Below are 288,358 nucleotides of genomic sequence, written 5' to 3' on the forward strand. Positions count from 1 at the left end.
CTAAAATAGATGCTCTTGCCTCTTTCCACCTGTTACTACATCAGGTAACTGTATTACTTATGCTAACTCCATCTTAGGTAACTACATTCCTGGCAATAGAATGTTCAGTTGTATTATCAAAGTGTTCTTTGATAATCAAGTTGCCTATGCAGTTAATAAACCATTTTCCAAGGAAAAAGTACTTAGTGCATAAAAAGGCATGTTCATACTGAATTTCCATGACTTAAAGTTTGGGGAAATATATGCCTTATTTCACTTGCCTTAAAGGGTAGGAAAATAAAAACAAATGAAGTTAAGGGTGCAACTTTCCCTGCTCTTTTTGCAAAAGTGTACACAGTCAATTTCTCTACCTATTTGACTCCACTGGTACCATTTTATTTTCTCCATCGACTTGTTTCTGCTAAGGCCTTGAGAACAGGAGTTGCTAGCAGCTTCCTTCCCGTTGCTGCCAGAATTTGCGTTGTGATGAAACATGACCCAGGGAAGCCAGAGAACAGAAGGGAAGCCAGCACTTTCTGCCTCTGCCACCTCCATGGGATCTGGGCTTCTCCTTTCAAGACTGGGTTCCCAGATTAGTACTCTTTCCCTTCCTCTTATATATAGCCCTTTTTTTCCCTCAAGCAGAAGTTATTTTACCAGCTGGTGTGGAGGTCCAGGGCACACCCTACTGAGGCAGGAAATGAAGCATGCACTCCTCTCTGCTCATCAGTAGAAAGGCAGTGTGAGATGACAGTGGGCAAAGACAGGCTTCCAAAGTCAGCTAGACCTGAGCTGGAGTACGATTTATTGCAAGTTGCAATAATTTTTCTGCATCTTACATATAATTCCTCCTCTTCTTCCTGCTTTTCCTCTTTCTTCCTTTCCAGGGTGTTCTGTCACCTATGACAAAAGCATTGAAATCAAACTGGCTTCAACCGTAAGGATTTTATGGGCTTGTGAAACTGGAAATGCTAGGTGAGACGGCTTCCGAGTGACCTAATCCCACAGCCCTTGCCCCCATATATGTATTTCTTTAGCTCTTTGCTCCTTAGTGGACTGACTTCATTCCCAGGTTGGCGACAGCTCTGGGCCTTGCACCACAACGAAACAGTTTTTGAGGAATGTCCAAAATGTCTTCCAGAAGGCGGGGTAGAGCTTTAGCGGAAGCCCCGGGAAGCCTCTCCCTGGTCTCAGTGGATCACACGACAATTTACCAAACCTCTGGAAAGGAGGATGGAATTGCTTTTAGACAGCTAAGACCCATCCTAAGAACTGGGGATGGGGTCAGCCTTCTTAGAGACTGTATAGGGGAAGAAAACATCCATGGAAAGAAATTGAGGTTTTGTTAAGAAGGAAGAAAGAAGGAGTGGATGCAGGGCAGCCAACCAACAATGCAGTCTACCTGGGGCTCGTGCACTGCTCAAGCAAGCTCCCTTCTCTATCTGGTTCCAGGTTAAAACTGCTCGGCCACCTGGCCCCGGAGGTCTCTTATGTCCCCCAGTAGCATTTTCCTGAAGTAGACTTTCTGGGCACACGGTCTGTACTAGAGTTGTAGAGACTTCATTTGTCACTCGGTCTTTCTTGGTGCCTTCGGTGGCCTGGTTTTTCTGAGCAGGATATGTCTTTTTCTTTTATTCATTAATCCTCTCCCTGGCACTCTCACCATCTGAGGCTTCTAGGCTCCCATTCAAGATTCCTGTGCTCTGCCCAGTGAGTCACCTTCCTAGGAACTCATCATCTGGTCTTTTCTTGTTACTGACTTTGGCGTCAACTTTGAAAAGTCTAAAACCCAACTGTGTTTGCTGGCTCTCCATCCCTTACGCCAGATTCATGTCCGTTCCCATTTTATTTTCATCGTCATCACCCAGGGGCTTGAACTGAGCGGGGGAGACATTGTGAGGGCAGAAACAGTAGCCCAGGCGTGCTCAGCACTGCAGCTCAGAGGAGGCACAGGTGTGCCCTTTCACGCGACAGGAATGGCTCCACTGGAGGCAAGCCTCCCAGCCTAGAGACTGGAAGATGAGGCCCCGCAGCCGCCATCTACAAGATGAAGACCAGGTCTGCTTGCTCTCTTTGGGGGAGTTGCTGCCACGGAGGAAAGGGAAGCTACTCTGTCGCTGGAACATTTTAAAGCCTTTTCCCAATTTTCCAAAAGCACAAATTAAAAACTGATTTACTGCAAGGTGGTTCTGCCCTCCTGACAACATCTGTACATCATCATCTGTCACACTCTCTCTTCCAGGAAGAAATATGCGTTCCTGTGAATGAAGAGGGTGAAGCAGGCGCCTTTCCTATATTCTAATACTTTTTTGGTCCCTTGGAAAGAAAAATGGCACTGGCTTGGTAATTATAAAGGCACATTTTAAGATCTTTTATATATGTCCATATGCTTATGAGAGGGTCAAGGACCAAGGGATGTTATTATCATGATATTAGCCAACTTTGAGAACATACTGTGTGCCAGATACTAAAATGTATTCACTGATTTAGTCGTCACAAACTGCCTTGAGGGTAAGTGGTGCTAGGACTCATCCATGGAAGCTAAGGACCCAGAGAAATTAATAATTTGGCCAAGTTAACCCACTTGGCAAAGAGCAGAGTTGTTACCAGAGCGAGTCTCCAAAGTTCTTGCTCTTAACCACTTGTACCCTACTTGGAAGTCTGCCCACACCCTTTTATAACACATCCCTTGCATGATAGCACATTGTATTACTTCTCCTACTTTTAGGACTCTTCCTTTGTCGTCTTTTGGGGGGGGCTCCTTTTCTCTTTCCTATTCCTTTTTATGATTTCAGTGTGGAGGGAGGTTCATGCCAGCAAGGAGAGGTCTGACAAAGATGTCTGGGCCTGAGGGGGTTACTGGGTAGAGTCAAAAGAGGGATATTGGACTGGATGAATTCAATGAGTGATAAATTGATCCCAAAGGCTTAGAAGAAAAGGGTCCAGAATCTTGACAGGTGGAAAGTTACGCACAGTGGCCTCAGGAAGCAGTCAGACACTGGGGAATGAGCCACAGACACTGGGGAATGAGCGACAGACCTTCTGTTTCTTACCTTGGCTTGTCCACCACCTGATTCACTCTATTTATTCAAAATTCTAGTGACCAGATCATCTATAGGCCCTTCCCGGCATGGTTCCTTTGACATACCTTTATTTTGTCTTTGTCAATCCTATGTCAGCTTTATTATCTTAAAGGATCCTGGACCTTCCTGGATGAAATTAAAAAAAAATAAATCTTAGAGCAGAAGCTCTTTCGTAGTTTTCTTCATGCACCAAAGATTTATTGAACATATACTATATTTCTGGTATTGCCTTGGGTTCAGGAAATTATTCAGATGGTCAAGACATCTTTAGCCCCTCTATAGAGGAGACAAAAAAAGGGAAAAGAAAACATTTTAATCCTACGAATGTGTGTACATGAGCAAACTCTGATTCACATCAGGTGGTAATGTTTGTCTTGACCTCCAGTCCACACCAGGTGATAAATCTCGTTTCAACCTTAAGTGCAGACCATTTCTTTTCATGAGATTTAGTTTTGGTCAGTTGTCACTGGATTCAGAACTCCGTGGACCAGGCTTGTGTTTTCCCCACTGTATCTCAGCATCCATCCCAGAGCCTGAGATGCAGCAGGAACAGCAGGAAGCATTTATTGTAAAAGATCACTTCTCATAAACCACTTGGTAATATTAGTGTGCCCTGTGTATGGATTTCTTTTGCCCTTTCTCCCAACTTGACTCTCAGCCCTTTCAGACTTTCTAAAGCCTTTGTTTGCAAGAAGGACCCAGGAACTAAAGAGATTCTCAGGGAACTAAAAAAAATCTTTCTGGAGGAGAGAGAGGTTGATATAGGTGACTCCTGAACACCTCTCCTCCCACGGACACACCAACAGCTAGACATCTACAGCCACACACAGAGCAATCACACCTGCAAGAAATCCAGAAACGAACTGAGGGACTCCTACACAACGGAAAAATGAGAAAATACCCCCATCGAGATGAGCAGAAAAGGCCAGACACACCCTTGCCATAAACACATCCTTGGCCCAGCACCGTACAATGGGGGGCCTCCCAACTCCCAGCTTCTCTCTGATGAGTGAGGGGTTTGGAACCCACACTTAGCATCCCAACTTTTAAGATTCCTACCTGAGAGACAGGCCCCCGAAACATCTAGCTCTGAAAGCCAAGACTATAGCAAACAAAGGAGCAGCTGTTTACAAGGGCACAAGCACTCATTGTGTCTGTTCCCCAGGGCTCTGCCCTGGGGAGCAGGCAAGATGAACTATCTCCCAGTCTTTCCCTGAAGGAGCTCCACCTGCATACTTTGAAAGCTGCTGCCTGAGGATCAGACTTCTCATTTAGCCCATGTCTAGATGCTGCCTGCAATCCTTCTTGGAGACCAGGGAAACAGATGGACATCTCCTCTGCTATCTCCCGATAGCCCTCTTCATGTATCTTCAGTCTCTCCCTGGAAAGAGCTTGTACACATGCTTGTACCCCAGTTTTTGCTCTGTTGCCCAAGGGATGGGTCCCTGGGTTGCCTGGCTTTGATGGCAATCGGGCTTCCGTTCGTGGTCCAGCAAGCAAAGAAGCGGTTATTAACAGGTGCAAGAGCACCCCTCTTTCACAACTATATACACGAGCCTAATGCAGAGAGAGCAGGTAAAAAAAAGCCCTTCTCCCAGTTTCTCCCTGGAAGAGGCTTAACTACATACTTTCTCAGCTGCTTCCTGAGGGTACAGCTTCCAGTCAGCCTACGTCTAGGCACTGAATGGGATCCTCACCTTTGGGACACTGTTGGGTCTTGGCAAACCCTCAACTCTTGGGAGCCACTAACAACAAAAGAGATGAGTTGGACAATCACAGACATATGAGAGACAACCGAGAGCTAGGGTGGGGCTAGAGGATAAAGTTCATCTCCTACGTGAGACCACGTTGTCAAGCCTGGGAGACGTGGCTGTTTCATCTAATGTACAGGAGACAACATGGAGAGTCAAGGAAAATGAAGAAACAGGAATATGTCCCAAACAAAAGAACAAGATAAATCGCCAGAAACAGATCTTAACGAGATAGAGATAAGGAGTTTACCTGACAGAGTTCAAAATAATGGTGATAAGGGTGCTCAGTGAGTTCAGGGGAGCAGTGCATAAACAAATTGAGAATTTCAACAAAGAGATATAAAATATATAAAGTACCAGACAAAACACAGAGCTGAAGAATATAACTGAAAAATTTAATAGAGGGGTTCAACAGCAGAATAGATGAAGCAGAAGAAAGGATCAGGGAAATCAAAGACAGGGCAGTGGAATTCATCCAATCAGAGGAACAGAAAAGAAAAAGAATGATAAAGAGTGAAGATAACTTACGAGACTTATGGGACAACATCCAATGGACCACTTTGTACATTACAGGGGTCCCAGAAGGGGAAGAGAGAAAGGGGAAGAAAGAAAGCTTATTCAAATAAATAATGGCTGAAAACTTTCCTAATCTAGGGAAAGAAACAGACATCCAATCCAGATCCAGGAAGCCCAGACGGTATCCATTCTGGAGGCTTTTCCTGTGATTGGGGACGGTGGGAGAGTGAAAACATGGGAGTGAATCCTGTGTGAAACTTTCGCTTGCAGTAAGCCTGAATTAAACTGTTATCACTGCATGTGATGGGATGTTGTGTTTGTCTAATGAGCCTGTATGTTTTCCCATGTTCCTACTGTCTTCGGGTGTAGGAGATCTGAGACAGGAGAATGGGTGAGAATGAAGATTTCAGAGCCTAACGGTGCATAGCATGAGCGAGTCATGACTAAAAACACTGCCTAGCGTCTTGGCTGCTGTCACTTGTGTGAGGAGAGGGTCGAGGAAGAGGTGAGAGTAGGTTAGCTGTTTGCTCTTGCATGTTTCTATACTCAGGTGAAAATGTACGATGACATAGCATGCTGATTTCAATTCGTTTTGGCACCAGAAATAAAATCCTCAGAAGAAAGATTATCAGCTTGCCTATTTATTAAAAATCAAGCAAGCGGTGGTTGCAAAGATTTAACTAAAGCTTAGACTCTTTGAGGGAAACAATGCTGAACTACGGTTGGCCTCAGAACCTTGCACAGGTTCCCATTTACTGTCTCTGTGCTCACCCCACCAGCGTGACACCCCTCGATCCTCCGCCTTCTGCTCCACTGGCCTGTGGCCATCATCCATTCTCAAGCTTAAGCTGTGGACAAGAGTGTTGTCACTTGGCACAAATGAACTTATCCAGGAAACAGAAACAGACTCCCAGACATAGGGAAGAGACTTGTGGTTACCAAGGGGGAGAGGAATAAGGGAAGGATGGATTGAGAGTTTGGGGTTAGTAGATGCAAACTATTATATATGGAATGGATAAACAACAAGGACCTACTGTATAGATTAGGGAACCATTCGATATCCTGTAATAAACCATAATGGAAAAGAATATGAAAAAGAATATATGTATGAATAACTGAATCACTTTGCTGTACACCAGAAACTAACATAACATTGTAAATCAACTATACTTCAATAAAACAAACAAACAAACAAACAAACAAAAAGTGTGGTCAGTTGGAAGCCTGAGAGTGTGAGTATCTTTCCCTTTCCGTCCTAATTCTGAATCACGTTCACAGGAAATCCAACCCGTAAAACCAGTGCAATTCTTATGCTTTCATTCTTTTCACCTTATGGAGCCTCAGTTTCCTCATCTGTAAAATGGAGAAACTAGATTTCAAAGTTTCCTTCCAGCTCCAATCTCCTATGGCATCTGTGACCTTTCTCTGCTGAGTAGAGAACTTAAGGTGATAATCAATGGGGTACCTCATTTTAAGTAGCAAGTGAGTTTCTGAAATAGCATGTGTGTGGAAAATTGTATTTTAAACATGACAACAATGGTTTTTAAAGGACATTTTTAGTGACTTGCTTTGGAAAGTTCTTTCCTCAACTTCACCTAATTTGATGTGTTTTGATAGCTTGATTAAAAAAACCACGTATCTGTTGTTTTCTGTCTATAAAATATATACTTGTTTTACCATGTGCTTGTTAAATAAAAGCATCAATAAAATCCTCTGTCTCCATGATGCAGAAATGGTGTGGAAATCATCTGAAGAGAGTTAAATATACAGCACTTGTTTCTGGGAGAGTGTCTGATATAGCAATTGTGTTTACAGATCAACAAAGGACAAAAAACCAAATTCTTAAGTGCAATATTTTAATTGAGTACAAGGAACAGCAAATATATCAAGTGTATACTGAGTGAAATTTTATTCAGTGAAAGGGAGAAGGCACCATTTCCTTTAGCAAATTAAAGAACACAGCTTGAAGGACATTAGAAGTTATGAATTACAAGGGGGAAGGAAAATGCCTCATCAATTTGGGGAGAAGACTTAGGCATCTGATGATGTCTGGACAACTTGAAGATACCTGTGGGCTTAACTCATTGTGCAGAAGATCCAGGCAGAATAACGGCTCCCCAAAAATGTCCATGCCTGATTCTGGGAACCTTTGTCTATATGACCTTCCATAGCAAAAGGGACTTTTGCAGATGTGATTAAGGCTAAGGACCTAGAAATGAGGAGGTGAGCCCAGTCTAATCTCATGAGTCCTTAAAATCAGAGACTCTTTCCTAGAGATGTGGTCATAGAAAACGTGTCACAGAGATGGGATGTTTCTGGCTTTGAAAACAGAAGAAGGGGCTGTGAGCCAGGGTGTGCTGACAGCCTCTAGAAGCTGGAAGAGTCAACAAAACAGATTCTCCCGTAGAGCCTCCGGAAAGGAATACAAGCCCTTCTGACACCTGATTTCAGTTGATGAGACCTGTACTGGACTTCTGACCTAAAGAACTGTAAGGTAATATATATATGCTGTTTTAAGCAACTACATTTGTGGTAATTTGTTACAGAAGCAATAGAACACCAATGCACTTATTCAAATTCATATCCACATAAATAAAAACCCTGACATTTCAATGTCAAATGACTTCACCAAAAAAAATCAAGATTTTGTCTTCCAAATCGCTTATTTTATGCTCCATGAAGGAAATATTTATGTCCTACAATGCTGAAACAAGATCAAAATTAAAAACTGGGTGGTGCTTTAATTTCTCTGACTGCCTGTGGCCTTTCCTTGGCTCATATGGGCTGACTGTGTTTCTCTTGCCCCTTCCTTGGTGCACAGCAAGCTCTCTTTTGGGGATGGTTGCTCTCTGCCTTTCATGACTAACCTGCCCTAAAAGCCCTTCAATTGTACCTTCCCATTTGAATTATTTTTGAGAATTGTTTCAAGATTTTTATGGAGAGTTATATTCTAATCTTTTCCTTGAGAATTCCTCTTTTAACTCATCATGCTTATTGTTTTAAAAATATTCTTCTAACAACTTCAATTTGTTGGGTCTTTTTATCTTCAGATGCTCTTGGCCTTGAATATTGAGACAAGGTGAACCTGTCTCATTTGAAAACATTTTGTGTAATTGGATGCACAAAGAACTCATCACTGTAGGGATTCCTAGGTATAGAGTCCTCCAGGCAAATAGTTTCTACAGATTCCTTCTGGGGCTCCCACTTCAGGGAGACTGGATGACCTATCTATCTAAAGGCTTCCCCTTTAGCCTCTTTCATCCAAAGGCAGGAGTAGGGACCATCTAAGCAGCCTAGATCAACCAAAGGTGAGGGATGTTCCAAAGCAATGGATTCATGCAACCCCATGTTACCTTTCTTGGTGTAAAAAAGGAAAGAGAGTAAAATGTTTCTCCCAACCCAAGCTTGCCTTATCAGTTGAGTGCCAGGAGCATGGAAACATCTAAGGGCCTTAGAATTCCATCTCTGTAATACACCCAGGCCACTCACTTTAGTCGCTGCTCTTTTATTTGGTCTGAATGTTTGTGTCCCCCCCCCCCCAAATTCGTATGCTGAAATCTTAATGCGCAGTGTGATGGTATTAGGAGGTGGGGCCTTTGGGAGCAGATTAGGTCATGAGGGCGGAGCCCACACGAATGGGATTAGTGCCCTTATAAAAGAGATCGCACAGAGCTCCCTAGCCCCTTCTGTTATGTGAGAACACGGCAAGAAGTCTGCAACCTGGCCGGAAGAGGGCCCTCACCAGACCATGCTGCCACCCTGACCTGGGGCTTCCAGCATCCGGAACTGTGAGAAGTAAATTTCTGTTGTTTATAAGTCACCTGGTCTGTGGTGTTTTGTTAGAGCAGGCTGAATGGACTAAGACACCTCCTCAGACTATCTCAGTTTTAAAAGTGTGATTATTAAGGCTACAGAGAAGCCTCATGGAAGTCCTGAAAATGCTGAACAACTGGTCCTTAGAGCAGACCCTGGGGCAGCGTTGGGGAGCTCGCAATCAGTTTATGGACTTTGCAGTACTTCCTCACTCAGCTGCTCTCCTTTCTCTCTGTCTTACAGCAGACCCAGGCTCTCAGCATCCCCATGCACATTTCTACAAGAAGAATATGATTGCCTCTCACCCTCCCCCATCGCGGTCCCTGGAACAATTATCTGCTTGGGAGAATCACACTCAATAAGCACTGCCACCTGTGGCTGGGGCCTCCTAGCCCTTTTATCACAGGCTGTGACTGGGCTTTGGTGAAGCAGGACATACCTGGTCCACAAATGCACACACCCCACTCCCGCTTCTCCCCTTCATACCTTGTTCTACATTTTAATCTCTTGCCTATCAATTGGTATATCATTTTTTTCTTTGTTATCCCGGTTTAACTTTAGCGCCCTTTTTAGGGTACAGCTTCAGATTTTCTCTTTAGGAATTTGTTACCACAATGAAGAAGCATCCTGGCCTATGTCCTTCCTTGGACCCCACGTACCAACAAAGTAGACCCATTTCTTGTCTTGTCCTTAATACCATCAGGAACGACAAGAAGCAGGAGACATTTGATTTCTTCGTTTTCTTCTAGCAATAGATCCTCCATTCTAGAGGTTGTGACCCTATTTTACATCTTAAGATATCATTCTGGCTGGAATTTTCTCTCTCATTTATTTACTTTAATATTGAATGAAATATTTTTACCGTATGAATCCCAGGAGGCAGGATGATTGTTGTGAAGTGTTTCTTTAATAATTCAATCATTTTCTTTAACTGTAGATAGACCACCTGGTTCATACTTGAATTTCACTAGATATAAATTTCTTTAAAAAACTTTTTTCTTATTGAAGTATAGTTGATGTACAATATTATATGTTACAATATAGTGATTCACAATTTTTAAAGGTTATATTTCATTTACAGTTATTATATTGTAAAATATTGGCTATGTTCCCCACGTTGTCACTAGGTTTTGAGTTCAAAATAGATTTCAAAATATGATTCCCAGGAGGCGCCTTGTTTGCCAATATGGTGGGGAAGAAGGGCATGGACTTTGGGAGTGAGAGATTCCTGGATTCAAATTCCAGGTCTGCCACTTACCAATTGTGAGAACTTGGGCAAATTGCTTAATTTCTCTAAGCATCCGTTTCCTCATCGGTGTGAAGGAGATAGTAACTGCTCTTTCAGTGGCGTTAAGTCAGCTGGTGCATGTAACCGGCGAGCACACTGTCTGGCACATGGTTATTTCCCTTCCTTTTTGTCCTCCCTTGTTTTCTGCACAAGTCCTTTTGCACTGAGTTCATTCAAATTTCAGTGTAGACTTTCTTACCGAGACACTTGAAATTAGATTTCTACTGCCTGCTCTTCAGCACTTTTCTTTTTAAATAGTATCCCAATCTTGTTGCCAAATAATGATATAGTTGTTTTAATATCTCGGGTAGCAGGGGTCCCAGCTTAAAAGGAAATTATTTCCTCCTTCTGATTCTAGGAGGATTTAGTGGAGCTTTACTTAATCAGACCAAAGAACCTCATAGGATAGAATTCAATCTGTGAGAGGGAGAGATGGAAGTAAAAGTCTGGTTTCAGGTTGGTGGACGAGGGCTCGAAGGGGCCAAGAGGAAGTTAAACGTAGAGCTCTATACCCAGAGCTCAGTTTCAATCAGGGCAGGCTTTTATTCATTGTGTTTTCTTGGAGGATTTTTTATTCGGTGGAGGGTTTTACACCTTAGAAAATTTGAATACTATATCCCTTTGGTATGTAACCTTGGAACCTGGAGACAATTTAACTCAGAAATCAAAATGAATAACATTCCTGCTGACATTATGCTACTACTCTCCTCATATGCATATAGTGTTTCATAGGACTTAAAGATTTATTTTTATCCAATCCTTGACAGGATTTTTATTTCCATTTAAATTTGTAGGTCATGGCTAGTGTTCATCAACCAATTAATATGCACACATGATCTCAAAGTTAGTCGAGTTTCTAGCCATATTTATAAACTTACGTTTTATTAACCAACATTTTCTAATTTTTTGTTAGACACTGTTGCTATGTCAAAGTGACTTTTTTTAAATCAAAGTAAAGTCGATTTACAATATTGTATTAGTTTCAGGTGTATAGCAAAGTGATTCAGTTTTCCGTATATAATATTTGTATTTTTTCAGATTATTTTCCATTCTAGGTTATTACAAGGTATTGAATATAGTTCCCTGTGCTATACAGTAAATCCATGTTGCTTATCTAATTTATGTATAGTAGTTTGTATCTGTTAATCCCATCCCCTAATTTGCCCCTCGCTCTTCCTTTTCCCCTTTGGTAACCACAAGTTTGTCTTCTATATCTGTGAGTCTGTTCTGTTTTGTCTATAGATTCATTTGTATTGCTTTTTAGATTCCACATATAAGTGATGTCACATAATATTTGTCTTTCTCTGACTTCACTTCATATGATATTCTCTAAGTCCATCCACATTGCTGCAAATTGTAATATTTCATTCTTTTTAGTGACTGAGTAATATTCCACTATATATATATATGTGTGTGTATATATATATGTGTGTTTGTATATATATATATATATATATATATGCCACATCTTTTTAAACCAATCATCTGCTGATGGGCACTTGGCTTATTTCCATGTCTTGGCTATTGTAAATAGTGCTGCTGTGAACATTGGAGTGCATGTATCTTTTCAAATTAGAGTTTTCATTTCTTTCCAGATATATGCCCAGGAGTGGGACTGCTAGATCATTTCGTAGCTCTGTTTTTGGCTCAAAATGACTTTCCTGCGTCTGCAAAAGTTTGTGTTATCTCCCTTTCCCAATGTTACTTTTTTTTTTTTTTTTAAAGCAGAGGTCTTCTTAGAAGCCCATATGATTTAAATTTATTTATTTATTTATTTATGGCTGTGTTGGGTCTTCGTTTCTGTGGGAGGGTTTTCTCTAGTTGTGGCAAGCGGGGGCCACTCTTCATCGCAGTGTGCGGGCGTCTCTTGTTGCGGAGCACAGGCTCTAGACGCCCAGGCTCAGTAATTGTGGCTCACGGGCCCAGTTGCTCCGCGGCATGTGGGATCTTCCCAGACCAGGGCTCGAACCCGTGTCCCCTGCATTGGCAGGCAGACTCTCAACCACTGAGCCACCAGGGAAGCCCCCAATGTTACTTTTTATAAAGCATTCTTCTGTTGTAATATCTATTTCTCTTGGGTATGAAACCATTTCTTTACTTCTTAACAGTTGCCTTGATGAAAACATCCCACTGCTACAGATATCTATTGGAAATATAGACATTTCTCCCCTTTCTGTTACATCAAATCATTGGATACACACTCAGAAACTGGAAGGAGGAATTAGGCTGTACATGTCCTAATGAACAGAGGTGCAACAGCATCCATCAATACTGGCCTACAAAACCATTGAAACTTATCAGATATATTCACAAAGCATGATTAAGCAACAAGTTCTCATATTTCTTTTTCTTCAAAGAAAGAGTCATAGTGACCTCAGGAGGTGAGCCATGTCCTTGATATGGGCCAAAGTCACCATATGCCTTCTTTTGTACAAGGAAGTAAAATCAAAGGTGGCATGAGGTCCTGGGGAATCCTGGCTGCCTCCTAGGACATACTTTAATATCATGGCACGTAGAGTTGTGTTCTTCTCACTGAGGTCTCTTCCACGTAGCAGTAGTTCCCAACCCTTCTATTCACCAGGGGAGTTTCTAAGAAATACTGATGCTCATGTTTCACCCTGGACAAATCAGAATCTTCCTCTATAATTCTAATATGCCACCTGGGTGAGGGCCACTAACTTAAGGCTTCAATTCAACCTTCATTCATCTTTGAAAACGACAGGTGAATACGACTTACAGGGCAGCCGGTGGGTTTTTCTACATCTAGCCTGCCTCCTTGCCTGAGGAATTCAAAACTGTATGCAGAGATGGTTCTAAACACTTAATGAGATCTCCTGAAATATTAATTTTAACCTTCCCTAAGGAAGGTTGCTGCTAGTAACATAAATACAATTCCTAGCTTTTTTTTTTTTGCATCCGGTTTACTTGCTGACGATTCAGATTCACACCTTTGATCATTTACCCACACAATGGAAAACAACTGGCTAAAGGAAACTCAAGCTACGTATTCAGTTAACAGCTGATTCGCATCCTGACAGTTTCTTCAAGCTGCTCTAGAGGCTTCTGTGTTCTGTCATGGGAGGTTTTTCAGCCAGAGCTGTTAATTAAGGCTCATTAGGAGAGTCAAAATAGATTGTTCTGTTTCCATCTTCATATTCTTTTTTTTTTTTTTTTTTTTTTTTTTTTTTTGCGGTACGCGGGCCTCTCACTGCTGAGGCCTCTGCCGTTGCGGAGCACAGGCTCCGGACGCACAGGCTCAGGGGCCATGGCTCACGGGCCCAGCTGCTCCGCGGCACGTGGGATCTTCCCAGACCGGGGCACGAACCCATGTCCCCTGCATCAGCAGGCAGACTCTCAACCACTGCGCCACCAGGGAAGCCCCATCTTCATTTTCTTGCATCTCCATTAGTTTTACATTCGTAGGCTTAGCTGCCAGTCCCTGACTCTAACTGATTTATTGATACTTACCTTCTACATAGATCTGCCAATTTCACACCCTCCTACTCCCCCGGTAAGTCTGCCAGGCCCCCTCTGCATGCTCACCTGGTACCCTTACTTCCCTGGCCATCCCATTCATCCTACACCCTTGCTTCCCAAACTTGCAACCGTATTCTGCTATTCTTGGTCCTGTTGCTCACTTGACAACATCTTCCTTGCCTGTCTTGACCCTCATCCGTTCTGATGCTCTCCACTCTCAAGCCTGAGCTCTGTGTCTGTGCCCTCTCCTGACTTCTACCCACCTCTGCTAGCCTCCATCCACTTGGGAGACCGAGTTATGAATTTCTACCAAATTATGTGAAAACAGGGTTAGTTTTCCTTTCCTAAAAGTGATTTAATCAAGCTCTGTTTTTGCTATTGCTATGAAAGCCCTCTGATATCTATGCCTGCCTGCCTTTTGATAAAGTAATCCATTGGCAGATAAATGGAAAATTCTCTAAAGTGTAATTAGAGTATAAGGTAAAATTACATATACTCGTGGAACACTGGGGCAGCAGGGAGCAATGCAATCAACATGCAAAATACAACCTGCAATTACAAATACTAATAATTACATATAGGAGTATTCAATTTTGCATGTCTTATAAAATACAGCAAGGAAAAGAAATCTGCAGCTGAAGTCTCAGTCTGGAAGAACCTAAATAAGTGAGAATTTTAATAAAAAGGCCAGAGCAATGAACACTTCTGCAGACAAATGATATTTTCTGCCCTGAGGAGCCTCATTTCTGTTCACTGTAGGACTATATAAAAACCAGACTTGCAGATATAAATTTGAGGAGCTGTGTCACACATTTTATTGGGGATTTCATGTGTAGTCTGGCTCTGAGAGAGAAAAGGCCATGCCTTTGTAGCTCAAATATTGTTCATCTGAATTCTGTAATATATATTTAGTTAGGAGTAATTGGAATTAATGGCCCTCAGGGAGCTTGCAGGAACAAGGGCATTTGACCATTTAAATTTCTGAGCAGTGAGAATCCACATGGTAAACCATTATAAAGTATATCCTTTTCATTTCCAGTGATCCAACACAACGTGGATGTCTTTGACTCTGCAGATAACTAATAGAATTAGAAATACAGGTTAGGAAAGTTCGAGAAGAATCTTCCCAAGGAAAGCTATGGCCTGACGTGATTATTAAACATTAGAGTTTAAAAGTTAAAAAAAAAATTTTTTTTTTCTTAGAGAAGATTTTCTTATTTAAGCAATTCTGGACTTTTTACAAAGGCCTGGAAAACAAGGCAAAAACCTGGCCTCTTATGGGTACTTGACATAATGTGAAAACAATGTGGTTTTGTTTCGTTTTCCCTGTAGGGGTAAAAAGACAATAGGGCAGTCCCAGATTCTTTTTTTTTTTTTTTTTTTTTTGCTGTACGCGGGCCTCTCACCGTTGTGGCTTCTCCCGTTGTGGAGCACAGTCTCCGGACGCGCAGGCTCAGCGGCCATGGCTCACGGGCCCAGCCACTCCGCGGCATGTGGGATCTTCCCGGACCGGGGCACGAACCCGTGTCCCCTGCGTCGGCAGGCGGACTCTCAACCACTGCGCCACCAGGGAAGCCCCAAGATTCTTAAAATGGATTCTCCTCCAGGCAGTGGACAGAAACACTCCTCTTTATCCAACTCTCAGTCACTCCAGAAGAGGTGGCCTGATTTTTGCTTTGTTGTGAAATTAAAGAAGGCCAGTGCAAGGTAGAATAATAGCAGTCCTATGGCTTTTAAAATCTTACTGCATCATTAAACCATCAGCCCTTGAATGGGAAAAAGATAACATTTTATTCAAAAGTCTCTAATTCCTGGAATTCTTAATCAAAATTCCATGTCTTCCAAAAATGGTTTTCAGTGGCTATAATTTATGCTATTAAGTTGCTCTCATAACTTATGTAAGAAAACATAGGGAAACATCTTTTTCTAAAAGCTTCCAGGAATATGGTAGATAAAACATTTAAAGGTACCAATCAGTTTTGGGTTATGGTCAAAGTATTCAGGGGATTTCCGTATTGATCTATATATAGACCAGTGGTTCTCAAAGTGTACCCGCTCCCCCTGCCAACAGCATAGGCATCACCTGGCAGGGGTTAGCGGGCTAGGGGGAAGGGGGTTGTTCTCAGCCCCTGCTCCAGGCCCACTGAATCAGAAACTCTTCAGGTGGACCCAGAAATCTATATATTTTTTTTCTTTTTTGGCCGCCCCACAAGGCTTGTGGGATCTTATTTCCCCAATCAGGGATGGAACCCGCGCCCTCGGCAGTGAAAGCGCAGAGTCCTAACCACTGGACCGCCAGGGAATTCCTGCAATCTGTATTTTAACAAGCCCTCCTGCTGATTCCATTGCATGCTGCAGCTTGGAAAATGGGTTGGTGGGCCTGTCAACTCATTCATTCAACAAATTGTTATAGACACCAAATATGTACCAGATAGTGTTCTAAATTTCTATGAAGGAATGGATGGGAGGTTAAGGAAAGTGTAAAAAGGAAAAGAGGAGATCTGGATCGCCTTTGGCGATTTGTCAAAATAAAAATGCCTGGACCGCCACCTCACACCCAACGAACCACCACCTTCCACTGTAGTAGCCATGCCTCCATCCAAGGAATAAGGACAGGCAGAATGGTGAAAGCGTTCCGAGCATCTGATGAAAGGATGAAATACGAATGGAAGATCCCTTCCCTGGGGGCTAGGGCTGCACACAGAGCAGGAGAGAAGAGGATTTCCCACCAGAGGCATCATTTGGTGACAAGTCTGTTTACTACATTTGCAGGAAGGGACAGGAAGCAGACAGAGGCAACAGGGCTTCTAAGTAATGGGCGTATGTTTCCAGGCATCACTCAGCTCCGAATATATTTCATACCGGAGATGTTTACAAAACGCTTCCCGTCACTGAGGCACAAAGCACAGGGCTCTGGCAGAGCATGTGTGGAATTTTAAAAGAGGAGCTTAGGTTCCAGCCAAACTGGACCATCATTTTTTCCTGAACATTTCCCACCTCCTCCCATTTCCTAGGCTTTGATCCATCTCTTTTCTGCCATCTGGAATGCCTCCACCTCATTTCTACTTGTCAAAAGCCCATAAATTCATTAAAGCACAGTTTTTTTTAAAATCCTGTTATAAATACTGGCCTAATCTGCCCTCCAACTTAGTACAATGTCTTCTTCCTTCAATTTCCCCACTGCATTCGGTGTGTACCTTTGTGTTCTGAGCCCTGTGTGCACACAGCCTGGTGGGTAGAAATAGAAGTAGTTTCCCAGAAATGCATCTAACGAACTCATCAGCCACCAATCACCTATAGAAAACACTTGATTTTGCAGCTTCAGGTTTCCTCAATCACTAGTTAAATCAGGACTAGTTAAATTCAGTCGTTTTCGGTTCATGCCACCTATCAGGGTTGGTATAGCCTCTGACGTGTTCTCCCTTCCTTCCAGTACGCAGGAAGGAGCTGCGGTGGGGGCTGCATGGCACGGACACCTCGTGGCACAGGGCAGGCAGGTAGGTGTTCCTGGTTGGCCTTCTGTGAGGTCTGGCTGTGTCTGTTCTGGAGGTACCTCTGGCTGGAGTTGCTGGCCATCTCTTCTCTTCCCACCATCTTCTCTCTCAGCTCTGCCCCCACCAGGGCTGCTGATTTTCTGTGACGGTGACCCCATCGTCCCCTGGACTTGCAGCCTCTGCTGAGGGTTCCCTTTCCCCACGACACAGCATTCTCAGGCACGAGGACTCAACACAGAGAGGAGGATCGTGTCCTTTATTCTCAGAGGCCTTCGTGCCCCTCTGAAAGGATTGCAGAGATTTTCTGGATTGTTTTCACTTTGTGCTGGAGGAGAGGATGCGGGTATATCTCAGATGCTCTCAGCTTAGACACAAGTTGTTCCCATTTCTACCCTACTGCCCAGGGTGACCACTTGGTGAGTTCTTGAAGGGAGTGATGCCCAAGCCTCCTGCATTCTGAGGTTCTCAACCTACCTGTTTCCGAATCCTCCCTCCCCACCCCAGGCTTTCAGCCCACAGGTGCTCAAAACAGAGGCACCTCAACTCGCTGGCTCTTCCCTTTCTTGCCTAAATTTCCTCCTCCAGCCTCAGGATGGGCTTTCCTCAAATCCCTGCCCTTTTCCTACCATCTCTCTACTCTGTTTGCAGTTAAAACTCTACAATCCACTCCTCTGTGCCGGGCCAATGGGTATTCCAAAGCTTATCTTTGAGATATCTGGAAAAATGCTTTCTCTTTCGTCTCTGGCTCTTGCAACTGAAAGCCGGGGGGTTTTGTGTCTGAAAGCTGGAAATTTGAAAAAAAACAAATCACAGTGTGGCTGCGCCTTTTTAAATCTGGACCAATCCACCCGTCCCCCAAAACGATGTGCACTTCAGCCTTAGTGTGTGGAGAGCCCCGGTGGCACGTTTGATTGGGAATGAGAAATAGAAACAATTAAAAACAAATGAAAAGGGGACTTCCCTGGTGGTACAGTGGTTAAGAATCCTCCTGCCAGTGCAGGGGACATGGGTTCGAGCCCTGGTCTGGGAAGATCCCACATGCCGCGAAGCAACTAAGCCCGTGCGCCACAACTACTGAGCCCGCGCGCCTAAAGCCCGTGCTCCGCAACAAGAGAAGCCACCGCAATGAGAAGCCCTTGCACCGCAACGAAGAGTAGCCCCTGCTCGCCTCAACTAGGGAAAGCCCACACACAGCAATGAAGACCCCAACGCAGCCAAAAATAAATAAATTTAAAAAAAACAATATTTTTCCTGCCACCCCTCTTTTGGTTCATGACCTTCTGCGTTTATCATATTTATGTATCTTGTTTTCACATCCCTCTTCCACTTTTCCACTGACTCCCACCCAGATTGTCAGTCTGAGGTAAAGATGGGGCTGAAGCCCTATTCATCTCTAGATTCCCTTCAGCCCCTAATGTGGTACCATCGACGCCACTGCCCATCCCCCACCCCAGAAGTGTTGGTTGCACTGTTAATTCTCAATATTTTATTTAAACTTCTATAAAACAGCTATTTATTACTGAAACAAATTTCTCCTTTGCCTCTCTCTCCTTTTTTGAGTTGCTTACTTAAAATCCTGAGTAGAAAATAAGGTTCTCTCCGGAATTTAACCTTGGATTACCTGAAGCTTACACTCCCTTTAATTATAGTAATGATAACCTAAAACCACCATCTGGATACTGCTTACAAAAAGGCAGTGGCTCTCATTAGCTTTGCCTAATTAAGAGAGGGCTCAGATAGGATTCCCACAGCTATTAACTACCTCCTTGAGTACCCGTGCTCTCGCTCTGGCCTGAATGTGTATTTTGAAGGCAGGTGTACAGACTCAGGAGGTCCTTAAGCACACTGGTGTCTGAGGACTGGGTCTAGGCGGTCACGATGATGAGGAAGGCTAGCTGGCTCACTCATGTTGGTTCTCATGTGTCCCAACAAGAATCTAAAGTCTGATCTCAAATCTGCAAGATGAGAGGAATATTAGCCTTTTTTTTCTTGGAGTAGAACTCTGAGAACAGAGGCTTAAATTATTCAAACTGATAAGAAAATTGTGATACCAAAAGAAACACCTACCTGTCTGTAGTGTTAAAATAGATTGAGATGCCCACCTGTCTGTAGGATTTGTTGTCATTTCTTAGATCAAGATTTGCACCTTCAGTTCTCAGTGATTTTTTATTTACTTGTTTTTTAAACCTTTGGCTGTGTTGGGTCTTCGTTGCTGCACGCGGGCTTTCCCTAGTTGCAGCGAGCTGGGGCTCCTCTTCGTTGCGGTGTGCGGGCTTCTCATTGAGGTGGCTTCTCTTGCTGCGGAGCACGGGCTCTGGGCACGCGGGCTTCAGTAGCTGTGGCTCGCGGGCTCTAGAGCACAGGCTCAGCAGTTGTGGCGCTCGGGCTTATTTGCTCCACCGCACGTGGGATCTTCCCTCAGTTATTTCAGCAATCCTAATATGGAACCTGTATGTATCAGAGTCTCAGTTCCAGCTGACTTGAGCAGAAAGGCAGTTCATCAAAAGGATAGTGGGTCCCGGAGAGAACTGCCTGAAGCCTGGCTCACGCTCCATGGCTGTGAGGCCCTGTCAGCCCAGCTGTAGAGTGTTAGCGGCCGCAGTTAGGTTGCAAAGTGGGCCCTGCTGGCCCAGAGCTCAGCGCGCGGCCAGGGCTGCAGGAGCGGCCTCCCCTCCCTCCGCAATCCTGACTCCTGTACCTGGCTAGCTGCAGCAGGTGCGCCTGATTTGGTCAAGTGCCAGCACCCTTGGCTTAGGAAAGTGAGAATCTGACAGGCTGAGTCTGGATCACGGGAGAGAGCTCGGCCTCTCAACGGGACTCACAAGGTGAGAACGTTTTCAGACAAAGGGAGAGTGGGAGGGGCTTCTGATGAATGGCAGCCAGACGGGGAGAGAAGTGGTTCTGAGCGCGATTAGAAGCATGGGGGCGGCAGGGCATGACTGAGAGACATTTGCGTCACCTAGGCTTCTGCTTACTCAGGGGAAGATGGCTATTCTGTTCTTAGACTATAGCATCGAAAATATTGTGAGATAAACAGCCCGGCGAAGTTTGGTACCTGTCTCACTAAATTCTAGTGTGATTATTTCCTCATTATTTTCCCTTTTCTCCTTGGTGTTCCAAAAAGAAAACTTTGGGTTGAAAGCTTCCAGTCTTATATGTAGATGTTAGCTTCTCTTGGCAATAATCTCCCTAAAAGTTTTGGCTTATATATGTTAACTCGGCCCCTCTCTTCTCTCTCTCTCCCCTTCTCTCCGCTCATGGAGAGAATATATAAAGCCCAAATTGTTGAAGGAACAGCCACAGACGAAAAGAACTTTGCTTTTTTGATTTCTTGCCATAGCTTTTCTTACTTTCTATGTATTAGGCATGTAATGAAGGAAATCAGTAAGTCATTTAGATAAGAATTCATGCTGAGAATATGAAGAAATATTAATATGACAGGATTCTTCTAATTAGAAGAGAACAACTTTCTATCCTCTCAAAAAAATAAACAAGAGACTTTCCTATACTGCGAAAGACCGCTGATGCTCTTACACGATAGGAAGTAGAAGTAAAATGTCTCTGACCAATTCTCTCAAAAGTCGCTAACAAGACAAGAACAGTAATGACAGCAGGAAAATGATAGGTGCTCAACTTTACCTTTGAGCCAGTCAGGAAATATCTGAAACTGCACACTGTATAATAATAATATGAAGATGGTGGAACATTCACGCACCCACTTTGCAGTTAGGTTGCATCCAAAGGAGGGGGTGTGTGGAGTTGGGGGACGTGACCAGTGAGAAGCTGGGGGGTTGACCCTGCCAAATTCCAAGAGTTCTTAGAAATTGGAAGCATCAGGTATTGCACGGGGTGGAGGAGAATCAGGAGGCTGAAACCAAGAGGTCTGTTAGCAGCAGTTTAAAGAGCAGTGAACTCCAAACCCTACCTTCATTCTGAGAAGTTATATGACTACCCCTCCTGTATCCTAATGGGAATTGAGAGATGCATTTCTTGGAGAAGTTTCAGTAATGGGTTTTGGAGTTGTGGGTACCAAGCACAGAGGAGGGCAGTGATGTGGTTCTGGATGGAAAGCGGTGGAGATACACGCAACTCTGCATGTCTAACAGGAGGCCTCTAGTGCCCTTCCAGCATCTAACCTGAGAGTGCCAGCAGCCAGACTCCTACCCCAAGGTGGGGATAGAAGGATCCCTCTCCTAGGAAACTCGGAAACTGAGATATTTTGGTGGTATCTCGATGAAAGAGCTGTGTCTCCACGTGATTGCCCCACAGTGAGCTTCACTAGTTGTCAAGGCCTGCTGTATAGCAGGGCTTTCAATCAGCATTCTAAATGCCTTGCTCTTAAATATGAGCAGATGATCAGACATTTAAGGAAAGCCTCCAATATGAAAAGTCCGTCCCCATCAAAAAGAAAAAGAAAAATCGAGAAGAAACTCAGAGCTAAGAGAGGCAATGAATTGAAGGAAAAAAAAAAACTACAAAAAACCCTACAAACTAACTCCAGTTAATATCCTTAATGAAATAAAAATGCAACACTATAAAACAAGTATAGTCAGAGCAAAGAGCACTTAGAAATTTAGAATTATACTTGAAATTTAAAATTCTCATCATAATTTGGAAGATAAAGTCAGGAAACTGTCCATTTCTTTATTCTTTTTTCCCTGGGTAATCAGTGAGAAAAGCTAAGACAGAGGTGTTATCTAGGAGGTCCAGTAGCCTAACAATAGGAGTTTCATTAAAAGGAAACAGAAAATGATAGGACATTTTCAAAGTAACAATACAAGCAAATTTCCTTGGAGATGGGTTTTCAGATTAAAAGGGTACCTCACATACCAAGCACAATGAATGAAAAATACCCTCATATGGAGCACATCATTTTGAAGTTTCAGAATAACAGCGATAAAGAGAGAATTCTAAAAGCTTCCAAAGAGGAAAAAACGTGTAAAGGATTCTGAGTCAGAGTGGTATCGGCTCTCTCAACAATACTGCAAACTAGAAGGAAATCTTCCAGATTCTGGGGGGAAATTACTTCCTCCTTCCTCACAGATTCATAACGTGTTTTCTTTTCAACTCTGCCAATTCTTGACCCAGTTAAACTATCATTCAGGTGGGAGGATAGAATAAAGTTATTTCAGACATACAGAGCTACACACAAACAGTTTACCCATGCAACTTTTCTCCCGACCGACTCCTGGAGGGCATGATCTAGTCAATGAAGGAGTAGGTTGAGAGAATTTCCTGAAATGTGACCCAGGAGAGAAACAAAGGGAGCTTCCAGGGCTCTAGCTGTAAATCCGGTCCAGAAACCAAGCCAACTAGATTGAAAGGGGAGGATGGAGAGTCCACAAGCGTGGTTCCTGGTTCATTTGCCAGGTTTGAGTGCTTGAAAATTTCACGAGAAACATCTACAGTTGTTGGAGGGTGTATGAAAATGTAGCCTAGTTTCAAATAAAAGCAAGCAAATGAAGACGAGGAGGAGAAGGCTGACTCCAGGGGAAAACGGAAAAAGCACCAGAGAAGAAATGTAATCATGGTGCATGTCATGGCTCGGCAGTGAATGATGTTTGTGTACGTCTAGATTATGACGTTATAATAATGAAAACATTAAATAGGGATTTAAGTAAAAATTGTGATATAATATTAGGTGAGGGAGCAAGATGGGCATCTAAGAGAGCTAGGTACTCTACCAATCATAATAGGAAGTCAATAGGTGTGTGTAATGTTTTGAGTTAAGAGGTAGTAATAAACATCACTTAGAAATAAGGAGGTAAGTGATAGAAAAAACTGCTAGAGGTACAAGTGGTTGTCTGAGAATGGAGGTTAGAAGGATAGTTGAGTGCAAGATATTTTTTGTTGTGGTCTGTTTGACTTTTTAAACCGTGTTATGTGCCTTGGTTTTAGATTGATTTGACAAGATAATTTTTGAGTTTCTGCTAGATGGAACCTTGTAAGCTGTGATTACTCTGAGGAAATTAAAAATGACTGAAAGCCAGATGTGACCCTAGGAGCTTCCAAAAGGGAACGATTGTAATTATAACCTGTACTATAATCTTTATTTTCGTATGAAGCCTATGACTGAATGACCTTAGATCTGAACTGATCAATAAAGTAGCCACTAGCCATATGTGACCATTTAAATTTAAATTAGAATTAATTAAAATAAAAAAATTAAGTCTTCATTTGTATTAGCCACATTTCAAGAACTCAATAGCTACATGTGGCTAGTGGCTACCATATTGGACAATGAAAATATAGAATATCATCATAGAAAGTTCTGTTGGACAGTGCTGCCTTAGACCATCTGCATTTGCCCATGGATCCTGAATCATGGAGGGACGAAGTCTAGCTATATGTTTGTTTGCCCATTTTGGGAAGGACCTAAGGGAGCAGAGATTGGTATTGATACTCTATGACATTGGAAGCAACGGCAGAGAAGTTACTCTATATTTATAAGAAAAGTCTGCTGAGTTCCCACATCAAGTATGCTAGAAACTGGGAGGATGGAAGTTTTTCTCTAGCATATGTGCTTAAATGACCAGGCTGTTTCTCATAATGATACAACAGCCAGTGAGCCAGGCTGAAACCCCATCTATAGAAAAAGAGACCCTTTTAGTATGAGCTCATCTTGTCTCCTGTTGGCCAAGGTTGGAGGCATAGAGTGAGATGGGCCCATGTGAGATTAAAGAGGTAATCCCTTTGTTTCCATGTGTCTGAAAGACTGGACCAGGCTTCATCAGTGTCAGGGTCTCCTGGTGTGTATAGGTGGTAGTGCAGGTGCAGGTGGAGATGGTGTGTGTGCATTTGTGTATGTTTGTGTGTCTTGGGGGATGGGAGGTCAGAGCTGTTAATAAAGCTGATGACTGGGTCCCCCTCTGAACCTAATGAATTGGAGTTTCTGGTGATCGGGACGAGAAATCTGTGTTTCTTTAAATTGAAATTTAGTTGACTTACAATATTGTATTAGTTTCAGGTGTACAATAAAGTGATTCAGTTGTATATTTTTTAGATTATTTTCCATTATAGGTTATTACCAGGTACTAAACATGGTTCCCTGTGCTGTACAGTAGGGCCTTGTTGCTTATCTATTTCGTGTATAGTAGTTTGTATCTGTTAACCTCATACTCCTAATTTATCCCTCCTCCCCTCCCTTTACCCTTGGGTAACCATAAGTTTGTTTTCTATATCTTTGAGTCTATTTCTGTTTTGTATATAGATTTCTGTTTTGTATTATTTTTTAGATCACACAAATAAGTGATGTCATATAATATTTGTTTTTGTCTGACTTCACTTAGTATGAAATTCTCTAGGTCCATCCATGTTGCTGCAAATGGCATTATTTATTCTTTTTTATGGCTGAGTAGTATTCAATTGTGTATTCAATTTCTTCAGATGTACTCCCAGCAGTGGGATTGCTGGATCATACAGTAACTCTATTTTTAGTTTTTTTAAGGAACCTCCATACTGTTCTCCATAGTCACTGCACCAATTTACATTCTCATCAACAGTGTAGGAGGGTTTCCTTTTCTCCACACTCTCTCCAGCAGTTGTTACTTCTAGACTTTTTGATGATGGTCATTCTGACCAGTGTGAGGTTATTCCTCATTGTGGTTTTGATTTGCAAGAAATCTGTATTATTATTGTTATTTTCTTGCGGTACACGGGCCTCTCACTGTTGTGGCCTCTCCCGTTGCAGAGCACAGGCTCCGGACACGCAGGCTCAGCGGCCATGCCTCACGGGCCCAGCTGCTCCGTGGCATGTGAGATCTTCCCGGACCGGGGCACAAACCCGTGTCCCCTGCATCAGCAGGTGGACTCTCAACCACTGCGCCACCAGGGAAGCCCTTGTTTGTTTTTTAATGTTGGCAACTAGATAAATGAAAAACCAAAAATCCACTGTGAGCGCCTAGCATAACATGTCTGCAGGCCAAATTTAAGTCAAGGGCCTTGGATTTGTAACTTTGGATTTAGTCCAAGTGAAGGCACTTGGCACATGGGAAACTGAGGCCCAGAGAGCCTATGACTTGCCTAGCTCTTCAGTTGTATTTTAACTGCCTTAAAAGTTGTATTGTTTTTTGGGGGAAAAAAACGCCTATTTTAGTTATTTGCTATAGGTAATCTGTAAAATGGCTCAAAATTCAAAAGGAACATGAGGTATAAAATTATTCAATGCCTAGATTAGCAACCAGTGTTACCAGTTGCTTGAGTATTTTTTCAGGGATTTTCTATGCAACTCACCTACGCTCCTTTTTGTGGTTAAATTGTATTTTTTTAAATAAAAATGTCCTTATTAGCAGATTATGTGATCATTTTTGTAGAAAACCAAAAGAATCTACAGATAATTTATTAGAAATAATAAGAGAGTTGAACAAGGTGGATAGGGATAAGTCTGTAGTATAAAAGCCAACTGTCGGGCTTCCCGGTGGCGCAGTGGTTGAGAGTCCACCTGCCGATGCAGGAGACGCGGGTTCGTGTCCCGGTCCGGGAAGATCCCACATGCCGTGGAGCGGCTGGGCCTGTGAGCCATGGCCGCTGAGCCTGCGCGTCTGGAGCCTGTGCTCCGCAATGGGAGAGGCCACAACAGTGAGGGGCCCACGTACCGCAAAAAAAAAAGCCAACTGCATTTCTTTACACCAGCAACAAATACCTGGAAAATACCTGGCAGAAAAAATCAAGTACTCAGGAATTAATCTAATAAAATATATGTAAGATCTCTAGGGAAAACTATAAAATGATATATCTGTGATATATAAGGAAAACTATGGATGATGCATTAAATGAAGACATAAATGAGATTAAATGTGCTCATGGGTAAGGAGATTCATTATTGCAGAGTTATCATTTCTTCTCCAGTTGATCTATAGATTCATTGTAATTCCAATCAAAATCTCAATGGGTTTTTTTCATGGATCATGGAAAGCCGATTCTCTTACAGTATTTTCAGGCAAATTCATCAGTATCTTTGGTGATTTTGATGAAGTATTCATGCCTTAAAGAATAAAGCTAACTTTTGCTTTTTTGTTTTCTTTACACGTTTCTGATGTTACATCCTTATAAATTGTATTCATCTCACATCTAGATTTGAGCATCTGGTTAAATAACAAAAGGCCCTGGAACTCTTATGTTTGGACAAAGTGTCCTTTAATTTTGTCCAGTTTTTTCCTCCACAAATTATCAACTCAAGGACAATGAAAAATAATTAAAACTTTGGGCAGTTGTATTCCCTTTTTCATGTTTCCTAGAAATCCCCTTGGTCCGTGTATGGAATCCCCAGTCTCTATATCCCAACAGAGTTTTGGGTAGGGTTCATTCTGCTTCCGTGGGGTGGATGCAACAATTCATTACTCAAATTATATTAATGCAGTTTTACTGCTCTTGTTTGTTTTGTTTTCTCCACATTGTGTGTACGAATGTGAATATGAATTGTGGTTATGCATATTAAAAGGCATGTGACTCTCAGGTAGGTTTTTCTCTCTAACTTGGGCTAGAGGGGTGGCTTCAGAAAATGGCCTCAGCTGTAATGGCAGTGATATTGCCACCGCAGACGGGATGAGGTGAGTGGGCGCAGGACCTGAAGGAGAAGGTGGGTAGAAAAGCCCTAGCAGGACGGTGGAACCCACAGATACCCACTTATGATGTATTTTAATATGAAAAGAAACAATTTAAAAACCAAGTATTTTGCTATGAAGTGTTCTAAAATCTTAAGTATAATAAAAATCAAATAGGTAAGGAAGCCATGTCCTCACTGCTATCTTATCTTTAAAGAAGATTTATTTGTGACGTGAACATTCATTAGTAAGAGGTAGATATCATTTTTTAAAAGTTACTTTTTAATTGAAATATAGTTGATGTATTTTGTTAGTTTTAGGTGTGCTATACAGTGATTTGACATTTGCATACATTATGAGATCACCATGATAAGTCTAGTTACCATCTGTCCCCATACAAAGTTATTACAACATTATTGATCATATTCCTTATGATTACCTCCCCTAAAAGTTATTTTTCTAAGTGTAAAAAACACAGGTTGCCAAGTAATGTGAACAATATGATCCTAAGAAAGAACTTCCTTTAAATTTATGAGCATAAAGATGTGGAAGGATACCAAAAGTACCTTTAGAGGAGGATGGACTTGGTGAGGAATATGCTGGGGAGATTATTAGTATTTCTCTATATATGTCTTTATTATATGCTTTGTTAAAATGAGTGTTTTACTTATGTAAATAAAAGAATGCATGTAAGATGAAATACCCTTTTCTCAACATTTTATTATGAACATTTTCAAACATAACAAAGTTGGAAGAATTTTACAGTAAATATCTGTATACCCACCATCAGTCCAACTTATTTTTTGATACATTTCAAAATAAATTGTGGATATAAGTATCCTGCCCTCCTGAGTAATTAAGCATGTATATCATTAATTAGAATTCTATATTTGTTTACAGTATTTTGGCGATGACTAATTATAAAAGAAATGCATGTTCATCATAGAAAATTGGAAATTGCACATAAATACTGATAGAATTGTAATTTTTTATTTTTATCAGGTATTATACTTTGTACTTTCCTGGCATGGTCTCACTTCATCCTTTCCCAAACCCTAAAAAGTAGCTTTATCCCCATTTTACAGGTAAGGAATCTATAAACAAGTCACTACAGTTCCCACAGTGGCAGAGTTAGAATACGCACCAAGCTTGTGTCCCAGACCCTCCCCCTTAAATACATGCCGCCCTGCTAGCCTTGATTCCATCCCACCTCACTCCAAGATATAACCACTGTCGTCTCCTCTCCAGACCCATTTCTAGATGGTCATGTTTCCACAAATATATTTTTTCACAAAAATGGGTTTACATTGTGTGTATTGGTTTGTAACTAGATTCTTTTCCATGTTTGCAAACCTTTCTGCAACATCTTACTGGCTGCAGAACATTCTGCTGAGTTGACTATATCATATTTTATAACTACCTTATCGTCCAATATTTTTCCAGTTTTTGTTATCAACTGTGAGAGTATAAATCTTCATGCATACTATTAATTACATCCTTAGGGTCACAAGTAGAATTACTGGGTCAGATTGGGTGTAGTTTTTACTTTTAAAATCTGATGCATGTTTTTATTTGTGTAAACAGTTGGAGGCCAGCATCAGACCACCAGTGGCTCTCTTTGAGGGGGGCAATTGATGTCACATCTTGTTGGTCCACCATTATGAATTGTCCCGACACTCATTTTGATGATGTGTCGTGTGTGTGTGTGTGTGTGTGTGTGTAGTTTCCACTCTTAATACAAATTCCCAAATTTGTATTTGGGAAATTGTTTTTATCAAACTCCTCCCCACCCCCCCGTAGTGTATGTATGACCAGCAAGTCTCCCCCCATCCTAGCCAATGCTGACATCGAAGATACAATTTAAAAAAACCTTTTCTAGTTAGATAAACACATATTTATGCTTCGGCCTTCCTTTGATTAATGAGGTAGAACCTATGTTCCCATGTTTATTAATCGTTTAAGTTTCTCCTTTCAGATACTGCTTGTTCATGTTCAAACAGTTCAATTTTAAGTTAGTCTTTTGAAGAATTTAAACCCATCTGATGTTAAAGCTTGTGTTAAGACAAACTTTATTTTTCACGCAGTTTACTTTTTGAGCAGGGCGGTAAAAGCAGCCACACTGGGAGTACCTCAGTGACAGCAGGAAGGTTTATGTTTTCCTCTTGGTGACAAGATAAATCTCTGAGAGATTGCTGTGAAGGAAGGAAGGATTTTAGGATTCATTTGTACAGAGCTTCCCATGTGACTCGAGTGGCCTTGGAGACCCTCCTGGGCCGACCACAAGGGCAGAGCCTTGGCTAATTGAGTGATTGGCTTGCACGTAGTGTGTGGCCCTGAGGGCCCTTCAGGGGAGCAGAGGACGCTCAGCTGGGGATGGGACCGCCCTGGGCAAGGGGAGGAAGACTGTGCCTGGGCAGAGAAGCGGTAACAGATTCGGAGAGCAGAGGGGATCAGGTACTTTGGCTCCATTTTCTCTGATTGCTACTTCTCACCCCTTCTGTCTGCCCTGCTTGATGGTGAGGAAAATCAAAATCGTGCCTCCCATGGGGCCCTGAGTCCTATTTCCACACTAGTGGGGCGACCCAGTGGCTCTCACTGGGTATGAGTTCTCAGAGGACAGGGGAGCCTGGCACAGTCAGTAAGTACATTTGGTCAGGGTTCACTTACAGTCTCAACCAGGCTTATGCTCCGTGGAAGTGTGATAGTGAAATGCAAGTTTAGGAGAAAACAAGTTGCTGTTTCCAAAGAAACAACAATGTTAACACTGGTATATTATGAGTGATATTTTTACTCCTTTTTATTTTTCTTTATATTCCATAATGGGCACAATTACATGTATAGAGGAAATACTAATAAATTGAATTTGAACCCCCCGGCGCCCCCCACCCCCGTGAGACTCTATCGTGCTAGGTTAGGTTCAAGACGTAGGAAATCCATTCATCCCTATGCACGGCAGTTGCAGCCTGCGAGTGTAGGTTCTTCTGTATTGATGTATTTGGTAATTTAAGCTTTAAGGGAAAAGGCAGCAGTTTAGTAGCAGGAATAGTTTAAAGTCAGAATGCAGTATTCCAGGTACCCCAGTGCTTCTGTGGATCGTGTGACTGACAGACAAAGGAATCCCTGCTGAAATCTGTTACATTTGCTCCCGTCCAACGTGGCCCTTTCCTTAGAGACTTAATTAAATCTCAGTGAGTGTGGATTTATCTTTTCCTGGTAATGCACTGAAAGATTCTAGAAGGAGAGGTTACACAAAAGGAAATTTACATAATGTGTTGTCATCATTTCCCCTCATCACTGGTCCCAGGAGGGATGGCACTCAGGGTGAAATTAAAAGCTGGTCCTTCCAGTGAGCTGGGTGGTATTTGAGCAGAAAGGGCCAAAGTGTAAAGGGGGCCTGAAATGAGCATGGAAAAGTTCTTGAAAACTGAAGCATGGTACCATTGTATCTTTTGTTAGCTTGGTATTCTTGGCAAGTTCATTAGCCTATAGAAAGGGCCTTGCCAATGTCATAAGGCGGGTTCTAAAAGCCTCAGGCTTTTAAACTTGAAGTACTACAGTGAAGGATGGACCTCACAGGGAATGTTCACAATGTACCACAAAAAGTGACAAAAGTTGATTAATTACTTATATTGAAACTAATTTGCAGTGATGGCATTAACATTCTGAAGCCAGCTCTTTCCTCCAGTTCGCTGCTTGTAGTTGGCAACCTATCTTCCTTCTTTGTTCATTTCTTAAAGGGACCATCTTTCATTTTCCCTCTTTTTTTGGTAACCTTTCTTCCAAGGACTGTAAATATCTGAGGTTCACTTACCTAATCAAGATTTCCTTCTTGACACAGGTTCTTAAAGAATTCAGTGGCAAAAACGAGTTACATGTTTGAATTGAAATCTGAAATTACTAAAAAAAAAAAAAAAGGAAGATAAAAATTAAAGATAGCAAGTTCCTTTCTTGGGCTGAATGTTTGCAACAATTCTTTTAAGCAGAACATGGTAAGGACATGACCTGATATCAGTCTCTGATTCCTTTCCTCCAAATTTTAATCAAATAATTCTACTTAGGAAAAGAGTCCTCTAGGGACTTCCTGGCAGAACAGTGGTTAAGACTTTGCCTTCCAATGCAGGGGGTGCGGGTTCGATCCCTGGTCGGGGACCTAAAATCCCACATGCCTCGCGGCCAAAAAACCAAAACAGAAAACAGAAGCAACATTGTAACAAATTCAATAAAGACTTTAAAAATGGTCCACAGGGCTTCCCTGGTGGCACAGTGGTTGAGAGTCCACCTGCCGATGCAGGGGACGTGGGTTCGTGCCCTGGTCCGGGAAGATCCCACATGCCGCGGAGCGGCTGGGCCCATGAGCCATGGCCTCTGAGCCTGTGTGTCCGGAGCCTGTGCTCTGCAACGGGAGAGACCACAACAGTGAGAGGCCCGTGTACCGCAAAAAAATAAAAAAACAAAAAACAAAAAAACCCAAAAAAGTCCACATCAAAAAAACAAAAATCTTAAAAAAAAAAAAAAGTCTTCTTGAAGTTGTATGGGTTACCAGCAAGTGTTCTCTTTCCGAAAATTATCTTGCATACAGTTATAAATGATATAAATGCTCAAACTTAAAAAAATATATAAAATACTTATAGTGTCTTATCTGTAAAAGTAGCGATTATTTTTTTTAATTTTATTGAAGTATAGTTGATTTACAATGTTGCGTTTAATTTCTGCTGTACAGCAAAGTGACTCAGTAAATAGCAGGGTTTTTTTTTTTAACATCTTTATTGGAGTATAACTGCTTTACAGTGTTGTTAGCTTCTGCTGTATAACAAAGTGAATCAGCTATTCGTATACATATATCCCCATATCCCCTCCCTCTTGCGTCTCCCTCCCACCCTCCCTATCCCACCCCTCTAGGTGGTCACAAAGCACCGAGCTGATCTCCCTGTGCTATGTGGCTGCTTCCCACTAGCTAGCTATTTTACATTTGGTGGTGTATATATGTCCATGCCACTCTCTCACTTCCTCCCAGCTTCCCCTTCCCCCTCCCTGTGTCCTCAAGTCCGTTCTCTATGTCTGTCTTTATTGTAGCGTTTATTTTTACATCTTGGTGAGGGCATTTCTGTTCTGCCCCTGGTGTGAGTGATGGACAGTGTGGAGCTGCCTCTTCTTTGGTGTTCCAGCTCCCTGGGGCAGCAGGGCCCTCACGTGAATAGCATCAGGAATTAAGAACTCTCTTTTGCACTGGTTCTTTTTTTGGGGGGACCATTGGCCAAAACTTGCTGTCTTCCATGGAGCAGAATTTTCCAAATGTGTTCATGGAACACGTCCCAAAGGAGGCTCTGAGCGCAAAAAAACAAAACAAAACAAACCCCTATCTGCTCAGCTGATTTGGGGAAGCACTGGAGAATGGACATAAAGCAAGTTTAGTATTTTCTACTTAAACTTGAAAGCCAATGATTATGCACATCTAAGTGGTGTTGATTAATAAGGATGGTCTGTCTTACCATTAGCCTTTAAATGGTTGCCATGCAGCGAATCCTCCTGCATAAGGTGTTTGCCTCCTGGCCCCAAGCAGGCTCCTTCCCACTGGGGCAGTCTTCCTCCCAGACCTGACTATTGCCATTTACACAGACTCTGACAAGGTTAACAGAGCCAAATGGACATTAACGGATCCTGTTAACGCTGGTGTGTATCTGCTGGCAGCGTAAAACACTCTGCATTTTAAATTCAATCTGTGGTGCAGCGTTAGTGATGAGATCTTACTTTCTTTTCCAAGAAGCTTTTCAAGTGAGTATTTCTCAAAGAGAGCAGCGTGGTCAGGAGAGAGGCAGTCTTTCATGATAATCTGGAATCAGACCACAGAGTCTGAATAGCTGAGTTTACTTGTAGACGTGCCATAAATTGTATATTTGATCTTGGGCAGTTACTTAAACGTGATGAGCCTCAGTTTCTTCACCTCTAAAATGGGAATAATAATGGGTCTTACTTCATAGGGTTGTTGCGAAGGCTAAATGAGATAAGTTACATCAGAACAGTTACTGGGACATAATTAGCAATAAATAAGTAGTAGTTATCATCATAGTGTTGTTATTATTACTTTCTCAGAAGTTGAGGTTGGAGTTAGCATTCACCTGATACTGGCTTTGAGAGTGTGTCTATAACTGGATCTTTCCGGTCCCCCTTGGAGGGCCTGTTGCAGTCAGTAGCATATGACACTCAGTCTACACATAAGCAACTGAGTCTTGAGGAATTTGTGTTGAAATGATAGCATGTTGGAGTTGGAAGGGCTGCAACAGTGACCAAGTCTCACTCTCATTTTGCAGATGCTTAGGTCCAGGTGAGGTGACTTTTCCAAAACCCCCTAGTTTGTTGCAGGTGGAATTGACAACAGAACCTAAGACGCCTGATTGCAGGTCTACTGCTCTGCGTTTGAAAATACTGCCCAATTGAAGGCCTCAGAGTGTAGGATAATGATATTAGTTATTTTGTTTTCTTGAACTTGAGGATTGTTTCATAACTGAGGTTGACGTTCCTGAAGCATAAAGAAGCAATGTAAAAGGAGGGCAAGGGAGACACGGTGGAAAAGACACAGGTTTTAGAGCCAGAGAGCCCTGTGTTGCAATCCTGGTATGTGACTCTGCGACTTTGTGTGATTTAGTGACCTTTTGTGACTTTCACTCCCATTATGTGTTTGGGGATAATTTGCTTTTCAGAGTTACTGAGAGGATTAAATGAGAAAATATATAAAACTGCTTTGGATGTAGAAGCTACTCAGTAGATGGTAATTATCATTAAAATTTATTGCTAATGGAGTTTTAATAGATGGATGTCACTGCCAGAAACAGCTACCTGAGAATAATAGAGTTGGAAACAGTGTGTGGGACCTACTGCATCCCATGTTTTTTTTTTTTTACGTCTTTATTGGAGTATGACTGCTTTACAATGGTGTGTTAGTTTCTGCTTCATAACAAAGTGAATCAGTTATACATATGTTCCCATATCTCTTCAGTCAAGGGATAATATAAGTAGCCATGTGCAAAAGTGAATGAAATGGTAAATTATTTAGGAGTGTCACTTTTATTTGAAATAACTTGAAATTTTCAGAGGTCAGTTATTGAAAACATTTTCAAAATTACATGGCTATTCTGTGGAATAAAATTCAAAGTTAACATTTTTTAAGAAAAAGCATGCGACTTCAAATCAGTTTTAGTTTTGCAGCGGACGGCTCTGAAACATACTGCCAGCCTCCTAGTCTACCACCCAGCCCAAATTCCAGAGTGCTCACGGTAGTTTGAGGGAAATGTTTGAGAATTGTTGATTTAATCTGTCATCTTACTGCTGGGCTCTAAATCTAATCACCGAAGGAAAGATAGACTGAGGTGACGTGTGCCTGACGCTGCCCAGGTCCTTTTCCAAGTGGTGTGGTGGTGATGCAGTGACAGTCAGATCAGGTCGGTTTTCAGAGGTCTTCCTGGGCTCTAGACCCATACATCTGATTTTCTAACCTTTCATCCACACTTCTGGGTACCCAGTCCTCATTTCTGGGATCTGTTTGAGGTGGTGCTCATTCTTCGTGTCTGCTGAGCGTCTGTCCTTCCTTCTGGTGATTTCTTCACCCTCCCCAACTCAGTCCATGAAACGTGGGTGGCAGTGCTCCCGACTGCTGGACCAGGGTGGCCACATGACCCAAACCTGACCATGAACTCCTTTCTTGTCTGGCTCCTGTGATGCTTTCTTCCCCTTGAACTTGAAGCTGTGAGGCTGTAAGCCTGGAGCTGCCTGATGCCTCTCTCAGTGAGGAAGCTCCATAAAGACACATATATTAAGTCCTTTCTTTGTTTCACTTTTGTCCAAAGTTGTTGGACTTCAGTTTTCTGTTACTTGGGTCACTCTGCATTGGTATTTACCCTTGGCTTTTCCACCCTAAGCAACTACCACAACGATCTGCCCTTCTTTATCTTGAAGCTTAATCATTTATTCTTTTTTGTGTGTGATTCAAAATTTTTATACATTATACTTCATTTAAAGTTATTATAAAATATTGTCTCTATTACCTGTGCTGTACAATATATCCTTGTAGCTTGCTTACTTTATACATAGTTGTTTGTACCTTTTCATACCCTACCTCTATTTTGCCCCTCCCCCTTCCCTCTCCCCACTGGTAACCACTCGTTTGTTCCTTACATCTGTGAGTGTTTTTGTTATATTCATTAGTTTGTTTTATTTTTTAGATTCCACATATAAGTGATAACATATAGTATTTGTCTTTCACTCTCTGACTTATTTCACTAAGCGTAGTACCCTCCAGGTCCATCCATGTTATTGCAAATGGCAGAATTTCCTTCTTTTTCATGGTTGAGTAGCATTCCATTGTGCATATACCACATCTTTATGCATTCATCTGTTGATGGACACTTGAGTTGCTTCCGTATTTTGGCTATTGTAAATAATGCTGCTGTGAACAGTGGGGTACATGTAAAATCTTTCTGAAGTAATGTTTTTGTTTTCTTTGGATATGTACCCAGGAGTGGAATTGCTGGATTATATGGTAGTTCTATTTTTAGTTTTTTGAGGAACCTCCATATTGTTTTCCACTGGGGCTGCATCAATTTACATTCCCACCAACAGTGTAGGAGGGTCCCCTTTTCTCCACATCCTTGCCAACATTATTATTTATAGACTTTTTGATGATAGCCATTCTGACAGGTGTGAGCTGATATCTCATTGTCGGTTTGATTTGCATTTCTCTGATGATTAGCGACGTTGAGCATTTTTTCATGTGCCTGTTGGCCATCTGTGTGTCTTCTTTGGAGAACTGCCTATTCAGGTCTTCAGCCCATTTTTAAATCAGGATGGTTGTTTTTTTGATATTGAGTTGTATGAGCTGTTTATGTATTTTGTATACTAACCCCTTATTGGGCATATTATTTGCAAATAATTTCTCCCATTCAGTAGGTTGCCTTTTTGTTTTGCCAGTGGTTTCCTTTGCTGTGCAAAAGCTTTTAAGTCCCATTTGTGTATTTTTCCTTTTGTTTCCTTTGCCTTAGGAGACAGATCCAAAAATATATATATTGCTACACTTTATGTCAAGGAGTATTCTGTTTTCCTCTAAGAGTTTAATAGTATCCGGTCTTACATTTAGGTCTTTAATCCATTTTGAGTTTACTTTTGTGTATGGTGTTAGAGAATGTTCTAATTTCATTCTTCCCCATGCATCTGTCCAGTTTTCCCATCACCATTTATTTCCCCATTGTATATTCTTGCCTACTTTGTCCCAGATTAATTAATCATAAGTGTGTGGATTTATTTCTGGGCTCTCTATTCTGTCCCACTGATCTATGTGTCTGTTTTTGTGCCAGTACCATACGTATTTTGATGACTGTAGCCTTGTAGTATAGTCTGAAGTCACGGAGCATGATACCTCCAGCTCTGTTCTTCCACAAGATTGTTTTGACTGTTGGGGGTCTTCTGTGTTTCCATACAAATTTTAAAATTATTTGTTCTAGTTCTGTGAAAAACACCTGAACTTTGAGTTAACAGGAATGAGGGTTTTCCAAGTAGACCTAGGCATGGCATTGGAGGACTTGCAGTCCTTGAAGTTGGAACAGATATGTACAAAGACCCATGGCTAATTCAGGAGCTAGAAGCAATTATAAGTTGTAAAATGTGAGGAGATGTGTTTGTAGAAGCAGGTTCCAGATCTTAAGAGCCCTTATTTTTCATGCTAAGAAACTCAGAGCTAGACCTGGGTCAGTGGATCAGCACCTGAGTGAATCACCTATGGGCCCTTTGCCTAGATCTACTGCATTGGAGTCTATGTGTGGAACCAGGGCATCTGGGATTTTTTTTTTTTTTTTTTACATCTTTATTGGAGTATAATTGCTTTACAATGGTGTGTTGGTTTCTGCTTTATAACAAAGTTAATCAGCTATACATATACACATATCCGCATGTCTCTTCCCTCTTGCATCTCCCTCCCTCCCACCCTCCCTTTCCCACCCCTCCAGGCGGTCACAAAACACAGAGCTGATCTCCCTGTGCTATGCGGCTGCTTCCCACTAGCTATCTACCTTACGTTTGGTAGTGTATATATGTCCATGCCACTCTCTCGCTTTGTCACAGCTTACCCTTCCCCCTCCCCGTATCCTCAAGTCCATTCTCTAGTAGGTCTGTGTCTTTATTCCTATTTTACCCCTAGGTTCTTCATGACATTTTTTTTTCTTAGATTCCATACATGTCAGCATACGGTATTTGTCTTTCTCTTTCTGACTTAACTTCACTCTGTATGACGGACTCTACATCCATCCACCTCACTACAAATAACTCAATCTCATTTCTTTTTATGGCTGAGTAATATTCCATTGTATATATGTGCCACATCTTCTTTATCCATTCATCCGATCATGGACACTTAGGTTGTTTCCATCTCTGGGCTATTGTAAATAGTGCTGCAACGAACATTTTGGTACATGCCTCTTTCTGAATTATGGTTTTCTCAGGGTGTATTTCCAGTAGTGGGATTGCTGGGTCATATGGTAGTTCTATTTGTAGTTTTTTAAGGAACCTCCATACTGTTCTCCACAGTGGCTGTACCAATTCACATTCCCACCAGCAATGCAAGAGTGTTCCCTTTTCTCCACACCCTCTCCAGCATTTATTGTTTCTAGATTTTTTAATGATGGCCATCCTGACTGGTGTGAGATGGTATCTCATTGTAGTTTTGATTTGCATTTCTCTAATGATTAGTGATGTTGAGCATTCTTTCATGTGTTTGTTGGCAGTCTGTATATCTTCTTTGGAGAAATGTCTATTTAGGTCTTCTGCCCATTTTTGGATTGGGTTGTTTGTTTTTTTGTTATTGGGCTGCATGAGCTGCTTATAAATTTTGGAGATTAATCCTTTGTCAGTTGCTTCATTTGCAAATATTTTCTCTCATTCTGAGGGTTGTCTTTTGGCCTTGCTTATGGTTTCCTTTGCTGTGCAAAAGCTTTGAAGTTTCATTAGGTCCCATTTGTTTATTTTTGTTTTTATTTCCATTTCTCTAGAAGGTGGGTCAAAAAGGATCTTGCTGTGATTTATGTCATAGAGTGTCCTGCCTATGTTTTCCTCTAAGAGTTTGATAGTGTCTGGCCTTACATTTAGGTCTTTAATCCATTTTGAGCTTATTTTTGTGTATGGTGTTAGGGAGTGTTCTAATTTCATTCTTTAACATGTACCTGTCCAGTTTTCCTAGCACCACTTATTGAAGAGGCTGTCCTTTCTCCACTGTACATTCCTGCCTCCTTTATCAAAGATAAGGTGATCATATGTGCGTGGGTTTATCTCTGGGCTTCTATCCTGTTCCATTGGTCTATATTTCTGTTTTTGTGCCAGTACCATAGTGTCTTGATTTCTGTCACTTTGTAGTATAGTCTGAAGTCAGGGAGCCTGATTCCTACAGCTCTGTTTTTCGTTCTCAAGATTGCTTTGGCTATTCAAGGTCTTTTGTGTTTCCATACAAATTGTGAAGTTTTTTGTTCTCGTTCTGTGAAAAATGCCAGTGGTAGTTTGATAGGGATTGCATTGAATCTGTAGATTGCTTTGGGGAGTAGAGTCATTTTCACAATGTTGATTCTTCCAAGAACATGGTATATCTCTCCATCTATTTGTATCATCTTTAATTTCTTTCATCAGTGTCTTATAGTTTTCTGCATACAGGTCTTTTGTCTCCTTAGGTAGGTTTATTCCTAGATATTTTATTCTTTTTGTTGCAATGGTAAATGGGAGTGTTTTCTTGATTTCACTATCAGATTTTTCATCATTAGTGTATAGGAATGCCAGAGATTTCTGTGCATTAATTTTGTATCCTGCTACTTTACCAAATTCATTGATTAGCTCTAGTAGTTTTCTGGTAGCATCTTTAGGATTCTCTATGTAAAGAATCATGTCATCTGCAAACAGTGACAGCTTTACTTCTTCTTTTCCAATTTGGATTCCTTTTATTTCCTTTTCTTCTCTGATTGCTGTGGCTAAGACTGCCAAAACTATGTTGAATAAGAGTGGTGAGAGTGGACATCCTTGTCTTGTTCCTGATCTTAGAGGAAATGCTTTCAGTTTTTCACCATCGAGGATGATGTTGGCTGTGGGTTTGTCATATATGGCCTTTATTATGTTGAGGAAAGTTCCCTCTAGCGCATCTGTGTTTTTGAAAAGTTTCACAGGTGACACTGTTAAGAATTACTGATGTAGGTGATGAAAAGATAGTGGAAATTTTTGATCAGGGGAGTCATAAGATCAGATCCGCCTTTTAGAAAGATCCAGCTGCATGCCTAGCATATATGACACACCGAGTGCATCGTTCTTAAACACATTCCTCCGTTATGTGACAAAGCTGTTTTCAGTAATAGTAATTAATGACTTATTTTTTATTCTTTATTTTTAAAAAGTCAAGAATCTAAAAAGAATAAATTTCAATTAAGTATTCAAATTTAGTGAAGAATGTACGAACTAAAATTTACACTAACTAAACAGCACCTATTTTTGCACCCCTTTCACTGTTTGCAATATTAAACACAAAAACATCAGCTGGTCACACAATGACAAAATTCAAGTAACACAAGGTTTGTTTATTCATCTTTATAATCACTGTACTATCTATCACTGTTGAGAATCTACTATAGGTAATTCTTGCTTTGCACAGTTCCCTGGTCACAAATTTCAGTTACCACCGCTTAGTTAAATAACACTAGTCTGTCAAAAACAGGGTTCAAACTTCAGTTACAAGTTTAGTTTATTAACTGTGAGGAATTGCATGAAGTACAGACTTACACTGCGGGCTCTTCAGCTCACAGATCACAGCATAAATAATAGATGTGGATCATGGTCAGTGACTGATCAGTGACTTCTTTAAAAGTCATTGGTCACTGATTACTGTAAATGTAAGTCAGTTCATGCACAGACAGTGAAGTGTGTAGTCATGCTGCATCCTTGTTGCCCAGTGACATCCACATGACATATACAAAAATGGATAATCAAAAGGAGAAATCGGCCAACAAAGATGAAAGTGCTAGAAAGAAACGAAAGTGATAACGCTGGAAGTGAAATCCAAATCTAACCTGAGTGGAGTTTATAGAAGAAATAGCTGACCATGCGAATGTTGACACTGAATCATTTGAGACTCTAGATACACAGCCAGAGGAATTCAGTGAAGGTGAATTGACTGACATTAATGAGGCAGGTGGTTGTGATGAAAAATATGAAGATGTCCCCGAGGAAGTGGCGCCAAGCAAAAACTACACATTAAAGGAACTCTTGGAGATATTTCATGACATTGAAAAAGCAAAGGAAAAAATGTCGGAAACTTATCCAAACTTAAGAAGTATAACCATTTGTCAAGGTATAGACAAAAATGTTCATTCCAGATCATAAGTTCTAGGACAAGAAAGAGAACGCCATTCAAAGTATTTTTGATATTTTTATTTTTTTATTTAAAAAATTTTTTTAATAAATTTATTTATTTATTTTTGGCTGCACTGGGTCTTCGTTGTTGCATGCGGGTTTTCTCTAGTTGCGGCGAGCAGGGGCTACTCTTCGTTCCGGTGCACGGGCTTCTCATTGTGGTGGCTTCTCTTGTTATGGAGCATGGGCTCGAGAGCGCAGGCTCAGTAGTTGTGGCGCACGGGCTTCGTTGCTCCGTGGCATGTGGAATCTTCCTGGACCAGGGCTCAAACAAGTGTCCCCTGCCTTGGCAGGCGGATTCTTAACCACTGCACCACCAGGGAAGTCCCACGTTTTTAAACAAAAATTAAAACACCTTTATTTCATGGTGTTTCCACTGTTTTAACTTACAGCATACTAAATAAGTATCAATTTTACTATTTTTCATTTTGCTATTTGTTCATAGCCCACAGTAAGAGTTTTTAATGTTCCAACCAAAAAGTTTTAAAGAAGCATCCTTTTCCTCATTGATTATGAAGATTGCTTTGCATGGTTTCTGCTTGCATGGTTGTTTTTTAGTCCCACGATATCATGCAAAGTAAGGACTGCCTGTATTTAAATATGAGAACATGTAGTACCATAGGGACTAGGGATATAAACTGCTCCTGAAGTGAGCTTGAACAGTATTGAATCATTACAGATTTACTCAGGTGATAACACATTTAGGGTGTTGACAGTATAATTGGGAATTCTCTGAATTAATTTCCGTGTAAGAAATGTTTATCAAAGTATATGCAATAAAGATGTGCTAATTTGAAGCTCAAGTAGATAATACTGAAACTCACTAGTGATCACAGCAATTGTTTAGAACTTAGAGTGAGGAAAAAAAATTTTTTTTTTTTGGTGGGAGGAGTAGTTTTTCACTGACATTATTTAGACGCACTGACTCATAGAGATATTAAAAGACTTACTTTTAGTTTTATTATTGTTTTACTCTCAGTGGACTTGCTCACCTTAGTGCCTGCAACTGGGTGGACCATTCCTGCCACCTTGTTGTTGGCATATCACTGAAAATACCACTAGAGAAGCACTGTGGAGGAAGGGTGATCAGAAGACAGTGAGACAGAACTGAAAAGCATTTTGCAGAGAAACTGATGGAGAGCACCTGAGCTAGGGCAGTTCCAGTAGAAATTAACTTATTTTAGGCTATTGGTCTTTGCAATGATAATCAAGTTTAATCCGCACCTGAGATAACCACTGCCTCTTAAAATTTCCGCCACAACTTATTTCTATCAGATCCATTCTTTTGTGGTTGGCATTGCTGGTTACTTTTGAACTTGAACTTACCTGTGAACTTGGGAATTGCCCGTCTACTTGTACTTGAACTTCCAGCTCTCCCTGTGTCCGAGGATGTGTACATCTGACTTTCAATGCGACATGGCCATACCCTCAGTTGGGTTTGACAGTCTAAACAATCTAGCCTATTATTCTTATAATCATTAGTGAAATGGATTCTAGAACTTCCTAATATTTAACATCTTTTAAAATATACTACAGTTGACCCTTGAACAGCGTGGGTTTGAACTTCATGGGTCTAGTTCTCAGGTTTTCTTCAGTGGTAAATACTACAGTACTACACGATTGACGGTTGGCTGAATCCAAGAATGTGGAACCGGCGATATGGAGCGCTGACGTTATGTACGTTATGTACGTTATGTGTGGATTTTTGACTACAGAGAGGGTTGGTGGCCCTAACCCGGTATTGTTCAAGGGTCAACTGTAGTTTTTAAAGACAGGAGTTCACCCCACTCCACCTCATTTTCCAGAAATGACTATGCCTGTTTTCCTTTTTAGGTCATCATTCTCCAACAACCATTTATAAATTTGGTTCTTCCATCACATATCTTTTAACTGCACATCTGAGTGTCCCAGAAAAAGTTCAATAACAACAATAGTACAGAATCCCCAAGTTATAATAGTGTAGTTAAGCCAGAAGTCCAAACTCAGATTACAGATGTACAAATCTTGTTTTCATATACAATAGAATCTCCTTGGGAAGCTTTAGCTATACTTATCACTTGGTTGCCAAAAAAGATTTTTTTATAAAAGAATATTTCCTGAAATTGCACAAATGAACTTTTACCCTTTGGGAGTAACAGAAAACCAAGGTGAGTGATATTTAGGGAACTAAACTATAAATTGAGATAGGCTTGGGATAGACTGAACTTTGGCATTAAGAGTTGTTTGAATGCACCAACAGCTTAATGTCTTTCTGGGGTAAAATAAATTTGGGATTTTTTTGAAAAATGCTAATGCAACATATTATAAAAATTTCCAGTATCATTAGTTGGAAGCAACTGAAATAATGCCTCTACTTCTGGGAAGGTCTACAGTGCTTTTGGAAGAATTTATCATGTTTTCTGATGTGAACCTTGCTCTGGGTGCTGTAACTGCTAGAAGCAGAATGCGAAGCTACTTTTTTTTTTTTTTTTTTTTTTGCGGTACACGGGCCTCTCATTGTTGTGGCCTCTCCCGTTGTGGAGCACAGGCTCTGGACGCGCAGGCTCAGCGGCCATGGCTCACGGGCCCAGCCGCTCCACAGCATATGGGATCTTCCCGGACCAGGGCACGAACCCATGTCCCCTGCATCGGCAGGCGGACTCTCAATCATTGTGCCACCAGGGAAGCCCTGCAAAGCTACTTTTATTGCAGAGAGATGGAGGACTAATATTAACAAACTCAAGAAAACCATTGTAAAGACCAAAGAAGACTTCTAAAAATCACAATGAATGTAAAGTATCAATACAATATGTAGTGTAAGGTGAGACTATGACAGAATGAGATAATCCCACAAAACTTTCATAAGAAACGTGGCTCATTGCCCGTTGCTGTAATTAGCAACCACTTCATCCAAGTCAAGCTATTCCCAGATGGGTGGGATGTTTCAGGAAATTATGTGGCCACATACTTTCCAAAGGGGTCCTGGAGGTACCTCCAGTGTTCTCTGTGTCAATATTCATTTTTGCTGGGGATACATCTACTGCTTAGTTTTTGTCATCTCACAGTATTTAGGGTGGAAGGGGTACTTAGAAACCCAAACATCCCTGCAGAGAGGCTTTGAGAAGGAAACTGCTTGGGATAGATTAAGTAAAATCAGATATGGGTAGGTGAAATGGATTAAAGGGAGAAGCTAGGGGATCATGTAGGGACATTTAGAAAGGTTATTTTGTTTGTGGTATATTCTTGAAACATTTGATACACTATTGAAACCTATTCCATTCCTTAATATGGAGGATTTTTGGACTAAGCAGTTTCACTGGCTACAAAGGTATTGATAACCAAGAACTAATTGACCAGATAAAACTAGTGCAATTTTCAGGCTGAGTGATTCTGTGTCTGTTACTGATCTTGTAGTCATCACCTTGGGAAGCATAAAAACACTACAAAGATAAAAATACTGATGTGCCCTTTCCAGATATTAAAAACTGAATCTTTTACAAGGTGTGGTTCATCTTTGTTTAAAAAAAAGTTATAAAATGTTCCTTATTGATGTGCTATAAATCTGTCAAGTTGGCTAAGTACAAAAATAGATTTTATCTCTTTATCCTCCATAGTGAAATCTGTTTTATGGTTCTAAGTCAAGAAAATGATCTGTATAACATTAATGTGAAATATTTCCAAAATACGACGTTTACATAATGATTTATCTTTTACAAAACATTTACACAACCGTTATTTCAACTGGAGTCACCAAACAGGAGAAATGTAAGGTTTAAACAAAATTTTTCTTGGAAATTCTGAAAGAAAATGATTCTTTAAAATGTTTTGTTAGTATTTTCTCTCTTCAGATATTATACCCTCTAACCCCAGTGTGTGTTTATTCTGTTATACTTTTACCTTTAAGGTGCCATGTTAATGATGCAGAAACTTATTTATAATACAGTGAATCCTCATCATAGCAAATATTTTCGTTAAAGAAAACTTTCATTTTAATTCAGTTCACTTCAACATTACTGATTGTGTGTTCACTGTGTGGAGGGTAATATGCTGGCTGCCGCAGGGCATATCAGGAGGAGAATTACTTCTTGCACTCAAGGAGTAAAAATTACATATAAAATAGAAACACGTCAAGAGTAGCTTATCACTCTGCTTTGGGGAGTGAGGGAGAGTCAAGGCTGGGACAAAAGACACTACGATACTAAGCTGAACTTGATGATGCTAGAGAAACGAAAGCAATGCCCTGTGGGAGTTCACAGGAAGACGATAGAGCTGGTAGGATTGGGAAAGCCTTCATGGATGTAGTGAATATGACATGAACTTGGAAGAATAAAGAAAATTTAAAGAAGTAAAGTTTAAACATAATCATGGGCAGAAACAAAAGTCTTTTAGTTGAGGATGTCTTAATAAGTTGAACTTTCTCTTCTTCCAAAGATATCTGTAAATCACCGTTTTGTCAGTGAATGACATAAAGGGGAGACTCAAAGTCTTACGATCTGGGTTACCTCATCCAATGTTTTCAGGAAACTCTGGTCCAGAGAAGTCAAGTGCCGGTCCACAAACCCTGGGGACTTGTTGAAGGAATCAGATTAGAGCCTGTCTCCTCATTTCCAGGCCATTGCTAAACTCAGTTTACTTACAAAACAAAACATTGACACAAGTGTCTGTACCTCTTGGGTTTTTAAATTTTTCATTACTTAGGATGTTAATATAAAGAAAAAAATGTAAGTGATTTTTGTTTTTGTTTTTTTTGGTGTTGGGTGGTGGGATCTGAGTTTTTTTTCTATACTATGTATATTGCTTTGCTACAGCTGCCATAATAATACCTCGGACTGGGTGGCTTAAATAACAGAAGGTGATTTTCTCACAGTTTTGCCGACTAGAAGTCCAAGATCAAGGTGTTAGCAGGGTTGGTTTCTCCCGGGTTCTCTCTCCTTGGCTTCCAGATGACTGTCTTCTCTGTGTCCTCATGTGGTTTTTCTCTGTGTATGCACATCCCTGGTGTCTCTTTCTCCTTGTAAAAACACCAGTCATATGGGATTGATCATATCATATGACCTCATTTAACCATAATTCCCTCTTTAAAGGCCCTACGTCCAAATACGATTACCTTCTAAGGTATTGGGTGTCGGAAATTCGACATGAATTTGGGAGAGGCAGTTGAGCCCCTAACACGATATCATAGTTTTGCCTAAATGGAAGGGAATAATAATAGATGCCATTACTAGGAGGCAAGCATTTAGCATATGTTTTCCCATTTAATCCTCCCAATTTATAGTTAGGCACAATTAGCATGTAATTATCATTATCATGATGAGGGAAATGATTCTGTGAGAGGGTAGATGATGGGGTTAGTACCACATATTTAAAAAATGGTAGAGTCAAGACTCAAATATAGTGTGTTGAGCTGTGGATCTATACCGCAGTTTTTTTCTGTTTTTTTAATTTTTAAATGTTATTTTCCACTTACAGTTATTAACAAAATACTGGCTATACTCCCCCTGTTGTACAATACATCCTTGAGCCTATCTTACACCCAGTAGTTTGTACCTCCCTCTTTCCCACCCATATACTACTGCTGCCCCGTCACTGGTAACCTCTGGTTTGTTCTCCATATCTGTCTGCACCCCACTTTGGAACAGAGCTATGACAGCCTCTGATTGGGGATGAAGGAGTGAGATCTCTCTAATCCCTTTAAAATTACATTTCCCTTTTCTCTAAGGCAAAGTTTTTGGGACACATTTTGGGGGTATACCTCCTCTGATATTTGGTCTATAGGCTTTTTGGAAATATAAGGAGGGTAATTTCTTCCTGTAGAAATAAAGAACGCACAAAGTATGTAGTTATTAATGTATGGAGGATATCTACCTTAACGTCTCATACTAGTTTATTCTTAGTAAGAGGTCACTTTTAGACTGTCACCGGCAACCTTGCTCATAGCTGTTTGAATGGTTGTACAGCCTGGGATCACTGCCCTTTCCAGGCTGACCCCCATTATTGCTCCTTTACTGCTGACACGTGGGGGTCATTGTGCCTGTGTAGGAGCAGGTAGAAGGTACCTTCTGGTCTTTTAAGAGGTGAGTTTTCCTGAAGGTTGAATGTAAAAAGGTTTGCCAAAGAGATGTCAGTGGAAAGTGGAATTTTTAAGTTGCGCACAAAAATGGAGAAAAGCAAAATGGAGACTTCCAGTATAAGGTTTCAAATGTACAGACAAGTGTGCTGATAAAAACAGGCAATTCTCTCAGCATATTGCTCTCATTTTATTTTTAATTACAGTGAGTTACAAGGTTAGTCCTGCGCTTTGGTTGCACTTTAATTATTCCCCCAATGTTGTCTTTCTGTGTTACGATCCCTTTAACAGGCAGGAAGAAATAGACATTTAATTAACCAGACGTCACTCAGTAAATCTTGTGTTATTCTTTGTATCAGAAAAGCAAATGCAAACCAGTGAAAAAGGGCCTGAATTTTAAACTTATTAATCTGGCATAGTTTAGGGTTTTGATGATGCTGACATTTTTGAAAGAAAATCGAGAAAGTCTTAAAATGTGAGGTAGAAAAGGGTTTCTTATGGGTCAGATGAGCAGAACCATGAATCGTGTTCTTTATTTTTCTATATGTTTATCCATGATTTATTGGCTGTAGCATATTCTTAAGGCACTCTTTTCTTCAAATAAAGGAGGCTGATTACAGAGAAGGGCTCAACAAGGACAGGAAGTTGGAAGGTGGCTGGCATTTTAGATTTGATCAACAGCCATTCCCCTTCTTTGAAAATAGAACCCTGATTTTTGTTCACCTTCCTCCTAGGAGCATCTCCTTCAAGAATGGCTGGGCCCTTCCCAACCAAGGAGGTAACTCTTGATTGATCTGAGGCAATTAGAGTGGTCTCATTCACTTTCCCAGGTAACTGGCTTAAATGTGTGCATGTGACAAAGCTCTGGCCAATGAAGGAAAATCTACCAAGGGCTTCTGAGAAGGTTTTTTTTTCGCCCCCTCACTAATAGGTATGTAGTGATATCACAATGTTATTGTATTTAATTTGCATATTCCTGATGACTTATGGTGAGGAGCTTTTTTTTTTTTTTTTCAGAACTCATTCAAATCTTTACTGAATACCTACGTAGTCAATGAATCTGGCTTGAGTTTCTACCGTGAAGTTGCACACATCGTCTTCCTCAGGAATGTTAATTCATCATATATATTTGGTGTTTCACATACATTGAGTTTACTGATAAACACATTTCACTAGAACAAGAACCCAGATTTAAAGACCATGGAATATATTCTAGAGATTTTTTACTAATATCAACACCTGAGAGAAGATTATAAGCCTTAAAAAAAAACCCCACAGTTTGTCACCATCTAATAGTACATAAGGGAGCGTTTTAAAATATGCTTATTTGCCATCTGTATATCTTTGGCAAAGTGTCTGTTAAGGTCTTTGGTCTATTTTTTTAAATCCTGTTGTTTTGATTTTTATTGTTGAGTTTTAAGAGTTCCTTGTGTATTTTGGATAACAGTCCTTTGTCAGAGTTGAATTTTGCAAATACTTTCTCCCAGTTTCTTGTCTTTTCATTTTCTTGAAGTCCAGCTTATAGATTCTTTCTTTCATGGATTGTGCTTTTGGTATTGTATCAAAAAATCGTTGCCATATTCAAGGTCATCTAGATTTTCTCCTATGTTATCTTCTACAAGTTTTACAGTTTTGTATTTTATGTTTGGATCTGTAATCCATTTTGTGTTAATTTTGTGGAAGGTGTAAAGTCTCTGTCTAGATTCACTTTTTTGCATGTGGATATCCAGTTGTTCCAGCACTATTTGTTGAGAAGACTATCTTTGCTCCATTGTAGGTAGATTTTGTACATATTTTATTAGATTTATAATGAAATATTTCATTTTGGTGGTTGGTAATGTAAATGGCATTGTGTTTTTAATCTCAAATTCCACTTGTTCATTATTGGTATATAGGAAAGTGATTGAGCTTTATATATTAAGCTCATATCCTGCAACCTTGCTATAATTGCTCAGTAGTTCTGGAGTTTGTTGTTGTTGATTCTTTCAGATTTTCTACATAGTTGTCACCTGCAAACAAAACTGGTTTTACTTCTTTCCTAGTGTGTATACCTTGTATTTCCTTTCCTTGTCTTATTGCATAGCTAGGACTTCCAGTATGTTGTTGAAAGGAATTGTGAGAAGGGTCATCCTTGCCTTGTACCTGATTTTAGTGAGAAAGCTTCAAGTTTCTTACCATTAAGCCTGGTGTCAGTTGTAGGTTTTCTTATAGATATTCTTCATCAAAATGAAGAAGTTACCTTCTAGTCCTAGTTTACTGAGTGCTTTTATGATGAATGGGTGTTGGATTTTGTCAAATGCTTTTTCTGCATCTATTGATAAAATCATATGGTATTTTTTCTTCTTTAGGTGGGTGGTGTGTGATAGATTACATTAATTGATTTTCAAGTGTTAATCCAGCCTTGCCTTAGTTGGGATAAATCCTACTTGGTCATGGTGTATAATTCTTTTCATAGACTGTTGAATTCAGTTTGCTAATGTTTTGCTGAGAATTTTTGCTTCTGTGTTCATGAGAGATATTGGCCTCTAATTTATTTTCTTGCAATGCCTTTGTCTGAGTAACGCTGGCCTCATAGAATGAGTTAGGAAGTATTCCCTCTGTTTCTATCTTCTGAAATAGATTGCAAAGTGTTGGTATAATTTCTTCCTTAAATGTTTAGCAGAATTCATTAGTGAACCCATCTGGACCTAGTACTTCCTCTTTTGAAAGCACTGTTATTAATTAACAATTAAATTTCTTTAATAGATATAGGCCTATTCAGATTTTCTACTTTACAACCTGTTTTTTGATGACATTGCTGAACTACTGAATTAGCCATCCCCCAAACTGACCTACCTTCACATTTCTAGTTATGTGAGATGATAGATGCCCCCTAATTTGTAAGTTTCTTTGGATCAGGTTTTCTCTAATTTGCAGATGAAAGCGCTCTAGTTAGTATGTTTCAAATTTCTTCCCCAGAATCATCTTTAACTGCTCATCAATTTGAACTCCTTCCCATCTTGTACTCCACCTAAAATGCTATTTCCTGGCTTCTCAGACTATACAGAGCCTGAAATCTCATATTCTATATGAAATCTCCCCAAAACTTCCTGCAAAGAGTCCCCTCTTCTGAACTTCTAGAATAGTACCTCTCAAACTTTAATGCTCTTAGGAGTCATGTGGGGATCTCGTACACATGCAGATTCTGATTCAGCCGGTGTGGGGTGTGGGAGCAAAGATTGCGAATTTCTGAAAAGCTCCCAGGGGTTACCAGTGCTGCTGATCCATGTACAACATTTTGAGTAAAAAAGGCCCTCATTGATGACACTCATTTGGTACTAGATCACATGCAGTGTTATAGATGATGTAACTTTCATGAGTTTATGTCTCACCTTTCCAATTAGATTTCACATTTTTTGAAGATGGGAGCTGTGCCTTCTTTTTTGAATCCATGACCACACTCAACACAGTGCCTTACACAGAGTACCTGTTAATCAAGTGAAGGGATTAATGAATGAAGGAAAAGGAGACAAAGTTAAATGTAACTGTTTTTTGATAAAGAGGAATTCATTATCTCAAATAACTGCAGAATTCATTGAGATGGATTGATTCTGCCTTTGGTAACCGCCAAATTTGGACCAACATTTCCATGGATAACTAAAAATTCTAGACAAAATATGAAAAATAACTACCGAAAGGCACTGGAAATTGAACAAAAGCAGGCAAATACTGGAGAGGAGGTGACACTGGGAGAAAGAAATATCATTTTGTGAAATCTTTTGCATTTTGCCTCAGGTTCCAGTTAGCCTTGTGGGAGGACCTATAAACAACAAAAAAGTACCTCTTATAATCTTACTTGTTAAAAGACATAGAGGACAGTATCTAGAGAAACCACAGCCACTGGAAAGTGAAGAAGAAATCTTAGGAAGAAAAGAGCCAGAGAGGGGGACGCCAAAATTCTGTGCATAAACTCTGCCCAAGTTTCTTGCTGGTCCAAGACCATGCATATGTGGGGCAGTTTCCAAGTGGTTCATCTATGGGTAAAGGAACTGAAGTGAGATTTGAGCTGCTGCTCATCATAGAAGAGGCAAGAGTTTTCAGTTTGATTTCAACCAACTTAACTGACAACAAAATTAATACTCTTCAAAGGAACATAACAGTATCCAGAGTTTGTGTAGTATATCACTCACAGTGTTCAAGATAAAATCCAAAAGTACTTGACATATGAAGAAACAAGAAAATTTGATCTTTCTTCTGAAAGTCAATCACCAGAGACTGACTCTAAGATTACCCAGATGTTGGAATTAGTAGAGAAGGATTTTAAAGAAGCCAATTAAACCTATGTTCAAGTATATCAAGAATGTGCTCATTTAATGAATTAAGAGGTAGTAAATATTATCAGGAAAATAGATATAAAAAATATCAAATGGATATCCTGAAACTGAAAAATGCATCATCTAAAATGTCAAAAACCAGTCAATAGGCTTAAAAGCAAAAAGAAGAGTCAGTCTTGGAGATATTGCTGGCTCAGTTCCAGACCACCACAATAAAATGAATATTGTAATAAGGCAGATCACACAAACTTTTTGGTTTCTCAGTGCATATAAAAGTTATGTTGACACTATATTAAGTGTTCAATAGCATTATGTCTAAAAGAAAGTAAATACCTTAATTAAAAAACACTTTATTGGTTAAAAAAAAAAGCTAACTATTTTCTGAGCCTTCAGTGAGTTGTAATCTTTTTGCTGGTGGAGGGTCTTGTGCCAGTGCTGATGGCTGCTGACTGATCAGCAGAGTAGTGGCTGCTGAAGGCTGGGGTGGCCATGGCAGTTTCTTAAAATAAGACCACGGTGAAGTTTGTCATGTTGATGGACTTTTCCTGTTATGAACAATTTCTCTGTAGCCTGCAGTGCTGTTTGATAGCATTTTACCCACAATAGAACTTCTTTCAAAATTGGAGTCAGTCTTCTCAAACCCTGCTGCTGCTTTATCAACTATATGTCATATTCTGAATCTTTTGTTGTCATTTCAACAGTCTTCACAACATCTTCACTAGGAATAGATTCCATCTCATGACGCCACTTTCTTTTCTCATCCATAAGAAAAAATTCTTCATCCATTAAAGTTTTATCATGAGATGGCAGCAGCTCAGTCACATCTTCAAGCTCTACTTCTAATTCTGTTGAATAGTTCTCTTGCTATTTCTAGCACAGCTGCAATTACTTCCTTCACTGAAGTCATTCATGAGGGCTGGAATAAACTTCTTCCAAACTCCCGTTACTGCTGATATTTTGACCTCTTCCCATGGTCTTATGGCATCTAGAATGTTGACTTCTTTCTGGAAGGTATTCAATTTACTTTTCCCAGATACGTCAGAGGAATCACTATCTATGGCAGCTATAACCTTAGGAAATGCATTTCTTAAATAATACTTGAAAGTTGAAATGACTCCTTGATCCGTGGACTACAGAATGGATGTTGTGTTAGCAGGCATGAAAACAACATGAATCTCATGGTAGATCTCCATCAGAGCTCTTGGGTGACCAGGTACATTGGCAATAAGCAGTCATATTTTGAAAGGAATCTTTTTTCTGAGCAGTAGGTGTCAACAGTGGGTTTAAAATATTCAGTAAACCATGTTGTAAACATACGTGCTGTCATCCAGGTTTTGTTCCATTTATGGAGCACAGATGGAGTACATTTAGCATAATTCTTAAGAATGCTGGCATTTTTTGAATGGTTAATGAGCACTGCCTCCAGCCTAAAGTCAGCAAGTGCATTAGCCCCTAGCAAGAGAGCCAGACTATCCTTTAAAGCTGTGAAGCCAGGCATTGACTTCTTCTCTCTAGCTATGAAAATCTGAGATGGCATTTTCTTCCAATGTAAGGCTGTTTTGTCTACATTGAAAAATCTGTTAGTGTAGCCATCTTTGTCAACTCTTTTAGCTAGATCTTCTTTATAACTTGCTGAAGCTTCTACATCAGTACTTGCTGTTTCACCTGGCACTTTTATGTTATGAAGACTTTATGTTAAGGCTTTCCTTCAACCTCATGAACCAACCTCTGCTAGCTTTAAACTTCTCTTCTTCAGCTTCCTCGCCTCTCTCAGCCTTCATAGAATTGAAGAGAGTTAGTACGTTGCTCTGGATTTAGCTTTGGCTTCAGGGAATGTTGTGTCTGGTTTGATCTTCTATTCAGACCATGAAAACTTCCCCCATATCAGCGAGAAGGCTGTTTTGCTTTCTTAACATTCATGTGTTCCCTGGAGTAGCTCTTTTGATTTCCTTCAAGAACTTCTCCTTTGCATTCACAACTTGGCTGACTCTTTGGTGTAGGAGGACTAGCTTTCAGCCTACCTCAGCTTTCAACATGCCTTCCTCATTCAGCTGAATCGTTTCTAGCTTTTGATTTAAAGTGAGAGACATATGACCTTCTCTTCACTTGAACACTTAGAGGTCATTATAGAACTAGTAATTGGCCTAATTTCAATATTGCATCTCAGGAATAGGGGACCTGAGGAGAGGGAGACAGATGGGGGAACGGCCAGTCGGTGGAGCAGTCAGAACACACACAACACTTGTCGACTAAGTTCACCGTCTTATATGGGGGTAGTTTGTGATGCCCCAAAACAGTTACAATAGTAACATCAAAGATCACTAATCACAGATCACCATAACAAGTATACTAATGATGCAAAAGTTTGAAATATTGCAAGAATTATCAAAATTGGCACAAAGACACGAAGTGAGCAAATGCTGTTGGAAAAATGGCACTGATAGACTTGCTCCATGCAGGGTTGCTACCAACCTTAAACTTGTAAAAAAACCAAAAAAACAAAAAACGTATCTGCAAAGCGCAATAAAATGAAGTGCAATAAATCGAACCTCAGAAATGACAGCTGTGGCTAGTCTAAAGACTTTCTGGGGACCAATTACCATTTCAAGGACCTCAGGCATTCACTGTTTTTCTGCGATAAGGACTTTGAAACTCAGGAAAATTTGGGGAGTTTACAAGGTTCTTAATTCTGTCAAACAGCAGTTGAAAATCTTTACTGAACTCAGAAGAGACATACCAACCAGCAATATTCCGGGTATCTATTTGATGGCAGCCCTATTAGGGAAGCCCCAGAAGGTACTGAATGACACCAACCCAATTAGACTGATCGGAATCTGATCAGCTCTGAGAATGCAATTAAGCAATGCCACTGCTATGTTAACAGTATGGTACTTCCAGAATAACAAATATCTGATATTGCTGAAAGAAAAGAGAAAACTTAAAAGGCATTACAAAGTACACACATCGTCATTTGGCGACCACCACAGTAATAATACTTTCAGGCAAGAATCAAGAAAGCAACCTAAAACTAGTAGGTGAAAACTTGATGAGAAAGATGGTATTTGCGTTGCCTCAGAGTAGCTCCCCAGAATGTATTTATTAATTACAAAGAGAAAAACATAGATTTACACTGGCAGGGGCCACCTCAACTAGGTGATCAAAGTAAACATCACTAATAATGAGACATACAGGTGTCATGTGCCTCTCGTCATCATGTACTGAGAAGGACATAACATTTCTCCCAAAACTGCATAACCTAAATCTACTCATGAGGAAACATCAGGCAGACCAAATTCAGTACCTGTAAACTTCTTGAATGCCAGGGTCATGGAGGACAGAGAAAGATTGAGGAACTGTAAGAAGATAAAGATATATGACAACCAAATGTAGTGTATGGCCCTGGATGGGAAAAAAATTATTTTTTTCCTTTGCTATCAAGGACATTAGTAGAATAATTAGTGAAATTTGACTAAATTCTGTGGATTAGATAAGAGATATGTGTGAATTTCTTTTTTTAGAAATATATTTTTTTTAATATTTACTTGGTTGCACCAGGTCTTAGTTGCAGCAGGCAGGCTCCTTAGTTGTGGCTCGCTGCTCCTTAGTCACAGCTCGCTGCCTCCTCAGTTGCGGCACGTGGGCTCCTTAGTTGTGGCATGCGAACTCTTAGTTGTGGCATGTGTGTGGTACCCAGTTCCCTGATCAGGGATCAACCCGGGCCCCCTGCACTGGGAGCATATAATCAACCACTGCGCCACCAGGGAAGTCCTGTGAATAAGTTCTTAATTTTAATAATTGAACTGTGCTTAAATAAAAGAATGCCATTGCCCTTTTAAAAAAATATTTTTTTAGAATAATTTTAGGTTCACAGAAAAATTGAGCAGAAATCACAGAGTTTCCATATATTTCCTGTCCCTACACGCGTACAACCTTCTCCACTACAGAAAGCTCACACCACCGTGGTACATTTGTTACAATCAATGAACCTAAATTTAAACATTATTTCCACCCAAAGTTTATAGTGTACATTAGGGTCCATTCTTTTTTTTTTTTAACATCTTTATTGGAATATAATTGCTTTACAATGGTGTGTTAGTTTCTGCTTTACAACAAAATCAATCAGTTATATATGTATATACACATATGTTCCCATATCTCTTCCCTCTTGCGACTCCCTCCCTATCCCACCCCTCCAGGCGGTCACAAAACACAGAGCTGATCTCCCTGTGTTATGCGGCTGCTTCCCACTAGCTATCTACCTTACCTTTGGTAGTGTATATATGTCCATGCCTCTCTCTCGCTTTGTCACAGCTTAGCCTTCCCCCTCCTCATATCCTCAAGTCCATTCTTTAGTAGGTCTGTGTCTTTATTCCTGTCTTACCCCTAGGTTCTTCATGACATTTCTTTTTCTTAAAATCCATATATATGTGTTAGCATACGGTATTTGTCTTTCTCTTTCTGACTTACTTCACTCTGTATGACAGACTCTAGGTCTATACACCTCATTACAAATAGCTCAATTTCATTTCTTTTTATGGCTGAGTAATATTCCATTGTATATATGTGCCACATCTTCTTTATCCATTCATCTGATGATGGGCACTTAGGTTGTTTCCATCTCTGGGCTATTGTAAATAGAGCTGCAATGAACATTTTGGTACATGCCTCTTTTTGAATTATGGTTTTCTCAGGGTATATGCCCAGTAGTGGGATTGCTGGGTCATATGGTAGTTCTATTTGTAGTTTTTTAAGGAACCTCCATACTGTTCTCCACACTGGCTGTATCAATTTACATTCCCATCAACAGTGCAAGAGTGTTCCCTTTTCTCCACACCCTCTCCACCATTTATTGTTTCTAAATTTTTTGATGATGGCCATTCTGACTGGTGTGAGATGATATCTCATTGTAGTTTTGATTTGCATTTCTCTAATGATTAGTGATGTTGAGCATTCTTTCATGTGTTTGTTGGCAGTCTGTATATCTTCTTTGGAGAAATGTCTATTTAGGTCTTCTGCCCATTTTCGGATTGGGTTGTTTGTTTTTTTGTTATTGAGCTGCATGAATTATAAATTTTGGTTATAAATGCTTATAAATTTTGGAGATTAATCCTTTGTCAGTTGCTTCATTTGCAAATATTTTCTCCCATTCTGAGGGTTGTCTTTTGGTCTTGTTTATGGTTTCCTTTGCTGTGCAAAAGCTTTGAAGTTTCATTAGGTCCTATTTGTTTATTTTTGTTTTTATTTCCATTTTTCTAGGAGGTGGGTCAAAAAGGACCTTGCTGTGATTTATGTCATAGAGTGTCCTGCCTATGTTTTCCTCTAAGAGTTTGATAGTTTCTGGCCTTACATTTAGGTCTTTAATCCATTTTGAGCTTATTTTTGTGTATGGTGTTAGGGAGTGATCTAATCTCATACTTTTACATGTACCTTTCCAGTTTTCCTAGCACCACTTATTGAAGAGGCTGTCCTTTCTCCACTGTACATTCCTGCCTCCTTTATCAAAGATTAGGTGACCATATGTGCGTGGGTTTATCTCTGGGCTTTCTATCCTGATCCATTGATCTATCTTTCTATTTTTGTGCCAGTACCATGCTCTCTTGATTACTGTAGCTTTGTAGTATAGTTTAAAGTCAGGGAGCCTGATTCCTCCAGCTCCGTTTTTCGTTCTCAAGATTGCTTTGGCTATTCAGGGTCTTTTGTGTTTCCATACAAACTGTGAAATTTTTTGTTCTAGTTCTGTGAAAAATGCCAGTGGTAGTTTGATAGGGATTGCATTGAATCTGTAGATTGCTTTGGGTAGTAGAGTCATTTTCACAATGTTGATTCTTCCAATCCAAGAACATGGTATATGTCTCCATCTATTTGTATCATCTTTAATTTCTTTCATCAGTGTCTTATAATTTTCTGCATACAGGTCTTTTGTCTCCTTAGGTAGGTTTATTCCTACATATTTTATTCTTTTTGTTGCAGTGATAAATGGAAGTGTTTTCTTGATTTCACTTTCAGACTTTTCATCATTAGTGTATAGGAATGCCAGAGATTTCTGTGCATTAATTTTGTATCCTGCTACTTTACCAAATTCATTGATTAGCTCTAGTAGTTTTCTGGTAGCATCTTTAGGATTCTCTATGTATAGTATCATGTCATCTGCAAACAGTGACAGCTTTACTTCTTCTTTTCTGATTTGGATTCCTTTTATTTCCTTCTCTTCTCTGATTGCTGTGGCTAAAACTTCCAAAACTATGTTGAATAAGAGTGGTGAGCATGGGCAACCTTATCTTGTTCCTGACCTTAGTGGAAATGTTTTCAGTTTTTAACCATTGAGGACGATTTTGGCTGTGGATGTGTCATATATGGCCTTTATTATGTTGAGGAAAGTTCCCTCTATGCCTACTTTCTGCAGGGTTTTTATCATAAATGGGTGTTGAATTTTGTCGAAAGCTTTCTCTGCATGTGTTGAGATGATCATATGGTTTTTCTCCTTCAATTTCTTAATATGGTGTATCACGTTGATTGATTTGCGTATATTGAAGAATCCTTGCATTCCTGGGATAAACCCCACTTGATCATGGTGTACGATCCTTTTAATGTGCTGTTAGATTCTGTTTGCTAGTATTTTATTGAGGATTTTTGCATCTGTGTTCATCAGTGATATTGGCCTGTAGTTTTCTTTGTGACATCCTTGTCTGGTTTTGGTATCAGGGTGATGGTGGCCTCGTAGAATGAGTTTGGGAGTGTTCCTCCCTCTGCTGTATTTTGGAAGAGTTTGAGAAGGATAGGTGTTAGCTCTTCTCTAAATGTTTGATAGAATTCGCCTGTGAAGCCCTCTGGTCCTGGGCTTTTGTTGGAAGATTTTTAATCTCAGTTTCAATTTCAGTGCTTGTGATTGGTCTGTTCATATTTTCTATTTCTTCCTGATTCAGCCTTGGCAGGTTGTGCATTTCTAAGAATTTGTCCATTTCTTCCAGGTTGTCCATTTTATTGGCATAGAGTTGCTTGTAGTTATCTCTCATGATCCTTTGTATTTCTGCAGTGTCAGTTGTTCCTTCTCCTTTTTCATTTCTAATTCGTTTGATTTGAGTCTTCTCCCTTTTTTTCTTGATGAGTCTGGCTAATGGTTTATCAATTTTGTTTATCTTCTCAAAGAATCAGCTTTTAGTTTTATTGATCTTTGCTATCGTTTCCTTCATTTCTTTTTCATTTATTTCTGATCTGATCTTTATGATTTCTTTCCTTCTGTTAACTTTGGGGTTTTTTTGTTCTTCTTTCTCTAATTGTTTTAGGTGCAAGGGTAGGTTGTTTATTCGAGATGTTTCCTGTTTCTTAAGGTAGGACTGTATTGCTAAAAACTTCCCTCTTAGAACTGCTTTTGCTGCATCCCATAGGTTTTGGGTCGTCGTGTCTCCATTGTCATTTGTTTTTAGGTATTTTTTGATTTCCTCTTTGATTTCTTAGTCATCACTTCGTTATTAAGTAGTGTATTGTTTAGCCTCCATGTGTTTGTATTTTTTACAGATCTTTTCCTGTAATTGATATCTAGTCTCATAGCATTGTCGTCGGAAAAGATACTTCATACAATTTCAGTTTTCTTAAATTTACCAAGGCTTGATTTGTGACCCAAGATATGATCTATCCTGGAGAATGTTCCATGAGCACTTGAGAAAAATGTGTATTCTGTTGTTTTTAGTTGGAATGTCCTGTAAATATCAATTAAGTCTATCTTGTTTAATGTATCATTTAAAGCTTGTGTTTCCTTATTTATTTTCATTTTGGATGATCTGTCCATTGGTGAAAGTGGGGTGTAAAAGTCCCCTACTATGAATGTGTTACTGTCGACTTCCCCTTATATAGCTGTTAGTATTTGCCTTATGTATTGAGGTGCTCCTATGTTGGGTGCATAAATATTTACAATTGTTATATCTTCTTCTTGGATCGATCCCTTGATCATTATGTAGTGTCCTTCGTTGTCTCTTCTAATAGTCATTATTTTTAAGTTTATTTTGTCTGATATGAGAATTGCTACTCCAGCTTTCTTTTGGTTTCCATTTGCAGGAGGTATCTTTTTCCATCCCCTTACTTTCAGTCGGTGTCTCTAGGTCTGAAATGGGTTTCTTGTAGACAGTAAATATATTGGTCTTGTTTTTGTATCCATTCAGCCAATCTGTGTCTTTTGGTGGGAGCATTTAATCCATTTACATTTAAGGTAATTATTGATATGTATGTTCCTATTCCCATTTTCTTAATTGTTTTGGGTTTGTTATTGTAGGTCTTTTCCTTCTCTTGTGTTTCTTGCCTAGAGAAATTCCTTTAGCAGTTGTTGTAGAGCTGGTTTGGTGGTGCTGAACTCTGTCAGCTTTTGCTTGTCTGTAAGGGTTTTAATTTCTCCATCAAATCTGAATGAGATCCTTGCTGGGTATAGTAATCTTGGTTGCAGGTTTTTCTCCTTCATCACTTTAAATATGCCCTGCCAGTCCCTTCTGGCTTGCAGAGTTTCTGCTGATAGATCAGCTGTTAACCTTATGGGGATTCCCTTGTGCGTTATTTGTTGTTTTTCCCTTGGTGCTTTTTTTTTTTTTAATAAATTTATTTATTCATTTATTTATTTTTGGCTGTGTTAGGTCTTCATTTCTGTGCGAGGGCTTTCTCTAGTTGTGGCAAGCGGGGGCTACTCTTCATCGTGGTGCGCGGGCCTCTCACTGTCGCGGCCTCTCTTGCTGCGGAGCACAGGCTCCAGACGCACAGAGCTCAGTATTTGTGGCTCACGGGCCCAGTTGCTCCGTGGCACGTGGGATCCTCCCAGACCAGGGCTCGAACCCATGTCCCCTGCATCGGCGGGCAGACTCTCAACCACTGCGCCACCTTGGTGCTTTTAATATGTTTTCTTTGTATTTAATTTTTGACAGTTTGATTAATATGTGTCTTGGTGTGTTTCTCCTGGGATTTACCCTGTGTGGGACTCTATGTGCTTCCAGGACTTGATTAACTATTTCCTTTCCCATATTAGGGAAGTTTTCAACTATAATCTCTTCAAATATTTTCTCAGTCCCTTTCTTTTTCTCTTCTTCTTCTGGAACCCCTATAATTCGAATGTTGGTGCATTTAATGTTGTCCCAGAGGTCTCTGAGACTGTCCTCAATTCTTTTCATTCTTTTCTCTTTATTCTGCTCTGCAGTAGTTATTTCCACTATTTTATCTTCCAGGTCACTTATCTGTTCTTCTGCCTCAGTTATTCTGCTATTGATCCCATCTAGAGTATTTTTCATTTCATTTATTGTGTTGTTCATCGTTGCTTGTTTCATCTTTAGTTCTTCTAGGTCCTTGTTAAATGTTTCTTGCATTTTGTCTATTCTATTTCCAAGATTTTGGATCATCTTTACTATCATTATTCTGAATTCTTTTTCAGGTAGACTGCCTATTTCCTATTGTTAGGTCTGGTGGGTTTTTATCTTGCTCCTTCATCTGCTGTGTGTTTTTCTGTCTTCTCATTTTGGTTATCTTACTGTGTTTGGGGTCTCCTTTTTGCAGGCTGCAGGTTCGTAGTTCCCGTTGTTTTTGGTGTCTGTCCCCAGTGGCTAAGGTTGGTTCAGTGGGTTGTGTAGGCTTCCTGGTGGAGGGGACTAGTGCCTGTGTTCTGGTGGATGAAGCTGGATCTTGTCTTTCTGGTGGGCAGGTCCACGTGTGGTGTTGTGTTTTGGGGTGTCTGTGGACTTATTATGATTTTAGGCAGCCTCTCTGCTAATGGGTGGGGTTGTGTTCCTGTCTTGCTAGTTGTTTGGCATAGGATGTCCAGCAGTGTAGCTTGCTGGTCGTTGAGTGAAGCTGGGTGCTGGTGTTGAGATGGAGATCTCTGGGAGATTTTCGCCATTTGATATTATGTGGAGCTGGGAGGTCTCTTGTGGACCAGTGTCCTGATGTTGGCTCTCCCGCCTCAGAGGCACAGCACTGACTCCTGGCTGCAGCACCAAGAGCCTTTCATGCAGTCGGCTCAGAATAAAAGGGAGAAGAAGTAGAAAGAAAGAATTAGTAGAAGAAAGAAACAAAGGAAGGAAGGAAGGAGGGAGGGAGGGACAAAGGAGGGAAGGAAGGAAAAAAAAGGAAAGATAAAGTAAAATAAAGTAAGATAAAATATAATAAAGTTATTAAAATAAAAAATATAATTAAGAAAAAAAAACGGACGGATATAACCCTAGGACAAATGGTGGAAGCAAAGCTATACAGACAAAATCTCACACAGAAGCATACACATACACACTCACAAAAAGGAAAAGGGGAAAAAATCATAAATCTTGCTCTCAAAGCCCACCTCCTTAATTTGGGATGATTCAGTGTCTATTCATGTATCCCACAGATGCAGGTACATCAAGTTGATTGTGGAGCTTTAATCCGCTGCTCCTGAGGCTGCTGAGAGCAATTTCCCTTTCTCTTCTTTGTTCGCACAGCTCCCGGGGCTCAGCTTTGGATTTGGCCCCACCTCTGCGTGTAGGTCGGGGTTGGGGGGGGGGGGGAGGCACGGCGTGAGGGGCGGGCCCACGGCGGCAGAGGCTGGCGTGACGTTGTACCAGCCTGCGGCACGCCGTGCGTTCTCCCGGGGAAGTTGTCCTTGGCTCCCGGGACCCTGGCAGTGGCGGGCTGCACAGGCTGCCCGGAAGGGGGTGTGGATCGTGACCTGTGCTCACACACAGGCTTCTTGGTGGCGGCAGCAACAGCCTTAGCGTGTCATGCCTGTCTCTAGGGTCCGCGCTGTTAGCCGCGGCTCGCGCCCGTCTCTAGAGCTCCTTTAAGCAGCGCTCTTAATCCCCTCCAGGTACGTGGGGGGTTTCTTGCCTTTTTAGAGGTCTGAGGTCTTCTGCCAGCCTTCAGTAGGTGTTCTGTAGCAGTTGTTCCACGTGTAGATGTATTTGTGGTGTATCTGTGGGGAGGAAGGTGATCTCCTCGTCTTACGCTTCCGCCATCTTCCCGGAAGCCGTGTCAGGGTCCATTCTTAGTGTTGTGATACTTTTACTTTACCCATAGTTTTTCCTTTTCCAGAGTAGTCATATAGTTGGAATCATTCAGTATATAATCGCTTCAGATGGGCTTCTTTCGCTTAGTGATATGCATTTAAGGTTGCTCCATGTTTTTTCATGGCTCAATAGCTCATTTCTTCTTAGCACTGAATAATGTTCCACTGTCTGGATATACCACAGTTAATTTATCCACTCACCTACTAAAGAACATCTTGGTTGCATCCAAGTTTTAGCAATTATGAATAAAGCTGCTATCAACATCCATGTGTAGGTTTTTGTGTAGACATAGGTTTTCAGCTCCTTTGAGTACATACTTAGCAGTACAGTTGCTGGATTGTATGGTAAGAGTGTGTTTAGCTTTGCAAGAAACTGTCTTCCAAAGTGACTGTACCATTTTGCATTCCCATCAGCAATAAGAGGAGTTTCTGTTGCTACACATCCTCATCAGCACTTGGTGTTGTCAGTGTTTTGGATTTCGGACATTCTAATAGGTGGCTAGCCCTTGTTTTAAAGAAATGTACACTACAGTATTTGTGGTTAAAGAGGCATTGCAGTGTAATCTTCCATAGTTAAGAAAAAAATCGTGTGTGCTAATGTTTATGTGTCCATCTATAGCACATAGTAGACACTTACAAAGCAGTAAATATCAGTACTGATCCATCTACTTTATACTAGCTTCACCACCCCCACCTCCTTTACCTAATCTTCAGCTTCCTTCTTTCTGTTTTATTTCCAAAATAACAGGAAGAAGGACTTACTGTGGTGGTGGGGTTGGTGGGAGGAGGTGAGAGAAACACATTTCAGTTCCTTCTGGCTCCGACCGTAAATTCTGGGCAATCGTTTTCAAACCTTGGCTGCACATGGGCTCACTTAAGGAGTTTTAAATAAATACTGATGCCTACTTCCATCCCTGGAGATTGTGGTTTCATTAGACTGGGGTCTGGTCTGGAGATTTAAAACCTCCCCAGGTTATTCCAAGGAGCAGAAAAGTTTGAGAGCCACTACTCTCGAGTGACCTTATGATTTACGAATGCAGAGGAAAAATTTTGACAAGGAAATTGAGTCCTGGATTTATTAAACATTTAAATCCTCTAAATCCTGTAGAGGTAGGTATCTCTTGTGTTTTAGCAAAGCAAACTTTGTGCGTTCAGAGGAGCACAAAGTGATTTTTTTTTTAAACATCTTTATTCGAGTATAGTTGCTTTACAACGTTGTACTAGTTTCTGCTGTATAACAAAGTGAATCAGCTATGTGCATATTTATATCCCCTCCCTCTTGCCTCTCCCTCCCACCCTCTGTATCCCACCCCTCTAGGTGATCACAAAGCACAGAGCTGATCTCCCTGTGCTAAGTGGCTACTTCTCACTGTTTTACATTTGGTAGTGTATATATGTCCGTGCCACTCTCTCACTTTGTCCCAGCTTACCCTTCCCTCCGCCATGTACTCAAGTCCATTCTCTACATCTGTGTCTGTATTCCTGCCCTCCTGCCCCTAGGTTCATGAGAACTTTTTTTAGATTCCATATATATATGTTAGCATACGGTATTTGTTTTCCTCTTTCAGACTTACTTCACTCTGTATGACAGAGTCTAGGTCCATCCACCTCACTACAAAGAATTCAATTTCATTTCTTTTTATGGCTGAGTAATATTCCATTATATATATATATATATGTGCTATGTCTTTTTTTTTTAATCATCTTTATTGGAGTATAATTGCTTTACAATGGTGTGTTAGTTTCTGCTTTATAACAAAGTGAATCAGTTATACATATACATATGTTCCCATATCTCTTTCCTCTTGCATCTCCCTCCCTCCCACCCTCCCTATCCCACCCCTCTAGGTGGTCACAAAGCACCAAGCTGATCTCCCTGTGCTATGCGGATGCTTCCCACTAGCTATCTGTTTTACGTTTGATAGTGTATATAGGTCCATGCCGCTCTCTCACTTCGTCCCAGCTTACCCTTCCCCCTCCCCCTGTCCTCAAGTCTCCCTGTCCTCTGTGTCTGCGTCTTTATTCCTGTCCTGCCTCTAGGTTATTCATGAGTTTGTTTTTTTTTTTTAGATTCCATATATATGTGTTAGCACACAGTGTTTATTTTTCTCTTTCTGGCTGACTTCAATCTGTATGACAGATTCTAGGTCCATCCACCTCACGACAAATAACTCAATTTCATTTCTTTTTATGGCTGAGTAATATTCCATTGTATATATGTGCCACATCTTCTTTATCCATTCATCTGTTGATGGACACTTAGGTTGCTTCCATGTCCCGCTATTGTAAATAGTGCTGCAATGAACGTTGTGGTACATGACTTTTTTTAAAAAAAGATTATTTTTTTTATTTATTATTTTTGGCTGTGTTTGGTCTTCATTGCTGCATGCGGGCTTTCTCTAGTTGCGGCGAGCGGGGGCTACTCTTCATTGCAGTGCACTAGCTTCTCACTGCGGTGGCTGCTGTAGTTGTAGCTCTTGGGCTCTAGAGTGCAGGCTCAGTAGTTGTGGTGCATGGGCTTAGTTGCTCCGCGGCACGTGGGATCTTCCTGGACCAGGGATTGAACTCTGTGTCCCCTGCCTTGGCAGGCAGATTCTTAACCACTGTGCCACCAAGGAAGCCAACATGACTCTTTTTGAATTATGGTTTTCTCAGTGTATATGCTCAGTAGTGGGATTGCTGGGTCATATGGTAGTTCTATTTTTAGCTTTCTAAGGAACCTCCATACTGTTGTCCATAGTGACTGTATCAATTTACATTCCCACCAACAGTGCAAGAGGGTTCCCTTTTCTCCACACCTTCTCCAGCATTTATTGTTTGTAGATTTTTTGATGATGGCCATTCTGATCAGTGTGAGGTGATACCTCATTGTAGTTCTGATTTGCATTTCTCTAATGATTAGCGATGTTGCGCATCCTTTCATGTGTTTGTTGGCAGTCTGTATATCTCCTTTGGAGAAATGTCACTTTAGGTCTTCTGCCCATTTTTGGATTGGGTTGTTTGTTTTTCTGATATTGAGCTGCATGAGCTGCTTGCATATTTTGGAGATTAATCCTTTGTCAGTTGCTTCGCTGGCAAATATTTTCTCCCATTCTGAGGGCTGTCTTTTCGTCTTGTTTACGGTTTCCCTTGCTGTGCAAAAGTAAGTTTCATTAGGTCCCATTTGTTTATTTTTGTTTTTATTTCCGTTTCTCTAGGAGGTGGGTCAAAAAGGATCTTGCTGTGATTTATGTCATAGAGTGTTCTGTCTATGTTTTCCTCTAAGCATCTGATAGTGTCTGGCCTTACATTTAGGTCTTTAATCCATTTTGAGCTTATTTTTGTGTATGGTGTTAGGGAGTGTTCTAATTTCATTCTTTTTCATGTAGCTGTCCAGTTTTCCCAGCATCACTTATTGAAGAGGCTGCCTTTTCTCCATTGTATACTCTTGCCTCCTTTATCAAAGATAAGGTGACCGTATGTGCGTGGGTTTATCTCTGGGCTTTCATATCCTGTTCCATTCATTTATATTTCTGTTTCGGTGCCAGTACCATACTGTCTTGATTACTGTAGTTTTGTAGTATATTCTGAAGTCTGGGAGCCTGATTCCTCCAGCTCCATTATTCTTTCTCAAGATTGCTTTGGCTATTCGGGGTCTTTTGTGTTTCCATACAAATTGTGAAATTTTTGTTGTAGTTCTGTGAAAAATGCCAGTGGTAGTTTGATAGGGATTGCATTGAATCTGTAGATTGCTTTTGGGTAGTAGAGTCATTTTCACAATGTTGATTCTTCCAATCCAAGAACATGCTATATATCTCCATCTGTTTGTATCATCCTTAATTTCTTTCATCAGCGTCTTATAGTTTTCTGCATACAGGTCTTTTGTCTCCTTAGGTAGGTTTATTCCTAGATACTTTATTCTTTTTGTTGCAATGGTAAATGGAAGTGTTTTCTTGATTTCACTTTCAGATATTTCATCATTAGTGTATAGGAATGCCAGAGATTTCTGTGCCTTAATTTTGTATCCTGCTACTTTACCAAATTCATTGATTAGCTCTAGTAGTTTTCTGGTAGCATCTTTAGGTTTCTCTATGTATAGTATCATGTCATCTGCAAACAGTGACAGTTTTACTTCTTCTTTTCCTATTTGGGTTCCTTTTATTTCCTTTTCTTCTCTGATTGCTGTGGCTAAAACTTCCAGAACTATGTTGAATAAGAGTGGTGAGAGTGGGCAACCTTGTCTTTTTCTTGATCTTAGAGGAAATGGTTTCAGTTTTTAACCATTGAGAATGATGTTGACTGAGGGTTTGTCTTATATGGCCTTTATTATGTTGAGGTAGGTTCCCTCCATGCCTACCTTCTGGAGAGTTTTTATCATAAATGGTGTTGAATTTTGTCAAAACGTCTTTCTGCATCTATTGAGATGATCATATAGTTTTTATCCTTCAGTTTGTTAGTATGGTATATCACATTGATTGGTCTGTGTATATTGATGAATCCTTGCATTCCTGGGATAAACCCCACTTGATCATGATGTGTGATCCTTTTAATGTGCTGTTGGATTCTTTTTGCTAGTATTTTATTGAGGATTTTTGTATCTATGTTCATCAGTGATATTGGCCTGTAGTTTTCTTTTTTGGGACATTTTTTTCTGGTTTTGCTATCAGGCTGATGTTGACCTCGTAGAATGAGTTTGGGAGTGTTCCTCCCTCTGCTATATTTTGGACAAGTTTGAGAAGGATAGGTGTTAGCTCTTCTGTAAACGTTTGATAGAATTTGCCTGTGAAGCCATCTGGTCCTGGGCCTTTGTTTGTTGGAAGATTTTTAATCACAGTCTCAATTTCATTGCTTGTGATTGGTCTGTTTATAGTTTTAATTTCTTCCTGGTTCAGTCTCGTAAGGTTGTGCTTTTCTAAGAATTTGTCCGTTTCTTCCAGGTTGTCCATTTTATTGGCATATAGTTGCTTGTAGTAATCTCTCATGATCCTTTGTATTTCTGCAGTGTCAGTTGTTACTTCTTTTTCATTTCTAATTCTGTTGATTTGAGTCTTCTTCCTTTTTTTCTTGATGAGTCTGTCTAATGGTTTATCAATTTTGTTTATCTTCTCAAAGAACCAGGTTTTAGTTTTATTGATCTTTGCTATTGTTTCTTTCTTTTTTTTTTTTGCTGTACGCGTGCCTCTCACTGTTTTGGCCCCTCCCGTTGTGGAGCACAGGCTCTGGACACACAGGCTCAGCGGCCATGGCTCATGGGCCAAGCCGCTCTGCGGCATGTGGTATCTTCCCGGACCGGGGCATGAACCCGTGTCCCCTGCATCGGCAGGTGGACTCTCAACCACTGCGCCACCAGGGAAGCCATCTTTCATTTCTTTTATTTCTGAACTGATCTTTATGATTTCTTTCCTTCTGCTAACTTCGGGGGGTTTTCTTTTCTTCTTTCTCTAATTGCTTTAGGTGTAATGTTAGGTTGTTTATTTGAGATGTTTCTTATTTCTTGAGTTAGGATTGTATTGCTATAAACTTCCCTCTTAGAACTGCTTTTGCTGCATCCCATAGGTTTTGGGTTGTGTTTTCATTGTCATTTTTGTCTAGGTAATTTTTGATTTCCTGTGATTTCTTCAGTGATATATTGGTTATTTACTAGCATATTTTCTAGCCTCCATGTGTTTGTATTTTTTACAGTGTTTTTCCTGTAATTGATATCTAGTCTCATAGCATTGTGTTTGGAAAAGATATTTGATATGATTTGAATATTCTTAAATTTACCAAGGCTTGGTTTTTGACGGAAGATATGGTCTATCCTGGAGAATGTTCCATGAGCACTTGAGAAGAAAGTGTATTCTGTTGTTTTTGGATGGGATGTCCTATACATATCAATTAAATCCATCTTGTTTAATGTGTCATTTAAAGCTTGTGTTTCCTTATTTATTTTCATTTTGGATGATCTGTCCATTGGTGAAAGTGGGGTGTTAAAGTCCCCAAGTATTGTTGTGTTACTGTCAATTTCATCCTTTGTTGCTCTTAGCATTTGCCTTATGTATTGAGGTGCTCCTATTTTGGGTGCATAAGTATTTGAAGTTGTTATATTTTCTTCTTGGATCAATCCCTTGATCATTGTGGAGTGTCCTTCTTTGTCTCTTGCAGTAGTCTTTATTTTAAAGTCTATTTTGTTTGATATGAGAATTGCTACTCCAGCTTTCTTTTGATTTCCATTTGCATGGAATATCTTTTTCCATCCCCTCACTTTCAGTCTGTATGTGTCTCTAGGTCTGAAGTGGGTCTCTTGTTGACAGCATATATACGGGTCTTGTTTTTGTATCCATTCAGCCAGTCTGTGTCTTTTGGTTGGAGCATTTAAACCATTTACATTTAAGATAGTTATCGATATGTATGTTCCTATTACCATTTTAATTGTTTTGGGTTTGTTAGTGTAGGTCTTTTCCTTCTCTTGTGTTTCCTGCCTAGAGAAGTTCCTTTAGCATTTGTTGTAAAGCTGGTTTGGTGGTGCTGAATTCTCTTAATTTCTGCTTATCTGTAAAGGTTTTAATTCTCCATCGAATTTGAATGAGATCCTTGCTGGGTAGAGCAATCTTGGTTGTAGGTTTTTCCCTTTTACTTTAAATATGTCCTGCCACTCCCTTCTGGCTTGCAGAGTTTCTGCTGAAAGATCAGCTGTTAACCTTATGGGTACTCCCTAGTATGTTATTTGTTGTTTTTCCTTTGCTGCTTTTAATATTTTTTCTTTGTATTTAATTTTTGATAGTTTTATTAGTATGTGTCTTGGCGTGTTTCTCCTTGGGTTTATCCTTTATTGGACTCTGCGATTCCTGGACTTGATTGACTATTTCCTTTCCCATGTTAGGGAAAGTTTTCGACTATAATCTTTTCAAATATTTTCTCACGCCCTTTCTTTTTCTCTTCTTCTGGGACCCCTATAATTTGAATGTTGGTATGTTTAATGTTGTCCCAGAGGTCTCTGAGACTGTCCTCAATTCTTTTCATTCTTTTTTCTTTATTCTGCTCTGTGGCAGTTATTTCCACTATTTTTTCTTCCAGGTCACTTATCTGTTCTTCTGTCTCAGTTAATCTGGTATTGATTCCTTCTAGAGTATTTTTAATTTCAGTAACTGTGTTGTTCATCACTGTTTGTTTGCTCTTTAGTTCTTCTAGGTCCTTGTTAAATGTTTCTTGTATTTTCTATTCTGTTTCTGAGATTTTGGATCATCTTTACTATAATTACTCTGAATTCTTTTTCAGGTATGTTACCTATTTCATCTTCATTTATTTGGTGTTGTAGGTTTTTACCTTGCTTCTTTGTAACATATGTTTTGTCATTTCTTTTTTTTTTTATTTGATGGGTGGTGGTGTATTCCTGTCTTACTGGTTGTTTGGCCTGAGATGTCCAGCGCTGGAGTTTGCAAGCAGTTGGCTAGAGCTGGGTCTTGTTGCTGAGATGAGGACCTCTGGAAGGCCTCACTCCGATTGATATTCCCTGGGATCTGAGGTTCTCGGTTCGTCCACCTGTTTGGAGTCGGAGCCCCCACTTAGGAGCTTGGACCTGACCTCCGGCCTGGGAGTCAAGATCCTGCAAGCGGTCGCTGGGGGTTCTTCCCGTTCCCTTAGGTGTCTGTGTCCCCCACCCGTGCCTGGTAGGTGCCCTAGTTGTGCGGCGACATGAATTCCACGTCTTCCTAGTATGCCATCTTGCCTCCCCCAAAGTGATTCTTAAACCTGGCGTGATAATCAGAATTACGGGAGAGAATTCAGACCCCACTCCATGACTTCTGAATCTCTAGAAGAGCCTGAGCAAAAGTTTGTTTTTTTTAAAAAAAAAAAACAACCAAAACAAAATCCCCAAGAAATTGTGAAGGTCAGTGAGGGTTTGTAACAGATGGGAACTGGGTGCACTTTTCTAAATTTTAGTGATCCTCTAGCCATGTCATTGACTTCCAGAGTACAGTGTCTACTCAGATTAATTTGTACTTCCTATCAACCACGTAGTAGGTACTATGGAGTAGCGTTTCTTAATCCAGGCTCTATGGGTTTCCATTTGAAATCCAACTTGAAAGCTTATAGGAAACACCTTAAGAACGATTAAAATGCAGATTCTTAGCTTGACTAGCAGAGGTCCAGATTTTGTAGCTCTGGGAGGGGCCTAGGAATTGTTATTTTGATAATGTTTTAGGTTGATTTTGAAGCAGGTGTTTCAAGGATCAAGTTTGGAACTCTTCCTTGGGGGAAACATAGATTCACTTCAAGTGGTCTTCAAGTTTGCAGTTGTATGCAGGATTGTGTATATGTGTGTCTATGTACATTCTGGGGGGATAGAGAGGCCTTACCTACTGGTACATCAGGTTCTCAAAAGGGCCAATGACCCATTATATAGGATAGAAAATTTGAGTAAGGTGCAGTCAGGAGTTTAACAGGGAAATAAAACAAAAGATGGCATTTTTATCAGCTGCTATCTAAACATAGTAATAGTAAGTACTGGGGGTACAAAGTGCTTACGAGGGACCTAAAAGGAAAATAAAATTAATACAGTACTGACTTCGTGACAGGCACCATAGGGTGCTTTACATATGTTACAGTATATCATTCTCACCATAACCCAGTGTGCCAGGATTTATTGTCTTCAATTTACAGATAAGTTTAAGTAATTTGCTTAAGGCCAGTTATTGAAGTCTGTTTCGCTGTATCACAGTTTTTCTTAAAATGTGACCACAGGCTCCTGGGGTTCCCCAAGATTCTTTTAGAGGATTTGTGTGGTTAAAACCATTTCAAAATAATATTAAATTGTTATTTGTCTCTTTCACTGTATTTCTGTTTTGATCCAGTGATGGAACAAAAGCAATGGTGGATAAAACCATTGGCACCTTGGTAGAAATCAAGACGGTGGCTCCCAACCATGTCTCCAGTCACACTGTTCCTTAACTGCCAGACACTCACAGGAAAACAGAATGCCATTTTCAATTAAGAACGTCCTTAACTAAGCAGTAAAAAGGATTAATTTTCTGAAGTCTTGATCCTTGAATACGTGTGTTTTTAACATCCTGTGTGATGAAATGGGAGTTTCTGTGGAATACTGAAGTGTCACGGTCATCTCGAGGAAAAGCAGTTGTTTTTGTTATGAGCTAAGTTAGTTGCTTTTCCTGTGGCACAGCAGTTGTACTAGAAGAAATGATTGAAAGCTGAACTGATTATTTAGACATGGGTATTCGGTAGCCATTTTCTCAAAATGGATTAAGCGAGCTTATGGATTCAAAGAAAACAACTGACAGTGTTCGTTGCCAGGGATAAAACTTGAGCTTTCAAGTGAAAATTAGAATTTTGGAAAACTTTATTTTCTACCATGAACTTGTCAACTTTTCAATAGTTGAAGGCTTTTCTGATGAAATCGGAAGTGATATGAATGTGGTTTTAAAAACTATTTTATAATTGAATATAACATTTGGAAGATCTGCATAACTCAGTGAATCAGTATTTTCCAAATAACCAATATATGATGTTAAAAAATGGTCCATGAGTAAAAAGATTTATTCAAAGTGCAGAATAGAACAATAAATGTCAGAGTATGAAAAGTTCATTAATATTGTTTCCGATTCCACATTGCAACTAACATTTAAGAAAGATGACTTGGAGAGTTTTGGTGCAGTATCAATAAGTAATATCCACAGTTATCTGAAAAGGCTGCCAAAATACTCCTCCCTTTCCCAGCTGCATCTTCTGTGCGGCTGTTTATTCTTCAGATGTTCCCATCAAGATCATATACTGTAACATAGTAACTGCAAAGCAGATGTAAGAATCCAGCTTAAAGAGATTTGCAAAATGGAAAACAGTGCTAATTTATTCACGATTTGAGGGGTAAATGTAGTTATTTTTCATAAAAGTGTGTTATTTATGCCAGTATGTACCGAGTTTATTATTTAATGAATTAACAAATGTTTAAAAGTTGTTTCAATTTTAATTTCTAATACGGTAATTATTGATAGGTAGAATTCATTTAAACAAAACCTCTTTGAGGTCTTCAATAGGGTTTAAGAGTGTAATGGGATTTGGAGACTATGCTGATCTCTCAGCATTCATAAGAACCTCCCAGCATTTGCTATAGCGTCTTTAAGAGCTGGCTGGAAATTTAGCAACTGAAGAATTGGGGCTGATGCTGTGAAAGGATGCTCCAGGCAGAGGGACCAATGTGAGCTGAGGTCCAGAGATGTGAAAGTTTGGACAGCATTTCGGAAACAATGGATAGTCCACTTCAGTTCGACAAGTATCTGCCTTGTGCCTTTTGTGTGGTAGATCCGTACTGGGGAATAAGACGCATTATTTACCTTTAGCTCACAGTTCGTATGCATGGGAACACTGGCTATTTTTTTTTTTTAATTTATTTATTTTTGGCTGTGTTGAGTCTTTGTTTCTGTGCGAGGGCTTTCTCTAGTTACGGCAAGCAGGGGCCACTCTTCATCGCGTTGCGCGGGCCTCTCACTATCTCGGCCTCTCTTGTTGCGGAGCACAGGCTCCAGACGCGCAGGCTCAGTAGTTGTGGTGCATGGGCCTAGTTGCTCCGCGGCATGTGGGATCTTCCCAGACCAGGACACGAACCCGTGTCCCCTGCATTGGCAGGCAGATTCTCAACCACTGCGCCACCAGGGAAGCCCCCAGGAGCACTGACTTTTGATGGGAAAGCAGCCAAGGGTACACCTGGCTTGACCTCAGCATTATTTTCCTAGGTACTGTCTTTAAAAAAAAAAACAAAACCCACTTTGCTTAATTTCATAATAATTCTTCATTCATCTCTTTTCCAGCGTCTTACGTTGAATTAACTGTAATGCCTTTGGACTTTATTATCCAGGCAGTGTTTGGCAGCTGCCTCACTTTTTCTTTGTGGGCACCTTTTTCCTTATGCAGCCAGTTTTACACAGATGCCGGTGAAATCCTTCAGCTAATATATGAGCAAGTTATGTCCATGAAAATTAATGGGAGCCAAATACGTGCACCGGGGGAAGGATATACTTCAAAAAGTCAGTTTACACAGTGTTCCTTGTTATGTTCTCATTGTTGGATTTCTATTTTAATTCTACTTAATGAATGGTATTCGATGCCCTGTGTCTAAGGTTAGTGACATCAGATATGCTTCTAGTTGTGTTTCATGTCTTGGGCTATCCAGAGCAATCATTTAGACGTGGAATTAACCTCACCTCCTGTGATGTTCAGACCAACTTCAGGGTTTCTGATACCGTTCAATGCCAAAGTCTCCACAAACAAGAGAATACGATTAAGAAACTAATAAAGGAGAGATAACAGATTGCTTGTAAAGCATATGACTTTGAGATGATAAATGACACATTATTCCCTAAAAGAGCATTCCTAATAAGAAAAACAAACACACAAAACCATCGTCCAAATGCATGGATATTCAGGAGAGGAGACGGACCTTTTCTTCCGGGACCCTTTTATGAGCTGTGCAGTTTGTCAAGAAACCTTGGTTTCATTAAAGATCGTTTATCCTTGTACTCATAAACCAGATTTACTGAGAAACGCCAGAACGTAATGGCAAACCTAGACCATATGTTTATGTTATTATCTACTTATTGGCTTCTAGATACAAATTGATCCTCTGTTGAACTGGCTGTCTCAGCCTTTCTAATAGGCTCAGGAAGTGCTTGGCCATTTTGCTCACAGGAGCCAATGAACCTGGTCATCCTTCATTGCTGTTGTTGTTATTCTCAATAATCTTTCCTAACGTCTTACAAAGGAACACCTAATAAGTGCCTTAACGCTCCATCAGCATCAGTGACATTATTACTGAAGGAGCCTTTCACTGTTCCCCTGCCCTTCTGCTTCTGGTGGCTATAACATGTTCTTAGCACGAATGCAAGATTTCAGCACATCAAGAAGCATTCCTTGGATTGAGCTTTGTCATTTGAGCATTTGCTTTTTGAGGGAGTATGTATAGGAAAACACGTCTTGCTTTTCCTCAATGATTATGTTCGTAACGTTTCTTCCTATAAAAACTCCTTCCTTCGAGTGCCTATGTGCTAGGACTGTGCAAGGAACTTTATTTATAGGATTCTCTTGTTTACAACTCTTCAAGGAAACTACTATGATGATTATCTTTTCCGTTTTTCAAAGATGAAGAAATTGAGACCGGGAGAAGCTAACAAACTGGCATTAAACTGCACAGATTTGGACCCAGACGAATTGGCTCCCAGATTGGGCTTTTCATGCCTTTGCACTTCACTGTATTTTTGGGGGAAGGGAGCGTTGGATCAACACCAAGGGGTCTGTGTCATTTGCCATGACCTGCTGTCTGGGACCACTCTCCAGCAAGGCCTCTGTCCTCATCAGCTTTGCTTCCCACGCATTCATTGTAGAAGCTGATAGCTGCCATTACATATATATCTACATGTATCTGTGTCTGTATAGCCTGTACTTAGGAATTCGCCTCCAATCCCTCTATAAAGTAGATTAAATTAAATAACAGTTAAGTGGTGACATGCAAGCATGCAGAGTTTTCTAAGCATCTTTGAATGATTCGTTTTCTAAGGAGGAGGTTTGTTTTTACATTTTCAAACTTTCATGAAGCCTGTGGCTCAGGCTCTGACATCAGACAGACCTCAGTGGTCCTCACAGCTCTGCCCTTACTGACTATATGAAATGGGCAGGTAATTAACTTCTTTGAGCCTTAATGATCTCACCTGAGAAACAGGGCTAGCTATGCAGCTACCTCACAGGGTCCTTGTGGGCGTTTCATGGACTCCTGTGTTGAACGAACCTTTAGTGCAGCATTGTTACAGAGTATGCATTCTGTGATTGGTGCTATTTTAGTACCAGTGTTCACTTTTAGCCATCACGTGTCAATCACTCTAGCTTTTAGAAGAGGTCATTCATGCCTTCATTCATTCATCTGACACAGTGTAGCAACCATGAACACTTAGTTACCCTCCTTAAAGAACTTTGGGTTTAATGAGCAACTGAACACATATGCTTTATTTTTTAAATGAAAATAGACTGAAAACATCGACTCTGTGCTCAGTGAGTGACATGTTGGTTTTGCACATTCATCCGGACAGGATGTGCATCCTGAGAGCAAAGATGAAAGCCAAGATTATGTTTCCTAAATAACACTATTTTTGTGTTTGGTTTTTGTCTTAACAGTCTCCTTTGTTAAGAAGGTGTTTCTCTTCAGAGGGTCTGTTAGCTGAAGTGTGGTTGTGCTGCTCTAGAGCCAGAGTGTGGGTGCCTTCGGTCCCCCTAAGGAGCGGTGACGGGGCTACACTCGCAGGTTCCGAGCACAGAGCAGTGTTGGCGTGACTCCTCTTCCCTTTCAGCTTATTTGCCCCACTCTGTGTCCAAGCCTCCTCACAGAGACTATAGGTTTCCCAGGAAAGTTTATTTTAGTACTTTATTTGTGCGCTATAACTTCCCTTTCCTATCCTCTTAAAGGCACTTTTTTTTTTTTTTTTTGTGGTACGCGGGCCTCTCCCTGCTGTGGCCTCTCCCGCTCTGGAGCACAGGCTCCGGACGCGCAGGCTCAGCGGCCACGGCTCACGGGCCCCGCCGCTCCGCGGCATGTGAGATCTTCCTGGACCGGGGCACGAACCCGTGTCCCCTGCATCGGTAGGCGGACTCTCAACCACTGCGCCACCAGGGAAGCCCTAAAGGCACTCTTGATGGCCTCTAATCATTGCTACCTATGTTTCTGAGGACGTGCTCTTTTTAGTCGCTATGGGAACGGGTCAAAGCCACCTAGAGTGTGTCTCAAACATCACAAGGAACAGAACCAGTGCGCAGACTGGCTGCTGAGCCGTTGCGTGGCCTGAAGGGCTGGGAGCTTAGTTTTAACTTGAAGTTTATGAATTGAAATGAAATAATTTTGGGGTAAAAAGCAGATGAATCAGTACGTTTTAGCCCAGTGGCTGTCCAAATGATGGCAGATGTGGGGATGGGGAAGAAAAGCTACATTTCAACGTGTTATAAGGTCTCAAAGTACTACGGATGAAGAGTAAGAGACACCAAAGGCACCGGCCTCTATACACAAAGTGTACATGTCACCTGTAAGATACATTAAAATGTTAAAAGAATCTTGGGTAACTGAATCACTTTGCTGTATAGCAGAAATTAATACAACATTGTAAATCAACTATACTTAAAAAATTAAGAGTATCAAAAGAAAAAAAATGTTAAAAGAATCTTTAATGGAAAGTTAATGGGACTTGCTATTCTGAATAATCTGCCTATTTACTTTTTCTTAAACAAATCCATTCCAAATACTGTTGAGTAAATAAATCTCAAGTTGAATGTGCAGGCAAAGTCAGATACCGAAAGAAAGTCCCATGATAAGAACAATTAATGATGTGATTTCTTTCTAATTCAACCAGCGATGTCTCTTGAAGGGGCTGCATTCTCTAGATTCAAGTTCTCAGAGTTGAGTGCAGGGATGTTATTTGGTTTCCCAGTCAGTAAAAATGGTGCAGCAAGATCTGGAATGGTTTTCCCTTACTCTAGGAAACTGCAAGTCTTGTGATAAAACAATACCATTTTAGACATTTATTTAGATGTGGAGGACATTGTGACAGTGAAGGTAAAGAGCAGACAGATCTGTTCAGAACATATAAAGATACCATTGACGCAGCACCATTCCAGTTACAACACCTGTGCTAAAGCCCGCCTGGCAGTTTTATTTTTATGTTGCAATTACAGCGTGAGGTAAAATGGAAAGCTACCGGGACGTCTCCTTATCCAGGCACAGGATGCATGGAAGCAGACTCCTACATAGGCTGTAAGTCAGGGAAGCAATTGCATATACTTTACCTGGACTTGCTTTTAGAATTTTGGGGTCTCCTCTGCCATGGATTTTTTGGTGAACATTCAGCTCCGTTACGTCTGGGACCATTGTGTGGATTGTAGGCAATGTGCTATATCTCTTTCCTCCGCTTCTTTCTGCCACATTCTGAGTCACAGTCCCTCATGTATTTGTTTTTGTTTCTCTTTAATCTTGCAATCGATTAATTAATATTTATCATGATGATGGTGGTGATTTTAATAGCCTTCCTTTAGCAGCTGCTGAGAAGATGGATCTGAGATTCATAGAAGGGACCAGCATGTTTGCATTTTCTAGTATTTTAGAGGTTTAATTAAAAACCAGAAACTTTTAAGCTCAGTTTGGTCTCTTCTCTTAATCTTTTGGTCTTTGGCAGAAAATTCTGAAAATCAAAGCACGCTAGCTATTTTTAATTCATAGGTGTTTTTGCTCATTTGAATTGTAGATGTCAGATCTTACCAAATGTTTGTTACATTTCTTTAAACTTGGAGATTTTGATGGCTTTCCTGCATTGTGAAGTGGAATCACCCCGTCACCTCTGCACACATACACATGTTATGAAGCTGGCTCTTTTTCTCTCAGGTGGACACCTTTAAAATGTTTTAATGAAAAAAATTGGATGTAAGATACAGAGATTTACTTCACAGGAAACCTTTATGTGGCTCCATCGATTTTGTAAAGTGGGAGAAATTAGTTTTACAATCAGGACCACTGCTCTCTTCACAGGGGTGAGCTAGCTGTGAAATCCAGCCTGATTCAGCCCCCCATACAGCTGGGGGAAGAGGGTCCTTTTTCCACTTGATCCATCCAGAGAGGTGATTTTTTTTCTCATTCTTACAAATCACATGGCATGTGCTTGCAGCAGCCCTGAAGAGGGCATTTTTAAAGACAACTTTAAAAAATGTTTTAAAACGATAAAAACTACCCCTTATTTATTATCTTTTTTATTGACGTATAGTTGATTTATAATGCCATGCTAGTTTCAGGTGTACAGTACAGTGATTCATTTATGTATATATACACACACACACACACATGCATATATATTCTTTTTCAGATTCTTTTCCCTTATAGGTTATTATAAAATATTGAGTATAGTTCCCTGTGCTATACAGTGGGTCCTTGTTGATTATTTTATATATAGTCGTGTGTACATGTTAATCCCAGCCCCCTAATTTATCCCTTCCCCCACCTTTCCCCTCTGGTAACCGTAAATTTGTTTTCTATGTCTGTGAGTCTCTCTTTGTTTTGTAAATAAGTTCATTTATATATATTTTTTATATTCCACATTTAAGCATTATCATATGATATTTGTCTTCTCTGTCTGGCTTACTTCACTTAGTATGATAATTTCTAGGTCCATCCATGTTGCTGCAAATGGCATTATTTCATTCTTTTTAATGGCTAGCATTCCATTGTGTTATATATATACCACATCTTCTTTATCCATCTATCTGTTGATAGACATTTAGGTTGCTTCCATGTCTTGGCTATTGTCAATAGTGCTGCAATGAACACTGGGGTGCATGTATCTTTTCGAATTATAGGTTTCTCCAGATATATGCCCAGGAGTGGGATTGCAGGGTCATATGGTAACTAGGTTTTTTATTTTTTGAGGAACTTCCATACTTTTTAAAAAAATCTGACAATGGAGTCATTGCCAAGTAAAACAACCATGATGCAAAGTCTCAAGTTTCTGGGAGCATCAAAATATGTTTCTATTTCCACAAGTAAATTTGTGTACACACACACACACACACACACACACACACACGGAGGTAGCTAATTTTCAATATGGCTGTGGCTCCCTATTTAACAGTGTATTATACTGATATCCCAAAAGGTTGAAGGTAGTAATCTTTCTGCTATACATTCACGCTAGAAAAAATTGATTATAGAAATCACTAGGTAGCGATACATATTCATTGAGTTTAGAAAACTATTTCTCTAGAAAACATTGTTAATGTCAGAATAACGATAACTAAATTCGTTTACCTGTAATTCAGAGTCCCAGTATTTGCAGTGTTAATTTGCATAGTCTGTTTTCTGTTTTGATCGGAAAGAGACAGTGACCAGTAAACAAGTTGACAGGGAATTCTAGAAATCAACTTTCAGGCTATGTTATAACTAGAATTACCATAAAATTTATCTTGCAAACATGGACCCTTTTGAGAGTGAAAGGGAGAACTCTGCGGGGACAGCAGGTGTTAAGTAGAGTTATCCCAGGCAAGTGGAGTATATGAAGACCTAGGTTACCCATCACAGACTAATCTGAATTAATAATTCAATGTGGGCTCTGGGATATTGTGGTACTTCACATATTAATGTCTTAAACACTCACCAGGCGCTTTATGGTGTGCAAATGCTTGCATACTTGTGGTGTGTACAAACACGAGTCAAGGACAGATTCTGCCTTCGAGGAGCTTACAATCAAATAGGAGGTAAAAGACAGGTCTGTACAGCCTGGTTCGGCTCCTTTAAGATGCTGCCTCTGGCCTGGTAAGATGTGTCAGGCATCAGAGAAGTGTAGAATTCCCAGACCAAAGAGCTACATGGTGCGACTCACTAGCCTGAACCTCTCTCCTCACTGTGTTCTCTCAGCTACCTTCGTTCTCATCTCCCATTCAGTCTCCGGCAGGCCTTGGGGTCGCTCGCCCTGGTCCCACTCGCTGTCTTTGCCTCGCCTTCCTGTCCCTGGCTTGCTCATCTCACCCTCCTCTTCTGGTCCTTCCTCCCCCCAACTCAGCGGGACTTGCCCTCCTCTGATCTCTCCTCCAGTCGTTCTGGAAAAATGGCAGCTTCCTACACGTTTTATGGATTTCGTTTCAGCCTTTTATAGAGTGGATTCGTTTTATTTGCATATGTACACTGATTTGTTAGTAGGGGGGAGATTGTTTATTAGCCAATTTTCTCTCCAATGATACAGGGAAGATTTTTAAACCCCAGCTGCAACTCATTTTGAGTTTTATTGTGTATTATAATTTTCGTTTAAAATTGCACCATGCGTGTCGTGTTGTCTTCTGTTTTAACTTATTTTTATGTTGTCTTTCCCTGGCAAAAGTCGTGATTCTTTTTATTGTATTCTGTGCAATAGAGCAGGAAAAGAGTAATAAAGCAAACCAATTAAAAAGGAGATAACTTATAAACTTCTCACTGAGTTAATAATACTCTGCCTACTGAATAATATTCTCGACTATTTCCATGAGGCTCAGGGAATATTAGATAAGCATAATTTATTTCTGAGCATGGAGCATTTGGAAGACAGTGATCATCATTAAGGGAAAACGAACTAATTGCAGGAAGTCCAATATGAAATCCAGCGATGACTGGTTCTGTATCGCTCAAGGGAAGCAGTTAGTTATTTAGCTGTTATCTCTTCGATCTGATCAATAGAAACAGTCAAACTGGTTAATTTAGGCCCTAAATAAAGAGCCCTCAGAGCATCTTCAGAGGGTCATTGAGAAACCTGATTCAGTTCTGAAAGTGTTGAAATTTCAAGAGAGAGAGAAGAGTTCATATTTAGGAAACAGCCATCAGTTCTTCTCTGTTTATCAAATGCCCAACAGTGTAGAGCCCTGGGGGTTTTGCAGCCAATAAAATAGACCCCTTTCCTGTCCTTAAGGTTTTCAGTGTGGTGGAGAAGACGCTGCATATGAAATGTGGAATGTACTGAATGTTTCTGATACGTGGATACACGGGAGCTACGTAGATGAATCCTAGGCTGATAGGCACTCAGATTTGGTAGAGGCATTTTAACTGTTCAGTGCAAGTGCCAAGTAAAATCATTTCTAAGGGGTGAGGATGTTTCAGCAGGTGGAGCAAATGTTGACAGGAAGGCAGAGAACATGGGCAATGAAAGAGGAAAGGACATGCTAAAGCATGGCCTCGTAGGAGCATGGTGAGGCCATATTTTGACTGCCTTTGAAAATCTGTTCAAAGAGTGCTTCAATTGGCAGGTAATAGGGCCACTGAAGTTTTGTTGTTGTTATTGTTTTAGCAGAGAAATGACATCAGAACTGAACTTAAAGGAAAAGGAGTGGCAGTTGTATGCTCAACGGGTGGGAACAGGAGAAGAGTTTGGAGGCTTCTGCTATTGTGCAGGGACAGATGGTGAGGTTGAATGAGGATGGTGATAGTGGGGCTGCAGAGGCAAGAGACACGGCCAACTATGGAAAGCAGTATGGTGACACCTTAAAAAATTAAAACTAGCATTACCATACGATTCAGCAATTCTACTTCTGGGTATATACCCAAAAGAATTGAAAGCAAGGTCTTTTTAATTTTTTATTTTAACTTTCCCTATAATCCAAGTGAAAACCAGCTGAAAAGTTCAGCTTCATTAATTGTGGCACACGGGCTCAGTATTTGCGGTGCACGGGCTTAGTTGCTCCGTGGCATGTGGGATCTTCCCAGACCAGGGCTCGAACCTGTGTCCCCTGCATCGGCAGGCAGATTCTTAACCACTGCACCACCAGGGAAGTCCTGAAAGCAAGGTCTTGAAGAATTATTTGTCCACCCCTGTTCATAGCAGCACTATTCACAATGCACAAATCGTGGAAGCAAGTCAGGTGTCCGTTGTTGGATGAAGGGATTAAACAAATGTTGTCTATATGTGCAATGGAACATTTTTTCAGCTTTACAAAGCCAGGAAATTCTTAGACATGCTTCAACATGGGTAAACCTTGAGACCGTTATGCTAAGGGAAGCAAGCTAATCACAAGACACGCATTGCGTGACTGAAGCTATATGACTGACGTAGAGACTAATCAAAACCATAGAGACAGAAGGTAGAACGGTGACTGCCAGAGCTGAGGGGGAGGGAAAATGGAGAGTTGTTTAAAGGGTTTAGAGTTTTAGTCTTCCAAGATGAGAAGAGTTACGGAGGTTGATTGCAAAAAAAGCGTGCACGTGCTTAACACTACTGAACTGTACGCTTGAAAATGGTGAAGGTGGTAAATTTTATGTGACATGTATTTTACCACAGTTTTCAAAAGAGAAACATGGCAGACAGTGCATCCACAGGGTTTGAGCTGTAAGGACTAAAAAGAAGGGATCGAAGTTGGTTTTAAGGTTCTGACTTAATGTGACAAAGGAAAAAAATGGCGACATTAATAGAGAGACATCAGGTAGAGAAGGTTGGTTTGGAGCGGTTGGGATAGAAAGTAGGATCTGGTGGGAAGGGTAACTTGGATTTTAAAATATTGACCTGAAGGTTCTGGTGGGACATCCTGATGGAGGTAGTTGGAAGGAGAAGAGCCAAAAAGAGGTTTATTTATCCTTTTCCCAGGTTGATAAAACTTACCTATCTTGTATGTTTGATAAGCTTATCCATGATGTTGTCAATAAAGTTTCCTAATGACTCAGTGCAGTATCCCTTTCAGGTAAAATTATGGATATGTTGCCTAAAAGTGACCCTAATGGTAGGAATTTCAGGAGAAATATCAGGGCTTGGGTTTTTAGGCAAAGCCTTTTTATATTCCTTAAACAATACCTGATGAGAAGGGAGTGACGTCAAAGTCCAGCCTTATAGCCTGAGTCAAAATTACTTGAACCAGCTATGATGGTTTTTGTCTCTCCTATAGCCTTAGATGATTTTCCTATTTATAGCACTCACCGATTGTTTCTGGAAAAGCAGCAGTGTTGGTTTAAGTTCTTTGGATATTTCTCAATGAAAATGGGGGTGATAACAATACTATTGTATAAACAAGGATAATAGTATTATCATGATGAATTCCCTTTGTTTTTCCTACTATTATATGTGCTGTGTAGGAGAGGGACCATATCTTCTTCATCTTTGTAATCCCAAACCTTTGTAATCCTAAGAACTGGTAAAGTGCCTGGTGCAGCGTAGTAATAAGTTCATGGACCTGATCATAGAATTAAAGAAGTTAACAAGGCAAGAAACTAGAGAGGCCACGTAGTCCCTCCCCTTTGCTGTCAAATGGAAAGGTGAAGTTCAGAGCAATAGGTGGGCTTGCCCAAGGAAGTGCTGGTGGGCTAGTTGGGACTAGAACCTGGGTCTGCTGACTCACAGCCCAGTCTTACTTCCATCTTACCCACAATTTCATGAAAGTTACTTATGCTCACAAACCACAAGTTACATGTAATGGTACCCTTGGTAGTGCCCAGCATAGAACCCTGCACTTAGTAATTGATAAATATTTGTTGGATCTCTTCCTTCGAAAGTATAAAGGAGGTAAGGGGGAGAAGAAACATCTTACCCCTGAATGACACCTAAGAGTTCTTATTTGAATTCTTATTCTGATACAAAGAATTTATAGACATTGGGTTATCAAATAAAATTCAAGGCTTCCCTGATGAAAATGAAGTCTTTTCTAATAATCTTACTTGTAATAATCTTACTAGCAGCATATTATAAGCGAATGGGTCACACAAAAATTTTTCAGTTCTTTTTGGTCGATCATGACAGACACTGGAGAAGTCTGAAGTTGATGAAGGTAAGTAATCCCCCCAGCCTTGGTACAGCTCATAAAAAACGCAGGTCTCAGATCAAATTCTTCCATAATAGAGATATTTATGAAATGGATATTAATTAGAAAGCCAGCACAAAATAGAACATACGACAGCTGTATAAGCCCAATCAAGTCCCAGCTCTCTGTCCTTTAGCATATTCTGACCACCATCGTGCATGCAGTTTACTTGAGACAAACACAACCATATTCCACCATCACAATTCTGTCCCTTTATAGACAGTATCAGGCAACTGAAAATCCTCCTAAACTGATGGCCAAACACAGAACTATTTAGTTAGGTGCTGTCCTTAAAGATGAAGGGAGGGGCTTCCCTGGTGGCGCAGTGGTTGAGAGTCCGTCTGCCGATGCAGGGGACACAGGTTCGTGCCCCGGTCCGGGAAGATCCCACATGCCGCGGAGCGGCTGGGCCCGTGAGCCATGGCCGCTGAGCCTGCGCGTCCGGAGCCTGTGCTCCGCAACGGGAGAGGCCACAACAGTGAGAGGCCTGCGTACCGGGAAAGAAAAAAAAAAAAAAAGAGATGAAGGGTTAGGCCTCACTGGATTTTATTCTGTATTCATGCAAAGGAGTTGAGCATCTCCAAAATGTCTTAAACCAGTCCTCACCTAGAATACTTTTAATTTAATCAGTAAGAACCCTTTCTAAAATTTATCATTCTCTTCACGAGGCCACTCTTTTTATCAATGAAAACCCATTGCTGATATTCATTAAGCTAATTAGCAAAGCGTTGGTTGGTGATTGAGATGTGGGTGGTTCAAGTTACTGTGGTAGCTGCTTCTGGTAACAGATTTCCTGAATAGAACACCAGGAGACCACCCTGGTCTTTGCATTCGTGCTTTGATATCCAGGCTGAGCTTTCACTGGGTAATATACACGTGATGTTCACACCATATGTGTATTTTACAGTATGTTATAGAACAACATAATACTATGTTGTTTTTTTTTATTAATGAGGTCATTTTAGGTAAAGGACCCAAAGTAGAACTTGAGAGCTCATTTTAGTACCTTATTTCTAGGTCAGATGTCTTCTTCTCGTGAATGTCAATGAACTGATGTACACTGATGGCAGATACGGAGCTTTAACTAAGCTGTGGCTTAGTTAAATGACTTTTTTAAAGTATATAGAAAAAGGAGAGACCCAAGGAGAGAATCCAGAGCCCCTGATTTCTTTGCCAGTGTGTATTTCATGTGGGGGGATCCCATGGTGTGAGCAAAGAAGGACGTTTCTGCGAGGGAATTAAGTGAGATACTAAAATTAGGTCACCCCTAAAACACCTCTCTCCTCACTGTTAGGGCTGGGGAAACTTAATTCTGTACTTCTGGCAGATGTTTGTCTCTCTTCTTACCTTGGGGACCGTTATCAAATGTCACTGCCCTCCAAGGCCAGGGTCCTCGTCACCTGCAGCTGAGAGATCTGAAGGGCGTAGCCCCCAGGTGTTCACACTGTGCCCCTGGGGTTATACTTTCTGGTCACGTGATGGTGGCAGCCAGGAGGACAGTGGCTGTGGTGACAGTGACCTGGCTGAGTGTGAGCCCAGTGGTCTATCTGGGGTTATCTCCTTCTATCTTACCTAGAAAATCCTACGCCGACACTAAACCCCTGGTGCTTTAGATTCTGTTCAGAAACATTGGACTAACAACTTCTTAACATCCTTTTTGGAAGAGGTTTATTCCAAAGTCTCCACTTCTAAGGCACCTACGAGCTCAGAGTATCCCTCCTGCATTCTTCCTGTTCTCCTCTCATCAACCCCACCCCAAATGTCCAGGCTCTTGGAGACACGGAGGCCCCTGAGAAGGTATGGACAGGGTGGAGATTTTTTTTTAATTAGGTTTTCATGCAAACAGTAAAGGAATCCTAGCAGACCCAAGATTTCTCCCACCACCATTTTAGGCTTTTGAGACCAGATACAGAATTGAGAGATTTATTGCCTCTACTGTTTGGTAATTATTTTGCCCTAACCTGTGTAGGTTCTTTGGTTTTGATGGCTACTTCCTATCCTTTAGGCTGTACAGATATTCTGAAACTCAGTAACTCCATGGCCATGGAAATGACTGTTTTAACTGAGGAGTGCTTCTGAGATCTTGACTAACTCAAGACACTATTTCAGAAATTCATGTCAGTGATAGTGTTTTATTCCATCGTTTCTGCATTTTGTTCTGGGAAGTGACTGGATGCCACCTGGCCAAAACTGAATTAAGTCTCATCCTGTATTTGAAGACTGAGCTGTTTTCTATAAGCTCAACTTTGTTATATAAAGTACTGACTTCTGTTCCCCTTTCAAAAAAAATAAATTTTTATTTATTTTTCTTTTGTTTTTTAAAATTATTTTTATTTTTAATTTTTTTTTTATTTTTCTATGCAGAAAACACAGTAAAATCAAGTCACGAGCAACATTTAAAATACCCGGAAATGAAGTTATGACTTAACCCAATATGTATTCTAAATGCTTGTTTAATGGAGTTTATGAAGGTTTAGAATGTGTAATTAAATTTTTGAAAAATGAAATTCATCTTAATTTTACATAAGGTAGAAATCTCTTTGGCCATAGAAAATATAATGAAAAATGTGTTTTAGTTTTTAAACCACTGAGCTTCCTAGTTGGATGAGTTTCAGACTATAGCTCTTGGCTTCCAAGTGTGGACTCTCTCTTTTTCTCCCAACCTGCTTCTGCTGAGTCCCTTCATCCTAGTGCTGGGGGTGAGGAGAATCAACATTTTTATTGAGCAACAAGTATCTGTCAAGCGCTCTAGTAGGGAGTTTATACACACACTATGCCATTTATTCATTGATTTATTATCTTTTATTGCTTAATACCATTTTATTGTAAGGATACACTACTTTTTTGTTCCATTCATCAACTGATGGACATTTGGGTTATTTCCACTTCTTAACAAGTATGAATAATGTTGCTATGAATATTCATGTACTTATGTTTGTGTGGACACATATTTTTATTTCTCTTGGTTTTATGTCTAGGAGCGGGATGCTGGGTTTTATGGTAACTCTTTTTACCCCTTTGAGGAACTGGCAGACTGTTTTCCACAGTGGCTGCACCATTTTACATTCTCACCAGCATTGGATGGGGCTTCCCATTTCTGTCTCCCTCTTTTTTTTTATAGTCATCTTACTGGGTGTCAAGTGGCATCTCATTGTGATTTTGATTTGCGTTTCCCTGATGGTTAATATTGTTGAGCATCTTTCCATGTGCTTATTGGCCATTTGTGTATCTCCTTTGGATACTCCTTTGTATTCTCCTTTGGAGAAACGTGTATTCACATCCTTTGCCCATTTTTAATTGGGTTATTTGTCTTTCTGTTGTTCACATTATGCCATTTAATTCTCTGTGTTTGAGATGAGGAAACAGAGGCTTAGAGATGTTCAGACCTGATCTTAGGTCTGCCAGCTGGGACATAGTAGAACAAGGATGCACAGATCGGCCACACAAATTTCGTTGTTTTCCAACTTTGCAGCATTTACTGGATTTCAATTTCTTGTTTACCAGTGGTGTGGCGTCTCCACAGACTCCCAGATGTTTGAAATCATCCCTTTTTGTCCAAGCTTTGGGTACTCTCAGTCTGGGTAATTCTGTCCACGGCAGATTATATTTGGTGGCCTGGCTCTTTGATTGGATCATGCAGACTTGTAAAAACATACATAACTATAAGAGAAAGAGCCTAGCTGTATCTTAAAGATGCTCAATATGTGTTTCCGTCTTCCTTCCTTCCTCCTCTTTTTCCTTCTTTCCAGTGTTCTGTTTTACGAATAACGCTGTTTCCCCCATGCCACCTCCAAGAAATACTGTAATTTAGTTCAGGGCAGCCTTTGTATTGATCCTCTACAAAGGCATAGGGGCTAGGCAAATGACAGCATAGAACGTGGAATGGGTTCTCTGAGAATCAGGTAATAGGCAATGGCTTCCATGTGATTTATCATCAGGTTACTTAGACTTTGACTCCATCCGTCTGCCAAAGAAAGTTAGACTTCCCTGAGCGAAGGACACACACTTGATCTGAGGCTGAGAAGTGCAGATGAGTCATTTCTGTTATAAATCAATCTTGACAGGCCATGTCAGAAGCTCAGGGCCAATAAGTCAGTGTCACTTACTGAGCCCTAACCTGGCCACTGTATAATTAGTCCTGGGCTTTTCCCCTTGAGTGCACCACTGTCTTCCTATATGACAAGGTATTAATTACTAGACCTGGGAAGTTCAATGTGTCTGATTTCACTCAATCGCTCAAACTCATGTCAGTCTCCATGCATGTTCCAATTAGGCATGAGGAGGAAGGCGAGTGAAAAATAAGGACTAACTTGATCTCCACAGTCCCTCCAGGCAAACCTAAAAAATATATATACTTGGATGTCAGAAAATTTTTAGGAGTTCATGACATTCTGTGTTTTCATTTTAATTGTCACTGTTATTGTCATCACTAGGAAATCGACCACATAGTGAAAAAAAAATGTGGTTTTTGCTACATTTCTGGACCACCTTCAGTGAAACTTATACATCAGAAAAAAAAAATTTATGCAGGTTTTCCCTAATTTGCAAAGTATATATTCTTGAAAATCAAATATAAATTTTATGTACCTAGAGACTCATCTTAAAATCATTTTTCTGCCCCATCTCTAGGCCTTCCGCAGAGGTAGACCCCTGCTCTTTGTGTCTGCATGACACCAGTCATACATCCTGGGCAACATACTTCTTCTTCCTATATTTTTTCCCTTTCCCTATTTTAAGCAAGTAGCCAGAGCTTTTGGGCCTTCTTATCTCAGAGATGGTTTATGTTTCTGGGCTCAAAGCCAGAGTTTCCTGCAAGCCACACACCTTCTGGATTTTTGGGAAGCTGAAACCCACTGAAGGGATTCACACGGCGTTTTGGAGGTCTACAGCTTAGAGAGGATTGGGTCTTTGAGAAGATGCCAAAAAGAGGATAGAAGAGAGTTCGTGGATTCTGGGCAGAGGTCCTAGAAAGAGCAGGGACTTGCGTTCTGCTCTGTGGCAGTGCCTGAGAGGGTGGCGTGGCTCAGAGGGCAGGACTGAGGGCTGAACCCTGATGAGGGGTTCCCAGCCCCGCCAAAGATGCCCGTTGCCCACAGAGGTGCAGAAGCAGTAGAGCGCTGGATCTGAAGGGACGAGCAGACTCTACTATGCATGTATCAGTGCCAATCAGGGCTGACTGCGGACCAGTGACCACACGGGCCAGCTGGTGCTTTGATCCCACGTAGAGTCCATGTAGTTTTTGCCTGGCCCTGCTGGCTTAGTCCTAGCAACAGCTTCAGACACTGCCTTCTGCCACTTTAAAGGGACCAACGCCTTCACAATAGAACCTGACCACTGTTCATAGAAAACGTAACTCTGCTTTCCTACAAGGCAGTAACAAGAATTTTAACCTGGGCTCTTAAACTCTTGGTCAGGCCCTGGGTCTAATGCATTCTTAACCTACTTTGCAAAGTTATTCAAAGCTGCTCTGTTCAAATACAGTTCTTGGTTCTCTGGGGGTTTGGGGACCCCTGATGTGAATTGGTGACCCCAGCCCTTTCATTGACTTTACTTAACTGTGCCCAGTTACTAATTACCTGTCTGAAATAGGTGCATGATTGGGAATGAGGTAGAAAAAGCTGGGCCTTGTCCTCTTTGGGCGGGCAGATGATTATGGGAAGAAGGTCTAGAGAAGACAGAAAGGATCCCAGGTTGGAATCATCAGAACAGACTAAAGCGGAGTCAGCAAAGAAATAGGCCTGTATCAAGGAAGGGGCAGGGCCTGTCTTCAAAGATGTCCGTCTGCTTCTGGGGAGCTCACGCTACAAAACAGAAGGACAGGAATATATTGTCTGTTATCCACTTTTGTTGGCTTAGCTAGTGAGTATACAGGATTGAAAAGAGAAATAATAGTCTTAAGGAACCTTAGTAACTTAGTTTAGAAACTTTTGGAATCCGCAGGCAAGCTGGAGAGTCCTATGACTGCCGGGAGACACCCAATAACACATTAACTTTTGTAGTTCATCTACACGGTTGTGTGGGCCTTGTTCAGTTCTCTTTACGTCCTGAATTAGTTCCTCCGTCTCCACTGGCATCATCTTCCTTAAATTATAAAGGCCTAGAGGTTAGGCACTGTGTCTGTTTAATTAGCTTTGTAAAATGCCTAGTACAACTCTACACGCAGGAAATTATTAAATGTGCTGGGATAATGAGCCGTTGTTTGAAAAGTGAAAAAGGGCTCTGAATCACTTAAAATAAAGATAATATTTTACACGATGCTTTTTGGCCTCTTTTGGGGACTCTTTTTAGTTGACAGGAAGTGTAGCGGTGTCGCTGCGGAACTGGTATTTATTTCTGTGGACAAGCACATTTCCCAAGTTCATACACTTGGATCTACATTGAACTAAGGCCCCCCATGTTGATGCCTTGTTGTGTTCCAGGGGTGCTTGATTCCCATTCCTCTGAGCATCCCTGTCCTGTGCCCATCTTCTCTCAGGAGGCACAGGACAGCTGGCATTGAGGTGTGAGCCTGACTGCAGGGGGATGAAGCACATGGGTGAAATGCACTGCTTGGTTCGTCTGCTCAGGCCAAGGGCCCAACAAACCAAACCAAACCCAAAAGCCGTGTTAGCTCAAAGAATGACTATAAATTATCAGAGTTATAAGGAACAAGAATCAGTAATAAAAGAAAATCCAAACGTCTCTCTGAGTGGTCAAATTTTGGATCTCCATTGTCCTTGAAATGTAAAGGATTATGAATGTAGCCATGACAGGAAACCTAAGACATAATTGGACCAGAGAGGACAGGGCTATTGTTGGCTCTGACAATGGAAGGAAAGGAATGGAGCTCACATAGTGCTGAGAGCCTTGGAGCTAATGAGGTCAGTGGTCCAGGACTTAAAAAGAAAAACACCTAAAGAAAGCCTTGGGATGTTTGCCTGTAAGAGTTCTGGAGCAATTATCACAAGTTGTCATGTCCTCAGGCCCTGTTTCAACACCTGCTGAAGCGTCCAGCTTGTTAGATACCACACACAGGAAGACTTTCCTTGGCAGATACATACGGAGGTGACAGCTAGTAAAAGCTTATTAAAGTATTCAGTGAAGACCTTGGAGAACAGCCTGGAGAAGAGAGATGATTAGTGCAGTAAAAGAACAAACCTCTGGAAGTTTCTGTCTCGTTTCATTAGTTACCTCAGGTTTGAACTGGAGGAGGATTTCAAGGGCAGTGCTTGGAGGGATGGATGTCTGGTGACTTCAGTTTACAGCCCACGAGCTCTCTTGGATACTGCGGAGCCCTTTGGGCAGAGTCGGCCGTCAAGATGTTCATTCCCAGGACTCTGCTGTCCTCCCTGTGCTCTGCCTCCAGAGCTCACTGGGGCTTGTGTCTTCACCTGACAGCTTGAAGCAGTTAGCATCTGACGCTGTATCTCCGGCCTCAGTCTCTCTTCTGAGTCACTGTTGAACATTTTGAATTATTCAGTGGATGTTTCCACTTGGAGGCTAACTCACCATCTTCCCTGAAAAACTACTCCTAACTTGTTCTGTGTCTGAGGGACACTGCATGTTTTCTCTCCTGGACTGCCAGTAGAAATCCTGAGGTCACTATTGACTTCTTCCATTTCCAACTTCTCCATAAGTACTCACTCATCAGAGCTAGTTGACTCTTGCTCCCAAAATCCTGTCCTGAAACCTGGGCATTTAAGCCTCTTTTCTTGGCAGACTTGGGTTGTTTCAGCCAGCTTCACACTGTATCTGTTTTGTAGTTTCAGTCTTCCATAAGAATGGCCATTTGGGTACAGGGACCTGAACCAAGATGGTGGAGTAAAATATACAAGCCTACCTCAAGAAAAAAGAAAAATCTCAAAAAAACAATCTAACCTTACACCTAAAGGAACTAGAGAAAGAAGAACAAACAAAACCCAAAGATAGCAGAAGGAAGGAAATCGTAAAGATCAGAGCAGAAATAAATGAAATAGAAACAAAGAAAACAGTAACAAAGATCAATAAAACTAAAAGCTGATTCTTTGAGAAGATAAACAAAATTGATAAACCATTAGCCAGACTCATCAAGAAAAAGAGGGAGAGGACTCAAATCAATAAAATTAGAAATGAAAAAGGAGAAGTTACAACAGACACCACAGAAGTACAAAGCATCCTAAGAGACTACTACAAGCAACTCTATGCCAATAAAATGGACAACGTGGAAGAAATGGACACATTCTTAGAAAGGTATAACCTTCCAAGACTGAACCAGGAAGAAAAAGAAAATATGAACAGACCAATCAAAATTAATGAAATTGAAACTGTGGTTAAAAATCTTCAAACAAACAAAAGTCCAGGACCAGATGGCTTCACAGATGAATTCTATCAAACATCTAGAGAAGAGCTAACACCTATCCTACTCAAACTCTTCCAAAAAAATTGCAGAGGAAGAAACACTCCCAAACTCATTCTATGAAGCTACCATCACCCTGATAACAAAACCAGACAGGATACTACAAAGAAGGAAAATTACAAACCAATGTCACTGATGAATATAGATGTAAAAACCCTCAACGAAATACTAGCAGACATAATCCAACAACACATTAAAAGGATCATACACCATGATCAAGTGGGGTTTATCCCAAGGATGCAAGGATTCTTCAATATATGCAAATCAATCAATATGATATACCATATTAACAAATTGAAGGAGAAAAACCATATGATCATCTCAATAGATGCAGAAAAAGCTTTTGACAAAATTCAACACCCATTTATGATAAAAACTCTTCAGAAAGTGGGCATAAAGGGAACCTACCTCAACATAATAAAGACCATATATGACAAACCCACAGCAAACATTCTCAATGGTGAAAAACTGAAAGCATTTCCTCTAAGATCAGGAACAAGACAAGGATGTCCACTCTCACCACTATTATTCAACATAGTTTTGGAAGTCTTAGCCACAGCAATCAGAGAAGAAAAAGAAATAAAAGGAATACAAATTGGAAAAGAAGAAGTAAAACTGTCACTGTTTGCAGATGACATGATACTATACATAGAGAATCCTAAGGATGCCACCAGAAAACTACTAGAGCTAATCAATGAATTTGGTAAAGTTGCAAGATACAAAATTAATGCACAGAAATCTCTTGCATTCCTATACACTAATGATAAGAAATCTGAAAGAGAAATTAAGGAAACACTCCCATTTACCATTGCAACAAAAAGAATAAAATACCTAGGAATAAACCTACCTAGGGAGACAAAAGACCTGTATGCAGAAAACTCTAAGACACTGATGAAAGAAATTAAAGATGATACCAACAGATGGAGAGATATACCATGTTCTTGGATTGGAAGAATGAATATTGTGAAAATGACTATACTACCCAAAGCAATCTACAGATTCAGTGCAATCCCTATCAAATTAGCAATGGCGTTTTTTACAGAACTGGAACAAAAAATCTTAAAGTTTGTATGGAGACACAAAAGACCCCGAATAGCCAAAGCAGTCTTGAGGGAAAAAAACGGAGCTGGAGGAATCAAACTCCCTGACTTCAGACTATACTACAAAGCTACATTCATCAAGACAATATGATACTGGCACAAAAACAGAAACATAGATCAATGGAACAAGATAGTAAGCCCAGAAGTCAACCCACGCACCTATGGTCAACTAATCTATTACAAAGGAGGCAAGGATATACAGTGGAGAAAAGACGGTCTCTTCAATAAGTGGTACTGGGAAAACTGGACAGCTACATGTAAAAGAATGAAATTAGAGGACTCCCTGACACCATACACAAAAATAAACTCAAAATGGATTCGAGACCTAAATGGACACTATAAAACTCTTAGAGGAAAACATAGGAAGAACACTCTTTAACGTAAATCACAGCAAGATCGTTTTTGATTCACCTCCTAGAGTAATGGAAATGAAAACAAAAATAAACAAATGGAATCTAATGAAACTTCAAAGCTTTTGCACAGCAAAGGAAACCATAAACAAGACGAAAAGACAACCCTCAGAATGGGAGAAAATATTTGCAAACGAATCAATGGACAAAGGATTAATCTCCAAAATACATAGACAGCTCATGCAGCTCAATATTAAGAAAACAAACAACCCAATCCAAAAATGGGCAGAAGACCTAAATAGACATTTCTCCAAAGAAGACATACAGATGGCCAAGAAGCACATGAAAAGCTGCTCAACATCACTAATTATTAGAGAAATGCAAATCAGAACTACAGTGAGGTATCACCTCACACCAGTCAGAATGGGCATCATCAGAAAATCTACAAACAACAAATGCTGGAGAGGGTGTGGAGAAAAGGGAACCCTCTTGCAATGTTGGTGGGTATGTCAATTGATACAGCCACTATGGAAAGCAGTAGGGAGGCTCCTTAAAAAAGTAAAAATAGAATTACCATATGATCCAGCAATCCCACTACTGGGCTTATACCCAGACAAAACCATAATTCAAAAAGACACATGCACCCTATTGTTCATTGCAGCACTGTTTACGATAGCCAGGTCATGGAAGCAAGCTAAATGCCCATCGACAGATGAATGAATAATAGAAGATGTGGTACATATATACAATGGAATATTACTCAGCCATAAAAAGGAACAAAATTGGGTCATTTGTTGAGACGTAGATGGATCTAGAGAGTGTCATACAGAGTGAAGTAAGTCAGAAGGAGAAAAATAAATATCGTGTATTAACACGTATATGTGGAACCTAGAAAAATGGTACAGATGAACCAGTTTGCAGGGTAGAAATAGAGACACAGATGTAGAGAACAAATGTATGGACACCAAGGGGGGAAGCAGTGGGTGGTGGTGGTGGTGGTGTGATGAATTGGGAGATTGGGATTGACATGTATACACTGATGTGTATAAAATGGATGACTATTAAGAACCTGTTGTATAAAAAAAATTCAAAATTTGTAAAAAAAAAAAAAAAAAGGGTATTTTTGAGGACTTTCACAGCTCCTAACTCACTTGATCCTCATAATAATCTTTATAAGGACAAGGAAACAATCTCAGTGACTCATCAAGGTCAGAGATATGCAGTGGCAGACTAGGTCTCTTGATTCCAAATCTACTGTTCTTTTTGATTCAGAGAGTCTCTTTCCATGTCATATAATTTGAGTCTGGTCGATGTCCTTGACATCATTTCCACAAACCTGTGCCTCTCCAGGCGGGAGATGGACTGTATGCTGAAGCTGTGACCGTGTCTTGGTTGTCAGGGAATCCTCGAGGACCTACCACTTTTTTCATCTACCTCTCTCTTTTTAAATAGTGTCTTTTTTTTTAAGAGAGAGTTTTAGATGCACAGTAAAAATTAAGTAAAGGGTTCACAGACATATACCATATACCTCTTCTCCCCTCACATATATAGCCTCCCGAACCATCAGTGTGCCCACCAGAGTGGTACATTTGTTACAATCCATGAACCAACACTGAAACGTCATAATCGCCTGAAGTCCATAGTTTACATTAGGGTTCATTCTTGGTATTGTATATTCTGTGGGTTTCCACAAATGTGTAGAGACCTGGATATACCACTGTAGTATCATACAGAATAGTGCACTGCCCTAAAGATCCCCTGTGCTCAGTCAGTTTATTCTCACCTCCCTGATTACCCCTGGTGACAACTGATCTTTTTACTGTATCCATAGTTTTGCCTTTTCCAGAATGTCATATAGTTAGAATTGTACAGTATGTAGTCTTCTCAGATTGGCCACTTTCACTTAGTATTATGCATTTAGGGTTCCTCCACATCTTTTCATGACTTGATACCTCATTTCTTTCAGATTCTGAAATACGCTCCATTTTATGGGATACAGCGGCTTTATCCATTCACCTAGTAAAGGATATCTTGGTTGCTTCCAGGTTTTGGCAATTCTGAATAAAGCTGCTGTAAATATCCATGTGCAGGTTTTTGTGTGGACATAAGTTTTCAACTCCTTTGGGTAATACCATGGAGTGCAATTGTTGGATCATATGGTAAGAGTATGTTTAATTTTGTAAGAAACTTCAAGTTGTTCTCCAAAGTGGCTCTACCATTTTGCATTCCCATCAGCAGTGAATGAGAGTTTCTGTTGCTCCATATCCTTGTCAGCCTTTGGTGTTTTCAGTGTTTTGAATTTTAGCCATTCTGTTAGATGTATAGCAGTATCTCATTGTTGCTTTAATTTGCAGTTCCCTAATGATGAATGCTTTTGAGTATCTTTTCATTTTCTTATTTGCTGTCTGTATATCTTCTTTGGTGAGATGTCTATTCATATCCATTTTATAAAGCAGGTTATTCATTTTCTTATTGTTGAGTTTTAAAAGTTCTTTGTATACTTTGGATAATGGGGTCTTATCAGGTATGTCTTTTTGCAGTGATATTCTCCCAGTCTGTGCCTTGTCTTTTCATTCTCTTGACAGTGCCTTTCACAGAGCAGAAGTTGTGCAGAAGTCTAGCTTATTCTTTCTTTCATGGATCATGCCTTTTGTATTATATCTAACAAGGCACCAAACCGAAGATCATAAAGATTTTCTCCTAAGTTATCTTGTAGGTGTTTTATAGTTTTGCATTTCACACTTAGGTGTACAATACATTTTGAGTTATTTTTTGTGAAGGGTGTAAAGTTTGTGTCTAGATCATTTATTTTGCTTGTGGAAGTCTAGTTGGTCCATCACCATTTGTTGAAAAGACTCCTTTCTCCATTGAATTGCCTTTGCTCCGTTGTCAAAAATCAGTTGACTGTGTTTTGTGGAGTTTTTTGGGGGAGCTCTACTCTGTTCCATTGGTTTGTCTATTCACCAACACCACACTATCATTATTACTGTAGCTTTACAGTAAATCTTGAGGTTGGGTAATGGTAGTCCTCTGACTTTGTTCTTCAGTACTGTGTTGGGTATTTTGCTTCTTCATATAAACCTTAGGATCAGTTTGTTGATATCCACAAAATACGTTGCTGGATTTTGATTGGAATTGTATTGAATCTGTGGATAGAGTTGGGAAGAATTGACATCTTAACAATATTGAGTCTAACTGTCCATGAACATGGAATATTTTTGCATTTATTTAGTTGTTCTTTGATTCCTTTCTTCAGAGTTTTGTAGTTTTCCTTATATAGATCTTGTACATATTTTGTTATATTTATAACTAAGTATATCATTCTGTGGGAGTGTTCATGTAAATGATATTTTTTTATTTCAAATTTCAATTGTTTGTTGCTAGTATATAGGAAAGTAATTGACATTTGTATATTAACCTCATATCTTGCAACCTTGCTGTAATGACTTATTACTTCCAAGAGGGTTTTTTTTTTTTTGACAGTTCTTTCAGATTTTCTACATAGACAAGTGCTATCTGTGAATAAAGACAGTTTTATTTATTCCTTCCCAATCTGTATACCTTTTATTTCCTTTTCTTGTCTTATTGTACTAGCTAGGACTTCCAGTGTGATGTTGAAAAGCAATGGTGAGGAGGACATCTCTGCCTTCTGATATTAGCAGGAAAAGTTCTAATGTTAAGTCTAACGTTTGCTGTAGGTTTTTGTAGATGATTTTTATCAAGTTGAGAAAGTTCCCTTCCATTCTAGTTTGCTGAGAGTTTTTATCATGAATGGGTGTTGGATTTTGGCAAATACTTCTACATCTATTGAAATAGTCATATGACTTTTCTTTAGCTGGTTGATGTGATAGATTACATTAATTGGTTTTTGACTGTTGAACCAGCCTTGCACACCTGGAATATATCTGATTATATTGTATATATTTTTTAGTATATTGTTGAATTTTATTTGCTGATATTTTGTTGAGAATTTTGCGTCTATGTTCATGAGAGATATTGGCCTATAGTTTTCTCATAGTGTCTTTGTCTGGTTTTGGTATTGGAGTTAGCTAACCTCATAGAATGAGTTAGGAATAATTCCCTCTACTTCTATCTTCTGGAAGAAATTTTAGAGAATAATTTCTTCCTTAAATGTTTGGTAGAATTCACTAGTGAACCTATATGGACCTGGTGCTTTCTGCTTTGGAAGGTTATTGATTATTGGTTCAGTTTTTTTTTAACAGATACAGGCCTATTTAGATTGTCTGTTTCTTCTCGTGTGAGTTTTGGCAGATGTGTCTTTCAAAGAACTGGTCAGTTTCATCTACGTTATCAAGTTTATGGGCATAGTGTTGTTCATAATATTAGTTTATTATCTTTTTAATGTTCATGGGATCTGTAGTGATGTTCCCTCTTTCACTTATGTTATTAGCAAATTGTGTCTTCTCTCTCTCTTTTTTTCCCCTTAGCTAGCCTGGCCAGAGACTTATCAATTTTATTGATCTTTTCAAAGATCCAGCTTTGGTTTTGCTGATTTTCTCTATTGATTTCCTATTTTCAATTTCATTGATTTCTGCTCCAATTTTTATTATTTCTTTTCTTGTCCTTACTTTGGATTTAATTTACTCTTCTTTTTATAGTTTCCTAAGGTGGGAGCTTCCATTATTGATTTTAGATCTTGCTTCTTTTTCAAAATGTGCATTCAGTGGTATACATTTCCCACTAAGCACTCTTTTACTGTATTCCACAAATTGATTAGTTGCGTTTTTATTTTCATTTACTTTAAAATATTTTTTTTAATTTCTCGAGATTTTTAAAAAGTGTTGTATAATCTCTAAGTATTTGGGGATTTTTCAGCTATCTTTCTGTTGTTGATTTCTAGTTTAATTCCATTGTGGTCTGAGAACACACACTGTATGATTTTTATTCTTTTAAATTTGTTAAGTTGTGTTTTATGGCTCAAAATGTGGTCTGTCTTGGTGAGTGTTCCATGTGAGCTTCAGAAGGGTGTGTGTTCTGCTGTTACTGGATGGTGTATTCTATAGATGTCAATTAGATCTAGTTGACTAAATGATGCTGATAGTTGATTTCAACTATGTCCTTACTGATTTCCTGCCTGCTGGATCTGTCCATTACTGATACAAAGGTTTGAAGTCTCCAATTATAATAGTGGTGATATTTCAACTATTTTCTCCTTGCATTTCTATCAGTTTTTCCTCATCTTTTTTGCTCAAACATGTTTAGTTGACTCTCCATACCCTTTTAACATGACAGCATGACTCAATCAAATAGTCCACTCATCTCTGTTTCACATTTCCACCTAAGATTCTGGTAGCTCTGTTGTCACATCCTGTGACCAAGGCAAGTTCAAACCTAATGTACTGACTCAATTTGGTTTCCCCAGATCCTACCTGTTGGGAAGGACAACTAGCTGTGTTACTTGAATTAATTCATCCTTATCACTACAAGCCAACTTTTTGTAGGTATATCGTGTGACAGTGCATATTTGCCCCAATGTGTTCTTCTAACATTAACAAAATGAGAGTAGGGGCAGGTGTCCTGTTTATTGGTCCCTGCACAGTGCCAGTAGCATGGCTGGCCCTTAATACATGTTTGTTTGAGAGTCAAGTGAGCACATTAATGTACAGCCGGAGGAAGAAATTTTGTGGGGTAATGTTTGAATTTGAAAAAATAAAGACCAAAGATGAAAATTTTTAAAAAGAGGAAAAAGAAAGGAAACAGTTCTTTGGAATCGAAATTCCTACTCACTAGAAATAAAAGAATATATCAGTGTGTAATCTGAAAATAATATTGTATTTAGAGTTATAAGATCTGGACATGTTCTAGCTCCAGCACCTTGGGTCATTTACTTATCTTCTCTAAGCTTTAAGTAATACTTACCTCATGGAGTCATTGAAGGAACACCATGAGACACGATACTTTACAAATGCTATTAAATATTTCCATTAAATCTCCATTAAGGGTGAGAGTATGATGACATCAAATATTCGTTCACAGATAACTGTCAAAAATACTGTTTGGCCATACGTATACAAAACAGAACAGCCTCTGACACACAGTTCACTTTTTCATTTTTGTTTAGAGAAGAGGTGAATCCTGATTTTACTGTTTTATTTGGCTTACATAAAAAAGTTTCACATTGTGTTACTGGTTTGTGCAATTTGAGATTAATGCCTAATGGTTGTTTACAAAGACACATTTTTATTTCTGTGGCATGAGTTTACGCTATTGGGCTTACACCATCTGTCTAATGTAAGCTCACTTCAATTCTCAGCTACTAATGTACTTCTAATTAATGAATGTGTAATGGAAGCATTGAAAAATCTCTTTCATCATGAAGAATTGAGGCCTGAAATTATCTGTTGGTTTCGTGTGTGCCTTTCATGTTTGTTTATTTAAGGTCTTTTGCCACCTGGAGATTTTATCCCCTATAATGCCTCAGCTGAACTAACATTTTTCCATAATAGAATTTCTAAAGTATCGCTTACATAGTATATATGAGCTTTCTTAAAGTGTAACTAATTTCAAACAGGTCCTCTTCCAGAACCTGAAAGTCTGTTTAATTTTTATTAAAAATGTTTAAAAAACAAGTTCAACTAAGGTCTCAGAGGGGAGGACACTTCGAGACTAGCAACTCACTTGTTAATTCCTGTTTCTTCCCCACGGGAGAACCACTAATTAATGTCTTCCAATCCAGGCTCCAAGCTCCCTAGTCAGCTCAGTCCTGAACCAATCCTGATTACACGGTCACATGCACACCTAGTCGTGAGGCTACTGACCTATACCCGCAGTGAGCCCTCAATAGCCATTCTGACGAATTCGTGCGACAGAGCTTTTGCTTCGATCCTTATCCTTCCTCACCATCCCCGACCCAAGCCCACCTGCGTGGCCCTTGGCACTGTGTCAAGTTCTAGCCCGGTCCTGTTTCTGTGGATAGAGTCCTGCTTCCTGCACTTCCACGAGTCAGAATAGCTGTGCTTGAACACTCACTTAAATCCATAACTACTACCAAGATTCCTCTTCATGTGCCCAACCATGTTGGATCTGCTTAGAAAGCTCTCATTCCTTGACCCCTGGAACTCAATTCTCCAGCCATTTTTCAGCTTTTTTTTCTTTCTTTCTTTCAGTTCTTCTAAGGCATCAGGCTCTCTTTGGTGTCTGCGTATTTTCATGTGCATTTCCCTTTATACGGAAGAGTTTCTGACTCTTACCACAGAAACATACACAATCCTAACTAATTCCACAGGTCTTTCAGGTGATGCTTCTGAGACACCCCAGTTTGGGTTAGGTATTTTTCCATGTCTTTCGATCACATCTTGCACTTTCCCTATTGTAGCTTTATTACACCCTGTTATAATTATCTGCCTCCTTCTCTATTACCTTCATCTCCAGATTATAAAGCAATCGTATCTATAATATTCCGTTGAATTCCCATGTCTAGTGAAGGGCCTGGAATGTTATAAGCACTTGGTGAAAACTTGCTGAATGCATAAATGTTGACCCCCCCCACCCCAACCAAGTCTGAGTTTGCCATGCTTCAGCTGCCCTTGAAGAAACCACTCTGTAAACCACTTTTATTTCTCCATGACCCTGTCTTATCTAGTCCCTGAATCATATCATATCCTCTTGCCAGTTGGAAATACTGGAATTTTGACATAGCCCCAAAGCCTGGCCAACCAGGGCCGGTGGAAGTAGGTGAGAATGTGAACCTTAGTTCATCGCATCTCCCCTGAATCCTATGATTCCTCTGAAACTCTTCCCCTCCAACTCTTCTTCTAAGGAGCTATGCAGTCATATCTTTAGGCAGATTCAGTCCTCTCTGAAAGCCATTGTTCCCTTACTCCTCACCTGTGTCAGAAGTAGCATTTGCACTGATATTAGAGCAAGAGAAAGGAGACCCACTCCCCCACCCCCAGTACCCTTAATATAAACTTTTTTCTCAAGGCAGGAGTGGGTCACAGACTCACAATGCTTCTGGGCTCACCATGTGGACATATATGCACAGATGTGTTCCTGGGTCTGTTCAGTAAAGGTGGACACCACCCTTTGTACATGTCTGGTTGAAACAGGTGGTTGCATGAGACCAAAGTTATCACTGTGCCCTAAATCTACAATCAGATTTTGTGATTTTAAAACTATCCAATTTTCCAGTTCTTAATTTGGCTCCTTGCATGAGAATCCAGCTCGTGTGGAGGCCTCAGACTTGTGGCCCAAGGACTGAGCCAGGCTCTCAGCCAGTTTGGTTTTGCTTGCATAGTATTGGCCTGCACAGTGTTTCTTAAAACTTTCCATCAGCTGTCAATGCTTCCCAATCAGATAATACATTTAAAATTTTGGATTTCTAGCTTCTCTTGAAAAAATGAGAAGACCAGGCCTGGATTTTGGGCCACAGTCCTTATAACTGCCAGTTGTTTCGCCACTATGCCTAGACCAGGCCATGTATTTATGGCACCTACTGGTTCCTTATGGCCACTCGAGTTTATGATTCCAAGTCCAGAGACCCAAGAGACTCTAGTTTCTAATTTACTAGAGTTAAGCTGTATGTAATCGGGCTCTGAAAAGTGCATCTAGGCTACTTCCCCTGTATTGTACATGTGACAGACTATGGGCCAAGAGTACTTAGCTTCTCATAAAGAGACTGGATTATGCATGAGGGTAAGTAACACCAACTTGGAGGCATGTTTAAATATGGTGTATCTATTTGGTGGTATGTAAGGAGCCATTACAAATTATTTTTTGAAAATAACCATATATTGGTAGTGGAAAAACGCAGACTACATTACTACATATGATGTGTCTCTAATCCTAAAGGAAAAGTATAAGTATATATAGATCAGAAAAGTCTGAAGGAAAGAAATACATTAATGTCTTTTTAAAAATATTTATTTATTTATTTGGCTGCACTGGGTCTTAGTTGCAGCAGGCAGGATCTAGTTCCGACCAGGGATCAAACCTGGTCCCCTGCATTGGGAGCGCAGAGTCTTAACCACTGGACCACCAGGGAAGTCCCAGGAATACATTAATGTATAAAAGTGATAATCTCTGGCTAGTGGGATTGTAGATAATTTTAGTTTTATTTTTTTAACACACTCTTGAATTTTCCAAAAATCTTTTTGAGTATCTATTACCTTTATAATAAGTAATTTTTAAATAAGAGGAAACAGAAGTTATTCCAGCAGTCTAAATGTACCATTTCTGTAAAATTTGTCATGGTCCTAGGGAGGATTTTTAGCCTATGGGTCTCCCAAATTACCCATTGTGTAATTTTTTTTGGAACAATGTTGAAGGGAGCTTGAGCTCCATTAATGAGAGCCCAAGGGACAGCTGGGGGATGGCTGGAAGGAAAGAAGTACTAATCATTTCCACTCTTGGGTGCCTGCTCCATGACCCTCCCCACCCCATGTTCCTGGGCCTGTGTGAAACTAACGAAGGAAGTTAAAGAACCCACATCAGATACGGAAGGCATTAGGGACTGATGGGCTCACAGAGGCAGAAGGTTGAGAAGAGCAGAAATTGAGACTAAAGGGTGAAGGACAGAAAGAATAAAATAAAGAATATTTAAAAGATTGCAATATAAATGATTAAATAAAATATAGTTAAAACAAAAACAGGTTAGAACCCCCAGAAACTTAGAAATTAAAAGTGTTCAAAAAAGAGAGAAGCAAAAATATAAAAGAAAAAAAATGAAAAATGCTCAGGAATAAAATAAATGCAACCGTGAAAGAATAAGTAAACTATATTGATGAAATTTCGAAAATGAACAAAAAGAACTAAAAAAACTAAAACTTTGAAAGAATAGAATAAAAGGTTACAATTCCATAAAATAAGAAAAAATTTAAACCCTATGTAAAAGAAGATAAAATGGTAAAATTGGGAAGCTTGAAAATTAAAAGGATATGACAATTGAGAAGAAACCTATAATTAAAATTGTAATAGCCAGCTTTTATTAGAAGCTTACTGGGTCCCAGGGACTTGACATTAATTCATGTAATCCTTTCACTCACTCTATGTGGTCGATGCTATTATCTTCCTCTTCCTATGAAGCAGGAGGAAAGCAAGGCACACAGGTGAGAGGCTCCCCTGCAGGGACCCATTGGGAAGGGGTGGCTCTGGGGCTTGAGCTCAAATCAACTATCTCTGGATCCTGGCATCTTCTTGACCACTTGACCATACATACTATGATATAGTATAGATGAAATGGAAATCTTAAAGCTGAACACTGCTAAAATAATACTCCCTCTGAAGTTGAAAAGTCTTTAAAATAAATAAAATTCCAATGAAGAAGGAGGAGGAGAAACACAGAGACCAAGACAATGACACTAGTAAAGGCTACTCTGCTGGACAGAAACCTCTGGGCAGATGCCTGGGCGACATGCTGTCCTCCCCCCAAGGAGAGCATGCAATCTTGTGCCATCTACACAGGACACACTGTCCCTTCCCCTATGGAGGTTTCTGTACCCAGTGCTGTTCTGACAGCAGTGTTAGCTGCCCAGATATTGTGAGGGAGCTAACATAGAACTATCTTTACTTATTTAAGGTGATAGAAGATTTGGGAGTAGGTAGAAAGTCATAGGAAAATCTCACATCTTATCTTTTCAGTTAAATCTTTTTTACAGAGAGCTGAGATATTTGAGCTCATGCCTGTATACCTTTCTTAAAAAACAAAAACAAAAAAATCCTGGGGCTTCCCTGGTGGTCCAGTGGTTAAGACTCTGTGCTTCCACTTCAGGGGGCGCGGGTTCGATGCCTGGTTGGGGAACTAAGATCCCACATGCCTCATGGTGTGGCCAAACTAAAAAAAAAAAAAAAAAAAAACTTCATTACTGTTTTTATTTTCCTAAGCATCTTTAGCAGATAACTGCTGTAAATATAAAACGAAAACAATTTTCAGGAAAAATTTGATGGCAATATCAAGCTTATGTGCTATTTTGAAGAAAACTTTAAAAGTCAAATTTTACTGGTTTCTGAAGCTTAATACCTCACACACAGTGAGGTATAACTAAATGGAAAAGTACTATCTGGAGCAATGCAAACACATACATATGGGAAATATCACAGTCTTCAAAGTCTAGGTAGAATCTTGAAGAAATCACACGTCAATCTGTTAGAATTCCTTGCTGCTAACCAGAAGTTTGGCAAAATATTATAAGGAACATAGATGGATTTTTTTCTTATGTCTCAGCAGTTGCTGTTATACTAAGATGTATATAGGACATTACTTTTAAGACTGCCTTGAAGTGCAAAAAGATGCCTCAGAATACCATTGCAATCTACTTGGTCTTAAAATGTGAAAGTAATACAAGATCGTGGGAAGGATGGGAAAGAGTGCTGAGTGTTGCAGTTAACTTTAATGCTTACTCTTCTCTGAGATTACAGTAATACTGGACTTGCTGGTTAAAGATGTTAGAATAAAGATCTTTCTGTCCCTCTCTCTATGTCAAAACCAACTTTAAAAAAAAGAGAGAAGGAGAAATAGCAAACTTGTCTTTGAGGAAATTGGGAAATACTCCAAACTCTGAGTTGACAAATAAAAGGGGCTGAGGGTAGTAAACACTGGACCAACATGTTTGGTGTATGTGATGGGGTCGGGGGAATGCCAAGACATGAACTCTGTTTCTCCAGATCCCAGGCAGAGAGGGCAGAGTGCAAGATTCCCCACAGTTGGCAGCCCACAGAGCCTGAGGCACAAAGGTTGGGTGTTTGGTGCACTACAGAAGGTTCCCTGAAACCTAACTCCAAGGTTTAGAAATCTAGGAGGGGCTAAATGCCTAACTCAAGGCAGGACCCTGTCCAGGGGTACCACATTACATTTAATTATCACATGGCCTTAGACTCTCGTTGGCTCTACCAGTTTCTCAGATTTTTTTTTTTTTTTAACGTTTTTGATGCCTTTGACAGATTTGAAGAGTTCTGGTAAGGAGTTTTGCAGTAGGTCCCTCAGTTGAGATTTGTCTGATATATTTCTCATTAGGCTGGGGTTAATGGTTTTAGGGAGGAAGTGCCATTCTGATTATAATGTGTCCAGGATCCATACTGTCAATATGGCTTATTACTGTTGATATTCACCCTGATCACCTGGCTGAGGTGATGTTTGTCAAGTTTTTCCAGTGAAATTATTCTCCCTCCCCTTTCCAGAATGTCCTCTTCAGAAGGACACCACTGTGCACAGCCCACACTTAAGGAGTGGGGAGTTACGCTGCCTCTCCTTGAAGGAGGAGTATTTATGTAGATTATATGGAATTCTTCTGGATGGGAAATTTGTCTTTCTCCTCCATTCATTATTCAGTCACTGACTCAATCGCTTATTAGCATCAGTGTGACTCACGACTGTTTCTTTTATACTTTGGGTTATAATTCAATACTACTTATTTTGTTGCTCAAATTTTCCACCTTTGGGAATTCTTCCAGTTGCCTCCTGTGTCTTTTTGACATTCTTCTGTGACTGGTGGAGGGGTGGGGGAGCGAGCAGTTCTTTACTTTCTGGCAGTACAAAGTACTCCAAGCTCATTTTGTTTATTTCTTGTCTCAGTCCTAGAATCAGACATTTCTCAAGAATGGTAATAGAAAACAAGGTCTGGGCACTAGGTATGCTCATTGTTACTGAGGTGTTATTGCTTCTAAGCCCTCTCAGCTGAGAGAACAAAGAAATGAATGTGTGCGTACTAACACATGCACATGTCTATATCTGCATCTATAACTGTATATATTTTTTATATATATTTATATCCATGTGTATCTATATCAATCTGGACATGAGTTCATACTGATGACTTCAACTTTAATCTCTTACCTCGTGAATCATTCTAGACTCCGCCCCTTGCTTGTCTGTAATCCAACAGTGAGATACCAGACTCCCACCATCTGCTTTTACTTAATTTACTTAATTCATTTACCTAATTGTTCAGTTTCAGTTGACATTATAGTGGTTTCAGAATTGTTCACCAGAATTCTCACGGGAAGCAGTTTTATCAACTAGAACACAGTGCTTATGTAAAGTCTCCTTTGCCTTTCGTCTTACAGAATCCACTTACTTTTCTTTTTTTAATATTTATTTATTTGTCGTTTATTTATTTGTTTATTTTTGGCTGCGTCGGGTCTTCTTAGTTGCGGCATGCGGGATCTTCATTGCAGCATGAGGGATCTTTCCTTGTGGCGCACGGCCTTCTCTCTAGTTTCGTGGGCTCAGTAATTGCAGCACGTGGGCTTAGTTGCCCTGTGGCATGTGGGATCTTAGTTCCCCCACCAGGGAGCAAGTCTGTGTCCCCTGGATTGGAAGGTGGATTCTTAACACCTTCCAAGTGAACGAAGTCCCTCGCTTTCAGAGTTACTTAGCCACCATATTTTTCCCCACTTCCTTCAGTAAGGTTGTTTATATATTTGTCATACAGTTAGATTCTTTTGTCACAGTCTGAAGTTCATCCTGGGATTCCACAACCTTCTAGAAGATTTTTTAAATTGTATATACTATGGTTCACTCTTTGTACTGTAAAGTTCTGTATGAGTTTTGACAAATGCATGATGTCATGTATCCACCATTATAATATTATACAGAGTAGTTCTACCACCTTAAGAATCCCCTGTGCTTCAGGGAGATCAGCTCGGTGCTTTGTGACCACCTAGAGGGGTGGGATAGGGAGGGTGGGAGGGAGGGAGACGCAAGAGGGAAGAGACATGGGAACATATGTATATGTATAACTGATTCATTTTGTTATAAAGCAGAAACGAACACACCATTGTAAAGCAATTATACTCCAATAAAGATGTTAAAAAAAAAAATCCCCTGTGCTTCATCTATTCAACCCTTTCCCAAGCCCCTGAATTCTTGGCAACCACTGATCTGTTTACAGTTTCTACAGTTAATGCCATGTGAATGGAATCCTTTAGTATGTAGCCTTTTCAGAATGGCTTCTTTCACTTAGCAATAGGCACTTAAGACATTCTTTGTCTTTGCATGGTTTGATAGCTCATTTCTTGTATCACTGAATAATATTCCATATTTTATCACCAAATAATTATACCACAGTTTGTTTATCCATTTATCTGTTGAAGGACATCTTGGTTGCTTCTAGTTTTTGGCAGTTTGAATAAAGCTGCCATAATCATTCATGTACAGGTTTTCATGTGGACATAAGTTTTCAGATCAGTTGGGAGTATGATTACCGAGGACACCTAGGAGCGTGATTGCTATATTGTATGGTAAGACTCTGTTTAGCTTTGGAAGGAGCTGCCGAACTGTCCTCCAGAGTGGCTGTAGCACTTTTGAATTCCCACCGGCAATGAATGAGTGTTCTTTGCTCCAATCTTCACCGGCAGTTAGTATTGTCGGTTTAAAAAAAATTTTATTTTAGCCATTCTCAGAGCTATGTAGTGGTTTTTCGTTTGTTTTCATTTTCATTTCCCTAATGACATGTGATGTTGAGCATCTTTCCAGTGCTTATTTACAGTCTGTATATCTTCTTTGGTGAGATGTCCAGATCTTTTGCTCACTTATCAGTTGGGCGGTATTTCTTTTTTCTAATCTTCAAGATTCTTTTACGGACCTCAGCTTGTTCTCTCTCTGCATTCTTACCTTTGAGTGAGATGCATTTTCATTCCAGCACCCGTGGAGGCTTCCCTCGGCCCCCCCTCACCGTTCACCTGAGACTCAGAGGAATCTCCTCGGCTCTCAGAGGGCATGTGATCTGCACACCTGCTTGTCATTTACCTATTGCGGATCTGCTTGGCTGGCAAAGAACCCGTTCCTGCTGCTTCTGCGTGCTTCTGTGATACGTGGAGAGAAATTACTCCTGTTAATTTGAATGCATCTGCAGTTTTCTCTTGTCGAATTTCATGTGTGAAAAACCTCCAGAACCTACCATTCCCATGGCCCTTCCTGTCTTTTCTGCCCCTTCCTCATGTGGTCAGCACATGCCAGATGCAATCCATGCACCTGCTAATTTTTACTCCCAGCTACAATGAGTTACTGGAAGTTGCAGTCTGTGAAACAAATGAAAAAAGAAAGTTACCGGTGCATGGGCTGGAGGATGTTGTATAGACTACTTTAGAAAAGAAAACCTGCTTACAGGCATCCCAGTAAGAGTGTGATTGCCAGCTTCTGCAAATATCCTGCATCTCCAAGGACAGCAACACAGTGAAAGAGAGAGAAAACAATCTCACTTAACCATAACAGTGCCCATTGTTAACCTCTTCAAATGAGCCCAGCACTTTGCTAAGCATTTTATATATATTATGATATTCTTAAAGCGACTCTCTGGGATAGGAATAACTGTCTTCACTTTACAGATAAGGGAATATAAGACCGAGGGAAATAGTTGAGGATACACTGTACTAAGTAGCAGAGCTGAGCTTCAAACTCAGAAAAATCTGACTCCAATACTCATCCTTCCAACCAACGTTTTCTTCCTTCTTGTTGGGCTTTGCTCTTCTGGGTCAGGTCCACATTTGGGCTTCACTCAGTGAGATTCCTCATTCCTTTTTTAATGATTAAAAAATTTAAGTCAGGGCTTCCCTGGTGGTACAGTGGTTGAGAGTCCGCCTGCCGATGCAGGGGACACGGGTTCGTGCCCCGGGCCGGGAAGATCCCACGTGCCGCGGAGAGGCTGGGCCCGTGAGCCATGGCCGCTGAGCCTGCGCGTCCGGAGCCTGTGCTCCGCAACGGGAGAGGCCACAACAGTGAGAGGCCCACGTACCGCAAAATAATAATAATAATAATAATTAGTCAAATGAACAACGAGCTGCTCACCAGCTGCCTGCCATCTTTACCCCTCTCTACACTGCTTTGTGACCGCCTGGAGGGGTGGGATAGGGAGGGTGGGAGGGAGGGAGACGCAAGCGGGAAGAGATATGGGAATATATGTATATGTGTGGCTGATTCATTTTGTTGTGAAGCTGAAACTAGCATACCATTTTGAAGCAATTATACTCCAATAAAGATGTTGAAAAAAAAAAAAAAGAATGAAGTTATAAAAACAGGTTTCAATTTTTAAATTAAAATCCACGTTTCTGAATTACAGAGCACCTCACTGCTATGCTTTATTTCAATAGACGAAGATAGTATAAGTATTTTCAATTGATATAGCACCTTTCATTTGAAAACTTTACTATCTCTGTGTCATTCATAAATCATCAAACCATTTTGGGAAGTAGGAGAATTACTTAATAAATGACCCTTATGAAATCTGAAATTAAAAACGTTGACTTTTCTGATATTTGCGAGGTAGGGGAATTGCTTAATGGCCTTCATGAAATTTGAAATTTAAAATGTTGAATTCTCTAACATTTTAAAGTCTTTCTCTGTTCAGTAAGAGGGAAAAATCAAGCAGTGATTTTTCCAAAACAAGAATGAGGCTTAAATGTCTTGAGTCCTTTGAAGTGCCTTCTCTTTTCTTCCGTCTCATCTCCTAAGGCCATTAAAGTAAATTTCTTTTTTTTAAAGTTAAAGTTTACGTGCTTAGATGTATCACTTGGACTTCTGGTACAAATACAGTATTGACTTCAGCCAATGTAACTTTGTGTGTCATTCCTCTTGTTATCATCTTCGCGCAGGACTTATCTTCTTTTTAAAAAAAAAATTTTTTTAATACCATGCATTTTATTTTATTTATTTATTTATGGCTGCATTGGGTCTTTGTTGCTTCACACGGGCTTTCTCTAGTTGCGGTGAGCAGGGGCTACTCTTCGTTGCTGTGCGTGGGTTTCTCATTGCGGTGGCTTCTCTTGTTGCGAAGCACGGGCTCTAGGCGTGCAGACTTCAGTAGTTGTGGCATGCGGGCTCAGTAGTTGTGGCTCGCAGACTCTAGAGCACAGGCTCAGTAGTTGTGGTGCACGGGCTTAGTTGCTCCACAGCATGTGGGATCTTCCTGGACCGGGACTTGAACCCGTGTCCCCTGCATTTGCAGGCGGATTCTTAACCACTGCGCCACCAGGGAAGCCCAGGACTTATCTTCTTGTACCTGGATCATTGCAATTGTCTCCTAACAGGTGTACCTACCTCTGGTGTCCTTTCCTCTTCTTTAAAACATACACATGTGCAGTATTGTGCTGCTCATTGTGTTCATCACTTCTGGGGGGTCTTTTTCAATTTCTGAAGGGAAAATGCAGGTCTAATCTCACATCCCATGGGAAGTGTCTGTTATTTGAAGACAGCCCTGGATTGGAATCCCATCTGCTCCATTGATTAAGCCTAGCAAGTTACCAAACCCAACTAAACTTTAGTTTCTTACTCTTTCAGGGAACTCTGAAAGGTTGCCATAAAATTAAATGACATGAAGTATGTAAGTAAATGTTAGTTTTCATTTCCCTATCCACAACTGGACCCCTATAGGACTGGACAGTTTTGTTTCCAAACTGCTGGCCATGCATTACCTACCACTTCTCAAGCAAGTTTTGTCTTTCCCTGGTTCTGTCCATTTTATCATGTGTTTTCTCTGACTGGAATGTACTTCTTTCCATATCTTCATTTGCCAGATGTGTCAGTTACTTCCTTGTCCGGTCTAGCTGCTGACATGGAGAATCATCTTCTGAGGGCTCAGCCCCATCATTTCCTAAGCTAAGATCCTGGGCAGGACAGGCCGTAAAATTATACAAACCCCGTCCTAGTGGCATATGTGTGGTAACTTGTAGGGATGCCTGCCCACTAAGTCACAGACTTCTCTTAACTCCTGTATCTCTCCAGTATGCAAAACAGGGATTCCATGCAGGTTTCTTTATAGCACTATAGTTGTACCATGTTAAGAATGCATTCTAGCCCTGGGCTCCAGTCCTCCTGACTGGGATCTTGATGCTTCCTAATTCTTGAGAGCTCCTGCTCGAAAGGGCTCTCACAGCCTCTGGTTGGGGTCTTAATCTGCAAAAATTAACCTGCACACAGTGTCACACCTAACTTATTTTGGTATCTCCACTTGAAAGAATCATACTACGATCTACCTGCTGGAGTGGATCACAATGCTGATTTCTATGATACCTCTCTGGGCTTTAAAATTTTGACTTCTGGCTTCATTTCTTAGATACAAACTTTCCAACCAAGTAAATTTCTCTACCTACCCAGGTCTTTCTAGTTATTCTCTCAGTCTGGGCACTGAGAATTGAGATCCCGTCTTGCTTCATCGCTTTATTCAGAAGCAGTGAACAACTCATCAGTGAAGACTAGCTCAAATGCTTCCTCTTCTAGAATGACCCCCAACCCATTACACATTCATATATGGCCTGTGAACCCCTTCATTCAGTTCTGTTCACTGAGCATCTAGTATGTGCGAGGCATTTGGGGTCAGCAGAGAAAAGCAAAGCAAAGCAGGAAAGCACAAAACCTTTGTCCTCATGGACTTTTCGTTTACGTGGCTTATTGTATCTTCAGATTGTTTTTATTAGTTATTTGTAAACGCTATTAATACAAGAACAGGAGACTTTTAAGTTATCTTGTCTAACCCCACCTGTAGTGGGTTGAATGGTGAATCTCCAAAAGATCTGTCCAAGTCCTACCCCCTAGAACCTATGAGTGTGACCTTATTAAGGATCTCGAGATGAGATCATCCTGGACTATCTGGATGGTCCCTAAATCCAATGAAAAGTGTCCTTAGAAGAGACAGAAGAGAAGACACAGACAAAGAGGAGAAGGCTATGTGAAGATGGAAGCAGAGAGGGGAGTGATGCAACCACAAGCCAGGGAACACCTGGAGCCACAAGGGCTTCCTGGAAGAGGTAGGGAAGGATTCTCTCCAAAAGCCTTTGGAAGAATGCAGCCCCTCTGACACCTTGATTTCAGACTTCTGGCCTTCAGAAGTGTGGTAGAATAAGTATCGGTGGTTTTAGGCTCCGAATGTTGTGATGGTTTGTTATGGCAGCCGCAGAAACTAAAATATCACCGTATTTTGCAGTTGATCAGGGCTGGTTAAGATCTTTAGAACTCATCAATACTAAAAAGAATAGCTAGCTAGTGGGAAGCAGCCACATAGCACAGGGAGACCAGCTCGGTGCTTTGGGACCACCTAGAGGGGTGGGATAGGGAGGGTGGGAGGGAGGGAGACACAAGAGGGAGGAGATATGGGGATATATGTATATGTATAGCTGATTCACTTTGTTATAAAGCAGAAACGAACAAAGGTGTTAAAAAGAAAAACTAAACAGATTACCGTCTCACTTCTGCCTCTATGCCACCACATGTAATTTAATGTAAAACCAGTTCTAAATTGAAAAGCGCAAATATGCATGCTGAATTAATAGTTCCCTTTCAGCTTTTCTGGCTATACAATTCTGAAGAGTTCAGAAAGTGTGATGTGTTCTTTTGGGTTCTGATCTGTTCAGAAAGTGTGATGTGTTCTTTTGGGTTCTGATCTGCAGAATAGAAATAAAACACCACCCCATAGGGTTGTTGTAGGGATAAAATGTTACAGTGTGTGAAAATGCCTCATGTGGTGCCCATCCCTTGGTGAATGTGCTTTTCTTTTTTATTTTATTTAGTTATTTATTGTTTTAATTTTTATTTTATATTGGAGTATAGTTGATTCACAGTGTTGTGTTAGTTTCAGGTGTACAGCAAAGTGATTTAATTATACATATACATGTATCTATACTTTTTCAAATTCTTTTCCCATTTAGCTTATTACAGAGTATTGACCAGAGATCCCTGTGCTATACAGTAGGTCCTTGTTGGTTATCTACTTTAAATATAGCACTGTGTACATGTCAATTCCAAACTCCCAATATATCCCTCCCCTCTACCCTTCCCCTGCAGTAACCATAAGTTTGTTCTCTAAGTCAGTGAGTCTGTTTGTTTTATAAATAAGTTCCTTTGTATGTATCTTTTTTTTTATTTTTAGGTTCCACATATAAGCGATCTCATAGGATATTTGTCTTTCTCTCTGACTGACCTCACTTAGTATGATAATCTCTAGATCCATCCATGTTGCTGCAAATGATGTTATTTCATTCTTTTTAATGGCTGAGTAAATATTCCATGGTATATATGTACCACATCTTCTTACCCATTCAAGGTTCAAAAGGATACATGCACCCCAATGTAAATTGCTTTTCCTTATTTTACGACTGGTGATGCGGTGGTAACAAGTGTATTGTGAAGATTTGAGACATACTTTGTTTCTTGCCTCTCACTCTGCTGACTCAGTGGTTCCAGGTCTGTGAAGTAGAGACGTGAGAAATTGTCCAGATAATTGAAATTAACATAGCTCTGCAGATCAGTGTTCATACATCATCCTCCTACACAACTGGAACCTAGTGAATCTCACAGCACTTCATTTTTGTACTTTGTGTTTTTCCACTCACCAGGTGAGGTCATGTGTGCCTTTCTCATTGGGATGTTCTAAAGCTGTGAGGAAGACGTTGTTGAGGGGAACTCCCAAGAAACAAATCATAAAATAATTTTCCTTAAGAGGATGAGAGGAAAGTAAGCAAGAACTTTCTTCTTGAGATGTTTCTGGGATTGCAAGCAGCTGATTGAGTGTCTGTGAGCCATGCATGAGCCTTAGCATTTCTTCCAAATGAGTGCGAAAATTACATAATATCTTTGGGAAATTTTTCACACTGTCAATTATATCTTACCTCCTGGAGAGACAAACTCCATTGACAATATGTCACAGAAGCATCTTAAGTGCCACTGTGTCATCCCCAGAGCTTTAGTCACTCATAAGACTACAAAAACATCCCCTAAAATTATTTTTCCTTTTTTTTTAATTGAAAGAATTCTTTGACCTTTCTCAAACAGCTGCTCCCTAGAAAATTCCTTTTAGCTGAAGCCATCCTTTACCCTGGCCTTCCAAACAAGCTCATTTCTATGCAAACAGGTTTCTTCATATTCATTTGAAAATGGGGAGTATAATAGCAAGATTTTAGGGAGCCATAAAGTTATTTTCTGGGTTGACTTCCAATTGAATTAGATCAGACAGACCAGAACTGTGATCACTAACATGCATTCACATGTCTGTCCATCTTTTATGTACTCCAGCAAATTCTTGGTGTTCGACTTCCTGTATTCGAAGTCAAGCACGAGCGTGAGTTCTCAGTAGAATTCAGCAGCTGGTAAGATCAGGCAGTATACTTGTTCATAGCCCGCTTCTGTTCTGATTGGTGCCCATGTTACGTATTTGGAATGTCACTCATGTAACAGCCATGCTTTAACACTGATACGTAGAATAAGTAGTTATAGAAGTACATAAAGTGTTTAGAAAGTACCACAGTCTTTGGAAAACATTGTATTTCCTATAACGTGGTAAGTCAAATCTCACGCTTTGGAAGGAACTGGGAAAACTGGTGGGCAATATGATGCCATAAAGCCAATTCGGTTTGTTTCTTCATGTGGTTTAAAGGATAGATACTGGGAGGGGCAGTCCGCCATGAGCCCTGAGCGTCCCTGCACATTCTTGCTGGGTGGGACAAGAATGCAAGGCCCTTACCACTCTTTACTAGACCACATATCAGACTTATCTCAAGCAATCTTGAGATATCGGGTACAGTAAGTCCCCTATGTATGAACGAGTTCCATTCTGAGAGCGTGTTCATTAAGTCCAATTTGTTTGTTAAGTCTGACAAAGTTAGCCTAGGTACCCAACTAACACAATCAGCTATACAGTGCTGTAATAGGTTTATAATACTTTTCACACAAGCAACACATAAAAAATAAAACATTTTTAATCTTACAGTACAGTACCTTGAAAAGTACAGTAGTACAGTACAACAGCTGGCATCCAGGGGCTGGCATCGAGTGAACAGGCAAGAAGAGTTACAGACTGGAGGAGGGAGAGGAGGGGGGAGATGGTAGAGCTGAGGGATCGTCAGTAACAAGAGACAGAGGACAAGCTGCAATTCCACTCATGCCTGACGCTGACGGCACAGGTTCTGGTTCCTTGCTGGAACCAGATGCATGTTTGCATCTTTGAAAGTTCACAACTTAAAGGTTCGTACGTAGGGGACTTACTGTACTGTCTTCCCCAAAAGCAAGGCCAGGTTGCTTCTGCTTACCACAAAGGCAGTGAATCCCCAAGCTCAGCATTTCTGTCCTCTGAACACAACCCATTTCGTTTGCAGGCATCCATCCTGAGCCCTTTGTCTTGCCCCCATGTAACCTGGGGAGGAGGGACATCTGAAGCAAGTGGCTGTGAGGCTCTGGCCGCTGCTTTTGCCGTGAGTAATGAATCCTTTGCTTCTGACCCAGGGGTCTTGTGTGTTTTGTCAGCATCCATGAAATAGTAACAGACCCATTTGTTAGTTTGTAAATAGGGTAAAATCTCAAGACCCTACACTTAGGAAATATTTCTATTTATACCCATGAAATAGGTCCAAGAATGGTTATATTATTTCAAATAATTAATGACCGTGACCAGTTTAGAATCTTGGTTTTTAGTTCTGACTCTACTACTAAGTGAATGATCTTGACTGTATTTTGTATTCCTCTGGGACTCTGTTTCTTTATCTGTAAAATGAGGGGGTTCAACTAGGGGCTATGTCTTTTCAACTGTGCTCTGGGGACCCAGGGCCAGTCATTTCAAGGGCCCTCTCGTTAGCCCCGGGCGGGGGGGCAGCCTGCGGGATATAGTTGGAGGCAACAGCATTGTGTTGACTGGCCTGGTCACCTACCCTCTGCAGGGCCACCAGCTGTGCTGTGGTTACTGTCGCTGGTCAGTGCCCTTTCCCATTTCCCTAAGCGGCCATATCCTCTATAGTTCTCTTCATACTTCCTTTCTTAGTTCCTATGTCTCAGGGGAGAAAATGCAGATAAGCAGAATTTTTTCCTCTCTATCTCTTGGTCTACTGGCTGCTTTCTGGACATTACTAAAGAAAGAACAGAAGACAGGTTCTCCTCTCAAATTCCCTAACCCACCTGCCATCCTATCAGTCCTTCCAGGGCTTGACTCCCAGTAAGTCACAGAGTCCCACCTCAGGGACTCTTGCTTTCCAAGACTCTTTCCCTCCAATGCTATGGAATAGTTACCTAAACAAGAGGCAATAAAACTGGCTCTTGCTAGGGTGACCAGCTGTCCTGATTTGCCCGGGACTGAGGGTGTTCTCAGGACATGAGACTTTCCTTTTTTAAACCAGAATCGTCTTGGGCAAGCCAGGACAAGTTGGTTGTCCTATGAATCTTCTAGATCCAGACTTTATGGTTATAAAGCTTATGTAATGAGGTCCTCAAAGATTTGGGTGTTTGAAGCTCAGAAGTCAAGAATTAGACTTTTTTTTTTCCCCTGGATTTTGTTCTAACAACCATATCCCAAGGCAGTAGATGTCCTTGAATAAATGGGAGAAGAAAAAAGATAAGAAAACAGTGGGAAATGTTGGCTAACATAAAAAGTATCACACTCTTATAAGCTAGCTATCTTTAATAACATAGACTAAAATGGTTTTATTATGATCCCTTTCTAATGAATTCCTAAGTAGTAGGGGTGAAAATATTCATGAAAATATGCTTAGAGTAAAGGTCTAATACAGAAAAGAACAAAAGGAGAAAGAGAGGGGCCTGGGAAGAATACGTATCCACGGAGTAAAAAACAAGTGCCGGGAAATAAAATGAAATATGAATAATAGTGGTTATTTGGGGTTGTTCATTTTTATTAATATTTATACGTCTTTGTATTTCAATGTGCCTGTAATAGCCACATATTACTTTTATAATTGGAAAAACTTTACTAAAGAAAGCTTTTAAAGAATGAGAAGAAAATATCCGTCAAGGTCAAAAGATGAAAGACATTAAGAAAGTGTTAGGATTCCATGTTAGAATCCTGGCCATGGGAATCCGCTGGTGATTTTTAAGCAAGTAAATAACTTATTATAGTTGATCAGAGAGAGTTTTAGATCGGATTTTGGAAGGATCCGGCTAGTATGTGGGGAGGTATTGCCGTGGCTGGGATATTTGGATTTAAACGGAGACCTTTGCTTTCAAATCCAAAACTAGCAGAAGTGCAGGCCCTCTGACAGGTGCTTGCCCAGTGCTGGCCAAATAAATATTTTCACTAAGGGGAGCACAGCTCACTCCTACTCAAGTGAGCTGCCCGTTTCTTCATCAAAGCCACTTAAAGGTCATCTAGAGAGCTTGTCACATTTGTCAACCTCCACTGCCTCTGAATTTCTGGTAATCTGAGGCTTTCTGAATTGAGTAGTCTCCTTTCTAAAGACTGAGTTTTTACGAGTTTGAGATCTCAGGACTGGTTGGACTAATTCGCAGTGGCATACTACTTATCGTGTAAGGAGAAATTATGCAAATAAGCATGGGATCGTCCAAACAATATTTTTTGCTAGATACATGTGTTTTGTTTGGGGACTTTCTGTGATTCTATAATCATTTCCCAAAGAGGGAATTTCAGTACAAAGAAGACAGAGGGGCTCCATCAAGAAGTGTTCATGGGCTCGTTAATTAATAGAACCGCCAATACCAGAAGATGAAGGGGATCGCCAGCCAGACTACTGTGCTCCTTAATTCTGTTCTGTTTCATTTAGGCACAAGATTTAGGGGATTCAAGGTATGTGCTAAGGTAGTGTACTCTTGGCAACACTATGAAACTGTAGACCACCAAGTTCCTCTGAGGGTGTCTCTGGCTTCTATCTCTGGCGTTTAAAGCACACAACTGTATTGCATGGTTCTTTGCTGTTCTGCGTTCTCAACAAGCATTGTCCAAAAGGAGCTTCCCGTCTGCTGTTTGCATATCATGTTGTTGTCACCTTACTAAAACATGAAATGATTTAAGCTTCGCAGCTGTTACTCTTTTCCATGAAGCAGCTGCCCGGCACTTCCAGGGACAATGCCAGGTGCACCAGGAGGCTGTCTATGCAAATGACAGTGAAAAACTGAGCAGTAATCTGGTGGCTTTGATCATTACAGACAACCAGTCTAAATAACTCAGATGCAGATCACGTAAAGTTACTGTCATTGGCCCGAGCAATCCAGCAAATTGCTTCAGCTCCTTATGTAATTTTGGACTTAGCCTAAGTGATTGGCTTAATAACTAGATTCACAAGAGACTGATGTATGAACCTGAATGACAATTTAGAAATTTATAATGGGGACCGTTGCTCATGCCAGTAGATCCTGTCTTGGTAGGAAGACCTATGTGTGAAACCAAATTCTATAATTAGAAGGTTTGCTTATGATAACATCCTGAGTGAGGACAGTCAGTTGTTTTAGTCAGTAGTGGTCTCAGCGATGGGAATAAAATTGCCCAGCAATAGATCCAGGATTTGAACCCAGAAAACACGACCACAGAGCTACAGCACCATTAGAGCAGTTGTCTGGATCTTTTTTCTTTATTAGTTTTATTCTTGCTTCCAGAATTCTATTTGATACACCTTCACTGACTTGAGTGTTTACTAATTCGGCCTCCCAGATTCACACATATTTATAAAATCCTGAATCATGTCTTCAAATGGCAATCAATCCATTCATTGGGATTTTTCCATGTTTCAGTTCTCAAACATTGAGGCTGTTTGTGAGTGCTGGGAGCCCTTTACTTTGGGTCTGGACACTAAGAACCGATGGCATGAGGGTCTCAGAGTAGAGTCAGTAAAGTCTGTAGAAGTTCAGTGGAGAGAGAAATCACTGTGGGCTAGGATGTGGAGAGTGAGGACATACCTGGACCTTCAAAACTGGCATTCTGAAATACAGGAGGAGAGCTTTGGAGACTGACTAAATCCATTTGCCTGGGTGAAAACTTAACGCTTCAGAGAAATACAGAGAAAGTTGAAAATGTGTGTTGGGGCCAAATTCTTAAATGCCAGGATAGTAAGTATGGGTGTTTAGAAGGTAGTGGGGACCCATGAGAGCTTCCGTTGAGAAATGACATAATCAGTCCAGGGCTTGAAAAAAATAAATCTGACATTATCTTGTAGAAGGGAGGGTTGGAGGAGAAGCAGAGGGAACAGGTAGGAGACCACAGGAGGAGTCCAGATGGAGGGGAAGCTGAAATGGCCCAAAGTAAGGCAATAGAGAATATTAGTTTCCTATTGCTGCTTTAACAAATGAGCACAGACTTAGTGGCTAAACCAGGACAGATTTATTTTCGTACAGTTCTAGAGGCCAGAAGTCTAAAATAAAGATGCTAGAGCTACATTCCTTCTGGAAGAATCGGGGGGAATCTGTTTCCTTGTCTTCTCCAGTTTCAAGAGGCCATCTGCATCCCTGGCTCACAGCCTCTTCTTCCATCTTCAAAGCATCTCACTCCAACCTCTGCTGCCTTTGTCCCTGCTCCTCCTCCTGCCTGTGTCTTCTTTCCTCCTTCTTATAAGGTGCCTTGTGATTATATTGAGCCCACCCAGATGATCCAGGTTCCTCTCCCCATCTCAAGATCTTAACTTGGCCACATCTGCAGAGTCTTTTACACCATACATACTAACACACTCACAGGTTCTGGGGATTGAGACACAGACGTTTTTGAGGGGAGGCACATTATTCAACTGACTACAGAGACACAGGAACATTCTCGTTTGGCTGTTGTTGTGCACTACTTCCCTCTCAAAGACATTGAATTCTGAAGGAGCATGATTACTTATATCTAAAATACACCTTGCTTTTTGCTTTTTTTGATGCTTGTAATTCTGCCCTTCTTTGCTTAGAATACCATTCCTCCATATCGGTGGCCTCAAATCTCAGCTCAGACGCTTCCGTTTTCCAGAATCCTTCTGCTCTCCACCTCCCCTCCCTTTGACCCATAAATCGAGGAAGAATTCTCTCTTTCCTTTATCTTACATCTGTATTTTACATTGCTTCTATTTTTTTTTAGCAAAAACCTTTCATTTTGAAATCATTTCATACTTGCAACAAAATTGCAAAAAGAGTACAAAGAATTCTGTTCACTGTTCACCCAGCTTCCCCAAATCACAGTAACTTAAATAGCCGTAGCATAATGATGAGAACCAGAAAATTAACAGTGACCCAGTGCCATTAACTAATCTACAGACTTTGCTGAGATTCCAACCATTGTCCCACTAATGTCCTTTATCTAGTCCTTATCTGGCATGCTTTAATTTTCTCTAACCAGAGACAGCTCCCCGGTCTTTGTTTTTCATGACCTTGACACTTCTGAAGAGTCTGAACAGTTATTTTGCAGAATGTTTGGGTTTTGTTTTTTTTTTCCTGCTTTTGTCTAATGTTTTCTCATAACTTGATTCAGGTTATATATTTATGGTTAAGAATATCACAAAAGTGATGTGCCCTTCTCAGTCATCATATCAAGAGGTCAATGATATCTCATTACTGGTGATGTTGAATCACTTGTTTAAAATGGTATCTGCTAGGTTTCCTATTGCTCTGAACACATCTCGCCCTGTATTCTATCAATATATATTTTTGTCATAGCGTTTTAGGGCTGGAGAGGATCAAAGAAATGAGTTCTCAATAATATTAAAAGTTATGTAGTTATCAGGTAATATACACTAAGGACTACATACACTACTTCACTTACTCCTCATAAATACCTCTAGAGACACTGTATCAACTTCAGTTTACCTTTCTGAAGAGCACATGCCTGGTTAACCTTGGGGAAGGAATACAACTTGCTCATTTTTTATGCCACATAGAGCCTAGCACAGAGCTTTACACAAAATATGAGTAGAAAATATTGAAGTTGACTTAAATTGAACTTAAATGGAAGGCAGAGTGTTCAGATTGTGTAACTAACCACATGTATGACAAAGGAGAAGGGACCATGGGTAATTACGGAGAACTGAATTTGGGGAAGAGGAATACATAAAGGTGATGATTTATTTTCAAAGGGACGAAGCTAAGAAACAAGATGAAATGGTTGTTGCCCAGAGGGGTTAAGAGCACAGCCTTGGAGGGCACTCACATTTTGGGAGTATTTGGCAGAAAAAAATCAGTAAAAGTGAAAGGGGATGAAGTACGAACAAAGTAGAAAAAGCAAGGTAGTATGGGGTTACAGCCAAGTTCAAATCTGGAATGAAGAAAATTAAGCGAGGAGATGCATGGGGCCATGATTAAATGGCAATGGATATTTGGGGGAAACTGTAGAAACAACGTTTTAAAAAGTTGTCATAAGTTTATTTATTTTTTTTTAGTTTAGCCAACACAGAATTATCCATAGTAATGGAAGAGAAAAATGTCAAGATAAGTTAGAAGAATGGATAACTCCGAACATGCAGGCTTGACTATAAAGCACATTGTATATGATTTCTGAGGCAGCACATTTCCTTTTCAAGGTTTGCTAAATTTACATGAAGAATAGCTTGTATTTCTTGATAAAAAGCCTGCGTGGTGGAAGGGAAAGAGAACCGGAATTTGAAAAATGGTCACGTGTTTATTATGCTTGTGAGCTTATTATAAATGTAAGATTGTTTCACATTGTTGTAAATGTAAACCTTTTCTGGCTTTATGTATCTTTAAATTTTACAATGAGGGAGATCAGATCATTGGACCAGGACTCAGATCTGATTTCTGCTCTTGGCATCACCAGTAACTAACTGTGTCGGGCGGCAGGGAGATTCCTTCAGGCCTTTGGTGCCTCAGTTTTCTAACCTAAAAATGCAAAGGTTGACTAGGTAATCTCAATTATGTCGTCTGGAGCTAATACTCTAGATGGTTCTGTTGTTTTGGGGATTCTAGCTAAATAACTGGTTTGCATCTCAGACAAATTTTATTTACTAAATCATGGCATGTGTAAGTGCTTCCTAAAAAGCAGGTTTTCTAGAGAAAAATATAAGTAGGGAGATTCATTGCCAAAGCTACATAACATGGTAATTGTGGAATGAACAGTTACAGGAACAACTCTTTGTTTAAAACAGGCTTGGCATTTTCATTTGTTTGGGGCTTTCTCAGTAGTATTGAGGTTGACCCTTGCTAATTAGGTCTCACTCCCAAAGTCCCTGGATAAGCTGCTTCTGTGAGAGATTGGTCTTAAGAGCCCAAGGCAGCCGGGAAGAAGGATATTAATGCTGCAGTGCCCAGCTCTCCTTCAAAGAGGACCTATGGAGACGGGTAGCTAGAGAGGAGAGGACCCTGACAAAAGAATGAAATTAATTTGGATAGGAGCCCTGGAGACTGGACAGAGTTAAAGAGTCTAACAGTAGGTGGCTTATTTTGCAGCCAGAAGTAGTTTTCTTCTGAAAGAAGAGTCCTTTACGCTAGGAAACATTCTTTCTTCTTCCATGGCAATCTCTGTTTGGAGTCTCTTTTTGCCTTTTCCCCTCCTCAACTCTGTCTTTCTCCACCTCCACCTTCTCTTTCTCCCTCCGCCTCTTCTTATTTAGCCCGTCCTTTCACGATTAGATTGATTTGTTTACCCGGACAAGGGGAAGAATGAGAGTTTGCATACTGGTAAGAAGAGGCTTCCTCTCTCAGAGCTGCAAACATTAAACTCTCCTCTCTGCCCTGGGGAGGCTGTGAGCAACAGAAAATGATGCCTCGTCCTAAGACAAGCAAAGGTTCTGAGATCCTTTAAAATCCCAGCTAATCAAAATCCTGCCGAAGTGAGGAAAGGGGAGTGTGTGTGTGTGTGTGTGTGTGTGTGTGTGTGTGTGCGCGCGCGTTGTGTGTGCTGGCCCACAGCCCAGAGGGATGGGCAGTCTCTGAAGTGGACACATACGATAAGGCTCTGATGAGCTCTGGTGGGGACTGTGGCCGAGGGGATGGAGCGTAGAGGAAGCACGCAGGAACCCTGCTGCGGCCCCGAGAGAGCCTGAAAAGAATCTGGTTTTCAAACAGTACAATTTTAATACTGCCAAGACCATATTCCCAGGATGTGGAATATAAAAACCTCAGTTCTCACCTAAGATCTGTTCCCCATTTAGTGTGTGGCCCTGAGTAAGCTACTTAAGCTTTCTGAGTCTAGGTTTCCCAAAAAAAAATGGGCACGCTCATGTTTCTTACATTTTTTTGGAGAGCACAAAATAGCTTATCTTTGTGCTAGTGCTGAGAGAGCTGTGGCATGTTAGATACGACTTGGAGCGTTCAGTTGCCCATCTGAGAAAAGGGAATAGTGATTCCTAGAGGGATTTCATAAGAATTTAATGAGATAACAAAGCCAGGCGTAGAAAAGTGCCCAATAGTACTTGTTTATTCCCTCCCTTTCCCCTGGGTGCTATTTATCTGGAATATTTGGGAAATAATAACTTACTTTGTACTACTGACTTTTGATACTAGCATAAAAGTATAGTTAAGAATTTGAACTTGCCGAAAATCACAAAACACATTCCAAAATAAACTGGAAAAGCATTTTATGTGGTTTCCTGTATTTTAAACTATCAGTTGGCCATTGATATAGCTAACTCAGAGTTGACTCTATATGCACAGATGATTAGCAGAAAAAAATGAAAGGATACAGTTTTAAGATCTCATCACCTGACATTAACAATAAACTGGTGCCCTGTGGTCACCGACCAGTTAGAATAGACACCCATCCCAGTGCTGGAGCAGGGCCTCCGAGGCCCCCTCCTGTGACATCCCAGATGTTAACCCTCAAATTGCTGGACCCTAGGGAGTTTGGGGGGCCTGGGACAGGGTCCAGGGAAAACAGGAAGTCCTTGAAGGGGCTTAGGGCAGGGACTCTTTACAAATACCAAGTTTTTGGTATTTTAAAAACTAGAAGGCTGAACCAACGCAGACACCCAGAGCATCCCTGCTCAACAATAATATCATGCAAACAAACGAAAATGTCTTTAAACCACCCGTTTTCCCCCCAAACACCAACTCTCAACCCATTGTAATACTGATTGGCAAGTTTCTAAATGGGCTTTTAAGTCACTGAACCGTATTCTTTTGGTAGGTCAGCAGACTGGGGGCAAAGATGGGGAAGCTCCTTAGCTGGGATCCAGAATAGGCGTGGAACAAGAGGCTTGTGCTAAGAAATATGTACCTTCCCCTTGACACTTTTCTACTAATTAAGATTCAATTTTCAGAAGTAGTGCTGTGAAGTCCGGGCCTAACAATTATTCTACTTCACAAGGATTTATCTAGTTAATTATGCTCAGAACCCGGGACCCTGACTGTAACCAGGATGTGAGGGGGAGAAAAGAGATTCTTTCGAGGGATAGTTTGCTTTGGAAGAGGGCAGACGTGGCGAAGCACTGCATTAGGGCATTTGGACATCCTCAAAGTACTTCTGAAGTTACTGGCTGCCTGTGAGTCAGGAAGGAAGGATTCCCATGAAGGCGGAGGCGTCAAATCTTTCTCCCTGGTGGTTCACCCTTTCCACACATACCTTGCTTTGGGCGTGTGTAGCATCAGATGCTAACACAGGCTCCAGGATGAGAAAGAGACTGGTCACATACATAGCAGTTCTTGATGGACCCACAGCTGTGCGGGGCAGCGCTGTCTGCAAACACAGAAGAAATAATGGAGTTATATTACCAAGTGATATTTTCCCTTAATTGCAAAGACAGTCATGAACTCACCTATGGTATTTAATGGGCAGGGACTTGGATTTGGGAGAAAGTCAGTTGAAGGAAAGGGAGGCTAAGAGAGAAAGAAAGCAAAGTCACGTAGAGTCCTACGTGTAATTCCAATAGGGAAGCTGTTGGAAAATGGTCAGTAGTGATTCATCACCACCAATTCCTGAACCACTGCGATGGCTCACTTGGAGGGCAGGCTCACATGAAGACAGCTTGTTCAGCCAGAGACAGCTGCTAGGATTACAGCTCAAGTCACAAAGCTTCCAGCTAAAGCTCTTGGTAAACATAGATACTCGTTTTACTTTGCAACTGAAGTAAATTGTCATTAATAATAATGTTTATACTTCTTAAGTTCTTTAATATTATGCTGTCTTCTTTCTTTAGCTAGAATTCCTGAAAAACAGAATATTCTGGTTAATGGAATTTTTTTTAAAAGGAATTGCCTTTTGCACTGTATAGAAAGCAACAGTTACATTAAGAATTGAAATGTAGTAAAATATACTTAACAGTCCAGTAGTTCTTTTGTGATTTAAGAAGCCCTTGATGAACTCCTGTTATTACCTAAAGCTCATCAGGGGCACAAGTCTGGGATGTCAGATATTGGTCTCAATTTGATGTCACCATAAGAATATACTTGAGGAATTGACTGAATTAATTTTAAATGGTTTTAGCTAGAATTTTAAAAAAAATTTTCTCAAACCTAAAATGCAAAAGCTGCCTAAAAATAATCAAATTATATACTTGTATATACATGCATACCTTTATATACATGAATATATGTCATTTTAATATTTATGTTGAATAAAAAGTTAATGTTATCTTTTCCTGGATTTTCAACTGTGAGCTTATTTGACCTAAAAATGGCTTTGAACATGGTTTAACAGACAGGGTTCTCTAATTTCTTTTACTACAGTAATTAAAAGACATAGGAAAGAAGAGTTTCTCAACAGAACTCAGCATAATAAGCTGACCCCTGAATTTCAGTTAGTGTGGATATATTTGCCTAGAAGGAATCTGCTTCCAAATAATTTTAATAAAGTTATTTCTTAGATGGAAGTATAGTCTGTATACAGTGAAATGCATGTATCTTTAGTGTTAGAGCTCAATGCATTTTGACATATTTATACATCTGTGTAACCACAACTTTGATCAAGATACAGAATATTTTTACCACCAGAGAACTGTCCCTTCTGTGCACGTGATCTGGATCATAAATGGAAAAGTATTTTAGTAATGATTGTGTGTTTTGCTGCAACCAAGTTCGTCTGTTAGAGAGCAGATGCAGAGCTAGTGTGGAGTTGGATTTCACTGGCACTGATATCTTGTTTCCCTTTTCCGGGAAAGAATGCCAGAGAAGGAGATGAGGGGAAGAGAATTGGGAGTACATGCAGTGGAGCCATTAGTGATGTTTTATGGAATCCAAGATGAGAGAAGTGAGAATATAAAGGGAATAAGAGGATTTTAAAAATTGTGCCAGTGGACTCTATATCCAGTCATCTTTAGAGTTAGGATACTAAAATACATGATCTGGAAAAATAGAAATTGGTAGAGAGCAGGCTGTTTGAATGAAGATTTTCTAAGTGATGCGGTGAGTAATTATTAATGAAAGTTTCTGAAACATAACCTTAGGATTGGGTTGCTAAAGTGGAGAGGAAAAAAATAAATTGTTGGAGATAAGGAAGTCAGTGAATGAGGGGTCAGGGTATTGAGTGGATATAGACATGAATATTGAACTCACTAAGAATGATGACAGAAGTAATGGTGGCTTGGAAAACAAATGAGGCAGAGGGATCCAAAGGCTGGTGGTGACCACAGCATCACCGACTGTACCACTATAGAATGGTACCCTGGGGTACAGTCTGATGGGCTGTGATTCATAGATCTGTGGTCTTTATGAAAAGGAGGAAGAAAAAAATTTTCTAGAAGCCGCCATGAGGAACAGACACCAATTCTGTCTCCAGGCCTGTGGTGCCACATGGCATATGAGAGGGAAAAGCAGCGACTTGAGGCTACAGAGAAGACAGCATATTCAGGGGATAGCTAAGTTTCTGATAGATGAAGAAGTTGGAATTAATATCCAGAGAAGAGTTGAAAGATCTGGAGAAGAATTAGAAGAGTGAGTTTCAGAGAGTACAGTGCAAAAGTTTGGGAGGTCGAAGAAGATTTTGGATTAGGGAATAGGCAGAGTTGTATGAGGGACTAAGTGTGGGTGATGAAGGACGGTCTGGGAATTTGGGGCGTCTAGCAGAGCCCAAGGTAAACAAGGTTATGAGGCGCCATGAGTTACGGGAAAATGTGTATTGCGTTCTAATCATAGCTTCCTTCTCTGGATTAGTGCTGTAGGCCATTTGCTCTGGTTAGACAGGTAGTGTTGTCGCTGGGACAGGCGGGTTTGGCCAGGAACACTTGGAGCTCTGGAGGCCTCTCTTACGTTTATGAGATGCATGACAAATGAGGCAAAACCTCATGGACCTCACGTATGTGTTGGTGGACATAAAAAAGAAATGAAACCACAAGTCAAAATTTTGAATCACTGTGTTGTACACTTTAAACTAATATTGTAAATCACCTCTACCTCAATTAAAAAAAAAAGTTTATTGACAGATTTAAAAGTGATCTGTTACTAAAAGGAGAGGCTTGGCCATGCATGCACGTGAAACAACTTGAGACACATAACTGGTCAATTTTTAGGACTTGCTTTTCTTCCTTTTTAGTTATTCCAAGTAATTAAACACCATTGGAAATGGCATAAAAGGTCAGGGCAGTAATTCTATAAATATGAAGACTGACATTAAACATTATATATTATATTAATAATATATTATATAATATAAATATAATAATATATAATAAGCAATTATATAGTTATTAATATATAGTATTATTAATATGTTATATCATTAGATTATATTATGTCTTCTCACAGGCCAAGCCTATATAAATATGCAATTATTATAATTAATAATTATATAATTATTAATAATATAGTATGCAATTATTATAATTAATAATTATATAATTATTAATATAATTAATTAATTATAATATAATTGTAATTAATAATTATATAATTAATAATATAGTATGCAATTATTATAATTATATAATTATTAATAATATAGTATTAATATATCATTAGATTATAATAATATAATATTATTCTCATAGGCCATATCTATGAAAAATGATAGTTACCTGCAAAGTTTTAAAAAACATATTCCATGTGCTTATATTTATTAAAAGGTTTCAAGAGTAGCTTTAATCCAAGAAACGCCTTTTGATCCACATTTACTCGTTAGTTTTCATTTGTCAGCTTGAGAGCTACAATAATAAAAAGGGCAGGGGGGGAGTGTCTATATAGAAGACAGAAGAAAATCTGTATATTTTATTCATGTTCTGTCCTGGGCTAGAAAATTGATGTCTTACACTTGGGAAAATGAAGGAAGGTTTTTGTAAGATCATATCTTGGAAAGCCTATTTCTCCCTATTTTCTCCTCTCCCTCTTCCTCCTGTAATGGGAAAATTCTGTTCTTGTAGCTTAGACCTTTATCTTTCCACAGCTGGCCTGCAAATTTAATTCTCAGCTCACAACCTCTTTCTCTCTGCTCAGCAGCTCTTCTCTACCTGACACTCAGATGTATCACCTTAGATGTTTTTTTTCTCTTTGCAAGTTAAATATGGAAAAGACAAAAATAAATAGAAGCGCTCATTAATCGGTGTAAGAAAAACATATCAGGGTGAGAGAATGAAGTTCTGTTATAAGGGCAAGAACAGTGTTGATTTTTAGCAAGTTGACCCAAGATCATCCTTTGTTAAATAGCTATAATGTAGGTCACAGTTTGGACCATGCAGATATTATGAAAAACTTATTTGACTTATGAATTTATTATTAATGAATGATAATATTAGTAATGAACTAGTCTCAGCTGCTTCATTTGGCAATACAATGCTAATAAACTCTATGTTTAGATAAATAGGAACAAAAAGCAATAAGAACAATTTGCTGAAGGGCCTGTTTCCCACTTGATAGAACAGTTTTCTTAATTTGTTTTCTATGCCTTTATTCATTTTCTCATTTATTTAACAGTTTCTGATTCTGGAAGTAAACAAGGTTACACATAAAATTGTAACTAAATTTTTCCTCAAGTTCAGTCACCAAAGAGTTGGGCTTAGAGGCAAAGCAAATGTTTAGTGGTATAACAGTGGGAATCTTCTTAATTTATTCACAAGAATGCAATACTCCTGACCTGGAAAATCTGAAATGAGAGAAAGTGTAGCCTTACCAAAGTATGTCTCACATACGAGCAAATGTAATAGAGAATACATTTTCTTTTTAGTGATCTCTGGAGTAATTTTTGAGATATTAATTTGTTATTTTTTCTCTGTATTTTTTTTTATTTTTCTGTTGCTCAATTCCTAGAAGGTAGTAAAACCTTTGTACTGCCTTTCCTCTAGGAAGGATTGTGTCACAGGGTTTAAGAAAAAATTGCTTATAGACTAGAAAGCATGTCATAGAGATAAAAGAACAACATGGAGCTAACTTGGACAGTGGGCATCTCAGTAATAACCATAGTAGCTGTGAGAGTGGAAGGGTCTTCCCAACGCTTTTGTTCTTGATAATAAGACTGCTGGACTTTTGCAGGGCACTGGGTTTGGGAATTGTCCAAATACTTGAGCTTAAATTTCCCACCAGTTCGGCAGGATGCAACTTGTAAATGGAATTAATTTTATTTTTGCTTGTTTGTTTGTTGTTGTTTCTGCTGTAATTATTATCATTTATTTTTTTACCTTAGGGCCCCAAATAGGACTAATCATAATCTTCATGACATACTGCCATCATTGCTTATTCATGGCTTTCATTTGTTTTATATATTCATTAAAAATATGATGAAATTATACGAATCCATTGCCCAATTCAAGAACTGGAATCTAATATACATTGTTTTTATTGGAGTATAATTGCTTTACAATGTTGTGTTAGTTTCTGCTGTACAATGAAGTGAATCAGCTATATGTATACATATATCCCCCCCCTTGGACCTCCCCCTCTCCCCGCACATCCCACCCATCTAGGTCATCACACAGCATCGAGCTGAGCTCCCTGTGCTATACAGCAGGTTCCCACTAGCTATCTATTTTACGCATGGTAGTGTATTTATGTCAAATGCTCTTCCCTATTCCATATTTTTGCTCTGCCATTGGAGTGGCCGTTATTTTTAATTTTACGTTTATCCTTACCTTGCCTTAAGAAAAGTTATTACATGTATATGTTGTCCTGAAAAGTATTTTGTTTAGTTTTGCTTCTTTCTGATTTTTATAAAAAGAGTATCATAATATATGTATCTTCTGCGAGTTGCTTCTTCCATTCATATTATCACAATAAGATTTATCCATGTGTTACATGTAGTTTGGTTCATTAATTTTCATTGATATTTAATATTTCTGTGATTATGCTGCAGTTTTTTCAAACTCCTATTAATGGGCATCTGGGCGTTTTCCAGATTTGTGCTGTCATTAACAGTACTGCTAGTTGTTTTCTGGTACACATTTGCTAAACTTCTCTTGGGTAAATACCTGGGAGTGGAATTGCTGGTGTATTGAGTATGCAAATATTCAACTGTATAGAATAATGGTAAACTGTTTTCCAAAGTGATTATTCCAAGTTATAGCCTATTAACAATGTATAAGGGCCTATTGCTCTACAATCTCTGCAATACTAGGTTTTGGTAACTTTTTAGTTCTTGCCCATTGTAAAATAACTTTCCTGCACTTTTAAAAAATTTCCCTGATAACTAGTTAATTGAGCCTCTCCTCATACGCTTTTTCGTGATACACGTTTTCTATTCTATAAAATGCCTATTCAGATATTTTGCATATTGTTCTTCTTGTATTTTTATTATTGACTCATAGGAGTTTTTAATTATAAATAATATCACATTTTTAATCTTTCCTTTCCTATTGTTTTGTGATGGTTTAGGAAATCACTTTCTACCACTTTCTAAGGTTAGAAAGATATTCATCTTTATTTTCCTCTTAAATTTTTCAACTTTTTATTTCAACAACACATCACCACTTCTACTCAACATTGTATAGGAGTTTCTAACCAGTTCTACAGAAGAAGGAATGAATTAAAAGTTGTAAGGATAAGAAAGGAGAAAAAACCTATCACTTTCAGATGATATGATTGTCTACTTGAAATCCCCCCCAAACGGAGTAAACAAAGTTTAATAATAGGAGAGTTGGGCAAGGAAACTGAACATAAGATCAATACAAAAGTTGATTATACTTCTATAAACCAGAAACAAACAATTAGAATAACTATGAAAGACACTATTTACGATAACAATTTAAAATATAAAGTACAATGTTTAGGAATAAATCTAACAATATATAGGTAAAACTTGTGTATAGAAAACTATAAAACATTTCTGAAGGATATTAAAAAAGATTAGCAGTAGAGAAGTATCCCACGTTCATCATGGGAAGATGTCATAAATACCTTAATTCTTCCTACAAAGATCTGTAGATTTAATGTGACTACAGTCAAAATCCCCAAAGGATTCTTTGTGTAACTCAGTAAAGGTCCCAACATAACCAAAATAATTCCTTAAAACATAACAACATGAAGGAGTTGCTCTCCCAGGTATACAGGCTTCTGGAGTTATATTAATTGAGATGTGTTTCACACAGGAGAGATAAATTGATGCATGAAATAGAATATAGAGTTCAACAAAAGACCCCTGCAGATATAGAATTTGGATATTTGATAGAGGTGGCATGGAAAATCACTTGGGAGAAGTTATTATTCAATAGCTACGGCTGAAAAAGCTGGTTATCTACATGGAAAAGGCACGAAAATTAATCTCTACCACACATCATACATGAAACAACTTTCCATGGATTAAGAATTTGAATGGAAAAGGCAGAAATTTAAAACTTTCAGTAGAGTTAATTTGTTTCAGAGAAAGGGAAATAATGTAACATTTCTGCATAGCCAGATTTTCAGTATCATATTCATACGGGGTTTGCTTTAAGTATTATAGTAAATTGTCCCGTATTTACTATAGCACAGATTTTAGAGAATCCCTTGAATAGAAAATTCTTATGTTTCCTTTTATAAAATGACGTCCACCTTTTCTCCATGGCTCTTCCCTTTCCAATCCTGCTGATTATCAGAGGAGCAACTCCTAAATTAGGTAGTCTATAACTCTTGCAAATTCTTTTTTAAATATAGAGAAGTGTATCTAGGGGAGATGAAGGAACGTTAGGGCAGCACTGAAGAAAGAGGCAGCAAATATTAAAACTTCGGATTCTGAATGTATGCATTAACCGTTCTTATGTGTGGTAGATACTGTTGGTTGACTCTTTCAACACCCATTCCAATTGCTTTTCACTTACTTTCTTACATTTTGGAAGCTCGAAAACGAAAAGCTTATTTTTTCAGATTCCATTTTAATTAGAGGAGCCCCTGGGACTCAGTTCTGGTCAATGAGACATGAGTGTTGCAGTCTGTTGGTGCTGCCACTTCTGTTTCCTCCTTTCACTGCCTGAAACATAGACACCATCCCAGAACCGTAGCAACCATTATTAAGGATGACAGAGCAGAAAAGCAAGGGTCCTGCTTTCTTGATGGCATCCTTGAGGCCCCATACAAGCCCTAGACCTACCTACCTCCAACCTTTTCTTACATAAGTGAAGGAAATCTGTTTCCACTAAGTCAGCATTTATTGGGCTTTCTGAGACAATACAGAATGCAATCCTATCAACACTCTATGAATAATCCTTACTATTTCACATGTGTGTACCTGAATACAGTGATTATCATTCATTCATATAAGCGTATGCAACTCCAGTATACCTCTCCCAGAATTTAACAATTCTGGTTGACAAAGCTTCAGGAGTAAAGACATAGAGGAATTAAATCATATAATTAACACATTTTATCTTGTAGGTGTAAATAGGCCTTTATATTCCTCAAGAAGAGACTAATAATTTTTATACATTCTGGAACTTTCACAAAAACTGATTATGAATTTGACCACAAAAAATGTTAATTTTTAAATGGTATTGTCAGTTTTTTTATGGGTCACATACTCTGGTCATAAATCTATCATGTTTGAAATAAATAGGTAAACAGAAATTCTGACAACCTAGAAACATACTTGTAGAAATATTATGTCAGGTCAGTGAGGAAATGAAAAAGGGAATTACATGCCATCCAGGAAGCAAAGAAAATAAGAATACTTCATCCCAAAATCTATGAAACACACCTATAGCTGCACTCAGGAGAAAATCAATAGTCTTACATGCCCTCAATATTGAAGAAAAATAGAAGATAAAGGAACTAAGAATTCACCTTAAGAAATTAGAAAAGGAGTGCCAAAAGAAAATAGAGGAAATTTTAAAAGATGGAATGGATTTAATTAAGTAAAAAACAAAACTCTGTAGAAAAAGCAAAAAATACGTCTAAAAGATGATTTTTAGAAAAGAGCAATAAAACAAGCCTGATTATAAAAAAGAACAAAATACGTATAAGGTTAGGAATGAGAAAGACGTAAGTACAGATATAGAAGAGGTGAAAAAGAATTATAGAGGACTGCATATCTATTTTGACAACAAAATTGGAGACCTAGGGGAGATGGATGATTTTCTAGCAGAAGATAAAATACCAAATTTGACCTAAGAAGATGTAAGATCCTTGAATAGACCAATTACGAAAGACAAGATTGAAAAGGTGAATAAAGATGTACCATTCAAATAGACACCGGGGCCAGCTGAGTCCTCAGCCAAGTCTTATCTAACCTTTAAAGAAAAGTTTATTCCAGGTTATTTAAACTATTTCCAGCCATAGAAGAAGATAGAAACCTTCCCAGTTTATTTCATAAATCTCATAAACGTAATGACAAAACTTTATCTATTACCAATATATTACCCAATACAAAACAAAATTCATTAATATATGCAAACATTCTAAACAAAAATTGGCAAATAGAATATATCAAAAGAATAATACATTATTATTAAGAGGGAACTCAGAAATTCAAATGTGATTCAGTATCTGTATAATCTATTATGACATCAATAAATTTAAGAAGAAAAAGAGCATGTGATTGTATAAACGGGTACTAAAAGACATTTAATAAAATAAAGCAGTTTTTCCTAGTAAAAACTGAGTCAAACTGGAAAGGAAACTTTTTAAAAGTACTACTAAGTTTTATCATATACCTACAGCAAATACCACTCTAAACAGCAAAGCACTAAAACTTTTAATTAAATCAAGAAGAAAATAGCTAATGCTTTTATAGTGCTTATTATGTGCAGGCATGGTTTTAGGCACTTTATATATAATAATTCTCACAAAAATCATACATGAGTGATATTATTATAATCCCCATATTAAAGATGGGAAAAATGAGGCAGAGAGAGATTAAATAACTTGCCCAAGAATATTCAAACAGCAAGTGGTGAACTTGTGATTCAAAGTTAGGTAGTTGTGCTCTAGAGACCATGCTCTTAACACTGTGCTGTGTAGTCTCTGTAACTAACTAGAGATTCCTGTTTTCACTGTTACTATTCAACATTTTTTGGAGTAGTAGCAACTGTAATACAACAAGAAAATGACAGAAACCTTAGTATTGGAAAAGAAGAGATAAATGAACATTTGGAAGATTGTATTCCTTGAAAACTAAAGAGCATCTAATAAAATACCACTAATATCAATAAGGAAATTTGATAAGGTAGCTGGACAAAAGATAAACAAAATTGTTTTCCTCTACTCTTGCAGTAAAGACCTAGAAATGGAAATAGTGGGAAATATTTCACTTGCAACAGTCATACACATGAATAAACCTAAAGAAAACAATGTTAAAATTTGGCAAAATTTTGATAAAAGCACAAGACTTATATAAAGAAAACTACAGCCTTATTAAAAGACAAAGAAGTTTTGAACAAATGGAAAAACATCTCAAATGGAAAAACTAATTATTATTTAATATCTTAATTCTCCAAAATTAATATGAATTTTAATGAAATTCCAATAATACAACTTTGCAGGCATTAGATAAAATCATCTTAAAGTGAAGAAAAAAGAATAAATGCCTCAAAATAGCCAGAAAAATGTATGAAATGGATGAAGAGTGATGGGGAAATTTCCTTACCAGATATGCAACACCCCAAAATCAGCATGAGTACAGGGAGAAACAAATAATTTGAAGTCACGGTACATGAGGCTTTTATGTTTTGTGAATAGGGGTTCAGTTCAGTGGGAGAAGGATGGATCGTTTAATAAATGGTAGTGACACAATTCCCTGTTCAACTGGAATGGAAAATATAGGGTTGTCTTTAATCAGCCAGTCTGTTTTTCAAGTGGTAGACCAAAACAACCAGGCCATTGGCAATAGCCCAAGCATTAGTAAAAATATAACGGAGTTCATCAAAAGAGATGTTGGCTCAGGCTATGAGAATGACCTTCAGTTCTACCTACTAGTGGAGCAACAGTGTCCATTTTTCGTTTGCATATCTGGTGTTGAGGTTGAAAAGCTATGCAGCCCAGCAGACACTATGAGGTTTCAGCTTGGCCAAGCCATTAGTGAACTAGGCCCTGGCACTTAGGTGAACCTCGGTAAACTGAGAGTTTCAATGAACCAGTGGTTTCCTTCAGGTAGTAGAACGGGGGAATAAAGTGTCTCCCAAAGAAACAGCTGTCATTTTTTTTCATGTAAAGCTGAGTTGTCACTGAGGCCGTGGCAGCTGTGTTCTTGAATATACCATTTCCATGTAACAGTCAAGTTTAAAACTACAAGGGGCGCCTTTGAGTGGTGACTGCCTCTCTTTACCAGAGTCTCTAGTTGGAAAAATCATCTGTAAGAGAGACTTGTAGCTCAAAACGGTCGTTAAAGCTGTCGGACCCCAAAGGTTGACAGCCTGCCTCAGCTTGCCAGACACCTTCCAACACCACCTGTTGGTTTGGGCTCCCACGCAAAGGATACTAATTTGTGAGTTAGCCGATATAAATACCCAAGCAGAATGCCTGAGTGAGGCACTTACTGTATCCAACACCAAATTAGATGTTGTTCTTTTCGGTGGTGTGTGGCCAGAGACAGCAGTTTCTCCTTGACTGCCGAAGGGATTGAACATTGTGATTCCACCCACATAGTCCCAGGAAACTTCATTAAGAAAGCAGCCTCCTGAATTTCATCACAGTTTATCAGCCACCCCGCTGGCTGAAGTATGATAACACTACAGTTAGAGTAGCTAAAACTGAGTCTCCTCATTTATCAACCAAAGGATATTACCTACACAAGTGAAAGCTTTGGACATCAGAGAGTAGAGGCATTTGTACTAATCCTGACTCACCCACTGGTGGCAAATGGTAGGGGAATTTAGGTCCTCCATGGGGAATATTGCAACTGTATATTAGAGGACTTGCTACAAGAATGTGAATGCCAGTGAGCTAGAAAAAGAAAAGTGTTGCCAGTGTCCAAGACTTCATACTAAGCGCCATACGTTTGTGAAGTGACTTCAGTTACAGTCACAATGTCAGGGCTTTGGGAACAATTGAAATTCAGTAAGTCTCAAGTTCCCATTAGCCTTTTTCACTGGCCATAAAGGGCTATTATATTGAGATAGTGCATCTCTTGCTACCCCTGCTACCTTCAAGTCAAGGCTTCGAGGCTGTGCTTTCTCTTTTTCCTCCTGGGGTACTCTTTCTGCTGGACCACCTAGGAGGGGATGGGGAGATGACTTGAGGAGATATTTACAGGTCCCTTTATGACTTCTCTCCCAGGGCTCTTCCCAACTGGCAGATTTCCTCCTGGCATTTATGGGATGGGAAAGTACAAGTATGTAACACCTCAATTCTTACTGTACAGTCGGATGTAGAAGAAAAAGCAACAGTACATTGAATTGGCCTAAAGTTCCCTGAGGTGTCGCAAAGTGTTTTCTTCCCCACTGTGCATCACTTTTCCTCCCCATGTTGAGTGACAAGGTGACACTGTCTATTCCTGCCTTGAGGATACTTTGATTTCTCACCCACCAGCCATACTGTTCTCTGGCTAGGACTGTGGGGTTTTCGCACCCTTTGCTGACTTGTGCTCGACTCACACAACAATACCTGTTTATTTATTTATTTATTTTTGGCTGTATTGGGTCTTCATTGCTGTGCGTGGGCTTTCTCTAGTTGCAGCGAGCGGGGGCTACTCTTCGTTGCAGTGTGCAGGCTTCTCATTTCGGTGGCTTCTTTGTTGCAGAGCACGGGCTCTAGGCATGCGGGCTTCAGTAGTTGTGGCTCACGGGCTCTAGAGCACAGGCTCATTAGTTGTGGCTCGCAGGCTCTAGAGCCCAGGCTCAGTAGTTGTGGCGCACGGGCTTAGTTGCTCCGCAGCATGTGGATCTTCCCGGACCAGGGCTCAAACCTGTGTCCCCTGCATTGGCAAGCAGATTCTTAACCACTGTGCCACCAGGGAAGCCTATATACCTGTTTAAAAACAAATCCACTTTAACCTGGATCAGTTGCTGCCCCACTAGCATGATAACATCTCTTAAATTTTTGCCCAGTTTTTAACATAAATACTAGGAAAGTTTTCCAGGGCAGTGGGGCAACCATAAGAATAGATCTAGAATCTCTTGAGTTAGTTTCTCATTCTCCATTGTTTCACCTTCATCAGCATTGTAAACCCAGCCTGGGCAGTGAGAGCCTGAATAACAATCAGTGACTCAGCTATGGTTTCCCCTAAGAGTTTGTCTCTTTCAGGGAAATCTCTCCAGGAGGGTTCCAGGTCCCCCATAGCAGCCAAGGCCCACTGCAGAAACTGAGACCCTCTCTGGCATCTTTGAATGGACTTAAATTTGGCTTGAGAGGCTGCAGGAGGGCCTTAGAAATAAGGTGTCCCTGCTGTGGCCATTCTTCCTTAACAGTCGTTAGGTACCCAGCATCCTTGTTTCCCAGATGATCCAGCCAGAGCACAACAGTTGGTCAGGTTTCTGCCACAGTGGTTGCAAATTTGCCTCCTTTTTCTCCATGTAGATGTGCATCTCTGTAACTGTTGGGATGGAACCTTCTGCACATCCAGCATCAATCGTGATACTAGTGGTCACAGTGTAGAGAGCTTAAGGTTGACAGCCCAGTTGGTAAGAAAGCCCACCCTGAACAGAGTTAACGACAACCCCTGCACCTTTGGGGCAGTTGTCTTTGAACTGATTTCCCAGTATCCAGTTTACAACCACAGCCTCAATTCTGCCTCATTTACAGGCAGTAAACTGGAGGACCATTTATTGTCTAGTCAACCAACCAGTTCAGTCAACATATTCACTACCAATATTATGGACTTCGCTCAAATACCCTTAACTGGCCCCAAAGATCTCCCCTCTTTCTCTTCCACAAAGTCACACCTCTGTCAGTATGCCATTCTCATCACAGAAACTGGCAAGAATTGTGACAAGTTGGGTTCGACCTTATTTTCAAGCTCATATGTTAGCCTGCCAGATTTTCATGGATGGTGGTAGAGGACAATGAGACTCCTGGGTCAGAGAGAAAGGACAGTTTAGTACGTACAGCAGTAGTAATAGCCAGAGAATCGGCGCTTTTAGCATTGATTCCCTGAGCCCCAATTCCCTTATATGATGCACAGAGCACCAGCTGATACCTCACAGGCAGTGAGTTGTGTTACAGGAGAGAAACCTTGACCGTAGGGGACCTAAATCTTTTATAAGGGGCAGTTAAGTATGCCTGAACTTTGCTCCAGAGGGAGACACTATCTTTACCTTCTCAGACTGTAAACCAGCATGTCCTCTGCTCTGGAGGGAAACATTCTCCCTCTCTTCCTAGGCTGTTTGCTGTATAAGCATCCTTGAAAAGGCAGTCTCAAACAAAACAGTCACTCTGAGAGATCCATGGAGAATGGTCTCCTGACAATGAATTTATACACTTTGCCAGAGTGGAATAAAATTGAGGATGACTAAAATTGTGCAGCATCTAAATCGAGGGAAACTTTAAGAAATCATACAATTAGACAACCTTGATGAAAACTATGCAATTGACAGAAGAGTCAATTGAAAATATCAGTAATTTCAAATATATAAACTGTGAATAAATTTTATACATCTTGAAGAAGATTGCAGGTAATTTCATGAAAAAGAAACTATGGGATATTGAAAATTTTAAGAAAAATACTAGCAATGCAGTATTTGGAAAAATTTAGCTCAGGCTAATTATTCTGCTTGTATTAGTTGCAATAATCAGATATTCAATATAAAGTTTGAAAACTTTGCTTTATACATACATGTCATTTTTATTTTCAAAAAGAATTTTAATTTTGAAAGTAGCTTCTAAGTAGAACTATTTACAAATCCACCAATATAATTAAAAAACAATTTATAGTCAGTAAATAAATGTTTTCCAAAACAATATATAATTTCAATTTTTAGGACCCTCTTTCAGTATCAAAAACGTCTGGTGTTGATGACAAGTTATCTGTTCATCTAATGAATGAATGAATGAAAGTTGCCTAATGAGAGGAAGGAATTCTGAGTGATTATAGGAGGCTAATGGGGAGTGAAGAAATTTTAAAAAGCTTCCATGAGAAATGTGAAAGTAATATCATACCATATATACACAGAGCAGTTCTGTTTAATTCATTTATATTTTCACCAATCATTCAGAGAAGTACTGAACTTTTGAGACAGAAGGAAATTTAGAATTCATCTACTTTAATGTTCAGTTTAATGTAATATCTTTAAATCTTACTTAAAAGCCTTAATTATATTTTTAAATAATTTAGGGGGCGTGTGAAAAAGTAATTTGTTGGACATATTTCATATAAAAGTATATTCCATTCATACTGCTGCTGCTCAATTGGAAGAATCAGCTGTATTCTCTCCTGGGGGCGACTTTCCTCCTTTTAGCTGTATAGGTCTATTTGAATCTTCTAATTAAAAAGCTGCTTTAATTTGGGCCGTATTCTACACCTGCAGTAATATCAGCTACTTGACATCGTCTTCCTTTTCATAATTGCATTAAATTTTAACACCACTTTTGGTTGCTGAGTCATGAAAATTAGCAGGATGGGGATATAGCGAGGTGATTAAAAGCTGAGCTTCTGGGGTCAGTTTGAACCAAGTTTGAGCTCTAGTTATATCTTTTCCAAGTCATGTGACTTCGAGTTATTTGATCCCTGGAAGCCTCAACTGCCTTACCAGTAAAATGGGGATAATAGTGACAATACTTTACTCACTGAATTGTGAGGATTAAATGAGAGAGTCCATGTTAAAAAGCTTAGCACAGTGCCGGGCACCTGGTTGACATTCAGTGAACATTGATGATGATGATGATGATGAATATAATGACAATATTGACATAATACAAAAACCAGAATAAAATAATAGTGAAAAATTCAGTGTAGTCTTAATTAAAAAACAGGCCATGAGTATCAGAATCTAATTATAACTTTAAACTAGGTATTAAATTATGTATAGCTTCACATTTCATGGGATTATTTCAGAAGGGGTGCCTGATGACATCTACCATTCGTTTATTTTTCTCACCTGAGAGGCTCTAGTATGTGGGAAAAGGGAACGAATGATTTGAGTGGGAGAGGATGGTATTTATAAGGATGTGCGGAATAAGTACATCCTTTGCTTGCTGTGATTTTTGCAGCCTGATAAATTTTTGCAAGCGGTTTGCAAAGCTGGGATAACTAATCTGAACCATAGCCTTATTAGTAAAGTCAATATTTTTATCCTTGTTTTACAGATAGAGGAACTGAGTCAACACATGGTAAATGTCTTTGTCAAGGTTATGTAGAAAGTCGGGCAGAACTACACATGTATTTCTGGGTCCTCATTCCAAAGCCATAGGCTGTCTAATTTTGGCAATATACAAAACAAGTGAAAACACATTCTATGTGGTAGTTATTTCTAAAATAGAATAATGCAAATATCATTTTCAGAATCTCCAAATCAAGGTCACACCTGTGTAATCACATATTTCTAACATTATTATTTATGCTGACGGTAGTTGAAGCGTGCAAGAAAACGTATTTGCAGAAAGAAGGTACTAATTATATTGATAAAGCAGCCTTTGGAAGGGAACCGGTGCCAGAGGGAGAAATACTATAGAAGGAGTTGACTTAATACATTGAATACATTTATACCTGATGCATTTTAACAGTGAACTGAAATTCATGAAATAAAAAAGAAAAAGTACTGGTGGGATTTCCCACTGACATACCGGCAGTTCCGCATTTCCTTTCCTTTCCGTAGCCCCAGCTCATCTGGGTCTCTATGGCTAGGTAAAGGAGAGAGTCAGCCAGCCAGAGTGAATTCATCACAAAATAGCCTAATCCTTGGCCAGCAGAAAAGAACTATTTATTTCTTCTGTAAAGCAGGGTGTGGGTAGGCACCTGAATTAGAAGCACAGTTAGATGCAGGGAATAACTATATTTCCTTTCTCTATTTTAGTCTTCAGTCTTTGGCTGAACTGTGTGATCAGGCAGCTCCTGGAAACCATTTGAAATTGGCATAGATGGATCTTCCTTGACTAAATTTAGCAGGAGAGTGAAAATTTTAGTAGTCTGTCTCACCCACTCTAAGTTAATTTACCAGTTAGCACTTGTGGCTGCTAACTGGCTGTTGTTTGTGTGGAAGTGTACAGTTTTGCTTTCCAGGAGAAAAGAGGTGGGGGTGGGGTGTAGTCAGCCCTGAAACTGTTCCTATTCCAGGATTAGACATTATTTTCCTCTTCCAGGGGAGAGATAAGCCAGACGTGTCCGGACATGCCTTCTATAAAAGGCTGGCTCAGAAAAGCCCGCTCTAGAACAAATTCACTTTCACTATTGCTATTTCAGGTAAATGGCATCCCTAAATACTTTACATAAAAATTTTCCATTTGCTAAATCTGGTTGAAAAAATAGTATATTTCATTTGGATGGTGGGTAAAAAATAATCAACCTTGTGACATCTGATACCTTAAAAATAGTCCCATGTGGATTTAGAGTCTCACAACTAAAGAAAGAAAAACCTATCATGCTCTGGGGCTAATTTCAAATACTGCTTTTGTGCCAAACGATAACCATATCAATAAGCCAGGTTCTGTCACCACCTACAATAGGAATTGGACATTTACTCGGTCATTAAGTCTACTATGGCTGTTACTGTCACGTTGGAGTCCATTCAGTGCACTGATCTTTTTTTCCCATTAAACAGATGATTTAATGAAATGAGAACCACCTGAATCCCAGGTCCATTACAAGACCCCTGCATGGTCTGGGTCCCACCTCCCCATCAGCGTTCACCTTCCAAAGCTGTGTTTGCCGCACCCTCTGTGGCAGCCAACCAGTTGATCTAGTCACACCTGCCTTTGCATGAGCCTGGAAGGGAACATTTTTTCCTTCCTCTGAGAAAATTCCTTTGGTCACGTTTCTGGGTTGTACCGTCAGAGCCCCTGTTTCCTCCCTGGCTCCTTTTTATCTATGTCATTATATCTCTTTGGTAGAAGTGATTCATGAATTTCCTCCCTGCCCCACTCTTGACTATAATCTCTTTAAGAGCAGAAAATATCGTTGTATCCCCACCACTTAGTTCAGTGTCTAGCAGCTACAAAGAGGAAACTCAATAAGGATTTGTTGAGTAAATGACTGAATAAATAAATGTTGGGAGAACTTCCTCCAAATCAAGTCAATAGAATGCAGAAGAGCCACCTGTGTCTGGGGCAAGGATTAGTGGCCTCACTGAGATAACAGGAAACAGAAGAAGCTAAAACCTTGAAGACAGCCTTTTCCAACCTTGCAACTTTTCTGGAAGGTTCACTCTGTTACTGAGTGCCCCGGTGCCCTGGAACAAGTTTACATCATTAGTGTCAGGTTTTGAAGACCCTGATCTATAAAAGAACTGTTTCCACAGGAACTTCTCAGGTAATGGAAGGGATTTTTTTTTTCCAGGAGTGCTTGATAAGTCTATAACTCTGAGTTAAAACTGAAAGGAGCCCCAAGAGAGAATCACAGTCAAATGGAAATAACTGAAGCATCCGTGAGTGCATATATGAGATCTGAATTCCAGGGTCACAGCTTCAAGGGATGCCTGTTCTGATAGACAGAGGGCCAGCCAGCTAGGCTTCCTGCCCCTTCGCTTTACTCCACCTGTGTGATGACGGGGTCTGGTCGGAGCAGACATCTTTGGTCCCAAATCTCTGCCATCCAGGGCAGCAGCAGTAATGCTTGGGTCACGTGCAGAGGACAGGTGAAGGTATTCAGCAGGAAGGAGACCTCTCTGGCAAAACATATGTAGTTCTCTTTGGAAGCTGCATTCTTCAAGGTGTAATCCTAGGAGTTCTGGCTGTGTGCTTTTTAAAAATTCAGATTCATGCCTGCCCAGCCCCAACTAAATCAGAATTTTCCATTGTTTGAGGGAGTGGGGGTGACTGGGGAATTGTGTTGGTTTGCTCAGGCTGCAAAATACTACAGACTGTGTGGCTTAAACAACAGAAATGTATATTCTCAGAGTTCTGGAGTCTGGAAATCCGAGATGAAGGTGCCGGCAGGATTGGTTTCTCTTGAGGCCTCTCTCCTCGACTTGCAGACGGCCGCCCTCTTGCTAACTTTCCATAGGGTCGTCCCTCCGTACTCCCGTGTCCCTCCGTGTGTCTCTCCGTGTGTCCTAATATTCTCTCCGTGTGTCCTAATATTCTCTTGTGTCTCTGCGTGTGTCCTAATATTCTCTTGTAAGAACACCGGTCTGACTGGAATAAGGCCCACCCTATGAGGCCTTATTTTAACTTAATCACCTTTTTAAAAACCCTAACTCCAAATACAGTCACATTCTGAGGTATTGGTGGTTATGGCTTCAGCATATGAATCTTGTTGGGGACACAATTCAGTCCATACAAAACCATTCATTAAAAGACACGTCAGATGATCCAGAAGCACACATTGGAAAAGCAGTGGTTGTTCTTCACTCCTTCCCTTATAAAAAACTGTAGGGCTGTAGCTAGTCCTTGGAAAAACCAAGAACCTTCTGCCTCTTGCTGCTCTAAACTCATTAGGCACATCTGTGAGTGTCATGACCATCAAGGCCAAGGAATGCTATGCACTTTTTAATCTAATGTGATGACCCTTTCCTTCTAAACTTAACTCATTAAGTTTAGAAGGAAAGAGTCCTCATTCGGAACTCTCAGAACATTAAAACAATTTACCTCTTAGGCAAAGGAGTATTTACAAGCATAATTTTTATTTTACCAGGCTCAACAGACATTGTTTTTATGAATTAACAACCTCTAATGCAAACATCAACCTCCATCCATTCATTAACCCATGTCTTTTGAGCTGTCATGTGCAAAGAACTTGAATAACTTGTCATCAGGACAGCCTGGCAACCAGTTAGCCCAGCAGCCATGACACACAGGACTCGGTGTGCCTGTCACACTTTGCAGTTACGGGAGATTTGTCTATGCCTGTCTAATGTCAAGTACCAAATTATATCATATCATGTCTTTTTTGCTAGCTGGCAAGTTTCTTGAGAGCAGGGGCAAGCACTAGACCTTATCCAGCTTTATTCCTCTAAAATAGTAGATAACTATTTTTATCTGGCATAAATAGTTTCTGAATGAATGAATAATGAATTTACTTGAGAAATATCTTTAGGTTTGAGATTTGTCTGAGGAGGTACAGGCAGACCTCATTTTATTGTGCTTCGCAGATACTGCTTTTTTTTTTTTCACAAATTGAAGATTTGTGGCAACCTTGCATCAAGCAAGTCTGTTGGGGCCATTTCTCCAACAGCATTTGCTCACTTCATATCTCTGTGTCACACTTTGGTAATTCTCACAATATCTCAAACTTTTTCATTATTGTTATGTTCATTATGGTGATCTGTGATCAGTGATCTTTGTTGTTACTACTACGGCTCACGGAAGGCTCAGATGGTGGTTAACACTTTTTAGCAATAAAGTATTTTTAAATTAAGTTACATACATTTTTTAAGACATGATGCTGTTGCACACTTAATAGACTATAGTGTAAACATAACTTTTCTATGCACTGGGAAACCAAAAAATTTGCACTTTATTGAGGTGGTCTGGAACTGAACCCACAAAATCTCTGAGGCCTGCCTGTACTTCCTTATCCCTCATCTTTACTAACCTCATGAAATTACACATATTCACTATTTTACATCTCTTCCTATGGTGGTGAAAAATATATGAATAAAATTCAAATGTATTGCTTTAATAGAAAAATTTAATAGTAAACCACTAAGTGATGAACAAAGGAATAACCCCGTTATGGAAAACACATTATGCTAGTCTTAGTCATTTACTTTGTTGCTATGGGCTGGACAGACATAAAGTGTCCCTGGAAGGAAATGAATCAAGTCTTTGAGGGAGAAGGTGCAGAACTCACGCCCTGTTCCCCGAGCCCCCGCTCACCACACACACACACAGCAGCAGCAGATTTGTGTCTAAAGAGAGGGCTCCTGGAAAAGCCTCGTTTTTCTTCGAAGAAAGCATCTGTAACAAGTACTACGGCTAAGACCTGTTTACTGAGAGTTTCCAGGGCATGAGCGTGATCTTTCCCTGTGCCGCCACAAAGAAGCAAGTCTTCATTTGGGACTCGGACTTTTTCTTTCTTTGTGCGAGCTTGTCATTTTATTCATTAGAACAGCATGGAAGCAATAGTTGGGCATTTTGTTTGCATGAAGGAGAATCTTTAAAGAGTTCTAGTTTGAAAACCATTTCATTATCCTCTTAAAACAATGCCTTTTGTTGAAACATTTCTAGCTTAAGACTGAAATGTGAGGTATTTCCTGGAGAGAGAAAAATATTACAGAGAGCAAGCAGACAACGTGGTGGCAATAACTCAAAAGAACAGAGTTATAAAAAGATGATCTTGATAGTGTGATATGTCACTAATTGGGACTCCCTTGATGAAAACTTCTGATAATTCTGATAGAGGTGAACCTGAAAATAACTTATCTGCTTCTGTAGGAAAACAAAGCGTGTCTTTATTAAGTAAAGAGGTAACATCAAGTGTAACGGTTCAGAAAGAACACATAAAAACCTAGTTGATGAATGCACCATTTTCAAGTACCTTAGCACTACTAACCTACATAATACAGTGTAATGTTTCCTTCTTATATCCTTTCCCCTCCTCATTATCAGTGGTGAGTTGTGAAGGTTTTTCAGAAAAATAGTGCATTAGATCATGCCTTGAGGCGTGATGGGTACTGGCAAGAATGAGGACTGTTTTGTCTTTAAATGCTCACTGTGGAGAATGAAGAACCCATCCTTGCTCTCCCAGGGTGGATCCAGGAATAGATTCCCAAGGCTTTGACGGCCATGAGCAGTAGCTGGAAAAAGCTGAGATTCTATGGGAAAACTGAGGGGAAAATAGATTTTTGGGTGCCAATCCCTGAATAACACTGAACACAGGGACCCAGAGAAGATAGTTAAGGGACATTGTGACTGTCTTTTAGATTTGGAATGTTTGAAATTGGTTGCTTATGAAGTCATGTTCTTTCTGAACGTGGACTTAGCGGTATGCCTTTGCAGGGAAGTCAGCCATTTTGGCAGAGTTGCATTTATCTCATTGCTAACGGCGTCCTGTACCACATAATCCTCTTTAAGTGCTCACAAACAATAAAAATGCATTTCTTTAAACATATTTTAGAAATCAGACTTTTAATTATTCTTTGCTGGCCTTCCTTCCGGTTAGCCCATCTCTGACCTCCTATTGTCCTGCTATGTCCAAACAGTTGGATTCTTTAATTTTCCACATCTGCTTAGGTGCTCTGGCTCGGCTGTTAGATTGGGGTTAAGTTACTGCACAGTAGTGGGACCTTATGTTACATTCCTCTTGTAATCTCCAAAGAGCAGAATGTAACACAGGAACATATAAGTATTTGATAAAAATGTATTGCTTGTTTGGAATTTTAATAATCTGACTGCATAAATCAAACAGGGTTCTTCTGATTTCATCTCAGCCTTTTCTCAGCTCTTCGTAAATCTCTTAAAAGTTTTAAGAAAAAGATGTATTTGTTACCAATTTCTTAAAAAACACAAAAACAAAAAAAAAAACCCACAGACCTTCCCTTTTCTGCCAGAAGCAGAAGTGTTACGAACACTAACTCACTGCATCCTCCCACCCCCATTACTCAGTGGATCAGTGACTGTAAGTTAGTCATGGCTGAGCACTAGGGCTGTTCAACTGATTAAATATGTGACCTATTTTGTGTCAGAAACAACTACTCAACAGAGTTTCATCCACTGTGTCTCCCCGCTGCAGATCAGCCAGCGGCTCACAACCACCATCTGAAAACCTTTCTAATAATTACCACCTGTGGATATTTTCCATTCATTACCTGCAGTACAGCATTCGGAAATGGTAGCTCACGTTTTTTTTTTGTTTGTTTTTGTTTTTGTTTTTTTTTTGCGGTACTCGGGCCTCTCACTGTTGTGGAGCACAGGCTCCAGACTCGCAGGCTCAGCGGCCATGGCTCACGGGACCAGCCGCTCCGCGGCACGTGGGATCCTCCCGGACCGGGGCACGAACCCGTGTCCCCTGCATCGGCAGGCGGACTCCCAACCACTGCGCCACCAGGGAAGCCCTGTAGCTCACATTTTAGAGAAGAAACAGAAAGTTGTTTTTCCCTTCTCCATACTTGCTGTTCCCAATGGGTTAGTCCACTACTGATCATCAGGCGTCCTAATGGGAAAGCACAGCAGCGCTTCTCAGTTACATTCTTTCATCATCGGCCCCATGTCTGATGAATGTTCTTGAATATGTACACCATTGCTCTCAAGGGGAATATAATGTGCCTGCCTAAAAATAACCACCATTTTCCCATGCTGCGCTCATTCATTCTCAGTAAATATTTTACATTAGAAAAGATTTTTTGCTCTTGCAGTGATTGTGTGAGGAAAGATTTGGCAAACACTGCAGACTGATTATTGTCAAGAAAAAAATAGAAAAATTAACTTAGTTTTTTTCTTATCTAATTATTTTCTAGCTAGAAATTGAATTGAAAAAAAAACAGTAAGATTACTGGGCTGTTTATTGATAAGTTGGACCTTTGATAATGCCAATATTCTTAGGATTTTTTGCTTGAGACAAATTTCTTGATAGATTATGTCATGGAATCACAGAATCTTAGAAATAACCTTATAATCCTCTAATCGAATCCCTTCAATTTTAGCTTGAGAAAGATTTTCCCAAAGAGGAATGTGGGGGAGGAATAAATTAGGAGTTTGGGATTAACATATACACTACTATGTATAAAATAGATAACCAAAAAGAACCTACTGTATAGCACAGGGAACTATATTCAATATTTTGTAACAACTCTATAAGGGAAAAGAATCTGAAAAAAGGGCTTCCCTGGTGGCGCAGTGGTTGAGAGTCCGTCTGCCGATGCAGGGGACACGGGTTCGTGCCCCGGTCTGGGAAGATCCCACATGCCGTGGAGCGGCTGGGCCCGTGAGCCATGGCCACTGAGCCTGTGCGTCCGGAGCCTGTGCTCCACAACAGTGAGAGGCCCGAGTACCGCAAAAAAAAAAAAAAAAAGATATATATATGCATAACAGTCACTTTGCTGTACACCAGAAACTAACACAACATTGTAAATCAACTATACTTCAATAAAACTTTTTTTAATTTTACAAAAAGATTTAACAAAAGAATAATCTTAATAACATACTTCATTTACTTTTTAAAATTAAAAAATTAAATAAGCTTGTAATTTTAGAATATAGATTTACAAAAATTTGCAAAGATAGTACAGAGGGTTCCTATATACCCAAACACAGTTTCCCCTATTATTAACATCTTAAATTAGTATGGTACGTTTAGCACAATTAATGAGCCAATATTGATATATTATTATTCACTGAAGTCAAAACTTTATTCAGATGTCCTTCGTTTTTATCTAATGACTGTCCTTTTCCTGTACCAAGATCCCATGCAGCATACCACGTTACATCTAGTTGTCAGGTCTCCTTAGGCTCTTTTTTAACTGTGTCAGTGTTTCAGACTTTCCTTGTTTTTGATGACCTTAATGGGTTTTGAGGAGTACTGGTCAAGCATTTTGTAGAATTCCCCTTGAATGGGATTTGTCTGATGTTTTCCCTATGATTAGGCTGGGGATATGAGCCTTGAGGAAGGCACAGAGGTGAACTGCCATTTTCATCAAACCGTATGAAGAATATATACTATCAACATGACTAGACACACTTGGTATTGACCTTGACTACCTGGCTCAGGTAGTATTTGTTAAGATTTCTCCACTACAGCTACTCATTTTTTCCCTTTCCATACTGCTGTCTTTGTAAGGAAGTGACTACAAAGAGGGAATTGGGAGCTAGGCTGCCCTTCTTTGAGGATGGAGTGTCTACATGGATTATTTGGAATTCTTCTGCATGGGAGATTTGTCTCTTCTCCCCCATTTGTTGATTAAATCACTCACATATTTATAATCATATGGACGCATGAACATTTATTTCATACTTTGAGATATAATCCAATCATTTCTTTATTTTGTTGGTTAAATTATTTCATCTTGGACCATTGGAAGCTCTTTCAGTTGACTCCTGTCTTGATATAATCCCATCATTGTGGGTTTGATCTTTTGGTTTTTGAGGGTTTTTTGGTTGTTGTTTTGTTTTTGTTTGTTTTAGCATTTTCTAACTTTCTGGCACTACAAGATGCTCCAGGCTCATCTTGGCATGTTTCCTGCCCTAGACCTAGAATCAGCCATTTCTCCATCTTGATTTCTTTTATTGGAGAATGGTATTAGAAACCAAGATCTGGGCACCAGTTTTGCCTGTTGCTACTGGAGTACTGTTGCTTCTAGGCACTCTCAGCTAGCAGAGAAGGGAAATATGTGTGTGTATACTAATTCATATATACACCCATATCTATAGATATTCCTGTATGTCACCAACTGCATCTTAATTGTGTAAGCTAAACATAAGTTCATATGTCTCCAACTATAGTCCATTACCTCATGGATCCTTCTAGACTACTCCCCTTGCTTGCCTATACCCTCTCACTCCAACAGTGGCTTCCACCATCTGCTATCCACTTTGCTATCCAAATCCTTGTATACTGATTTTAGAATTATTTACCTGTATACCTGAGGGAAACAACTTTATCAACTGTAGAGTAGTACTCAGGTGCAATTCTTTCTGCCTTTAGTCTTATAGACTTCCCTTATTTCCAAAGTTACACAAGTAAGTGACTCTTTTCCCTTCAGTGAAGTTATTTCATATATTTGTAATATAGTTAGAGTCTTTTATCACAGTCTGCATTCCATCCTGTGATCCTCTGACCTCTTAAATGATTTTAATTTGCATATAATAAGGTACACTCTTTGTAATAACTTCTGTGGGTTTTCACAAATACATTGTGCCATGTATCCGCCATTACAGTATCATACAGAATAGTTTCATTGCCCCAAGATTCTCCTGTGCTTCACCTATTCAGTCCTCCCCCAACCTATTCCTTCCTGGACCTCTGAAAGCCAGTGATCTGTTTACCATCCCTATAGTTTAGCCTTTTCCAGAACGTCATATAAATGGAATGGTAGAGACTGGCCTTTTCAGATTGGCTTCTTTCACTTAACAGTATACATTCAATAGTCATCCATGTCTTCGTGTGGTTTGACAGCTCATTCCTTTTTATTGCTGAATGGTATTCCACTGTGTTGATACAGCACAGTTTACCCATTCACTTATTAAAGAATGTCTTGGTTGCTTCCAGTTTGGCAGGATTGTAAATAAGGCTGCTATAAAAATTCTTGTGTAGTCCACTGTGTGTTGGAGGGAAATTGGAGGGGGGGGTGCTCTTCTCCATTCAGTCTTTCAGGGACCCAGGTTGATAAAGTATCTGCCATCTTCAGTGTGGAACTCTGAAGTTTTTCCTAGCTGTTGACATCCAAGTGGCAATGGAGGAGGAGAAAGGAAGTAGAAAATTGTGCCATAGATTTTATGGGCAAGGCCTGTATATAGTGTATATATACATCAATTTCTGCCCATATTCCTTTGGTCAGAACTCAGTTGAATGACCCTATTGATTGAGGGAAGCTGGACTGTGTGCCCAGGAAGAGAAGGAAATGAGTTTGGTGAACACATACCATTGTCTTTGCCTTAATATTCCCATTTGGTCACCATACATGGTTACTCTTCCTCCTAAGCACGGATCACACTTACACCCTCCCCAAGGTACACAGTCCAGAGTCCCATCCAGCCACTGCCTCCACTCAAAGTCTAGGACCTCAGGCTGGTGTGGTGGTCTGGATGTGGCACTTCATGGTGACTTCGACTCTAAAAACAGCACACAGTGATGGGGCAGGGGGAGGGTAGCCTCAATAAACACTCATGCTGAAAAGGGTAGAATGTAAGACACAGCAGCCACTGATGCAGGGCAATGTGGGCATCCCATGGGGCTGGCACTGTGAAGTTTTTCTACCCTGGCAGTAGAAGAGGTCTCTCGTTATCCCCTGATTAAACTTTATTTTGATCTTCGGTAGGAACTCCATGGCCCCTGGATCCGTTCCCTAAGGGATTCTCCCTTTTTCTTCCTCTTCCTTACCCACATCTGAAAGGGGCATTTGGTACCCCCTATAGATGTTATAGAGCTCCCTGCATTTAGGCGATTAAAGTTTCAAGGATTGTTTTAAGTCACAAAAAGTCAGAGACTTTCGATATCCATGCTCATGGTTTCTTTGGTAATAAAATTCCCTTAAGTACTTAATGGGCCCCTAATCCATTATCTTTCAGTCATTCCATATACCCGTAAGCTCATGACAAATTATTTAGAAGGTATGATTCTCAAATTTATTTTATTTCTTGGCTTCCCCTCTATCTTTCCTCTCAATCCTATCTCTCACACCTAAATGGTGGATTTTTTTTTTTTTTTTTTTTTTTTGCCACGCCATGCGGCATGTGGGATCTTAGTTCCCTGACCAGGGATCGAACCCATGCCCCCTGCATTGGGAGCACGGAGTCTTAATCACCGGACTACCAGGGAGGTCCCAGTGGTGGATCTTTTGAAGCTACTAATCTTGAGAGGGAAGGCCACATTCTTAATTTGATTTTATTGTGAGACTGAATTTTAATTGTCTCTGGCTCAAAGGCTCTTTTAATCTTAAATCCTCAAATCTTAAGTTGGGTTGTATAGAAGCAGGTGATTTTTTCACTATTGGCCAAATTTCTAGAAACTGTCCAATTCTCTCCTATCATACATCTTTTTCTTTTCTGCCGTGCCAAACTCAGCCAAGGTCACCAGCACGCACTAATCCATTCATCCTTTCCAACCAATTTCTCCAGAAAGGCCACTTCAGTGGGCACATGGTCTGTCTTCCATGTTACTAAAATTTCCCCAAATGTTTTGCCACAGTATAACATAAATTTCCATCTCCTCTGACATCTGGTATTAGTTTCCTTGCTAATGCCATATATTTTAGGGTTGTGTTACAGCAGCACCTTGCATCAAGGTATTGGTTTCCATACTAGGCAGGATAATTGACATCTCTGATGGTTCTCAGTAAGAATCCCAACACAAAAATCTCAGTGACTTAATACACTGAAAGTATGTAATTGTTCTCATCACATTCCAATATGGGTCTTCAGGGAGACCTAGTCCACACAGCCATTAAGAGAACCAGATTGACAGTTGCATCTCCATCTTCAACACGTGGCTTACAAGGTCATTTTAAGCATCAACATCCAGCAAACAGAGGGGAGGAGAGACTCTATTGCTTCTGCCTTAATTCCTCTGGCCAGAAGTCAGTCATGTGATCTTTTTTTGGTGGTTTTTGTTTTTTTAAATTTTATTGGGTGCTTTTGTTTTATCTTTGTTACAGTAATTTTCTTTTTAATATTTTGAGGAAACTCAGTACTGTTTTCCATAGTGGCTACACCAATTTACATTCCCACCAGTAGTGCAGGGGGTTCTTTTTCTCCACATCTTCTCTAACACTTGTTATTTTATTTATTGTTTTTAACATCTTTATTGGAGTATAATTGCTTTACATCGTTGTGTTAGTTTCCGCTGTATAACAAAGTGAATCAGCTATACGTATACTTATATCCCCATATCCCCTCCCTCTTGGGTCTCCCTCCCACCCTCCCTATCCCATCCCTCTAGGTGGTCACAAAGCACCGAGTTGATCTCCCTGTGCTATGGGGCTGCTTCCCACTAGCTATCTATTTTACATTTGGTGGTGTATCTGTGTCGATGCCACTGTCTCACTTCGTCCCAGCTTACCCTTCCCACTCCCCATGTCCTTAGGTACATTCTCTACATCTGCATCTTTATTCCTGTCCTGCCCCTAGCTTCTTCAGAACCATTTTTTTAAAGATTCCATAAATATGCATTAGCATATGGTATTTGTTTTTCTCTTTCTGACTGACTTCACTCTGTATGACAGACTCTAGGTCCATCCACCTCACTACAAATAACTCAATTTCGTTTCTTTTTATGGTGGAGTAATATTCCATTGTATATATGTGCCACATCTTCTTTATCCATTGATCTGTCAGTGTACACTTAGGTTGCTTCCATGTCCTGGCTATTGTAAATAGTGCTGCAATGAACATTGTGTTACATGCCTCTTTTTGAGTTACGGTTTTCTCCAGGTATATGCCCAGTAGGGGGATGGCTGGATCATATGGTAGTTCCATTTTTAGTTTTTTAGGGAACCTCCATACTGTTCTCCATAGTGGCTGTATCAATTTCCATTCCCACCAGTAGTGTAGGAGGGTTCCCTTTTCTTCACACCCTCTCCAGCATTTATTGTTTCTAGATTTTTTGATGACGGCCATTCTGACCAGTGTATGGTGATACCTCATTGCAGTTTTGATTTGCATTTCTCTAATGATTAGGGATGTTGAGCATCCTTTCATATGTTTGTTGGCAATCTGTATATCTTCTTTGGAGAAATGTCTCTTTAGGTCTTATGCCCATATTTGGATTGGGTTGTTTGTTTTTTTTGATATTGAGCTGCATGAGCTTGTATATTTTGGAGATTAATCCTTTGTCAGTTGCTTCATTGGCAAATATTTTATCCCATTCTGAGGGTTGTATTTTCATCTTGTTTATGGTGTCCTTTGCTGTGCAAAAGGATTTAACTTTCATTAGGTCCCATTTGTTTATTTTTATTTTTATTTCCATTTTTCTAGGAGGTAGGTAAAAAAGGATCTTGCTGTGATTTATGCCATAGAATGTTCTGCCTATGTCTTCCTCTAAGAGTTTTATAGTGTCTGGCCTTACATTTAGGTCTTTAATCCATTTTGAGTTTATTTTTCTGTATGGTATTAGGGAGTGTTCTAATTTCATTCTTTTACAGGTAGTTTTCCCAGCACCACTTATTGAAGGGGCTGTCTTTTCTCCATTGTATACTCCTGTCTCCTTTATCAAAGATAAGGTGACCATATGTGGGTGGGTTTATCTTGGGGTTTGCTATTCTGTTCTATTCATCTATCTGTCTGTTTTTGTGCCAGTACCATACTGTCTTGATTACTGTAGCTTTATAGTATAGTCTGAACTCAGGGAGATTGATTCCTCCAGCACCATTTTTCCTTCTCCAGATTGCTTTGGCTATTTGGGGTCTTTTGTGTTTCCATACAAATTGTGGAATTTTTTGTTCTAGTTCTGTGAAAACTGCCATTAGTAATTTGATAGGGATTGCATTAAATCTGTACATTGTTTTGGGTAATATAGTCATTTTCACAATGTTGATTCTTCCAATCCACGAACATGGTATAACTCTCCAACTGTTTGTATCATCTTTAATTTCTTTCATCAGTGTCTTATAGTTTTCTGCATACAGTTCTCTTGTCTCCTTAGGTAGGTTTATTCCTAGGTATTTTATTCTTTTTGTTGCAATGGTAAATGGGAGTGTTTCCTTAATTTCTCTTTCAGATTTTTCATCATTAGTGTACAGGAATGCAAGAGATTTCTGTGCATTAATTTTGTATCCTGCTACTTCACCAAATTCATTGATTAGCTCTAGTAGTTTTCTGGTAGTATCTTTAGAATTCTCTATGTATAGTATCATGTCATCTGCAAACATGACAGTTTTACTTCTTCTTTTCCTATTTAAATTCCTTTTATTTCTTTTTCTTCTCTGAATTCTGTGGCTAAAACTTCCAAAACTATGTTGAATAAGAGTGGTGAGAGTGGGCAACCTTGTCATGTTCCTGATCTTAGTGGAAATGCTTTCAGTTTTTCACCATTGAGAACGATGTTGGCTATGGGTTTTGTAATACATGAACTGTATTATGTTGAGGTAGGTTCCCTCTATGCCTACGTTCTGGAGAGTTTTTATCATAAATGGGTGTTGAATTTTGTCGAAAACTTTTCCTGCATCTGTTGAGATTACCATATGGTTTTTCTCCTTCACTTTGTTAATATAGTGTATCACATTGATTGATTTGCATATATTGAAGAATCCTTGCATTCCTGGGATAAACCCCACTTGATCTGGTGTATGATCCTTTTAATGTGCTGTTGATTCTGTTTGCTAGTGTTTCGTTGAGGATTTTTGCATCTGTGTTCATCAGTGATATTGGCCTGTAGTTTTCATTTTTTTTGTGACATCTTTGTCTGGTTTTGCTATCAGGGTGATGGTGGCCTCATAGAATGAGTTTGGAAGTGTTCCTCTCTCTGCTGTATTTTGGAAGAGTTTGAGAAGGATAGGTGTTAGCTCTTCTCTAAATGTTTCACAGAATTCGCCTGTGAATTCTGGGTTTTGTTTGTTGGAAGATTTTTAATCACAGTCTCAATTTCGGTGCTTGTGATTGGTCTGTTTATATTTTCTATTTCTTCCTGATTCAGTCTTGGCAGGTTGTGCATTTCTAAGAATTTGTCCATTTCTTCCAGGTTGTTCATTTTATTGGCATAGAGTTGCTTGTGGTGATCTCTCATGATCCTTTGTATTTCTGCAGTATCAGTTGTTACCTCTCCTTTTTCATTTCTAATTCTGTTGATTTGAGTCTTCTCCCATTTTTTCTTGATGAGTCTGGCTAATGGTTTATCAATTTTGTTTATCTTCTCAAAGAACCAGCTTTTAGTTTTATTGATCTTTGCTGTCATTTCCTTCGTTTCTTTTTCATTTATTTCTGTTCTGATCTTTATGATTTGTTTGCTTCTGCTAACTTTGTGGGGTTTTTGTTCTTCTTTCTCTAATTGCTTTAGGTATAAGATTAGGTTGTTTATTTGAGATGTTTCTTGTTTCTTGAGGTAGGATTGTGTTGCTATAAACTTCCCTCTTAAAACTGCTTTTGCTGCATCCCATAGGTTTTGGGTCGTTGTGTTTTCACTGTCATTTGTTTCTAGGTAGTTTTTGATTTCCTCTGATTTCTTCAGTCATCTCTTGGTTATTTAGTAGTGTATTGTTTAGCCTCCATGTGTTTCTATCTTTTACATTTATTTTTTCCTGTAATTGATATCTAGTCTCATAGCGTTGTGGTCACAAAAGATACTTGATACAGTTTCAATTTGCTTAAATTTACTAAGGCTTGATTTGTGCCTCAAGATATGATCTATCCTGGAGAATGTTCCATGGCACTTGAGAAAAAGTGTATTCTGTTGTTTTTGGATGGAATGTCCTATAAATATCAATTAAATCCATATTGTTTAATGTATCATTTAAAGCTTGTGTTTCCTTATTTATTTTCATTTTGGATGATCTGTCCATTGGTGAAAGTGGGGTATTAAAGTCCCCTACTATTACTGTGAATATCCCCTTTTATGGCTGTTAGCAGTTGCCTTATGTATTGAGGTGCTCCTATGTTGGGTGCATAAATAATTACACTTGTTATATCTTCTTCTTGGATTGATCCCTTGATTGTTATGTAGTGTCCTTCTTTGTCTTTTGTAATAGTGTTTATTTTAAAATCTATTTTGTCTGATATGAGAATTGCTACTCCAGGTTTCTTTTGATTTCCATTTGCATGGAGTATCTTTTCCATCCCCTCACTTTCAGTCTGTATGTGTCCCTAAGTGTGAAATGGGTCTCTTGTAGACAGCGTATATATGGGTCTTGTTTTTGTATCCATTCAGCCAGTCTATGGACTGTGGTTGGAGCGTTTATTCCATTTACATTTAAGGTAATTATCAATATGTGTGTTCCTATTACCATTTTGTTAATTGTTTTGAGTTTCTTATTGTAGGTCTTTTCCCGTCTTGTGTTTCCCGCCTAGAGAAGTTCCTTTAGCATTTGTTGTAAAGCTGGTTTGGTGGTGCTGAATTCTCTTAGCTTTTGTTTGTCTGTAAAGGTTTTCATTTCTCTCTCAAATCTGAATGAGATCCTTGCTGGTTAGAGTCATCTTGGTTTTAGGTTTTTCCCTTTCATCACTTTAAATATGTCCTGCCACTCCCTTCTGGCTTGCAGAGTTTCTGGTGAAAGATCAGCTGTTAACCTTATGGCAATTCCCTTGTATGTTATTTGTTGCTTTTCCTTTGCTGCTTTCATTTTTTTTCTTTGTGTTTAATTTTTGACAGTTTGATTAATATGTGTCTTGGCATGTTTACCCTTGGATTTATCCTGTATGGGACTCTCTGTGTTTCTTGGACTTGGGTGGCTATTTCCTTTCCCATATTAGGGAAGTTTTCAATTATAATCTCTTCAAATATTTTCTCAGTCCCTTTCTCTTTCTCTTCTTTTTCTGGGACACCTATATTTCGAAAGTTGGTGTGTTTAATGTTGTCCAGAGGTCTCTTAGACTGTCCTCAATTCTTTTCATTCTTTTTTCTTTATTCTGCTCTGCAGTAGTTATTTCCACTATTTTATCTTCCATGTCACTTATCCGTTCTTTTGCCTCAGTTATTCTGCTATTGGTTCCTTCTAGAGAATTTTTAATTTCATTTATTGTGTTGTTCATCATTGTTTGTTTGCTCTTTAGTTCTAGATCCTTGTTAAACGTTTCTTGTATTTTCTGCATTCTATTTCCAAGATTTTGGATCATCTTTACTATCATTACTCTGAATTCTTTTTCAGGTAGACTGCCTATTTCATCTTCGTTTGTTATGTCTGGTGGGTTTTTACCTTGCCTCTTCATCTGCTGCGTATTTCACTGTCTTCTCATTTTGCTTAACTTACTGTGTTTGGGGTCTCTTTTTTTCACAGGTTGCACGTTAGTACTTCCTGTTATTTTTGGTGTCTGTCCCCAATGGGTGAGGTTGGTTCAGTGGGTTGTGTAGGCTTCCTGGTGGAGGGGACTGGTGCCTGTGTTCTAGTGGATGAGGCTGGAACTTGTCTTTCTGGTTGGCAGGGCCATGTCTGGTGGTGTGTTTTGGGGTGTCTGTGAAGTTAGTATGATTTTTAGGCAGCCTCTCTGCGAGTGGGTGGGTTGTGTTCCTGTCTTGCTAGTTGTTTGGCATGGGGTGTCCAGCACTGTAGCTTGCTGGTCATTGAGTGAAGCTGCATCTTAGCGTTGAGATGGAGATCTCTGGGAGACCTCTTGCTGATTGATATTACATGGGGCCAGGAGGTCTCTTCTGGTCCAGTGTCCTGAACTCGGCTCTCCCACCTCAGAGGCTCAGGCCTGACAGCCGGCTGGAGCACCAAAACCCTGTCAGCCACATGGCTCAGAAGAAAAGGCAGAAAGAAGGAGAAAGAAAGAAAGAAAAATAAAATAAAGTTATTAAAATTAAAAAATATATTATTAAAATAAAAAATTTAAAAAAGAAAAGAAAAGAAGAGAGTAACCAAACCAATAAACAAATCCACCAATGATAACAAGCACTAAAAACTACACTAAGATAAACATAAAAATCAGAAACTAGTCAGTCACATACAGCAAACCCCAAGTCTACAGTTGCTCCCGAAGTCCACTTCCTCAATTTGGGATGATTCGTTGTCTATTCAGCATTCCACAGATGCAGGTACATCAAGTTGGTTGTGGAGATTTAATCCGCTGCTCCTGAGGCTGCTGGGAGGGATTTCCCTTTCTCTTTGTTCACACAGCTCCTGGGGTTCAGCTCTGGATTTGGCCCCGCCTCTGTGTGTAGGTTGCCCTCTGGCATCTGTGCTTTGCCCAGACAGGAGGGGTTAAAGGAGCAGCTGGTTAGGGGGCTCTGGCTCACTCAGGCCAGGGGCATGGAGGGATATGAAATGCAGGGCGAGGCTGTGACGACACAGGCCGGCGTGACGTTGCACCAGCCTGGGGTGCGCCGTGCATTCTCCCAGGGAAGTTGTCTTTGGATCATGGGACCCTGGCAGTGGCGGGCTGCACAGGCTCCTGGAAGGGGGGTGTGGATAGTGACCTGTGCTCGCACACAGGCTTCTTGGTGGCGGCAGCAGCAGCATTAGCGTCTCATGCCCATCTCTTTTGTCTATGCTGATAGCCGCAGCTTGCCCCCATCTCTGGAGCTTGTTTAGGCGGTGCTCTGAATTTCTTCTCCTCGTGCACCCTGAAACAAGGGTCTCCTGCCTTTTAGACAGTTCTAGAATTTTTCCCAGACTCCCTTCCGTTTAGCTGTGGTGCACTAGCCCCCTTCAGGCTGTGTTCACGCAGCCAACCCCAGGCCTCTCCCTGGGATCTGACCTCCAAAGCCCAAGCCTCAGCTCCCAGCCCCCACCTGCCCCTGCGGGTGAGCAGACAAGCGTCTCGGGCTGGTGAGTGCTGGTTGGCACCGATCCTCTGTGGGGGGGATCTCTCCACTTTGCCCTCCGCACCCCTGTGGCTGTGCTCTCCTCTATGGCTTACCCCCCGCCCACACCCCATCTCCGCCCGCGAAGGGGCTTCTAGTGTGTGGAAACCTTTCCTCCTTCACAGCTCCCTCCCATTGGTGCAGGTCCTGTCCCTATTCTTTTGTCTCTGTTTTTTCTTTTGGCCTACCCAGGTACGTGGGGAGTTTCTTGCCTTTTGGGAGGTCTGAGGTCTTCTGCCAGCGTTCAGTAGGTGTTCTGTAGGAGCTGTTCCACCTGTGGATGTATTTCTGATGTATCTGTGGGGAGGAAGGTGATCTCCCCGTCTTACTCCCCCACCATCTTGAAGATCCTCCATGTGATCTTAACTATAATTGCAAGTCAGGGTAAGAAATGGGATCTAGCTCTGAGTGTATATGTCCAAGAGAAAATAGAAATAGGCTTGATTAACATAGAGCATTGATTCTGCCACAATCTTGTTGAGTTTCTGTCACCTCATTAATAAAATGGAGCCATTGATAACCTACCACCCAGGGTATTGTTTGTGAATGCTATAATTTAGGTAAGCAACAACTGAGTTCCTTGTACATTTTCTCATATTTGAAAAATCCTACCTCCCCACCCCCCACCTTCTCTTTGTCTCTGTCTTCCTTCTTCCCAACCCCACCTTTCTTTATAAAAGTAACTTCAGCCATGCCCTTCACATTAGTGAAGTTAGAACTTGCTTATTACTGTACATCATATGATCAGTGGCATTAGACAATAGCTGATTATAGCTCAAATATTCATATTTGTTTTTGCCACTCTCTTGGTGTCTGTCTCTCTTCCTTTAGCTACACTTAATCCAAAAGTCTTGTTAATTTCCGTCAAACTAACTAGGCTTCACATGCTTACTGCAGCCTTCTGATGTATGGACACTGGAGATGAAGATCTTTCTGGTGTTGTTCTTAGATTTTTGGGTTTTGTCCTCATCAAAAATCATTACAGTCCTGGAACACAAACTGTCTGTAATTGAATTCAGCAAGACTTTTATTAATTTATAACCCAAACACTGAAGGTAATGATCATACCCAGATCATCACTCCATATATGTCAGGCAGGTCCCAGTGATAGGCTGCAAGAAATTATTGTCTTTTCCCAGGATAGGTACCAATATGTCAACCTCCTTAAACTAATGCATCATGGTAATCAGTGCTTTTAAAAATAGTGAATGCTGCATAATGAAGACACAGAGACACTGGGAAGTCTCAGCAATGCTTCACCCTAATTGTCATGCAACTGAAAGCCTGGGATCCCCCAACAGCTGGAAGCTGCTGCCATGGAAACCTTAATGTTCCATCATCTGACAGATTAAAAATTGAGACTATTAATGGCCTCGACAGTAGTTTGCATGTTGCATTAGTAAACAATGCCATTATTCTAGGGTTCAGAGGAATTGGATTTTTGAATGGTGCTTTTTTATTCTCTATCAAAATAGTCCAAGCATAATTTGGATGGTATAAGGAAAGAAAGAGAACAACTGAGGTGAAAATTATGACATTTCAGCAGATCAATTCTTCCTCTTTTCCGTGACCTTCTCCTGCTGGCTGTTTGTTTAACTGAGCACAGGTGGGGGTGGAAGGATGGGCAGGAAATGAGGGAGAAGCCAATTTCAGCCTCCTTTCTATTCCAGTGTAGGTTCTTTATGAATCCCAGGCCCCTCTGTTTAGGAAGAAGCATAATTAGTAGAGTGTTTGGATAACTGAGGGTACATCCTATTTACTGAGCCATAAAATAAATTCACAGAGTCTCAGCCAGCATTTATTAAAAACGGAATGGAAGGGACTTCCCTGGTGATGCAGTGGTTAAGAATTCTCCTGCCAATGCAGGGGACATGGGTTCGAGCCCCGGTCCGGGAAGATCCCACATGCCACGGAGCAACTAAGCCCGTGAACCACGACTACCGAGCCTGTGCTCTAGAGCCCACGAGCCACAACTACTGAGCCCACGTGCCATGAATACTGAAGCCCGAGTGCCTAGAGCCTGTGCTGTGCAACAAGAGAAGCCACCGCAGTGAGAAGCCCATGCACCGCGATGAAGAGTAGCCCCCACTTGCCGCAACTAGAGAAAGCCCTTGCGCAGCAATGAAGACCCAGTGCAGCCAAGAATAAATAGTAAATTAATTAATTAAAAGAAAGAAACACAGAATGAAATAGAATACAAAGGAAAATACTGAGAGGTGTTCCCCATTGTTAGGGTAAGTATCATTTTTACAACTCTTTCTACTGGTTTACAATGTAAAGTTTCTTCCTAGTGCTTTTTCTGGTTCTGGGTCAGATGGTGGAGAAGGAAGACCCTGAGCTCACCTCCTCCCATGGACACACCAAAACTACAACCACACATAGAGCAGCTACCTCTGAGAATGGCCTGAAGGCAAGCAGAACAGATTTTCTACAACTAGGGAAATAAAGAAAAGACAACATCAAGACGGGTAGGAAGGACAGAGATGTAGTCTAGTCAGAAGACACACCCTGGGTGCAGTGACCCACAAGTAGGAGGGATATCACAGCTACAGGGTTCTGTAGGATTTGGGCTTCCAAACCCTCAGGGGACCTGCAACAGGAAGATGAGCCCCCATCACGTCTGACTTTGAAACTCAGCAGGGCTTAGGTCTGGGAGAGCGGGAGAGCTGTGGGAAACTGAACCTCTGCTCTTGAAGGGCTCACGCACAAATGCACTTGCTCTGAGTCCCAGCACAGAGGCAGCAGCTTGACCCAGTGCCCGGGTCATACAAGAAGGAGAGTCATTGACTCATTTCAGGATGTATACCAGACGGGATGGCGTCTGGGGGAACCTTCTCCAGGAATGGACGTGCTGGTGGGCGCCACTTTTTTTTCACTCTTTTTCCACCTAGATGGGCTGGCATTGGTGGATATGCCTTTTCTCTCACTCTCCATCAACCTAGCTAACACCATGCACCCCACCCCAGCATTCCCCTGAGGACCAGCCCCACCCACCCTACCCGCCCTGCTCCTCCAAAGCAGCTCTTGCCCTGCCCCACCCAGCAGATGGCCTCAGCTGGCACTGGCGCCCCTCCAAAGCAGCTCCCACTCCTGGGGACCAGCCCTGTACACCAGCATACCCACGGTAGTCACGGTTGGTCCTCTCAGCTGGGCTGGGGGCCAGCTCTACCCACCAGCACATCTGCAGCAATGTCAGCACAACCACAACAGGAGGGCACATGCAGCGCACATGAGGGGCAACCCTGGAGCACCTGTCTGTAGAGACCAGAGGGGACTGCACCACTGGGCCCCACTGGGCACCATCTACATCAGGCCATTTGGAATATCTTCCAAATGAAAGAACAATACAGAACCTTAGAAAAAGAACTAAACAAAATGGAGAGAAACAATTGACCAGATGAAGAGTTCAAAATACTAGTTATAAAAGTGCTCACCAAACTCAGGAGAAGAATAGGTGAACTTGGTGAGAATGTCAACAAAAAGATAGAAAATATTAAAAGAACCGATCAGCACTGAAGAGTACAATAACAGAAATGAAAAATACGCTAAAGGGAAACCAACAGCAGCTTAGAGGATATGGTAGAACAGATCAGCGATCTGGAAGCCAAGGTAGTGGAAATCACCTGATCAGGACAGCAAAAGGGAAAAAAAGAGTTTAAAAAATGAGGGTAGTTTAGGGGGCTCTCTGGGACAACATCAAGCATACTAACCTTTGCACTGTAAGGATTCCAGAAGAAGAGAGAGACAAAGGGGCAGAAAACCTATTTGAAGAAATAATGGTGGAAAACTTTCCTAACCTGGCCAGAGAAACAGACATTCAAGTCCAAGAAGCACAGAGAGTCCCAAACAAGATGAACCCAAAGAGAATCACACCGAGACACACTATAATTAAAATGTCAAATTTAAAGGTAAAAAATCTTAAAGACGGCAAGAGAAAAACAACTAGTTACGTACAAGGGAACCCCTTTAAGACTTTCAGCTGATTTTTCAGCAGAAATTTTACTGGCCAAAAGGGACTGGCAGGCTATATTCAAAGTGCTGAAAGAAAAAAAACTTACAACCAAGAATAGTCTACCTGGCAAAGTTATCATTCAGAACTGAGTGAGAGATTGAGTTCCCTAGCCAAGCAAAAGCTAAAGGAGTTCATCACCGCTAAACTGGCCTTACGAGAAATGTTAAAGGGACTTCTGTAAACAGAAAAGAAGAAGCCATAATTAGAAACAAGAAAATTAAGAAAGAAAGAAATCTCCCTGGTAGAGGCAAACATATAGTAAAGGTAGTGGATAAACCAACTAAAAAGCTAGTTTGAAGGTTAAAAGACAAAAGTAGTAAAATCATCTCTATCTAAAATAATTAGTTAAGCAACACAAACAAGAAAAAGGTATAAAATATATCAAAAACATAAAATGTCTGGGGGGGGACAGTAAAAATGTAGTGCTGTTAGAATGCACTTGAACTTAAGCGACCATCAATTTAAAATAGACTGTTATATGTATATAACAGTCTATTGTGGAACCTCATGGTAACCACAAACCAAAAACCTATAACAGATACACAAAAAATAAAGAAAAGGAATACAAACAACTCAAGAAAGTCATCAAATCACAAGGGAAGAGAAAAAGAGAAGAAAGGAACAGAGAATAACTACAAAAACAACCAGAAAACAGTAACAAAATGGCAACAAATTACTCTCAATACCTATTAATAATTACTTTAAGATGTGAGAGAGATATATATATATATATGTATATTCACACATACATACATTATTCATCCATAAAAAAGAATGAAATCTTGGCTATTGCAAAGACATGGGTGGACTTTGAGGGTATCATGCTAAGTGAAATAAGTCAGACAGAGAAAGACAAATACCGTATGATCTCACTTATATGTGGAATCTGAAAAAAATGAAACAAAGGAACAAATAAAGCAGAAATAGAGTTATAGATACAGAGAACAAACTGGTGGTTGCCAGAGGAGAGAAGGGTGCTGGACTGAGTGAAATAGTTGAAGGGGATTAAGAGTTACAAACTTTTGGGCTTCCCTGATGGTGCAGTGGTTAAGAATCCACCTGTCAGTGCAGGAGACACAGGTTTGAGCCCTGGTCCAGGAAGATCCCACATGCCGTGAAGCAACTAAGCCCATGGGCCACAGCCTACTGAAGCCTGCGTGCCCTGGAGCCCATGCTCCACAAAAACAGAAGCCACTTCAATAAGAAGCCCGCACGCCACAACGAAGAGTAGCCCCCACTCGCTGCAACTAGAGAAAGCCTGCGGGTAGCAATGAAGACCCAACACAGCCATAAATAAATACGTACATACATACATAAATTTATATTTAAAAAAAAGATACAAACTTTCAGTTATGAAATAAACAAGTCAAGGGGTTGTAATGTACAGCACAGGGACTATAGTCAATAACATTGTAATATCTTTGTATGGTGGTGGGTGGTAACTAGACTTATCATGGTGATCATTTTGTAATGCATATAAATGTTGAATCACTTTGTTGTACACCTGAAACTAATATAATAGGTCAACTATACTTCAATAAAAATAATAAAGTTACTTCCTATTATGAATCATAATCAAAAATGTTTGAAAAACATGGTTATAGTACATGATTCAGAGCTCAGGCTATGTGTGAACCTAGACTGTCTGGATCTGAATCCTGATTTTGCAACCTTCCAGCTATAGAAGCAAGTCATTTAACCTCTCTGTGCATCTGTTTGCTTATCTGTAACACAGGAATGATAACGGTAGAACCATAAGGTTGTTGTAAAGAGGAAATAAACCATCTAAAGCACTCAGAATGTGTTTGGCACATAGAAAGTAATCAAATGAGTCAGCTATTGAAAATGCATCATCAGTTACCTGGAGGAATTACTTGGAGTGATCTAAAGATCACTGGACATGTCTATCTTTTCATATTTATATTTGTAAAATAGGGCTATTTCTTACCAGTTTAGAAAAGCATCGTTACAAAGTATCCTGTTAGACCACATGGTACAGCACTCTATATACCTCTTCATACCATTATGCAGGTTTTATTCCTGTCTCTTGAAACCAGAATCATAATGGAGTTGTACTGCATCACGAGGTCCTTAGAGAAATATTTTTATAGACAAATGCAAATAGTAAGGCTCTTTTTTTTTTTTTTTTTGCTAAGCAACAACAAAGTTTTTAGTGCAGTTTCTCCTTAAAGGCTGCCTCCTATCTGAATGGACCACTGGGTACCATTTAGTACATCAAAACATTAATCCACTAAATGGTGCCTGAAAGGTTAATGCAGCCTCTGGAAATGACTGACCTGCTCCTCGAGGCCAGTCCTGGGAGCACTGGGTGTTCTGAGTCAGACATGGGGCATTGCCTGGGAAAACCAGTCGGAGGAAAGCAATGTAAGGTCGCAGACGCAGATGTTTGGAGTCTACCGGTTCATGGCACCTTTGGGATCTGAGTCTAGGGGTTGCCTCATTTCCTTAAAGTAAAATATGTCTAAATGATTCCCAGTGTGATCTATTAACTGACTGAAACTTTGCTAAATGGAACTTATTTGGGTCGGAGGTGTTCTGAAGACTAAAACGTGATGATCGTTTTGTGTGTTTGAAATTCTTTACCTTCACCCAATCCCCAAACAGGGGTGAATTGACTCAAAAGCACAGTTGCATTTTAACTTCCGTAGGTGTTTCAGTTAAGTACAAGTCCAGGGAACTGAGGCTCAGAGAAGTTGAAAGGGGAAGGGTTTATACGAATTATAGCTGCTATTTACTAAGCGCTTACTAGGTACCAGGCACTGTACTGAGCACTTTATATACATGAATGGATTGAATTCCAAACCATGGTTCTGTAATGTGGGCATTACTACTCCTATTTTCCAGATAAGGAAATTAAGGCTTTGAAAAATTAGTGAATAATTTACCAAAGATTCTAAAGCCAGTCATTATGCTAGCACTTTCCCTTCGATGACTGATAACAGAGACCTTCAATCCATCGACTCCGTTGCTTTTTCACTCTCCAGCACTTACCTACCTGTATCCTCACTTCTCTCCTAAAATTCTAGGCTACCTTTTTAAAAATCACTTTGACAAAAGCCCTTACTCCTGCTTCCTTCCCTCTAACGTATTCACCTGGGGAAACTCCAACCCTGGTTAAACACAACTTCGGCCTGCTCCCAGGCTGTGTTTGAGCAGCTGTCCATCACCCCACACATCCAGTTCTTATATATCATCTATGTCGATCCTACTCCAGTGGAGAAGCAGAATTTGTCCCCTTCTCTACTCTCCATCACTGCCACGTGAGCCTAAGCCACCGGCATCTCAACTGCTGCAGTGGCCGTCATCTCCTTGCTTCCACTCTTGCTTCCTGTCCTATTCCCTGAACGGCAACTGGAGCAATCTTTAAAACTATTATTCTGATCACGACCTCCCTGTGCATCGAGCCCTCCAGTATTGAATAATACCATTGATTAGGGCTTCCCTGGTGGCGCAGTGGTTGAGAGTCCGCCTGCCGATGCAGGGGACACGGGTTCGTGCCCCGGTCCGGGAAGATCCCACATGCCGCGGAGTGGCTGGGCCCATGAGCCATGGCCGCTGAGCCTGCGCGTCCGGAGCCCGTGCTCCGCAACGGGAGAGGCCACAGCAGTGAGAGGCCCGCGTACCGCAAAACAAAACACAAGAAACCATTGATTACCGAATAAAACGTGAGGCCCCACGTGACCAAGCCCCTGTGTGCTTTTTGACCTCATCTCAGATTGTGCTTCCCATTGCTCACTATGCCCGAGTTCCACTGGCCTTCTCTTTGTTCCTTGGACACTCAGAGCTTGCACCTGCCTCAGGTTCTTTGCAATCCTCTTTCCTCTACCTGACAGCTCTTTTCCCAGACCATCCCATACCCAGCTCTTTCTTGTCATTCAAGTCTCAGCTCAGATCTCGCCTCCTCTGAGAAGCCTGCCCTGGATACTCAGTTTAAGGGGCTTTTCACGATAAAGAGGTGAGAGCTGGTGGCTGAGCTCGGGTTTTCTAGCTCCTTTCCTCATGTTTTTCCCATTACCTGGTGCTAGTTCCAAACTCTTTTTTCCTGAAGCATAGTCATCCTGGACCAAATCTTTCAAATCATCATTTCGATCAGGGATTATAAAATTCCAGTAGCCCAAGGGCAGAACTTCCTTCTGCAACCTCTCTGTTGTGTCCTGAAGGGCTGCCAGCTCCCTGGAGGCAGGTTGGCTCTCAGCCAGCTCCCCCCCCCCCCCGCCCCCGCCCCACTGACAGGCAGGCAGCTTCAGGGAGCAGCTGTACAAACACATGTAAATACTGTCCCCAGTGCTGAGTGCAGGAGAAACTTCATGCCCCACTGATGTATCTGTGTTGTTTATATCCACAAAGTCAACTGTTAAGTCATAATGACCAATCGTGTACTTGATGTTTGTGTGCACATAACTGAAAATGAATGCTGCCTTTTATTGAAATTCTGGGCTGGGTGATTTTACGTATATTATCCCTAAGGTTCAGAGAAATGAAAAGACATATTTAAATTCCCATCTGAGTGATGCCAGAGCCTGTGTTCTTTCTGGAACATCATGCTGCCTTTAAAATAATATAGGAAATACTTGGAAAGCACACTTACTAAACATAATCTTTGTTTGCATAAGTTATTCATAATACACTGTAATATAAAAAGATGTGTTGTATGACAGTTTCTGTCAATCTATATTTGCATATGGAAAGTATGTAAGGATATACAATAAAGTGTTTAAAGAGGCAGAAAGAAATACATAAATAAATAAAATAATATATGTATTTGATGAGATGCCCTTTAGGTATAATTTGCAAGTCAAGCTTTTTATCTCTCTTTTCCATCCCTTTCCTCTGACATAACCACTCCTAAGGTTTCTACCTGTTTCTTAAGTTACTCAGTACGTAAACCTCACAAATGTATTATTTGATATGACCCATTCTGAAGTATTATGTGGTTGAGGAGAAAGGTAGCCGGCTTTTATTTTTTTTAAGGAAATAAATCTTAGTTGTATTGAGCAGGGACTTTGACAGGAGGGCGGAGACTTAATGAGAGCTTCACAAGGTCCCTCAAATAAATTTATGTCCCGGCCACATCAATGGCCACTGCTTCTACTTATGTGTTTACGGACTCCTTTTCAGCTGATGTTCCCACGACCTTGTCTGAATCCTGTTACATCAACAGCACCTGAGCCTGGAGCAGTATTTTGCACGTGAAAGTAACTAGCCCTATTAAGGATTAACTCTGTCTCTTAGTTTCACTAGAACAGATTCTAACTACAACTGGCCGCTTCAGATCTAATATCAGTTAACAATTTTGGTGTGTCTCGTTAGACACACCAAATAAATGGTCGTTAGACATCCGAATAAATGTTCTCCTTACATTACTTCTCAGTGCCTTTTGAGTGCAAAAAATTATTTAGAGCTAGGTAGGAAAAGTCCACGACTTCCTGTTTTTTCTTTCCGGACTGCACTGCCTTGCCACCTGGTCATGCTTTCCAAAGGCTGCTTTCTGTATCTTTTGGGCGATAATCATAACCCATTATCATTTTCTTGGCATGGCTTTCATTTGCTGGGGAAGCTATTCAAAAGCTTCCACCCCCTCCTCGGTGACCCAGATAGGTAGGAGAATACTCATATCTCTGCAAGGCTCATTACCAAGACAGCAATCGTGCAGCATTGATTAGTAGGATAATCAATTAGTAGGATAGAGGGGCGTTTTAAAATTCAATGGCAAATGTTAGAATTCTTTCATTTTAAAACACTTTTTAAACCCCCTTTTTAAAAAAAATGATCTGTAGAAACTTCTAATAGACTCCATGCATAGAGTTTGTGCCAGGATAAACATGAAACTTTAACAGAATCGACTATCAAAGCACCAAGAAGTGGACAGGAATAAAGAGCATTTCCATTTTTATCTTCCTACTTGAAGTTGAATTAAATTATCTTGATGACCCTCCAATTCTAATTTGATAATAGATCTGAGTATGTTTCGTTTTCTGTGTTGTTTACTTACGGTCTCAGCTTCGTAACTGCCCTTCTCTGCCCGGCTCTGCATTGCTGGGGCTGCTTGTCTGCAAACTACATTTTCCAGCCTCCCTTGCTACATGCCTTCCAGCCAGGTTCGGCACTGGGGGAGCCCAGAAGTCCAGAGGTAGAGACTTCTGCCTCTGGCACCAACTCCACGGCAAAGACTGGCAGTTGCTGGTAGATTCTGGGGCTGGCAGGAGGAGACTGAGGGTTTCTGGCAGAGCATCTCGCAGGTTGACCAGACCTGGCAAAGGTGGCACCTCTTTGGCAGTTCCAGCCCCCAGTCACGGTGGCTTTCATACTGGCAGCAGTGGCACCGAGGCAGCAGGTGCGAGCTGGTGGGTGCCAGGCCAGGGAACAGCGGCTTCCTGGTCTCCAGATATCCCCCTTCTTCCTTTTTTCCTCCTCTAATCCTGCCCAAACCTTTGTAGTCAATTCCTTCTGTTTGAAATATATCGTATATTTTGTTTTCCTGACTGGATTCTGACTGATACATTTCTGAACAAACTATTTCAACCTTGAAGTTATCAGTACATTGATTCTGAACTTTAAAGATTCAGTGGTCTTATGTTTTGTTTCTAATCATCATTTAATGGGGCTTCCATTTAAACATTTGTAGTAGAAACTAATAGCAAATAATAGTAAATGATAACAAAAATCGCTAACCTTTATTTATCATTTACTGGGTGCTAAATGCTGTGCTTAGCCCTTCACGTCTTATTTAGTCCTCACGATAACTCCACGAGATACATAGGACTGTTTTTATCCCCTTTGACTCTGAGGAAAATGAGGCACAGAGAAGTCAAGTAGATTGTCCGTGTTCATCACCGCCCCATGAGGAAGACTCGGGTTTGACACAGGACCTCCTGACTCTGTAGCCCGAGCCCTTATTCATTATGGAATCTTGCCCCCGGGGGCTCTATATTCTAACTGAATTTACTTGTATATTGTAGACCAGAAAGTCTTTGCCAGCCACAGTCTTTCATGAGAGGTTTTGCAGATGTGCTCCCCGAGGCCACTTCAGGAGTTGGGTAGTCCTAGAAGTACTGCAGTGTCAACTCTAGTCACTTGTAGATTGTGAGCTCCTCAGGCCCAGAAACAATTTCCTGCCTTGTTCATCACTTTATCCCCAGCACCTGGAATAGTTTCTGCCACATTTGAAGCTCTGTTAATATGTTTATACTGTAAACAATAAATTGTATACATAAAACAAATTGTACATACAATATACAAGTCAGTGAATCTAAGCCTGCATGGGCTTGGATGGGGTTAACATTCCACAGCCAGATAACCCTTTTTCTTGTCGCTAAATGTCGATACTTCCACTTGGAAAGAGATCCAGGCAACAGATAGGCAAAGAAGATTTTGGGGTTTTGTTTTTCAGGCAGAATACAACATAATCTAGACTCAGGAGAGTACATTTTCATAAAGGCAAAGATATGGCCTGAGAACACCAGGGAGGAAAGGTAGGACATTATGTTATGATTAAGGACTATATTTGATGGCTTCTTGTAAGTCTCTATAGACAAATTAAGGAGAGGAAATCAGATATCATAGAAATATGGCAGGTCCTTAGGGTCGAAGAGGCAATAAAGAGCAAACTACAGAACCCCATCTATTTCCTTTAGAAGGAAAGTTTACAATGTCAAGAGCAAGCAGGTACAATGAAGCCTTGAGCCTTTGCTTGTAAGGGTCAACAATATCATGAAAGAAGTAGTAAGGTGCCTTTGGGGAGTGAGGCACTGACACTGCCTTGGGAGAGAGGAAGGTGGATGGGATAGAGACAGGACACTAAACATCATGTCCCATTGAGCTGGCCATCTCAGGTCAATTCAGGCTCTGTTCTAAGAGCTTTGCCAGCAAAGGGGCATGTGGAGATCCTGAGTAAGGCAAGTTTGTGCAGTGGTCTTCTGTGAAAAAAAAGAAGTGGATGATAGTATTTGATCTGTGGCTGAAAGTGGAGGGAATGTTTAAGATTCCCGGAAGAAGGACAGGAATCCATCAAGATTGCAATTCAGCTTCATCAAATTGGAAGGAAGCAGCATATCGAAGTTGGGTCAGTGGTCAACCTACCCCAGATATAGGCAAAAGGGGTACACTGTGTATAGGGAGGGTAAGAACAATAATAAAGCCAATGGAAAGTTGGTCTGCTATTTATTATCACTGTGAGCCTGCAAGTCTAAACACTCTCAAGAGAAAAACACTCCTCCTTGATAAAATCTTTTGTTGGTTTAAGGTCTAACAAGTACAGCCGTCACTGTTGTGTTTAATATATACATACTTCAAATTAGCTCCTTTTTAAAACTGTGTTCTTCAATGAACATTGTATTCCACCTGGAAGTCAGTGTAGAGAACTGCCAGATGTGAAGTTGCCCCTGACACAGGTGACTCAGCCACATGTATTTGTTCCAAGTGTAAGTTTGTAATGATTCAGAATCACTGTGGCTCCCTCCTGCCATAGTTTGTATCTTCACATATTACTGCGTTTAAACTGTAGATTTTAAGTCATGGTTGTAAATACAATGAAAGAGAACTTGAGTCACTTTAATTCTGTCATTTTATGTGACCACTTGGAGTTTTTGTGTTTTAAAATTTCCAGGAGCTAAACCTCAAAAACAGAAACTGTGCTGTTAACTCTTCATGACTGTGATAAACCAACATAGGTATTTTTTTCCTTTCTTTTCCAAAAAGTATCTTGAGAACAGTGAGGACAGTGAGACGGTAAACCATTAATTTCTTCCTTTTTAGTTTTGTAATATATATTCATTCATTCATTTCTGGTATGGCTATGTCTATTAAGGTCAACAAAGAAAAAAGTTTACAGTCTGCATTTTCTTTCTGGACATTGTTCGTTTCAAGGCCATAGTTATTACGGAAAATAATTTTGTCACATAGAGGGAAAATATTCTTCTCTGTCGGCTATACTAGAGATGTCACTGATTGGATGTATATGGATTGCTGTGAGTGCGTGTGTGACAGACTTCTCCAAATTGTTGTTGCAGATGAAGTCCATGAGACTCTGGGTAAGAGAAATGCTATCAGTTAAGCGCATCTTCTGCTTTTTAACCAACTCCCTTAGTAGGCAGGGAAGGAGAGTGGCACTGACCTGTATCTTGGACCTTCCTCCATGTCTCATGAACTTCTTAATGATTTATCCACTTACAACATCCTGGTGAATACTTTTAAGTTTCCTGTGTGGTGTATAGCATTTCATCCAGAGTGACTTTGTTCAGATGGATAGAATGTACGTTAGTAGTATATTCCTTTTCATTTTTCAGAGCCAATGAGTGAAGGACGTGAGCTAGGGGTGGGCCATCAGTGAAGGTTTTTTGAGTTGGACATCTGTTAGAAGCTAATAATATGCTTATTAATCATCTACACTTTCCAGTGCTGGGAAGGAAATGCTGAAGTAAAGAAAAAAGGTTTTCCTTTAGTCAAGTAAACATTGGCCTAGTAACCAACAGCCTCCATATTTACCTTCTCTTCAGGCTTTAAACTTCCAGGTAAAAGTTCTTATATTTTATTGCAGAATAAAGCAAGGTTAATAAAAATGAATTTGTCACATATAACTTTTTCAAGAAACTGAAAAAATGTAAGCACATCTTTATCTGAATCAGAGTTTGGCAAGGATGATGGGAAGAAAGAAGTTTAATATAGGAATTAGGGCTTCCAGGAAGCCCTAATTCCTATATTAGTGGTTTCTTCTGGTCACTGGTCATGCTGGTCTCCTCCTTGTAGGCAAGTGACATGGCATCACATTGGTAAGTGATTCCAATGTGTAATGACAGCAGGACTCAGAGCTGCCGCAGCTCTCCCCTCACAGGAGGAGGCCAGCAGGACTCGGTTATCAGAATGATCTGGCCCACACCCTCCTCCCTGGATACTGTTTGGGTGGGCACTGCTGAGACCTGACTCTGTGATGCCGGTTTTTCAAGTTTTCTTGGCTAACCATCCTCTCTTCTGAGTGACACCATCTTTCCTTTAATATGTAGTCTTTAATCAGGTGACGACCATCCTTTTGATTCTGGAATTTTTCCCCCACTAAAGATTGACTGAATCTGAGCCATTTTGTATTGATTTTATAATTTTACCCTCAGAGGGATAATTATTATTTTCTGGTAATTTATGATTACATACCGGCTATAGAGACCATAAGGAAGTTCACCAGTCAACTGAGGGTTTATCAATCTCTCTTCAGTGCATTCACTTCTGAATTTATAGACAAGCATGAAGAATTGGAAAGGGTTCAGGGGAAAGTCATGAAGATGAATAATGAATTTGAGAATGACTCATGGGGAAAGATCAAAAGTACTGAGGGAGAGAAAGTGGAAGGTGAATTTAATAATAGTATCCAAAAATACTGCATGGTTAAACATAAGAGAACAAATTATTTTGCAACATGAGAGAGTTAGGCCTGACAGAAGGGAGAACTTCCTTATGGTGAGAAATGTGAACAATGCATAGGCTGCAAAAAAAAGGATTGGAACTCTGCCCTGCAGAGTTTGAAAAATGGATCTATTTTCACTTATTATAGACTTCAGTCCTTTCTGAAGGCAGAGAAATGGGCCGCATAACATTTCAATTTTTTTCCAGATCTGAGATTCATGGATTAACTGGCTCAGGAAGAGAGTAATGAATCCTCCCATGGTTAAGTGAACCAAGAGCTTCTGGTAGTGATCCAAGTTAAATTTCAAAGAAATTCCTTTTTAAGTGCACTGGTTTTAACTTCTTTTTAGCAAAAGAACTCTTTGAGATACTGATATAACCATAGACCATCACACACCCATATGTGCACACACACCACATTATACATACAATGTCCAGGGAGTCATTGGCTCCCCATGACGTATTCAAGGAGCCCTTCAAGGGTCTAGGGACCCAAGTTAAAAAACCTCTTTCTAGAGGAAGTTTATTCTTGTCCCAGAGTCAATCCCATTTTTCTCTTTATAGAAAAATTTTTTCTGGAGTCTTCTCCATATCATAAATTACCTCCACACCACAGGGCATGTATGACTTGCATACTTCTTTTTTTTCTCATTTTCTTCTTTTTTTGTTCTCTCTTCTAATTTTTTCTCTTCCTCTGACTGTTTCCCCACCCTTTTACAGTTTTTTCTTTGTTCCCTCCTCTTGGTCAAGGTTTATTAGTGGCCCCAGGATATAAGGTAACAACTTTAAAAGGTTGATTATTAAATCCCAGAATCTGATTTAAATTAACATACAAATTAAACAAAGATCCCTTAATTCCATTTGCATTAGTTGGTCAAAGTCTGAATGTCACTCACACTTTATAGTTACTTGTAAAGGGAGAGCTAATGGTAAGCACAGACTGTAGAATGTGGAAATGATCGTTGTGTTCCTGAGATTTGACTTAGAAAAATCTGGAAAGTCCCCTTTTATGGTTGGGGACAGAGGCACTTAGGGCAAGCAAATTTCTCAAACCTCTCTGCTTGATTGGAATCAATTTCCCTTAAAAAAGTTTTCTCTGAAAACAATCTTATGGTTACCAAAGGGGTTGAGGGTAGGATAAATTAAGAGTTTGGGATCAACAGATATACACTACTATATAAAAAGTAGATAAACAACAGGGACCTACTGTATAGCACAGGGAACTATATTCAATATCCTGTAATAACCTATAATGGAAGAGAATCTGAAAAAGAATATATATATATATATATATATATATATATATATGACTGAATCACTTTGCTGTACACTTGAAACTAACACAACATTGTAAGTCAACTATACTTCAATTTGGAAAAAAAAAAAAGGTTTCTATGAGAAATCAAGGGGAGATTAGGGTGCACTTTTTTCCTTCTCTTTCCCAAGAATGAAATTATGTGAAGGATAAGTGTGTTTCCTCATGTTACTTTGCAGAATTTCCACTTGTATGCAGCCCTTTCTTTCTCCTTTGCTGATTTCTCTTTGGGGAGCCGTTGTAGAGGCCCTTCCCTGGGAATAATGGTCAACACATTTTATATGATACTTAATCAGAAGGCTGTTCATGGAACTCATCTTTCCCAACTTCATAACATTCTAGTGTCTCCAGATCAAAGGTGTTCTCAGTCCTGGGATTCAGTTTAAAGAAAATCTTGCTATAAAATAAACTCTCTGGAAGTCTGAGTATTCATATATGAGATACATAAGAGAAAATAAGACCAGTAGACATACTTGGAAGATTTTCTCCTACTTTTAACTTAAAAACATCACCCCCCCAAAAAAGTCAAAGATTTAAATTTTAACTTGAAGTCTTGACCAAGCGCCTGTTTTAAACCACGAGAAACAAACAAAGAAAAAATGAACTATGCTTTTCTTTTAAGCAAAGAGCTTGATTTACAGAGGAACCATTCTCTGAATGTGTACTCAGATAATTTAATCTAAAGGTGGCGAAGTCAACAAAATGGCATTTCTTATTGGCAAAATTCTACAAACTGAGATACCGCACTAAATTTTAAAAATTATCTTTTAAAATTGAAGTATAATTGACATATAACATTATATTAGTTTCAGGTATACAGCATAATGATTTGATATTTGTATATATTGTGAAATGATCACCATAATCATCTGTTTAACATGCATCACCATACAGCCATACTACATTTTAAAGTGAGCATCAGGTCATTTGGGGCTTGAATATCCCATTTGTTAAATATTTACTGTATATCCCATGGTTACGGACAACATGAATTCCATAGCTGACTATATTCCCCTTCTAGCTAAGGCTACCACCGAGGCATCCAGTACTTAATGTGTGGTTTCCCTTACTTCTATGCAGAACCTTGAGGCATGCATTTCTGTGAACTAACTCTCCTGGGATTTTCTTTTCCTTCCTATCAAATCTGCTCTGATTTCTTTATCCTTAAAAAAAAATCTCATTGTGCTGCATTTAAGTGCATAAACTACCTCATATCTGTTTTATACTAGGGTAGGGCATTAAGAAATAACAGACACTTTTTTTTTTTTTTTTTTTTTTTTGCGGTACGCGCGCCTCACTGTTGTGGCCTCTCCCGTTGCGGAGCACAGGCTCCAGACGCGCAGGCTCAGCGGCCATGGCTCACGGGCCCAGCCGCTCCGTGGCACGTGGGATCCTCCCGGACCGGGGCACGAACCCGCGTCCCCTGCATCGGCAGGCGGACTCTTAACCACTGTGCCACCAGGGAAGCCCCAGACACTTTTCTAGTCATATAATCTTGAAACTTAAAGTTCAGGAGGAAATCAACACCTTTGAAAAATGGGTGAGTTGACAACAAGTCTTTCTTTTTCAGAAAGAGTTTATCTTCTCTGATTCAAAGTAAAGTGGACCCTAAAGTTTCTGCATAGCTCTCCACAATTAAACCCACAGCAAAGACAGGCTCTTAAATAAACAATATTTTGCCAAGTCCAGATTTATGTCACACCTATGCGTATGTTTGACAGAACATCATCTATGAGTTAATTATACAGAATTTGCAACAAAATCCCATGTTTTTTCATTTCTTAGGATTCTAGGTCTGAATGGTCTGTAAAATATGGAAGCCATATGCCATATGCTAGATCTTAAATATTGCCCCATGGAAATTGCAGAATTCTTTTTGGTAGCACTTAAGTATCCTTGTCGCCATTTCTGATCGAGCTCTCCAGGTTTTTAGAGCCACTGCTCTTCTTCTGGAAAGTCTGGACAATCCCTTGGAGAAAACACAGCAGGATGGTTGAGGAGAGAGCCCAGCTACACAGCTATAGTTAAAGCAATTATAAGTTTGGAGACTGGTTAAACTTTAAAAATAAGCCTTTGCTGAAACACATAATCTCTTCCAGTTTCTGAAATCTTTTGGTAGAATCTTAGAAATACCTTTTCCCATTATGTTCTGTCTTTTCCTTTAAAGAATACATTCAATGAACTGAGCTCTGGAAAATACAGGTGCCAGATAAAATCACAAAGAGAAGTAACCCAAGGCTCCATCCAGATAAGAAAAATGAATAACCCTACCCTGCTCTTCCCCTGACAGTGTGTACGGTGGTCGTAAGACAGCAGAGTGTAGGGAAATAAAGCAGAAGTACTGGAACCAGGGAACCTTGCTGGTGGGCTTGAAGATTATGATATGATGACTATGTTTGAGAGCTCTGACATTACACAAATCTGAGGTTATACTGGGCGGTTACTTCACCTCGATCTCCGTTTCCTAATATGCAAACATGTCCTAATCTGGAAACAGTGTAACTGCCAATTAAATACGGTCAAATGAAATACTAGGTGAAAAGCACCTGGTGAGTGCCTGGCACATAATAATAATAAATGGTGACTATTATTATTGTTTATCATTTTAAACTGATTTTTTTTCAGGAAGCAAGATGTCCTTTTTCTGTGCCTGAATTTCAAAGCTATGTTGGAAATAGTTACGCCAACAGTGATTTTACTTCCTTAAGGGAAGGTGCCATTTATTCATATGTAGTTTTACTAATTTAGAGTGATTTTCTAGAAGGTCAGTCATAATGATGAACAGTTCCGCATTACAGAATATATTAAAAGAATGCAGAAGGAGCACCTTTTTCACCCATGGCATATACTTATAGATATTTGTCGTATTGAAAAGAACATACGTAGTTGGGGAAAGATGCTCCCTCAAAGTCTTAATAGGTGATAGCTACTTGTAGCCAGTACCCTTTGGATGTGAAGGTGTTTGTTATTCTATAATTTTGACTAATTCTGTAATTTAAAAAATTTAATGATGTTAAAAACTGTGGAGTTGAACTAGTGTCTAGGGCAAGACTCAGTGTTCTTGGGGTAACTGTGCCCTAAACGGGTAACTGACAAGCGTAGTTTCAAGCCTCTCGCTCCCACGCTTTCCATTTTCTCCACTTTGTACCCCCTACCTTCAGGGCTCTCCTTCTTACCCTTGACACCACAAAAGCTCCCTTTCTAGGCCTAATGAGATGATCACAGACTGAACTTTTGACCCTTTCTTTCCTCATCCAAGTCAAAATACACTTATTCAGGGTCCAGTTTCTTCAGAGCCCCTTTGATAGACTGATTTACAATGTAGTTTTACAAATTACAAAAACTACAATGCGAAGTAGTCTGTAATAATTTTGCATATTATAACTCCCAGATACCATGTGCATTTGTAGAGCTATCGTTAGTGTATTTATAAAATTTTATTTTTTTAGTAAATAAAAAATAAAATGCTTCATTTTGAAATAATATTAGATTTACCAAGAAAAAAAAGTTGCAGAAAAATACACAAAATTTCCATATACCCTTTGGTGAACTTACCCAAATTTTAACATCACATATAACCATAGTACAATTATCAAGCCCAGGAAACTAATATTGATACAATACTATTAATTAATCTACAGACTTTATTCAAACTTCACCTGTCGTCCCACTTACGTTCTTTTCTGGTCCAGTATCCAATCCAGTTCCCACACTGCATTTATTTTTACATCTGTCGAGTCTCTTCCAAACTGGGGCAGTTCCTTGATTGCTCATAATCTTGACACTTTGAAACATCTGGCCAGTTAGTTGATAGAATGTCTCTCAACTTGGGTTTTTCTGATATTTCCTCATAACTCAGGTTATACATTTTTCTTGAGAATACCACAGAAGTGATGTTTTGTTCTCAATGTATCATACTGGGGGGTACCTTGTGTCAATGTAACGTAATTAGCAGTGACCTTAATCTTCATCCCTTGGTTAAGGTGGTGTCTGCAGAGCTTCTCCACTGTAAACTTGCTATTATTCCCTTTGTAATTAATAAGTTTAATAAGTATATTATAGGGAGATACTTTGAGACTGCAAATATCCTGCTGCATGTCTCACCTTTGCCCACTAATTTTAGCATCCAGCAATGATTCTTGCCTACAACAATTATTTCTGTAGTGTCTACCAGTTATTGTTGGCCCTTTCCATTTCATTTATTCTTTCACATTTATCAATTAGAATTTTACTATGAAGAAGAGCAGTGCCTTCTCCCCCATTTATTTATATATTAAATTATTCACTTATGTCAATATGGACTAATGGATGTTTGCTTTACTCTGTGGGCTATAATCCATTACTATTATTATTTATTTTTCAATACATAATTGAGCTCCCTCAGGAAGGTGCCTTTGTGCTTTTAACATGCCTCTAGTTTTTTAAAAATGTACTTTCTTACCTTTTGGCATTCATAACATCCCTGCCCCAGCTTTGAAATCAGCAATTTTCCCCAAAAGCCCTGATTTCTTTTATTTGGATGATGTTTAGAAACCAAGGTCTAGATGCTCTTACCTCTAGACCCTCCTATATATCTATAGGTATATATCTATATAAACTATTAAACTAAAAACTAATTTTTTGATTCCTATCCAACACCATAGGCAACTTCCTCACTCTTATTTGTAACTCCTGTCTCTGTGAGAAATCGAGGTTTTCATTATCCAAAATATATTTATGTGCTAATAGAATGCATGAATGTAGTTTCAGATTTACTAACCTACCCCTGTGAAAACCAAAGTCAATAGAGTACAATATTTGTGTCCTTTTTTTATTTAACCACACATACATATAAAACTATTGTTTTCCGAAGGTTACTTAGGCTAGTCATTTCTTCACCAACTCCTTCACCATAGTTACATTATTCATTGGTAATACAGTTAACTCAACTCTATTTGAACTCCGTTCCGGGCTCCCCCAATGTCCTGGTTGTTTTTGTTTATTTGTTTTTAGTTGTGTGAAACATCATGGTTCTAAAAATTAGGAATACACAAAAAAGTTATTCTTTCTCCATTCTTTCCGCTTAGGCACTGTGAATAACCAGGCCCATTGATGTTCCTGGTTTGTTTTTCCTATATTTCTTTTTGTATACTTTCTTATTTTCCTCTATTTCTTAAGGAAAATAACACACTGTAGATTATCTTTTGTACTTTGCTTCTGTACTTAGCAATATATCCTAAGAGTCATTCCCTATCAGTTCATAGTGATTTGTCCTTACCCTTCATACGGTTACATAGTACTTCATTGTGTGGAGATGCCATAGTTTATTCATACCCTCTTGTATACATGGGGAAGTGTGTGATAGCTCTGTTATATTTTGCCAAATTCCCCATCCAGATGATTTGTTCCAGTTTGCATTCCTAGCCATGGAAGAGAACACCTGTTTCTTCACAGCCTGACCAATAGAATGTGTTGTCATACTTCTAGATTTTCTCCCATCCGACAGGTGAGAAACGGTAACTCAGAGTTGTTTTAATTTGCATTTCTTTAATTATTGAGTGAGTTAAGCAGCTTTACATATGTTTAAGGGCCATATATTTAAGGGCCATTTCTATATACTTCTGTGAATTGTCTATTCATATCTTTTTTTAACATTTTCCCAATTGGATTGTGGTCCTTTGTTCCTCAGTTTTTAAGAGTCCTTGTATATTAGGAGTTTTAGCTTTTTATTTGGGATACATGTTGCAGATATTTTCTCCCAGATGGTTAGTTGCCTTTTAAATGATGGTGTTTGGTATCCAATTTTTTGAATTTCAATTTTTATTAATAATTATTTAATTGATTTCAAATTTATTAATACAGGCATACCTCAGAGATATTGTGGGGTCTGTCCCAGACCACCGTAATAAAGAGAATATCACAATAAAGCAAGTTACACAAATTTTTTTGTTTCCCAGTGCCTACAAAAGTTATGTTTACACTATACTGTACTCTATTAAGTGTGCAATAGCGTTATGTCTCAACAAATACATTGTTTTTCTATTCAAGAAAAACTTTGCTGCTAAAAAAAGGTTAACTATCATCTGAGCCTTCAGCAAGTCACAGTCTTTTTGCTGGTGGAGGGTCTTGCGCCAGTGCTGATGGCTGCTGACTGATCATCAGGGCGGTGGCTGCTGAAGGCTGGGGCAGCTGCAGCAATTTCTTAAAATAAGACAACAGTGAAATTTGATGCATCGATGGACTCTTCCTCTCACTTGAACACTTAAGAGGTCATTTTTGTGTTATTACTTGGCCTAATTTCAATACCGTTGTATCTCAGGGAAGAGAGAAGCCTGAGGAGAGGGTGAGAGATGGGAATAGCTAGTCAGTGGAACAGTCAGAACACACATGACATTTGTCCATTAGGTTCATCAGTTTATATGGGCGTGGTTTGTGGTGCCCCCAAACAATCACATTATTAACATCAAAGATCACTGATCTCAGATCACCATAACAAATAATGAAAAGGTTTGAAATATGGTCAGATACCAAAACGTGACACAGAGACATGAAGTCAGCAGATGCAGTTGGAAAAATGGCGCTGATAGACTTCCTCCATGCGGGGTTGCCGCAGACCTTCAGTTCGTAAAAAACTAGTGTCTGCGAAGCACAGTAAAGTGAGGTATCCTTGTATTTCCTTTTTTTTTTTCCCCAGTTCCTTTTTTTTTTTTTAGCATCTTTATTGGAGTACAATTGCTTTACAATGGGGTGTTAGTTTCTGCTGTATAACAGTGAATCAGCTATACATATACTTATATCTCCGTATCCCCTCCCTCTTGCGTCTCCCTCCCTCCCACCCTCCCTATCTCACCCCTCTAGGTGGTCACAAAGCACCGAGCTGATCTCCCTGTGCTATGCGACTGCTTCCCACTAGCTATCTGTTTTACATTTGGTAATGTATATATGTCCATGACACTCTCTCACTTCGTCCCAGCTTACCCTTCCCGCTCCCCGTGTCCTCAAGTCCATTCTCTACATCTGTGTCTTTATTCTTGTCCTGCCCCTAGGTTCTTCAGAACCATTTTTTTTTTTGTAGATTCCATATATATGTGTTAGCATATGGTATTTGTTTTTCTCTTTCTGACTTACTTCACTCTGTATGACAGAGTCTAGGTCCATCCACCTCACTACAGATAACTCAATTTTGTTTCTTTTTATGGTGGAGTAATATTCCATTGTATATATGTGCCACATCTTCTTTATCCATTCATCCAATGATGGACACTTAGGTTGCTTCCATGTCCTGGCTATTGTAAATAGTGCTGCAATGAACATTGTGTTACATGACTCTTTTTGAATTATGGTTTTCTCAGGGTATATGCCCAGTAGTGGGATTGCTGGGTCACATGGTAGTTCTGTTTTTAGTTTTTTTAAGGAACCTACATACTGTTCTCCATAGTGACTGTATCAATTTACATTCCCACCAACAGTGCAAGAGGGTTCCCTTTTCTCTACACCCTCTCCAGCATTTATTGTTTGTAGATTTTTTGATGACAGCCATTCTGATGGGTGTGAGGTGATACCTCATTGTAGTTTTGATTTGCATTTCTCTGCTGATTAGTGATGTTGAGGATCCTTTCATATGTTTGTTGGCAATCTGTATATCTTCTTTGGAGAAATGTCTATTTAGGTCTTCTGCCCATTTTTGGATTGGGTTGATTGTTTTTTTGATATTGAGTTTCATGAGCTGCTTGTATATTTTGGAGATTAATTCTTTGTCAGTTGCTTCGTTTGCAAATATTTTCTCCCATTCTCAGGGTTGTCTTCTCGTTGATGGTTTCCTTTGCTGTGCAAAAGTAAGTTTCATTAGGTCCCATTTGTTTATTTTTGTTTTTATTTCCGTTTCTCTAGGAGGTAGGTCAGAAAGGATCTTGCTGTGATTTTTGTCATAGAGTGTTCTGCCTATGTTTTCCTCTAAGAGTTTTATAGTGTCTGGCCTTACATTTAGGTCTTTAATCCATTTTGAGTTCATGTTTGTGTATGGTGTTAGGGAGTGTTCTAATTTCATTTTTTTACAGATAGCTGTCCAGTTTTCCCAGCACCACTTATTGAAGAGGCTGTCTTTTCTCCATTGTATATTCTTACCTCCTATGTCAAAGACAAGATGGCCATATGTGTGTGGGTTTATCTCTGGGCTTTCTGTCCTCTTCCATTGATCTATAGTTCTGTTTTTGTTCCAGTACCATACTGTCTTGATTACTGTAGCTTTGTAGTATAGTCTGAAGTCAGGGAGCCTAACTCCTCCAGCTCTGTTTTTCTTTCTCAAGATTGCTTTGGCTATTGGGGGTCTTTGAATTTTGAATCACAGTTAGAAAGGCTTTTCCTGCACTGAGGTTAAGAGAAATTCACCCATTTTTCCCCTAATACTTATATGGATTCATGTATTATATTAAGATTCCTGATCTATTTGGAGTTTATTCTTGTGTCCAGATTGAGATATAGATCTATTTTTATCTTTTGCCAAATGGCTACCATTTTACTAAAAAAATCGATCTTTGCCCCACTAATTCCAGATGCACCCTTATCATACACTGAATTTCCATGTGTCTTTGGATCTGTTTTCATTATTTTCCTTTGGTCTCTTTGTCTATTCATGTGCCACAATGTTTCAATCATAGAATCTTTATAGTATGTTTTAGGTAGGGCTAGATCCCCCTCACAGTTTTTTCCATTTTCCTGATTATTCTTGCATGTTTGTTTTCTTTATGAACTTTAGTATCAACTTGTCTAACTCCATAAAAAAGCTGGTTGGTATTTTATTGGGATTGTAAATTCATCAGTTAACGTGGGGAGAACTGACATCTTTATAATGTTGAGTCATTGTATTCAAGAACAGGGGAGGACTCTGCGTTTGTTCAGGTCAACTTTGGTGTCTGTCAGGACAGTGCCCTTGACATTTTAATCCAAAGAAGAGATTGATAATGAAATGTTTGGGACCCAAGGAGTCTCTGGGCACCACCATCAAACATGGTGTGATGGGGGTTGCCTCCCCGTTATTATCCGTTCTGCTAAGTTTTACTGAGCACTAACCTACCAGATGGTAGGCTCTATGCTGGGTCCTGTGGATACAAAAGTAAAACACCTGGTGTCTGCCCAGGAGGCACTCACAATCTAGTGGAGGAGACAGGTTATTAAATGGACAGGAGCAATTACTCTTCCTGTCTAAGGACAGCCCAGTCTTTTCAGTGAGGTGGGGAACTAGCTTATGCCTCATGAGACATCAAAGAGGATGCTGACATTTCGTTTTAAGAAACCTAGCTGGAAATTTATTTCTCGATGTCCTGTATGCATTCAATCACTTTTGCCTGCAGCTGCGTCTTAGAAGGCAACTTAAAAGTCTAATTGTAAAGTGTTGGAGCCCTTCTTGTTCATGCATGGCTATCGAGTGAGATAGCGAGTGGAGGGTTGTAATTAGTTGGCTCCAGCAGCAACTGGGACTCAGCAAGCTTCTCTTCTCAAATCACTTTACTTTCCCTTGGCTGTTAATAATTTGCCTCAAAAGGAAGCAAGTCCTTAAAGACTTTTATTATTCATCGCCAATTTTTCTACCAGTTCTTGGGATTTAGCATGTGACTAGCATGTCTGGGGGGTATTGGCAGTGTTGGGCATCATGTTCATATGCTTTTAACAGAATGTAGTTGCTGCCTAAGCTGAGTTAATAATCACTTAAGAAGTTTTGTTTTCTTTTTTTTTTACTCTGATTTCTGCAAGCTTACTTCAGTCTTATTTTGAGAATCAAGCAGGATATTAAGTGTGATCCTGTGGAAGTTAATTAAGCCTTTCAGGAGTATCGATGTTCCTAGGAAAAAGAGACAATTGACCTTCTGAGCTGCTCTCTGGTCAAATATCTACTATAAAATTCCCAGTCTCACATTCTCTCATTAGGACCGAATTTTAGGTTTCACAGTGGAATGAAGAGAATGGTAGGATGCCGATGTGGGTGTTTGCTGCTCACTGTAGAATTGGAAGTGGTGATGCTGATACCAGGACAGGGGATGGCGTGGGAGAAGGGGAGGAATCCTAGTCCTTTCCATTCCTTCTCATCTCAGCTTGAAAGTAAAAGGAGACACGTTCACTACAGCTTTTCAGAAAGCAAAGACTCTTTCCTCAGGGAGCCTAAGAGTCCAGAAGGGCAAGTAATGGAATGTCGTCTTAGAAGCCTTTCAGAATGAGAAGCAGGCAGCTGTTATTCAAACAAGCTGAAAGTAACCTTACGTGGAACTGGCTCAGAAGTAACTGCTAGAATTTAACCAGGGGGGTTTCTTTTCTTTCTTTTTTCTTTTCTCTCATTAATTTCATCTCACCTCTTTTCTGCACAGCACTGCAGTCATTCAGTTAAATCCATTCATTCCGCACCCTCCCTACCCACCCCCTCTCCACTCTCCAACTCCTTTCTCCACCCTCACTCGCACTTTTCCTCTTTCATTTTCATTCTAAAGTGGTGCTCCAGGAGCATTATATAGTCTCTAAGGCTTTGTGGTTCATCACCATCCTCAAGAATTTTCAAAGCTATTTTTTTTTTCTGATTCTTATGCCCTTTTACCCAAGAAAATGTTGCATCCAAAGATCACCTAAAATCACTGGTCAGATCACTTAATATCACCAGGTTTCCTCTAGTCATTCTTCCATCAAACAAGAGTATGTATCCCAAAATCATACCTAACATTTATATAGTGACACGAGTTATAATCAGAAAATTTCACAAACATAGGAAAGGGAGTCTACTGTACCAAAGGATCATTAAAGATTGACTGACAAATTGAGAAATGAGAAATATGGAATGAAGTATGACTTTTCCCATTTAGTTTCATTATAATTATATAAGATGAAAACACATCTGACCTTTTTTCCTTTCCTGTAGCCTTGTTCCATCTGTTTGACAAAGGACCAGTAGGAGATGGCGGCATGCTGCAGTCGCTTCCCAATAGTAACTTCTCCCCTTCCACTCCTGCCAGTGTAGACATAACGTGCCCCCCACCCCAGGCAAATTTTCTAATAAGAGGAGCTTCTCACTACCATTTTTGAGGCTCTTGGCAGACCTAGTGGTAATGTTTTAAGTCTAAACCATGAAACCACATCTGTCCATGCACTTCATAGATGAATTTCTGCTTCTCAACAGCCTCTCCGTACCTGTTTGTTTTCATTTCACTACACATTAATATTTGACAGAATAAGTTATGAAAAGGAGCGTTTCCAGATTTACTTGCTATATCACTGCTCCTTCCCTTCTGTGGTTTCAGTTTTGTATTTTATGCCACGTAGAGGAAAGAGAGGGATTATTCATAAACTAAGTAAATGAAATGTTTATGCTTTAGATGGTGTCCTTCCCCCCAACCCCACTTCCCTGGAGATTCAGAATTTGGGTTTTATTATGTTTGGACTAAAAATAGAACTGCGAGGTAGTTATAACTGCGTGGGACTTACTGGCTCATTGTCTTCCATGGATTTGAAGGTTACTACACCTTGAGTCTTAGAGCAAGCTTACTCGGACTTAATTATTGTAATTCAGGACCAGCCATGTTTCAAACTGACAGCCCTGCCCACATACCCACACCAGTTCCAGCCCAAGGGTAGGTTGGAAGGCAGAGAGCATTATGAATGAACACTTTGTTGCTAGGAAAAAACTACTTCAAAATTTTTTCCTGACCCACTTTGTCTCCTAGTGTGACTCCAATTTTATACATATATATATATATATATATATATTTAAGATTTATTTTATTATTTATTTATTTATTTTTGGCCGCGTCGGATCTTTAGTTGTGGCACACGGGATCTTCATTGAGGCATATGGGATCTTCCATTGCAGCACGTGGACTCCTCGTTCCAGTGTCTGGGCTCCTTGTTGTGGCATGCGGGCTTCTCTCTAGTTGTGGTGTGCGGGTTTTTCTCTTCTCTAGTTGCAGCGCGTGAGATCAGTAGCTGTGGCACACGGGCTTAGTTGCCCTGCAGCATGTGGGATCTTAGTTCCCTGACCAGGGATCGAACCCGCATCCCCTGCATTGTAAGACAGATTCTTTACCACTGGACCACCAGGGAGGTCCCTCCAATTATCTTTGGCTATTTGATATTATCTCTCAGTTATAGATGTTCTGTTGATTTTAAAACATTTTTTTCTTTTTATTTCAGTTTGAGTCATTTTTAGCGACTTCTTCAAAGTTCACTCATCCTTTTTTCTGCAGTATCCAATGTGCTGTTTGCCCATCCAATAAATGTTGACTTCTGATATCACATTTTTAAGTTTCCCATTTGGTTATTTTATATCATTTCCATTTTTTCATAGAAAATCAAGAGAAAATTCCATTTCTTGGCTCACAATATACATTTTCTTATAAATTCCTTGATAAATTTATAATAATTTTTTAAAAGTTCCTGTCTACTAATTTCAGCAGCTATATCTGGGTCTGCTTCTATGTCATCTGAATTTTCTCTTGATTATCACATTCCTGCTTTCCCACATTTTTCATCTATAGTTATATTTATATTTATATCTATAGAGAGAGAGAAGGAGAGGGAGGGAAGCAGCAGAGAAAGAGAGAATTCCAAATATTGTGAATTAAAGAACATTGGAGCCTTTTTGACCTTGTTGGTATTTGAGCTGGGAGGGGTTTACTGAGGTTTCAGACATACTGGGTTCAGTTTTGGCCCTGGAGTCCAATCATGGTGAAAATGCCCAGGACCCTGTGATTGCCCTTTGCTCACCAGCCCCTTTCCTGCTGCTGCTTTCTCTATGTGGGGAAGGCTGGGCAGATAGACTCGTGGAACTGAGACTCTCAATTCAGTCCCCTAGCCAGTCATCCAGTGAAGGACTGGCTCTTCTCCTCATACCCACAAGGTCTCCCCATCTCTGGCAGCTCACCTGAGCCCTGGATCGAGGTATGGAAGCTGCTGCCATTCTCTGCTCACCTATCATGGGCTCATTTCTTTCTGGAATGTAGTTTATCCAGGCTTCTTTGCTGCCACTGTTCTCTACTAGCCTCATGGAAAAGTATGGTTTTTATTTTGTCTGGGTCTTTTCTTGTAGTTACTCTGAGAGCAAAGGTATATTTCATCTTTCTACATCCTAACTGAAAAGGCAGAAGTCTAGCCTGCTTCTTCAATTCAACATTTCTATGGCCTGGAAAAGGCCACGGGACATTGAGGAATATTCATAAAGTCCCCAGAGAATTTCTATGGCATCAATGGCTTCTGGTACAAAGTAGAAAAAAAAGGATGGATAATGAAATTTCCTGATAAGATATAATTTATATTTTCCAAATGAGATGACTAGAGAAATGTAGAGAAAGGGGATGAATAAGCATAGTATCATTAAGGACTCCTCATCACAGGATCAGATAGTATAAAGAAACCACACTACTACAATCACAGTATTTCAGAGCTAGTAGAAAAGCTTACATGGTCTAAAGTCCAAACTCCTTATTTTATAGGTGTCGATACTCATTTGAGTTCACTTGATAGACGATGTTTCTTTCGCCTTTTCCATGCCTGGGGAAGTCTGTCAGTGAATGTCAGCATGTCTTCATCAGACCTATAATGAAGGCTAGTCTCTCCTTTCTTATTCCTTACAGTCAAAAATACCAGAAAGCACGTATCTTTTCCTGAGTTCTAAATTTGAAGTCTTTAAAAAAAAAAAAATCAAACTTAGACTTCATAACGTGGGGAAAAATCACACCATCTCTGCATAATGGAAAACAGGTTGTGATGGGTGGTGTGATCATCTTTTGACAAAAAGCACCCCAACTTAGTGTATCTGAGGCAGGGCAGATCTGGAGGGTCAAGGGCATTTTGGAATGTATAGGAATCCTTCCAGATCTGTAGGCTATCATAGAAAAATATGTGGATGAAGACTATACCTCAGACCCTTTAGTACTGACTAATAGGCTCAGTGGCTAAAAAGCCATGCTTTGGGCATGTAAAAACTAAACTTAGAACCCGTGGTAGTTGGACTGTTCTTCCACAGTCTAAAGAATGATGTACCCAATGATTCATGTTGGGATATGGTCCATTGCTTTTTTGGTTTTCTATTTAAGCTTGGGCTTGTGACCTTGCTTTCTTATGTAGTGTTTCTTAAAAAGTTCTAGGAAAAGGTGCTTGACAGTCACCTTCATGCTCTAACAGGAGACTGACAGTTATTTCCTAAGGGAATTTTAGAGTTCCAAAGAGCTTAAATAATTCAACCAGAAATAGCCAAGGAAGGAAAGAAAAACAGTGACCCAGTGATAAAGGCCCTTTTGAATACGTTTAGAGTACAAGAGAAAACAGGAAATTTGGGAGGTATGCACATCTTTAGGAAGGAAAAGAGTGAAACTTGTAGTTGTTAGGAGAGCATGGTCTGTGATTCCATCAACTGTGATACAGAAAAGCATGCTGTCCTTTCAGAGGAAAGTTGGTTTATTGAATATGGCCAATGGCTTCTTTGGAATTTGTGGAAATACCATAAACTAAACCTAAGTGAACATCTTTTCTCAGTTTCTCACAGGAAAAGGTGATTTCATCATTGGAAGATCTTTTAAAACTAGAGATTAAACTCTCATAGCTTTAGAGTAGCTCCAAATAGATGTGCTTCAGTAAGAAGCTTTAGAAATAATTGTGGTTGCTGCCTCTAACCGTCTCTAACATTCTTAAGAGCACTTTATGATTTGCTAATATAATAAAATGTATTAAACGTAAAAATTTTGTTTGCAGATGTTCTTTTATCCAGCTTGTGTTTTGGTTCCTTTTGTTTATTTTATTTTGTTTTCTTCATTTATTTTTTTTTTATGTAAAGAATATATTATCTTAGCTTCTCTCTGTCAGTGAGTGTTCCAGAGAGCATGACCATAAGGCAGAACTGGAAAAATGAGAAGATTTATGAAAACTGCGAAGATTTATGATGCTGTTTGTGCTTCGGCAACTTGAGTCACAGAGGGTGGAGGGGAAATAGCCCCCACTCTTTCCTACCCCTGCCCACTGGTGTCCTCACTGACCAAACTCAGCCAGAAACCAAGTGGCACAGAGCCTATGAAATGCAACCTATAAGGGTCAGCACCCCACCCTCACCTCCCTGAAACAGAGCAGAGTGAGGAAAGGGCAAGGAATGACTGAGGGAAACCAGGCCCAAGATCAGTTCATAAGGGCCCTAATCATAGGGGGTCCCGTCATGGAGGAGCAGTATGTCACCTATAGGAACATCATGAAACATGGCCCAGCCAACAACAACCAAGAGCTCTTGCTATCCAATCACTTCACTTCCAATACTGAGGGGATTTATTTTAAATGGGAAGATTTATTTAAAACAAGGGTTTTCCTTGTAGCTGGGACCAGCAGAATTTAAAGAAATGTAATTAAAGATTAGTAGTCATCTAGTTTTGGTATCAGGCTGATGGTGGCCTCATAGAATGAGATTGGGAGTGTTCCTTCCTCTGCAATTTTTTGGAGTAGTTTCAGAAGAATAGGTGTTAACGCTTCTCTAAATGTTTGATACAATTCGCCTGTGAAGCCATCTGGTCCTGGACTTTTGTTTGTTGGAAGTTTTTTCATCAAAGTTTCAAATTCAGTCCTTACGATTGGTCTGTTCAGATTTCCTATTTCTTCCTGGTTCAGTCTTAGGAGATTGTACCTTTCTAAGAATTTGTCCGTTTCTTCTAGGTTGTCCATTTTATTGGCATATAGTTGCTTGTAGTATTCTCTTATGGTCCTATGTATTTCTCTGGTATTGGTTGTAACTTCTCCTTTTTCATTTCTAATTTTTTTTGGATGAGTTTTTTCTTGAGTATGGCTAAAGATTTATCAATTTTGTTTATCTTTTCAAAGAACCAGCTTTTAGTTTCGTTGATCTTTTCTATTTTTTTTTTTTTTTTTTTAGTCTCTACTTCATTTATTTCTGCTCTGATCGTTATGATTTCTTTCCTTCTACTAACTTTGGGTTATATTTGTTTTTCTTTCTCTAGTTGCTTTACGTGTAATGTTAGGTTTCTTATTTGAGATTTTTCTTGTTTCCTGAGGTAAGATCATATTGCTGTTAACTTCCTTCTTAGAACTGCTTTTGCTGCATCCCATAGGTTTTGGATTGTCGTGTTTTCATTGTCATTTGTCTCTAGGTATTTTTTTATTTCCCCTTTGACTTCTTCAGTGATCCATTGGTTGTTTAGAAGCATATTGTTTAGCTGCCACGTTTTTATTTTTTTGCAATTTTTTTCTTGTAGTTGATTTCTAATCTCATAGCACTGTGGTCAGAAAAGATGCTTGATATAATTTGAATTTTCTTAAATTTACCGAGGCTTGCTTTGTGGCACAGCATGTGATCTGTCCTGGAGATGGTTCCCTGTGCATTTGAAAAGAATGTGTTTTCTCCTGCTTTCAGATGGAATGTTCTGTAAGTATCAGCTAAGTTCATCTGGTCTAATGCATCATGTAATGCCTGTATTTCCTCATTGATTTATTTATTGCTGCAATTTATGTCAAAGAGTATTCTGTCTATGTTTTCCTCTAGGAGTTTTATAGTATCCAGTTTTACATTTATCTCTTTAATCTGTTTTGAGTTTATTTTTGTATATGGCGTTGAAGAATGTTCTAATTTCATTCTTTTATATGTAGCTGTCCAGTTTTTCTTCAATATAACTTATTGAAGAGACTGTCTTTTCTACAGTGTATATTCTTGCCTCCTTTATTGTAGATTAACTGACCATAAGTGCATGGTTTTACTTCTGGACTCTCTGTCCTGTTCCATTGATCTGTTTGTTTTTATGCCAGTACTATACTGTTTTGATGACAGTAGCTTTGTAGTATAGTCTGAAGTCAGAGAGGGTGATTCCTCTGGCTCTGTTCTTCTTTCTCAAGAATGTTTTGACTACTTGGGGTCCTTTGTGGATCTATACAAATTTTAAAATTATTTTTCTACTACATTTTTGATAACCGCATTAAAAAAGAATTGTGTGTGCATGGGTATACGTTTTCAAGTCATATTAAATTGAAAGGCTTTCCTATATATACACCTCCATGTAAAAAGTCAGACTATGGTTCTACAGATTCCATTTAAGGCTCTGGGGAAGCTCCAGTTTCTCCAGAGCACAACAGCGCAGAGGGAGCTTTTCCTGACCTTCTATTTAACTTTTTCTAAATTACTCACCTGAGAATCATATGCTGCTAAGTATATTGCCTTATATTGCTGTCTTGTATAATTTCTAAGCTCTTAAACTGTACTTTAACATTTGGGTAGCCATATACTTTCTTCACTAAGGTTTTATGCTCATTGGGCGTTGTCTCCTTCATATCTTCTCAGCCCCTTGCAGTGTCTGCTACAGAGTTGGTCCTCACTAATCCAGAAGAATACCTGATGCTGCTAATTCTCTGAATTTCTAGCTAGAACCCACTTTCTCATCAGGATTTCTGGGCTTCCAGAATGACTAGTCTTCCAAACCTGAAAATCTTATTCTCTCTCTAATGAAATGGATAATGATCTTTTAAAAAATAATAAAGCAATCCATGATAGGTAAACTCCTTATTTTCAAGACCATGTACTAGACTTGAAACAGTAGTTCCCCCTGAGAGATGCCTGAACCTCCTGAAATAACTCACCTTGGCAGGTGGATCATCTGCTATTACTATCTCAGCACCCTGCGCAGAAAGCAGCTTTTTGGAAGTCTCCTTGTTGGACCCTAAGAGTGGCAACTAAAGGACAATCTGGTTCCTATTAGAAGATTTAATTGAAAATATGTGAAGTCTCCTGCATAACATAAGAAGTGTAACCTTATACCTACTTTATTTTAGTTTAGTTTACCATAGTTTTCTGTATTCATCAGGATTCTCCAAAGAAACAGAACCACTAAGGGGTGGGTGTGTGTATGTGTATGTATGTGTCTATGCCATATGTGTGTGTGTGTGTGTGTGTGTATGTATGTGTGTGTGTACGAGATTTTAGGGAATTGGCTCACACAGATGTAGAGGGTAGCAAGTCTAAAATCAGCAGGGTGGGCTGGCAGGGCCTAGGGACCCAGAGGAGAGTTTATGTTAGAGTTCAGATCCACCATCTGCTGCAGAATTCCCTCTTGCTCAGGGGAGGTTGGTTTTTTTTTTTCTATTCAGGCCTTCAGCTGATTGGAAGAGGTCCACCCACTATGTAGAACAATCTGCTTTATTCAAAGTCCATCAATTTAAGTGTAAATCTCATCTAAAAACACCTTCTCAGAAGCTTCCAGAACAATGTTTGGCCAAATATTTGGGCATTATAGCCCAGCCAAGTTGACACATAAAATTGACCACTACATTTTTTTTTTTTTTTGGCTGCACCAGGTCTTAGTTTGGCACATGGGATCTTCGTCACGGCATGTGGGATATTTTAGTTGCGCCATGCATGCGGGATCTAGTTCCCAGACCAGGGATCAAACCCGGGCCCCCTTCACTGGGAGCATGGAGTCTTACCCACTGGACCTCCAGGGAAGTCCCGACCATTACATTTAGTTTATTATTTTAACAACAGGTGCACCAACTCCCCCTTGACTCAATGTGAACGTCATCTGCCCAAGGGAAGGGACCCTCTGCCAGTCACTCCTCACTATATCCACAGCTCCACAGATGAACGGGTGACTGTGTACTTCTAACAGCCAACCTCTTTCCTTTCTCCCACTCCATTAGCATTTTAGGCAGCATCTGACTTGACAATAGCCTTCAGTACCTCTTTGTCTACCCTTCACCATACACACACAATAACTCACTTAGAGTTATGCCCATAGGGCATATGTTGAAAATGGGTCATCCTAAATATGTAATGCATAAATAAACTGACTTCTAATCATGATTTTGGCCAAATAATATTACCCTGCATTGTCACAGGAGGTGGGGACTGTGTTTTCTACTTGATAAAGGGGCTTCTTCTTCCCTGAGCATCCGTAAGCTTTTTGATATCTTTCTTCTTCTAGCTCCTCCCTGTCACTCACTGTCCTTTACACACACACACACACACACACACACACACACACACGCAGGCATGCACACATCCTCCTTCCTCTCTATTCTCTTTTATTGCCAAAATTTTTTCTACGCTAGTATTTTTCCCCAAGTGTACAAGGTGAATAGTGTTAATTCTAGGATTCTGACAGCTTTTTGTGAAGCTCTCTTGTCTTCGGTGAGGACTGTCGCCGGTTCTTTTGGCCTCTTACCTTCCCTTTTACTCCTTCCCCGGGGGAGCTCACTGTACTGTTCATCCTCACAAGCTCCAGCCTCACATTCAGGCCTGTGGTAGTTGTGATGCGTGTGTAGCTGTGGAAATGAACACCGGAGTTGGTGCCCAGAACCTAACTGAAACGAGGCAGTAGACCTGGAGGTCACTTAATGTGCCTTGTTCCTACTGCTTCCTTCCTTTTGGCTGGTAGTTTGATCAGTATTTACAGATAGAGTTTGAATGTGCAGACCAGCTCATTTCGTTCTTGAACAGGATGGATGGAATTATTTGTGAAGAAAAAAATCATACTTAATGAACATTTTTTGAGCTTAATGATATTGGAAAAAATGTTTACACTGCACTCTGTTATATATTTTCTTCCCCATGAAAATAGTGTAATATGTAGGAAACTCAGACAGAAACAAGCCTGTAAATGCATATTTTTATATGTGGCCTGTTTACCTGGTTTTCTTGCTCTGAACAACAGAATCTTGACAAATAAGGTATGGCCTGCCCAGTTTTGATTTTTATCTAAAATACTGATTCTTTACCTTTTTTATAGTCACAAATATCTTTGAGGGTCTAAAAGAACTATAAACCCCTTACCTAGGAAAATTCACATATGGATATGAAATTTTGCAAAAATCTTTAGCCTTGATCCAAAGAGCCCTACAGGTGTATCCACGGGACTCCAGGTTAGAGCCCTTGATGAGTCCACAAGTCATTGTCCAAACTCTACGGCCAATCCTGGAGGTCAGATGAGGCACCGAAACAGCAATGCAGAGATTTAAGATATTCTTGTGGAAACTGATTATTTCTTTCCTTCCAGATTTTTTACCTTCCCCAGTTCCATCAGGTGATTGCAAACTAACAGATTTGGTAGAACATCAACAGTCAATTCTAAGCAGCTCTTCTTTAGGGAAAAACAAAACCCCACAAATACCCAATATCCCCCCTCGAAAAGAATAAAATGGGAAGACGTAGCTTACTGAATACTTATTATTCATCTGTATCAATTAAGATAGAAATAGATAAACAGACCAATGAAGCAGAATAGAGAGCCCAATAGATGGACACTTGATAAATGATGTGCTGGAGTTAGCTTCCGCCAGCTCCTGAGAGATGATTATTCAATCACTGGAAGCCTGAAATTAACATTCGGTTCCATTAGGCCTGTTATGTCGATTCCATCCAAAGCTAAGGGTTGACTTCTTATCTAAAATCTTTATTTTTATCATTCAGTAGCTTCTGAGAAGGCAGAAGGCTTCATAAGGAGGGACTGTGAATGAATGGGTGAAGGTGATGTGCCCTGAGGCAGCCAAAGAGGATGATTGATTATAACAATCCAACTCTGCATCTGAAGTACACCTAGAAACATGGGAGATGAAACACCAGAATCCAACTGTTCTATAGTTTCACTGCTATGGACGTGTTTTATAGGTATAAACAACAAATCAAGTAACAGAAAAATAGGTTAAGTAACGGTGGTGAAGTTGAGGGTGCATTTTTTTTTTTTTTTTTTTTTTTTTTTTGCGGTACGCGGGCCTCTCACTGTTGTGGCCTCTCCCGTTGCGGAGCACAGGCTCCGGACGCCCAGGCTCAGCGGCCATGGCTCACGGGCCCAGCCGCTCCGCGGCATGTGGAATCCTCCCGGACCGGGGCACGAACCCATGTCCCCTGCATTGGCAGGCGGACTCTCAACCACTGCGGTACCAGGGAAGCCCGAGGGTGCATTTTTGTTCTTTAAACTTTGTTCTTTATTTTTGTTTTGATGAGAATTTTTTGTTTGGTATTTTGTCCTATAAATCAAATTTCTGGGGGAGAATAAAAGAATGAACCTCAAATGAATGGCAGTGGTATTTGCTGCAAATGTCCCATTTCCTTCTCACTGAGACCCAGTGAGACTAGGGAATGATCTGTGCCCTGGGGCAGCCTGGGTTCCACGGGCTCTCCAGCTGTGCCCTCCTTCAGTGTATTCCTGTAATCCACACTGGGATATATACATTTTCATCTTCAGGACCTAAATTTCCCTCTTTACTTATGCACTTGTGCAGTTTTCTTTTTAAGTACAAACTCTCTCAACTGTATTGCTAAGGAGTTCTTTCTCTCTCTTAAAAGAATGCCTGCTACCAGTAAATTCCCAAAGGACTTTTCTCTCTGTTTGCAGGAAGCTGAAGTTTATGACCTCGTTCTGAAGGGAGTATATTCCCGTCACTCTTTGTTCTGTACTCTTTGCTCTCCTTTGGAGTTGGAAGAAGTTTTGAAACACCTTTTGGTTGAAAGAGTGTCTTTGTAGTTGGGGTTTGAGCTAAAAGCAGATCCCTCGCCCCAAATAGGGTAGAAATATGGAAGCCATGACACCTCCTGTCTTTCTCCCATCTTACTTCCAGCGGAAGCATCTAAGGGTGTGTCCCCTATAACTTCATCACAGTCAGTAGGCTACGGCAGATTAGGCAGAGAGTGTAAGCAGAAAATAAATTGACTTGATCTCATAGTTATCCAGTTTTATCTCATACCTTCTAATCCAGATACTTTTAAAAGTTTGCTTCAGGCTGAGGTTTTAAAGCAAAAGTTTTATGTTGTGAAACATTTTGAACCCCAAATACAAGCAAATAAAATTCAGGAAGGCAAAAATTATTTCTAAGTCCTGTAAGTTTAAAGGTAGTTAATATGTTCATTCTTTCCATTTTTAAAATTTTTTTTAACGTGGACCATTTTTAAACTCTTTATTGAATTTGTTACAATATTGCTTCCATTTTATGTTTTGGTTTTTTGGCCACAAGTCATGTGGGATCTTAGCTCCCCAACCAGGGATCGAACCCACACCCCCTGCATTGGAAGGCAAAGTCTTTAACCACTGGACTGCCAAGGAAGTCCCCTGTTCATTCATTCTACAATCCATTAATTATGTGTTGCATGACACAGAGTAAACATGAGGTAAGAATAAAAGGATGAAAGACTGCCTTTGGCCCAAGATCTTCACTGTGGTACTCTGTTCTTTCCAGAGGAAAAATGTACTCTGCTGCTGTCATCAACAAAACAGAAAACAGACATAATTATCCAGAAATACAAGGAAAAACTCTTCTGTGCCCTGAATTATGTGGGCAGTTGAAACCAGAAGTGAGTTTGCCCCTGGAGATCTGGCTTCAACTGAGTTTTGTCCTTCTCGTTCTTATTCTCTGTGTTTTCTTATTCTCAGATGCATTTCCCTCTTTCCTGCTTTCCCTCTTAACAAACAACTAAAATAAGCTTTGTGACTACTTAGCTTTTCCTTGTACCCTGCTGTCACATGTAGTAAAAAGAACAAAGAAAAACCTATTTGGTCTGACTACTCTGAGGCTTTCAGCAGTCATCTCAGTCCCTGGAGGAGGAAGAGACATCCTGCCCACAGACGCCAGGTCAGCCCCTCCCAAGTTCACTGGGCAGTGCCTGGGGCTTCTGCACAAGGAGAATGATGGGAGTTGCTCTCCATGGTAGAGGAGAATTCCGCAGCCAGGGTTCACTTCAGGTGGAGGTGGCTATTTCCTGTGTACTGTTTTTGAGTGATCTCAAATTTGATCTGATGATCAAATTTCAAGCCTTTCATCATAGTCAGCTATGATGTTTTTTCTCGTCAAGGTGAAAATCTTAACACGCTAGGCAGTGGTTCTCAACTCCCGCCACACATTCTAATCACTTGGGGCTGTTCTAAAACATACCCGGGTCTGCTTTGCCAACTTAGGCTGAATGAATCAGAATCTCTGGGAGGGGAAGGAGGGCATAACAGGCATTAGTCAATCAAATGTGCTGCCAGGGCCATGAACCACTGGATTAGAATCCTCATTAATCCGGTCTGGCTCTTCTGTAACAAATAGAGTCAATGCGTTTAGGGTTGCTGTCAGCCATCTACTGTAACAGATGTCAGGAGACTCTTATCTGTTTCTAATGAGACTGGCTTATCTGTCAGCTCTGATACTAAAAAAGAGGAGCATAGTGATGGAATTATTTCTTTTTATAATAAAATCTTATTATTCTGTTGTTAATATGATTTAATACTAAAATGAATGAATCTTGCTAACACAAAACATTCTTTGACTTTTTGTATTTCTAATTAAAAGTAGAAGAAAAATACCATTTTCCCCACATACATTTCTTTTTTTTCAAATTAATTAATTTATTTTTTGGCTAAGCTGGGTCTTCGTTGTTGAGTGTGGGCTTTCTCTAGTTGCGGCGAGCAGGGGCCACTCTTCATTGCGGTGTGCTGGCTTCTCATTGCGGTGGCTTCTCTTGTTGCAGAGCATAGGCTCTAGACCCGTAGGCTTCAGTAGTTGCGGCATGCGGGCTCAGTAGTTGTGGTTCGCAGGCTCTAGAGCTCAGGCTCAGTAGTTGTGGCACATGGGCTTAGTTGCTCCACGACATGTGGGATCTTCCCAGACCAGGGATTGAACCTGTGTCCCCTGCATTGGCATTCATCAATACATTTCTTATTAAGAAGCAAAGCATATACACTAATATGTATAAAATAGATAACTAATAAGAACCTGCTATATAAAAAAATATGTAAAATAAAATTCAAAAATAAAAAAGAAAGCAGGACCAGGATTAGAGGTTATTTTAGTCACTTCAAATATTTGTCCTTTAAGCCTTTGCCCAAGGACTACCTTTACCATAGGCATACTCCATTCGGTAGGTTTCAGTGTATCTTTTCTCATGGTCCATTCTATCATTCATATTGTCATTATTGCATTCATTTTACTGTTATGAAATGGTATGTTTTCATGAATGTCTTCTCTGTATTAGATGATAGGCTACCCTAGTACCTTGTGCACAGTAGGCTTCTGATAATATGTTCTGTGACTGATCAGTGTATTGATAAATGAATGGACACATCTAAAAAAATAAAAGAAAGCAGATCAGGTTATTTTTAAAAAACGGATTCTTTAGATCCCTTTGAGAAATGTAAGATGGTCATTAGTAAAAGTGTAAATAATATTCTTTTCAGATTTTAACTTAGGAAGGATGTTAAGTTTTGATATCAATTGTATGCTTCTCCCCCAGTTGCACTAAGTAATTAATTTAGAGAGAGTAGGGAAAAGGGACCTAAGAACAGAGATTGAAACCCTTCTGTATGAGTACAAACATGCAACATCTCCTATTGAAACACACACACACACACACACACACACACACGCACACACACACACACCAGAGTCTCTCATGGCTCCCATATCCTTTCCCAGCTGACATCCCATATCTGTATCCCTTTACAAAGAGTAGTTTATTATTGCTGGTTTCCATCTTCATTTACATTTCTCCACCTAGTCTCTCTTTAACTCTTTCAAACCAGAATTTTGTCCTTATATTTCACTGAATCATCTTCCGTAAAGGTCACTAATGACTTCCTAGCTTCCAGATACAATGGTCAGATCTCAGTCCATATCTTACTCATCTCTTCAGTAGAATTTGACAAAGTTATTACTCCCTTGATCTGAAACATTTCCTTCCCTCGGCATCTGGGGTGCCGTTTTGTCTTGGTTTCTACTCCACCTCCCTGACTGCTCCTCTCCCTTTGCTTTTCTGGTTCCTCCTCATGTCCCTGACTCTTCTAATGGGATTTCCCCAGCACTCCGTCTTTCTTCCCAACCCTCCCATTCATACCCTTACTCTAGAGCCTAGGGGATTTCATATATCCTAAAATTCCATATGCATGTTAATATCTCTTCATCTATATTTCCATCTTTCCTTATTTTTCACCATCTCCTCTTGGATGTTAATAGGTAGCCCTAGTTTAATACATCCAAGGTGAACTCTTGGTTTTTCTCTCCTCCAAACAAATTCCTTCCACAATCCCCCCCATCTTAGTAAATGGCAACTCCATTCTACCAGTCGCTTGGGTCAAAAATCTTGCCATCCTCCTTGATTTCTTTTAACTTTTTTTTTTTTTTTTGCGGTACGCGGGCCTCTCACTGCTGTGGCCTCTCCCGTTGCGGAGCACAGGCTCCGGACGCGCAGGCTCAGCGGCCGTGGCTCACGGGCCCAGCCGCTCCGCGGCATGTGGGATCTTCCCGGACCAGGGCACGAACCCGTGTCCCCTGCATCAGCAGGCGGACTCTCAACCACTGCACCACCAGGGAAGCCCCCTCCTTGATTTCTTTATTAGCTAATTCTGACAGCACTACCTTTGAAATTTATCCAGAATCCTAGCACCTCCATTGCTGTCACCCTGTTCCCAGCTACCACCACCTCTCACCTGGATTATCATAATGACCCACTTACTGTTATTTCTGTGCCCATCTTGGCCAACCCCTCTCGTCCACTCTCCTACCCCACATGCAGCAGTGCACAAACCCACACCTGAGCCAGACCATTATCACTCCTTGATTAAAACTCTTAATAGCCTGTCATATTCCTCAGGATAAAAGCCAAATCCTTATAGTGACCTCTAAGGTCCTACATGATGGGACCCCTATTACACCTCTGGCCTCATCTCCTAGAACTCCCACGCATACTCACGGGCTGCAGCACACTAGCCTCCTGTCTGTTCTCAAACATTCCCAGCATGTGTCTTCCTTTTCTAGAACGTTCTACTTGCTCTTTCCTTGTCCAGCATGCTCTACTCCCAGGAGGCACATAACTTACATCCTTGCGTCCTTCTCTGTGCATGTGTCACCTCTTCAGAGAAGACCACCCTGACCACCTCATCTAAAATAGCAATCTCGGGCTTCCCTGGTGGCACAGGGGTTGAGAATCCGCCTGCCGATGCAGGGGACATGGATTCGAGCCCTGGTCTGGGAAGATCCCACATGCCGCAGAGCAAGTGGGCCCGTGAGCCACAACTACTGAGCCTGCACGTCTGGAGCCTGTGCTCCGCAACAAGAGAGGCCGCAACAGTGAGAGGCCTGTGCACCGCGATGAGGAGTGGCCTCCGCTCGCCGCAACTAGAGAAAGCCCTCGTGTAGAAACGAAGACCCAACACAGCCAGAAATAAATATAAATAAATAAAATAGCAACCTCCCATGCACAGATGAATGGATAAAGAAGATGTGGTACATATACACAATGGAATATTACTCAACCATAAAAAAGAGTGAAATAATGCCATTTGCAGCAACATGGATAGACCTAGAGATTATCATACTAAGTGAAGTAAGTCAGAGAAAGACAAATATTACGTGATATCACTTGTGTTTGGAATCTAAAAATATAATACAAATCAATTTGTTTACAAAACAGAAACACACTCACAGACATAGAAAACAAACTTATCGTTACCAAAGGGGAAGTGGGGGGAGGGATAAATTAAGAGTATGGGATTAACATATATACACTACTATATATAAAATAAATGACAAGGACCTACTGTATAGCACAGGGAACTATATTCAATATCTTGTAATAACCTATAGTGGAGAAGAATCTGAAGTTGACTTAAAATTAGCACAATATTGCAGATCAACTACAGTTAAGTTTAATTAATTAATTTAATTTAATAGCAGTTTCCCTCCACTTCCCTCCCCTACCTTATTCCTGACCACTTTGTGTTTTTTTTCCATACCACTTATCCTCTGACATTATACATTCTTTAAAATGTATTACCTATGATGTGGGCTCCACAGGGGCTATTTTGTTCACTCTGTGTCCACAGCACCAAGAACAGTGCCTGGCAAATAGCACGTGCTCAATAAATATTACTGTTTGAATTGTTACCCTGATTTCTTTAATTTTTAGGACATGCCTTTCCCACCTCATGTTATGAGTTTCTGTCATTTGATCACTTACTCTTCGTATTTTTTACTTAACTACACTAACAGATTCCCTTAAACCCTGTATGAATCTCTCTCATTAGGTACAGTTCGGCACCATGTTTCATTGACTATAAGACACTATCGATTATAAGATGCATAATTACTTTATATGCCATTAAGGGAAACAAATTGCTATTTAAAGTATGACATGCTACTTGAGGTATAGGGTGTGTGTGTGTCCCCTACTAATGTGAGCCATGGTTAGTGGTACTAAGGAAAGGAGAAGGGTAGCCATAGAGATTGAGTGTGAGTGTTTGGTATGCTGGAGGGTGGGGTGAAAGCTGATTTTATCTAAGTGAGTCTCTCTTGTTTTGTGCTTTGTTGTTATTTTTTAACTTCATTTTGTGGCTGTATCTACTTCTTAAGGGATAAACATAAGTGATAAAAATAGCATAAAACACAAAGACCAAGGCAAATTTTCAAATTAATCCAGCCAATTTATTTTTAAATAAATAAAGTCTGGTGTTTTTGCAAAAGAACCGATTTGGTTTGCTTTCATTTCAAAAGCATGTAAATTTTCCCCAGAAGATATTTCTGGTGAATGAAATGGAAATCCAAGATGAAAAACTGCCAGTCAGTTATCAGAGCATTTGATTTATTGCTGGGAGGCAATTGACTTAAACTCTGCGTGTCTGCAAGTCATTGTATTATCAGTAGACTTCCTCTTGAAATTATTTGTACACATATCCTGAATCACCTTACATGGCAGCTGGTCGTAAAGGATCCAGGGCTTGAGAAAGCATGCAATGTTAGATTAGCAATAGTGCTTTACAGGGACATTATCACTGGGAACAAAGACATTGAAGGACAAAGAAAAATTCCACCCAACGCTACACATTGGGTTCCTATCCAATAAGCAGTGCTTTCAGTGTCTAAAGAGAAAATAAAATGTCTTTTCTCCTAAGGCAGATCATTTGCTATAGAGATTCTTTTAAGCTTAGCTCTCACCTCACACTTAATATTGTTTAGGTTCATCCTCTACTCCTGAAGGCCCTATATTAAGTACATTGAAAACTTGGGAGAAAGCAGAAGAGAAACTTTAAAAGTATATGCAGACTTCCCCTCTCTACCCCCTCTCTCCATCCTTTGTCAGGCTTTTTGACTGCTAAGCCTTTACTAGGCGGATCAGTATACTGTACCGTTCGAAGAAAAACGTTTTTAAAGACAAACAAGTGGAGTGACTTCCCTGGTGGTCCAGTGGTTAAGAATCCACCTTGCAATGCAGGGGACGTGGGTTCCATTCCTGGTCAGGGAACTAAGATCCCACATGCTGCACGGCAACTAAGCCTGCGCACCCCAACTACTGAGCCCGTGCACTCTGGAGCCCACCTGCCACAACTAGAGAAACCCGTGCACTACAACGAAGACCCAGTGCAGCCAAAATAAAAAAATAAATACCTTAAAAAAAAAAAAAGACAAACAAGTGGAGAATAAGTTTCTATGTGAGAATGGGCTTAAGCTACATGTGAAGGGAGATCCAGGATCAGGGAGGACACTAAAGGTATGTAGAGAGAGACATCGGGGAAATGAGTTACAACTTGATAGCTGGAGGCTGAGAGATTGGAGCAGTTTCCCTGCGAAGTTGGAGACTGTCCGTGAGAACTCTGGAGAGAGAGAGAACTCTCAAGGCCCCTTGCAGCAGTCCCACTGTGGTGTGTGTGCTGCACACTCCCTGTATGCTGCTTCTGGCCTTGACACTTCAGGAAAAGCCTGTAATCATTTCAGTGCTTTTTGGAGCTGGGCTTGTACCGTTTTGGGGGGATGTGAAAGTATAACGAGATAGGGCATAGGGTGAGTGCAAGGCAGTGCAAAAAGCTTAGCTTTATTTGAATCACATTTGCTCCCCAAGATGCAGTAGGACAGCAGACCCATCTTGGCAGAAAGGCGAAGTATGCAAAGTGTGATTAGGCTTGTCCGATGGCTGCCCTCCCCCGCCCCCCCCCCCGTCTCCACACGTTTGCCAAGGTGCCCTGGCCCCCGGGCTGCCCACTTGGACTGGCTCCTGTTCTCACATCTTCCATCCTGTCGATCAGAAGTACCGTGTCCTGAGTCCTGTTCCATTGGAGACATAGTGAGTGGCCAGTTAAAGGATGAGTAGCTGGTAGGAGAGTGAAGTGGTTAAGGACACGGGATATGAAATCCAGTGCCCAGGTTTGAGTTGGCTCTGGTCCTTCCTCAGTTATATGAAATTGGAAAAGCTGCTTAACCTCACTGAGCCATTGTTTTCTTCAGGTAAAAGAGAGTAAAAGCCTTGGTGATAGTAAAAGAATTAAATAAAGTAATGTTTCTGTAGTGGACGCTGTTAGTCTCACCAGCTTCCCATCTTTCCTTCTTCTGGTGACAGATTCTGTCCCTGGTCCAGTGCCTTATCTCCCAGCTATGGTGAGGCCATCAGCGTCTATTCACAGCATGTGTTTCAGACTGGAGCTCAGGAGAAGGTCATCTTTTTGTGCTCCTGTCATGATGTAGACCTGCTGACAGCCATGTTCTCTTCTCTGTAACAAGGCCGGGCTGAACATACTGACCTGATGACTGACTTCTGTTTGGAGTCACATGGCAGGTTAGGTTATTTAGATCATTTCCCACACAGAAAATAAAATTATAAAATTGTGGAAAATCTTTGTTTTAGTTTTCTTAAAATCATTTAGGAGCTGACAAGGTAGTAAGGTTACAGTCTATGAATGGGAATGAAGGGACTACGCTGCTTAAAGTCATAGAGGGTTTGCAGAAAGGAGCTTCTATTCTGATTAAGTCAGCTCTGCAGGGGACAGAAGTATGGGTCCATCCAAGCTGGGATGTTTAATAGGAAACCCCTCCTCGTAAAGCCAAGGCCCCAGAGGGCTATGACCTCAGAGAAGTAGTAACTTGAAGTCGACCTGACTCACCATCTCACCATCACCACCACCATAAGAGGCTGCAAAGGGAAGTTTCCTTGGAATGGTGCAGGGCAGGAGGGGAAACCGTCCCTGAGAATTTACCACTACAAGCTGGCCTTCCTGCAGATTGCACTCCCAAATCAAATCCCTTGAATAACCCCAGAACCCTTAAGCCCAAACTTCGTTTTTCTGTTGTTTTATTAATTAATTTGTTTTTGGCTGCGTTGGGTCTTCGTTGCTGCGTGTGGTCAGTGCGACTGGGTTATTCTCTCAGATTTTATCAGTGCTTTTCAAAGAAGGCCTGTGACTTGGTTAGATGCCCCGGAGCCTCCCTGTGAGGCTCCAGTCTTCTATTCTCAGAAGTGGCAACATTTAAAAGCAGGTGAAGTTTGTCTTTAACACCATCTCTCTTCCTTAAAGTGTCCATCTCCCCAGTCTGAATTGCTGTACTCAAATAATTTCTGGGGTTCCGGACCTCCTTTCATAGTCCCATTTCCAGAAGATCCTGATCTCAGCTAGCTGTTCTGATAAGACAGTTTGTGTAAAGTGTTAGTAACCAAAATGATGCAGCTGTTACCTCCTTGAGGCTGACAGTTACTCAACTTCTAGGGAAAGGAAGTTGGTCTCGACCTATCTAAAGCTTTATTTGGACCTTGGATAAAAATAGCCTTAGATGACCAATTTCATGTTTTTAGACATTCATGGATACTGAATCTTTTCAGAACTATGGCTAGAAATGTTCTGTTTGCCATAATCAAGAGTGACTTTAAAAATCTAATGAAGTTTAAAGAAACCATCTCAGCACTTTTAAGAACCAAAAAACCAAGAAACCAAACTTTTCTTGTTTAAAATAAGCATTTGGGGGTTAGGCCATCTCAGTCCATAAAATTCTTTGTCTGATATATAAAATTATCACGACTTTAGTCCTTACCAAGATAGCGAAAACTTTGTGAATGACAAAAACTATTGCCCTAAGAAAGATTTGAAGGTTAGCATAAGTGAATAAAATAGAAAGTCTTTGCAAGACTGCTCAAGTCAGTGATAGCAATGGGTTTACTCTCATAGAAAATCACGCTATTGCCTCCAGACTTTTGTGTTGGCAGAAGCGACCTTTGACAGTCAAAGTTAGTATGTATGCAATGACTATTCTCTCAATTCGAAAGAAAGCTTAAAAATACTAAGTGTATTTAGTTAACACGGTTAGGTATTTTATTTTTTTAATTAATAAGAGGAATAAGAGTGCTTTAATTTCATGGATGAGGAAATGGGGCCACAGAAAGGCAAAGTGACTTTCCTCTGGTCACAAAGGATGACAGTGGCACATTTCCAATATACTTGATCTGTCCCTTGCTAGACTGTGCTTCGTTTAAGCAGCTAAACCACCAAAAACTCTGGGTTTTGCTCATATCGGCTTTTTCTTTTTTAAAAAACATGTGAAAACTGTCGCTGAAGTGTTAAGGTTGGGCAGTGAAGCCCAATGTGGGCAGATGGCAGACTGCATGTGAACAGCCGCAACTCTTGCAAGGTCAGTAGAAGGCTGTGGGGTGTGCACTTGACATCTTGGAGTCTATAATCTCTCAAGGCACAGTAGGAGGGAACAGCCTCCCTACCTTCCCAGGACAACCCAGTGTGAGTGAAAATATGTATTTCTGTAGGTCAGTGAAGGACCCGAAAATAAAAGTTAATATGAATACTTGTCTTCTCTATTTTTACTGTCTGCCATGAACTTGCCTTCCATCACAGGGGCAGGTTCACATGTGCACAAGGCAACATATACAAAGTTGTTCATTGTGACATTGTTACAATAGGGAACAGAGGAAACAATCTTGCTGTCCACCAGTAGTGTTAAGGACAGATTGTAAAACAGAGGAAACAAGCTTGCTGTCCACCAGTAGGGTTACAGACAGATTGTCGTGTATTCATTAATGGGAAACCTTGATGTGGTTAAAGTAACTGAATTAGATCTACAAGAATCATTAAATCTCAAAGGCATAATGTAGAAAGAAATCAAGCGAAACAGAAGCTCTTGGTGTCTTTTGACACCATCAGTGATGCCCTCTGTCAACTGAAAAAAAATGCACAACCTAAAAGTTGAGAGTTATGTTTTATTAGGTGGACAAGTCTGAGAACTTAAGCCCAGGACACAGCATCTCAGATCACGCTGAGAAAACTGTTCCAAAGAGGAAAGGGGGAAGCCAGGATATATAGGAGTTTTTGCAACAATGCCACATAGTTGGAACAAAAGATCACTGTTAATAAAAGAAAACCAGATATCTCAAGTTAAGGAATTTAGCGCTTTTCTATGTTATGGGAAGATGCAAGAGTCTGGATTCACTGAAATCATTCCTTTGATATACACCTCAGCTATCTGGGGCCAGTATCCTGTGTCTTCTCATCCTGAGTTTCCTCAGGGTGCACCGCTGGGAATGGCTGCAGTCTGATGATGATTCCATGGTGGCTATCACGTTTCCATCCTAAGTTCCCTCAGGAACTTTTCCAAGAAAAGCTCCATCTTTTAAGTCTTTGATTTTATATTTTCTAGTGTATCCTTCTATCCTAATAATCTATAACAGATATTTATTAATCTGTTTCTCTTTTCCACTATATCTGCTGGTAATAATGCCAACTCTGATCAATTCTATCTGCAGAATTCCCACAAATATGTGACTCTAAACTACATACCTTTTTATGTGTTTGAAAAAAATTAAATGTAAACCCTTTATTAAAAGGCACATTTTCTGATTAGAATTTTAAGCTTTAAAATTAATTTTTAATGAGCATTCATGTAAATAACTCAAACATCAAAGTATGAAAGGGTATACAAAAAAAGTCTGCCCTACTCCTGTCTTCTATCTACTCATTTCTCACCACTCCAACAGTTAAATACTGTTATTCTTTTCATGTTATAATAGATTTCTTTTTGCACACTCCATCACATATTTTCCCACAGAATGGTCAAACATTATCATCTGGAGTTAAGGCAAAATACTTCACTTAAACAAACAAATCATTATCTTTCAGAGAAGAAACATTAACTGTATTCTGATTTACGGGTGTATTAATTGTCTGTCCATACACTCTCTAGGAAATATTTTCCTTTTGTTTACTTATTTTTTTTTATACAGCAGGTTCTTATTAGTCATCCATTTTATACACGTCAGTGTATACATGTCAATCCCAATCTCCCAATTCATCACACCACCACCACGCCCCCCCCCACCGCGGTTTTCCCCCCTTGGTATCCATACGTTTGTTCTCTACATCTGTGTCTCTGTTTCTGCCCTGCAAACGGGTTCATCTGTACCATTTTTCTAGCTTCCACATACATGCGTTAATATACGATATTTGTTTTCCTCTTTCTGACTTGCTTCACTCTGTATGACAGTCACTAGATTCATCCACGTCTCAACAAATGACCCAGTTTCGTTCCTTTTTATGGCTGAGTAATATCCCATTGTATATATGTACCATATCTTCTTTATCCATTCGTCTGTCGATGGGCATTTAGGTTGCTTCCATTATCTGGCTATTGTAAATAGTGCTACAATGAACATTGGGGTGCATGTGTCCTTTTGAATTGTGGTTTTCTCTGGGTATAAGCCCAGTAGTGGGATTGCTGGATCATATGGTAATTCTATTTTTAGTTTTTAAAGGAACCTCCCTACTGTTCACCATAGTGGCTATATCAGTTTACATTCCCACCAACAGTGCAAGAGGGTTCCCTTTTCTCCACACTGTCTCCAGCATTTGTTGTTTGTAGATTTTCTGATGATGCCCATTCTAACTGGTGTGAGATGATACTTCATTGTACTTTTGATTTGCATTTCTCTAATAGTTAGTGATGTTGAGCAGCTTTTCATGTGCTTCTTGGCCATCTGTATGTCTTCTTTGGAGAAATGTCTATTTAGGTCTTCTGCCCGTTTTTGGATTGGGTTGCATGTTTCTTTAATATTGAGCTGCATGAGCTGTTTATATATTTTGGAGATTAATCCTTTGTCTGTTGATTCGTTTGCAAATATTTTCTCCCATTCTGAGGGCTGTCTTTTTGTCTTGTTTCTGGTTTCCTTTGCTATGCAAAAGCTTTGAAGTTCCATTAGGTCCCATTTGTTTATTTTTGTTTTTATTTCCATTACTCTAGGAGGTGGATCAAAAAAGATCTTGCTGTGATTTATGTCAAAGAGTGTTCTTCCTATGTTTTCCTCTAACAGTTTTATAGTGTCCGGTCTTACATTTAGGTCTCGAATCTATTTTCAGTTTACTTTTGTGTATGGTGTTAGGGAGTGTTCTAATTTCATTCTTTTACATGTAGCTGTCCAGTTTTCCCAGCACCACTTATTGAAGAGACTGTCTTTTCTCCATTGTATATCCTAGTCTCCTTTGTCGTAGATTAGTTCACCATAGATGCGTGGGTTTATCTCTGGGCTTTCTATCTTGTTCCATTGATCTATGTTTCTGTTTCTGTGCCAGTACCATATTGTCTTGATTACTGTAGCTTTCTAGTATAGTCTGAAGTCATGGAGTCTGATTCCTCCCACTCCCTTTTTTTTTCCCATCAACACTGCTTTGGCTATGTGGGGTCTTTTGTGTCTCCATACAAATTTTAAGATTTTTTGTTCTAGTTCCGTAAAAAATTCCACTGGTAATTTGATAGGGATTTCATTGAATCTGTAGATTGCTTTGGGTAGTATAGTCACTTTCACAATATTGATTCTTCCAATCAAAGGAAATGGTATATCTCTCCATCTGTTGGTATCATCTTTGATTTCTTTCATCAGTGTCTTATAGTTTTCTGCATACAGATCTGTTGTCTCCCTAGGTAGGTTTATTCCTAGATATTTTATTCTTTTTCTTGCAATGGTAAATGGGAGTGTTTCCTTAATTTCTCTTGCAGATTTTTCATCATTAGTGTGTAGGAATGCAAGAGATTTCTGTGCATTAATTTTGTATCCTGCTACTCTACCAAATTCATTGATTAGCTCTAGTCGTTTTCTGGTGGCATCTTTAGGATTCTCTGTGTATAGTGTCATGTCATCTGCCAACAGTGACAGCTTTACTTCTTCTTTTCCAATTTGTATTCCTTTTATTTCTTTTTCTTCTCTGATTGCCAAGGCTAGGACTTCCAAAACTATGTTGAATAACAGCGGTGAAAGGGGACATCCTTGTCTTGTTCCTCATCTTAGAGGAAATGCTTTGAGTTTTTCACCATTGAGAATGATGTTTGCTGTGGGTTTGTCATATATGGCCTTTATTATGTTGAGATAGGTTGCCTCTATGCCCACTTTCTGGAGAATTTGTATCATAAATGGATGTTGAATTTTATCAAAAGCTTTTTCTGCATCTGTTGAGGTGATCATATGGTTTTTAATTTAATTTTATTTTTTTTAAGAAGATATTGGGGGTAGGAGTTTATTAATTAATTAATTTTCGCTGTGTTGCAGATGCTTCTATGCTAGGGCTTTCTAGACGTTTCTGTGCTAGGGCTTTCTCTAGTTGTGGCAAGTGGTGGCCACTCTTCTTCGCGGTGTGCGGGCCTCTCACTATCGCGGCCTCTCTTGTTGCGGAGCACAGGCTCCAGACGCGGAGGCTCAGTAGCTGTGGCTCATGGGCCTAGTTGCTCCGCAGCATGTGGGATCCTCCCAGAACAGGGATCGAACCCGTGTCCCCTGCATTAGCAGGCAGATTCTCAAGCACTGCGCCACCAGGGAATGTTGAGGATTTTTGCATCTATATTCATCTGTGATATCGGTCTGCAATTTTCTTTTTTTGTAGTATCTTTGTCTGGTTTTGGTATCAGGGTGATGGTGGCCTCATAGAATGAGTTTGGGAGTGTTCCTTCCTCTGCAATTTTTTGGAAGAGTTTGAGAAGGATGGGTGTTAGCTCTTCTCTAAATGTTTGATAGAATTCACCTGTGAAGCCATCTGGTCCTGGACTTTTGTTTGTTGGAAGATTTTTAATCACAGTTTCAATTTCATTACTTGTGATTGGTCTGTTCATATTTTCTCTTTCTTGCTGGTTCAGTCTTGGAAGTTTATACCTTTCTAAGAATTTGTCCATTTCTTCCAGGTTGTCCATTTTATTGGCATAGAGTTGCTTGTAGTAGTCTCTTAGGATGCTTTGTATTTCTGCGGTGTCTGTTGTAACTTCTCCTTTTTCACTTCTGATTTTATTGATTTGAGTCCTCTCCCTCTTTTTCTTGATGAGTCTGGCTAATGGATTATCAATTTTGTTTATCTTCTCAAATAACCAGCTTTTAGTTTTATTTATCTTTGCTATTGTTTTCTTGGTTTCTATTTCATTTATTTCTGCTCTGATCTTTATGATTTCTTTCCTTCTGCTGACTTTGGGTTTCGTTTGTTCTTCTTTCTCTAGCTCCTTTAGTTGTAAGGTTAGATTGTTTACTTGAGATTTTTCTTGCTTCCTGAGGTAGGCTTGTATAGCTATAAACTTTCCTCTTAGAACTGCTTTTGCTGCATCCCATAGGTTTTGGATCATCGTGTTTTCATTGTCATTTGTCTCTAGGTATTTTTTGATTTCCTCTTTGATTTCTTCAGTGATCTCTTGGTTATTTAGTAACATAGTGTTTAGCCTGCATGTGTTTGTGTTTTTTACGTTTTTTCCCCTGTAATTCATTTCTAATCTCATAGCGTTGTGGTCTGAAAGATGCTTGATATGATTTCAATTTTCTTAAATGTACTGAGGCTTGATTTGTGACCCAGGATGTGATCTATCCTGGAGAATGTTCCATGTACACTTGAGAAGCAAGTGTAATCTGCTGTTTTTGGAAGGAATGTCCTATAAATATCAATTAAATCTATCTGGTCTGTTGTGTCATTTAAAGCTTCTGTTTGCTTATTTTCATTTTGGATGATCTGTCCGTTGGTGTAAGTGAGATGTTAAAATGCCCCAGTATTATTGTGTTACTGTTGATTTCCTCTTTTACAGCTGTTAGCAGTTGCCTTATGTATTGAGGTGCTCCTCTGTTGGGTGCATATATATTTATAGTTGTTATATCTTCTTCTTGGATTGATCCCTTGATCATTATGTAGTGTCCTTCCTTGTCTCTTGTAACATTATTTTAATGTCTATTTTATCTGATATGAGTATGCTACTCCAGCTTTCTTTTGATTTCCATTTGCATGGTATATCTTTTTCCATCCCCTCACTTTCAGTCTGTATATTTCACTAGGTGTGTAGTGGGTCTCTTGTAGACAGCATATATATGGGTCTTGTTTTTGCATCCATTCAGCAAGCCTGTGTCTTTAGTTGGAGCCTTTAATCTATTCACGTTTAAGGTAATTATCGATATATATGTTCCTGTGACAATTTTCTTAATTTTTATGGGTTTGTTTTCGTAGATCCTTATCTTCTCTGTGTTTCCCACGTAGAGAAGTTCCTTTAGCGTTTGTTGTAGAGGTGGTTTGGTGGTGCTGAGTTCTCTTAGCTTTTGCTTGTCTGTAAAGCTTTTGATTTCACCATCGAATCTGAATGAGATCCTTGCCAGGTAGAGTAATCTTGGTTGTAGGTTCTTCCCTTTCATTACTTTAAGTATATCATGCCACTCCCTTCTGGCTTGTAGAGTTTCTGCTGGGAAATCACCTGTTAACCTTATGGGAGTTCCCTTGTATGTTATTTGTCATTTTTCCCTTGCTGCTTTCAATAATTTTTCTTTGTCTTTAATTTTGCCAGTTTGATTACTATGTGTCTCAACGTGTTTCTCCTTGGGTTTATCCTGTATGGGACTTGCCGCGCTTCCTGGACTTGGGTGGCTATTTCCTTTCCCATGTTAGGTAAGTTTTTGCCTATAATCTCTTCAAATATTTTCTCAGGTCCTTTATGTCTCTCTTCTCCTTCTGGGACCCCTATAATGTGAATGTTGTTGCGTTTATTTTTGTCCCAGAGGTCTCTTAGGCTGTTTTCATTTCTTCTCATTCTTTTTTCTTTTTTCTGTTCCACAGCTGTGAATTCCACCATTCTGTCTTCCAGGACACATCCGTTCTTCTGCCTCAGTTATTCTGCTATTGATTCCTTCTTGTGTAGTTTTCATTTCAGTTATTGTATTGTTCATCTCTGTTTGTTTGTTCTTTAATTCTTCTAGGTCTTTGTTAAACATTTCTTGCACCTTCTCCATCTTTGCCTCCATTCTTTTTCCGAGCTCCTGGATCATCTTCACTATCATTATTCTGAATTCTTTTTCTGGAAGGTTGCCTATCTCCACTTCATTTAATTGTTTTTCTGGGTTTTTTTTTTTTAACATCTTTATTGGGGTATAATTGCTTTACAATGGTGTGTTAGTTTCTGCTTTATAACAAAGTGAATCAGTTATACATATACATATGTTGCCATATCTCTTCCCTCTTGCATCTCCCTCCCTCCCACCCTCCCTATCCCACCCCTCCAGGCGGTCACAAAGCACTGAGCTGATATCCCTGTGGTATGCGGCTGCTTCCCACTAGCTATCTTTTACCTTCATCTGGTACATAGCCCTCTGCCTTTTCATCTTGTCTTTCTTTCTGTGAATGTGGTTTTTGTTCCACAGGCTGCAGGATTGTAGTTCTTCTTGCTTCTGCTCTCTGTCCTCTGGTGGATGAATCTATCTAAGAGGCTTGTCTGTTTTACTTATTTTTTAAAGTTTCTCTTTGTCAAGCAGAATGTAAATTGAGAAACAGAAAGCAGCAACATAGGAAACATAACAATAAGCTCTTTGGTGTCATTACCTTTCTATGCGTTTGGGATAATAATTTGGGTTTTAACATAGCAGAAAACAAAATCTTATAATAGATTTTTCAGCCAAGTGAAGAAGTGTGATCGCTATGTGGTCCTAGTAATTTATAGGAAATTTATATAAACATATTTATGGAGAAGCTGGTACATGTAAAACAGTATGCGAGTCCAAGATAGGTAAGACCCATTTTCTCCCACTGCAGAGCCTATGCTCAAGTAAGGAAAACTAGAAAATTCAACTGTAATAGAAGCCCCAATACGATCAGTTTGGGGTCCATCCCATTGTCAGAATCCACGACAGACCGTAAGTCTGATCTTGGCTCAGAAAACATGATCGCCACAGCCTTAACCATAAGAGATGTATGACTAGAAGAACACAAAATTATACCTTGTTAAAGAACAGAGACATTTTCTATAACCTGAAATGATTGGTAGAATGTTGACATTGAAGGGAAAGGCATTACAAACAGAGGAAGCCACATGAGCAAACATACAGAGGTTGGGCTAGCACGGGCTGAATTGAATTATAGGTAGCCTATTGTTGTTTTGTTTTGTTTTGAATTTATTTTATTTATTTATTTTTGGCTGTGTTGGGTCTTTGTTGCTGCACACGGGCTTTCTCTAGTTGTGGTGAGCAGGGGCTACTCTTTGTTGCGGTGCACAGGCTTCTCATTGTGGTGGCTTCTCTTATTGCGGAGCATGGGCTCAGTAGTTGTGGTGTGTGGGCTCAGTAGTTGTGGCTTGCGGGCTCTAGAGCACAGGCTCAGTAGTTGTGGTGCATGGGTTTAGTTGCTCCATGACATGTGGAATCATCCCGGACCGACCAGGGCTTGAACCCTTGTCCCCTGCATTGGCAGGCGGATTCTTAACCACTGCACCACCAGGGAAGTCCAGGCAGCCTATTTTGGTTGAAGGGTAGTATATTACTGAGTCTTTACATTTTGGGAAATAATGAGAGACAAGCCAGGAAAGTTTAATTTGAGACTATGCTGCAGAAAACCCTAAATCCTGGGGTGAGCAGTTTGTGTTTAATTCTGTGTATGTAGGAAAGCTCTTGAATGTTTTTGCACAGGCATGTGGCATGATCAGGGCTGGGCTCCAGAAAGAGTCATGTGATGACAGAGTAAACTTAAACTGGAGAATATGAAAACTGGGCTCAGGATGAGGATGCATTGGGTTGACTGTAGTTTATACCTGTTTTCCTTATATAATTGTTAATAGCACATTATTTCAATCTCAAAAATACCCTGGCTTGGATGATATATTAACCTGCTCCCCTAGTTAGGAGACTTTTACAACGTTCCAGGTACATGAAAGTCAGAAATGGAAGTTGACAAGCATTTTCAAGACATAGGTGTTAATCTTTATGATGCTTGGTAATAAGATACAGGGGCAACAGAAGAAAAAATAGGAAGAACCAGTCATCAAAGAACCAGTTTAGGATTTTGAATCCGTTAAATTAGAGAGAGATTGTTGGCATCAAGAAACAAAATACAGAAGTTAGGAGAAGCAGCAAGTTTAGAGATAGTGTAAGGGACATTTTTGGTGGCCCACTGCAAGCTTTCCCTCACCCTACTTCTTTCTTGCTAGTAGAGACCAAAAATTGTTTAGTTATTTACCTTTTGTTGCATAACTATATTCTCAGGGAAAAGTAATCTAGATTAGCCTAAACTAATCAAAGTAACTCTTCAATCACTGCCAGTGATTGGCTTGGCCAATTCTGACCAGTGATATGTGAGGGGAAGCCTAATGGGAGGGAACACGTGTGAAAGTTATTAGTTCTCATAAAGAAACACAAGGGAGAGATAGAGTCTCTGTTCCTGCCTTCAGATGTTGGTACAAAAAAACGTGGTGCCGGACACTGCTGCAGTCATCTTAGGATCAGAAGGGTGTGCCTAGTGATGTGCTGAGAAAGATGGAGGGGTAAGATAGAGGGATGCCAATGATACTGTTGTGCCACTGAATTAATCACTTATTAATTAATCACTTATATGAGCTGTGAAATCCTCTTACTGTTGAGAACATTTTGAATTGTGTCTTCTATTACTTGTATCCCCAAAATTCTCTTAAGTGATTCAGAGGTAAGTGCAGGGATGGATTAGGGAGGGAGGAGGTCACGAGTCTGACTTCTGATTAATGTCTGAAGCTGGAGGAAGCACTTCGTCATCTAAACTTCCATAGTGTTTCTTCTCATCTGTCTCTTCTCCATTTCTCACCAGTACTATAGCTATCAAAGTAGATGCCCTTTCTCTCCCATGAGATTGTAAACCCTTCTAGGTTAAATTCAGTTTCATATTCGTGCTGTATTTTGTAGCACAAAGACCAATGCTTATATAATGGAAGTCCTGAGTAAGTATGTCTTCAAGTGATTGATGAATACCTTGAACAAAATTAAGTAAGGCACTTAGAGGGTAGACTGTCCCAGGTGTCAAAAATAAATGTGTCTTTAGACAATATTACTGGGGTAGGCTATGAGGCAGAGATATTTGAGAGAAGGCTATATGTATGTCTGCCATTTTGTAGGCCAAACTACCTGGATAATTTTGGTATAGAAATTAATTTTTTTTCAGGATAATTCATCAAAATGTGTAAAAAAGTATTTTAATAACTAGGCATATTTTTCTGGAGAAGTGCAAGAAGCATGAGACTTAATCTCAATAAAATAGGTACAAAGAGCTTTAAAATCTATTTCACTAGGGATGATGAGGATACATAATCTAATGTATGTACAGTCACTGTGGGCTCTTTGGAAACTGCTGTATGAATCAAATATATTGTAAATACTAATGATCCATATTGGCAGTCTGCCAGATTTTCAGTGGTGTTACCTTGATACCTATGTTCCAAAAACATAATTTCTTTTATCCCAGAAGGTTTTAAAAAACAGCAATACATGGGCTTCCCTGGTGGCACAGTGGTTGAGAGTCCGCCTGCCGATGCAGGGGACACGGGTTCGTGCCCCGGTCCGGGAAGATCCCACATGCCGCGGAGAGGCTAGGCCCTTGAGCCATGGGCGCTGAGCCTGCGCGTCCGGAGCCTGTGCTCCGCAACGGGAGAGGCCACAACAGTGAGAGGCCCATGTACCACAAAAACAAACAAACAAAAAAACACAGCAATACATAGAATCACAAATAATGGTTACTGCTTTGCATGATTGTTATTGCTAAGCAGAACTGCTAATGCATTACCATAGAACCCTAACACCATATCATTTTTGATCTTGGAGACGATTTCCTGCTACTAACACTTGATGCTACTAACACTAACACTTGAAGCAGAAGTCTGGGTTTGTCAGATTATAAACATGAAGACTGGTGGAGTTCCAAAGGAACCAGTCTATTAATAGTTTCCTGAAGTAGGGATTGATTTTTAGAGGTATACAGAGGGAGAGAGTGAACTCCACGATGACCATGGACCAAAAGTGAAAAGAACAATAGGTAAAGTGCCTAATTCATTATTGAAACCAAGAATGTGTTTTACATTAAAAGGAATCAATAAAAACATTGAAAATATATCATCATTGTAATATTTACTGAACAAAAATTCGTCTCATATAGTGGATCTCTAAAATAGTTATATTTAAAATATTTTTGAAATAAATATTTGTTTCATGTATATATAAACAAAGATGAAATATATTTTATATTTAACATTTTAATTTATGTAATAAACATTAAATTAATATTTTATTATGTATTTGTTATAATAGTTGCTATATTTATTATTGAATTTGTTTCTTGTTAAATTTATTTTATAAATTAAAAATCTATAAATCATATAAAAATATTAATATGCATCACATCAGTATGCATTAAACAAAAATTTCAAAAAACTTCCTTATATCAATTACCTGTTAAAAATACAAAAGTAAATAAGTTCATTTGTATAATGATTTTAGGTTCCACGTATAAGTGATATATGTTATTTGTCTTTCTGTTTCTGACTTTGCTTACTATGATAATCTCTAGTCCATCCGTGTTGCTGCAAATGGCATTGTTACATTCTTTTTTATGGTTGAGTAACATTCAGCTGTGTATGTGTGTGTATATATATATCACATCTTCTTTATCCATCCATTGCTTCCATGTCTTGGCTATTGTAAATAGTGTTGCTATAAACAGTGGAGTGCATGAATCTTTTTGAATTAGCGTTTTCTCCAGACATATGCTCAGGAATAGGATTGCTGGATCATATGGTAATTCTATTTTTATTTTTTTAAGGAACCTCCGTACTGTTCTCCATAGTGGCTGCACCAATTCGCATTCCCACCAACAATGTAGGAGAGTTCCCTTTTCTCCACACCCTCTCGAGCATTTGTTATTTGTAATTTCTCTAATAATTAGCGATGTTGAGCATCTTTTCGTGTGCCTATTGGCCATCTGTATGTCTTCTTTAGAGAATGTCTGTTTAGGTCTTCTGCCCATTTCTTCATTGGTTTGTTTGTTTGTTTGCTATTGAGTTGTATGTTTGTATATTTTGGAAATTAAGCCCTTTTCAGTCACATTGTTAGCAAATATTTTGTCCCAGTGTGTAGGTTGTCTTTTCATTTTGTTTATGGTTTCCTTTGCTGTGCAAAAGCTTATAAGTTTGATTAGATCCCATTTGTTTATTTTGCTTTTATTTCTGTTGCCTTGGGAGAATGACCTAAGAAAACATTGGTACAATTTATGTCAAAGAATGTTTTGCCTATGCTCTCTTCTAGGACTTTTGTGGTGTCATGTTTTATATTTAAGTCTTTAAGCCATTTTGAGTTTTTCGTGTAGGATGTGAGGAAGTATTCTAACTTCACTGATTTACGTGCGGCTGTCCAGCTTTCCCAACACCATTTGCTGAAGAGACTCTTTTCTCCATTGTATATTCTTGCCTCCTTTGTTGAATATTAATTGACTGTAGGTGTGTGGGTTTACTTCTGGGCTCTCTATTCTGTTCCATTGATCTATATGTTTGTTTTTATGCCAATACCATGCTGTTTAGATTACTGTAGATTTGCAGTATTTTCTGAAGTCTGGGAGGGTTATGCCTCCAGCTTTGTTCTTTTTCCTCAGGATTACTTTGACAATTCTGGGTCTTTTAAGGTTCCATATAAATATTAGGATTATTTGTTCTAGTTCTGTGAAAAATAACATGGGTTATATGATAGGGATCACATTAAATCTGTAGCTTGCTTCGGGTAGTATGACCATATTAATAATACTAATTCTTCCAGAAATCAAAAACATACAGTTGATTCACAAAAACCAAAAAGAAGAGAACACAAACACATACAAAAGAAAACCATCGAAGCACAGAAGGAAAAACGAAAAGAAAGGAACAAAGAAGAAATACAAAATCAGCTGGAAAACAAGGTTAAAATGGCAATAAAGACATATCTATCAGTAATTACCTTAAATGTCAAGGGACTAAGTGCTCTAATCAAAAGACGTAGAGTGGCAGATTAGATAATAAAACCTATAACATGCTAACCCTAACCTTTAGGCCAAAGGACACACATAGATGGAAAGTGAAGGAATGGAAAAGGATATTTTGTGCAAATGGAAATGACAAGAAAGTGGAAGTAGCATTACTCATATCAAACAAAATAGACTTTAAAACAAAGGCCATAAAGAAAAATAAAGAAGAATGCTATATAATAATAAAAGGATCAGTACAAGAAGAGGATATTATACTTGTTAATATATATGCACCCAACATAGGAGCACCTAAATACATAAAACAAATACTAATAGGCATAAAGGGAGAAATTGATGGGAATACAATACTAGTGGGGACTTTAACACCCTACTGACATCAATGGACAGATCTTCCAGACAGAAAATTAATAAGGCAACAGAGATCCTAAATGACACAATGGAACAGTTAGACTTAATTGATATTTTCAGGACATTACAGCCAAAAAAACAAACAAAAAAATAAAACAATACACATTCCACATTCTTTTCAAGGGCACTTGGAACATTCTCTAGGATAGACCACAAACTGGGACACAAAACAAACTTCAACAAATTTAAGAGGATAAAAATTATTTCAAGCATCTTTTCTGACCACAGTGGCATGAAACTAGAAATCAACCACAGAAAGAGAAACAAGAAACAATGATTACATGGAGACTGAACAGCATGCTACTAAAAAAAACAATAGGTCAATGATGAAATCAAAGAGTAACTTAAAAATACCTTGAGACAAATGACAATAAAAGCACAATCATACAAAATCTATGGGATGCAGCAAAAGCAGTCCTAAGATGGACATAGTGATACAGATGTTCCTCAAAAAACAAGAAAAATCTTAAATAAACACCTAACCTACCACCTAAAAGAATTAGAAAAAGAAGAACAAACAAGACCTAAAGTCAGCAGAATGAAGGAAAAAATAAGGTTCAGAAAGGAAATAAAACAGAGATTTTTAAAAACAATAGAAAAACAAATCAATAAAACAAAAAGCTGGTTCTTTGAAAGGGTAAATAAAATCAACAAACCTCAGACCGTGCTCACCAAGAAGAAAAGAGAGAGGACCCAAATAAACAAAATAAGAAATGAAAGAGGAGAAATAATAACTGATACCACAGAAATACAAAAAATCATAAGAGAATACTATGAACAATTATATGCCAACAAATTGGACAACCTAGAAGAATTGGACAAGTTTCTAGAAACATACAGCCCACCAAAATTGAATCAAGAAGAAATAGGTAATTTGAACAGACTGATCACTAGATGTTAAATAGAATCTGTAATTTTAAAACTCCCTGCAGGGGCTTCCCTGGTGGCACAGTGGTTAAGAATCTGCCTGCCAATGCAAGGGTCATGGGTTCGAGCTCTGGTCCAGGAAGATCCCACATGCTGCAGAGCAACTAAGCCCGTGCTCCACAGCTACTGAGCCTGTGCTCTAGAGCCCGCAAGCCACAACTACTGAGCCCACATGCCACAACTACTGAGCGCACACGCCTAGAGCCTGTGCTCCGCAACAAGAGAAACTACTGCAGTGAGAAGCCCATGCATCACAATGAAAAGTAGCCCTGTCTTGCCGCAACAAGAGAAAGCCTGCATGCGCAGCAACGAAGACTCAACACAGCCAAAAATAAACAACTAAATAAATAAAATATCATTAAAAAAAAACTCCCTGCAAACAAAAGTCCAGGACTTTTGCCTTCACTGGGAAATTCTACCAAACATATAAAGAAGAATGTATACCGATCCTTCTCAAACTCTTCCAAAAGATTGAAGAGGAGGGAACACTCCCAAAGTCATTCTATGAAGCCACCATCACCCCGGCACAAAAACCAGACAAAGACATTACTGAAAAAGAAAATTATAGATGCAAAAATTCTCAACAAAATATTAGCAAATTGAATCCAACAACACATAAACAAGTTCATACACCACGACCAAGTTGGATTCATCCCAGAGTCACAAGCGTGGTTCAACATACACAAATCAATGTGATATACCACATCAATGAAAGAAAAGACAAAAACCACATGATCATCTCATAGATGCAGAGAAAGTGTTTGATAAAATTCAACATTCATTCATGATTTAAAAAAAAAAAAAGCCTCTTACCAAAGTGGATATAGAGGGAACATACCTCAACGTAATAAAAGTTATTTATGACAAACCCATAGCCAACATAATACTCAACGGTGAAAAGCTGAAAGCCTTCCCTCTAAAATCTGGAACAAGACATGCCCACTCTCACCACTTCTATTCAGCATAGTATTGGAAGTCCAAGCCACAGCAATCAGACAAGAAAAAGAAATTAAATGTATCCAAATTGGAAGGGAAGAGGTAAAATTGTCATTATGTGCATATGACATGTTACTATATATAAAAAGCCCTAAAGACACTACACAAAACCTACTAGAATTGATAAACAAATTCAGCAAGGTAGCAGGATACAGGGCTAACATACAGAAATCTGTTGCATTTCTTTATACTAACAATGAACTATCAGAAAGGGAAAGTAAAAAAAAAATCCCTCTTAAATGACATCAAATATATATATATATATATATATATATATATATATATATATATATGGAGTAAACCTGACCAAGGAAGTGAAACAGTTATATACTGAGAACTATAAAACATTGATAAAGGAAATTGAAGATGATTCAAAGAAATGGAAAGATATCCCATGCTCTTGGATTAAAAGCTTATTGCTTCTTAAATAATTTATTGCAAAAGAAAAAAAAGCATTACAAAAAAGTAAAATATTTGTAGAACTGCTCAACCTCTATTTTCTACACATACTATTTTTTACCCATGTTTCTCAGAAACTCTGCTGCATAGAGATCCAAGAGCTTTGTGTATCTCAGAAGTATCAGTGTAAGACAAGGTACAGCCAGCTGGTATATCAAATGGCCAGTAGGGTTAACAGTATCAAATACTTCTCCCTCCACCACTAGAGAACAGAATGAGGTGGGTGTCCCCAGCTACTTGTATCTAATCATACTTCAATTTATCAACAAGAGCTGTGCTTTAAAGTAAGTTGTAATGGATTGTTATAGTAACAGCTTCCAATGAAGCCTGTCTTTCTGTGTAAGTGCTCTTCTGCAATGGAATGTTGTCACTCTTCCACTGAGGGATGGAATCTCTTTTTCTACTTATGCCTTGGGTTGACCATATATCTTGCTTCGATCAACAGAATGTGGTAGAAATGATGTTGAGTATGTTCTAGAGCCTAAGCCTAAACAGGAAGTCTTGCAACCTCCACCTTGGAACCCTGAGACCATCATGCTATGAAGAAGGGTAGATCAGAGGCCACATGGAGGAGTACCAGCTGATAGCCAGCACCAAAGCACCAGACATATGGGTAAAGTCATTTGGACCTCCCAGCCTAGCCCAGTCACCACCTAAATGCAGCCACATGGGTAAACCCAGATGAGATTAGCAGAAGAGGCACCCAGTCAACCCACAGAATTGTGAAAAATAATAAATCATTGTTATTTCAAACTACTAAATTTCATATGTAGTTTCATATGTAGTAATAGATAGCTGATACAGAAGGTGTTAATTGCCTTCTGCTGGAAAATGGGTCAGCCAAGGAGAGATGAAATATCACTGGTCATCCTTCAGATTTAACCACATGTTAAGTGTGAACTCTGATCACTACATGTATGTTTTACATTCTACTAGATGAGACATTATCAGAAGCTGGACGTGCCAAATGGAGGTCTATCAAACTCTGACTTACTTTAATGCAACTGTTATTAACAATAATAATGCATCATTGAAAAGATTTAAGTGCATTCTGGAGTAATACTAAATCAAATGAGACACCAGTATACCAGGCACAAACCATGACTGTCCCCGGAAAATAGAACATCTGGTCCTATTAGCCATAGTCTAAAATGAATTTCCGATCATTAAAGAATCAGGGTTCTATCAATGCTATGCAAAATTCAAACAGGAAGATCTTGACATTGCTCAAAATTCCATTGGTCCCAATCTGGGCACACAGGAAAATGTTGTTTCTCACTCTTCCTAGACAAACTCACAGTTAAAATATGGCTCTATGAGCTTTCACCTACATGGTGAGAAAGTAAAATATCAATTCTCTTAATAGTAAATATATTTAGATTTTGTCCTCATGAGATTAATTGTTTTTAAAATCTATGATAATATCCTCTCCCAGTGAACCCCTCAGAGCACCAGCACATATGTGAGCTAAAAGTCTTCCTGCACCTACACTGAGAACCGTTTAAGGCATTTTGAGACACTTCTTACCACATTTATGAAATCTTACTTTTCTTATGCACTCTTTCCTTGTCCTAGTGTTGTACCAAATGGAAAGTTAAAGACTTACATTGATTTTTGAAGGATGGAAGGGAAAGAGTCATATCCTAAGGCTGTTTATAATCCCACTTTCTCTAAGTACATGAGTTTTGTATCTGCAGTAGCTGACATTCAAAAAGACGGAGGGGTTTTGAAATTGCTTCTCCCTAGGAACAAGTGTTAAGAAACCAGTTTTCTCCAGAGTGCTGGCTGAGTAACTACACGAGCACAGAGTCACACACACACACACACACATGAACACATAGTTACACACACACACACACACACACACACACATTTCAAATGAGTATTTGGTTTTTTGTTTTTAATTTTTATTAGAGCGTAGTTGCTTTACAATGTTGTGTTAGCTTCTACTGCAGAGCAGAATGAATCAGCCACACATATACATATACCCCCTCCTCTCCCTTTTGGATTTCCCTCCCATTTAGGTCACCACAGTGCATTAGTAGAGTTCCCTGTGCTATACAGTATGTTCCCCTCAGTTGTCTATTTTATACATAGTATCAATAGTGTATATGGGTCAATCCCAGTCTCCCAATTCCTCCCACCTCAGCTAAGTATTTGGAGGGTAGTTAGTTCGATCTTTTTCACTTGGGGCTGCCATCAATCTCTGGAAATCCGTTGTAACTGCTAATATGATCTGCGTCCTAAGTGTAGTGTTTCTGGCAAACGTAAGTCATCAGGAAGGCTAAGTGCAGCATCCTGCATGTAATGGGATTATGCAGGTGGAAGCCCACTCTGCCTGTGACCACGAGAGCAAAGGAAGTGGGCATCCCCAGCTTAACCAGCCATCCTCACCTATTTGAAATGCTCTATCATGGAATTCTTTTTTTCTCTGAAGCTCTACTTTTTACTGTTACTTTTCTGTTTACTGTTACTTTTACTGTTACTTTTCTGATTCTTTTTCAGAATTGAATAATGTGACAGTTTCTTTGTAATAATTAATTTGATGAGTATCACAATGTATTCACATGTAGGGCTGTTTGGAAATTTCTATTTGGCATGACTCCTGGTATTTGCAACTTGAATTTTTTCTTACACAGTTGGAAATCTGAGTATTCTTTAAATACACACACACACACACACACACACACACACACACACACACACACACACACACACACACACACACACACACACACTCACCCAGTCTCACATACACACAGGGGAAAAATTCCTAAACAGTAAAAGTTACGGATATCACTGTAGGAATTGAAAATCCCTAGTGTTTCAAAATCCTTCATATGATCAACTTAAATTCTTGTACAGATGATAAAATTTAACTTAAATGAGACAAAGAAAAGGGGATGATAAACATGACAAAAGGTAAGGCCTGGAGTTAAAAAACCCATGACTAGATTCAGTAGTTAAATTGGAAGGACATCATTGATTAGATAAAAAATCCTCAGGAAAAAAAATATGAGAATGAGTTTTTTAAATCTAGAAGAGGACCTGGTGTGATCACAGTGATAATAAACGAGAGTGGGACAGTCACTCCCAGTTACTGACAGAATCAAGGGCAGCTTAAACCTTTCTTGGGAGGATGTTAGAAAATTCTTTTTTTCTAAAGGAAACATGTTCTTTCATCAACAGAGTAGAAATATCACAAGCCACAGTCTATTAAATAGATCGTCCGTTGGCTCCCATTCCATGCTGGTACCAGTTTCCTCTGTATATCTGAACAAAGATGCAGTCTGTGGTGTGTGTCTGCCCTCAGTACCTGGAATCTGTATTGTTCAGTTCACAGTGGTAGTCATCCAGGGCATTCACCACAGAAGCAGCGACCTGACAGCCTACGTGTTACCCACATACGTTTTTGGTTTTTTGTGTGTTTTTTCTTGAGATTATCTTTTTATCATTTATTTTTGGCCACACTGGACGGCATGCAGGATCTTAGTTCCTCGACCAGGAATTGAGCCCGTGTCCCCTGCAGTGGAAGCGTGGAGTCTTAACCACTGGACCGCCAGGGACGTGTCACACACGTACGTTTCTGAGATGCTAAATCAGGTTCCACTGTGTGTAAGCTCCCTTTGTCGCAATGGACATAACCTTTATTAGGGCTTTGCATCCCATTTGTTTAGCCGCTATCTCATTTGCCCCCCCCAAACTATCCTCTGAAATATTATGACTCCATTTTATATACACAGGCGTCAGGCTCAAATTGGAAATGCACGTTTTTATATTTTGTACCAACAGTATCAATAACTGCAGGCCTACTCACGTCCCCTCCTAAGGAAAACTGCCCCCTCCACTGTCCCTGTTGCACTGGCGGCCACACCCTGTGCTAGGAGATCCATTCTCTACCCCCCCAACCCCCCCCCAACTCTGATCACATAAACAGCCTGGTCCTGACATACTTAACTGCCCAAGGGCCTTCCAATGAGTAGGCTTACCAGCAACCAGGGACACTCTCTGGAATGAAATGCTTTCCTCAGCCAATCAGATTGCTACTCTTAGGAATCGGAGTGAGAAAACAGAGAAGAGTCAGTCACAGGAGTAGCAGAAGCTGAAAAGTCCTGGTCAACTTCATGGCATGCGATCTGCGTAGTCACCCAGGACTCCAAGCTTAGCAAGGCCCCACCCTTGGTTTAATGCTCTTCTCTTGGTGCCTTCAAATTCTTAATCATTTTTGAACAAGGGACTCTGCATATTCATTTTGCACTGGACCCCACAAGTTATGGAGCCAGTCCTGGTCGTGACATAGAAATTAGAGCAGCAGTTCTCAGCTGGAGCTCTAAGAGAAATACCAGAATCTCTGGGAGGTGGGAAATGAGTTAGGAAAAGGCAAGTGAAAAATTTGAGAATACCTAATCAATCTTATAATTTATTTTTATTTTATAAAGATATAACCAAACTATTATTTTTATAATGCCCACTTTAGAAAACAGAACACAACACCCTCTTTGCTGCTAGGTTACAAAGTAAATACAGAGAATTCCCAGCTAGAGTTTTCCCTCCCCTAATCCTAAGGGCTGTGTTAGGATTTCTGGGGAAAGTGTGAATGAGATGTTTATATTTATGAAAAGTTGGCATCTGTTTAAAGGGTTGAGAGATACTGGAGTAGGGAAAACTGGGCAGCGATGATGAGTCCAGTGAGAATCTGAGGATTGAAGTTATAGGAGGTGGACCTGAGGAACAGAGAAAGCTCCAGTGACGGAGCTAAGCAGTGGATTCAGGCCTTGGCTAATGCCCTGTCTAGTCTGAGCACACTGCCTGTCCGCAGGTATCTGAAATCTCCCCTTGCCCATCTACTGCTCTTTATAGAGAAGAACGAAACAAGTGTGCTTGGTGTTTTAAAAAAAAGGGGGGTCCTCATTTCTTTCTCAAACACAGACAATGAGCAGGGGCTTACTCATTTCTAAAATCAAATTTTTTTGGTTAGCACCCAATTGATGTAATTATAACAGTGATATCTCAGTTCTCTCTTTTTACCTAGAAGTCCAGGCACCCTTTCACATCTAAAACACTCTCTGTCTCCTCTCCCCAGCTGCAGGAATGGTTTTAAAAGAACACTGCATGATTGGAGAAGAAAACTTTCTTTTGCAAAAGGGTCTTGAACCACCTTCCACCTCCTCTTAGTGGCACCTTTAACATTAATTGAATGAAATTCTTAGGGCATTGGGAAAACAGCTCTTCACCTCTAAGTACAAAAATAGTCTCAAAGAGAAACAATCTTTAGGGCTTTTAGTCATTCCAGACAATCTGCTAATGAGATAATTGAGAACTGCCTGAAAATGTGATTTTTTTTTTTCATTTCAAATACATGGGTCATTTTATGTTTGATTTATTTTTTTAAATTTATTTTTATTTATTTTTGGCTGCATTGGGTCTTCATTGCTGCACGTGAGCTTTCTCTAGTTGCAGTGAATGGGGGCTATTCTTCCTTGTGGTGCACGGGTTTCTCAGTGCAGTGGCTTCTCTTGTTGTGGAGCACAGGCTCTAGGCAAGGGGGCTTCAGTAGTGTGGCATGAGGGCTCAGTAGTTGTGGCTCACGGGCTCTAGAGCACAGGCTCAGTAGTTGTGGCACATGGGCTTACTTGCTCCGCCGAATGTGGGATCTTCCCAGACCGGGGCTCGAACCCATGTCCCCTGCATTGGCAGGCAGATTCTTAACCACTACACCACCAGGGAAGTCCCTTATGTTTGATTTAGATGCCAAGTCTCTGTGGGCACAGAATGCAACAGAGGGGGATGGGGGAAAAATAGACTGGGAATTTGGTGTTAACAGATGCAAGCTATTATATATAGGATGGATAAACAACAAGGTCCCGCTATATAGCACAGGGAACTATATTCAATATCCTGAGATAAACCATAATGGAAAAGAATATGAAAAAGAATGTATATATATGTATAACTCAATCATTTTGCTGTACAGCAGAAATTAACACAAAATTGTAAATAAACTATGCTTCATTAAAAAAAAAAGTATACAACCAGTTTGCAATTCATTTGGGAACCAGCGCAGAATGGAAGTTTAAATACCATACCAGTGATTTCCAGTTTTTTTATTTCAGTTCTAAACATCCTTCTTTGTCCCTTTCACCAATCTGGGAAATTTCTGTATGGAAAATATGTAGTTTTTCAATTGAAGTGACTTAAAATGTTATTTTGAGAAACTTTTCAGAATTTCATGACACCTTTTAAAATAGCTAAAGACTCCTGGGGTGCTGCAAATCCAAATAATGAAAAATATTAAAAATAGCAGGAAAAAGTCACCTGAAGCAACTAGGGATAAATTTTACTTTTCTATGGAATATATGTACACACACACACACACACACACACACACACACACACACCATCTTCAAATACTCCCACGCTCACCCTTAGCCAAAAAGTTTATCTTTCTAGAATTTTGGAACACTTTAACAATATACTCATAGTACTGATAATGATTTCTTTTATAGCATAAAAGTAACTGAATTTTTTCAAAATTTAAGATCCTGGGAGATAACATAATAAAAGTGTCTGAAATTGTATGGTGATGGAGAACTGAGGCAAAGGAAGAAAAGTTTACTTTTTCCTCTGTCCATTCAGAAACTACAGCGTTTTAACTCTACTTTAAAAGGAAAACTAGCATTTTAAGAAGGAAATGAGGGAAAGGTGGATTATTTTGCTGTTTTAAGGCCTTGCTCTGGGGGAGTGGGGATCTCTTTGTTTCTCATGAAGAAAAGTTAAGATAATTATTGAAACTGATGGTCTTAGCATAGATATGAAAGTTGGTAATAATCTAGGCCAGTAGTTCTCAAAGTGTGGTTCCTGAACCAGCAGTATCAGTATTACCTGAGAACCTGATAAAAATGCAGGTTCTGAGCATCTTCTCCACCTAAAGAATGAAGAACTCATTTTAAAATGTGCATTAAGACTAGGAACCAAGATGGCAGAGGAGAAGGACTTGCTCTCACTCCCTCTTGCGGGAGCACTGGAATCACAAATAACTGCTGAACAATCATCGACAGAAAGACACTGGAACTCACCAGAAAAGACACCCCACATCCAAAGACAAAGGAGAAGCCACAGTGACATGGTAGGAGGGGTGCAATCATAGTAAAATCAAATCCCATAATTGCTGGATGGGTGACTCACAGACTGGAGAACACTTATACCACAGAAGTCTACCCACTGGGATGAAGGTTCTGAGCCCCATGTCAGGTTTCCCAACCTGGGGGTCTGCCAGGGGGAGGAGGAATTCCTAGAGGATCAGACTTTGAAGACTAGTGGGATTTGATTGCAGGACTTTGACAGGACTGGGGGAAACAGAGACTCCGCTCTTGGAGGGCACACACAAAGTAGTGTGCACATGAGGATCCAGGGGAAGGAGCAGTGACCCCATAGGAGACTGAACCAGACTGACCTGCTAGTGTTGGAGGGTATTCTGCAGAGGCGGGGGGTGGCTGTGGCTCACCATGGGGACAAGGACACTGGCAGCAGAAGTTCTGGGAAGTACTCCTTGCAGTGAGCCCTCCCAGAGTCTGTCATTAGCCCCACAAAAGAGCCTAGGTGGGCTCCAGTGTTGGGTCGCCGCAGGCCAAACAAACAACAGGGAGGGAACCCAGCCCCACCCATCAGCAGTCAAGCAGATTAAAGTTTTACTGAGTTGTGCCCACCATAGCAACAGTCAGCTCTACCCACCACCAGTCCCTCCCATCAGGAAACTTACACAAGCCTCTTAGATAGCCTCATCCACCAGAGGGCAGACAGCAGAAGCAAGAAGAACTACAATCCTGCAGCCTGTGGAACAAAACCCACATTCACAGAAAGATAGATGAGATTTAAAGGCAGAGGAATATGTACCAGATGAAGGAAAAAGATAAAACCCCAGAAAAGCAACTAAATGAAGTGGAGATAGGCAACCTTCCAGAAAAACAATGGAGGCAAAGATCGAGAAGATGCAAGAAATGTTTAACAAAGACCTAGAAGAATTAAAGAACAAACAAACAGAGATGAACAATACAATAACTGAAATGAAAACTATACTAGAAGGAATCAATAGTAAAATAACTGAGGCAGAAGATCAGATAAGTGACCTGGAAGACAGAATGGTGGAATTCACAGCTGCGGAACAGAATAAAGAAAAAAGAATGAAAAGAAATGAAGACAGCCTAAGAGACCTCTGGGACAACATTAAACACAACAACATTTGCATTATAGGGGTCCCAGAAGGAGAAGAGAGAGAGAAAGGACCCGAGAAAATATTTGAAGAGATTATAGGTGAAAACTTCCCTAACATGGGAAAGGAAATAGCCACCCAAGTCCAGGAAGCGCGGTGAGTCCCATACAGGATAAACCCAAGGAGAAACACACTGAGACACATAGTAATCAAATTGGCAAAATTAAAGACAAAGAAAAATTACTGAAAGCAGCAAGGGAAAAATGACAAACAACATACAAGGGAACTCCCATAAGGTTAACAGCTGATTTCTCAGCAGAAATTCTACAAGCTAAAAGGGAGTGGCATGATATACTTAAAGTGATGAAAGGGAAGAAACTACAACCAAAATTACTCTACCCAGCAAGGATCTCATTCAGATTTGATGGAGAAATCAAAAGCTTTACAGACAAGCAAAAGCTAAGAGAACTCAGCACCACCAAACCAGCTCTAAAACAAAAGCTAAAGGAATTTCTCTAAGTGGGAAACACAAGAGAAGAAAAGAACCTACAAAAACAAACCCAAAATAATTAAGAAAATGGTCATAGGAGCATACATATTGATAATTACCTTAAACGTGAAAGGATTAAATGCTCCAACCAAAAGACACAGGCTTGCTGAATGGATACAAAAACAAGACCCATCCATATGCTGTCTACAAGAGACCCACTTCAGACCTATGGACACATACAGACTGAAAGTGAGGGGTTGGAAAAAGATATTCCATGCAAATGGAAATCAAAAGAAAGCTTGAGTAGCAGTACTCATATCAGATAAAATAGACTTTAAAATAAAGAATGTTCCAAGAAACAAGGAAGGACACCACATAATGATCAAGGGATCAATCCAAGAAGAAGATATAACATGTATTATATAACATATAACATGTACGCACCCAACAAAGGAGCACCTCAATACGTAAGGCAACTGCTAACAGCTATAAAAGAGAAAATCGACAGTAACACATTAATGGCGGGGGAGTTTAACACCTCACTTACGCCAATGGACAGATCATCCAAAGTGAAAATAAATAAGGAAACAGAAGCTTTAAATGACACAATCGATCAGATAGATTTAATTGATATTTATAGGACATTCCTTCCAAAAACAGCAGATTACACTTCTCAAGTGCACACGGAACATTCTCCAGGATAGATCACATCTTGGGTCACAAATCAAGCCTCAGTACATTTAAGAAAATTGAAATCATATCAAGCATCTTTTCTGACCACAACACTATGAGATTAGAAATGAATTACAGGGAAAAAAAAACGTAAAACACACAAACACATGGAGGCTAAACACTATGTTACTAAATAACCTAGAGATCACTGAAGAAATCAAAGAGGAAATCAAAAAATACCTAGAGACAAATGACAATGAAAACACGATGATCCAAAACCTATGGGATGCAGCAAAAGCAGTTCTAAGAGGGAAGTTTATAGCTATACAAGCCTACCTCAAGAAACAAGAAAAATCTCAAGTAAACAATCTAACCTTACAACTAAAGGAACTAGAAAAAGAAGAACACACAAAACCCAAAGTTAGCAGAAGGAAAGAAATCATAAAGATCAGAGCAGAAATAAATGAAATAGAAACAAAGAAAACAATAGCAAAGATAAATAAAACTAAAAGCTGGTTATTTGAGAAGATAAACAAAATTGATAAACCATTATCCAGACTCATCAAGAAAAAGAGGGAGAGGACTCAAATCAATAAAATTAGAAATGAAAAAGAAGTTACAACAGACACCACAGAAATACAAAGCCTCCTAAGAGACTACTACACGCAACTCTATGCCAATAAAATGGGCAACCTGGAAGAAATGGACACATTCTTAGAAAGGTATAACCTTCCAAGACTGAACCAGGAAAAAAAAGAAAATATGAACAGACCAATCAAAATTAATGAAATTGAAACTGTGATTAAAAATCTTCCAATAAACAAAAGTCCAGGACCAGATGCCTTCACAGATGAATTCTATCAAACATTTACAGAAGAGCTAACACCCATCCTACTCAAACTCTTGCAAAAAATTGCAGAGGAAGGAACACTCCCAAACTCATTCTATGAGGCCACCATCAGCCTGATATCAAAACCAGACAAAGATACTACAAAAGAAGAAAATTACAGACCAATATCACTGATGAATATAGATGCAAAAATCCTCAACAAAATACTAGCAAACAGAATCCAACAACGCATTAAAGGATCATACACCATGATCAAGTAGGATTTATCCCAAGGATGCAAGGATTCTTCAGTATATGCAAATCAATCAATGTGATACACAATATTAACAAATTGAAGAATAAAAACCATATGATCATCTCAATAGATGCAGAAAAAGCTTTGGACAAAATTCAACACCGATTTATCATAAAACTCTGCAGAAAGTGGGCATAGAGGGAACCTACCTCAACATAATAAAGGCCATATACAACAAACCCACAGCAAACATCATTCTCAATGGTGAAAAACTGAAAGCACTTCCTCTAAGATCGGGAACAAGATAAAGATGTCCACTCTCACCACTATTATTCAACATAGTTTTGGAAGTCCTAGCCATGGCAATCAGAGAAGAAAAATAAAAGGAATACAAATTGGAAAAGAAGAAGTAAAACTGTCACTGTTGGCAGATGACATGATACTATACATGGAGAATCCTAAAAATGCCAACAGAAAACTTTTAGAGCTAATCAATGAATTTGGTAAAGTTGCAGGATACAAAATTAATGCACAGAAATCTCTTGCATTCCTATACACTAATGATGGAAAATCTGAAAGAGAAATTAAGGAAACACTCCCATTTACCATTGCAACAAAAAGAATAAAATACCTAGGAGTAAACCTACCTAGGGAGACAGAAGACCTGTGTGCAGAAAACTATAGACAGTGATGGAATAAATTAAAGTTGATACCAACAGATGGAGAGATATACCATGTTCTTGGATTGGAAGAAGCAATATTGTGAAAGTGACTATACTACTCAAAGCAATCTACAAATTCAATGCAATCCCTATCAAATTACCAATGGCATTTTTTACAGAAATAGAACAAAAAATCTTAAAATTTGTATGGAGACACAAAAGACCCCGAATAGCCAAAGGAGTTTTGAGGAAAAAAAAAGGGAGTGGGAGGAATCAGACTCCCTGACTTCAGAGTATACTACACAGCTACAGTAATCAAGACAATATGGTACTGGCACAGAAACAGAAACATAGATCAATGGAACAGGATAGAAAGCCCAGAGATAAACCCACGCACCTATGGTGAACTAATCTGTGACAAAGGAGGCAAGGATATACAATGGAGAAAAGACAGTCTCTTCAATAAGTGGTGCTGGGAAAAACTGGGAAAAAAATTTCAAAGAATGAAATTAGAACACTCTCTAACACCATACACAAAAATAAACTCAAAAATGGATTCGAGACCTAAATGTAAGACCGGACACTATAAAACTCTTAGAAGAAAACATAGGAAGAACACTCTTTGACATAAATCCCAGCAAGATCTTTTTTGATCCACCTCCTACAGTAATGGAAATAAAAACAAAAATAAACAAATGGGTCCTAATGGAACTTCAAAGCTTTTTCACAGCAAAGGCAACGTTAACCAAGACATAAAGACAACCCTCAGAATGGGAGAAAATATTTCCAAACGAATCAACAGACAAAGAATTAATCTCCAAAATATGTAAACACCTCATGCAGCTCAATATTAAAGAAACAACCCAATCCAAAAATGGGCAGAAGACCTAAATAGACATTTCTCCAAAGAAGACATACAGATGGCCAAGAAGCACATGAAAAGCTGCTCAACATCACTAATCATTAGAGAAATGCAAATCAAAACTACCATGAGGTATCACCTCACACCAGCTAGAATGGGCATCATCAGAAAATCTACAAACAACAAATGCTGGAGAGGGTGTGGAGAAAAGGGAACCCTCTTGCACTGTTGGTGGGAATGTAAATTGATACAGCCACTATGGAGAACAGTATGTAGGTTCCTTAAAAAACTAAAATTAGAACTACCATATGGTCCAGCAATCCCACTACTGGGCATATACCCTGAGAAAACCATAACTCAAAAATAGTCATGTACCACATGTTCATTGCAGCACTATTTACAATAGCCAGGACATGGAAACAACCTAAGTGTCCATAGACAGATGAATGGTTAAGGAAGATGTGGCACGTATATACAATGGAATATTACTCCACCATAAAAAGAAATGAAATTGAGTTATTTGTAGTGAGGTGGTTGTACCTAGAGTCTGTCATACAGAGTGAAGTAAGTCAGAAGGAGAAAAACAAATACTGTATGCTAACACATATATATGGAATCTAGAAGAAAAAAAAATGGTTCTGAGGAACCTAGGGGCAGGACAGAAATAAAGATGCAGACGTAGAGAATGGACTTGAGGACACGCGGAGGGGAAGGGTAAGCTAAGACGAAGTGAGAGAGTGGCATGGACATATATACATTACCAAGCGTAAGATAGATAGCAAGTGGGAAGCAGCCGCATAGCACAGGGAGATCAGCTCGGTGCTTTGTGACCACCTAGAGGGGTGAGATAGGGAGGGTGGGAGGGAGACACAAGAGGGAGGGGATATGGGGATATATGTATACATATAGCTGATTTAGTTTTTTATACAGCAGAAACTAACACAACAACATAAAACAATTATACTCCAGTAAAGATGTTAAAAAAAGAAAAAAAAAGATATTGAATATAGTTTCCTGTGCTATACAGTAGGTCCTTGCTGTTTATCTATTTTATATGTTGTAGTACTTATCTTTTAATCCCAAAAATCCCAATTCATCCCTCCCCCTTCGTTCCCCTTTGGTAACCATAAGTTTGTTTTCTATGTCATGAGTCTGTTTCTGTTTTATAAATAAGTTCATTTGTATCATATTCTAGATTCCACTTATAAGGGATATCACATTTGTCTTTCTCTTTCTGACTTACTTCACTTAGTATGATAATTCCTAGGTCTGTCCATGTTGCTACAAATGTCATTATTTCATTCTTTTATGGCTGAGTAATATTCCATTGTATATATGCGCCACATCTTACTTATCCATTCCTCTGCTGATGCACATTTAGGTTGTTCCCATGTCTTGGCTGCTGTAAATAGTGCTGCTATGAACATTGGGTTGCATGTATCTTTCCAAATTACAGTTGTCAACTTTTCTAGTTATATGCCCAGGAGTGGGATTGCTGGATCATATGGTAAACTGTGACTTTTTTTTTTTTTTTTTTTTTTGCGGTACGCGGGCCTCTCACTGTTGTGGCCTCTCCCGTTGCGGAGCACAGGCCTCTGGACGCGCAGGCTCAGCGGCCATGGCTCACGGGCCCAGCCGCTCCGCGGCATGTGGGATCTTCCCGGACCGGGGCACGAACCCGTGTCCCCTGCATCGGCAGGCGGACTCTCAACCACTGCGCCACCAGGGAAGCCCTTCCCTGCTTTCTGAACATGCTCCTTTTGGTCCATATCTCTCTTAACCTGCAGAATCCAGATCTCACTCAAAACTCAAATTGTGGCTTGACTGTTACAGAGTGCATTGGAAATGTTTCTTGCCATGATTGGAACTTTTTCTTCTTTTAATGTTTCTGAAAGATTGTATTTTTTTTCCAGCTTTATTGAGACATAACTGACAAATTAAAAATCGTGTATACACGGTGTGTACAAAATGACGATGAGAAGGCCAAGACCCAACTCACCTCACAGATGTCCTTCACATTCACTATGACTCGTCTTTCAGGTGTCACATTATTACCAGTGTAATCATGCATCTCCTTTTCCACCATCAGATCAAGTATATTATGAAAGTCTCTGTCCATTGTTTCTGCTGAAATTAAGATATGCTATATTTTTTAGCATCTCTTGATAAACCCTTCAGTAAATTTATCTAAGATGTTAATGGAGTGAGTTCAGGACAACTTACTTTTCTAAAATTTGTTTTATTGGAGTACAGTTGATTTACAATGTGTTAATTTCTGCTGTACAGCAAAGTGACTCAGTTATACACATATAGACATTCTTTTTTTATTTCTTTTTATATTCTTTTCTTTTTACATTCTTTTCCATTTTGGTTTATCACAGCATGTTGAATATAGTTCCCTGTGCTATACAGTAGGACCTTATTGTTTATCCATCCTATGTAGAACAGTTTGCATCTGCTAACCCCAAATTCCCACTCCATCCCTCTCCTACCCCCCTCCTCCTTAGTAACCACAAGTCTGCAGAAGAACTTACTTTTTTTAGTGGACCCACCTTCACTTTAGTTTTTCATTTTATCCTTTAGTCACAAACCTGTTCTGTAGGTTTCTTGAGGGTTGATGTCAAGCTCCCAAAATTACTAGTTGTAATTTCTGAGATTTTTTCCGTTTTTTAGCCTTTTGAAAACTGGGGATATTTGCCCATCTCTAGTCTCCTGGACACATTTTTCCATACTCTGTAACTTCTCAACTATGACTGAAAGTAGCTCTGAGGTGGTAACCTAAGCCGTTTAATCTGGCTGCAATATCATTTTTCTGGGTTTGAGGAATTGACTTTACTCAAAGAATTTAGGGGGTCTTTTACTATCACCTCTCTTATATTGATTTCCAGTTTTCTCTTAATCATGTTTTGCCATTTCTAGTTTAGAAAAATATTCCATTTTCTGGGAAGTTTAGTCACAAAATGACAGTTCTCTTTGCCATCTGTAAGCCTTATCCCGTCTTACACAAAACATAAGAAAAATGGCATTGCTGCATGGTTAGGGGCTCAGGCTTGAGATCATCAAAACAGGGCTTTGTTGAAAAGCCTATATTCTGAACGAACTGAGAATAGGACCCCCCAAAATGAGGCCTATGGGAAATAAAACTCTCATCTGTATGATTGATATTGGAGCTGATATTGGATAATTTGGCGTATCTGGCAGCTAGGGAGCTGGCGTTGTACCCCAGGATTTGAGAGACCCTCCGTGGTAGTCACAGGCAGCTCTGGACCACTGCAGACCTTCTCCAAGGGGGCAAGGCCTTGACCTCTACGTTACCTCGAGGCTCAGAGCATCTGAGGGAGTCGCTTGCAGAGGCAGCTCTCCCAAGAGAGAAGGAAGGGCTAGTTAGCATAGTTTCTCCTTCTAGGCTCACTAATCAGCTACTTGGTCCACCACAGTGGAGTGGTGAGAGACATGGGGAAAAACCAGGATTAAAGGGTGTCCCTCCACATGCAGGACACACTAGGAAGGAGTAAGTGTCCTTCACTGGTTTGAAATCTCTGCTCCATGGTTTAACCGATATATGATATCGCAGAAGCGACTTTACATCTTTGCACCCGTTTTCTCCTCTTTAGAATGAAAGAGATAGCAACACAAATACAAACTTCATAGTTTGCACTACCTGATACATATCAGGTGTTTTGAACAACCTTATCTGATCCTCACGTCTCTGCTCACTGTGGTCTTTGACTTCCCTGAGTTATTCCTAACAGTTAGTGCTATGGTTTACACTTGCTTTTTTTTTTTTTTTTTTTCCTTGCTTTCCCCTGTATTTGACTTCTGTCCTTTAAAAGCCTGAGCTTGTCAGAGAGCATCCTGTACAACCATGCTAGTTTCTCCTGATGTCCATCACTTCCACCGGCATCTCTTTTTGAGTCATTTGAATGTATAGTCAGAGTTCATGTGTCATGTTTTAGTTTGTATCTCTGCCTGTTGGCATATACTTATTCTTCCTGGAACTTTTTGAAATCAACTGTTAAGTCACTCTGGAATGTATGTCCAGAAATGTCCAGCACTTCATTCCTTTCTTCTATGAGCTCCAAGGTGACATGGTCTCTTTTCCCTGTTTCTGTCACTCCCACGTTGCCACCAAATTATCCTTCGTTGGTCAGAGTTAAGTCCTAGGAGGCACATCATGGTTTCTCTTACTTTATGACATTTTGCTTGAAGGCCTAGAATTTAAATTAATAATTCTGGTTGGAAGTAATTTATACAGCCTTGGGCTGTTGAAATGTCAAATATTCATTCATTCTTTAGACTTTTATCATGCTTCTTTTCTTTATCCTGCCAGACATCTAAGTTCCTTTAAAAAATTCTATAAGTATCTCATAATTTATCTCCATATACTCATCTGTTATTTTTAATGGCCTATTTTTCAAATAAACACTTGAGATATAAGATCTGAATTTTCTGGCAAAATAGGCTAAGTATTCCCCAAACAGTATGATGATTGATAAAATTTTAAAAAGTTAAATACTTCTTTCACTTCATATTTGTGAAAATTTATATTTTTCCTAAAATGAATAACCTTAGAAGGAAACACTATTAGGAATAGAAAAGTGTTTATTGTTAAGAAAAATGGCCAAGATTTTTTTCAAGCAAAAGATTAAAATGCTCAAGGACATTGTAAATGAACTAATTTAACATTTGCACATCTTTGTTTTCATTGCTTTAAATAGTCATTAAGATTATGGCAAGGACCACGTTATTTATTTGGGAAAAGTGTGAAATGGCATAATGGAAGGACTGTTGCTTTACTATGTGTTTAATAGTTAACACAGATTAAAAGAAACGCCGATGAAACAACCCTAGTCTGGTTGTTGCTAACCTTTTGGGGGATAATAGTCCATTGAAAAGATGATGGACTCTCTGCCCTGAAAAAGTGTGTATGTATTACACATAAATTTTTTCATAAAATTCCAACTCCCTCAGAAACCACTTGAGGAGTTACTGTGTGCCAGATACTTAGCTTACATGTGTTGATTTTTCATTATTTGAGAAGTCGATCTATTAATCTGTGGATTCAAACTGTGTACCAAAAAAGTAGCTGGTTAGTGTCATACTTTATATTTGCTAATCATTTAATATACACAGGACACAGCTCTTTGGGAGTACACATGGGGATAATTCAAACGTCTAAATCATTCAGATTTCTCAATTTTGCCATTGGTTTTATTGTTCCTTTTGCCAAACTACAAAACCTTCACAGGTAGCCAGAATATTGGATGATTTAAAGATCTCAGCTCTTCTGTCAGTTGGGTGCTCACTAAGTAATAAAGAGCTAATCAGAATTGAAATGAAACACAGGCTGAAATGGCCACCAGGGGATTTAGAAGACATTCTATCACACCAATCTGCAAACTTTCCTCCCTTTCTTCTTCCCCGCCTCTTTTCTACTCTATTTTATCTATTAAAAAGTCTCTGGGAAGCTTTTCACTTGCTAGTTGAGGGAGTCCATTCTGGGATTGTCTGATTACAGAAGTAACAGGGTGCTGCTTCGGTCCCTCGGCCATCTTTTGAGAGTGGGGAATGCTGTGTCAGGGCACAGGGGTTAAATACGTCAGCTCCCACACGGTTGTGAGGATCTGTAGCTGCCCAAGTAGGATGAGGGAAAGCCATCGGAAGGTGCCGCTTCTGACGGGGACCAAAGAGCCTGCCCTGCTTCTTCAGTGAAGAGAGTACACCTGAGTCCCTAGAGCCTTGAGGTGGAGTGAGGGACAGCTCAGTGTTTGCACCAGTGGGTAAATTTCTACAGTAGAGGCATCCAGTGTGCTGAGAGCAGGTATTAGCAGTGGCTATGACACCCAGTTCGTCAGAAGTTCTGTCATTTCCTCTGGCATCAGCAGTGATTTCATAATTAGACCCTCCATTCTCCAGACTGCTTGGGAGTTGTCCATTAAGCTCCTCGGAAGATAATACTTAACTTAGAGGCACCCCCAGTCTGGGACATTCTTTGGCATGTGATGATGGAAAAATATTCCTAGAGGTGGTGTCTTTTCAAAATTCAGTGGAATCATCAGTAAATTGAAACTTTGAAAAGCTATCAACTTAGTGTTGGTTGCAGTTTCTCTCTCCTGGTGGACAGAGGTGCCTTTCTTCCAGAGAAAGTCAGGAGATTGTCCTTCTTATTTCTGTCAATGAAAGATGCATCATTTCCCTGGCACAAGTTATATCAGGAGGTCGTGGGATTACAAAATCTTCCACTTTACATACTTCTTGGTTTATGAACTAGTAGGTGAGTAAGGGTTAGGCAATTTTGCAAGGATATCAACTCCTTGGAAGAAATGGGATGGAGACTGTAAGCACTTCCCTTTTGAGGTTCACTGTGATAAGATCCTCTCTGTTGGGCTGGAGTATTCCTGCCAGAGGTTCTCACTAGCAGGAGAGGACAGAAAGGGCCTCTGAGGGGACGCTTCAGGCAGTGAGGGGAGTCCGGCATAACACACTTACACTGTGTTCTGGGCTGGAAGCGGCCATCCAGTTCTCCATCTGCTGAGGACATACTATCACAGCAAGGTGTTACAATTTCTCACCTGTCAGACTGGCCACCTTAGTGGCCAGTACATTTGGGCTCATAAAAATACCACAGACTCGCGACTTCTCTGGCCCCTTTCTCTCGGACCAGTGAACCTCGCCCGGGAGTGCTCCCTAATAAAGCTCACTTGAAGCTTTAAAAAAAAAAAAAATACCACAGACTACATGGCTTATAAACAACATAAATTTATTTCTCACAGTTCTGGAGGCTAGAAAGTCCAAGATTGTGGTGCTGGCAGATTTGGTGTATGGTAAAAGCCAGCTTCCTCATTGATGGCCAACTTCCTCCTGTAACTTCACATGGCAGAAGGGGCAAGGGAGTTTTCTCAGGCCTCTTTGATGAGAGCACTAATCCCACCCATGAGGGCTCTGCCCTCATGACCTAATCACCTCCCAAAGACCTCACCACATAGAGTATTAGGATTCTAATATGTGAATGTTAGGGTGGGGAGGATACAAACATTCAGACCATAGCACTGGAAAACATGAAAGAGCGTATGACAGCATATCCTGTTGGCAAGGCTGTGGGAAAACAGGTCCTGTCCCCCATTGCTGGTGGGAATGCAAACGGGCACAGCCATTTAGAAGGGAGTTTGGTGATATCTAGCAAAATCACATACTCATCTTTTGAGCCACAAATCTCACTTCTGTGAATCTCACCTGAGGAGACACCTTCAATACTATAAATCTACACTCTTTTAAGGAAACTCTGTGTCTGACACACGCTCTGGACCGGCAGCAGCAGTGTCACTGCAGCAGGGCACAAAGACACTGGATCTGAATAGAAGGAGACGTGGAAATAACAAAACTACACATAAATGCACCTTTTGACCCAGGAATCCCATTTCTGGGAATTAACCCTTGGGACTTACGTACCTCCTTCAATATGAAAAACGCATTGCAACATTGTTTATAATGACAAAATATTTGAAACAATCAAAAGGCTCAGACACAGGAGAATGGTTAAATAAACTGGATGCACCCCCAAAATGGAGGTCTGTGCAACTCTGCAGCTATATCAAAAAGAAAAAGGGAGAACTGTATGAACAGATATGGAGTGATTTCTAGAAAATATTGCTAAGTGAAAGAATCAAAGTACAGAATAGTATAGTATGTTACTTTTGTGTAATAAAAATATGCTACATTTCGCATAAGAAAGATACAGGGGGATAAAGGAGTAAGAATAAAGTAGAAGAAATGGGGGAAAGGATAATTGTTTGAGAAGACCTTTTGATATAAACCCAACATTTAAAACCATATTACTATTTCACATAGTCAAAAAAACAGGTTTGAGGGTGGCCCAAGATAGAATAGAAACACAAGCAAGTGATCTTATGTTATTTTAATGAATAACATAACCACACTGATGTGTAGGCAAGAAGTAGTTAGAAACTAATCCAAGTAACTTTTGAAAACTTACTGTAAAACAACCTACCGTAAAAGATACAAGAAGAAATAAAAAACCTGAATGGTACTTTGTCAAATAATGGAATTGCATCTGTAATTTAGACTTTCTGTAAAGAAATACCCGGACTCAAGTGACATCATCAGGGAGTTTCTCTAATTATTTAAGGTGGAAATAATATCAATCTTACCAAACGCTTCCAGCAAATTGAAAAAGAATAAACACTTCCTAACTTTCCGATTAGGTCAGCATCACCTTGATAATGAAACCCGACAAGAATATTACGAGAAAAGAAAAACACAGGCCAATGCTAGGCTGTTTCAAAGAAGGCAAAAATCATTTAATATGTGAAATTCAATTGATGTAATTCACCATAATTGCAGAATTTAAAAGTAAAATAAAATGATTTTTGTAATAGGTGCAGAAAAATCACTTGATGAAATCTAATACCCAGTAACAGGTTTTGGTTTTTTTGTTTAAAAGGAAAATTAGTCACAGTTTAAGAAAGGAAAAACCTCTTCTAGTACCCTAGGAACAGAGGAAACTCCCTTAATTTTATGAAGAGTACCTCCAAAAAACTTTATAGCAAATATATTCAATGGTAAAATATTTAAAGCTTTCATCCTACATTTGGGAACATTTATTAAATCTTAATATGCACCTGATATTGTTCTAGGCACTAAGGATACAGCAGTGAACAGAACAGACAAAAATCCTTGCCCTCAAGTAGCTGGCATTCTAAAGGCCTTATTTTATTTGGTATGATTGATTTTTGTGTAATAAATCTAAAACTACCATTTATTAAATGACTCCTATGTGCTTAGCCTTTGTCCCAAACCCTTACATATTATTTATCTTTTTTAAAGTACACACTGAGGGAGCCCTGCCATTTCTTATTTGTTGATGAGAAAAAGGAGCACACGGCACTTAAGTAATTAGCCCAAAGGCATACAACTCTTGTTGTATGTTCATGTTCATTGTTCCTTCCCCATGCAATATCCATAGCATCTATTGTTATAGACAATTCTTTGTCATATTTAATAAGAAAATTTGTTCTAGTTTATTTTTGGTTTTTTGTTAATTTTTAAATTCCCAGGCAGAATTTTTAAATTTTTATATAATTAAATCTGGGAGGTTTTATCCCTAAATAATTGCTAGTATTTTAAATTTATGAAGTATCCTCTCAGAGTTTTGTTAAACATTTATTTCTTTTTTCTAGTTTAAAAAAATGTAACTGCTAAAACTATCTGAACTCTATTTTAGTGTGGTGTGTGCAATTAAGAATTTGTTACCTATTACTCAAACTACCAGTATCATTTGTTAGTAAATTCTTTTTCTTCTCATTGATCATTGGTGAAAATACAGCATCTTTAGACTGAAATCCTTGAAAAAGTCACCCAATAAAGCCCGATCAAGCCACTTTGGGTAAAAAATATCTGGATTATCTTCTTACATCAAGAGAGTTCAGGCTATTTGCTTAAATTAGAAATGTTTTGCCTCTCTGTGTTACACACACACACACACACACACACACACACACACACAATCTTAAATTCCAGAAGTGGAAATATTCATGTTGTATCTGAATGCATATTTAATTACTTAGTTTTATTCCTAATTGTGTCTTCTTTAGCCTGTTTAAATGATCAGTCAGAAATATTTACTTAGCACTAAGTATGATATATAGAAATATACACATAGTGGAATAAAACAAAACAACAAAAAAACTGGTCCTTTGAGGAATCTATAGTCTAACTGAGGAAAATAAGACATACACAAAAAGTTATCTTGTAACCAAGCAGTGTTTGAGAAGCCCTAGTTTGCGGACAGCAGTCACTACAAGCGTTAGAGGAAGGAGTCATGCCTGTGGTTGACCAGGGAGCTTCACAAAGGCGATGGGGGTTACCTGGGCTCGGATGAAGTGATAGGAGCTTGGTAACTGGAGAAGCGGGGGGTGGAAGTTATAGACTAGAAAGACAGAATGAGCCCAGATACCCAGGCAGAAGTGTGCCAGCCATGTGGGTGTGGAGTGAAGGAAGTACAAAGTGTTCAAAAAAAAAAAAATTCAATCAAATAAATTTTAAAGATCCAGTTGGCTTTATTAAATGATTCATGAATCTGGCAGCATCCCATCTAGTGGGGAGCTCCAAGGAGTTGTACGAAATGGAAGGTTTTTACAGGCAGAAAGGGGGAAAGAGTGGATTTTCAGGTTTAGGTAATGCACTTTTGGGGGCCGAAGGGGACTCTGTGGCAGATTACCTCACTGGTCCTGACTGACGAGTTAAGACAACATTCCTGGGGGAGGTTGTCACTGCCATTAGGTTAGGTATTAAGTCTTGGTTTGCTGACATAGGGCTTAGCACAAGAGACTCCATATGGGGCCTGTCATTTCTTTTCTAACAATCCCCCCCTTTTGATCAGATTCTCAGCTTAACTGAGAGATGTGATCAAAAGTTAAGGCATTAGCGTCACCCTCAGCTATGGCTCTGCAGTTCTCACAGCTTTGCTGGTCCTTGTGTGGTGTCCATGGGTCATGGTGTTTTGGGGTCACAGGGTCACGATCCCTGTGATATTCACAGGACATGGCTTTAGGTTCATAATCTTTAATCATTCTGTTCATTCTTACTCTTAAGATCATTTGCCTGGTAGTTAACACCTGTGAACACACATTTAAAGCCAATGAGAGAGGACAGTGCACCAGGGAGATTGCTGTGACTGTTATAAGCAGGGTAATTCCCACTGTCCGGAGTGCCCTTCAGAGCCATGGTGCCCAAGACGCAAACCAGTCAAAATCAAAGGAGCCAAAGAAGGACCCTCTTGAAGGAGTCACCCTTTTAAGCCAAGTGGCTTGCTCAGTGATCTTATGTCGCCGAGTTTCAACTTTCACAGAAGTGTTAACCCAGGTGCAGCCGTGGTGCTGGCCACAGCACAGATGCCTCCTTGCTCAACTGAAAGATTATACAGAACTATCCTATCATCAAGAACGACTTTAGCCAGAGAGTCCAAGAATTTTTCTCGGGAAGCTATTCCTTTAGCAACGAATTCTGCAATATTTTTGAGTTAAGGAGAGGGTCCTGACTATAGCCTCATTTGTATTTACTCCTAACCAGGGAAGTAGGGACCTGCCAAAGGGAATGGATCCTGAATCATGCAAACCTCCTCGTAAGTCCTTTCTAACTCAGTGATGCAGATCCAGGGAAGTTGATCAATGAGACATCCCAGTTTGTGAACAGTTAGGGGCGAAGTTAGATGACCTAAGAGGCACTGCCTGATTATGCACTCTCCTTCTTAGGCAGCCACAGGCCCAGAAGGAAGAATAACCACCACAGACTAAGATAAATCCTGTCGGGCACAGACCACTCCCACTAAGGTGGCATTGTTGATGGATTCACTCGCAGGGATTGTTGCCTTTGCAAACCAAGGGCCCATTCGTTTTTCTCCTAGCCTGAAATTAAAAGTTGTTCTGACTTCCAGAGGTAACCCCCCCTTAGCAATGGCCTGGGAGATACAAGTGTTGTGTTATCTTTCCAGGCCAATACCAAAATAGAGTACAGAAAGGGAAGAATAAGAGGATTCGTATTTAGTTAAGATATGAAGTCTTGATCTGGCGTCTTACGAAGAAGCATTCTGGGGCTTCCCTGGTGGCGCAGTGGTTGAGAGTCCGCCTGCCGATGCAGGGGACACGGGTTCGTGCCCCGGTCCGGGAAGATCCCACATGCCGCGGAGCGGCTGGGCCCGTGAGCCATGGCCGCTGGGCCTGCGCGTCCAGAGCCTGTGCTCCGCAATGGGAGAGGCCACATCAGTGAGAGGCCCGCGTACCGCAAAAAAAAAAAAAAGAAGAAGAATTCTGCCTCAATGTCAGCTCCTTCTCTTCCTTGTAAATTGAATTTGGAGATCTCCAGCTTTTGTACAGGACCAGATGTCAGGCCGAGCCTTCTTTCGCTGTGAGATGTGCAGTCCCTTAAGTTTGGCTACCACCTGGATACTGAGGAGGACCTGGTCTCGTCCCTGCCAAAGAGATTCGAGAGCAGACTTTGTTCTTACTGATTCCGACTCAGAAGGGTGGGAGAAAATTGGAAACATTAGTTTGGAGAGTCAAAGCCATATATTTGAGGAAATTAGAATTCAAGATCCAGTCCAATTTACATGTATATAACACAACCTCAAAAACAACAGGATTAGAATCTAATATGGACAAAGGTGAAAACATAATTTTTCTCTCTGCAGTTATCCCTGTTTCTTTTTTTCCAAGGATGATCACAGCAAAACTAATTTTTGGGGGCATTAAATTTGGTTTGTTTTGCCACGCAAGTGTGGCAAGAATAGCGATTGATCTTATCAGCTCTTCTTTTCTAGGACTTTTTATAAGGAATCTCAGATCAAACTCAAAAACTTCTTGAGGTCAGGAAGCCAAGGTAAAGTCCAAGTAGTCTCGCAAAGCTATCCGGTCATATCTGAGTCTTTGCATATTTCTCTCAAATAAGATATTCCAGCCAAAGCCTCAGTTATATAACCAATGTTTCTAATCGTGTCCTGTTATAAAAAGACCAGATTTTTATTTAACTTAGGTAAATAGGTAACTATATTGCCATGAAAAGAATATTCAAGAGTTTCCAAATTTTGGAGGCATCAAGTAGGGAAAAAAAGTAAATGTTTCACCTTTGTTCACAAAGGTATATCTTACTAGATTGCTGATAGCTTTAAGAGAAAAGAGAAGAAGGTTTCCTTACATCTGGACAAACAAAACATTAAGCAACCAGCAATGTTACCCTTCCTCAGTTCACTCCGCTCCGTGTACGTGTTCTGCTTAAATCCAGTTTTTCCATTAGTTCTGGAAATTCTTACCCTGTTCAGTTTTATGATCTTAAAGTTATCAGAAACCCATACTTGTCAAACATTCTTTCCATGAAGTTGAAGCAGTTTTGTAGGAACACTTTTGCCAAAGCATCAGAATAAAACGATAACTCTCTGTCAGTGACGAAAGACTTAAAAATGCCCATTATTAAAGATTTGATGAGAGTTTATTGTAATGGAATTGACAAGGAAATTTGGTTATTTCTGTAACATACAACATTTAAGGATGATAACTGGATTATGTCTGACAACATTATACAAGGACATATCAGATTTCCAGGAATTTTACATAATTTGGGGGACACACTTAAAACATATACCTATACAGATAAAACATAGAGAAAGTTTAGTATTATTATTTCTTATTTGACAATGCTTCCCATGTAATTTAACATATCAACTAAGCCTAATTTATTTAACATCTCCCTTTTAATAATGACAGAGAACAAATCTCTTGAGATGCTCCAGAGGCCCTTTGGACTATTCCACAGTTAGCTTGAAGTCAAAAAGACTTCATTTAGAATTTGATTTCTGGGAAGTTTGTCAAAAATATCAAAAGGTTTTAAAATACTGGGTCGGGGCTTCCCTGGTGGCGCAGTGGATAAGAATCTGCCTGCCAATGCAGGGGGACACGGGTTCGATCACTGGCCCAAGACAATCCCACATGCCGCAGAGCTACTAAGGCTGTGTGCCACAACTAATGAGCCTGCGCTCTAGAGCCCACGAGCCACAACTACTGAGCCCGCATGCCACAACTACTGAAGCCCGCACACCTAGAGCCCATGCTCTGCAACAAGAGAAGCCACTGCAACGTGAAGCCCGCGCACCGCAATGAAGCATAACCCCCCACTCGCTGCAACTAGAGAAAGCATGCGTGCAGCACTAAAGACCCAACACAGCCAAAAATAAATAAAATAAAAATTAAAAAATAAAATACTGGGTCAAATAGGATCATAGGTCACTGTGAAACAATACTTAGTTACTTATTTAACCAAAGTGACAAGGACTTCACAGGCAGGTATAGAATGGTACATAGTTCTGAGGTTAACTTAATTCTTTCAGTAATTGGAAAGACTAGGTTTACTTAAGTAGTCAAAAGCCTGATAAAGACCACATGGAACATAGTGATTATTTTGACAAGACACAAGATCTTCATTTTTATTTCAGCAGATTATTTAAAAGGTAAACAAAAACCTTTTGCAATCTGTCATTTTAAAGAACAGACCAATTAGTACAAAATAACTTTGTTCTTTTAACAGAGAGAAAAACCAAATTGTAATTTTACACCAGCTTACTTTGGATATTAAAACTCATTTACTTAAGTAAATTTATTCTAATCTGAGCCAGTTCTGACCACACATAAAATTCCTTTCCTTTATTTCTAGTAGTTTTAATTGCATAGATTAGCATTTTTAACCCTTAAAAACCTCAAATTTCTAGCATAAACTAATTGCAAGCAATTATGAACTGTCTTTTACAGTAGCATTCTATGGATTGGCAGACATAAATATTTTCATAATTTCTAGAAATGTATGCTTTCTTACAGAAAATTTCTCTTGAGTGGCATAAAACATGTTTATTAACAATCTAAAATATCTTTTTTGACACAATAACCTTTTTACTTTTTATTTATTTATTTTGGCTGTGCTGGGTCTTTGTTGCCGTGCGCGGGTTTTTTTCTAGTTGCGGAGATCGGGGGCTACTCTTTGTTGCGGTGAGTGAGCTTCTCATTGGCGGTGGCTTCTCTTGTTGCAGAGCACGGGCTGTAGGCGCACTGGCTTCAGTAGTTGTGACACGTGAGCTCTAGAGCGCAGGCCCAGTAGTTGTGGCACACGGGCTTAGTTGCTCCGCGGCATATGGGATCTTCCCGGACCAGGGCTTGAACCCGTGTCCCCTGCATTGGCAGGTGGATTCTTAACCACTGCGCCACCAGGTAAGTCACCTTTAATTCCTCTGTAAAAGGAAGCAAAAAAGTGGGTAAACCTATGGTTAGTAATTCATGTTTCAATGTTTTACCTTATTTGGAAATGACCTGGATATTCAATGAATTTAACTTCACTTATCATTTAACTTAACCTAGCAAAACTTTAAGGTTTCAGGTTACCAAAAATATTGGGGGAAATTATTTTAAAATTTCGCCTATAAATTTTGTACCTCACATCTATTTAATTTACTTGTCTTCAAAAATTAGTTTTAGATTCCTTACAAAAACATCATCATAACAAGTTATTTTTCTTATTGACAAATTTTGTAACATTAACTTATTTAACTAATAAACCCAGGTAGAATAAAAGTTGTATGTTTACTTTATATTCAGTGATGATAACTCAGACATGTCTATTTTATTTTTTTAATTTTTTTAAATTGAAGTATAGTTGATTTACATTGTTGTGTCAATCTCTGCTGTACAGCAAAGTGACTCAGTTATACACATATATACATTCTTTTTTTTATATTCTTTTCCATTATGGTTTATCACAGCATGTTGAATATAGTTCCCTGTGCTATACAATAGGACCTTGTTGTTTATCCATTCTATATATAATAATTTATGTCTTCTAATTCCAAACTCCCAGTCCTTCCCTCCCCCAACCCCCTCCCCCTTGGCAACCACAAGTCTGTTCTCTATGTCTGTGAGTCTCTTACTGTTTCATAGATAAGTTTATTTGTGCCATATTTTAGATTCCACATATAAGTGATACCATATGATATTTGTCTTTATCTTTCTGACTTACTTCGCTTAGTATGATAATCTCTAGTTGCATCCATGTTGCTGCAAATGGCATTATTTCATTCTTTTTTATGGCTGAATAGTATTCCATTGTATATATGTACCACATCTTCTTTATCCACTCACCTGTCAATGGACATTTAGGTTGTTTCCATGTTTTGGCTATTGTGAATAGTGCTGCTATGAACATAGGGGTGCATGTATCTTTTTGAATTATAGTTTAAGACATGCCTATTTTAATCAAACCAATAAACTTAAACTAGCTTTAATACCAAATATTTTCCCAGATCATGTGAACCTGAAAGCCATTTTAGGTTTTTTCTATTATAATTTTGAGAATTTTTACGAATACTAAATTTATATAAGTATTTGTTTAAGTCAATTAAGTAGAGCTGTTTCACAAATTAATTTTAGCTTAGTAACACTCTGGAGGCAGGAAACACCACACATCTACACATACATGTATAGACACACATAAACATACAGACAGACGTAAGCAGAGAGAGACCTTATAGTTTTGCTTTAAGATTTTAGCCATGAGACAGGTTAACAATATAAAACTCACTAGTTATAAAGGAACTGTCAGAATAATTTAAGTTTACCTGCTCAGATGGCTAAAATTTTTTAGGTTAACATTTTGGAGAAGACACTTAAGATTTGTTTTTGTCCTTGACAAGTAATCCTAAGGAAGGTGTGGAGCAGTCTGAGTTTTTAAAAAGCCTCTTTCCCTTTTACCTCTAGTTTTCAGAATTCAGGATGGTCTAGATAAAAGTTCCCAGAGGACACCAGATGAAAAATTTGTATCTCAAAGGCACAGGAAAGAATGTAAGTCCTCCAGTAAGTACTTTGAATTTTTCTGGAGTCACATTCCTGGTTTTGTAAAGATTTGTAAGATAAGGAGGTTGATCTTTCCATCCAACTACATTATCTTCCATTTGCTTAGGGGAGAGGGCTTATAAAAAAAAGTCTGCAGAGCTTCAGGTGTAAGGTGCTGGCCCCCGCTTTGTGTCCACTCCCAAACACCAGGGAACGTCTGGCAGAGGGCTTGAAGGCAGGGCTAGAAATATCCGGTTATTGTAAGAGCAGTGAATTTGATAGGGAAAAAGGAAAGGCATGTAAAGCTTTTGATTGGGGTCCATTTCTTTCTGTGTCCTCAAGTACTGAAATTCTGTCTTCTCACTATCAAGGTAGTGACAATAATGTCAAAATTGACAGAAGATCGATATCTCTACACTTGGCAGGTTATTAAAGTGTTCCGAAATTGTCCTTCAATTCTAGTGTTCCAAGTTTGTCATCACATTTTCATGTTTTATAGTGTTTATGGTAACCTCTGGTTGTCTGACTTCAACATTTTTGAATCCATCTCAGGATGGTGATACTGTCTTCACATTTATTCCCAAGGATCTTCAATTTATGTCAACAAGTTTCAACAGTCATTAGAGGATACGTTTCCCCTTCTTTCTCCCTTTTGCTTGTGTTCCTCCTCAGTTTAGCTGCTCTATAAACACTTACTGCAAACAAATTATGTAATTTAAATCGATCCCTTGAGGAATCTACTTTAGAATTTGAGAATTTTGTTACCCTTATCCCCTGGTACCTTCTGGTTTCTGCTTTTTCTATTTAAGACATTATTTAACTGTGATTTTCAAAAGTATCAAACTTGATTATCATTTGTTTGACTTTGGGAGTTAAAGCTACAGGGCAGAACCCATATCCATTTATCATCTCTCCCTCAGGTAGTGCACAGAGATTAGAATAATGAATAAATACTATAAAGTCCTTGACTGTGAAATATTTCTAGTCCAGTGAGGAGACATAAAACACACACACACACAATTATAATACAGCTTGACGAGTGTCATAATAAGGATAAGCATAAGAGTGCTTTGGTAATACGTAAGAGAATAAAAATAATAGCAAGCCCTGAATTATGAAGATCTTTGAATAGTCTTAGTAAATGTTTTTGTCTTGGCTATTTGTAAACACAGTGAGATAATTATCTTGTGAAATCTGCATAGTCTACTATAAAATATCAAATCATAATTGCATGTGTCTTTTCCAAAGAAGAAGAGCTGTACTTCACAGAAAAATATAAAATAAGCTTTAGTATATTACTTACAAATGAGACAGAAAAGTATACATGGCCATGCTGATTTTTAATCTTTTTTTCAATATAATGAAAGTATATTCATGATTTATTATAAAAGAGCAAGGAGCAATGCTTCTTTGGTAGTCTGAAGACTGAACATTTTTGAAGGGCATATCGCCTGAGAGCAGGTTTTATCAGAATGCTTTTACGCTTTGAATATCTTCTCAAATGCTGAGAAAATAAAGCAAGTCAAGCTTTATTTTTTAAGTGCGGCTGCTTTAGAACATCGATGCACATTTCTCCTTTTGCTTAACAGATAAGGGTGTCCCCATTTTTTTACAGGTAGTGAGATTGTTTTTGCATGCAAAGCATTTTCAAAAAGTGTTTGCAACAAATATACATTTGGTGCACCTGGCTGTGTTGTTGTAGGCTGTGTGTCTCTGTCTGTCTGGATCCATGTGGTCAGACAAGTGAATTGCAGGCGGTGACTCAGGACTCTGTTTACTATTTAGAAGCTTTACCCTATAGCTAAATTGACGGACACTAGAAGCATCAGCTATAGCTATCAAGGAAAGAAAAAGTTGTGAACCGTTTATCTGAGGGCTGTTAGACCATAACTTTCAGTGACATGATGTTCAACTTAAACACACTAATGGCTGCACAATTTTTGGATGTGTACATATTCATGGTGTAAAATGTGACTAACTTTTTAAATATTGAATTTTAAAAATTTGTTAAATTCTCTGAAGAGGTGTTGATAAGATAAAATAGGTGAAAAATCACTCTGCCTCTGGAGGTGTTCAGAGATGCTCAGCTGTCCAGAGGCAATGAGAGCTGAATATTTCCCAGCAAATAAGGCTGTGAGATGTGGTAATGTGACTTTTCTCCAGGAAATGATAGCACCCAACGAGATCATAAGCTCGTTGAAGCAGAGACTTGACCCTGTGTCACTGCTGACACTTAAGAGGAAGCTTCGAAGTCTACTGCTCCCACGACTCGTAGGAGTCCTGACTTAGTCTGTGGGATCATGGAGTTGTCAATTTCAGGACATGTGTAAGAAATTCCCAGGACCTGCAGATGCACAGCACTGGCCTGTGTCAACATAACTAGTTAAGTGTGGAAAAGAAACAAGGGCTTTGGGTTCTGGCTTCCCACTGTCATGAATTAAGATGTTATTTCTCCTTTCCAGAAACTAGAGACTTTTTTTTCCTCTTGAGAGAAGCTGAAATTGAGCTAAAGTGAGAAACCAATCCAAGGATTTACTTTAAGAAGAGGCTTTCTGTTAAAGTTTCATATGAAAAATAAAATACTTAAACACTCTAGGATGCTTCAGATTTCCCCAGTCACCTAATAATTGGACATCACCATCCTGCAAACTCTTACATAGCTTTAGTTTCCCAGAGTTTAAACTGTGATGGTATGAGTTGTTAAAAAGAAAATTAATCCTGGGGTTCAGGCAGTAAAAAAGAGGGAAGGGAAAGGAATAAAAAATATATGTGAGCTTTAGGTTTACTTTTCCTGTCAACACAGTGCTGCGAAAGTCAAGGACCCTTTAAAAGAAGAGAGAAGTGGAGGGGAAAGAGAGAGGAGTGGGGGAGGGTAGGGAGAGAGAGAAGTATATCCAAATTAAGTAGCCCATCAGTGTGGGAGATCCTTAAGAAGCTTTTATCAAAAAATATATTTTAGGAATAGCATCATACATAAATAAAGAAGAAGAATTTGATTGTTAATATCTGGTTAGGAATTCCCTGCTCTTCCAAACTAAAAAGGTATTGCTTTTGAGGACATGAAGGTAGGAAGCTTTGAAATCCTGCATCCTTTGTGATGTTAATCCATGTGTCAAGGACAAGGTTATTTTCATGTGTATAAATAACATACGACTAGTTATAACATTGACTTTGGGTATATTTTTCTGATTAGCATATCTTTCTATGCCAATTGTTCTGTCTGTTTTACAATTTTGTAAAGTAACCCTCCCATAAACTAGCTCAGATATATAAAAATTTTAGGAAAAATGAGTCAAATATTGTTACTGAACAATGTAGCTGTAATATACATGAGATCACATGCAACATGGCTTGACTGAGCCTTTACAATTAATTTTTTAAAAACCTTTCTACACACTAATCATAATGTAATTTTGATATTAAAATATTTAAATACAGTATTGCATCATATTTTAAATTTACTTTCTTTACATGATACATTTGATATGAAAATTGTCTTTCAGAGACTACATTTGGGCCATTGAAGCTTCCCTCCACCACCACCCCCCACTTTGGAATCTAGCTGGTAAGGCCATTTATTTAACATAAATTTGTAAAGGTGGTTTAGAAAGGAAAATGTATGTGAGAGAACTAACTTGTAAGAGTCCATTAAAAATGGTCCGATATATTAATATAAGTTCAAATTGTGTAATCACAGAGGAGCAGTTGTTGGAAAAGTAACAGTAAGTCATCCTTTTTACAGAAACACTTTAGGCACAGGTCAGCATCAGTCAAGAACAGAACTGACATTACTTAGAACACCTAACATTAGTAGAAAGCAGACTTAAAATAAGGACTTCGGTTTCTTGTAAAGAGGTTAACAATAGACTAGAGATAAAGTCGTTGAGGGAATAGATTCACACACACACACACAAAGCACGAAATACGAATCCAAAGCCACCTTTTACTATTATGGCTGTTTAATGCAAATACATGTAAAAAATATAAATAGGAAGGTTGATATGACTCAACTAATGCATGCCACTAATGGAAAATAGGACATAGAGTACAGCTCATAATAAAGTTGTTTTCACTTTTTAAGGAGCTAAGTGTTATGCTAAGTTCAAGTCATTTTATTATTGGATGCATACCTTTTTCAAGTTACTTGCTGAATGGGGTTCAAAGACCCCAATATACCTACTTGCAGGCTTCCTGTATGATCCTAAAGCTGTGAAGATGGGTCTGTAAATGCCTTTCGTTCATGCATCCATTCATTCAGTATTTATAGACTCCTAAGTAATAGAAGGATGCAAAGTTGGATCAAATACATATTACTTAAGGAGCATGCGTTCTGTTAAGGGATAAAAGTCTCCTACCCAAATAACTTGATTAAGAGGTAAAAGGAGATGATATTAGAAAGGCACACATGCAGTGAAAATGAGAACATAGAGGTGCTTTCACCTTGAGGCATTGGAGTTGAGCTGTATCATCAGGATGCGTGGGATTTGATCATGGAGAAGCAGAAAGAAATTCCAGCAGAAGAAAACAGTAAGAGCAAAGACAGTGAGAAATTAGAAGTGTTCCATCAAGTAGCTCCGTCTGTGTACAAAAAATACTGGGGAATGAGGGGAGAAGTAGTAACAGAAATTTGAATCCATTGCTGTCTTTTACTAAAAAGATAAATTAGTACTTAAACAGATATAAAGAAAAGTATGGGGTCTCTGAAATGCAGTGTGGATGTTACTAATCCAGTGATGAGAGGTGGTGTAAGGGAAAGCACACAGTCTTTGAAGTCTAACAGACCTGGGTTTGTAACTTAACGCTGCTTGTCGATAGCATGCGAAGTGGGCATATCATTAAAAAACCCTCTGAGATTCAGCACTTTCATCTGTAAAGGCATACATATTCCACTCCAGAGTCACTGTGAGCCTAGTGATAATGATGCAATATGCCTGGAACATAATTGGTATTCAGAAAATGGTAGCTATCAATGTAATTTTGTATTCATTAGGATCCTTTTAATTGCAAGTAAAGAAACAGGCTGAAACTGATTTAAGCCAAAAGGACCTTCTGAGCTCATGTCACTGAAAAGTCCAAGTGTAGAGCTGATCTTCTGGCAGGGTTAGGGTCCATGTTGTTATGAACTGAATGTGTGTGTCCCCCAAAATTCATAGGTTGAAATCTTAACCGCCAATGTGATGGTATAAGAAGAAAGGGGCTTTGAGAGGTGATTAGGTCATGAGGGTGGAGCCCTCATCCATAGCATTAGTGCCCTTATAAAAGAGGCCCCAGAGAGCTCTCTTGCTCCTGTGGCACATCTGTGAACCAGGAATAGGTCCTCATCAGACACTGCATCTGCCAGGGTTTTAATCTTGGATTTCCCAGCCTCCAGAGCTGTGAGAAATTGTTTACGCCACCCAGTCTGTGGTATTTTGTGACAGCAGCCCACATGGATAAGACACATGTTATTATGGAACACGTACTCGCTCTGTTACATTCCCCTGTGTTGGCTCCATTCTCATTGAGGCTCTTTCCACGTGATGGCGAAAGTGGCCATTGGCAGCTCTAAGATTATAACCTAACAGTTTGTCAACTCTAATAGAAAAAGATCCCCCTTTCCTAACAGTTAAAGTAAGATTCCTGTTGCTGCTGCTCACTGGCTTAGTTTTAGTCATAAGTCCATCCTGGAACCAGTCAGTGCAGCCAGGTTGCTGGGGTAAACTCAGTGGCCAGATCATGGGTCAGAGACCCTTGTGGAGGTGGCAGGAGGGTCAGCCACTGAAATTACATGGAATAAGAATCGGGAAGGAAAGCAGATCAAAGAAGGTTTAGGCAGCAAAAGACATGTCCACTACAGATAGTGACTCAGCTGTTGATTGCAGTTTGGTCACTGGCTTGCCATTTCTACAATGGAATTTAAGCCTAGTGTAGCAGTTTGTATTGCCTTCAGATGGAACTAACAAAACCTGGCTTAATAATGAAATTTATTACTTAATATTAACGGCAAGTCTCCACATAGAGGAGACCTCAAGGTTCTTTGATCCATTGGCTTAAAGATATCATTAAGGGCCCTGAGTTCTTTCATTTCTCTGCCATCTTGATGAGGTTTTCACCCTCAAGTAGCAAGATGGCTGCAGCAGTTTCAGTCTTACATCCAGACCAGTGTCCAGAGGTAGAAGAGAGACCATCTCTTCCTGTGACTCTTTCAAGAGGAAGGACATAGTTCCTAGAATATGCACCCTCACCCACACCAGCAAGTTTCTCTCACATCTCATGGACCAGAATTGTGTTACCCATCCATTCCTAAGCCAATCCCTGACCAGGATTAGAATACTCATCAAAAATGGAATGACAATTGGAAAAGCAACCCCAATGTTTACCACTTAACTTAGTTAAGTGAATATAACGAATACAATGGAAAAATGGTTCTCAGAGACTAAGCTTGGAATCTTGTTCTAGAAGTTGAAGCTCTTTGGAGTGTGAAAAATAAAAAATAGACTTTGCCCACCCAAGTACCATAGTGACATGCATTATAGAATGTGTAATTATGCCATTTAATGTGTTGATAAGACTGTCTGCCCAGCACCCCCTGAGCTATGTGCCACCCAGCAGACAATCTGTGCTGCTTATCTGAAGAATAATCTAACATTAAATAGTGATTATTCACACTAGAGAGAACGAAGATCCCTATATAACAGAGAATCTCTTAGCTAATTCTTTATTTAGCAAAATTAAAACATGTCCCAAATGTATAGCAGACATCTCAAAATGGCATTGTAGCAGCTAATATGTACTTGGCGGGGTGGCGGGGGTGACAGGGTAAATGGAACCGGCGCCCCCATCCTCTTCGGAGAAGCAGACCTCATGTAAGAGCAAATTGCATGGGAAGCACACAGCTCCATTGATCCTGCCTGAAAATTGGGATTAGTGGACTTTCCATTAACTCTCCCGACGGCAGCTTCTAATTTCCCCCGTGAATCTGCCTGCCTCTGATGGCTCATGTGCTATTTATCTTCATCTGCATTTGTACCACATTTCTGAATTCATGAATTACAATTACTTTATTTGAATGGAAAGGTATTCTAGAAAGAGTTAAATTTACAAAACCAACCCAGTACCTCCTTTTTTCCTCAAAGAAGTATACTTTTTACATTCAAAAAACTTTTCCATATCTTACCAGGGCTGGGGACAACCAAATAGAAGTTGATATATGCAGTTACTCAATTATTTTGGCTCCCTGATTTCTTCCTGTAGCATATTTTGATGTATAGGGTGAAATTCAACAATGTGAGTTTAGTTTGTTCCACACTTGCATGTCTTAAATTCTTGAGATGTAAATATCTTCACACAAGAGCATTGTAGATTTAATACATATGGAGATAATCTTCATCTCATTTTAATACACACTTATTCCCAACAAACTGCTAGGCACTGGCAATATAAAATAAGGACAGTTTCTGGTACTTCTTTACAATCCAGAGACAGAAAAGCACCAGTTTCATCTCTACTGTGATAGCAAGATGGTAGTGATGGCAGCAAGAAGCACAGGATGGGGATGGTAGTACAGAGAAAGGACACGAACACAGTCTTTGAATGTTGCCTTAGTCCATTCAGGCTGCTAAAACAAAAGACTGTATACTAGGTGGCTTATGAAGAACAGAAATTTATTTCTCACCATCCCGGAGGCTGGCAAGTCCAAGATCAGGATGCTGGCAACTTTAATGTCTGGTGAGAATTTGATTCCTGGTTCAAAGATGGTTGTCTCCTCCCTGTGTCTCAAATGGTGGAAGGGGCAAGTGATCTCTCTGGGGCCACTCTTTTATGGGCACTAATCCCATTCATGAGGGCTGCACCCTCATGACCTATCACCTCCCAAAGGCCCCACCTCCTAAACCATAACATTGGGGGTTAGGATTTTAACATATGAACTTTGGGGGGACACAGACATTCAGTCTATAGCACTGGCATTAGTTTCTTGTGGCTTCCATAACGAAGTAACACAAACTGGGTGGCTTAAAATAACAGAAACTTATTCTCTCACGGTTCTGGAGATTAGAAGTCTAAAAGCAAGGTGTTGCAGGGCCCTTCTAACACTGAAGGCTCTAGAAAGAAATCCTTCCTTGCTCTTTTCACCTCTGGTGGCATCCTTGGTGCTCCTCAGTTTGTACCTACATCACTATATCAGTCTCTCACTACATCATCATAGGCTCATTCCCTGCATGTGTGTTTGTCTCCAAATCTTCTTCTTGTAAAGACACCATTCGTCGGGTTTAGGGTCCACCCTAATCCCTGACCTCATCTTAACTTGATTACATCTGCAATACCCTATTTCCAAACAACACAGTCGCAGGTACCTCGGATCAATGTATCTTTGGGGGAAATATAATTCAATCCACGGCAGTCCTGTAGAGAAGGTAGGAGTTAGCCGGGTGAAGAAGAGGAAGAATGTGTCCATGAGCAAAGGCATAGAGGTGGGAGGGAGTTGGGATCCATAATGGGCTGAACCAGGTCGGGCTTGTGGGCACCCAGTAACCTCCATGCATCACAGCCTCCAGGTAACTCCATGACTGTAACCGTTTTCTCTTTCTCCTTAATGGAAAGCACACTTTATTTGTCCTTGACCCTTTCCCTTCAGGGAATTTGTAGGCTATTGGTTATTGGCTGGATAGGTAATTAACTGGTTAACCTGATTCTTTAGTGATAGGATCTTAAAACAGGTGCTAGTGAATTAATGTATATACCCCTATGAGGGGATGCATGTATTTTAACAGTACTTTCTGATCTGTTTCAAAGAACTAAAACAGTGATTATAATTAAGTAACAAACAGAGGAGAAGAAATTTTGCTAAAGAATTGCCGTTGTGTTTTATAAATCATTTCCTCTGCCAATGATTTCTCCCACCCCAAAACCGCTTCTCAGAGAATCTTCCTCCATCACCCGGGCTGAGTGGGCAGCCAGCCCAATGGATGCCTGATCCAAGCTGAGCCAATTAGAGTCTATCCCATAAGAATTTGGATTTGGGACTCAGAGGCTCTGGTGATTCTATGGCAGGTGTAGAACAAGAAATTATGCAAAGGTGAGGGCTGTAGCCATTTTCTTTGGCCTGTCCATCTAAAAACACAAAAAGTCAGTCTATAAGAGAGTAAAATGAAGTGGAAACCTTGAGAAGAACAAAGGTGAGAGCCCATGTAATGTTGGAAAGACCAAGGTCTTTTCCAGAAGTGGTTCCATTCTCTTCTGAGACCACACTGTGCTTCTTGCCCTGGAGTCTTTAAACACACACACACACACACACACACACACACACACACCTTTTTCTTAAGCTCACTGGAGTAAGTTTCTGTCCCTTTGAACCAAACAATCCTTAACCTCCTGTACTACCTATGTCTAGAATTGGCTCTGAAGAGACCCTCAAATCCTGATGTCTAGCCATCTTCCACTTACCTTCTTCCTCTTCTGGAATGTAGACCCCCCTCGGCCGCTGCCCCTCAAGCCTTCTCTTCCGTGCTACATCCCCTCTCACCATCTTGTGGAAATATTAATTCACTTGGAAGAGCAGGATACCTGACTTAGAAGCAAGAACTTTGCCGATGGATAAAGGTCTCCATCGGAAGTCAAACGTGCTATTCGTATTACAAGTATCATGCGTATACTTTTATTTCTTCCCAGAAAAATAATCCTCCTTATTGCTAAAATGAGAAATGACTTTGAAGGCCTAAACCAGTGACTTTAGAGTGAATTATTGTCTTACTTTATACCTTCCTTAAATGAAGTTTGCAAGATTAATTGCAACGTTGAATGTGACTGTGTTGAAGCATATTCACTTAGCTTTGGCCTTCTAGAAATATGACATGAGTCATGTCCTACAAACTTAAACCTAGATGGAAACATGGTGAAGTGGTAAATACACACCATCTAAAAGATAAGTAATTTATAAAGAAACTTGTGCATGGATTTCAGGGCTTCTTACCTGAGACAAGAACATTTGGACGACGTAAAGGACAAATTGAAATCACTCTAACAGAGTTGGCTGTCTCAGAACCGCAGTAGGATGGTTAAAGTAAGTTATGGTTAAAATCTATCTGACAAAAACTACATTTTATGCTGAGGAATCAGCATTATTAAACTGTCGTCATGGGGAGAAGGGTTCAGATCCAAAATATCTCTTAATTTGTAGCATACCGTCCAGTTTCAGATTCCGTTTTCTCTTCTTGAACATTCTTCTCTCAATTTGCAAGTCCAAAGTCCAATTTGATTCATTAGGAACTGGTTCCTTGAGGGAGTCCAGCCTGGGTTAGACTGTATCCAACTGAGTAGCTCTTTTACATGCTCTCTCTACCACCCCGATTCCTCAGTTCTGTCCTCAAATAGTTGGATCTGTTCCCAATCCCTGTGGAGTTGGAATAAGAAGCAGGAAGGCAAGACATATTGGCTGACCTCATAGGGGATCTCTTTCCCTCCTGATCTATCAGCCACTGGAGGAATTAAGCCAGGTAAACTTGGAGAGCTATAGCTGCTTTAGGAAGCATCTGAGTGGCTCCAAGATCTGTGATGGGACTGGAACCTGAATTCTATGTCTATTCCACTGATACTCTTTACTTTGACTCAGTCTACCCCATCCCATCCCAAGATATAAACAAAAGTAGATGAGCCTCAAGAGAGTAAGTGACAGTAAACTTAATGTTCATTTCCTTCTTTATTCCCAAGAATTAGCACATAGTGGCGTTCGGTGGTGTTAATTAGATTGACGAATGATTTTTCTAGAGACTCTTATGACTGTGCTCACCTTCTGTTTCTTTGACCGTTCCCGAATACGGCTGCTTTTCAGATCCTCTCTCAGCATTCTGAACTTGACCAGCCCTGCACGTCTTCTAGCTCTACTCAGCCCCTAGCCCTCAACTGCTCCCAGCTTGGGGCCTCACTGAATTCCATCCAAGCTAAGGGAGATTCCCACAACTGATTTCTCAAGAGCTTTGGGATTATAAGCAGTTTAGTTCAGGGATAATTTATGACTCTGGTTTAAGATAAAATTAGATCAGCCTCAGGCTCAGGGATGGAGAATATGAACAGATGGTTATTCTATTCTATCCTGTTTCATGCTGTTCTTCCATTCTGAGCAGATTAATGTAGTAATCAAGAACAGAAACCAACCACATGATGGAAAAGCATACAAAAGAACTTAATCTTTCTAAGTTCTTCTATTGAAAAGCATACATTTTTAGAAAAATTATAATAGGAGTTAACATGTATTGAGGTCTTACTATACTGAGGCACTACACCAAAAACTTTACTACAATATTCTCCCCTATAATTGGCACAACAGTAACGAGGTATTATCATCACTCCCCAGTTTTACACATTTGGAAGCTGAGACTCAGAGATTAAGTAACTTACCCAAAGCCTGAGCAGCCACCCTGTACAACTCCATGAGTGCATTGCCACTGAGGTCTAGGTAAGTGGCTCTGCATTGCACTCCTCCAGGAGGCGCCATTCATCTAGGCTCTCATCTGAATGTGTTCCAGGAGTAGAACAAGGCAGCTGCCCTGCCCACAGAAGAAAGGAGCAAAATCAGAGCTTGAATCCAAGTCAGCTTGATTTCAAAACCCAGGCTCATCACCACTAAGCTACACTGAGATAAACATCTGGGTTTTAGAAATATGATCTGTCTTTTTATCAAGCAATTAGAAGGCCAAATGGGGACGTATTCTATTACAGTTGCAGGTGTTAGCCATTTTTGTGTGCAACACAACACAAAGGATCCCAGGTCTTTTGGAGCAGAGCCATTTTAGGCTTATTGACACAGTGGTGGAAACATGTATTTAACCACATCAGAGGCCAGCAGACATCAGTGGATGCATCCAAAAAAATAGTTCATAAGTGATTTGGGCTTATATTGGCTTAGGATAGACTAGGGTGACACCTTTCCCCCTGTTGGGAAAACAATGACAATCATATTCTCTATCCATTAGGCATTTTTTAAAAGCCAAAGTTTATAATGGAAATCCAGAAGGAATCCCAAAGCAAAACAAGAGGATAGTTTAGTAAGCTATGATGTATCTACTCAATGGAATTGTGTATTATCACCATGTAAAATACATACATGTGAAAAAACACAGGAGGGGAATACATACACACAAAAATGATAATAGTTGTCTTAGTGGGGTAGGAGCATTATTGTATGTGATTCATTCTGTCGTTTCTACTTTCCATTGGTTGTGTCATATTTACAATTTTTAGAAAGAAAAGCAAAAATGATTTTACACTGTGCTTTGCATATGAGAGAAATATAATTTAACTTGAAACATTTATTTAGCAGCCCACTTTTTCTCCAAAAACAAGAAAAAATCCAATCAGCGTTGTTCATTACACAGACTCATCCCACACTGCTGCAATTTTAAACAATCTAGGCGTGCATAATGGCCAGTTCTTCTAAAGATCACCACCTTTATAAGCACATCGTAAACCACAAATTATCATAATTTATGAAATGTAGTAGAACAATGAGACTATCGTTGCCTTCCTAAGCACCCATAAGGTAAAATATTGGTAATTAGCTTGTACACAATTTGTAAGTTGATTTTTGAAACTGGTGCTTCCTTCAGCATTTGCTTTTTATTCTGTTTTGTTTAACTCCCACTTTGCAAATATGGAATTGTAGAGTCAAAGCCCGTCATGTTCTAAAACGAACTGAATTGCCAAGAAGTCCATCTCATAACGAAGGTGACCATTTAAAGACTCACATTGAAAGACAAAAGAAAATTCCTTCTCTTCTTCTGTGATGATTGGCTTTGGTACTGAACACTTGTGGTTTTCAATTAGGAATTTTTTTAAAAATCTGAGTCATAAAAGTAGTTAGCTCAAGTCAAAATGAATCAATCCCTCAGCCCTGTCAGTAATATATCAAGCTCTCCCTTCTAGTCCTTTTTGGTGGCTTTTCATGCAAATAAGTGTTATCGGGAAATGGCAGAGCCTACTGAAGAAAAATGTTTGTCTTCTCTTGACCTCAAGGTCACAGGTAGAGGTAGGAGGGAGCAGAAAAAGAGAACTTTACAACAGAAGGTACAGCTGCAGATAGAATATCAATGTCATTTTAGAAGTTACAGATGTTGCAACCTTCATTTGGATGGCCCTAAACTTGACTGGACTGCAGGTGCACATGTGACTGGGGACATGATGTCAGTGGCCCAGCTTCGACACCAGGTTTTCTAGCTTTCCAACTCTGTGACATGGGGTGTGTTACTCATATCCTCATCTCTATAGGAGTTGTTGCTCAAAAGAAATAAAAGTGTAAAAGTATCTTGTAAAGCACTGACTGTCCTTTCTATACCTGCACCCTCTTCTAGTACATAATGGCTTGTCTCATCCTCTTTTCTTTTGTAAGTAGTTTTCTCAGATTTCCTGTCTTGCTCTGTCATTCTCACTGGCACTTGGCCTCCTGTTTTTGGGTCCCCTTGGTTCTGGCCTCCAGTCAGACTCTCTCTGAGAGAGAGAGTCTGGCCATTAGCTGTGCACACAACCCTAATTTAGGTGTCCACCTTGACCTTGATACACTTCTCTTCCATGTTTATGCCTGGCCCTGTGGGACCCTTCTGCCCTCTTTCAACAATTCTCATCCCACTAAGGGACATGTGGATGGTACCAGTCACCAGGATGGGAGATTCAAGATGAACAGGTTTATAAGGAAAGAAGGCTGAAAAATACCCAAGCCTGGTTAGACCATGCTGAGTTGGAGATCCTCTGGAACCCCCAAGTAGAGATATTTAGGAGGCTGTTGGAACTAGAGATACAGATTAAGAAATCATAAACCTGTTGGGGAGAGTATATCAAATGAGAAGAGTGTAAGGGAGATGCCAAAGTAGGCACCAAAATATGTTCATTGGATTGACTCTGCAAGGTCATGAGCAACCTTAGCAAGAACAATTTCCAAGGAGAAGTAACAGTAGTTGCAGTCAGATTTCAGGGGGATCAATAAATTGTGGGAGGAATGCGTCTTTATAGTCAGTTGCCTGCAGCTACCTGGTTTTATGTGCCAGCCAGTCATGGTGGCAGGAGTGGGAAAACTTCCTCATGCTCTTTACAGAAAATGGAAAAGTGATGGTGAGAGGACTTAGGCTATTTGGAAAAGCTCATCTCAAGATTTGAAGGAAATTTATAATACCTGCCTTATTTGTATTAAACCCTAAAGCATAGCAAACTTATTGCAGACACAGTGATTTTTCTTTCCTTATTTGCAAAACTCAAATAATTCGGATGAAGAAAAACTTTATGGAACCATTTACTGTGAATTTACCAGGAAATAGGAAGATACTAAAGTTTCCATTGTTTTTTTTTTGAAAAGTGATGGTTGTATGTGTATATGTGTGGGTATGTGTACATATATATATATGTATATATATGTGTGTGTATATATACATATATTGATGGAGGTGAGCCATGGAGGTGTGGAGAGGATAAGTATAAATAGTTGCTATCCCTGTTGAGTCCAATTATATGGCATTTCTAAAGGAGCGAGCAATGTGCTATATTCCCAAAGGAGATGAGAACATGGGGCAGAATCTGACATATTTTCTGAAAATATCTCTGCCTGAATTAGAGGGTTGGTGGGTATAACTCTGTCTCTGGGTCACCCACTAGTGAAGAGGGGGCCCATCTGTCTTTCAACTAGGAACTGGTAGAAGAGGAAACTGTCAGCGTGGTGAGGGGCTGTCTCTGAAATAAACCCAGGCAGCCAGGAGTTCTCTTCTCCTGTATCTTGATGTGGTTTCACTTCGTCATCTCTTTTGGAAATCATTAAAATAGTGATACTGATTTATAAACTTTAACAGTCCAGGAGACTCACCTCCCACAGTCAGGATTTCTTGCTAATTGAACAGAAAGAACTTAGCAGAAGCTGTGTTTCCTATTTAAAAAAAAAAACAATTTTTGAGTCCCTCCCATCAAGCCTCTTAGATAACCTCATCCACCAGAGGGCAGAGAGCAGAAGCAAGAACTACAATCCTGCAACCTGTGGAACAAAAACCACATTCACAGAAAGATAGACACGATGAAAAGGCAGAGGGCTACATAACAGATGAAGGAACAAGATAAAACCCCAGAAAAACAACTCAATGAAGTGGAGATAGGCAACCTTGCAGAAAAAGAATTCAGAATAATGATAGTGAAGATGATCCAGGACCTCGGAAAAAGAATGGAGGCAAAGATGGAGAAGGTGCAAGAAATGTTTAACAAAGACCTAGAAGAATTAAAGAACAAACAAACAGAGATGAACAATACAATAACTGAAACGAAAACTACACTAGAAGGAATCAATAGCAGAATAACTGAGGCAGAAGAACGGTTAAGTGACCAGGAAGACAGAATGGTGGAATTCACAGCTGCAGAACAGAATAAAGAGAAAAAAATGAAAAGAAATGAAGACAGCCTAAGAGACCTCTTGGACAACATTAAACACAACAACATTCACATTATAGGGATCCCAGAAGGAGAAGAGAGACAGAAAGGACCTGAGAAAATATTTGAAGAGATTTTGGTTGAAAACTTCCCTAACATGGGAAAGGAAAACAGCCACCCAAGTCCAGGAAGTGCAGTGAGTCCTGTACAGGATAAACACAAGGAGAAACACACCAAGACAAATAGTAATCAAATTGGCAAAAATTAAAGACAAAGAAAAATTACTAAAAGCACCAAGGAATAAATGACAAATAACATACAAGGGAACTCCCATAAGGTTAACAGCTGATTTCTCAGCAGAAACTCTACAAGCCAGACGGGAGCGGCATGATATACTTAAAGTGATGAAAGGGAAGAACCTACAGCCAAGATTACTCTACCCAGCAAGGATCTCATTCAGATTCGATGGAGAAATCAAAAGTTTTACAGACAAGCAGAAGCTAAGAGAATTCAGCACCACCTAACCAGCTCTACAAAAAATGCTAAAGGAATTTCTCTAAGTAGGAAACACAAGAGAAGAAAAGGATCTACGAAAATAAACCGAAAACAATTAAGAAAATGGTCATAGGAACATACATATCGATGATTACCTTAAACGTGAATGGATTAAATGCTCCAACCAAAAGACACAGGCTTGCTGAATGGATGCAAAAACAAGACCCATCCATGTGCTGTCTACAAGAGACCCACTTCACCGAGGGACACATACAGATTGAAAGTGAGGGGATGGAAAAGGATATTCCATGCAAAGGGAAATCAAAAGAAAGCTGGAGTAGCAATACTCATATCAGATAAAATAGACTTTAAAATAAAGAATGTTACAAGAGACAAGGTAGGACACTACATAATGATCAAGGGATCAATCCAAGAAGAAGATATAACAATTATAAATATATATGCACCCAACCTAGGAGCACCTCAAAACATAAGGCAAATACTTACAGCTATAAAAGAGGAAATCGACAGTAACACAATAATAGTGAGGGAGTTTAACACCTCACTTATGCCAATGGACCGATCATCCAAAGTGAAAATAAATAAGGAAACAGAAGATTTAAATGACACAGTAGATCAGATAGGTTAATTGATATTTATAGGGCACTCCATCCAAAACCAGCAGATTACACTTTCTTCTCAAGTGTCCACTGAACATTCTCCAGGATACATCACATCTTGGGTCACAAATCAAGCCTCAGTAAGTTTAAGAAAATTGAAATCATATTAAGCATCTTTTCTGACCACAACGCTATGAGATTAGAAATGAATTACAGGGGAAAAAACGTAAAAAACACAAACACATGGAGGCTAAACAATACGTTACTAAATAGCCAAGCGATCACTGAAGAAATCAAAGAGGAAATCAAAAAATACCTAGAGACAAATGACAATGAAAACATGACGATCCAAAACCTATGGGATGTAGCAAAAGGAGTTCTAAGAGGGAAGTTTATAGCTATACAAGCCTACCTCAAGAAACAAGAAAAATCTCAAATAAACAATCTAACCGTATATCTAAAGGAACTAGAGAAAGAAGAACGAACAAAACCCAAAGTTAGCAGATGGAAAAAAATCATAAAGATCAGAGCAGAAATAAATGAAATAGAAACCAAGAAAACAGTAGCAAAGATCAATAAAACTAAAAGCTGGTTATTTGAGAAGATAAACAAAATTGATAAACCATTATCCAGACTCATCAAGAAAAAGAGGGAGAGGACTCAAATCAATAAATATAGAAATGAAAAAGGAGAAGTTACAACAGACACCGCAGAAATACAAAGCATCCTAAGAGACTACTACAGGCAACTCTATGCCACTAAAATGGACAACCTGGAAGAAATGGACGAATTCTTAGAAAGGTATAACCTTCCAAGACTGAACCAGGATGAAACAGAAAATATGAACAGACCAATCACAAGTAATGAAATTGAAACTGTGATTAAAAATCTTTGAACAAACAAAAGTCCAGGACCAGATGGCTTCACAGGTGAATTCTATCAAACATTTAGAGAAGAGCTAACACCCATCCTTCTCAAACTCTTCCAAATAATTGCAGAGAAAGGAGCACTCCAAAGTCATTCTACAAGGCCACCATCACCCTGATACCAAAACCAGACAAAGCTACTACAAAAAAATTACAGACCAATATAACTGATGAACATGGATGCAAAATTCCTCAACAAAATACTAGCAAACAGAATCCAACAACACACTAAAAGGATCATACACCATGATCAAGTGGGATTTATCCCAGGGATGCAAGGATTCTTCAATATACGCAAATCAAATGATGTGATACACCATATTAACAAATTGAAGAATAAAAACCATATGATCATCTCAATAGATGCAGAAAAAGCTTTTGACAAAATTCAACACCAATTTTTGATAAAAACTCCCCAGAAAGTGGGCATAGAGGGAACCTACCTCAACATAATAAAGGCCATATACAACAAACCCACAGCAAACATCATTCTCAATGGTGAAAAACTCAAAGCATTTCCTCTAAGATCAGGAACAAGATAAGGATGTCCACTCTTACTGCTATTATTCAACATAGTTTTGGAAGTCCTAGCCTTGGCAATCAGAGAACAAAAAGAAAAGGAATACAAATTGGAAAAAAAGAAGTAAAACTGTCACTGTTGGCAGATGACATGATACTATACAGAGAGAATCCTAAAAATGCCACCAGAAAACTACTAGAGCATATCAATGAATTTGGTAAAGTTGCAGGATACAAGATTAATGCAGAAAAATCTCTTACATTCCTATACACTAATGATGAAAAATCTGAAAGAGAAATTAAGGAAACACTCCCATTTACCATTGGAACAAAAAGAATAAAATACCTAGGAATAAACCTACCTAGGGAGACAGAAGAACTGTATGCAGAAAACTATAAGACAGTGATGGAATAAATTAAAGATGATACCAACAGATGGAGAGATATACCATGTTCTTGGATTGGAAGAATCAATATTGTGAAAATGACTATACTACCCAAAGCAATCTACAGATTCAATGCAATCCCTATCAAATTACCAATGTCATTTTTTACGGAACTAGAACAAATCATCTTAAAATTTGTATGGAGACACAAAAGACCCCAAATATCAAAGGCAGTCTTGAGGGAAAAAAAATGGAGCTGGAGGAATCAGACTCCCTGACTTCAGATTATACTACAAAGCTGCAGTAATCAAGACAATATGGTACTGGCACAAAAAGAGAGATATAGGTCAGTGGAACAGGATAGAAAGCCCAGAGATAAACCCACACACCTATGGTCAACTAATCTATGATAAAGGAGGCAAAGATATACAATGGAGAAAAGACAGTCTCTTCAATAAGTGGTGCTGGGAAAACTGGACAGCTACATGTGAAAGAATGTAATTAGAACACTCCCTAACACCATACACAAAAATAAACTCAAAATGAATTAGATACCTAAATGTAAGACCAGACACTATAAAACTCTTAGAGGAAAACATAGGAAGAACACTCTTTGACATAAATCACAGCAAGATCTTTTTTGATCCACCTCCTAGAGTAATGGAAATAAAAACAAAAATAAACAAATGGGACCTAATGGAACTTCAAAGCTTTTGCACAGCAAAGGAAACCATAAAGAAGACAAAAAGACAACCCTCTGAATGGGAGAAAATATTAGCAAATGAATCAATGGACAAAGGATTAATCTCCAGAATATATAAATAGCTCATGCAGGTCAATATTAAAGAAACAAGCAACCCAATCCAAAGATGGGCAGGAGATCTAAATAGACATTTCTGCAAAGAAGACATACAGATGGCCAAGAAGCACATGAAAAGCTTCTCAACATCACTAATTATTAGAGAAATGCAAATGAAAACTACAATGAGGTATCACCTCACACCAGTTAGAATGGGCATCATCAGAAAATCTACAAACAACAAATGCTGGAGAGGGTGTGGAGAAAAGGGAACCCTGTTGCTCTGTTGGTGGGAATGTAAATTGATACAGCCACTATTGCAACAGTATGGAGGTTCCTTAGAAAACTAAAAATAGAATTACCATATGATCCAGCAATCCCACTACTGGGCATATACCCAGAGAAAATCATAATTCAAAAAGACACATGCACCCCCAATGTTCATTGCAGCACTATTTTCAATAGCCAGGTCATGGATCAATCTAAATGCCCATCGACAGACGAATGGTTAAAGAAGATGTGGTACATATATACAATGGAATATTACTCAGCCATAAAAAAGAACGAAATTGAGTCGTTTGTTGAGATGTGGATGTATCTAGAGACTGTTATACAGAGTGAAGTAAGTCAGAAAGAGAAAAACAAATATCGTATATTAACACATGTATGTGGAACCTAGAAAAATGGTACAGATGAACCGATTTGTGGGGCAGAAATTGAGACACAGATGTAGAGAACCAACGTATGGATACCAAGGGGGGAAAACCGCAGTGGGGTGGGGATGGTGGTGTGCTGAATTGGGTCATTGGGATTGACATGTATACACTGATGTGTATAAAATTGATGACTAATAAGAACCTGCAGTATAAAAAAAAAAATTTTTTTTTAATTTTTATTTTATTTATATTGGAGTATAGTTGATTAACAATGTTATATTAGTTTCAAGTATACAGCAAAATGATTCAGTTGTATTAATACATATACATGTATCCTCTTTCAAATTCTTTTCCCATTTAGGTTATTACAGAATACTAAGCAGAGTTCCCTGTGCTATACAGTAGGTCCTTGTTGGTTATCTATTTTAAGTATAGTAGTGTGCATCTTTTAATCCCAACCTCCTGGTTTATCCCTGCCCCACACTTCCCCCCATGTTAACCATAAATTCGTTCTCTAAGTCTATGAATCTATTTCTGTTTTGTAAATATGTTCATTTGTATCATAAAAAATCCCAATTTTGAATGCAAATTAAGTGCTTTGTTCTTTTCAGGACTCTGGATATCACATTTTGCAATGTTCTGTGTAAGGGTTCAGTGAGAATAATTATTAAAACCCTTCCTGTGAGGGAAGTATAGCAAAGAAGTTTCCAGTTTTTGCAGAGTGCTGCCCAATAAGGTTGATTACACAATTTATGCTTATTTACATGAGAGGAAAAGAAGTTTCTAGATAAGTTACATAGAAGGGAGGCATCGTTAACCTGCTTCATCGGGTCTGGAGTTGCTCCATCCAAACTCTCTTGTTTTTGTGTGGGTGCCCAGAGATGTTGAGAGGGACACTTCCCCCTTAGAGTATGGCCTCATAAAATCTAGGGACACAGACAGGAATCAAGACTGGTGGGTGACCTCTGTAGAGGTCCTTTGTGATGACATACACACTAAGGGGACAGCAGACAAGGTCCCTGGGCACAGGTTATCCATGCTTGCAAGAATGATAGTCATGGTTGCAAAAATGAAGTGGTGCTAAGGATAATGACTCCCTCTCTCCCCTTCGTGAGTGTTTGAACAGTGCCCCTCCTGGTGTCCTCTGTGGCTTCCTGCCATCCTTGGGATGCAGGAGACTCAGCAATATTGCCCATGAGGTATTACACCTAGTAGTTGCCCACCTAGAAGTCCTTTCTTCTCTAGGGTGGCCCAGGTCTCCTCTTCACTTTCTGCTCCACCCCAGCCCGAGGGAATATTTTCTACCCTGGAAGGAACCTTCCACTTTCCTGTCTCCCTTTAAAAACTTTTTGTCTGGGACTTCCCTGGTGGTGCAATGGTTGAGAATCCACCTGCCAATGCGGGGGACACGGGTTCGAGCCCTGGTCCAGGAAGATCCCACATGCCGTGGAGCAACTGAGCCCGTGCGCCACAACTACTGAGCCTGTGCTCTAGAGCCAACAAGCCACAACTACTGAGCCTACAAGGCACAACTACTAAAGCCCACACACCTAGAGCCCGTGCTCCACCGCAATGAGAAGACTGCACACCGCAACGAAGAGCAGCTCCCACTCGCCGCAACTAGAAAAAGCCCGCACGCAGCAACGAAAACCCAATGCAGCCAAAAATAAATAAATTAATTAAATTAAAAACAAAAAATAAATTTTGCCTACAGATACAAATCCTTTTTCTTTTAAGCCTTCTGTGTAGAAAAAATAAAAATAATCCTTCTCATCAAACCCAGAGCTTTAGTCAGTCAAAGCTAGTTCCCCTTTTTGCAGAGGACAAAGACAGCTTAAACTTGAAACCCTTCAAAAACAGTCAAGAAAGGCAGGAAAAACAAACCAGCTAATTGCCATGTGAAAGTGGCTTGTTTATATCCTGCCAAAGTCGGAAAAATCTCATGTTTATGTTTTGTTGGAGTTTTAGTCAATGGTAGACCCAGCCAACAGCTTATTTAGGAAAAAATGGGCACATTACTGAAAAACCTACCTAAACTGATTGGTTTTGTGCAGGCCACTGTGCAGGTTATGGATTCCTCACTTCCCTTTACAACTCGCAGGCATTGTGCTAGCTTTCTTGATTTTGTGGATTTGAGTTAAAGGTCTCTGTTTGACTCACCCCTGCTGTCTTTTCACATCAAGATGTGAAAATGCCAGATTTGGAGCTACTTAGCCTTGGTACACCTGTTTCATTCACTAAGGAGTTCAAAGGTTTGTGCAGGAAGGATCAAATCCTGTTTAGACTGGACCATGAAATATGAGTGCTGGACGGAAGAGACTTCCTGCGGGGTATCCACCTGCTTTAATATTGATTCAATAGCAAAATTAATCTTTAATGTTTCAAAAGTCAACATTTGATTTTGATAGTAGGAGCAGCCTGGAGCCCAGCGAGCTCTCTCTCCTATGTGTGCTCTGTTTGCAATGGATGCACTTTCCTTTCATAGGTCAGTGCACGTGGTTCATTGGAGAGAGCCGTCAAGGAAGAAAGAACTCATTTCACTTTGATAGTTTCACAAATTTGTCAAGACTGTATTTGCATTGTTGAGTAGAATAAGGGTTACCATTTTTCAAAACTCAGGGAACTGGATTTCCATCCTCAACACTCTTGCTTTTGGGGGGTTTCTTTTGTCCTCTCTGCCCCTTCCACCAAAATTTTTCCCAGGTATATCTATGCTTCACTCAAATATCAAGTTACCAGTCAGGCGTTCCCTGACTACCTCCAGGGTTAAATGAGAAAATAATTTAGGAGGCTATTGAACTAGCCCAGACAAGATACACCAGTGTAACCCAACTAGGGTGGTAACACTAGAGGTGGAGAAGTGGAAAGAATCAGGGTACATAAATATTTGTTGGAATGAATGGGTAACACTTTCCATCTGTTGAACATTTGCTATGTGTCAGACATGTTGCCAGGTGTTTTATACATACTGCCTTATTTACCTTATTTACCCTTAAAGTGACTTTAAGGAAGAGGTGTGATATCTCCATTGCATAAATGAGGAAGTTGACCCTTTTAGAGATACAATAACATACCACAAGTCACACGTAATTGTTGGGGTTGCTATTTGGATTCAGGCCTGTTTGATGAGAGCAAGAGAGAGAGAGAGAGCAAAAGACATATCTGTGTATCTATACAGAGAGACACAGATGTATAGGTCTACCTAAATCTGTGATGGTTAATTTTATGTGCCAACTTAAGAATGTGCTTTTGGATACGATTAACATTTAAATTGGTGAACTTTGAGAAGCAGATTGCCCTCCATCATGTAGGTGGGCCTCATCTAATCAGTTGAAGCCCTGAATAGAATAAAAAGATTGGCCTCCTGGAGCAAGAGGGAATGCTCCAGCCGATCACCTTCAGACTTCATCTGTACCATAGGCTGTCCTGAGTCTCAAGCCTGTTGGGCCATACTGTGGATTTGCACTTCCCAGCCTCCATAATCATGTGAGCTAATTCCTTGAAATAAACCTCTTTCCTAAGGTTGGCTAGGAGTTGATATTAAGGACTCTGGATGATTGGAACATGGATGTTCACTATGCTATCCTTTTTACCTTTGTATATGTTTGAAATTTCCCAAAGTAAAAAGATTTTTTGTTGTTGTTGTTTTTATTTAGTCATCATTTTGCGTGATTGTGATTTTCCACTTATTCTTTTTTGTCTTTGCCAAATTTTTCATCATGGTAGTGATCTACTTTAAATAATGGGGAGAATACTTTTAGGCAAGGAATAAAAGAAAAAATTTAGTCTCTTTATCAGAGACTAAAAAATCTCTTTCCGTATATATGGATGTATACACACACACACATACACACACACACACACACACACACACACACACGCATATCTTATTCTTTTTCTCCGGATAACCCTGACTAATGCAATATCTATCTACCTATCTATCTATCTATCTATCTATCTACTTATCTACCTACCTATCACAAGAGAGGGAAATGTACAATTGAGAGAGCTAGGACAAAGGGATGATTGTGACATTGAAATTAGAGGTCACCAGCCATGGGAATAACTACTGTCATGATGTATGGAAGAAAACAACCATTTAAAATGTTTATCTTTTGTTTGATGGTTTTCTTTCCTGGACACAGATGATTTTCAGTTTCGAACATAGTCTCTATATGATAAACTAGTTAGATTACCTTATATATTGTATATGTATTTTTATACAAATTTGCCAGACACTCATTTGCATACACACATGCACACACACACACACACACACACACACACACACACACACACACAGTCTTGGCCAAGAATACCCATCTGGTTCTGTAGACTTGAGGGGCATTGCTGCCCTCTATTACTTCTAGGGTAACACAGAATGAGCATGGCAGCTCAACCAATTAAGGTAGACATTCCTTTATTGAAGAGAGAGCCATGGCAGAAGGAACAATTTTCTTGTTTCGCAAGCAACATCCTTGTTCTAGTGGTAAGGACACTAAGATGCCTCCCTCTAAGAACTTGGGAGGTTACACTGTGATGGCCCAGCTGGTAAGGCAAAACAGAGCCTGGCAAACAACAAAAAATGCACTTCTAGCTCAAGTGGCTGCAGCTCTAGGATGATACAAAAGGGACTCAGTAAAAGGATAGTGAAAGACTGAAAGTGTCATGGTGACATTATCTTTTGGAAACACCAGACTATCAGTTAAAGTGCTGCTTCCCAGTGATACAGTTTGCAGGATTTGTGGCTGAAATTTGTGGGTTGTCTATTAAAGTTCACAGAAGACGCTTTACTGAGAGTTTTGTGGGGAAAACTCCCCCCACCCCTGACTCAGCAGGAATTGTGTCTAGTTGTGTGTTCTGTGTACATCCTAGCTCAATTTATAGTGTTGGTAAATGGCAATAAATTGAGGATATGTGACAACTAATTGCCTTTAGTTATAGAAAGAAGTTTTAGAGTGAAAACACATGTGCCTAAAGCTTCATGTTTTCTGTGAAGAGTGTCACTGATTTTTATAGGACTACAGAGCATGCTTGAAGTAGCAAAGATTTGAATATCTTTTTCTGAGATTTATAAGAACTTCATCAATTGTGTAGATCCCCTAGCCACATACAGAATGTGGAAATACAGGTATATTTTTGCTAAATGATATAGTGCCTCCCAGCAAATTCAGCTTTAAAGCTAATACGATTTCCCTTGAATGTCCTTTAAAGGTTAGGGATGATTTCCCAAATGGGCAAAATCTTCTAACAATCTTAACTGCAAACATTTTTTTTTTTTTTTTTGGTGGGGGGCTGTGTTGGGTCTTCGTTTCTGTGCGAGGGCTTTCTCTAGTTGCGGCAAGCGGGGGCCACTCTTCATCGCGGTGCGCGGGCCTCTCACTGTCGTGGCCTCTCTTGTTGCGAAGCACAGGCTCCAGACGCGCAGGCTCAGTAGTTGTGGCTCACGGGCCTAGTTGCTCTGCGGCATGTGGGATCTTCCTAGACCAGGGCTTGAACCCGTGTCCCCTGCATTGGCAGGCAGACTCCCAACCACTGCGCCACCAGGGAAGCCCCTTATCTGCAAACTTTTAATGAAACAGTGGATAGCCCAGTGGCACAATGGAATTTGGAGTACACTAAATATTTTGATGTTAGGTTATTAGCTCCAATTCAAGAACTCAGTTTTTCCTTGTATTTTCCTAACTTTTACCCAATATCATCATTTCTTCCCTCAACTCGTCATCTCCAGTACCACAGATATTTTTCCTAATTATCATAACCACCCTTATTGTCCTTATTTTCATGTCATTATTTATTAATAAAGAGTTACTGGTAGACAAACACAGTGGAGGAATGTAGATAAGGAAACAGTGCCCTACCCTCCAGGGACTTACACTCTATAGAGGAGCGTATAGTTGCTAATAATAATACTGTGGCACTTCACAGTATTACAAAATATGTTATTATAAATTATTTCTTTTAAGCTTTCAACAAATTCTTAAACAGGTAGGTTAGGTGTGTTTTTTTGAAGTATAGTTGATTTACAAATATTATATGTTATAGGTGTATACTCTAGTGATTCACAATTTTAAAGGTTATATTTCATTTATAGTTATTATAAAATATTGCCTATATTCCCTTGTACAATAGATCCTTGTAACTTATTTTATACATAATAGTTTGTACCTCTTAATCCCTTACCCCTATCTTGCCCCTCCCCACTTCCTTCTCCCACTGGTAAGCACTAGTTTGTTCTCCATATCTGTGAATCTGCGTCTTTTTTGTTATATTCACTAGTTTATTGTATTTTTTTAGATTCCACATATAAGTGATATCATACAGTATTTGTCTTTCCCTGTCTAACTTATTTCACTTAGCATAATGCCCTCCAAGTCCATCCTTGCTGTTGCAAATGGCAAGCTTTCATTCTTTTTTATGTGTATATATATATATGTGTGTGTATATATATATATATTTATGTGCGTGTGTGTGTGTGTGTATATATATATATATATACACACACATACTATATGTATACATACCACATCTTCTTTCTCCGTTCATCTGTTGATGGACGTTTAGGTTGCTTCCATATCTTGGCAATTATAAATAATGCTGCTATGAACATTGGGGTGTGTGTATGTTTTGTGGGTTTTTTATATATGCCCAGGAGTAGAATTGCTGGATCATATAGTAGTTCTATTTTTAGTTATGTGAGGAACCTCCATAGTGTCTTCCACAGAGGCTGCACCCATTTACATTCCCGCCAACAGTGCACGAGGGTTCCCCTTTCTCCACATCCTTAACATTTGTTGTTTGTGTTCTTTTTGATGATAGCCTTTCTGACAGTTGTGAGGTGATATCTCATTGTGGTTTTGATTTGCATTTGCCTGATGACTAGCGATGTTGAGCATCTCGGGCATCTGAATGTCCTCTGTGGAAAAATGTCTATTCAGATCTTCTGCCCATTCTTAATCAGGTTGTTTGTTTCTCATTGTTGGTAGGTCAGGTATTTTTATGCCTCTTAAAACTCAGAGAAGTGAAGTGACCTGCCCAGTCCTTGCCCAGCCCCTTGATGGAGCATGCGCTGTGCTCTTTTCATGATGGTATGTTACACCTAGCTGTGACGGTCACTTGTGTCAACTTGAATCGTCCAAAGGATGTCCAGATATGTGGTTAAACATTATTTCTGAATTGGTGGACTGACTACAGCAGAAGATTCCCCAAAAGAGGTGGACATCCTCCAGTCCATTGAGGATCAGAATAGAGGGAAAGGGCAGATGAAGGTTGAAATCACTCTGCCCTGCTGACTGACATTGATTGATTGATTGATCTTCTGCTCTCACCACTCTTAGATTCTCAGGCCTTCAGACCCAGACAGCATCTACAACATTGGCTGTCCTGGTCTCCAGCTTAGAGGTAGCAGATCTCAGCCTCCAGAAGTGTATGAGGCAGCACTTATTTTATACATTGGTTCTCTTTTTCTTGAGAACTCTGATACACTAACAAAGCTTTTTCTTTAACACAGAACTCTATATTTCTCTTTTAGTATAGTCCATATCTAATAGAGCAATTATTCATACCACATGTAGCTGGTAGATGCTACTCCATCTAAAATCTAGAGGCTTTCAACCACATATCATGTCACTGTTGTATTCTAGTCAGTTGAATTGGACCCCACGGTAATACAATGAAACAGACCTAGTTTTTCTCTCATTATGTCAACCTTCTCTCTGTAGTGAAAAAAAAAAAAAAAGAGTTGAAGCCAATAGAAAGAGAATTTCATATAAACCTACCTAGGCATGTGGGATGATGCATGATAATATCTTTTCTCAATGTAGTGAAGCAGAATAAGCATTGCGAACCATCATGGTTCTATCCTTACAGCTCTCAGATTTTAGAATGCACATTATATACAATTAATTCCCTACTTGCTCAATGTAGAGAAAAGTGAGGTTGTCTCAACAACATCCATACTACATTTTCACCCATTTTGTGGCTGAGTTTAGATGTAATTTATCTCTCCACCCACCCCTGTAAAGATGGACTCTGATGACCTTATCCAATCAGAGAAGGCATGCCCTCCGTCAGTGTGATTGATAAAGAATGGTCCAATTAAACCAGAGGTCAGGACTCTTATTTGATTGTCAAGAGAAAATTCTTACTTCTCCAGTTTTCCTGTCCCCTGACCCCACAACCCACAGTTAATATGAAGCATGAAAGACATTGTTGTTAAAAGACATATGAAAACCATGGAAGAAACCACCAACATGGAGCAGGGCAGATCTGAGCAAACTGCCGAAAATGGGCCCACAGTCATAGCTAGGCTCTGCCTGAAATCCACCCTACCTCTGGACTTTTCTGTTTCTACATCAATAAATTGCTCTAATTATTTAAGTTTCTATCTTTGGGTTTTGTTATTTGCAACCAATAGTATCCTCACTGAAACAATCCGTTGAGAATACGTTATTAGGAAGGAAGAATTCCAGAGCTGAATATTATTTATAAATTTTAACTCATCTAGGACAAGATAAAATGTTCCTGTATATTCATTTTAAAAAACAACAACAAATAAAAAGGATACATAAATGTTTTACGGACCTTCAAAAGTGAAAATTTCAAGAAGATTTTAATTAGGTTCTGCTTCCTTAAAAACCAAAAAGAAGATTATCTCTAAGATAACAAGATTCTACGCAGCAGGAGACTTTATTGCTCAGTATTTGCACATCAATCCCACTGAAAAATGAACACTTAGGTCCATCTTGGTAGCCTAATCACTGTACAAATTGGTGTACTTATGAAATGATTGATTTTCTGCCACCTCGGGGGATAATATTCTGCAATAGCTATTCACAAGCGAATGCCCTTGCACACCATGTTTAGCTTTCTTATGAAGAGAGTCACTCATTAGGTTAAGTAAGAAGTACTATTTTCCTGAAAACTATGATTATATAAAAATTCTGATCATGGATAGGGCCTTGATTAAAAATTCAAGAAAGGTACAAATCACACAAGCTCGCGCTTGTGTTCAAGCTCGCGCTACTGTTAATGTCGAAATGATTCTAATCAACTAGGGAACCGAAGTCCAATCCAAAACCGTCTTTTAGCTCATATTTGAACTGCAAACAATGGCTGTATTGGCGAATGTATTACAAATTGTGCTTTGATGTCATATGACGGATGGGTAGGAGTCGCTAGGCCATTGTCTATCCAAAATATCTCTTTGCCTGTGAATGACGCAACTATGAGTAAGACTTAATTCACATCACACCTCCTCCCCTCTTCCCAATCTGGAAGTGGACTTGCTCTGTGTACTGTTGCTGCCTCTGTATCTTGAAGCACAAAGACAGAAGAGCAGAGACATCCTCTGAAGGAAAGTTGTTTGGCTAGAACTCTTTATTCTTGATATTCTGTCTACCTGGAAAATGCATCTTCAGCTGCAAACCTACACAAGAATTTCTGTATGCAAGTAATTCCCATCAGACTGTATAAACCAGCTAAAAACAGATATTTTAACTGTGGTCTAAACTAATGTATTAAGTTTAGGGTACATGAATCATTTATATTCAAAGATAATATTCCCCAATACAGTTAAGTTTTATCTGTTTATGAGAAGTCAGGATTTCTGAGTTTGGTGAGATTTTTGTTGGTTCCCATTATTATATGGATTTGAAATTGGCTTTGGCTAAATCTTAAGCTCGTTGGAAATCAGATTGTTTATCTGTTAAATGAAATGTTTAGCATGGTGATCACTGAGATTACTTTCAGTTTTAAATAACAATAACAATAGCATAAACAACAAAGTCCCCATCCCAATGATTCTACTAAACACAGTGATAAAATGTATAAAGACTGGTCTTCAGTCTTGCTATAACCACATTCAGCAGCTCTGTGATTACTAATAGTCTGAAGTAGATTGATCACCCAAGATTTTACATCTTATGGGTAGTTCGGGAATTAACTTAGAACCAGCAGAATCCTCCATCCCTCTTCAGAGACAGGGACAACAAAGGGATACCACTGCGCCTAATCACTCCTGGAACAGAAGGGAGTGTCCAGAACAATCCAGTAAGTAAATTAAACAGGCAGGTGACATTCCTAATAGGTCATTTTTGCTAAGGCTGTAGCTCTTTAGTGGGTGATGGCAGCCGTATCCAAGTAGTGGGGTTAAGGAAGAAGGCATTCCAAAAGGAGAAATCGAAACACATTTGTTGGGTCTATTTATAGCCTCAGGCATTGCCACCAAATTGAAACCATCCAGAGACTGTTTTTCTTTCTCTTTTTTCTTTTCTTTTTTTTTTTTTTTTTTTTTGACTGAGGAATTATTTAGATTTCAGAGGAATTAAGTAGAAGCTTGACTTTGAAACAATAACAAAATCAAAACCAATACCAATTTCTGAATGAACTGTTGCATTTCCTCTAGCTATAAAGCTTCAGTGCTCCATTATGGGGGGTGGAGAAGGAGGGAAAAGGGGGGTTAATTGTTTTAACTGGATTTGATTTTCATACAGTATACTGATTTGTTATCCAATATTTGTGTTCCTCTAAGTTTGTGCATCTTAGTTATATAATGTTTGTTCCATGATCTTTCTAAATAGTACCTTAAGAAAAGTCATCTGCATCCTTACTGAAGGAACTTCAGGCACGGAATGCACTTTACATTTTTTAAAAATCATCTAATACAGCAAGCTTTCTAAAAGTGGAATGGTATTACTCATTCATTCAATGTGTATTTATTGAGGACCAACTCCGTACCAAGCCTAGTGCTAGCCACTGGAGATATATATATCTCCAATATGTATATAACAATACAGACTGGATCCCAATTTTCATGGAGTTTACAGACTAATAGGGAAGACAAACATTCAACAAGCAAATCCACCACAGTGTGACAGGTGTTATAACAGGTAGTTAACAGACTGCTGCAAGAACAAAGAAGGCCCCTCTATCCCAACCTGAAATCAGGGAGGCTTCCCTTAAAAAGTGACACCTGATGGAAACCTTCAAGATGGTGGAGGAATAAGACGTGGAGATCACTGTCCTCCCCACAGATACATCACAAATGCATCTACATATGGAACAACTCCTACAGAACACCTACTGAATGCTGGCAGAAGACCTCAGACTTCCCAAAAGGTTAGAAACTCCCCACGTACCTGGCCGTGTGGCTGAGAGAGTATTGGTGCTCCGGCCAGGTGTCAGGCCTGTGCCTCTGAGGTGGGACAACCGAGTTCAAGACATTGGTCCACCAGAGACCTCCTGGATCCACGTAATATCAAACGGCGAAAGCTCTCCCAGAGATCTCCATATGAACACTAAGACCCAGCTCCACTCAACGACCAGCAAGCTACAGTGCTGGACACCCTACTCCAAACAACTAGCAAGACAGGAACACAACCCCACCCATTATCAGAGAGGCTGCCTAAAATCATAATAAGGTCATAGACACCCCAAAACACACCACCAGACATGGTCCTGCCCACCAGAAAGACAAGTCCAGCCTCATCCACCATAACACAGGCACTACTCCCCTCCACCAGGAAGCCTACACAACCAACTGAACCAACCTTAGCCACTGGGGGCAGACACCAAAAACAACGGGAACTACGAACCTGCAGCCTGCAGGTTAAATGTTTCTTGTATTTTCTCCATTCTATTTCCTAGATTTTGGATCATTTTGACTATCATTACTCTGAATTCTTTTTCAGGTACACTGCCTATTTCCTCTTCATTTGTTTGGTCTGGTGGGGTTTTACCTTGTTGCTTCATCTGCTGTGTGTTTCTCTGTCTTCTCAGACTTCAGACTATACTACAAAGCTACAGTAATCAAGACAGTATGGTACTGGCACAAAAACAGAAATATAGATCAATGGAACAGGATAGAAAACCCAGAGGTAAACCCACGCACATATGGTCACCTTATTTTTGATAAAGGAGGCAAGAATATACAGTGGAGAAAAGACAGCCTCTTCAATAAGTGGTGCTGGGAAAACTGGACAGCTACATGTGAAAGAATGAAATTAGAACACTCCCTAACACCATACACAAAAATAAACTCAAAATGGATTAAAGACCTAAATGTAAGGCCAGACACTATTAAACTCTTAGAGGAAAACATAGGCAGAACACTATGACATAAATCACAGCAAGATCCTTTTTGACCCACCCCCTAGAGAAATGGAAATAAAAACAAAAATAAACAAATGGGACCTAATGAAACTTCAAAGCTTTTGCACAGCAAAGGAAACCATAAACAAAACGAAAAGACAACCCTCAGAATGGGAGAAAATATTTGCAAACGAGGCAACTGACAAAGGATTAATCTCCAAAATTTACAAGCAGCTCATGCAGCTCAATATCAAAAAAACAACCCAATCCACAAATGGACAGGAGACCTAGCTAGACATTTCTCCAAAGAAGATATACAGACTGCCAACAAACACATGAAAGAATGCTCAACATCACTAATCATTAGAGAAATGCAAATCAAAACTACAATGAGATACCATCTCACACCCATCAGAATGGCCGTCATCAAAAAATCTACAAACAATAAATGCTGGAGAGGGTGTGGAGAAAAGGGAACCCTCTTGCACTGTTGGTGGGAATGTAAATTGATACAGCCACTATGGAGAACAGTGTGGAGGTTCCTTAAAAAAACTAAGGATAGAACTACCATGTGACCCAGCAATCCCACTACTGGGCATATACCTGGAGAAAACTATAATTCAAAAAGAGTCATGTGGCCACTGGGCCTGCACGTCCGGAGCCTGTGCTCCGCAACGAGAGAGGCCACAGCAGTGAGAGGCCTGCGTATCGCAAAAAAAAAAAAAAGAGTCGTGTACCACAGTGTTCATTGCAGCTCTGTTTACAGTAGCCAGGGCATGGAAGCAACCTAAGTGTCCATAGAGAGATTAATGGATAAAGAAGATGTGGCACATATATACAATGGAATATTACTCAGCCATAAAAGGAAACGAAATTGAGTTATTTGTAGTGAGGTGGATGGACCTAGAGTCTGTCATACAGAGTGAAGTCAGTCAGTCAGAGAAAAACAAGTATCATATGCTAACACATATATATGGAATCTAAAAAAAAGGTTCTGAAGAACCTAGGGACAGGACGGGAATAAAGACGCAGACTCTATGGACTTGAGGACATGGGGAGGGGGAAGGGTAAGCTGGGATGAAGTGAGAGAGTGGCATGGACATATGTACACTACCAAATGTAAAATAGATAGCTAGTGGGAAGCAGCCGCATAGCACAGGGAGATCAGCTCGGTGCTTTGTGACCACCTAGAGGGGTGGGATAGGGAGGGTGGGAGGGAGACAGAAGAGGGAGGAGATATGGGGATATATGAATATGTAGAGCTGATTCACTTTGTTATAAAGCAGAAACTAACACACCATTTTAAAGCAATTATACTCCAATAAAGATGTTAAAAAAAAAAAAGTGACACCTGAGGCAAGGAGTCTGATGATTTGGGTTTTGAGTTCAAGTGATTTGTTCAGAGTAGCAGACGACTCACCAATAAACCTAACAAAGACACTGAGCTCCTCCTATGTGCCAGGCACTGTTCTTCTAGCTCTCACAAAAAGTCTTCATCTAGCTCTCACAAAAAGTCTTCACGCTAAATACTATTATTCTTATTGTGAGGCTGAAGCTTTAAGATTAAGTGAATTTTCCAATGTTCTATGACTAATAAGTTGCAAAACCAGGGTTCCAATACTGGCCTGTTTGCGTTTAAAGCCCATGATATTTCTAATGTCTAGCCATATAAAAAACTTTCAGCTAAAATATAGGGGAAGTGTTTCAAATAGACTACCTCTTTAAAATAGTATGATAGTTATCATTGGAAAATATTAGACTGATTGACCATTAAAGATGATAGGCTGACCACACACAATTGTGTCCTCTGTCTCCAGAGACTACATTGTAATGTCAGTAAAGGGAAAAAAATCTGTAGAAACCTACAGGTATAAAAAGAATGGTGGAGTCATCATCATTCATGAACCAACGATTTCTGGGGAACAAAAGGAGAACGAGTAATGGTTGCTGATGAAACAGGACAGAGGAGGCTGAAACCTTAATGAATGTAGAAGAAAATGACTAGGAAGGAGCAGATTTGCCTGCTAGAACTTGGGAGAGGCTCAAGAGTGGAGTGGGAATGGAAGTGGAACAGTGGGAGTGAGGGCTCGGATGGAAAGAAGGGGATCAATTGAAAGTATGTACTTAGAACAACTGGACAAATCTTTCTAAAATGGAGATCATCTGTGCCTGGGAATTGAACTCCCAAGCGGAAGACTGAACGTCCTTTATTTGGAGGAGCTGAATGGCTCCAAAGACAAACCGTTCTAGCATCCGCTAATGAAAGGGGTGGCTGGCTCTCTTTCTGATCCACCTAAAGCAATGCCTGGCTGTCAACAAGCCAAATTGGGTTTTAGTGACTCACTTTTAAATATGAGGAATCAACAAAAATGCAGACATTTGAGAAGAGCCTCCCATGTGAACAATAGGGAAAACAAGGGGGAAAAGAAACAAAAAGACCTAGGAGAAAATAGAGTTCACGTAACAGAAAGAAGTTTAAAAAAAGACGAGAAGTAAACCTCCAACGAGCATCCTTTGAGATACAAGAGAAGATACTGCATCCATAAAACAAAATCAGGGTACATAAAAAAAGGAACAGTTGGAAACAAGAAAGAGTTCTTGGGAATTAAAAATGAGATTGACAAAATATTAAATTCAATAGACAGCTTGAGAGATAATGACAAGGAAATCTCCCACAATGCAGAACAAAACGAAAAAGAGACAATAAGAAAGAAAAACTGAAAGATCAAAGATCAGTCTAGGAGGTCCAGAGAGGAAGGAATAATCAAAAAGGAAATAGACAAAACGTTCCCAGAGTCAAGGACAACATGAATGTCCAGATTTAAACGGCCCATTGATTTTTCATCTGTTTGAATGGGCAAACGTCTATACCAAGGAACATAACTGTAAATTTCAGAAATTCTGGAATGAAGAGATGGTCCAACTACCTCTAGAGAGAAAGCACAGATTACTTTCAAAAAAGTGAAAGTCCAGAATGGTGGTGGACTTCCCAACAGCATTACTAGATGCCCAAGTTTTTGAGAGAAAATTATTTTATATCTTCAAATTCTATGCTCAGCCACTCATGTAGATTTTTTTTTAATGGCAGTCATACAAAGACTCAAAACTTAACCTCCCACAAACTCTTTCTTAAGAAGTTATTTGGGGATGTGTCCGAAAACAAGGATATAAACTAAGAGAAAGATGGAATAGAGGGAAAAAGCAAATCCAAAAAGTTCCAAGAAGACAGGTGTGCAGCAGGTTAAGAGCATAACCAGTCCAATCTGAAGTAGGAGGAAAGGGGGCTCTGGCCCCCCAAAATAGGGGCTTAACACAATCTGATATGCCTCTGTTGAAAATCTGAACACAGGAAAATGAGCACATATGCAAAAGAGAAGAAAACAATAGAGAGTCAAAGAAAACAGCTGCATGAGAAAGTAAATGTAATCAAAATATACTTCTTAGCCTTCCAGTAAATAATACATACATTACCGATTTAATTTTAAAGCTATGATATGGGGACTTCACTGGTGGTGCATTGGTTAAGAATCCGCCTGCCAATGCAGGGGACACGAGTTCAAGCCCTGGTCTGGAAGATCCCACATGCCGCGGAGCAACTAAGCCTGTGCATCACAACTACTGAGCCTGCGCTGTAGAGCCCGTGAGCCACAACTGCTGAAGCCCGCGCGCCTAGAGCCCATGCTCCGCAACAATAAGATTTGAATGGCCGCAATGAAAACCTGCACGCCGCAACGAAGAGTAACCCCCGCTCGCCGCAACTAGAAAAAGCCCGCGTGCCGCAACGAAGACCCAACGCAGCCGAAAAATTAATTTAAAAAAAAAAGGTATGATACGATTAATTTGGGATGATAGTGTAGGAGAGGTATGCGTGTGTGTGTAAGAGAACACAGGCTCATCTGACATAATGAGGAAGTTAATAGATGATTAAAATCGATAGATCAAAGAACAGCCAAATAGCCTATTCCTTGGAGATTTGGGAGGAACTACCAGAAGAAGCAAAAAAATTACAAGTAGTTGTTCCTAGGAAGCTGGGCTGGGAAGTAAGGAGAACGTGGGACCAAAGGTTATTACTTTGCCATCATAAGGATTTTGAGGCTATTAGATTTTTTTTTTAACCTATGTGCAGGTTACTAAGACAAATTGAAGAGTTTATAAAAGGAAAAATATATATATGTTGAATCACCAGTTAAGAAGTCAACATAGGTTTCTGTTTAAATCTATTAAATGTCCGTGGTCCTAACACTCAGAATGAGAATCAATGACAAGTACACAACATCAATAAACAATTTCAATACCTTGTCTACCATTCCGTTTTTATGGGTTCACGTATCTCTTTTGTTTACTTTCTCACTCAGATATTGATAAATAGGAATTCTGTGTTGAATAATTTTATTTATATATATGTCACACAGTGAAAAATAAAATACACCTAATTGTATGCAAATGTGTTGAGAACTATTTACCAAACTGGTGATTTCAGTTCACACTGCAAATTACATACATAAATGTTCTGAGGAGTGAGTCTAAAGAAAATTGCGAATTCTTTGCCCTGTTTATTCTGTGTTGCTCTTCTGAGATTTGTTAGGCTATGTTTCATGTGACATTTTTTTCCTCAGACCTGTCTTTTGTTTAAGCAAAGGGGAAAAAAGCATAGAATAACTTTTCCTAGATAGGTATATTCCTATGACCTACCTTTGAGGGTCATATTGCATTCTGGTTTTGATGAAAATAGAATAAAGCACACGATAATTATTTGATATGAATTAAAATCATACTCATTGCCATCTGTATTTGTTCTACTAATATTGGTATTATTCAGCTTACCTCTGAAATATAAAGAATGCCTGGCACACAGCCTCTGCCTGCTGGTTCTATTCGTTTCTTGAAGGGTATTTCCAATGATGATAAAAATGGTATTTCCCTCTTACTAGACATGTGGCCATTTCTGTCCATCTTCCTAGAGCTGCCTGCCCTGACATGGCACAGTTCAGTGGCCTCTGGGACCTAACTTGGTTTGAATCTTGGCCCAGGTCCTTAGCAGGTACGTGACTTTGGACGAGTTGCTTACTCTCTCGAAGTATAATTTTCCTCCCTTCAAAATGAAGTTAATTATTGTTGTAGAAAGATTAGCTGTAGAAAGATTAAAGAGATAATTCAAATAAAGTCCTTAGTGAAGAGCCTAGAGCATAGTAAGTGCTCAATAAATTATTATCATTGTTACAAATTTTCTAAAGCATGACATGGTTGAAAAATTAGTGGACTAGAGATTGGAAATACTAGGTTATTTCCAAATTCCCTTCCAGCTGTGGCATTCCATAGGGTATGATTAGGTCCTTAATATCCATCATTTGCAAGACTATTGGTGTATTTTAGTAATACAGAATATAAGCTAGTTACTAAGGAGTTATCATGACTATTTATGTATGAAGAAACACTAGATTAAGGAGAAAGACATGACTAGGAAGATGACTGTAAGAAGCAAGACTATTGCATATTCTTGAGGGAATAAGCAATGTGATACAGGACTTAAAGCAAAGAAGGAAAACAAGTCATTGAATCTTTACTATTGACCCATATTCACTAAGAAAAATCCAAGCATTTCACAAAGATGCATCCTTTGTAATTTTAGAAACTTAGATTAAAATATTGCAAGTTTAATTCGGTTCAACAATATTGATTATGTTCAACCATTTAATTCCCAGATAAGTATGATGCTGTCATTAATTTTCTGCTGTAGTTTGGTTAGGATCTGAAGACTTCCTTTATTAGCTTCCTTATTAGTACATTTAAATACTCCCCTGGTTTCATTAAGCTTCAGCTGGCTTTATTCTCCATTCAGCAGCATTTGTGTTCAACAGACTTGCCAAGCTTCCTTACAAATCTTCCTACAGCAGATGTTGAAATGTATTTGGTGTAAGTGACTCAGGTTTGGGGTAATGGGCCATGCTTCTTGAGTCTGGGAAAGCTATGACTTTTATAGCTACCACACCTCTATGGCCCCATGTATACCTCTTTGCCTCAGCTGCTAAGGGACTAGAAAAAAGTCCCAGGTGGACTAGTCAGATGTTCTCCTCTGGTGCCCACCACTGCATATCAGGTACTACATTTTGGAGGTAATATTGGTAGCAAAATATTATGAGTTAAGGAGACTCTTTCGGACTTACTCAACCCTTTTCTTCTACTGGCACTGCACATCTCCCAAAGACTGCCCCAGAAGTGTCTTGGCACTAACCTTGTCTGATACCATCAAACTGACCTTAATATATGCAATTGAAGTAAATAATTCCAGTCTCTCTATCTTACAAAGGGCAAATGAGAGGGAGATCTAACTCTCTAGAACAGCGCTATCAAATAGAACTTTCTGATTTGATATAAATATATGTAGGTGATGGAACTGAGGAATTAAATTTTTAAAAATTTATTTTATTGAAATATAGTTGATTTACAATGTTGTGTTAGTTTCTGGTGTACAGCAAAGTGATTCAGATATATACATATATATATTCTTTTTCATATTCTTTTCCATTATGGTTTGTTCCAGAATACTGAATATCGTTCCCTGTGCTATGCAGTAGGACCTTGTTGTTTATCCCTCCTATATATAATAGTTTGCATCTGCTAGTCCCAAGATCCCAATCCATCCCTTCCCCATCCCTTCCCCCTTGGCAACCACAAGTCTGTTCTCTATATCTTTGAGTCTGTTTCTGTTTCATAAATAAGTTCATTTGTGTCATATCTTAGATTCCACATATAAGTGATATCATATGGTATTTGTCTTTCTCTGTCTGACTTACTTCACTTAGGATGATAATCTCTAGGTCCATCCATGTTGCTGCAAATGGCT

The 288,358-nt window shown here is 39.7% G+C and overlaps 1 long non-coding RNA gene across 1 annotated transcript; it reads left to right on the top strand.

Moving 5' to 3' along the window:
• Positions 1-17,341: 17,341 nt before the first annotated feature.
• On the top strand, positions 17,342-195,521 carry LOC137205056 (uncharacterized). Its single transcript, XR_010933979.1, has 3 exons — positions 17,342-17,404; positions 114,877-114,972; positions 194,955-195,521. It is a non-coding gene; the product is annotated as an uncharacterized lncRNA (long non-coding RNA).
• Positions 195,522-288,358: the final 92,837 nt, after the last annotated feature.

This window comes from Pseudorca crassidens, chromosome 13 (assembly GCF_039906515.1).
Source record: "Pseudorca crassidens isolate mPseCra1 chromosome 13, mPseCra1.hap1, whole genome shotgun sequence".
NCBI classification, from domain to species: domain Eukaryota; kingdom Metazoa; phylum Chordata; class Mammalia; order Artiodactyla; family Delphinidae; genus Pseudorca; species Pseudorca crassidens.